Here is a 279,501-nt window from a genome sequence, read left to right as displayed (position 1 = left end):
GTAAAGAAGTATGGTTTACTTCTCTACAGTCCTTGCGAGGGATATCAATATCTAATGAGTTATAATTTCATTTCCGTGACATACTTTTTTTCGCAAAATCGGTGTCCATATAAATGCAGTTATAGTATGAATATGCATACAGTCGTGTAAATGGCACAAATCTCGTTATTAGCCATTTCGCTGGGTGAACGAGATCTCGAGGGAGTGAATAGGTGTCAGTTTGGTCTCTGTAAGATGGTCTAAAATGATTTTTCAATTAATTTGTGAAAAACTGTAGAGCGTGTATTTAAGCTAGAATGTTTATGTTTTGTCAACCTTTAAAACTGTTTAACTTCAGTATAATTCTAACTTTAAAGGACAAAACTCTAACATTATAGACATTATATTTGTTAAAAGTACAAATTAATGTTTAAAAGCTATAATGAAATTCACTTGATCGATACTTTTATAACAAGGCAAGTAGGTTTGTTTTGTGAAATTGTAACTGATGCTTTCAATCTAAGGTCTTTGTTGAGAATTCTTGTGTAAACCTTGTGGAACATTTTGAGTTTACGCAGCAATATAACTGCACAAATGTGTGCAGTGTACAGTAGAAATCATAACTACACAAATGTACGTACACTAAGGCAGAACATTATTATACAAATACATGTATTGCAAAATAGAAACTCACAACAAAGCTGTATATACTGTGCAGTTGAAAATCATAACTACGCAAATGTATATACAGAAGAGAAGAAAATCATCACTAAACAAATCAAATGTACTATAGAGGTGAAATCATGATATAACTCATTTATATCACTTTTTTATTTTACAAGCTCAGTTTTAATCTTATTTTTAATTCATCAATCGATTAGGCATATTCATCCTCCCAACTATCACTTACTCCATATGCATGTCTGTCTGTCTGTCTCTGTTTTTCTCTGTCTGCCTGTCTCTGTCTGCTTCGGTCTGTTTCTCTGTCTCTGTCAATCTCTGTCTCTGTCTCTCTGTCTATGTCTGTCTGTTTGTCTATCTCTCTCTTTATATACCAAACATAGCGGAAAGTGCTATTTGACGGTGTAGCTAGAGAAGTGGACTATTTTGTACCAAGGTAACTGGAGTAATGTGCCCTGCCCAAGGCGACCATAATGTAACTAACGCAACCATTGAGTTACCACAGCTACTCGGAGTCAGAGAAAGAAATGGTCAAATGGCGTCGAGAATTAACCATTTTCTTTAAAAATGATTGCTATGACCTTTTTACATGCTTTATGAAAGAATATCCACAACTTGATTCAGGACCTTCATATTCGTTTCAATATGCCACAAAACCCGTGTCCATACGCAATTGAAATCTTTCAATCTGCATACGATGCAAGTGTGAGAGGTCAAGTGTGTTGTTTACCTTTTACATTGTACCTTGACAAAACGATTTGCCATCTGAGGAGTTGACCTAACAATTTGCCGTACAGATTAGCCACTGAGGGAAACCATGATAAAGTACTTGACAATTATGTGCTCCTTGTAAAGCATATCCGACATCTAATTGTAAGTGAACTTAGTGCGTCAACATTGTGCAAAAATAGATCTGTAGATCCGTACATATAACACTTACAGACCACTTTCACTGAAAATTACACTATAGTCAACATATATTAAAACTAATTGATTTTATCCTCGCTAGATATATCTACTTAATTTTCTTTAAGGACATCAAAAGTTAGCATAGTATCCCCAAAACGAGATAATGTCATACGCAACCTCTCTGTCTCTCTCTCTCTCTCAAAAGCAGCATTAATAACACGTTGAATGTGACCATTAAACTTGCGAAAGAATGCAAAATTTAAAATAGCAATCATTGGAATTCAAATTAGTCCAATTTCCGACTGTTTCGAAGAGAAAATTGGTGAAGCCAACATTGATTTTTTTTATATTTGTAGCAAAATATAATAAACTAATCACAAATCACAAAGTATGTAAATGCACGGATTTATCGGCGTTTGTGTGTTTTTTTTTATTTTAATTAAGTTAAGAAAATAACTCATCTTGTCAGAACTGTAGATGTTCCTTGATACAAACGGTAAAAGGTGGGAAATATTGAAGTAGAAGAAAAAAAGCTCATCTACAGTTACTTACAAAGATTAAATGATGCGATCTTAAAGAGTCTAATGTCATCTGTCTTTGATAAATTGCATTTTTATGAAAAGTCCAAGACCTCGGCTTTACAATCGCGTCTAACGACACACGGTTTGCTTAGAATAGTCTCGTATTACGACAAACGTGGGGCCTGAGCGAGTTCTACATTTATCATTCGTGTGTCTGGTACATTTTCGGGTCTAGTCCAGTACTGCATTTATCATTTGTGTGTGAGGTCCATTTTAGGGTCTGAATCTATTCTACATTACTCATTCGTTTCTACTGTACATTTTGTGGTCTGACACAGTTTTACATTTATCATTGGTATGTAAGGTCCACTTTGTTTTGAACATAGGTTATCGCTTTTATTGTTAGAAATATATGCTTTTAAAATAAGTAAGAAAAGATTGAAAAGCATCAAGCTTTGCAAAATTCAACAAATAATTTATTTCTCTAGAATACAAAGTGAAAATGAAATAAAAAATTTACGGTATTGCGAATCAGATTCTAAATAATCCTTGAATTACAAACACAAGTTCTGAATATAAAAGTTCTGAAAACACTGTAGTAGAAATCAAAATTACATCTAACGCATTCTAGTTGAGGTAGACACGGTACACAATTTCATTGAAAATCAGTATGTGTTCCTCTCTCTCTCTCTCACTCACTCTCTCTCTCTCTCTCTCTCTCTCTCTCTCTCTCTCTCTCGTGCGTAAGGGAATAATTAAGTGCAAATCTGTGGTGAGAGAGATAATAATATTTTGGGCATGACGAAACCTTTGAAAATGAATGTACACCAGGTAACCCTACAAGAACATAGGTTGTAGTAATTTTCCCAAAGTAACTGCAAGAACCTAGGTCGTCGTAACAGTATGTACAGTTTCTATGGGATTTATCTACGTGTTCACAATGATAAAAAGTTGCAATAGCGTGTCGAGATTGCACAAAAAATATATAGAAACCTATAATAATATTTTAAAAACATTATATTTAAATATTAAAATGTCAAACATATTATTTTTAAATAATAAACTGTCCTAAGACTGCCCTTCCCATCTATCTCACTGTCTTCACTGGCCAGACGGCAGATAATCGACCATCATAAAAAAGAGGGATGGAAAATTAAATATGACCTGTCCCTCCCTACATCTCTCCCTGTCTATAGGTCTCTCTCTCTCTCTCTCTCTCTCTCTCTCTAGACAATAGTATAAAGATACGGGCGAAAATCCATGAGAAAACGAGCGTAGTGGATTTAGTTTTTGTCATGCGACGATATATCTGGACCTAAGAACGGTAGGTAAAATTTACAGTTGTTTAGTTGTTGTGGGGGTTTAACGCAATTTTTTCAGCACACGATAGGCCATATATGGCGGCCAGTATTAATGGTGGAGGAAGAACCCGGGAAAACCCCGGAAAGAACCACCGACCCACGAGAAGCTACTGGCATGCTTTCTCACATATCTACATTGGCTGAATCTGAGACTCGAACCGGCGCAGACAGAGGTGAGATGGCAGTGATCCGTAACGGCGAACGCTTTAGACCACTCGGCCACTCGGGGCCCCAAAATTTACAGAGAAACCTACCAACGGCAAGGCGAAAGAGAGAGTGGGAAAAAGATTTATAAAAAACAACTGTATGGTGCGTAACAATGATAATGCCTAATATAAGATTTCCCGTCATGCCAAGCAACGCTTGATTGTGCTTGCCTACAACAGTTGTACCTGCAGCAACAAAAATTGATTCTTTGTGAGCTAGAAGAAATAAATATAATTGTCTTACATTTCCGACATGAACATTAATCTTTGATAAAGAAAGCTGACAAGTTTTTCGAGTTTCTCAAAAGTTATTTCCCATTAGTTCCTTGCCAACAATGATAAACCCTCTATGATCCATTGCTGATTCTGACTTACATTGCTTTCAGATCCTGTGTAATAGTTTACAAAACTGCAAAACTTAATTTACTGCGACAGATTAGGTCAACCCAATCCTACTACTTTCTTAAGTCACGTATATTTATATAATCAGCCAATGAAAGTTAGGTGAATTTACTTTACGCGGGCAAGAGTGCGCGTTTTGTGGCTACGATTGCGCTTCATCTTCTAAATTTCGATTCTGGAACAAGTTTGGTATGTAATAGAAAGCAAATTTTCTTTTACAACGTTAACACTGGATTTAGTTCATCTTGTGATACTAAAAGTGACATTTTTTAAGGTGTGGCTTCGCCACTCTTTAACATATCACATGTTTGATTCCGCACCATACAATATATCCGTTATTAACTAAGGAAAACAAATAAGCGTCTCTGTGACAGTGTTGCATGATGTGACAGTCTGCACTTGAGCCGAAATGTTGTATTTACTCTCTGTTTTGTAACAGTGGCGCGTTTTGTTTAAAGAGAAAAGGTGTATACAAAAAATGTCAGTCCCTTCTAGACTAAACCAATAACCAGAACTCTTTCGACATCTATAATGTCCCTAACATACTATTTTAAAGAAACGTATTATCACATTCGCTCATTTCTATTTGTATTTGGCCATAATCATAATATCTCTTTCCATCTATAGTACCCCTACCTCTGTCTTACTTTAAATTTATTTTCTCCGTTGACGAAAACCATCAAGGAATCACGACACTAATGCATATATGTGTGCGTGTTTGTTTGGAACATAGAGAGACAAGGTTAAATTCTAATCATCTACTGCCCAAAGCCCACTTATCTACTCAGAAAATTTTGACCTCTTATAAACATCACATTCAAACCCCATTGTATCATATCCTTATCCCCCTTACCTGCATTTTAAAACTAAAACTACCATCCTTATAATCTTTATAAATCAATACCGAATTATCGTACACCTATTACATAGTTATCTAATATCCAGCTCCCGCATATCTCCTGTCTAACAGCTAATATCTACTATCAACACGGAATTATCTATTATCCAACAACCAATTATACGCTATCCACTAGCCAATTATACACTAGCAGCATATAGTTGCCTCCTACGAAGCTCTGAGATATATAATATCCACCAACCAATTTTCAACTATCAACATCAACTTACATAATATCAGCCAGGGACCTACAAACCATCAACCATTTATATACCAACAACAACAAACTATCTATTATCCATCACCCAGTGATTTACAATCCACAAATTATAAACTATCCAGTAGCCATTAACCTACCATTAACCAACCAGTTAGTTACTACCCACACAACATTATCCACTATCCCGAATGAATGTATTTACTATCCTCATGCCAATTATAGACAATCCAGTACACAGTACTCTACTATCCACCAAGAAATAATATACTGTCAACACCACTATTAAATACTGCTTAACAACTATTACTATAATATCCCCTACCTAGTTATCTAATCTCTTGAACCCAGACTAAATCTACTTTACACCAACCAGCTATCTACTATTCACCAACCACGTACGTACTATCAACACAAAGTAATACACTATCCAGAACATACGGAAATAACATTCCATATCATAATGTGAAGGTGACAGACGAAGGTAAAGCTTTGACTGTATAATTGGACTCATCAGTTGGTAAGGGAGATACTGAATTTAATTTTGTTGATAAAGGATGCAAATTATATTTTTTACCGCCTCGTGTAAATCTAAAGGTGAGAGGTAAGTAGGTGTTGATATGTACCGACTAAGAGGATGATTGTTTTAGTTATGAAAAGGAGGGTTTATGCTGGGTGGAGATATTATTGACAGGGCTGTCCGTATAAATTTATAAGGGGTATCCTAAATAAATAAATAATATGTGTGTGTGTGTGTGTGTGTGTGTGTGTGTGTGTGTGTATAAGGTGGATATAAAAGAAATGTATACTGGCGAATAGATATTAGGTTTGTTGATAGAAAATATCTGAGTGTATGTTGATGGTTTATTCTTGTACTTTGTTGGTGGATTGTAGACAACTGAGTGTTGGACATGATGAAAAATGGATAGTGCAACCGGATGTACTTCCAAGATCGCAAGAGATGCTTTCGCAAGATATACGTTGACTACATATCTGTACAGTAGTATTTTAAAGTCGACACGTTATTTCTTTACACTAGAATGTTACATATAGCAGGTCATGTTAACCAACGTGTGTTTCAAGGGTAAAGAAGCAATTTTAGAAAGTTTTTTCTCTGCATTAGCAGTAAATAAGTCTGATGTGTAACGTGTGGTATAACCAATTCTCTTCCACTCAGGCGATGCTGTCTGGGATACAAATTTACATTTAAGAAACGAATTGAGAAACTAACATCCCACCAAATAGTCCAATTTATCAGAAGTGTGGAAAAGTATCATTTAATTCTAACTGGCAGTTAATGCACTTCTAAAAGCCACATGTATATTCATGTACACTGTTACCAGCATCATTGAAAAGGTGTACTATTTATGCATTTGGTAATGGAATTGGAATACATAAATGAATTTCGCTTCCTTGGGTAGTAGTTCAACACAGGGACAAGGTCTGGTTTATAGTTTGTTTCGGTAAATTCGCTGAAACAATGTCACTCAGTCACAAGAGATATTACGAAGAATAAAACGATTGAAAAGCAAAGAGGAGCAGTTAAAGAATGTATACATCCGGACATCTTAACCATGAACATATTTCAGTCCACTTTAGTAACTACAAAGGGACAAGGTAAACGATCCCCATGGACAACCGACGTCACAATCGCACAGTATTTCTGACGAACCCAGACATGACAGCTATCACAATGATCTTCCAAATTCCTAGCGGTGAAAACAAATTCAATACACAGACCTCATCATTTCCCAGTAATCATGCACCTTCATAAAATGTCAATCATTCTTTACTGTCATCACATGATCCTGGCTCTTTACTGTCGGTTACATCATATGGATGCACATTTTGCTTTTCTCTACTTCCAATAATGATTTTCTTCCCATCTGATTGTATCTTCTATCTATCTGCCCGATGGTTCCGTACATTTTCAGCCTGTTCAGGATGCTTTCCCTTTGCTCTTTCTTTGTAACTTTGGGATCGCTGATCGTCTGCATAAATTTTGCTTCAGTAACTGCAGCACTACTTTCGTGATACACCTTTAACAAAGCGTTACATGTGTTCTACGCTCACTCATATCCATAATACTTATTCACAAATACAAACATACGTAGAGCCCATATCTGCAAGTTCTTAAATCTCAGAAAGAATGCCTTGCATTTACATAAAATTGAAATGTATCGCATATTCGTTAAGGAAATTATCTGCTACATTATGTAGATTTCTATGTACTCCTGTGCGCTTGATATCAAATCTTCTATGGGAAAATATGCTTTTGTTCATATTTTTCAAAATGGTTTTGTATAATTGCAAATTATGTTAGCATATAATTTTTAACAAATATTAGATCATACGAAATATCACGTTAGAATATTAAATCGTTGGCTCTGTGCCAGACGTAGCAAAGTATTATCAAATGAAACGTTAATAACAAAGAGTACCGTCAGCGATACATTATACACCCACCCACGTCTATTTGAATTGTCTTATGTGTATGATCTAGTAAGACATGGTTGGCTCTTCAGATGTTTTACCAGTGGGTTCAAAGATATGGACCTTTGTCAAGATATGCGGTCTTGACCTGAAGTTACTGGGCAGAAACCATTATATCTGTGTTAGGAATATAGTCATGCTTGGGTTAGCAGACTTCATGACTTCAAATACTACAGACGTATTTATTCCTTTAAGCGCATGCCATCCAAAAAGATCACTCTACGATAAAACATAATCATGAACCCTACTTTCAGCCACAATGATCTTGTGTTTTGTTTTACATGATAAAAACAAACTAATAGGCTTCGTCCATACTTTAAGTGCAAGACCTCCTCCAACCTTGATGAATATACATGTTTGAGAACTGAAAGTAGTGTGTATAGAAACTAGTATCTGCCTTCCATCACAGTTACCTTGATCTTTGAATTTGAGACACACAAATCAACAAATTTTCTTTTCCTTTTTTTATGTGCATGCTATCAGCAAAATTCATTGAAGGTTTGTGGTGTACATAGTGCACTGTAACCATGTTTCTGCTTCTTGTTACAGTGACCTTGATCAATAACTTTTAACCCAAAAGTCATCGTATTTTGCTTTTACTCAATTACGTCTTAGATATTTAACTTATGATAAGATTTACAAAGTAAATATATCCAGAGTAGGATTTTGTGCAAGATCTGTTATGTTCGAATGCATTAATTTTAGAAGTCTTCAACAACTCTAATTTGAAAGTGATAGGTATTTTGTAAAAAGATATTTTATGGAGAGAAACTGCAACTTATGTCAATGTTCGTAATTAGTTATTATTCTGAAAAGTTTATGAAATCTCATATTTTCTCCATTTATAAGATGAGTCTCGTATGATACAGGCCATTTTATATAAACATGCTATGATTGTTTGAAACAAACAATTACCCATATTTATCAGAAAATATACGACAATATAATTAGGTTACCGCTTTCATGCCACTAATTGGTTCTGAAATGTAATGTTTTTCTTCTTTTCTACTGCCATCAAATGATTTACTTTCTGGCACAAAATACGTTGTTTTTTTATTATATGTGTGTTGCGGATAAACATTAGTTCCTTACAAATCTTTATATTGTTCCTGGTGGCTTTAAATCGGTCCTTATCAAATTGTCAACAAATATCTTAAGAAGCTAAATGAAGCTGATAAGTGTTTCCGACACACACACAGAATACCGGATCCAACATTGTATAGAAGGGTTATACAGGCCATTCAAGGACATTTGCCGTCACTGGTGGAATATCATTCGACATTGGTATGATACGTATCTCTCTTCTGTAGCTCTCTTTACTTTTGACTGCTGCCCCGTGGCTCTCTAAATCTATTCCGCCTTTCTCATTCGTCTCCATGTACTGTATCCTAATTAATGTTGTATCTGTTTATAATTTACACATATGTATATCCATTTGGTCAGTCGTTCACATATCTTTTTGTTACCTCCGTGTGTTTGTCTTTTATTTGTATGTATGTATGTATGTATGTATATATATATATATATATATATATATATATATATATATATATGTGTGTGTGTGTGTGTGTGTGTGTGTGTGTGTGTGATTATTGTATTAGAAACATTTGTAACAATCATTTAGAGAGAGAGAGAGTATGCCTGCTTATTTTGTAAGCCAATCATGCTACGTGTATGTGTGTGTAACAAGCAATGATCGGCTCTAATGTGCCGTTCTATGCAAATGGTACTTGACATAAATTTGCTTACAAGTGAAATAAGTATAAGCAGCAAATACGTTGAATGCAAACATACAGAAGTAAACTAAATGCACAAATGTGATACGTGAATAATCTAATGGTCAAGATTAACTGTACCAAATTGTCGAATTTTCGAATGATTAATTTCTTTAAACGTTATACATTGCCAGTTCAATGAGTCATACAAACTCCTTTAACGGATTAGAGGTTCTCTTAAATAAACTTCTAAGTCTTTCAATGATACTTCTCATTAAATGATGCATGGCCATGCGAATAATATCGTTTGGAATCATAAATAATATCAAGATGATTTATTTTGCGGTTATTTGTACCTTTAATTTTAAAATATAAATACAACGAAGAAATATGTTGTTTGGAAAATAAACATACTTCTTGTTTGGATATAGATCATTGGTACCCATATGAAGAGAGTTAAATTACATATTCGTCGTTTAGCTTCTGCAAAAATTAGTTTATATGATACATCAAAGAGATCATTTGTATGTGTTGTGTCGTCAACCCGAGTTCAGTATTACCCAGTGAAGAGAGGTTTGCTTATTTACATCCTAGGCTCACTTGTTTAAATGGGGTACATCTTTTACTGGTCGACAAATAGGTACGGTTGTCGCTGTATAAAAGAAACAAAGGAGAACGAAAGCTGTAAAGTTGAAAGAAAATTAGAGCAAATTACTACACAAGTTCTTTGCTGGATTCAAGGTAAGTATATCAGTAAGTGAATTATTTTATAATTGTTTCTATAATGTCTCGCATGTTAATCAAGTAATACTGAATATTTCATTGCAAAATGTATTATTTCGCAAACGATTTAGAATAGAAAATGTATGAGTGACATTTAACAGGAAATACCCGGGCGAAATCCGAACCCTTTTCTGGAAGAACAAGAGCTGCTCTATATGGCTCTATCAGCATTAAAACAGTGCCAGACGTTAAGTTGCAATTTTTCCTAAGAATCGTACACCGACAAGAATTTGAGACAAACATAAATGATTTAGACAAATTCTCTCTATTCCGATCTTAAGCAAATCTGTCTCATCAGTTGTGTAGTGATAGGCATTTTTGAGTAATCGGTGATGTCCAACAAAATGTTTCCTTGAATAACTTCTTTTATTACAATGAATCATTTAAAAACATACCACATATGTCGATTATTCTGAATCTGCACAGTACATTTATGAGAAACATTATGAAATTAAGAACGGAAAAACAGTGTTACATGCTGTGAAGAAAACCGTAGGACATTTATATTAAATCAGTTATGATTCTGCATTAGAATATCTAATTTGTTCAAAACTTTATATAGTATCATACGAAACGAGCAAACTGATAATATGATAATTATAAACGAATTTCTTGCATTAAAATATTCCGATTTCCACCTGTCGATATGACCATTTCGATTCAATCCATAACCATAGAGTCCCAACACACTGAATGTACACAAAATAATAGTATGCAGCATTATATGACCTGCACCAGGAAAGAACTTTTAAATCTTCAAAACAGGGCTTGAAATTTGAAGATCACTTAATTTCGCTGTAAAACAGATTTGGGGCAACAATTTGCCATTTCTGAGTGCAAATTACTAACCAGATATCGACCATAGGGATGAAAATGTTGCATAAAAGAAAAGTACTTGAAGAAGTGTTTAACACGTTCTGCTCTCAAAACAACACACGCAGCTTCAACCAAATAAAAATCATAGTAAAAATTAAACTAATTTAAGTTCTTAGAAGGCTCTGCTACTGCCTGCGGCACTCCAAAGAACACCTGTCAGATTCAGACACTATGTTGTTGCGTATAACTCGGCTTCATTAGGTGTTTAATATATATATATACATACATACATACATATATATATATATATATATATATATATATATATATATATATATATATATATATAAACTGCACGTACGTCTGCACGTATGTATATTGGTAGGTATTTAGTTATTTCTATTATTTCTCTATTTACAGATGCTTGTTCTTTTGGCGGCGTGCATATTGGCAAATAACTGCTTTGTCAAAGTAAGTCCGTAAATAATTATATCATTAATTAACAACAGCTCGTTTGAATATTAATTAGTCAAGGGAACCAGATAATTAAGTGTAATGAACATAGAATTATAATAATTTAGGAAAGTGCATGTTTCAAAGCTTAGATCACTGAGTTAAACTTAATTAAAATACCACATTTAATGGTAAAGGAATCTTCAGTACGCGTACATTTCATAGCCAGTAACTTATCATGTTTCCTATATTTCCTAATGAATAACGTTTCTGATGTTCAGTATTCGATATGTTACTATTACATTCATTTTACTGCATAACTCGTCAAACTTTCGTATCGCACAATTGCATATGAAATAGTTAAGATTTAAAAATAAATAGTATTGTAGTATGTAGTCTGATATAAATCAATATTTGTGTCCCCAGTTATTCTGACCAAAATGTACAATACATGAAAACAAAATCTTAACAGACATTGTACCATACTCTGTGTTTGAAAAGGGGGGGGGGGAGGGTAGAAGAATCGAACAGAAAAATATATGTAACATAAATTAATCGTCGTGACAAGTTTTGGTGCCAAACTTATTTACCTCCCTGTGAAACTGTTTAAGGACAACACCACTATTTTCAGTAATGGGCAGGAATGTTTGGCAATTTAACATATTTAACAAGGACTTTCATGGTGGTCCGTAACTACCCGTGATCGCTTGATTGCTGGATTGACCAGTGTGAGTGGTAGCCAAGTATGCTAGTGACGGAGTGTTTTATGGAACTTAATACATGTAATCTTTTTGTTGTGAGGTTTGTTTTACGCAGTGTTTTGGGAGTGTAAAGATATTTCGTATGATATATGTCCCATGAATTCATTATTTTACTATTTGAGTACAGTACTTCATTTGTTCACTATTTGCATTTTACTGTTTGGGTAAAACACATCATTCTTATCGTCGAGTGATAAATTATCTTTTGTGCTTGCACTGTGTAAAGTCATTTGCTTGCGTTCACATTTGTGACATTATTAGGTTCGTCCGGATTCTGTCAGTTAGTCCAATATTTCGATCTTACACACGCACGCCTTAATTATAATTATTTTTCCATTGAACTCGTCTAGCAACAAACATTGTTTTTGTATCACCATCAAAGGTGTTCTGTTCTAAATCCGAAATCCAATCTGGCTATCGTGTTACAACATGTACAGTTGATTGACATAATGTCATAATTTCGTCAGCTAATATCATACATTAAATACAAACGATTCTTTTAGATGGTTAATGTTTACAATCGATCTTCGGGTTTTGTCGCTTCCAAATATTACTCGCAAACAAGCCCGTGTGAAACAAAGAACAATTATATAATACCATTCTACTTTTACGCCATTTACCAATACTCTTTAAAGAAATGATAAGCACAATTACTTTATTAAAATAGAAGGTAATGTAATTTCGGTAACAATTCTTAATTTTTTTATTGTTAAAGATTAGCACTATCGTTTGGCGCGTTCGACCAATTATTTGTCTTGAAAATGGTTTTGTGGATAAATGGTATTTTGTATGAAGTATCGTAATAAACATTTATTACCTATACACACGGTCCGAGTGAGCATGACGAGTGTGCCTATTTTAAGATGTGTTAAGTACTGCACCTTATTTGTATCACTTTTGTCTTTACCAAACATATACTTCAACAAATAAATGAATATACAATATAGCAACAATAACTGAAAAAATAGCATGTAATATTAATAGTATTACAGCAGAGAACGATCAGTTTATCCCATTCCGATTATCAGAAATCTAAACTTCAATGTTAGATTTCAAATTAGGAGACAGCCTTACGCTTTTGTGTCAAAGACAAACCTGTTCACTACTTCATCAGAAGATGTTACTAACATAGTTAAATATTATGTCCAGACGGAGAAACCACAGGAACTACTTGAAATGAAACAGGCAAGCACTTACATGGCTAGAAGTAGCAACGTTGGTATGATATGCCCAGACCGAAAATGGTCCTGCCCAGGGAATGAAACATGCTGTTCTCATTCGGAAAGCTGGAGATGTTGCCCATACCCTGGTGTAAGTTCTCGTAACCCTAGTGAAGCTGTTTCTACAATTAATAAGGACGGGTTCGATAACCTATTCTAAGTTTAAGTTTACACCATTGTATGTCCTTTCGTCGGTCTGTTGGTTCGTATGTATGTATGTATGTATGTATGTATCTATGTATGTATCTATGTATGTATGTGTAAATGCATTTACGTAGGCAACATCATCGTTGAAATGCATCCCAAACAGTAATTACCAATGACACCACTACACACCATCACCATTATTCACTTTTCTTTTGATCGGGTTTCATGCCCTACAAAAATATTGTGATTACTATAAAAGCCTCAGATTACAAGTGTAGAAACTGACGTACTAAATAATGTATTTGTACTAAAATGTACAAACTGTAAACGGTGTAGACTACTACTACGAATATTAAATCTACAACACAGCACATGTCAACAAATAACACTGCACCAACATCATATTTAAAACCATTCCCATGATCTCATCCACGGTATCATTGTCATCCTACTGCTACTAATACTATTACTATCGACTTGTCTTCTCACTTCTACTTTCAGGGAACCTGCTGCGCCGATGGGTTACGATGCTGCCCCAGCGGTCAATTATGTGTTCACAACTATTGGTGCATATCATAGGTTTTCTTAACTGAAACAAAATTATAAGGAATTTAATAATAAACATATGGACTCAAAATTTCCATCATCGCAATTGCATTTGCCATGTTTCTTTCTTCCGAAAAATGCCTACCAAACGTTTGGTATCTACCCAAAACAAATTCAATTTTTCATAAAATATGAAAGTATCTAAAACATAAATATCAAGAAATGTAATGATGCGTAGCATGTGACAAAAGTTTAATAATAATAATAATAATAATAACAACGTTAATAATAATTCAGTATTTGAAGTGTCAATAAATCCTACCATTTCTGACTCAATGTTCTCAGTGTTGTTTGTCATTTATAAATAAATATTCTTTGCGAATATGTACTTTGAAACACTAGATCGAACAGTTGCACCCGAATCAAGGCAAATAAACCATGACGATTTAATCATAATGATTACGTTTGATAAATTATTGTAACAAGCATGAGATCACACTAACGAACCAATCAACAATACAAAAATTGCATAAATATAACCCCCACCCACAAAACACAACAAAAATACCCAATCTCCCAAAACAACACTAGCGTGCATTTGGTTTAAGTCTATATATCCCCATTTCAAAGGACTTCTCTGTAATAGTTGTTGTCAACTGAAGGGTTCTTAAACGCGCGAATAACACAACAAAATGTATTTCAATCAGCTAACAACCACTCGGACTTCCCACTTGCATAACCTTACTTGCCTCGCGTTCGTGTTTTCACACCATTCTCAGCAAAACTAATTATTCCTCAAATTCCTAAACTATTATCCCTTATTATATTCGAAGCATCCCTTATGTTAAGAAATTAGGGAGGATTCGTTAAATGCATATAATCAGCGCTACCATGAAATTTCGTTAATACTGTACATTATGACGTCACTCCTTTTATGTTCTTATTATTCGCCCAGTATTGTTAACTGCTATTGCTACTAATACTGCTCCTGCTATTACTAATAAGATACCAACCGCTTATATTAAAATTACGATCCCCTACTACTGATGTGTTCGTCCTAACGTTGCTACAAATACTGCTACTGCTACTGCAACTGATATTATTGTTACCGCTGCTACTATTGCCGCAGTTACTGCCAGCATTAGGATTAAGATAACCCACCATAACCATGGCCATGTCAGCATTAACTCCATTATATATATCCATGGCCATGTCAGCATTAACTCCATTACTACTGCATGGCCATGTCAGGATTAACTCCATTACATATATCCATGGCCATGTCAGCATTAACTCCATTATATATATCCATGGCCATGTCACCATTAACTCCATTGCATATATCCATGGCCATGTCAGCATTAACTCCATTACATATATCCATGGCCATGTCAGCATTAACTCCATTATATATATATATCCATGGCCATGTCACCATTAACTCCATTATATATATCCATCGCCATGTCACCATTAACCCCATTACATATATATATGGCCATGTCAGCATTAACTCCATTACAACTGCATGGCCATGTCAGCATTAACTCCATTAAAACTGTATGGCAATGTTAGCATTAACTCCATTACATATATCCATGGCCATGTCAGCATTAACTCCATTACATATATCCATGGCCATGTCAGCATTAACTCCATTACAACTGCTTGGCCATGTCACCATTAACTCCATTACAACTGCATGGCCATGTCAGCATTAACTCCATTACACCTGCATTGCCAAGTCAGCATTAGCTCCATTACAACTGCATGTCCATGTCAGCATTAGCTCCATTACAACTGCATGGCCATGTCAGCATTAACTCCGTCACAACTGCATGGCCATATTAACATTAACTCCATTACAACTGCATGGCCATGTCAGCATTAGCTCCATTACAACTGCATGGCCACGTCAGCATTAGCTCCATTATAACTGCATGGTCATGTCAGCATTAACTCCATTACAACTGCATGGCAATGTCAGCATTAACTCCGTTACAGCTGCATGGCCATATTAACATTAACTCCATTACAACTGCACGGCCATGTCAGCATTAGCTCCATTACAACTGTATGGCCATGTCAGCATTAACTCCATTACAACTGCATGGCCATGTCAGCATTAGCTCCATTACAACTGCATGGCCACGTCAGCATTAACTTCATTACAACTGCAAGGCCATGTCAGCATTAACTCCATTGCAACTGCACGGCCATATCAGCATTAACTCCATTACAGCTGTATGGCCATGTCAGCATTAGCTTCATTACAACTGCATGGCCATGTCAGCATTAGCCCCATTACAAAAGCTTGGCCATGTCATCATTAACTCCATTACAATTGCTTTGCCATGTCAGCATTAACTCCATTACAATTGCTTGGCCATGTCAGCATTAACTCCATTACAACTGCATGGCCATGTCAGTATTAACTCCATTACAACTGCTTGGCCATGTCAGCATTAACTCCATTACAATTGAATGGCCATGTCAGTATTAACTTCATTACAACTGCATGGCCATGTCAGCATTAACTCCATTACATATATTTATGGCCATGTCAGCATTAACTCCATTAAAATTGCATGGCCGTGTCAGCATTAGCTCCATTACAACTGCTTGGCCTTATCAGCGTTAACTCCATTACAACTGCATGGCCATGTCAGCATTAACTTCATTACAACTTTATGGCCATGTCAGCATTAAATTCATTACAACTGCATGGCCATGTCAGCATTAGCTCCATTACAACAGCTTGGCCATATCAGCATTAACTCCATTACAACTGCAGACACACCAATTAATTCCTAAACGCTGGGTATCGCCAGCCAATTTGCATCACGATCACGATACGCATGATACATTCTGTCGATACGATACTTGTCACAAAAGTGAAAAAAAAGTACAACTTAGTCTATCGATTGTATCACTGCACAAATTAATTACAGAATGTGATACATTCCCAGTACAAAAGGTCAACTACAATTATATTTGTATCTGAATTTCTGCCTTACCTTCACAGTGTTAACTAACCGCTGAATTAGAGACATTAAAATAATGTTAAATCACGTTTATAGAGTATTCTGCAAATATACGCTTCATAGTAAATGAGGAGGGTGTTACAGATATATATTGTTCTTATTATACATTGAAGTATGTGTACTTTACAGCTAGCAGTTGTTCATGTCTGTCTGTCTGTCTGTATGTGTTTGTGTGTGTGTGTGCTCGCGCGTTTGTAAATTGTGCAAAACTTTCTGAATACAAACCAACATACCGATATGACTCGAAACCGGAACGTACATATTGTGCAATATTGGCAGAAATGGACTGTTTCGACAATATTACGTAACTAAAACCTTCAAAGAAGTGAATCTGAGCATGCTACCGTTTGTCGGTATTTGTTCCCATTATGCCATACTCGAAAATGCACACGTCGCAGTCATCTCAATACATTCAAAACTGTGTGTATATCAGTCGGAAACATATTCGTTTTAACACCGTAATCTTCTCATTGTCAGCTCGCTGCCTTCTTGTTCAAATTGCTACCGAATTATTTATTAAAGATGACATTGAGACAATCTAACAAGATTCAAGTCAGACATGTTAGCATGGACAAATATGAACACCTGCGTATGTCTGGGTTGAGGGTCATGGTTCCCCTATTTACAAGGACTCATTATAACAGCTGTTGTCATATCAAATGCTTCTAAATGGATATATACCACAACTTCTTCTCCTTTAATCAAATAATGACCACGCCTTCACGACAACCATATTATTGCTTCATATTAGTATGACCCATCAGTAACTTCACCGCATTCGAACGAGACACGACTCAAAGAAATATTCCTTGTCTCAGGTTACTAAATACGTATCCGTAAAAATATTCATGTTTTTGTTTGTTAAGTAAGTAGTGAAGATCCAATTTACGAAACTATTCCTTACTTCGATAAAGACGTGAACAGTGTACATTGTTACGTCCAGGCTAAGTGCATTGTTTGAAAAATATCTTCTATACACCTACTCTCAATAATCAAACAAATAAAATCTAGCAAAGGTTGTAACCAGAAACATAAACATCAAGGTCATATACCCTAGGTTTATTACAATGGATAGCCTACTGTTGATAATGGACTGGAGCCGAATTAAATAATGAATGAGTGAAAACTGAATTGATACGATGTATGCATATATTCTTCAGAAAAATTGATGACAGGCAATACACTTTAGCCACTGAAATCTTAATGTTCAGTTTATATCTGATTTCACGTGAACTGCTGCGTTTTTAAAAACGAATATATCACAACATATCAACATTTGAAATGTAGTTCAGTATGGTGAGAGTAGAAAGTGCCATACCAAATATAGTCTAGTCTTAAGCAGTCTTCTAATATTTAATTCGTGTTTAAGAAATTGTAACAACGGTGATATAATTTTTTGGCAGCAGTTTCTTTCTATATTATGTTTATTACCACTGCTATTACAAATTAGTATCAGCATCACCGTCGTTGTTGTCGTCATCATCATCATCATCGTCGTCGTCGTTATTATCATCATCACCATCATCATCACTATAATCATCATCAGTGTTGAATAGAAGCATAACAATGAATTGTCTGTAATCATGCTAATATCAATAGTAACCATTCCTGTCATAAATGTTGCGCTGTCAGACTTAAATATAAGTTGAACATACGCTAAGTGAAAAGCATTTATTTGTTTATAAACGGTACCTGTCATATATAAATGTTTCTCTTAAATCTTAAATGCTCAAGGAAACACAGCAAAAATAAATTTAATCTAAATCCGTATATGAATATTGTTGATTCAAAGCTAAATTGGCAAACAATTCTCAATCTGTCTTTTTTTTTTTAAAATTGTGGCTTTTACTTATTCACTTTATTCTGCTTAATTAATACTTTTTGTATATTTTCCCAATTGCCTTTGGGCTCCAAGTGGCTCGTCATGAGCATGATTAATATGCTGCTATGTTATAAATCCGGTAAGGTTTCGTTATATCGGGCTTGAAATTTCGTACTGTCGTAAAGGTTTTAACACCGTGCAAGTTGAGTACCCAGTAGGATTTACTCATTTAGATGACACATATATAGATATCCTCCACATTTAGCAACTAAACAACAAGTATGATTTTTCTTTATCTCTGGACTTATGAATCATTGGTAAAAGTTAACTCAAACCGACTGAAGGATGAGAGAGAGAGATTGAGAGAGAGAGAGAGAGAGAGAGAGAGAGAGAGAGAGTTTATGGTGGGTGATACTGTTTCTAAAACATAATAATGACTTACAACATGTGTAAATATATTAAATTATTTTACTTACCTCTTGTCATTTCGTCATTTCCTTAGTTTCTATTCCAGATTAGCTTTCTGTGCGCCTGAACGTGAATAGCTCAGCGTTCATGTAAATGACATAGCTAACCAAGTGTTTATAGACGGCCTAGTCCTCTACTTTCATTATTAAAGGCATATCTAATGTTTAAAGCAAACGTGTGTATCATATTGATTTAGTCATCGTGAAGACAAATATAAACTAAAATGAAAAAAATCAACTTTTCAATATGCTGATTGTGAATAGCCGTAAAGGACATATAACTACATTGTTTAACGGATAAACATGGGGAAGTGATGAGTTTAAAATATATATGTGGGTATGTGTGTTTATCTATCTCTGTTATATATATATATATATATATATATATATATATATATATATATATATATATATATATATATATATATATATATATATATCTGTGTGTGTGTCTGATTGTTTGTTTATCCATATATATGTATGTGTTTGTTTATCAGTAGACTTTTACCTACAAATATTTGTTATTATTAAATATATTTTGCTAATGTATTGACTTGTATTAATTTTGTTTGTAATTTGTTGTCAAGACAGGATAGGATAGCTTAATTAGGCGATGGAATATCTATTTTAATGTTGCACTATGGTCAGTTTCCATGTAGCTGCATTCAAGCCCACGACGTTGATATCTGAATATTTACAAGCAAAATAGTCTCGTTGAGGCTATATTTGGTCACAATGTCAAACCTAATGACACAACTACCAAATTCACACATTTAGGATCATATTGGCCTGTGTGAGGCTGGTATGGTCCACGTCACTTGAAATATCACTAAATAATGACTAATATATAAGGAATGTTTTGTTACTGTACTTAAGCTTCTTGTCACCCTATCCGATCTTTGAAATATATGCAGCTAACTTGATAATTTTAAATATATGCCTTCATTATGAAACATAACATTATGCTATATTAGCTTGAATTGCTAATTCGTGCTTATTCAGCCAGCCTCCAAAGTATATTGTCATGTATCTCTTCTTCTGTGTTTATATTTATTTGGTCTCTCTCTCTCTCTCTCTCTCTCTCTCTCTCTCTCTCTCTCTGCGGTGAGTTTGAGATATTTAAAGATTTAAATATAAAGTGTTTGGTAGGACTTTCGGTGATTCAGAAATATTGAAATAGTCGTTAGTTGGATATGATATGGTTGTTGTTTTTGTTGTTTAATGTTTAGGCCCACTTTTCTGGACATGATAGTCTATACATGGCGGCCAGTACAAAGGGTGATGGAAGTTGGCGGGAAAGTCAACAGACGAATGGAAACTAGTGGCAAACTGTCGCATATACCTACACTGGCCGATCCTGAGACTCGAACCCACGCGATCACAGGTGAGATAGCGGAGACCGTTAAAGCGAAATAAAGATCGCACTTAGATTATGAGCGATGATATCACTGCCCGTTTGTCACATATGAACGACCCCAAAATTAAAAGAAGCGACAGGAATTTATATTGGACTGTCAATGTTTTGTTTTCATGCGCCAGGTTTTCAGACATATATGCGAGAGTAGTCTTTAAAGTTCGTAAATATTCTTAAGCCAGTGGTGTTTGCCGCACAGGCGATGCTGTGAGAACACTAGTCATTAGTGCGCATCTTTCCGAATGCATAAACACCGCTTGCTTTGATCGGGCCAGCATGGTTTGAGTTCTAGTGACTATAGATCATAAAACAGACCATAATAAAAACCGATATAAGTTTATTAAGAGTGGCAACATGCGCAACAAATCAGAGACAATACTGACTCATACATGTACTTGATCTAAGTAACAATTAAATGCAGCATACATTTGTTGCTAACAGACCATTAAACAAGTTTCATCAATCATCTGACTAGAAATATAGTTGCCTAGGTGATGACAACACGATCCAAACAGATGAAATATCACCAATTTAATGAATCTTATTTGTAATCTTACTAATCTGAGGCATTGATGATGTAGTTTCTACAATTTTGTCAACTCCTGTCAAAACTATGACATATTGGCTGGTAACAATCTTATTATGATGGTATGTAGTCTACAAACTGGTAACAACCCATGCATGATAATCTCGTCTACACATCTCGATCCGCTCATCGTACGAGTTTTCCTAGAGTTTGAAGTTATAAAATTTATATTTTTTGTTCATCAAACTTGGACCAGAAATGTTGCATCCGCAGTAATGATTGCTTGACAAGAAAAGATCTTTCTCAATATCAAACTTACATGTACATATTTCATATTTGATGAAATGCAGACCAGCAAAATACATTCCCTCGAGTGATAACACGTACAGACAATACGATGCATTATCATCTAATTTTAATGTCTGGATGTTTCTGATTATTTATTTAACTACAATCTTAAGGAGAAAAGACTAGTTTTTATATTCCATCTTCGAGCTAATTCGATAAAAAATGTGGGCTTCAGTATTGTAACAAGCTCACATCATTAAAATATATTTATTACAAATTTATTGAAGATCTGCATGATGCATGGATGTATCCTTAATTTGACCTACATTAGTTCTTGGCTAGGTTGGTTTTAAATAGCAACGCACTACTGACAATCTCTTCCTGTGTACATATAAGTTCAGAGTTTGTTCCAACGTCGAATATAAACAGATGAATGTTGGCGTTTTAATATGACTCAAATAATCTATCACAAGTTTACCTTATTATTGTGCATGGATCTTGCACATTAATGAGATCACCCGAAATATATACTGTATTCAATATATATTTAGAAAGGTGCACACATAAAAACAAAACAACGCAATCGTGATTCTCGGGATAGTTCCATTTTGGAAAACAATCATCAATTTTCAATGAGGCATTTCTTGGATTCCGTGGAATTCTAGACACTTATTCGTTAACATCACGTCATCCGTAAACTGAAACTACAACATATCAGATGGAAATAAAAAAAGCAAATAAAGGAAAGATTCAAAATTTTAGATTCAGTCAGATAAAATAAGACAGATGAAAAGCAGTGATATAACAATTAGAGCAGATATTTAAAATATATTTATACAAGAATAATGGAGTAAAGATGATTGCCTTGACATTTGGAGCCAGAGAAGTATGCTTGTGTAAAAATTCGAGGTTCCCTGCGGTCGCGGACAGAATAAATCAGTTGCAGAAAATATAGTTTAGACGGATAACCTTTACGTCACGAAATATTCGATCCTCTTTAAATATAAGTCAGTCCTTAAAACCCCTATTCGGTATTGTGTTTGGAAATGTAGCAAATTTCGTAAGGTAAAATAATTTCCAAAATTATGTTCATACCTATTTTTTTAAATTATCAATATTCTTTATTTGTGTAGATTGTGAATTCTTGCCTAGTAGTTAGGCCAAACAACTAGGATGACCGATGTAAGGAATGATATTGATTATTATATAACACTATCGACACCAGCATCACTTGCATATTTCAACATTCTTTTCACGTCAAGCCAGTATAAGGCCAACCATGATGACCGATAGTAACAACATAGATTCAGGTATTACAATTATAAAATAGTCCTAGCTTGATCGAGTTGTTTCATAATGAATTCAGTGAAAGTGTGAGTCCCACCGTCATGGCTATTTGTCTTATCCATATATAGGTAACAACATAATGTATTGGTATGTTTATAAGCAACCAAATCCCTAGCTAATTGCTCCTTTATTTATCCATTCTTTCATCATTTTCGTCTCTAATATATCAACGATGACCTGGCACAGATTGGATGGTAGTATGTATCACCGTTAGTAGTGAATGGGGATAGATTAGCGTCAATGGGAATTAGCATTAAAAGCACCCCTGGGAACGATTAGCGTCAAGGGAAATTTAACATGGAGAAAAATCGTGGGTCAGATTAGCGTCAAGGGAAATTAACATGGAGAAAAATCGTGGGACGGTTTAGCGTCAAAGGAATTTAAACAGGGTGGGACTTTATAGCGTCAAGGGAAATTGAACATGGGATTTTTTTTTAAAAAATTTTTTTAAAAAAGGGTAGGCAATTGAAAGGCTATCTCTTTTCGAGAAATATGGCTGGCCCTGAAAAGGGCCTTTGGGTTTATGTTAATATTAATATTAACATAGATGGCATCTGTCACATCTTCTTCTTCTTCTTCTTAAACTCCTTCTAACTGCCGGTCCATACACAAGTACCCTCTTGAGACATCCTTGTCTTTCTATGTAAACTCTCCTCATCCATTGACTAGTATCTGTCCTATCAACAACAGTCCACTTGGACCTGACATACATGAGCATGTCCGTCCTAAACATCATGGAAGACACAAGCGTAGAAGATTGCACATCGGTCCACATCTTGAAGCGACGAGAACAAGTGAATCAATGCACTGAACTGCGCTTATTTATAGGTAGAGGTAGGATTGAAACGGATTGAGTTCATTCACCAATCCAAACACGCGTTACAAAATTCAGTCAGCCCGCATCCAATCCGAAGAGATTAGTCTGTGACGTCAGTTGGTCTATATAGATTCGCTAGCGCTTGTGTGCAGTCAATCTATGCGACAGTGATTCAACATGATGGAAATTCAGAAAACGATCCATTGGGGTGCACCAGCAGGGGAGACCACCCAAGGGAACCCGGACTTACTTTCAGAAGAGGTACATTGGGATTTTGTGGATTTTCTTACCTCGCAAGAATTTGTTCCGGAACCTTCGTCTCATTCTTCATTACCGCAAGTGGAGAATTTTAGACAGAGACAGAAAGAAGAATTGGAGAAATTTATGCAACGACAAAAGGAAGCGGAACAAGCTTTTCTCCTACAGCAACAGCAACAGCAACAAGAAGAGGTAAGAAAAAAACAACAGCAACAACAGCAAGAAGAAGTAGCAGCAAAGAAACAAGAGGGTGAAAGTCAAACGGCTACGGTACTGTTGGACATTTTAGCGGAGTTAAGAAGTCTGAAACAAATGTATCAGACTTCTTTATCACGACCGAAGAGAATACGACCTTCCCGAGCTAAACACGCCAACCCTGTGACTAAGCCTATCGTACCACCCTTAGTGATTTCAACCCAATCATCAGAAGTAGGCCTTGGCCGTGGCAAAGGCTTAAGGCAGTTAAAGTTGATTGGTTAAACTCACTCCTACACCATAAAGAAAAAAGGCCCTTTTAAGGGCCACCCACATTTCTCGAAAAGAAATACAATTTCAATTTGCCAATAACTCAAAAAAAACCCACCCATTTTACCCTTATAGTACGTGTCTGTGTATGAGTGCGTGAGTGTAGCTTCTTATTTTAAAATCACAACTCAAAGACACTTACCTTGTATCATTCATGTATTCTTTTATCCATAGTTACAATCCAATTCACAATTCACAACACTTTAATTAAAAGTTCATTGACTTCTTCTGTTTCCTTGTTTAGTGTCTCTGTTTTTTGAATTTTTTCACCGTCACACTCTTTTCCTCTTCTTCCTCCTCGCTTTCTTCCCTTCTTCTTTTTTTCTCCTGTTTCTTTTTCTTCACCTGTCTTCTTTCTTCCTCAGAAGAATCCCTCTCTTCCTCTGAAGAATCCCTCTCTTCCTCTGAAGAATCCCTCTCTTCTTCTGATTCCTCTTGTTTCTTTTTTGGGCAATCTGGAGACCAATGTCCTTTTTCTTTACAATAATAACAGGTATCTTTACTTTTGTCTTTTTTAGCCCCTGTTTTCTTTCTTTTTTGACGGTCTGGACACTCTGAAGACCAATGCCCTTTCTTCTGACAGATATAGCAAGTATCTTCACTTTTATCTCGAAAGGAAGGAGAGTAGTCCGTCGGCTGGTCTGAAGAAAATTTTCTAATGACCCCTCGCAAAGCTCTGATGAAACGTTCCATCTGGGTAGTCTCTTCCATCGTTGTGCTCGGCTTGAGAGTGAAATGAATAGTGAAAGGACAAGACACACACCCTTTTTATATACGCTGGTTTGCCATGACTATAAATTAGTCTATGGTGTTTGAACTTGAGTCATTTGACGTTTTTCACTCAAGATGAAAAGATCCGATTCATTTGAGAAGAAAGAAGAAGAAAGTAAGAGGCAGAAACGTGATCTATCGCCTCGTACCAGGGCTGAAATCTTGGCACAAATTCATGCCAGTGATTTTGAAGAGGACATGAGTGAACCAGAATTTGAAACCTCTAAACCAAGTTCACCACCCTTAGTCAATCCTGAAAAATACTATTCCATTCGAGAGACGGAAAAGCGCTCCTCTAGAAAATTTAGAACCACGGCTTACACCTACACGGTGAAGTTTAAAGATTTCAAGTCCGACGTACCATTGGAGAAAGCAGAAGGGTTTATCACAGAGATGTGGGATTCTTTGCTCACCGCACTCAAGCGACAATGTCAAGCCAAAGAAGACGATCGCTTGACACTATCCATAGATCACGACGGTTTGAAATCCCCTGTTTGGATCGAGTTTAGCAGACCCGCAGAACTAACCCCTTCCAAAGTCATGGACAAGATTCAACACGTACAACAATCTAATGACCAGTTTGACATCACCGATGGTAAAGCCACACTGAAAATGGCCCACGTCTCTCCTCCTCAAGGGACCGGACAACGCAATAAGGTGTTATTGGTGAACGACATTCGCAACACCAAAAAGAGTCTCGTCCGAATTAACAACACTCAAGACCAGATGTGTTTAGCCCGTGCCGTCGTGGTGGGACGAACCTATGCCAACAAGAACGACACGGTAGAATGGAAAAGAACCTGGAAAACTATTCAACAATCCGACCGAACCAAACAACGAAATGAAGCAGAACTCCTGTTACAACAAGCCGGACTGTCCAAAGACACACCCTGTGGCATTCCTGAGATGCAAAAATTGCAAGATGCCCTAGCTCCACGCTACACCTTGAAAGTGCACCCTCAAGAAATGCGTGGAACTCTGTTGTTTCGAGGCCAAGATTTTAAGGACGGAAAATACATTCATGTCTATTATCACGATGAACATTTCGATACCATTACCAGTATCACTGGATTCCTGGGATACGGTTATTATTGTGAGAAATGTGACTATGGTTATAACAATCGAGAGCAACACAAACATTGCGGATGGAAATGCTCAGGATGTTTGGCCTCTCCACCCTGTCTGAGCGAAGGACCAGTGCCTTGTTCAACTTGTCTGCGCACGTTTGTCAGCCCTACCTGTTACCAACAACACTTGAAAACACAAGGTTCACAGCAGAAATGCGCTTGTCAACTGCTGAGATTGTGCCCTGCGTGTAGACAAGGCATACGTACCAATAGTACTAAGGCACACATATGTTCAGGATAGAAAAAATGTCACATTTGTCACCACATCGTGGACTTGGAACACCAATGCTACGTGCAAAAATACCAACCCCCACCAGAGAAAGAGGACGGTCACAAGAAGAAAGGCAATTTCATCTTTTTCGATTTCGAATGCATGCAAGAGACTGGCATTCACATTCCTAATTTCTGCGTGGCTCATCGAGCGTGCGAGAAGTGCATTCAAGAACCTATCTTCAGTCATTGCCCTCACTGCAGCAAGATTCCTGGAGGACGTGAAAAAATCTTTCGGGGACCGAACACGTTAGCCGATTTTGCCCGATGGGTCTTAGACCCCATCGACAAGACGTGGAGCCAAGAGGACATCGAACGTTACGGAGATTGTCATCGTCATGCCACGGTGATGGCTCACAATTTCTCCGGATACGATGGACAGTTTCTTTTGAGATACTATACGGAACAAGGCACCGAGCGTCCTAAAGTGACTTTGAACGGAGCCAAAATCATTTTCATGCAAGTGGGACAAGTACAGTTTAAAGATTCGATGAGCTATTTGGCCATGCGTTTGAGCCGAATGCCTAAAACGTTTGGAATGACAGAAATGGCTAAAGGGTACTTTCCACACTTTTTCAATACGGAAGCCAATCAACACGCCGTTCTACCCCATTTGCCTGATGCTCACGATTACGATCCCGACAACAAGCGTACCGAACAACGAGAAGCTTTCTACGCTTGGTACCAGGCTCACGCCTCGGACCCTTTCGACTTTCAGGAAGAAATGCTAAAGTATTGTCGTTCCGACGTGGACATTTTACGACGTTGCTGTGGAAAATTTCGAGAACTGTTCATGGAACACGGAGGGGTCGATCCTTTGAAAGAAGCTTGTACCATTGCCAAAGCGTATTCCTTAGTGTACCGCCAACGATTCATGCCTGAAAACACCGTGGCTGTCATCAGTCCTCAAACGACCCACTTTGTCAAACGTCAATACTCGGTCAAGCCCTACGCTGGTTACATTACACTGGTCAACAGTGAAATCATTACTGACTTGAAAAGGCCCTAATCTGTAGTATTTTGGTGTGCCGAACACGAATATAACCGTGAAAAATTTGTATTGGCTCTCGTTTTGAAGATATTCATATACCTCATTTTCTATGTTTCACTGTGTAAATTTCTCCAGTAGGACTGCAGCAACATCCGGAATAATGATGTAACATTGCATAATACCATCATGCTCACATCATCCACAGTTGATTGCATCATTTTCTGATGCAATGCAATACTAATGCCATGCGGCTGCTGAAGTAAGTTGACGTCAGCAGTGTACTATACATGTGTAGGCCTATTATACTAATGCCAGGCGGCTGCTGAAGCTGACGTAAGCAGTGTACTATATAAAGCCCAATCAGATAGGTTCAGCATTTAAAATATTTTAGACGTTGTGCGAGACAGTTCAAGCTACTGTTACATAAAACTTATTATTTTATCCATTTACGTACAATAAAGAACAGTAATGCCTCGAAAGTGTGTTAATACCGCGGACAATTTTTGCTATATTTGTGGGGAAGTGACATTTGCCAACCAGAAGAAAAGTATCAATTCTCAAGTGAAGAAGGCATATCATCTTTACTTCGGATGCAAGGTTGGTGACCAAGACAAGCCTTGGGCTCCGCATACATGCTGTGCTACATGTACAACACAGCTTTCACAGTGGTTGAATTGCAAAAGGTCATCAATGCCGTTTGCAGTCCCAATGGTGTGGAGAGAGCCAAGCAACCACCTAAATGACTGTTACTTCTGCTTGGTTCCTCCTCTTTCCGGCGGAATAACGAAGCAAAAGAAGTCGAGAATAGTCTACCCAAACATTCCGTCTGCATTGAGACCAGTTCCACATGGTGAGGGACTTCCTATTCCAGAACCTCCAGCAGAATATTCTCTTGATTCATCTGACGAAGACACAGGTGAGTCGACCTGTTCTTCTCCTGGTCCATCAGCATGCAGTGATCCAGATTTTCACTGTGGTGCATCATCAACCCCACACAGAATAACACAGGAAGAACTAAATGACCTGATTCGTGATTTGGACTTATCAAAGAACAAGGCAGAATTGCTAGGATCAAGACTCCAACAATGGAATCTTCTAGAAGAAGATGTCACAATTACTGCATATCGAAAGCGCCACCAGCAATTGGAGCCTTTCTTCAGAAAGGAAAGTAATCTGATATTCTGTTCCGATATTGAGGGCTTTAAAAATCACTCATGACCCACAAGAATGGAGACTATTTGTGGACTCTTCGAAACTGAGTCTCAAGGCTGTGCTTTTGCACAATGGAAACATTCTTCCATCTATTCCAGTAGCGTATGCTGTCCACATGAAAGAGACATACGATAACTTAAGGCAGCTACTGAATTCCATTGAGTATAACAAGTACAGCTGGCACCTCTGTGGTGATTTGAAGGCAGTTGCCCTTTTAATGGGACTGCAGCAAGGATATACAAAATACATGTGTTTCTTATGCGAGTGGGATAGCCGAGCAAGGGAAATGCACTACATGAGGAAGGAATGGACTCACAGGCAGAATGTAGCCATTGGAGAGAAGAATATCCAACACCCAGCTCTGGTTGAGGCTCAGAAAATCTTGCTACCACCCCTTCACATCAAACTAGGTTTGATGAAGAACTTCGTGAAAGCCATTGACCGGACTTTGCCAGCATTCCGATACCTGCATGAAAAATTCCCTCGACTCAGCGAAGCAAAGATTAAAGAGGGAGTTTTTGTGGGTCCTCAGATTCGAGAGCTTTTCAAAGATGACCGGTTCAACAACTTGCTGGAAGGTGACGCGAAACAAGCATGGAATGCTTTTCGCCTAGTTTCTACAAACTTCCTCGGAAATGTTAGGGCAGAAAACTATAAGGAACTAGTAGAAGACATGTTGATGAAGTATAAGAAATTTGGCTGCAATATGTCTCTAAAGATTCACTTCCTTCATTCCCATTTGGATTTCTTTCCTAGCAACTGTGGTATTGTTAGTGATGAACACGGCGAACGTTTTCATCAAGATATCGCAACAATGGAACAAAGATACCAGGGAAAATGGTCCACTACAATGCTGGCTGACTACTGCTAGACACTCCTCAGAGATGCTCCCGAACAGCTGTACAAGAGACAGGCGAAGAAATCTAAGATGTAGTCAATGACTTGATTTTTTATAGGTAGGCTATTACAGTTGACCTTTTACTATTGGAATGCATTTCGTTATGTAAACATTAATTTCTTGCAGATTACAAAAAAACTAGAGCCAATTTTGCAATTTGACTGTCATATTCGTGTTCAGCACATAAAAATTGATAAGAATTGACTAATTTTATTTCAGTAACATGACTTTTGTAAAAATTTGTTGTCCAGTGTTACTTGTGCGACAAGGAAGACAAATGGATTCAGCATGCCCGCAACGGAGGAGGCGAAAAGACCATCGGAACGTATTCGGTCGATGGCTGGGACTTAGAAAACCCCAAGATCGTGTACGAGTTTAACGGTTGCTTATTTCATGGATGTCCCGTCTGTTACCCTGACCGTGACACTAAAAATCAGTTTTTACAACGAACCATGGAAGACTTGTGCCAGGACACTTGTCAGCGGCGCCTAAAGTTAGAACAGCAAGGATACCAAGTGGTGGAAATGTGGGAACACGAGTACGATCACCGTATGAAAACCGATCCCGAATTTAAACGCCTCGTGGAAAGTTACCAGTTCATGGACCCGTTGAACCCGAGGGATAGTTTGTACGGAGGAAGGACCAATGCCACCTGTTTGCTGTACGAAGCCGACGAAGATAAAGGAGAAGAAATGAAATACTTGGACGTGTGTTCGCTGTATCCCTACGTGTGCAAATATTGTCGCTTTCCCGTAGGGCACCCGCAATTGCTGACGCAACACATCGACCTGAAAAACATTCGACAATACGAAGGCTTGATCAAGTGCAAAGTTTTGCCTCCCACGAACCTATACCATCCCGTCTTACCTCACCATTGTCAAGGCAAACTGATGTTTCCCTTGTGCCGTACTTGTGCCGAAACGTGCAACCAGGACCAACCTTGCCATCACAGCCAGGAAGAACGTGCCTTGACGGGAACCTGGGTCAGCGTGGAATTGTTCAAAGCTCTGGACATGGGATACTAACTGTTATAAGTGTACGAAATTTGCCACTTTCCCAAGACACAACAGTACCACAAGGGTGACCCTACTCAGAAAGGCATTTTCGCCGACTACGTGGATGCTTTTTTGAAACTGAAACAAGAAGCCAGCGGCTATCCTTCCTGGTGTCACACTCCCGAAGACCAAATACAATTCAAAGAGAAATACTATGCACAAGAAGGCATCTCTTTAGACCACATCGAGAAAAACGAAGGCAGGCGATCGTTTGCCAAAGTGATGTTAAATTGCTTGTGGGGTAAAATGGCACAACGGCCGTGTTTACCCAAGACGGAATATTTGACAGAACCTTCCCGCTACTTCCAGATGATTCACGACAAAACCAAATACATGAAACACGTGGACGTCGTTCGAGAGGATTTGATCTTGGTCAATTACGAAGGAGATCTGGACTTTGTACAAGACGACCCTTTTGGAAATGTCATCATTGCGGCTTACGTGACAGCTCATGCTCGCTTAAAATTGTACGAAGCTTTAGAACTGTTAGAAGAACGCGTCCTATACTTTGACACGGACAGTTGCATTTACATCCATCACCCGAGTCAACATCACCCTGACATCGAAGGAGACCGTTTAGGAGCCTGGACAGACGAGCATCCCGACGACAAGATTCTAAGTTTCGTCAGTGGCGGCCCCAAAAATTACGGCTACGAATACCGGGACAAACAAGGAGAAGTGCACACGACGTGCAAAGTGAAAGGACTGACTCTGAATCATCGTACCAGTCGAGTGGTCAACTTTGGGGTATTGAAAGAAGCCTTGCAATCGGGAGAGGATGGAAACTTTAAAGTGACCACCTATCAACCGAACAAGATTGTACGTTTACCCACTCACCACATCGTCAGTCGACCCTTGGAAAAAGTCTATCAAATTGTATACCAGAAGCGAGTGCGACTTCCCAATCACTTTACGTTGCCGTACGGTCACGTCGGTATTGGTCTGTATATAAAAAGGAACCCTAGGCAAGATCGATAGTTCATTGTTCATTGAAGTAACTTACCATGTCGTTGACGAAGAAGAAACCAGATTGGTTTGGCTTGGACCCAAGAGGTGGCCCAGTATGTACGAGAGTTATTCAAGGAAAAAAGTTACTTTTCAACCCCCTTAGTGACGGTGCCAGAAGAACCCGTCACCCAGGACGGGACTGTCGTGGACAGGCCTGAAAGACCCTTTCGGGAGGACACTTGTGTGACCTTACCCCCTACTATAGAACTGGTTAGAACTTTACCCAAGACATGTTGTACAGACACTTGTGTTTATTCCACGTTCATGGTTATCATGTGCCTTTTATTCTCGTACTTAAGCCTTTGGCTTTTATGTATTTTTGTCTTTCGTATTCATGTTTGAAACATTCAATAAACGTGTTCTGAAAAAGTATATAAACTCTTGTCTTGTTTGTTTTCGTGTCACAAGTGACATTTCTCACACAATGGCTACCTCTGCTGTCTCTGCTCCCTCTTCCTCTACTGTCAAAGTCATCGACGAACACTTAGATCGTGCTAGTTGGGAGGCTTTGTATCTTCGCCATCCCTTTAACATGCTCATTGCTGGACCTAGCGGTTCAGGCAAAACCGAATTCGTCAAACGTTTGATCGAACATAAACATCATTTGATCGATCGGCCAACTCAACGGATCGTGTGGTGTTACAAAGAGTGGCAATCGGCGTACAGCCTCTTGCGAGAAAGTCAAGGCGATTCCATCGTGTTTGTGGAAGGCATTCCTAAAGAAGACGACGGTATCGTTTCTGACTCCCGTCAAACCCATTTGGTCATTTTCGACGACATGTTAGGAGAAGACGAAGAAGAAATTAAACTGTGGTTTACGCGCAAAGGGCATCACCGTAATGCCAGTGTCGTTTACATCACCCAAAATTTGTTTCAACAAAGTAAATCCCATCGCACCATCAGTCTCAATGCGCATTACGTGGTCTTGTTTAAAAGCCCTCGAGATAAATCGCAAGTGCAAGTCTTAGCCAAACAGTTAGGAACGCCTTGGCTAACTCAGGCGTACGACGATGCCACTCAAACGCCACACGCCTATTTACTCGTCGATTTGAAACCTACGACTCCCGAGGATTTGCGATTTCGTACCCACTTGTTTCACCACTGGTGCCAAGACGGAGGGCCTGTCCTGTACACGTCTCCGTCCTCGACTTCATTTCACTCCCCATAAAAAAATCTATAAAAACCTCAGACCCTTTTCGTCTGTCTCACACAGTGTGAACATGACGTCCCTTCAGTCGCATCTTCCCGTCAAATTGATTCGTGCCTTGTATGGCATCAGTCGAGAAAAAAATCCACAAACACGAGCTCGTGTCTTAGAAGCTAGTCTCAAAGAAGTCTTACGATGGTTCACGGTGACGGCACGTCAACTACTCCAAGGAATCATTCAGATTCCTCATCAAACCAAACGCTTTTTCGATCGAAACAAAGTCGCTTTGGTCCAACTGGCCGATCCCCGCATCGACACTCAAACCAAAAAACAAATCATTTTGAAACCTGGAGGGAGCGGTACTCTAGGATGGGTCATCATTCGCTCTCTCTTAAGATGGGATCCTAATGCCCCCAAAGTTATCCCCAAGACAAAAGTCCAACGAAGCCCCAAGAAGAAAAAGACCAGGTCCCCAAGGAGAACTTCTCCAGTGGCAGGACCCTCCTCTGACCAGACACCACCACCCCGGAAAAAGAAAAGAAGCCCCCAGAAAAAGGAACAGAGAAAAAGTCCCCAGAAAAAAAAAAGTCCACAGAAGAAAACTAGTCGCAAGAGAGGCACTTCGGCCAGGACCCAACCTTACACTCGCAAACCACGATCTGCCACGGCAGTGACTGCGTCTCCGGCATCCTCACGTTTGTCCACTTCTCCGTTGATGACACCAGGAACTGAAGTGTACTTGGAGACGTTGATCACACCAAGAACTTCTCCGTTGATGACTCCCAAAAGAACTTCCCAAGTGGCAGGACCTTCCAATTTAGTGGCAGTGGCTGCTGCTCACAAAGTACCTTCTCCCAAAATCAAAGTCCATGAAAGATCGGGCATGTTACAAAGTTTACTGGATTTGTCCAAGCAAGAACTGGCTCGATTTAGTCCGTTGCGTACCCCTGCACGACGTGTCATGCCTGTCCTCAAACTGATACGACGTAAAGACAATCAGTGGCGACGCGTTCCAGTATAAAAAAGGCCTGTGACCGAGCAGGGTATCAGTGTTTTTTTGGTGCTCCTGAACACTCAAAGATGTCACCCTCCAGAAAACCCCAAGGAAAGAAAAGGAAAGGACTGCTACCACGTTTAGCCAAACATGGGGACATGTTATCTGTCCTGTCCAAAGCTTCTCCACCCCTACGAAAAAAACTCATTCAAACAGCCTCCAAAGAGGTCATCGATACCGTGTGCGAATGTTGTTTGAACGTTTTGAAAGGCACGATCCCTTTGTCCAAACACCAGAAACAATGCTTAGGCAAACATCGTCACGTTCTTCGCCAAATGGTTCAAAAGAAAATTCCCATTCGTCAAAAAAAGAAGATGTTGGTCCAACGTGGAGGCATTTTGCCTCTCTTGTTAGGCCCCATACTGAAAGTCCCAAGATCTCAGAATCGACCCCTGACAACCCCATGGAAGGACGAAAACTAGCTTTAGTTCCTTACAAACGATGGATGGAATACCATCGGTGGCAAGAACAACGCACCCCGCATTTACCTCCCAATCCCCATTTGAGCGAGATGTCCCAGTTACAACACGAATTGCAGTCCTTGATGGATCGCCAAGATTTGTCCGAAACAGAAAATCGCAAAAGTACGGTCAACTCTTGCAACGACTGCAACTCTTTCACCAGAAAGCTTTAGACGAAACAGCTCTACCCACTCTGAAAGATTTTAAGACCTTGATGAAAAGTCCAGCACCATCACCAGTACCAGTACCAGTACCAGTGACCAAGACAGAAAAAGGAAAAGAAGAAGAAGAAGAAGGGTTTCAAACTCCACCCGAAAAAGTACGCAAGTTAACAACACCACCTACCTCCAGAATTGGATGGATTAAAAAGATGATGGCCACCCCTTCTTCATCACAAGAGAAAAAGAAAGTGAAGACAGAAGTGAAGACAGAAGTGAAACAAGAACCGATATCCCCCGCTCAGACATCCTCCTCCTCTTCAACACCTATTGCCGGTCGCACACGCAAAGCATTGCAGTCCAAGAAAATACCCCAAGAGAAAAAGAGTAGCATCCTCCAAGAGTGGGTGCCTTATTAACACACCAACCAACACAAAAAAATGGAGAAAGTCTTAGCCAGCATTTACTACGATCCCATCCTGCAGGTTACGCAGGAGTTCAAAAATTGTATCTTGCTGCCAAAACGCGACTGAAAAGTCTCCGTTTACCTCAAGTGCAACGATGGTTACAAGAACAAGCTACCTACACTTTACACAAACCCATTCGACGCAAGTTTGCCAGAAGTCGCACCCGAGTGGAAGGCATCGATCATCAATGGCAAGCCGATTTAGCCGATGTCTCTCATTTGGCCAGCTACAATCGTGGCTACAATTATTTGTTTTGTGTCATCGACGTCTTTTCCAAATTTGCTTGGGTCGTACCCTTGACTTCCAAATCGAGCAGCGAGTTAGTGCGAGCCCTGCAACGAGTGTTGAAACAAAGCGGTCGTCACCCTCTTCGATGGCAAACGGACAAAGGTACCGAATTTCTAAACCAAGCTTTCCAAAAGGAATTAAAGAAACGTGACATTCACTTTTTTACCAACGAGAATCCCGAAACCAAAGCCAGCATCGTGGAACGTTTTCAACGCACTTTGAAAGAACGCATGTGGAAATATTTTACGCATCACCACACTCTGAAGTACATCGACATCTTACCGCACCTGGTGCAAGCGTACAACCAATCTTACCATCGAAGCATCGGACGTGCCCCGCAAGACGTGACTCCCGACAACGAAGTGTTGGTGTTTGAGCGCGTGTTTGGTACGTCCCCGACGAGGGCTGTCCCCAAGAAAAGTGGAGAGTTGACCGCAGGAGACTGGGTGCGCATTGGCAAAACCAAACGCACTGTCGACAAAGGTTACTTACCTAACTGGACGACCGAATTGTTTCGCGTCACTGGACGAGTGCATGGCCGTGATCCTGCCGTCTATAAATTGGAAGACATGAACGGAGAAGTGCTCAAAGGAACGTTTTATTTGCCCGAGTTACAACGTGTCACCAAAAAAGAAGACGTCGTGTACGACATCGAAAGCATTCTCGAACGCAGAATCCGTAAAGTGGGCAAACGACGTGTCAAAGAAGTCAAAGTACGTTGGAAAGGATATCCACCCAGTTTTGATTCTTGGATCGACGCTTCGCAAGTCATCGACTATAAAAAGAAGTGACCATCATGCCTTTTCACACAGACGCAGCTACGTCGACCACTCCTCCTTCACCTAGTTCTTCTGTGCAAGATTTACAAAAACAACCCTTGTGGGTGTGGTGTGGAGAACGTGTGCCTAAAACGCAAATCGTCTTTTTCTGCCAAATCTTCGTGGTGTATTGTGTCATCGGGGCAGCCATCGCAAATTTGAGTTTGCAACAAGGAGACAAACAATTGTGGACTATTTTATTGAGCAGTTGCATCGGTTACCTGCTTCCTAATCCCTCCCTGAAATTCACCTCGAACGGGAGCCACGGGAACCTTGTGTCCAGTGCCAGTGCCAGTCACCACTTCAACCACAACCAGAACCCCATTTTAGACGGAGACACGCCTCTGACGTCCACTAACCCCGCGGACAGCCACAGAACTCTGGAATTATGAGTCACCAAAGCCAATTTTACTTAACTTTACCCAGTGACAGTTCCATGGAGGTGTTTCCCAAGAACACGTTGTGCTGTTACACGGCCAAATTACCTCAGGCCATCCCGTTAGATCAAGAAGCCCATTGGGAAGTGGCTTTAGTAGAAATCATTCACCCGACCCAAGTCCTCAATGTCCTTCCCAATCAAAATTTTTTTGATGTGGAAGTTCATGACGAGCAAATGCAACAGTGGATGGATAGCAATGTCAAATATGACAAGAAAACCCGTACACAAAAGTACACCACCTATCACTTGTTCATTCCCCCAGGCTATTATTTTAGTGGTCAACATTTGGTCAGCATCATAGCCTCCAGGTTTAATGTCCTGTTTCTGAAAGATTTGGAGCATGTCAACAAAAGTGTCACTCTGGAGTACCACAAAGCAGCTCGTCGCTTCTTGATGAAATTTGAACGAAGTAAAATCATGTCCATTTTATTTTGTCCTGAATTGTTTGACATGTTGGGCGGAGACATGGACATGAGAAAGACCATGCTCAAGAAAAACGAATTACCCATCGTTTACGACAACGAGTCTTTTAGCAAGTTATTTCGTGCCCCGGTAGAACTGAACCAAGGACTGAATTTGATGTTTGTGTATTCCGTGTATATGCGTGTCATTCCTTTCAAAGTAGATTCTGCCACGGACGCTGACGAGGAAGGTGGAAACACTTACCACGTCCACCGCGAATTTGTCCATCCTCACTATTTGCCGGTCAGCAAGTCGTATTTGGACACGGTCAACATTGCTATAAAAGGAGATCTGGGACAAAATATTCCATTCACCAAAGGAAAAGTCACGGTGAAACTCCATTTTCGAAAACGGTTCTCTCACGACTCGTAAGTAAGTCATGTATCCAGTGTACCGAGGGGTTGCTCGACACAGCGAGGACACGGTTTAGGAGACATGTTAAAATCGGCCTTTCGTTCGGTGGCCCCGGTGTTGAAACCGATGGTGACACGCGGATTGCACGCCTTGAAAGATGCGGCACTGACGCAAGGCAAAGAATTTCTCCAAAATGTCATCATCGACAAACAAAACCCTAAAGAAGCCTTCATGAGGGCAGGCAAAAATGTCTTGCTGCAAACGGGCAAAGACATTTTAGGCCAACGAGAGACACCTATAAATGCCCTGCACGCTACCGAGTCAGGCATTCAGCAAGGACAAGGCAGAAAGAGACGACGAAGAAAACACCCTTTCACCAGACTTCAAGCGAGAAAGGCCAAGAAAAGAAGAACCGATCGAGACTTAGACGTTTTCGATTATTGAGAAAAGAGACAAAAAAAATGATGCACCGAGAATCTTGCGCTTGTTCCAAGACGGAACTGGACCTGTTTGCCCTGCCCCCCACGATGATGACGATGCAAGAATCCCAGTGGGTGGAATTTCACCCCGTCTCCTCACTGACCGATTCCGCTCCCATCGAGTTTGAAATCAAAGGACAGCCCGAAGATTACATCGATCTGAATAGCAGTTACTTGTACCTGAAAGTCAAAATTCTAGATAAGACTGGAGGTGCTATAGACGATGAAGCAGTAACTCCCGTCAACAATTTCATGCATTCCTTGTTCAGTGGAGTGGACTTGTACTTGAATAACAAACTGGTCAGTAGCAGCATGGATACTTACCATTATCGTGCCTACCTGGAAAATCTCTTGACGTACGGAATAGATGCCAAGAACACTCATCTCAATGCCTGTGTGGTATGGGAAGCTGACGAACCTACCAAGTTTGAAATATTGGAAACTGATGAAAAGAAAGACAACAATGATGGATTTGTAGAACGAAGAAAGAGAATCACGGGAGCCGACACAAGTTTAGAACTGATGGATCGTTTGCATTTGGACATGTGGTTGCAAGAAAAGTATTTGCTGAACGGGGTGGATGTCCGCCTGAGACTGAATCGTAGCAGTACCGCTTTCCATTTATTGGCTGATAGTGACGGTTACAAAACCAAAATCCAAGAAGCCAGACTCTACGTACGCCGTGTGGAAGTGTTACCTAAAGTGGGAAACGACATTAGTCAGACGTTGAGCAGAACGACTGCCAAGTATCCCATACGACGCGTGGAAGTGAAAACCTTCACCATTCCCAAGGGACAGCGATCCATGATCGAAGATCATCTGTTCCAAGGACAGTTACCCAAACGTTTGATCGTTGGTATCGTCGAGAATACAGCCTTCAACGGAGCTGCCGAAAAAAATCCTTTCTACTTTCAACACTTTGGCGTGTCCAAAATCGAAGTCAGTCGCGATGGCAAGACCTTGTGTACCCGACCTTTCGAACCTGACTTTACCAAGAACAATTACTTGAGATCGTACTTGTCCCTGTACGAAGCCACCGAACAGTTAGGAACCAATACCAGTCACGGTATTACGTACGAGGATTATGCAGGAGGCTACGCTTTGTGGGCTTTTGATTTCACTCCAGACCAAGGCAGCGACGAGGGACATTTCCACCCTATAAAATCCGGCCAGATTCGTGTGGAAATTCAGTTTAAAGACCGAGACCCTGATGAAACGGTGAACGTCATCCTGTATGCAGAATTCGATAATACCATAGAAATCAACAGTTTGAGAGAAGTCATCCTAGATTACTAGAAACCATGGAAGACTGTTATCCGTCTTTACCTAGTGGAGAAACTTTTAGTGTTGGATTATTGTTAAAAAATGTTAGAGTTGTTGTTGTTTAGTGTTAAGTCATTTTTGAATAAAAAATGTTGTGTTTTGAAAAAATTGTTTGATGTTATATTGTTGGATTATTCTTAAAAATGTTAGAGTTGTTGTTTAGTGTTAAGTGATTTTTGAATAAAAAATGTTGTGTTTTGAAAAAAATGCCTTTGTCTTTTGTTTAGCTATAAGAATGTTGGATTGATGCTCTTTCATTTCTTACTATCCCTCTCATGACACTCACTAAACGTTGCGATTCAAAAACCGTGTGGGGGATGTTTTCCTTCACGTCCGCGCTTTGACTTTAAGAACCGGGTTGTTTCCAGTCTAACCATCCATTGTCGACTCATCCTCCTAAGAAGATGTGCTCCAAACTAGCTACGCTCAACGAAGCCTACGTGAATTTGCATAGGGTCAGACACAGTCTGATACCGAAGCCAGAAGAAATAGAGAATATGAGAATGCTAAAAATCACTGAAGACCTGATAGAAGAGCTCTTCAGAGAAGAAGTGAACAGGGAGAAAGAAGAATGGACAGAGAAGTACAGACTTCAGAGACAGCAACAACAGCAGCAACAGCAGCAACAACAGCAACAGCAGCAACCTGAAGCTGACAGAGGCTTTGTCGATTGTCGTATCGACACCAAAGAGTTCTTCTTCTCTTTCCGAAGAAGCAGACCTATCGCCAGAAAGTCTATCCTCAGAGGACATCGCATTCTTAGAAACTAAAAAAGAATGCCATAGCAAACAAAAAAAAACAGCCCTTTTCAGGGCTACCCCAATACTCTAGAAAAGAAATAACGATCGATTTGCCAATGTGTGTAGGTAGAGTAGTGTGAAAATAAACACTAACTCTTTTTCTAAAAAATGTGAGGGTATGTGTTTGTGTGTGTTTGTAAGTGGTTAAGTAGGTTGGTATGGATAGTAGATTAAAATGATGTCTTTTTTTTTGGTGTTTGAGGTGTAGATTAGGAGTTAGATTGGATTGCTTTGCGTATGTGGATAGTCTATTGAAGTGGTTTATAAAAAAAATTTAAAATAGTGATGGGTAGCATAAAATAGTGAGTGAGTGTTTCTTTTATGTCCGCGCGTTGTTGTTTTTATTTTGGTTATGATCTAGGTAAGATCAATTTTATGTTTTTTAGGGGGATGTTTTCCATCACGTCCGCGCTTTCACTATAAATTGAAACTCGCTGGGCAGTCTAGCTACCCTTGTTGATTGATCAACACAAGAATGAATAGCAGAATAAGCAAACTTCTTGAACTCCAGATACATCTGGAATATGTCAGGCGCCTGTTAAATGAACTGGCCGCGGAGGCTATAGTAGAAGAGGAAAGAATGAAGAACGTAGAGGAGGGGAGAAGACAGAGGGAAGAGGAGGAAAAGAAACTAGAAGAGAGGATGTCGTACAATATTCCCGAGACAGAGGATTGGGGTGTTGAAGCGAATCATCCTCCCTCTGCGCTCCCCAGAAGAAAGGTGAAAGGAGACTGGGGAAGAAGATGCGTGTGTGGCGCCAGGCCAGGAAGGTGCAACCATTAGATAGGTGCATCTGGAGTTAAAAAAAAACAGCCCTTTTAAGGGCTACCCAATACTCTAGAAAAGAAATAACTATTAATTTGCCAATGTGTGTGTGTGTGTGTGTGTGTGTGTGTGTGTGTGTGTGTGTGTGTGTGTGTGTAGGTAGAGTAGTATGATTATAAACACTAACTCTTTTTTCATAGTGCGAGGGTATGTGTTTGTGTGTTTGTGTTTGTAACTGCTCACGTACGATTGTGTGGATAGTAGATTATGGATTTTGTTTATTGTTTCTTAGCGTATGTGGAGAGTATAGTTTGGGTTTTGTAACCGCTCACGTACGATTGTGTGGATAGTAGATTATGGATTTTGTTTATTGTTTCTTAGCGTATGTGGAGAGTATAGTTTGGGTTTTGTAACCGTTCACGTACGATTGTGTGGATAGTAGATTATGGATTTTGTTTATTGTTTCTTAGCGTATGTGGAGAGTATAGTTTGGGTTTTGTAACGGCTCACGTACGATTGTGTGGATAGTAGATTATGGATTTTGTTTATTGTTTCTTAGCGTATGTGGAGAGTATAGTTTGGGTTTTGTAACCGCTCACGTACGATTGTGTGGATAGTAGATTATGGATTTTGTTTATTGTTTCTTAGCGTATGTGGAGAGTATAGTTTGGGTTTTGTAACCGTTCACGTACGATTGTGTGGATAGTAGATTATGGATTTTGTTTATTGTTTCTTAGCGTATGTGGAGAGTATAGTTTGGGTTTTGTAACGGCTCACGTACGATTGTGTGGATAGTAGATTATGGATTTTGTTTATTGTTTATTAGCGTATGTGGAGAGTATAGTTTGGGTTTTGTAACCGCTCACGTACGATTGTGTGGATAGTAGATTATGGATTTTGTTTATTGTTTCTTAGCGTATGTGGAGAGTATAGTTTGGGTTTTGTAACCGCTCACGTACGATTGTGTGGATAGTAGATTATGGATTTTGTTTATTGTTTCTTAGCGTATGTGGAGAGTATAGTTTGGGTTTGATTATATGAAATGAGAAAAGTGGGGGATGTTTTCCTTCACGTCCGCGCGATGTTTGGTCATGATCTAGGTACGATCAATTTTATGTTTTAGGGGGATGTTTTCCATCACGTCCGCGCTTTCACTATAAGAACCCACCACGTTCGTCGTTGGAACCATTCTACGGAATAAAGACAAGGAAGATGGTAGCTGTAACAGAATTGTTTAACCAGTTGAAAGACATTTGGTATTGGATGATGGATGGAGCTTATGCATTGGAAAAGATTGAACGAGAATGGAAGCATGAACTTACCCGAGATTTTGTCAGAAGACAAGTGACCAACCTAAAATTATCTATGGATCTGGTGAAAGAGATGATAGAAGAAGAAGTAAAAAGACTAAGAGGCTTTACAGATCCAGAGTATGTAAAGATTGGTCACTTAAAGGAAGCCATGGATAAGGTGATAGAAGTCAGGTGCTTTTTGGAAGACGTAATGGAATGGACAGAGTGGTCCTTTGTCAAAAAAGGCCTAGACCAGCTTAAGAAATCGGAACAGCTTATGAGAAAAGTAATGGAGGAAGAAGTGAAAAAGATCAAAGACAAGTGGAATAAAGAACGAAATGATAAGGAAAACTTAAAGGAAAAATTGGATCAAGATATAAGAGAAGTTCAGGGCTATGGGTCACCCAGACTGGTTACCTGAAAAAGAAAAAAGGAAGAACAAAGGAATTTGGGGAAAGATTAGGGGATGGATGAGGAAATGGAGGAAATAGAAGAAGAAGCAGAAGAAAGCCAAAAGCCCTTTTCAGGGCCAGCCATATTTCTCGAAAAGAGATAGCCTTTCAATTGCCTACCCCTTTTTTAAAATTTTTTTTTTTTAAAAATCTCATGTTCAATTTCCCTTGACGCTATAAAGTCCCACCCTGTTTAAATTCCTTTGACGCTAAAACGATTTTTCTCCATGTTAATTTCCCTTGACGCTAATCTGACCCACGATTTTTCTCCATGTTAAATTTCCCTTGACGCTAATCGTTCCCAGGGGTGTTTTTAATGCTAATTCCCATTGACGCTAATCTATCCCCATTCACTACTACCGTTACAGGTCTGAAGACCAACCTAACCACGTTTGAGACACAGTTAACAAGGCAAAATCTGTCATTGAATAAAATTCATCATAGATGTTGAAGTATAATTTGAAATTTGTACATTGTAGCAAATATAATGTGTACAATTCCTTTTGTATCCAAAGACTGTTAGGATAAGCACGGATTAACTCACAACTTGAAATTCTTGAAGACGAAAATAGTTGTGAATAAACTGTTACAAACAATAATTAATTCTCGTATATTTAAATCAAAATATGTTCTACATTTAAAAAATGCAGCCACTAAGAGGATTGGGGCCACTCAAAGGCTTCTACAGTTACGGGCACAATCAGGCGGTGCATAAAAAAAGCATTAAGTGCCACTAGGTTTACGTCCACTTCCCATTGCTAAGACCAAACAACTCTAATTAAGCTAGCTTCCATTGCTCCAAATACCATCTTCTTAGGATACCATAGATGAACCAAAGTCACTTAGAAACTATAATATTGTTTACGACAAATCGCAGTAATATGACCATATTATTCAAATTAATGGTCAGAGTCAGTTCAGATCAGGCGTAAATCTTGACCTAGTGTGGACAGCTAGTTCTGGTTACCAATGGAAAGTCCCTTCTGTTGGACCAGGTGTTCACATAAATATTCTCATGCACTGCAAATGCAGAAGGTTATAATTTTGTAAACGAAACATGCATCAGTTCAGGTGCAGTAGGAATTTATGCTTTACTCCTTACTCGGTCCTGTCTCGAGACACCTCGACATTTTCGTACAACTGAGTTGAGACCGATCTGGTCATAACAGCGACAGCGACTCTATGCAATGTTTGCTTAATTAAATCCAAATAACAGGTTTGACATTACATTATTTCCCTACCCCAGCATAAAATCCAGTACCGATCGGCGATGATTAGATGGAGATACACTGGGACATGTAGCTACATACTTCAACACAGGCGGTTCAGTGTATATGGTCGCTATTCGATATACAGAAGCAGCAGTAGAACTATGCAACGCCCTGAACAACTAAGCAACAACCCTTTAAGATCGGATTAACCACCTCCGTAGCATGAGGATGAGGCTAGAAAATGTGTTTTCACATTATGCCTCGTCAGCATACCGCGACTGATGTAGATCAAATTTAGCGGTCGAAAACCTAACAAGACGACACAGGTGACGTACCTTGCCATAGTTGCCTGGAACAAGATCTATACTATCAGAAAACAACAAGGCTAATGGGTGCCCACCAGCATAAAAAATAAAGTCGACAAATTGAAACAGAAGAAGGTGAAACGCATTTATACTGTACTGCCAACTGGATACAAGCGATACAAGCTCAGTAAAAGTCGAGATAAACGTTGATTCCTTTTGAGACTATATAATTAATTGCATAAAACCCTTTATCGCAGCAGAAGTAAACAACAATATTGATATGAGGAGAAAGCTGTTACTTCTGAATGAGAATCATTGCCTAAACAAGGATTTCATTGGCATAAGCAATTCATCGTCTACCCTTCAACAACATTTTAAGAATGTCCAATGCAAACTCGGAGAGTTGCAATACTCATGGATGTGTAGCATTGCTTTGTGATTCATCCCAATGCAGATGGTAATTTTATGAATAACTTATATGATGCTTTGACGAAAATCTACGGGACACGGTCATTGATCAGGAATATCACCAATATATAGTGATAAAGGAACAGAACATTAAGCGTATATCTTCCTCGTGTACAAGCGGAAATCCTCCCATAATATCGAGAGAACCATCCAGTCATCACCTTGCTGTTAATAAATGCAAACTCTTTTGCAGAATTGTGCTGATTCATGTTGTGAACCACGCCTATTAGGGATTCCTGCCTAGTCAGACAGTATGGATTCAAGAAAGGACGAGGGACCAAAAACATGTTGTTCGCAGGTTGTCAGGTCCAGAATAATCACATTCATTATATTTTTTCTCCCTGTTTAATTCATACAGCTACTATTGATAACTTGTTTAAAGTTTAATGGTCTAAAAAGCACCGGTAGGATGATGGCTTGTTATATTTATGCTGTTAATACCTAACAATGTAGACAATGCAGAACAGGGAAGTCTGGGATGTTTTCCAAGCGTGTGATTGGGATTAACTAGAGTTATCATGTGCATTCCTCACACATCTTTGATATATTTTCCAAAACGTTGCAGCATTACAATTTTCCGTCACATATATTTTCTTCCTTAATGAAGTAGAGCAAATCAATATTGTTTGGCGAGAAAGGCAAAATATAAATTTTAACAGTTTTGTTATTTTGCAAAAATGTGAATGGTATTATATTGATTATACTCACAATCACCTATATAGTACTGTTATGTTTCAAGATTATAGAGGTTATTGTTTTTGTTGTATACAGACACAGATGCGGCCGCAACGGAAGTGGTTATTATACGTTTTCATACACATGAACGGTCTTACGCCTGCAATTGGAGATGAAACATATTTCGAAAACAGACACGCATACAACATACACCTTTCCTTATACAGATATCAAACAAAGGAACGAATGACACGGATAAAAATAACACTTTATAAAACGGTAGCAAATATCAGGTGAAAGCGGCAGAATCGAAATAGTACCATATGAATGGTATTTGTCATGGACGTACTGCATTAATAACCTGCTATTTTGATTTTATTAAACCCTCTGTGCAGTCGTTGTTCCCAATCGAACTGTAATGGTGTTAATAATGGAGAATAACTTGCTTTGAAAGTCGACTTTAATAAGGATGGGTATAAATTTACGGCAAAGAATAACCTCAGAAATAGATTAACTAAATCTAGCAAAATTGCGCTATATGATATACATCATAACCTATTTTATAACCATTAGGACACCTGAGAAATTCAGTACATATTTATATTGGGTACAATTCTAACTAACGTATTTTCCGACCATTTCATATACCCTATGTGTAGTTTGAACGATATAGCTAACGTTTTTGGACACTGGCACACTAATAGTCCATTTTGTGCTCATATCTTATTGCAGCATGTATGTTGATAATAGCAGAATGCACAGTTGTAAAGTTTCTCTTCAGATGTTTACTCTTTCAGGGCAATGGACTGACGTAGCGCTGTAGCTAACTCATAATAAAGACATCGAGCTGGTTGTCGACAACACCACTGGTAAAATATGGTACCAAACACTATTCATAAAGGAACTGAACCATCATATCTCGCTTTCAACGGAATATTGCAGTGAAATTAGGTAAGTGATATTTCATCTGATAGTAATAATATAAAGAATGTATTCGAACGCTTGCGTCACTCACCTGACAGACATGGCTCCTCGTGATTAACAGTTGGAGAGATCGTTGCTGCTGATATGTGAGTAATATTAGATGTAGAACATACCTGGTATGAATGTTTCAAGCATGATGTCATTACAAAAGTGTCTAGAATTAGATTATTCATCTTCACATTGAACAATTAATTTTATAATAATCGTTTGAAAGCCAATAAGCTAAATAGATTTGTGTATCCATTAAGTGGCGTTCGATATCTTTCTGAATATCCCATGGATAGTATATACCACTAAGTTGTCAAAATCAAGTCTCATTTGAAGAAAGAAAAACAAATTTGAGAAAACCTTTTTGTCGTTTTCACGTGAATATAAACAATTGCTGTAATTTTTGTGAGAGTCTGTCTTATTTTCCATTTCCGTTTGCAGCATTATTGAATTACACTGGACAACAAATTTTTACAAAAGTCATCTTACTGAAATAAAATTAGTCAATTCTTATCAATTTTTATGTGCTGAACACGAATATGACAGTCAAATTGCAAAATTGGCTCTAGTTTTTTTGTAATCTGCAAGAAATTAATGTTTACATAACGAAATGCATTCCAATAGTAAAAGGTCAACTGTAATAGCCTACCTATAAAAAATCAAGTCATTGACTACATCTTAGATTTCTTCGCCTGTCTCTTGTACAGCTGTTCGGGAGCATCTCTGAGGAGTGTCCAGCAGTAGTCAGCCAGCATTGTAGTGGACCATTTTCCCTGGTATCTTTGTTCCATTGTTGCGATATCTTGATGAAAACGTTCGCCGTGTTCATCACTAACAATACCACAGTTGCTAGGAAAGAAATCCAAATGGGAATGAAGGAAGTGAATCTTTAGAGACATATTGCAGCCAAGTTTCTTATACTTCATCAACATGTCTTCTACTAGTTCTTTATAGTTTTCTGCCCTAACATTTCCGAGGAAGTTTGTAGAAACTAGGCGAAAAGCATTCCATGCTTGTTTCGCGTCACCTTCCAGCAAGTTGTTGAACCGGTCATCTTTGAAAAGCTCTCGAATCTGAGGACCCACAAAAACTCCCTCTTTAATCTTTGCTTCGCTGAGTCGAGGAAATTTTTCATGCAGGTATCGGAATGCTGGCAAAGTCCGGTCAATGGCTTTCACGAAGTTCTTCATCAAACCTAGTTTGATGTGAAGGGGTGGTAGCAAGATTTTCTGAGCCTCAACCAGAGCTGGGTGTTGGATATTGTTCTCTCCAATGGCTACATTCTGCCTGTGAGTCCATTCCTTCCTCATGTAGTGCATTTCCCTTGCTCGGCTATCCCACTCGCATAAGAAACACATGTATTTTGTATATCCTTGCTGCAGTCCCATTAAAAGGGCAACTACCTTCAAATCACCACAGAGGTGCCAGCTGTACTTGTTATACTCAATGGAATTCAGTAGCTGCCTTAAGTTATCGTATGTCTCTTTCATGTGGACAGCATACGCTACTGGAATAGATGGAAGAATGTTTCCATTGTGCAAAAGCACAGCCTTGAGACTCAGTTTCGAAGAGTCCACAAATAGTCTCCATTCTTGTGGGTCATGAGTGATTTTTAAAGCATTCATGAGGCCCTCAATATCGGAACAGAATATCAGATTACTTTCCTTTCTGAAGAAAGGGTCCAATTGCTGGTGGCGCTTTCGATATGCAGTAATTGTGATATCTTCTTCTAGAAGATTCCATTGTTGGAGTCTTGATCCTAGCAATTCTGCCTTGTTCTTTGATAAGTCCAAATCACGAATCAGGTCATTTAGTTCTTCCTGTGTTATTCTGTGTGGGGTTGATGATGCACCACAGTGAAAATCTGGATCACTGCATGCTGATGGACCAGGAGAAGAACAGGTCGACTCACCTTTGTCTTCGTCAGATGAATCAAGAGAATATTCTGCTGGAGGTTCTGGAATAGGAAGTCCCTCACCATGTGGAACTGGTCTCAATGCAGACGGAATGTTTGGGTAGACTATTCTCGACTTCTTTCGCTTCGTTATTCCACCGGAAAGAGCAGGAACCAAGCAGAAGTAACAGTCATTTAGGTGGTTGCTTGGCTCTCTCCACACCATTGGGACTGCAAACGGCATTGATGACCTTTTGCAATTCAACCACTGTGAAAGCTGTGTTGTACATGTAGCACAGCATATATGCGGAGCCCAAGGCTTGTCTTGGTCACCAACCTTGCATCCGAAGTAAAGATGATATGCCTTCTTCACTTGAGAATTGATACTTTTCTTCTGGTTGGCAAATGTCACTTCCCCACAAATATAGCAAAAATTGTCCGCGGTATTAACACACTTTCGAGGCATTACTGTTCTTTATTGTACGTAAATGGATAAAATAATAAGTTTTATGTAACAGTAGCTTGAACTGTCTCGCACAACGTCTAAAATATTTTAAATGCTGAACCTATCTGATTGGGCTTTATATAGTACACTGCTTACGTCAGCTTCAGCAGCCGCCTGGCATTAGTATAATAGGCCTACACATGTATAGTACACTGCTGACGTCAACTTACTTCAGCAGCCGCATGGCATTAGTATTGCATTGCATCAGAAAATGATGCAATCAACTGTGGATGATGTGAGCATGATGGTATTATGCAATGTTACATCATTATTCCGGATGTTGCTGCAGTCCTACTGGAGAAATTTACACAGTGAAACATAGAAAATGAGGTATATGAATATCTTCAAAACGAGAGCCAATACAAATTTTTCACGGTTATATTCGTGTTCGGCACACCAAAATACTACAGATTAGGGCCTTTTCAAGTCAGTAATGATTTCACTGTTGACCAGTGTTATTGAACGTAAACACGATAATGAGTATGCAGGTTTAGATAATGAATATTACTTGTGGTACAAATATCAGTTTCTCTTCTTTTATTAACATATACTAACTCTTTACAGTTAGTCATTACCTGAAGTTTACGAACAGACATCCGATTAATAGAGCGTCTGACAACGATGTAAGCATTATATAACTGATGTGCATATTGGCAACTTCAAATAATTTAAGGGCTAATGTCTGTCGCCAATCTGATTATCACCATATTATGCACAGATTAAAAATGACGTTTTGTTATTATGCCCAAACTGAAGTCACGAGTGATTATTACACTCTAAACCATTATTAGTTATCATGGCAGGTTTGACTTTTTTACGCGATGCTTTATATCAATCAGATATGACGTAAGCAGTTTTTGTCTCGCTTGTAATATTCGTTCTTTACCGGAGGTCACATATATTTTCATTTTATTATTCCCACGGATTCAGATGTCGTGTAATGCCTACTGTGTCTCCTAATATTCCCTATCGATGAACATATATAGCTTCATGTACACACTCTTAGCATTTCCTCTCCGTTAAAATATATGCAGGGATTATTTCCTCTTTCCTATTATTCGTTCTATGGGAGAACGGTAGGTCACGAAAGACAAGCTCGTAATACAAATGTTTGCAGGTTCGATACCGGCCATTGCAATCTCTAATTCGGATGTCTCCTTCCAAAGGATACTTAGTTTTTATTTCTTCAAATGATAAAGCCAATAATGTGTTTAAAATGCCATATAAAACCAACGCACCATCCAGCCAACTGTTTCATCTGTATCAGAGGCGACGTAGCATATTCGTATATTATGTTCGTACATCATACATGCGCACGTTTCAAATTCTCATATTATTAACTCTAATTTTATTTATGTTGAATTATTTCCCATATTCTGTCACATCCTACTGAGGGTTTCTTTCAGAGTTTTTTTCTCAGTTTATGAGAGGCTTCCTCTCATGATATGTTCCTCTCCAGCAGATGTCGCATAGGGATTTCATTCTCTTTCATATCGTTCCCTTCACTAGCAGATGTCGCATACTGATTTCATTCTCTTTCATATCGTTCCCTTCACTAGCAGATGTCGCATAGGGATTTCATTCTCTTTCATATCGTTCCCTTCCCAGCAGATGTCGCATAGGGATTTCATTCTCTTTCATATCGTTCCCTTCCTAGCAGATGTCGCATAGGGATTTAATTCTCTTTCATATCGTTCCCTTCCCAGCAGATGTCGCATAGGGATTTCATTCTCTTTTATATCGTTCCCTTCCGAGCAAATGTTTTATTATCTTGTTTTATTCTCTTGTTATGAGAGGTCACTCAAAAACTTGCTTATCTTTATCTTTGTTTACAAAAGAATTTCCTTTGGCTATAATTCTCCATGCAAAATAATGCAGGATATCCTAGCTCACTCCTAGTCTTCTCTACGAATTAAATTAAGGGAATAGTATTATCCTGCAAATTAATTTAGGGCAACACATGGATTGAATTTCCTTTATATTAACTTTGTACACACAATTTCATAGATCTTTCGTTCTTTAAACTGTTATTATCATCTTGGCAAATGCAGCGAAAAGCCTTCTTTCTCTGTTGAATTATTTGTGTGGTGAGCTTGGCTTTCGTCTCCAGTTACATTTGTCAACTTCATCACAGGTCACGCAGGTCTGTCAAGCTTTCGGCTATTATTTTCTATGCCACATGTCATGCAGTGTTATCTATATCAGAGGTTAATTAGGCCATTATTACTTTCTCCCATTACAGTTATATATGCATACAATTGCTTCACGCTAGGTTGTCGCATAACCTTTCTCATACATATTTTCATCATCAGAGATCACGTATTCCTGTAGTTCTTTCTCTCTACCTTTGGCCTCTTGTCGTTACATTCCCTTAAACCTTTCTTCTATATGATTATTTGTCAAAGGTATTGGAATGATATTTAGTCCACGTAAGGCATTTTATATCTTGTTTATTTTGTATATCACTGAGATATTACGACGGACATTCTTTCTCTGACCAATTATATCATATATAAGATATGATGTAGTGATGTCGTTGTCTCCCCGTCACATTCTCTCTCCTAGATGTATTTATTGATTTTTGTCTGATTTGATATGTCTCAGGTTGCTTGATGGTAGTGATATTTTCTTGGAATGATTCCCACTCTATTTTAAAACAAATAAGTACAGCAGATTTAGCGAAAATTATTTTTTGTATGAATCATGTCTTGTTTATTTCATTATTGTCTATTAACGTTTCGGATATGTCATGTCTTATTCCGGCGTTAAAGGTTCGGTGCGTGCCCTGTGTATATGCCACATAAGCAATCTCGTCACCCGAATTGTCAAGCTACAGTCGCTATGATAGCCATTATTTTCTATATAAGTTTTACTTACCTATACTTTTGTCCTTAAAAATGCTTCGTACTGTCACATATTTTTTATCAGCTTCTGGAATACTACCAAATACAACAGTATAGTTAAATCCAGCTTTAAACGAATCATTGTGATTCTTCAAATGTATGTTTTATCCAGCGAAACCAACCAAATGTATAGCTGTAGTTGAAACGATTATGTGTTGCTGAAATTTGGAGATAATACCATCACCCAGTTGTGACATTGCAGTCTTTAACCTATTAGCGCCATTAATATATTAATATTCTAACAAAGGAATTGTGTAATAATACTGTGTTTTGTACAGGTGCATTCAGTATGCAGATTGCATAGGACATTAGCTATTAATTAATCTGCGAATCCGTTACTGGCAAAGAAGATATATCCACTAAGGATGTTCATCTTTGTCTGATTAATTTCATCAGGAGACAATGTCCTCTAATTTGCATTGTTATCTCTTCCATAGTTATATTTAAGAATATGCCCAAACCACATAAATACAAGCAGTGTTCATGAGGCTCTTATAAACCATACGCGAATTTGTATTTTGTGTTTTTGACTGATGTATACCGGGTCATTACAGAATTTACAGCAGATGAAATTAATGTCATCATTTATATGCTATTGGCATTTGATATGAATGCCTTAGTTACATTAATTTTATATCCTAGTAAGATTTTGCATCTGAAAATCAATACCAAATTTGCATCCTGGGTTTACTAAATCTAGTATGTTTTCTCTATTAAATGCTAGTATGAAATTACACTTTCAGATGCTGCCATCCACACCACTAAAGTTAGATTCACCATCTCAAATTTGAATGCTTAGTGACACAAAGTCATGAATAATAAATACTTAAAAATAATAATGGCCTCAACGTGACAAAATCATTGTCAGTATTGTGTAATTTTATCTCGTTAGATAATGTCCCTCTTGTGATTATCGTGGCGCGAGCAATAAACTTCAAATTCCGAAACAGATTTAACGGAGCAGTACCATCGTCGCGCGTTTCATGTATTGCAATAGATTGGTTGCCTTGCCTTGCCTTAATAAATTAAATATCTAAGCTACATTGATCTATTTAAGTCCTCCAGTTTGTAAATGACTGGTTTACTTACAATAATTTTATTCAAAATATTTAACACATTAAACTTTTTATTTTAAAATTATAACCCTTTCACCTATTTTGAATGTAAACAGATTGACTGTTTTCTTCCTTCATTGCTTCGACCTGAGGAATGTATAGTCTTATGTGATTAATCTTACTTTGTCGCTACATTATGGATTGTCAAACATCTAGTCTTTTGGTTTCTTCACTTTGGGTGAATTTTTTTCACGTTCTAATATTTTACAGCCTGTTAAACCTTCCTGCCATATATGTAATTATGTAACATTTACTTTTTCCAGAACATTCTTAACTCTCTTGTTATAGTTTTTACCTTCATCAATAGATAGTTTGATTTTTCTTCTCTTAAAATGTCTCTGAAGCTAACCTGATTGCCATTCTCCTCTATACGGTACTGAACCGTTCCAAGACGTATCACAGCGTCAAGCGGTCATTATTGTTTTCAATGTATTTTTTAAAACATTTTAAATTTCACAAATTTCAGTACACTCATGTTTTAGTTAGTCTCAATCGCAACATTCCGTCTGCGAAATGTTTATATCTGTTTCGGTACCGTACTGTTTCCGTAAACCTTTCCCTAATTGTTCTCATGGTGCAAATGACACTACAAGTACTGTGATGCTTGTTGTTACCACGATGCTACATATTAGCTGCAATCAAGTAATGCAAGTGTATGAGGAGGTAGTGGGCGTATCGCAAGTGAGGTATATGTAGGACGAGATACTCGTTGTCATATACTGTGCCTTGTGAATGTAAACTGAACTTTTATCAATAGAAATATGTCGTAATGGGGCACATCCTAGGTATTTCTTAAGAATTTATCCTAAATCGGAACGCGTACAGCGAAAACCCGGTAACAATTCATGCCTTATAGTGATGGATACAAAATTATGGGACAGCTTTTCGGATCTACTAATTTCAAATTATCATATTTTAAAAGTTCGAGGTCTCTATATTCAAATATATTGGACAGAACAACACAAACAGATGCAGGAACTAACAACTACTCGGGGTGACAAAAAGTTAGGCGGGTAAAATTTATTGATTTGCCTTCTATTCAAACACGCTGGGACAGAAAACAGAAAATAACATTTCTTTCCATGTAACAGATGTCTCTTCCAGTTACAATATTGACTAGTGCATATATTGAAAAGTAAACAATCTGGCTACATGTTTTGCTTCAAAAGAACTGCAACTTTGGCTGAATAATTTGGAAATTAATATGGTCCCTTTCATTAAACTGTAAGAAATATTTTCTTTTATAAAGGACAAATAGTTGGTCGTGCTATTGTCGGAGGAAACACGTGATTGGTTCTTAAAAACACCGCTTCAGTTTAATAGGTACCAGGATCGCATGGAAATTTATGACGAGACCACGTTTTTATTCCAAATATAGGAAATCAGTAACACGAAAGGTGGTCTTTCCAAACTGATAAACACATGCCGCAGTTTCAGGGGATAAATATTACTTGTGAAGTTGTATGTTGATTGCGTTCCCCTATTTTATTAATTCATTGATTTAGTAATATAATATGTGGGCAGCTGCAACGTTGATTTATAAAAGAGGTTTTCTTCATAAAACCTGCCTTAGACGTCATCAACGTATCTTGCCTGACGATGAATAGAATTCTCTTTTAGTCCCAGTCTAAGTTACCGATACCAGAAGCTATTTTTATCTGTTACATCATGCCTATTTTCCCATAAGTGATATAAACGTTGTACCTTAACTCTTAGTCAATGGATAAATACATAAATGAACGAAAATCTGTATGGTATGCATATATGTATGTATTAATTTATATTTGTACGAATCTATCTATCTATCTATCTATCTATCTATCTATCTATCTATCTATATATTTATCTGTCTATCTATCTATCTATTTATCTATCTATCTATCTATCTATCTATCTATCTATATATATATATATATATATATATATATATATATATATATATATATGTCAGTATGTACATATGTACGCATGTATGCTTGCACTGACATGCATATGTACATTGTTTATTCCTATATAGTTCTATTGTGTTATTAGAATGTTATGTGTGCGTATATGCATATTGACACATATAAAGTGACACGCTGCGTGTGTAAACGTGTGTTTGTGTGTGTGATTGCAATTTAAAGGTAGCTTTGGACACTTTTTCAGTAATAAAGCTACAATGTCTGCAGGGTGGCAGTTTATAGTGATGGCTAACACTGAGACATCATGCGGCAGATATGTAGCATCATGTCCCCCCCCCCACCCCCGCAGTCACATTATCCTGACACCATACCTATCAGTTTTGACACTGATTATTAATTATGAGCGCCAAATGATACAGCTTCTAGTCTCTTTTTATAATCTTTTATAGGAACGATCCCGCGATCTCCCGCATTTGAGGCGTACGCTCTAACCACTTTTGTCACCGGTGCGGTCCGTGTGTAAGCTTGTAAGTATAGGATAATGTAGAGTAAGTAATATATACCTCTCACATCACTTTGCCTTGAACACCATAAAAAGAAACCTGCAGATAAAATTATTTGCCTTTTGAACTGTATTCTAAATGTACAGGAAATTGCAGTACTAACTATCGTGTACGTGTGTGCATTCGAGCGCGCATGACATGTATAATCACTATCGGAATGATTTTAGAAATCATATAATGGAGTGAAAAGATTGTAATTTGAGGATGTAAAGCGTATAGGCCATCTAGCAGTTTTGTTGTTAATTTTGCGAGTTATTACAGATAAGTGTCTGTCTTTCAAATATTGTCTTTAAAATGTCGACACTGTTCATAAAAATGTCGTACAGGTATGTTTCCCAGTTGTGAATGAAGCCTTAAACATTAATGTACTTCAGTGTGCGCATAACACTATATCTGTCATAATGCTCATTCATTTCAGTCATAAAAACGGTCATAACGTGATGATATATAAGATATCTAGACGTGCTTTTTGACATGAATTATTTGGAGGAATATATAAACGTAATAATGGACCGTACCGGTGGCCTAGTGGTAAGAGCGTCCGCCTCGGATGAGGGAGGTCGTGGATTCGATCCCCGGCCAAGTCATATGAAAGACTTACAAATATGGTAATACCAGCTACCTCGCTTAGCGCTCGTTAGTTAGTGTTAGCATTGGTTGGCCTGGTGTCAGGATAATGTGACTGGGTGGGACATCACGCTACATGTCTGCCGCATGACGCCCCAGTGTTAGACATCAATATAAACGGCAACACTGCATACATCGTAGCAATATGACTGAAAAAGTGTTAACGCTACGTTAAAAATATAATCACATACACACCTAACGTAATACTAATTGTACCTTCATAACATTTTAAATTGGGATACAATAAATCTAACATAAGGTAAATGCTTTGCAAGGTTATATTGTGCAAGAAGATTCGAAAAACTGAAGTCAAAGTTTTTCTTAGAATTTGCTGACTAATCAGTCATAAGCCTCATCTGGATATACCACAAATTTACAATTAATATTGTTTTGTTACACGATGAAATTCGCACAATCCAGGCTAGATACTTTAATACATCTCGTGGGTATAATACGATTCAGAGAATTCGATTGTCGATTTTCACGAGTGATATGTACCTACGTCAAACAAATCTGATGATTTTGCACAGATGCAAATTGGCTGTCAAACATATTGTATGACTTTGCATTGACTTTGCATGGATGCAAATTGGCTGTTACAAGTTTACGAACCATTTATGAAAATAGCACATTTGCTTCATTGTGCACTTACGACTTAAACGAGTAGGAACAATACACATGCAGTCTCTGCAAAAGGAAGGAACTTTCAATCCAGTTGTTTAGTGAAGCTAGTTTCAGAAAGAGGCTATGGCCTTAGAGCGCATTGTCACCGTTGTAGAGGATGAAGCTAATGTTTAATACTATTTTTATTCCAAAACAGTAGTTTTAGATGCTATTATTCAAAATCTTCATTACAAGATAAAGATATAAAATAAGATATGGGTTCACAAAACCACTTTATTTTATTTGCATGCAGGATAATACGATCTCTTGGTTTCAGCGTTCTTCTATATAAAAGGTTTCACGTTATGAACTGATTTAAATTCCGATGAAGGAAAACAAAATTGACACAATATATAAATATTCGGTGTCAAACTCGGCCCTTTATGGATTGGGTATAAACTCTCTATATAAAAAGTGACTGATATAGATACATATACTGTCCCTACTTTATTTGATCTATAATGTCGTAGTCAAGATTATAATCATGTGCATGTCATTCATAGAGGCTATAAAGCACATACATTCATCACCAAGACATGATGAGTAAATAGTACCGTTACAAGTGTCACATCAGTTTCAGAGACAAGTGTTATTGAGCAGAATTTGTTCTCCGCGTGGCTTCCTTTTCTCTGATTTTCCTTTCATCACGTTTTATGCTGCAGTAAATCTTTCTTTGATTAAGGGGCTGAGGTGGACGGTAGTGATCCGAGAAATCTATTTTTGTTTCGTTGGTAACGCTCTGATGGCTATTTTCTCTGAATGATTTCAGCTGAAAATAACAGCAGGGAAACGTTGTAAACTGAATTAAAAATGATCGTCAAATCAACATATCTCCAAATTTTATATGTAAATTACAACTTAAGCGAAACTATAATTTTGATAACATTCATTTGCACTTATTTTGCATGTACTTTTATCACACAATTCATCGACTGGATGGGGTAATTTCATACTTCCACCCACCGGTGTATATATATATATATATATATATATATATATATATATATATATATATATATCCATCTATACATTCATAAAAGCATCCACACATGGAAAATGATGGTAAGGAAACATATTGCAAAATTAATGAGAATGATCGTCAAATCAACATATCATCATATTATAGATGTAACTTGCAAGCTGAGCGAAACAATTTTGATAACGTTCTTACGCAGTTAGTTTTCATATAATTTTTATCCCATAATTCAACTACTGGACATAAATTTCATACTTCCACACACTTATATGTATAAGCACACATGCATACGTATATGCATGCATGCACACACATACACGCACACCGTCAATCCATACATCAATTCATCACACATCCACCCATATACACATCCATCCATCATTAATATTGTATTTGTGTGATGACGCCCCATCATATGCCTTTTGCCTTAGGTACTGGACATTATTTATAAAAACTGCGACGATTGACACAGAGGAGAAATGTTCCTGAACAATTCATATGCAAATATTTCATAAGTAAACATGTGTATTTAAAACCAAAGCATCGTATTTAGTGAGAACAATTTTAAAAAGGACACAAAGCAGAAGAGCAAAGCAACAATAACAAAAACAACAAGCACAACAAATAGAAAACTTTAGCTTTTCCTTAGGTTTCGTTTGATAGTGTACCTGGTGTTTAGAAATTTCGATCGTTTCGTAGAATATGGACCATATGACACTCTCGTAACAAGGGGGAGTGGTTAGGCTGCCATAGTACCTGTAATATCCATTCAGATTTTCGGGTAGGAACTCACGTAAGTTAAACTTCTGCAGTTTTGTTTGCTCTGTAAAAAATTAACCTTTTACTGTACATGCACTATTTCATTGATTTATTAGTGAATATCATTTTTGGTCGTAAGTTTCAACCAGCTTACTTGACGCATACAATTATCTCAATTATGAAAGCTGTATGAAAATAATGAGTAGAAGATGGATGAGGGGCAATGGACTAATAAAGCAATAATCCCGGGTTATGTGAGTACCCTGATTGAGACCAGTCATAAGCCCTCCAGGTCATTTAATATTCTCATTACTAAAATTAAACAATTACTCTCCTAAAGAACAGCAAAGCTGAGACCTGGTCGGTGAATCAACACAACTAGTTCGAACGTGTAATTGTGCATTTGTATAAAAACATGCCTGTTATTGAAAAGGTATTATAAACTACCTCCCGTTTTTATTTGAAATGATGTATTAATACTACACAGAAGCAATTGTTATGAAACAATTATCATATTATAACCCCATTTTGTGTATACAATTGTGTGTTTGTATGAAAAGCAGAAGATTGTCATGCAAGGAATATCATGATATAACACACCGTGTCCCTTTGGTTCTAAAATTGTATTAAAAATAAAAGTTATAATACAAAATATTATAAATCATAAGCTTTTGTATGTTTGGTTCTTTCTTTTGCATAAAACACATTTGAACCATAACCCCCGAGGTATGTGTATTTGTGCGTGCGTTAATAAAAAAATGTATGATATTTCTATACAGAATAATAAAACTATCGTCCATTTTCAAGTGCACGTGTTTTTTTGTATGGAATAATAATCAAACATTCGCGTGACTTTAATTTTCTATTTCTAGCAACATCCGATATTTTTGTTTCTTACCAATTACTGTTAGAGAGACAACGAAGAGAATGACTTTTCGTGATTATGTGTTTTCTGTTAAGACAACACTGGCTGTCTGAACAAATACCAAAACAACAATCACTTTGTCTCAGTCTTTGTGTGTTTGTATAGAGTAAAATGATTGGTATTATAAATAACATAACCTAACCATGTTGTATGTACGACTGTGTGTTTGTATGACAAAGTAAGTGTTTGCCAATTATAATTTATATGTTGATTCCAGATTAGAAATGACGATTGTACTTAAACACATGTTAAAATGGGTGGAAACGTATTTTGTTTGTGAAATCCTGTTCTCTGCAAATAATACATTATTCAAAATAAACAACCCCTTACCCAGTCTCACATAATAGTCAACTACTTTTAACACTTACTTTTATACAATTGTACATTTGCAACATGACAGGATAATAAGTAAAAATGACTTACACAAAAAGAAGTAAAGAATGACGTCGAGCTCAATAATGCATCTAAAGGTGTACACTAGTGTTTCCGGATTATTTGCTTACATATAATAAAGTGCGTGACTGGGAGTCTTGGTTTAAAGGACATTGGTTTATATGTGATAGTGTTATCTGTATTTGGGTGCGCATTTGACTTTCCATCATGTTCCATTCCCAAGTGAAATGTCCTTCCCTTGATTTGCTGACGTGTATTTTATGCGTGTAGGTCTAGTATTACATTTATAAGATTCGATATACATTGAACATCATACATACTTTATTTTCGTAAACATAATACCTACCTGTTGTTTCCGATAAATGTTTGATGACTTGATCTAAATGATCATTGTGTTCTCCAACCTGAAATGCACAAATAATATTTGTTGATATGCATTATTAACAATTTGATATCAAACAACTTGCTTACCTGTTCTTGCATTTGCCACAGTTCTTGACCTTTGATTTTTAATGACTGTAAGACAAATTTAATTAAATTCATATAAATCGACCACACTAATATCAAGAGACAGCTGTCCTGTGAATACTTAAAGCAAACGAAGAGCACTATCCATCAAAATAATACATACATTTAATAGGTAGCATGAAGGACTGATATAATGAAAATAAAATAGGTCATTTGCAACGGATGCAGAGGTAGAAAACATTATACAAGCACAGTCGAAAAATAAAAAGTAAGATCCTTGTGTAAAGAAAGAATAACGAGACAACTTATTGGATGTAGCTAAATATATTAAAAGGAAGCTATGTTGACGGTCATAGTATTAAAGCTAGAATTAATGATCACAATCATCAGTCAAAAGGAAGACGAAAATGACGATGATACATAGGAAGAAGACACCCTACCTTGAACATAAAGGCGAGCACCGCTAGACCACCTTCTTTATCCAAAGCTTCGATAAAGTTCTTGTACTTCGAATTATAATGTACAATATGCATCTGAAACAGAAAGTCCCAACATTCGTTCAGTCAGTACAGAAAAGTCTTGTTCAAATAATTAAATCATGCTGTTGTCTTTCTATCAAAGTAAAATCATTAAACAAATTTGAAATAACTCCAAGTCACGCGCATAACCTATGTATCAGCATTTTCAATAATAAAACTGCAATATACACAAAACTAGAGCTAACGTCACATACTTTGCCATCTTTCGTTCTAAATGTGCCGTCATATGTGGGTATATAATATTCATTTAAAATCATGGACCCAGTCTGACAATGCCTCATCTCATCAAAGATCGTAATCTCTTCATAATTCGTTGACTTTACATCTTCTATCGCTCAACCTGAGTTACACATATGCAAGATAAATATCAATCTGGTTTAAAACGGCGAGAAAAAAATCATTTATACCAAATATAGTCTAAGTTTCAGGTCTTTTTTTCAATCATGGCAAAAGCAATATATCAAGTTGTCACGGTGGATATCTATGCGGAACGCATTTTGTTGTTTATTTGTAAACCTGAAAATATAAGCCATGAACAATTTTAAAAAAAAATCATCCGCTTCATATTTACATGCTGTATACAGTCCTGTAAACCAGTTAGACAATTAGTTTTGCAACTCATGCCATGAGAAATAATACAAAAAATGAATTTACGTGGATACAATATAAGAAAGAGAAAATGACTTTGCAAAGAATTTAATTACTTTATCAACCGCTTTATTACTATAAAAAATACTCTTACAACTTAGCAAAATATAAGATCTGTAGAAAACATAACGGAAAATGTTACAATCGATCAGCATAATAAAATGGTTGATGTATCCGCAAAATAAAATAACGTGGATATAATAAAGAAATCTACATATAACAACAATACATTAAACTTACAAGATCCTGATTGATGCATATATTAAAATGTTAGACGACAATTTCAAAGGTATTGTGAACACCTTGAAAAGAGTCTGAGAGCTGTCAGTAATACTCTTTCCCAAAGGCAGAACAATAATGATTTTTGAGGAAGATAATATAAACATAGTGGACTTACATAGTAAGGTTTGGTGACAAAAGCACGATTACATCTATAAAGGCGGACTAGGATCATTAATCAGAATATAGAACAGTAAAAACTGCTTAAATCAAAATGATTCAGGAACTCTGAGACTTGGAATAATAGAGAAACATAAAAGAAAGTACACACTTTGTTTTTATAACTATATTTTTCTCAATGTCAGCAGATATTGAAGGATTATATAAAACAAACGTGAAGCAGGTCATGAATGTTGGTAATGATATAAAGGAAAGAAAAGTTCTGGCGCTTATACTTTATCAAAGTTGAAGAAGAAAGACGATGAAGACAAATATAACTCGAAGTCTTAACTATTGCTGTTCAATTAATTTCTTACAATCATACATTACATATATATATTTGTGAAGAGAGGGAAGCTTGGAAGAAGCGGACAGACTCTTAGGTGTTCTAAACAAGTGTCTTTACATTTATCTAAATAAATAAGTGATGCCAACATGTAGAGCATATATAACTCCACACAACAGCAAAAACCACCAAAGTGTTCTAGGAATCCAAATGCAACATCTTTGTACTGAACAACCCACAATATAATGTTTGTGCAGAATTTGCAAGTTCCTATGACTATAATAGTACCAAATGTTCAATTGAGCATGGGTGTTCATTTTACCCATTCAAGTCAGTGTTCAAAAGAGGTGCAAATATTTCAGTTGTGAAGAATCGCGAGAAAAATTTATATTACAGGCATACTAATTTATTACGTTCGGGAGAGTATTTGTAAACTGAATAATGTTCAGACGAACGTATTTTTGAATGCATATACAGACCAAACACTGAGAAGGTTAGGCTCATTTGATGGTAATACTCACATTTATATTATCAAGAGGGAAAATCAGAATTACACTCAATTTTTCAGATACTGAAACTTGATTTGTATTGTTACATGTTGTTTTTCACAGGATTTCAGATTTAAATGACAATGGAAAACCCGTTTCAAAAGTAAGAGGTTACAATCTTTGACAATGGCTTGGAGAACATATTTGTATGCAGTACATATACAAACATCTGACCTATATCACATTCTGTAAACAATAAGCCCAGATATATAATTTCCTTTCTGATTATATCCCAAGAACGAATTACTGATCTAACTGATTCTCAACTGAAAGTTTGTTTGAAATATAAGGCACTCACATATTACTCTAGCAATGCAACACTGTTTGAAATATGGAAGGATTTCTGTTAGGTACGTCGATGTCCAGATATATTTGATTGGAAGCATATGAAATGTTCATGCATATAGATATGTCTTGACAGTTCTAAATTTCTCCAAGATAAGGCTGGATTGAAAAAGAAACAATCCTGAAACGGAATAGCACACGCGTTTAGGGATATATGTAATGGTCAAAAATCAGACAAAATAGTTTGATGGAGAAAAGGGATTTAATAAAACCGATCAAGGAATAATTCTAGAAAGAAGATATATATCTTTCCAGATACTCAGACAAAAATAATCTGAAGCGAAAAGTTCTAACTTTTAAAATTCGAATGTTGAAGTATGTTACTAAAAATGGAACCTGAAAGCGAGTCAATATTATGCGAAATAATTGAGTAATACTAAAAGGTCTTATCAAAGATCTATGCCTCTAGTTAAACCAGGAAGTCTAGCAACACGTCAACATTATTGAATGCAATATTTACATGTGTGTCTGATTTGGAATGTTAACTTAATATTAACAATTATACAGTCATATTGGTAGTAAGTCAGCGGTGTGACAGTTTACAGTTGATGTGTAGCTCTGGGCATCATGCCGCAGACATGTAGCAACATATCTCACCCAGTCACATTATCATATCACCAGGCGGAAGAGATCTAATATTAACCTCTTAATGCCGAGCGCCACGCGAGGCAGCTGCTAGGACCATTTTTATAAAGTCATTGGTATGACTCGGCCAAGGTTCGAACCCGCGAACCCCTGTACCATAGGCGGACGCTTTAACTACTTAAACCACCAGAACAGTCCATATATGGTTGTCTTGTAACAAATTGTATATTCAACGCCTAAATATAATTTAGATGATACAATTAGAATCTTAAAACATAAGTCTATTTTAAGTAACGGTTGTTTTCTTAATTTCAGAGAAAAGGAGTTTTACAAACAGAGGAGGAACTTTAGTAGACCCTGTGATATTGGGAGGCACAGAGGCAGAGCATACCAAAAGATTATTGACGAGCAGGAGTTTTCTCTGTACAAGAATGTTGAAGATTGAGGACATTATAAACAAAATTGTCTGCAAACGATAAGTGCTGATAAAATGGAAAGAATATGTTGAATATTCAATTTTAAGAACAGGAGGAACGTGATGCATTACTACGAACAATAAATAGCACGAAGTTGGTAGTGGGTGTTACATTAAATTTATGTGCAACTTGACTTTTTTGTAGCTCGTAGTTGTTACATTTATGTATATTGTCTCTTTTTCATTAAGCTATATTGTGGTGCATCCGTACCAATGAACAGTAATGTTTCAAGTGGAGGAATGGTGGACTTTTTGATGGGGGACATGTTAAAGAACATACAGTGTCATAAATTAGCGAAGGGAATGGATGAAACGCAAAATATTACAACATAAATTGCATATTTCAAACTGCATTGAAGAGTATATAAAGACCGTAATAGATCAATCTAAATCATAAACAAACACCAACTGACATAACACCAAAGGGGGTTAGCAAGCAAAAGCTAAGACTAACATCTGATATGGTAGACGGGTTGTGTCGTTTTGACTTTAATTAGTACAGAATGATTCTTATCGCCAAAAAAAGACTTATATATGAGCACTTAATTACTAAAACATATGTAACCACCTTACATTGGGGAAATCGTTGTCCTTGGAGGTGTTTACGTTAACATTTATTATACAAATTCAAACGAATAACATAAATTCTGATTAGAAGGCACATTATACGACAGTAACTGCGACTATATACAAAGGAAAGTGTTGAAGATTACTTGTATATTTAGAATAAGTGAGATAACGCAAGTGTCACACAAAAATATTGCAGTCGGAGCAATGAATTTCATGTATATTTTATTCTGTAAATATGAATAAAAGTCTTATTTATTTACTTCCATAGGGAAATATGTTCCGTCGATGTTATGCTCAGAGCCATGTTCGTCAGACTTTCCCCAGTGGAAATGGATTTGCTTGGCTATGTAAAGACCATTGAGACCTCCCCCAGTAATAGAAATGGGTTTACCCTGAAGGTTAATCTGGACTGCAATGAACATTTAAAGATTATAAGAAATGGACCAAAATAAAATAATGCTGTTGTTAATATATGTTTCCTGAAATTATGTTTGTTCACGATAATTATAAGTAATTAATGTTGATGGATGAGTCTTTCTTGAAACATGTCTCTAACACGTCTAATTACTTGTATGCTCTTAACATGTTTCTTTTTTACCTTTTAGTTATTATCATGACTTTATTTATAGTATGATTATGAAACGGAAATCTTTACATGTCGATTTCCCAGACTTAATCTGCATGACAACATGAACACGATAACTCTTATGATTCGATTTACTTCGATAAGTTTCGGACTTATATTAAATTGATTATTTGGACAATACTTATGAAACTGTTTCATTTCGGTATATTGCTGCCAAACATTAGAATCCAATTAAAATTGCGACTAGATTATAGTGTGCATATGGTCGTGATTGAGCAAGTAATAGCAAATAACAAATAAGATATGACGAATATAGACTTACCAGTATGCTCATTAACATATAGATGCATTTGCACGTCGTCACGGGATTCATAACCTCTCATTCGAAACGGAACCAGCCAGTTTCTAGACAAGATGGCCTCATTCGTTCGGATGCTGACAGGTGATTGGCGTAATCCACCACAGTGAGGAAAGTGAACATGCCAGTGGCTTGGTCCTTAATGCGATTAATAAAAGATTTGCGTCATGTATCCGTTAATAAGTGTTATTTTAATGTACATGACATTTGTAATGGAGGAAAGACATCGCTGTGTAAAACCTATACTTCATGTGATTGGCAAGTATTGACAAGGACTAGAACCAGGTGTTTATTGTGCTCAGTATGAAATCGTTTTATCAGTGCAATGGCAATCCATATATTATGTGACAAAAGCGGAAACTCAGATTCGATCAGCCAACACCTACAATTCAATACAATGGCATTGGGCAATAACAGCAAATTATCTTTGTTTTGTACTTGATAGACATTAAACGAAGATGCATTATATATGATACATGTATGAATTGTTAGTGACAATACATTGCTGTGACTGACACTCACCGAGCTTACAATTTTTGTTAATACTTTGATACTGATTAGCTTCAAAATATACAAGAACGTTAGAATTTAAACAAACAATTTAGTGCTTGAGTTCATATGCTTGCTAGCAGAAAATTTCCATGGTGACACATTGCAGTGTTTAGATATAAATTGCAAACTGGGTATGTTTTGCTATGATGCTCTTACAAGATTATATTAACAAAGGAACATCAACTGACCCAGATAACATACAAGTTAACCGTGTGTTTCATTTAGAGAATTGATAATATTTTATATGTAATCATTAAATAAGTTTTTAAAAAAATAATATATATTAAGTGGTTGTTTAGATTAATACAATCGTAGTTTTCATTACAAAGGAAACTATAATGCTATAAAATAAAGGAAAGAAAAGAAACAACTACATAAGATAGTGGTAAGATAATGATTTCATTATGCTTAATGCATTCAGGTAATATACAACGATAAATACAGGAACAAACATAGCATTACTTACCGCTTGTTCCCTCGTATGTCCATTCATTAGCATGAACTGAAATATAGTTAAAAGAAACTGTGTAAGATTCGCATATGTAGTACTGTCATCGACACAAATGCCTTTAGAATGGTGTTCAAAGAACCACTCAGAATTACCTACATATCGTATGAACAATTCCCATATATCACATAAGGCAAATGCAAATGCTAGAACACTTTAGTACTTTAAACATAACATGTTAAGTATGCTCAAAATATTGATATGACTAAGTCGGAGTGATTACTGAGTGAGAAAGCACCAAGTGTGCGACCATTGTATGAAAGGGAAAAGACTTGTCATGCTGCATCTGCGATGCACTTCGTTGGTAGAGTTGTCGACGGAGTGAAACAAGCGGATATTCCACCCGATGCAATAAAACAGAAACGTCTGACAACATTTGAACATATTAAACATATTTTATCATGGACTATATAGGTGTACGAAAGAAGGACACACTATTATGGACAATTATATTTTTCCTAGAGACAAGTATGGAAACAGTTTCAGTTGGTTTAGCTGTTCTTGCAGTTGTATTGAACTTATCTGAATAATCAATTATATGGGCGTTTATGTTATTATTTAATAACTTTAGCACTGCAATATTAAGGATTATTTGAAACACAATAAATTACATTATAATTTGAATATAAGGATTTATATAAAAAAAAACAATGGTGGCATTTGCTACCGAAATGATCTCTGGTTCATCTTTCTGTAAAATATGCATTAGAGAAAACCCAGAAGCAGATGTTGCCGTTCATGTAGTACCATGTTTAGTTACGTATGTTAGTGTACAATGTCAAATTATGATCTGTTGAAATAATCTTTCACTGACAAATATTTAATTTTTTTTCGTAAATATTGGTGTCATTTCCAACGTAAACTTTAGCGCTAAACTCCGTAGTATGGCGAATAATGCTTACATATACTTTGTGGAATAAGCTAATGCTGTACAAATTTTACCTACTTTTCCTCATTCAAGTGCAATTATATTTTGATATTCTCTCAAATTTGGTCATGCAATCCATTTTAAATCAGAGATTAATTACGTGATTTGCATAATGACGTTACATCTCTGGTATTTTAAGCTTCACTATTCATTCTTTGCATCTGTATTTCTCTGTTATATTATATTTTTTTTAATTTTCTGGAAACATTTTATTTGAGTTTGAATTCACTCTATATTTTAATATTTCCAATACATACACTTTTTTCATTGAATATGTTTATAAGTACGCGATGTTATCACATTCAAAAATTTTAAGCTTCTTTCGTATAGACCTCTTCCTTGTCAAGCTGTTTCTTATTGGTTAGACCATATGGAAATTTCTCAGAGTGTAAACGTTATGTATTTTGTCTTTTAGGCTTTTACTTTTTAAGACCGGTCGTTCTTCGAAAAGACGGCTGTAAAAACAGAATAAGAGGTTAACTACATTTTATTGCTTGCGCAACATGGCATTTAATGTTGAACATGCAATGTTTCGTAAACTTAACAATGCTTCATATAAGGGTTCAGCATATAAGTTTAATAGCAATATTTAGTGCATATATAGTGTCACGTTTACCCCGACCCAGAGTAGCCCCAGTTTGAAACATGTATAATCAAGGTAATTTTGAAAAGCCATTATTTGATGTTAAACATTACCGAAGGCTAGCACTAATCCATTACGTAAGATTGCCGTGGCTAGAAGTGGACAGCCAGATCTAGGAGCTGCGAGGACGCCAGATAACCGGTTATCACCTAGATGTGGAAACTTTTGTCCAGATCAAAAGAAGTTGTCTGAAGAAGTGGGAGTGTCTTAACTTTTTCCCTGCAGACAGCCAGCCAGGTTGAACTGGCCGCTAAGACAATTGGAGAGGGTCTCAACGCACCCAATCAGAATCGTGATAGGGGTGAGACCATGATTTGGGTAGAATGAAATCTCCGCGTCTTCCGGCAAGAATTAGTTCGCTAAGAGAAGTTACCCAGAGGAGGAGCGTAACTCCGAATAGCCATTAGTTATTGGCGGGAAAGTCTTAGAACAGGAAATTATAAGTACTGACAGCTTCAAATAAGGAAGCTTTGAGGGACAGACCAGTTACAGTTTGGTCCCGTAGTCTCAGATAGAGAGACGGAGGAAAGGAGAAGAAAGGAGAGAAGTCAGGAGAAGTTTAAGTCTAGGAGGAAAAGGGGAGAGAAGGAAGGAAGAGGAATTTGGAAGCGAAATTGGAGAAGGAGATAGTCGAGAGGGAAACGGAGTCGAAGGAGGTGTTGGAGGAACGGAAGGAAGGAAGGAATTAGTCGGAAAGAACGAGATGAGTAGACGCAAGGACGGGGGAAAATCGAACTCACACTGTAAATCACGGGATGAATTAGGCTATCACTTGGTCGAGGGAAAGACGGGTGATTAAAAGTTTATCGATTTTAAATTATCGAATTTATTAAATTGTTATTGATTGAATTTCATCTTCGTGTTCTCTATAATTTAGCCGTCGGCATTGCTGACTGGGGGCTCAGAGCTGTAAATCTACCTCGTCACTAATTTAACTTTCTAACCTCACGAGCCAGGGTGGAACTTTCACCATAATTTAAGTAATATATATTGGATGAACCCCACCCCAATGCGTGCAAACGCCACATATAGACATTTTGCAAAATGCATGTGTTTCATACAGAATCTGAACTGCATTAAAAGTTAAAAGGTTGTTACGGAATTGCTGTTCATGAGGAGTTCGGTATTCACTTCCATATAATGACGTCAGCCATGCAAACAAATAGCTTGGCATCCTGTCAACAATGTTTCTTATTCATAATTGTCCGATTGTGCTGATGGATATTAACGATATATATTCATCCTGATTATAATATGCAGGTCGTCTGTGATCTTTAAGACATCATACATTCTGTATAAGAAGAAACATTAGTCTGTATCATATTCAATATTATATTGTATCATATTCAATATTACATTATGTCATATTCAATATTACATTGTATCTTATTCAATATTACATTCTATCATATTCAATATTACATTGTGTCATATTCAATATTACTATTACATTGTACCATATTCAGTATTCGCGTAAATCAAATTAATCTAAATACGACAGCGTTTAATATTGTTTCATAATAAGTTTTATTAATATTATGAATGTTTATTTTTAGGTTTCGTCAGAAAATAAACGTAATAGTCTCTAAACCGTCTATAAACTCAAAGGTCGAAAACCATTTATAAGAGTTTGTTCGGCAGGGATACAATTAAAGTTATAATAGAATTTCGTGTTATATTTCCTTAACAGCATTAGCTATAAGAAATAAGACATTATGTAATTTTTCTCATATATGAATTTCCCTTGCGTTTAATTGTATATTAGTGGTTCTACTGAATTTCACTGCAGTTGTTTACTGCTATTAAACAAGTTTTGTCCATCATACAATACAAACCTAATAATTGGATTATGAAAGAGGTCTGTTTGTATTTTTAAAATGGTATGATCATTTTGTGGTCTGTACCGTTCCAGAGGAACCTGACATGGTATAAACCCGAGACCTTCACATCATAGGGAGAAATGCTATTTGAACAGAACGAAACAAATCATTAATTAAGTAAATCCATCATGCTACACACAAGAAAACACCTGAACTGTGTATTTAATTTAAATGTGTCATTATAATGGATATGGTGAAATAAAAGAAGAGCTCGTATTCCTACAAATATACACGAAAAAGACAACTAATGGATAAACTGGGGAAAATGGGATATTGGTGGCAATGCTTGCATGTGGATTTGACACAAATTTGTACAATGTAAACAATACCATTTTGTTTTGATCATTAGTGTTTAAGAACAGTAGTCGTAGTGTACAAATGTACTTGAAGCAAAAAAGCATTGGTAATGTGTTATGAAATCGAAATGCTATAATTCAATGCATAATGTAATAGTCCTTATGAAAGTTATAAATTTCGACTTATTATATAGATCTCCTTGGAATTTGGTTTCATATTACGTGTACAATGACAGAATGGCGTAAGAAAGTATTTTCTTTCATCTAAAAAAAAGATCATACATAAACAATAAAGGTATTCATCTGCAATATCACTGTGCTCAAAAATATTTAAATCCTCCCCCTCGAGTGGCATATGGTCGTATAGATTAATTACAATAAGAAACTATTATCCGAAGGTCTAAACATATTTGTTGGTATGCATACGTTTCGAGATTGACGTTGCAGGTAGTCCTCTAAATTTGGATCCTGTTTAATAGAATAAATACAAGTCCATTAAGTAGACATTGTTACACAAGCGTTTTCTTTCATGAAGACTGAGTGTGTGTGTGTATATATATATTTATATATTAATATATATATATATATATATATATATATATATATATATATATATATATATATATATATATATATATATATATATATATAAAGATTGGAATTCAATATTTGCATTCTTTCACATGTGAATGCTTTAACAGTTTTATGAAATGAAAATACTTTTTACATTTGAAATAACAATAAATGACAATCACGTTGTCACAAGAGTGAATGGACATTTAACAATTTATTATGACAAAAATCTAATGCATTTAGTAGCTTTAAAATGGTAGTATTCCACAGATTTGAATATGAATAATCCTTAGAAATAAGTGTACTTAATTCGAGACAAAGGTTACTGAATCATCAACATATTATAAAATAAGATTTATTTTTACAAGAAAAAATTATGTCGCAGGATTTTTTAAAAATTATAAGAGTACATCATTGCAATCATTTTTGAGAAGTAAACTTTATATTTGATAGAAATGCTTTATTTTGGTCATCATGCTACGTACACGTCGACGGATCAAATGTCTGCGGTATTTCAAAAGTGATTAAGCACAGTTTCAAGATCCGTATTGCCTTCAGCACGACTTACACTGTCCTAATAATGAGGAACTCATATTTATATAGGTTTTTTCATATATTTGGATATCCATTACAGGGAACAGTATAATTCAATGTACTCATAAAAAATGCAAATTACAGCTTCCAAATGTTTAAAAGTAAGATACAACTAACATCAAAAGTATGGATCAGTCAGGTGAAGGGACAATTAACGAAGTCTAATAATGACGGCTCAATTATGTGAAGAGACGATTGAAAAATTATAATAATGACACAGCAGCTATCGTTTTTATATGATTTTAAAACAGCTTGCAAATAATAATAATAATAACAATAATAATAATAATAATAATAATAATAGTATTAACAAAGTCATTATTAGATGCAGATTCATATAGGAATAGATGCAGCTTTGAACATTGCGTAAACTTACCATCATCTCCATCTGCTGCATGCAGGTATGCAGGGAATATCATTGTAACTAAATACAACATCTTTATGCAGAGCGGAGCCTTCATGCTGGAAACGTTGCCTTCTTGGTTCTATGTGACTTATATTGGCGTTCTGTTTTAAAGATGCACTGGTAAATATATTAATAATGAAATATATTCCACCGGGGTATCAATTCCAGTGGATTTGATTAACGGTATTAACCGTACAATAAAACGCGAAAAGAATAGCATCCCTTTCCAAATTCAAGAATTATGACCCGCCAAAAACATTACATTTTGATATCGATAAAAATACATATAAAATGAAGAAAAAAGAGCACAAATACGTCTTCTTTGATTGGGTATTAATTTTAGAGAATATGCCCGTGCATTGTATTATTTTGTAAGCTATATTCATACACAAAATAGTCAGCAATCGTTTCAGGTGGATATTTTTTTTACAGCTGACACGATGTAAAAAAATAAAAACCTTTCCCCAACATATAATTAAGATGCCTTACCTAATTATCTCTATGTCATAATGACAGCAGTTTACAGTGTGCGTTTTTTATCATGTGATATTAATATATAGGAGTACATATCTACGCAGATCCGGGTTCTAAAAACATTTTTAATTTTTATGTCAACAGAAGATGTGAATGGTTAGAAGGAAGGAGTGGACAGCTGCATTACTTTTGCTCGTGGAAAATGTCGAATTTGCACTGATATGTATCTCAAATAGATTTGTTCTACGTTTGACTGCACGAGACACGCTGTCTATATATTCATTATGATTCCAGTGTATGGTGTTATATAGCAGAAGCACATCCCCGTTTGCATTGCGTTTTAGACACAATAATTCAACTAATTAAAAATAATGGATCATCAAATCTCTGTTGACCTATATAGCTCTTTTAACCATGGGCGTTACAAATTTTCGTGCGCCCATACAATGATAGCTAACAGAGTAGTTTTTACGTGATCCAGTTATTCATGCGAACAATGTTCTAGCACTTATTATTGAATACCTGCGAACATTTATGTTGGTTGAAGTACTCGTTCCACCTCTGAAATGCAGTGAAAACAAACCTTGATATGCCCAAATATACCAGATGTCTCTTTATTTGTTTTACTGAGGAAAAATCTTGTGGTCCGGTAATAAGGCATAACAATTTCTAAATCTTATTTAGAGCAATACATAAAATTAGCGATGTGTAGATATTGCTACGCCAAACAAAATAAAAGGCGTACAAAGATAAGACAATGTGAGCATATGAGGCATTAAGATGCAACGAAGATGCAAACACTACAGCCATAGAGACATTACCAATACAATGATGCATACTAACTCGACGCTAGGATGCAAGTAATGTTACTGGTTACCTCAAATTATAATAAAATGCTCAAAACTGATAAAACTGAACGATTAAGGAAAATTATCAAACGTACTAAACAGAGATGACATCAGAGTGCATCAAATTTCCTTTGTCAGGCTGCTTTATGATGAAAAACTTGTTATACCATTTTGCAATCATCCTCGGCAGTTGAAAAAGAGTGTCGCATCTGAGATTAGAATTAGAGCACATTATTTTACAAATGGTTAGAGAGATATATGGCTGTCATGCAATGCACGTCTTATACACGACAAAACAAATATCTTATACACTTCTAAGAACATGATTAGACGTTGCTTTGAATGGATACGTGGTAACCCTGCCCTTGAAATTATATCAACATTATGAAACACTGCCGTACCCATAGATAGAATGTATGACATTTATTGGTTTTTAGTCTGACTAAATACTATTATCAACTTTACAAAATCAGTTATGCTAAAAATTAGTTTTTCCGACTAAATATGTGTTTCCACTTTACAAAACATGCTACAAATAGTAGTTTAAGCAGAACAAATAATTAAATGCAGCAAATTTCCTATTGCTTTACCACTGCATGATATCAGCGATATCAGATAACAACATCACGTATCACCAATGGATATCGTCAACATCAAAACTGTAGGAAACACGAATGGGCGCCATATTAAGTCATCAATAGACACTCTGCTAATCAAACTTCGTGTAGCGTCTGAAATTTGTTTTGCACTTTTTATTAGGTGATCAAATCATGCTGAAAGGTGGTGCAAGCTAAAGTATCAAAACTACACTTATGTACTGGTTTTGAAAAGATGTCGAGTCTATTGGTAGGCACAACATTACTCAAAAAAGTGTTTGCGGACGCACGTAGGTCTTTTGCTAAAATTATTTAGGTCAAGTGTATCACAGATTGCTTAGAAGGATGTATATTTTTAATATTATTTAGATCGAAATTAAGATCACATATTGCTAGTACATACTTAGAATTTAAAAGATATTTGTCTAGGAGTGCACGTAAATCGTCTTCAGCAATGGGGCCTGAAACTGGTGGCTTACATGGACTAAAATGTCCCTACTTTATGCCATTGGCATCTAATTATATTCAAGTGATCTAGATATTTTTGCAATCTATGCCTGGCATTTGTCTGACATGATGGTCTGACTGAGTGAATAAATCTTCCCCCATAGGAAGATCTTTATTATCAAAATGAAATGTATCCTTGAAATAGAAATAGCTGACTGCTGAAAGATTAGTCGAGTTTGTTTCAGCACCCAATAAAATATCAGTAATTCCATCGGAAGGAAGTAGACGGTGAGTATATGGAGTTGTTGTTGACCGCTAACAAACAATAACATATTAGGACGCTTTATTTTTGTTTGGACGAAAAGCTTAATCAGTTTGCAAATACTGGTACTGTGTTTTTCCCTGACAGTGTCCTGAAATGGTAGAGGTTTTCGGATATATAGAGAGGTGGGGCTTTTGATATGGATATTTGTAATTTGTCAGACATACACGTTAAACGAATACATTTTTCACACTAGAGAATTTGGTGATGTCTAAATGTTATTTTGTACCATAATACGGAGAGAACAAATAAGAATAAGTAATTTAACTTGGAAGTCAATAAATTGTCATTATTATATTGAAGTATGCTTCTGTGATGTATATACGTCATGCATTAGGAAACAGAGAACACGGCACATGATTGTAACAAGGACTGGAGCTTGTATGTATGTGCCTTCCACACCTAGCTGTATGTTACCTATAATTTATCCTTAGCATTCTGCTTGTATGCAAGGACCAAAACCTACTCTTTGTACATTGACAATGGCCTTGCCCTAGTGAATGACATTAATCAACAAAGCGTACTGAAATGACGGTAAGTGACAAAAAAAATACATTTCTTTACGTAAGCAACCGTTAGAACTCTGGATTTATTATTCAGCCAATATTTAAACTAAAATAAAACAAAATAAATAATCAAATGGATGCAAGTATTTAATCAAAAGATTACCACGAGGGAATTTATAGATAATATAATTACACTTTCCAACTTGTATATGCTAGTCAAAATGATCAATGTCGAGTCAGATGAATATTCATGGTACATCACTCAGCTACAAAAGGAAATTCGAATCAGAATCTTATTAAGATTAAGGATGGAATCAAAATGGTGACACATATTATTGTTTAACATATATATATATATATATATATATATATATATATATATATATATATATATATATATATATATATATATAAACATTAATTTATTATTTTAATTTTAATTATTTTAAACTGTATTTGTACAAAACAATGCTAAAACAATGTCATACCTTATTCTCAAAAACTTTTCAGCATGTAAATGAAGCTTGAGTTAAAAACGTATATATGGCTTAGTGGAGTAAATTTGTTTTCATTTATATTGCGTATACGAGTAGTTTTAGAAAATCCTCTAATAATAATATACAGAGTGCAGGAATCTTTCAAATTTGAGACTGAGCAAACACATTTCAAATAGTTTAGAGAATATACAACGTGATTTCAAATCATCCCTTGGCTCAAATTCATTGTTGTACAGAATCATCTAATTCTGACGCTAACAGTGATGAAAAGTACAAAGTGTTTGATGTGTTAATCACCTGTATAATGCTGACACACCTTTACTGCAATTATCCATTAGGATACTGCTTAAAAATATTACTGCAGATATTGCATGACGTTGATGTATCGTTACAACTGTCACAATTGTTACCTGTCTTTATGTTGACTTGTCCTCACCACTTAACCATGTGGACAAAGCTGACATCTGCTTACTGCAGTGACAGATATCTATGATGTTGATATCTATTACGTATCTTCACCGTCAAGAAAACTGACTTTATTCATTGATCAAACCTGTTAACGACATTCATCAACCTGATAAAATCATTTGACACAAACAACCGTGGATGCATTTGGAAGATCATCACGTCACGTACAATTTGCATCAATGAAAATACAATGTACATTGATAGAATTATGAAAGTGGCACTTGCAAGCAGCCCTTTACAATAATGCATCAATGAAGATCAGAAAATACATGTGTAGAATCATGGCGGTAATCCCCCTCGATAATAATCAAGGACTATGATTCATGAAGTGAATGTTCGTGATCTCTTATTGCAGACAACTATTCTCTAAATGATAACCTGCGTCTGACGTGCAACATAGTATAGACCACTTCTCTTCAGCTGTTGATACTTTCTGCCTCGCAATTGGTTTTTATGTCATCGTTGTTGCACCAGTCTGCAGCAAGAAAGCTTTACATAGAGTCTAAAAGCAAAACAAATAGCTGTACCTTGGTGGCAGTGGTCAAATGCACCTCTCTTGGCAAACACCTGTTACTTGCAGTCCACATAGACGATAAAAACAACCCCAGAATATATGTGAGGGGGTATTTGTGTGCATGTGTGTGTGCTTGTTTGTGAGTGTGTGTGTGTTTGTCTGGATTTTGTGATATTGATTTCGAGATATAATTATACACACAATGAAACATATTTTAATTTAAATCGGTTATATCAGCAAATAATGTGTAAACAGTTACATAAAGTTACTTTTTAAATAAGTTTTCGGATTATGCTTGGTTAAGACAACGACGTGAATATATTATCAAGCAAACACCTAATTACAGTATAACTCATGTGGCTAGATTACATTTTCATATCTATACTTGAAACAATTTAAACTAATACAATCAACGTTCCACAATAGTGGATCATATACTTGTACCAAAAATCGCACATTGGAGCAATTTGTCAAGTGTGCTAACTAAAAATGAGATTGTATAATGTACTACATGACGATAAAATGGTTTGCTTGCTATGTTTTTAAATGTCGAAGCTTACATATTAGACTTGATAATACATAATGTGCTCAAATGATTTCCCAATAATCCCAAAATAACATTTCAGTCCAAAATGTCAATTAGCATGTTACGAGTATATGCTCTGAAAATAAGTAACAGAAAGAGTGAAAACAACAAGGTTTGTCAAATGTAACAAATAATGCATTTGCCTAGAATACAAAGCGAAAAATGAGAAAAGAGAACTTATGATATTGCGAAATAAATCCAAAATTAATCCAAAAAATTAAAGACACAAGTCCTAGTAATAAAACTCAGTTAAAGTACTGAAGAGTTCTAAAATTGAAGGCGATAACGTGTATGTTACGATCAGCGAAATGCTGATGTGTCAACAGTCTCTTATTGAATCACAAAAATATTATTCCAGGGTTGAATTCAGTATAAATTCCAATGAATGTCCTTATCCAAGAATTGTGTCAGAGCAATTTTGTATTTCCAGAAAAAATAATAACTTGAATACAATAATTTGAAGAAAATATAATTCAACCCAAATTGGTCACAACATAATACATCTTAAGGTGCTAAATCTTAAAGTACGACTGGTAAAATCTTCAGCAACAAGATACTATAGTTCTCTGCTTCACCTCATATCAAAATAGCATTTTCTGAAAAGGACCATTACCTAATGGAAATCAACCTTCTAAAATGGTCTAAAGAACCTTGTTTACTTACACCACAATAACATTTACATGTCACGTGGGAATCTCCAAAACCCTGGCCCTGATCAACATATTTACCACTTCTTGTTTACCTGAATATTTATTTGGTTAATAAGTTCATACATATAGAGTATAATGAAGCTATTTTAGTTGTTTACATAAATGAAATAAACAAATAATATAAATGTAGATCAGGTTAAAGAAAAATAAACTCAATTTTGGACAATGTCAAGTCCAGCAGACACTATTACATTAAAATAACATGTAATGAAACAGATCTAAAACTAACAGACAAACAATTCAATTAAATATACATAAAGAGCACTTTCTAATTTTAATGAATTATTTACATAATTCCTCTCAAATTGTATATGAAGACAACTAGAATTGATTCCAGAAGGACTGATATTAAAAAAGAACGAATAATCTTGGTTATTCCGAACTGATATACAGACTGAATTTTCCCATGACAGAACAATATGCAATGGACTTAAGTCCCTATCAATAGATATTGCTTGTAGTGGTGGTTGCTGAGCGATGCCATGTCTTCGAATCAAGCTCCATCATTTGCGGTTGGAGAGCGTAAAGATGAGTGATCCTGTAGTTTCAGCGGGTCTGTTATGTCTGGGTCTCCAGGTGCAAAATATTCCTTGAGAAAAATCCTGACATACTTCATCCAAACAGGGCGTACAGACTGGGTGACAACCACGATGGACAGACTGAGTGGCTGCCTTGAATATGGATTTTTGGAAGCGGTGGTAGGATTCCTTGATTGGGATGCAGCGAGATGGTATTGTGACTATGCTACACTCCAGTGTGTCAGTGTGAAATCTGCTTTGCGGAAGTACCAACGCCGCTGTGAAGAGCTGTGTATTGCCGAAGCTTTAGTCCAATATGGATAAGTATTGGTCTGTGCTGACTGTGTGGGACGTCGTCTAGAACAGTTTGGCTTACTTGCTGAAGATGGTCACCAATGGAGCTGACCCAGCAGAAGTCCGGTGAGTAGTCCTTCGCCATCTTGCAAAATGAAAGGACCCATGTTGAATGGAGTCGTGGGTCATAAGGAGGTCATTGTTCATTGCCCTCTCTACCAAGTATTCCACGTGAGGGTGATAAATGTTGAAGTCGCCAATATATACGGCTGAGTCTTCGAGATTTGGAAGCATAGTGTTTCCCCAGGGGGCACTGGGCGGTATGTTGACATTAGCAATCGTGTACCCTCCACCAGTTCCAGCTCACCTTATTGTCAAGCCAAATGCAGTAGCTAGCCACTTATTACAAGTGACAAAAGCACCCCTGGAGAAACAGCACCAACGCCAAGTACGAGATGAATGGTGACAATGCTGCCGTCTAAAGCCAGATGAACTTGATCAAAATACTACAAAGGCAGTTACAACAACATAACTTAAAACGATGCTATGCAGTATCAAACCAGGAAAATCAGCAATATATGACAACATCTGCCTGAGTTCCTGAAGTATCTTGGCCCAAAGGCAAAGGAAAGGCTTGCGGCGTTTTACACCTGGGTTTTTAGGGAAAAGTACATGCCGACTTTTTGACGCCAGGCAATGAATATTGCGATTCCAAAACCTGACTAAGATCCCAACAATGCTGGGATTTATCGGCCGAACTCCTTGCTTTCAGTTTGTTTAAGATACTGGAACACCTGATTCTCCAAAGCAATGGTCCTGACTTGGATAATATCACAAATGTTGAGCAGACAGGCTTCAAGCATGGCCGTAGCACTTGCGATCCAGTCCTTGCCCCGACTACATTGGCTAAAAACGGGTGTCGGAGGAACCTCAAAAATTAAGTTGTTTTCTTTGATCTAACAGCAACATAAAACACGGTCTAGCATGCAGGGCGCTGTTGGAAATTTCCAGAGTATTGCCGCGCTGGATAGTTGAGACTAGTGAAATGTTCCTTCGCAACCGGCACTTCAGAGTGCACATCAGAGAGAGAGAGAGACAGAGAGAGAGAGAGAGAGAGAGAGCTGCAGCAGGTGGTAGTGTCATACCAATGTCTACAAGGGTCTTTCTTCCGCCAAGTTTGTTTAATGTATATATCAATGACTTACCTTTAACACAGTCGCGCAAGTCATTCATGCAGATGACATTGCTGTCGGGACCCAAAGTCGCTCATTTACTGATCTAAAGGGGAGACTGAACATGACGGTCTTCTTCAAGAAATGGCGTCTATGTTCAGAGTTAAACACATATACATAACAAAGTTTCTACCATTATTCTGCCCATCAATTGTAGCTTACTTTTAATCATATCATGCGTGTATGTATCACTCTACTTAAAATTGATTTATATGTCTCACGCAGAATTGTGACACAATTAGTTTGAGAGTTACCAGTAAAGTATGGCATCGAAGTCGTTCACCTTTATAGAATAAAACAGATCACTAGTTTGGTTATTAACCTATATATTACACACAAGTTCGCGGCAGAAGAATGATGATTTAGGTTGGTTTTTGTCATGATTATATTCTTGACTAGTTTGTCTTTAAGATTATTAAGGGTCTAAATCTGTAAGCTACATTGAGGTTTCGCCAACTGCAGAAAAACTATAATCCCAGTAATGTGATTTCCGTATTCAACACAAACGCATATGTTTATTTTCTTCTGATTTCTAACCAGAAGTGAGTCTTGGAGAAAATGTATCGGATCTCAGTCATAAATAAAGACATTCATGTTTACAGCTCACATTACCTTCCCGGTGTATTTTTGGTTAATATAATCATTCCTTTGTCATTGAGATTAGTGTAATGGTTGTGGCTTTCTTATTTTAATGTGGCTTCAACAAGTTTTGTCATATCGCACCGATGTCGGTAGTATGTCCGTTTATAGTGATGTCTAGCATTTGGGCATCTCGCCGCAGACATGTAACATCATGTCACACCATGTCAAATAATTATCACACCAGGCCGACCAGTCACAATACTACCTTGGTAATGCTGAGTACCAATCGAGGTAGCTGCTTTTAAAATGTTTATAAGTCTTTGGTATGACTCACTCAGTGTTCGAACCTTCATTATCTCGCATCCGAACCGGTCAATCTAACCATGTAGGCCACCGGAGCAATAGTGTGCGTAACGTATTGTTCTTGATACATTTATATGTATTCAAGCGCAGTGGACCTTTAACTATCCAGGATCAGGACAACAAGAAAATTCAGTATCAATGAGTAACTATCGTCCGATGAGAATAGATCATGTAATGGATTAAATGAACGCTATACTCATTATTATAAAACGTTAAATAGAGAGCAATTCGTGCAAGCCGGTACATTATAATAAAGCTATCATCTTTGAAGCCTTGTTCTATATACGTAACATGCATTTGGGGTTATATTGTCATAATGCAGACCAGACGATAGTGAATTTTGGGTTATATTGTCAAAATGCAGATCAGACGATAGTGCATTTGGGGTTATATTGTCAAAATGCAGATCAGACGATAGTGCATTTGGGGTTATATTGTCAAAATGCAGATCAGACGATAGTGCATGTTATTATCATGGTGTATAATACAATACTGACAGAAAGACTAAGATAATACAAGTCCAACTTACAATATTTACTAAGTAGAGGAGATTTATTTGAATGGAATTTTGATGACACAATTAGTCATCCCTGGCAGTACACGTCGTTACAATAAATGAGTTTTACCAGGTACATAATCAGTATGCAGATCACTCCACTCATATATTATCCTGGCGAATGAAACAATACATCATAATCGTGAGGATATTAAAAGAAAATTAAATCAAACAATAATTGGGATTGTTTAAAAGACACAACAACATCCCTTGCCATTAGTATTTAGTCTTGTATCGTCACATTTACTCAAACTTAAAACTGCAATCGATGAATACAAAAAACAACAAAATTTCAAGCGTAATTTTAGTAAATCATTTTTTTATACCTATTCCGTAATATTATATCCCTCTTATTTGTTTCCATTATTGCTTACTGTTTCAGTTATGTTTACGAATTTCTGCATCGTGCTAGTAACTGACGATTATGTAACTCTGACACTAAAAATAAGAATTTAAAAACAAGGTTGACCAAATAGCAAAATCCTTAGTGCAAATATGCTCTTAACGTGTTTACGACGAGCTTATTATGTGTGTGAACGAAAACCGTAAATTACAACAGTAATGTCACAATACCGTTTTAGAAAGTTAACTTGGTGATACATTTTTATATAGGTACCTGATATAAAAGTAGCAATAAAAATGGTAAAGTCATCTTCAATATAGCATCTGGATAAGGTTACAGAGTTGTACATTTTACTTTGAAAAAGTCGATCCACTGCTTGGTCACTTGAAACACGACGTAATGACTAAACTCAACCGAAGCAATGACAAACAGAAAACAATAAAAAATAGTATAGGACAATTAGAAAACAAAGTATATTCGTCTTGAAATTTTGTGGAAGTAAAATACTTCTAGAATTACAATTTCAAGTAAATGTCAGTATGAACAATATTTCAGGAAGTAATGTTATTGCCCAGATGTATATGTCTGATTTATTCCCCAAAAGGAATGATTAGCCGACTATTTCTCAAAATCGGCCCGACAAATTTCTATTAGCTGTTTCACACTGTTAGAGAAATCCCAAAATAGCAGCTGTCAAAGTGGTGTTGGCAACAATATACCTTAAGTACAGATTCATTTAGCGTAAACTGTAGATAAAATCAGGTCACATTTGATTTGCCTTTCGTATCTTGTATCTATACGTTAACCCTCATTTATCCGATTCATTTGGACATAATTCGTGGATACTGCCTTTCTAGGTAGAAACTGTCCCTAGAGGTAAGTCTCAAAGAATGGTCCTTGTCAGAATTCTTTAAGAAGCTGTTGCTAGGATCATTATGTGAACGAAAGATGTAAACCTCTCTCGGTAAGTGATGTGCCGCCACCTATTAAATCCCATATATTTATTCATCCCTCTATCTCTCAAAATCGGCAAGGTGAATATTCCCTAATGGCATGCTGGTGTTGAAGCATATTATCAAATTAGATACTGTAAACAGAAGTTGAAATCATATTATCATATAATTCAATAGGCTATATTAATGATGTTCGTACGAATGAAGGAAAGTTATTAAAGAAGAGATTCCATTAATAGACAATTTGGATATAATTGACCCTCACTGTATGGATTTTAATAGTTACGGTATTCATAAGAACTACCATATTTAACTGGTTTTTTTTTGGGGGGGGGTGAGTGGGGTGTAACATGTTATACATAAAAAATCTTATAGAAGGATCCATGAAAAAAAATTAACAGAGGATTGGATATTTGAATCCAATTATGAACTTTAAATGTAATCCCTTTCACGGACTTTATTATGGATTACATATATTATTCCCTAGTTCTCGAAACTGGCTTGACGAATTTTCTCTAAACATTTTCTTCTGCTGAAGCACACCCCGAACTAAAATCAGCCAAAAACTGATTGATATCAAACTCCTCTACGTAGGTGTTCATTTGGCGCAAATTTACTGATAGCATCGGTTTAAAAAATATGCACCTTCTCTGCATAGCCGGCACCTACAAGGACTTCCCCATTTCCCTGATTACTCTCTGCAAATATCGTGACGACTTGTTTTGTGGGTTGCAAAATAAACCTAGAAATAACAACAAAGACGAGACCATGCCAAATACATTTAAGATGTTTCTATTGTGTATATATATATATATATATATATATATATATATATATATATATATATATATATATATATATATATTGCAAACGGCTCCTATAATTTTTTCTGAATTATTTCTTGTATTAGAGCATATATCTAACTATAAACCGCCTCTCTGTATCCATCTTTATGTTGTTGGTACCATTACGAACATCCGGTTGGGCTTGACTAAATGTTTTGTCTCAACATATTATAGAAATCGATGAGGACCACTAGCGATGAATTCCCTAACGAGTGTTAACATGTTTTGAATCGGAAACCAGTGGTAACCTATTCCTTATTGAATTGGGAATAAGGGATAAATAACCATCATGTCAAATTTTGTGAATATGGAGTGACTAGTATTGAATTGGGAATAAGTAGTAATACGATGTAACCAACTAGATTTCACTGTATAATTCATACTGCAATACTTCTGGATTACTTTAAGTGTATTCCAAGGCCGTATACCTTAAATGTTTAAGATGATTGTGACAACATACTCCATTGTCAAAATGCTTCCGTTATTCTTTGTGACAATATCATTTAGCACCTTAAAGTCAACATCAGTTACTAGAAGTCCTTTATAAGGTAGTAATCGTTCAAACCTGTCACAATCCGCTACGTTGTTCACCTCTGAAGTCTCGCGTTAAATAAATAGCAGGTATGGCAGGTTGTGAAATCAAAAATCGGAAAAGGTGCTAGTGACTGCACCCACCCCCCATTACCAAGGTGTCCATGTGTTTTAAACAGAGGCACGTGCCTAGATCATGTTCGTTCATCCAAGAGAAAGGTATTTTAAGCTAGGTGTAATTTACATATGACATTAAAATGCCAATACAAAACGCTATACAAGACTAGAAAATCCATCTCAAAATGTGTACTTGCTCTGGTTTGAAATTCCTCCGGCGAATACATGTCAATTTCAACAGTATGAAAAACTAAGATTTTACGGGCATACGCTGCATTCACATATGCATTCCTTTATAGTCTGTTCAGATCTTTATATGTAAACTATATACATCTACGCAGAAAACGAATTTACATGCAGAAAGAAATAATGAAATGTAATATTCAACTCAACGGAGTCTGATTTTCGACAAGTCCATTTTAGAACTTGTTGATTCTGTTTAACGGTATTCCAGATTTTGTTTGTACTATTTGTTGTGATATGTAAACCTGTCATCTTGAGTGATTGTTTATTGACACAACCTTCATACATTCGTACGAACATCATTAATATAGCCTATTGAATTGGATGATAATGTGATGAAGACACGGTCTTTTAATTTAAATATTGTCCTCAATGATACGATCCAGCTAAGACCGTGATATATCTAAACAGAGTTATCGTTTGCATTAGTCTCTCTCTCTCTCTCTCTCTCTCTCTCTCTCTCTATATATATATATATATATATATATATATATATATATATATATATATATATGTGTGTGTGTGTGTGATTACATTATAACCGTTACAGAGTAAGTACAACACGTTAGGAAATGAAAATGCTGTGCTGGATTCTAAATGTTTACTTGGTGGAAGAAAATAATCAAACGCTATTTCGGTGCTTCAGTTATTTAGGACAGTCCATACACGTCGCAATAAATAAGTCAACCTAGTTACGTCATCATTTTTGTGTGCAATATTCTTAACTTCATTTTCGTTCATTTTATGGCCTCATTTTTCAGTCATTCTGTGGAATGTAGGAACGGCATGTTTTAACATCTTGATGCTATTATTAGATTAGATGATTAATAATGATTATTATAAATGATGAAAACGATGTACGTTAAATATGTTGCTGACAAGAAAAGGCTTATTATATATTCTACAGGAAAAGCTGAATGGAATATGAATGAAACGTTTTTTATTGCCCCTTGGATAGTGTTGACTTATCCGACCTTAAAGAACCAGTGCAAGTATGTTGTGCCTGTTTCATTTGGTTAATTTGCCGTCTTGCTAGCGTTTATTTTCCTATTGACAATATCGTTCATAATGCATATGCTTCTCAGGATACTGCTTTCGCTATACAATTTTAGTATATTATCGTGACAAGATACGATTGCTTGCTCGAAATAATTTCAGTTAATTATCGTGGCACGATACCATTGCTTTCTCGAAACAATGCAAGTATATTATAGTGACAAGATACATATACCATTATTTTGATGTTTCGCTGGCGTTATATACAAAGAATGTATTTTTCTTAGAATTATGTTCTTGATTCTATAATAGCATTTGTAAGGTCTACTTTATATATGGCCATTGCTGTTTAATGTTAAACTGGGAGCTTTTTGTATATATATATATATATATATATATATATATATATATATATATATATATGGAACATTAATATTATATTATAAGGGTATACCCTAGAAACTCACATTTCAATATAATATTCGCCATGACACCACGATATGCAATGAATATATGTGGGTAGGTGGCAGAGCACATGCGATTTATTCTATATCTGGCTGAGAGCAAATAGTGGCAAGAGATATTAATGACCTGAGAGTGTATTTAATTCATTAATATTTGGAGCAGTTGACCTCAATACCATATCGTTCATTTTCCTGACCCTTTGCTTTGATTTCAGTTTGACAGCAACTGCCCTTACCTTCCCGCCGGTTGCGTTCTACTTACAGCGTTAAAATAAAATTGTTCATAAAAAGGCAAAAAAGTGATATTTCACTTCAAGGTTTGGTACAAAATAGGTTGAAGTACGTTCTTTAAAGTATTCAGCATAATAAGTATCCAAAGGAAATGTATGACCAACCGTGAATGACAACAACTAATACAAGTCCCGAATTCTTTATGCATATCTAAACGTTACATGGCTGTTTCTACAGAAAGTCAACCTTTTACAAAATCTAGATGACACATAATAGAGTTAAAAGGTTCACTAGCTGACCCTAACGAAAGAATTATTCTGTTGGTAGATTTTTGCTCACTGAATACGTATAAGTATAACTCACTGAAAATGAATTTCACTCTGTGGGTCTCACACCAATGCACAAATATAGTTGTCATACTACACAAACACATAAGACTGAAAATAGCAAAATAGTAATTGAATTGGCAAATGCAAATTGCAAAAAGACAATTTGCACAATATAACTAATTGAAAATGAAACAAAAATTACAAAATGAAACAAAAGTATGAAAAATAGTAAACATAAATTTAAGCAAAAACCAATATCAATACCATATCATTCTATAAAGGTAAATGTGTGCGCTTTTACGAATAGCCTTGGTTGCCAATTGCTTTCTCGGAGCCTTTCCTCCTGTGGACTTTCTTGCCGTTTTTTTTAAATAAAATATTATCCTATTACATGCGTGCAAATTCGAATACTATAGACTATTCTGTGATTTGGACTTTTTAACGTAGCTTTAACAATTTTTCGGTCATATCGCTACGATGTCTGCAGTGTGGCAGTTTTATAGTGATGTCTAGTACTTGGGCACCATACCGCAGATATATAGCATGATGTCCCACCCAGTCACATTATCCTGACACCAGGCCGCCCAATCCTAACACTAACCTGATAATGCTAAGCGCCAAGCGAGGTAATTGTAAGTATCATTTTTGTAAGTCTTTGGTATGACGCGGTCAGGGATCGAACTCACGACATCCCGCATCCGAGGCGGACGCTCTAACCACTATGCCACCTGAGCAGCTAGAATATTCTTAATGTTTTCTTTTACTGCAATTATTGAATAATGACATCATGGTACGAGTTGAGTAGCAGAAAGATAACTCGGCCGTTGGGCACTCGAGGCCATGAGTTAAGTATACATATTAGACAATGTGAACAATAACAGGTAAATTGTCGGCAATCGCATGAAATGAAATAAACGGAATAAGAAGAGACACGGCAAACGCAAGTGCTTCTTGTCGACGATTACGAAAAGAAACCAAAGAAATAAAATGCCAAATAAGGTGATCAAGCGGCAAGCTCTAATTTACTCAATAAATATTTGTTCATCAGTAACCTGCTAAAATCAGCCTCGAATTGTTTTTGACTACTTATTAAGTACTGACAATTGCCACCATGATTTCTTTAGAAATAGGACGAGTTTAAAATGCTTGACAGTCCGAAACAAAGCATTACTGTTAATTACAAGCAAGGTATATAATCTTAAAGTTTTGTTACCTGGTCTTTCATTTTGAAGCTAAGCTTAAATACGGCACATTTCTTGTTTTCTTTATTGTGTATTGGTTATTTTTAAGTGAATCATGGCTAATTTCAGTATTAACAAAAGCGGGGCCAGGCTTCCGTGTGTTGGATGCGAATCAAACTGTTCAAATGACTGTGTTAAATGTGCATTGTGTAACAACTGGTATCATAACAAATGCCAATAAATCTCGGACGATGAATTGTAAATGTTTGGAAACTGATCTGGAATACGTGCGCTTCGTGTCATACATTGAATGGTAATGAGTTTGATTACCTGGTGACCGTGCATCGTCTGCATAATGGAAGTATCAGCATTTACTTTAATCTATGTAATAGTTAAATTAATTAGGTTAGCACTCGCAAATAGTACTGTCTTTTCTCAAATAATTATTGGTATAGACCCCTGATTATGTGTGTAATCATAATGCAATGTCATGGATTTTCAACCGATTCGATTCAGATTTTATTTAAGAAAAAAAAAGCAGCTAATGAACGAATTTAAATAATTTGTCTAATATTTAGATTTCTCTAAAACAACATAAATGTGTGATATAATTATGATACAACATGGTCACACAACATCGCAAATCAATCTCACCGGGTGAAGTTCATAACATGTAACTTACAGTCTTAACATCAGATGGGGTATAAAATTCATTCACATGTGTAAATTGTATATCACGTTGTGTGAGAATACCGTTGTAATATTATTTTATTAACATACTGTTATATAGCCCTTTTCACTTCAATGTATATTTCCACTCACCGTTATTATTAAATTAGTGTTAATATTTAAAAAAATGTCTTCTGTGAAACAAAAATTGGAATCTGCTTATCATTCTACGTTTCATATTTTATCTCACTTAATAATAATGCAGTAAATCGACTCTAAATCTGAAAGAAAGATACGATCAATTAGAGCAATATCGGTCATAAAAGTAACCACATACAACGACACGCAAAAAAATTCGCACAGGTTATTTGGTAGTATTGTACTGGACTATTTTCTTTAGTATGGCTTGTTAAGAATTTGCTACACATTTTTCTACCCGGGACTAGGTACGTGGCCCCTGCTTTTTAAGTCCCGCTATTTTTAATTTAATACCTATCCGTTTTACATGCACGAACGTGCTTTAGATTTGTCAATGCATAATATTTAGCTATTAATACAAGAATCCACAATGTATGATCTGTAAGAATAAAGAGACGACAAAATGAATAAATTGATACAGAATATCAAAACTCTTTTAATATTTACATTATAAAGTGAAGAAGAAAAAAACAGATTAAAATATCTTTAAGTCTTTTCTTTCAATATGTACACATATAACTAACATGAAAAAGATAAAGAGATAAAAAGAATATATAATAGATTCAGTCTAATTGTATTGTCCTTGCATTTAAATACGATAAATATGCCTTATATATACAAACCAGTCCACAAATTTGCGCTGCCCCGTCTCAAGAGTTTTAGAGTCACTATCGTGGCTTGTCAATGGATATATTGGTTAGGCTTTATCGCAAGACGATTTTGACGAACAAACAGCATGGGACAACTTACATTTTACATATGTGTTGTTGAAAATCAGTTGAACTGTCTTTGTAGCGCCACAATGTTAACTGAGGTAGCGCGTATATACTCGGCTACTTGTGCGTGTAACACGTGATAACACGTGTCAATCTGATCCAAGTTGCACTTCACTACCCTATACCTTACATCACAGGAGTCTGACGTTTTATAAATAAAGTACGGCGAAATCTCTGACAATATGAAATCCCCTTATCGGTAATATAAATAAACACAAGAAGTGCAAGCGTGACCACAACCCTTCGCTCGATTCGACTTTTTCTCACGCGTCTTTTATCGCTTCAGAATCGCAAGAAGACTGAAAAACTACACATATACATTCAAAAGACAGTAACGTACCAACGCATATCTCTTAAATGACCATGGCCTGAACCCAATCCGGCGAATTAACCTTTATTTTCACCACTACGGTCAAAATCCCTTTCTAGCAAAATCGGCTAGACGGAAGTAGCACATTCTACCAGTTTCTACCCTGCAGTAAATATGCTGAATAACATGATGAAAGTAACTTCACAAGATAAAATGTTTATCTTGCTTTGTATTTCAGATTCTATCATTTTATAATTTTATTTAAATTTCCAGAACAGAAATATGTAGTCAAAGTTTTGATAGTAGAAATAACGGTTGAAGACGTCATCAACCGTCATAAATTTCCCTAATATTCAAAGATAACACAGATTCTGCGCCGTGTTCGGTACAAATATTAGACCCTAACGCATATTTACTGCAGGGTAGAAACTGGTAGAATGTGCTACTTCCGTCTAGCCGATTTTATCAACAGAACAGTTTGATTTATAAAAGTTCGATATCTTTGCGTGTCCTATTCATTCTCTCAACAATCAATAAGATATGGGTATAATGTTACACGAGGACATTTCATGGTCAATACGAAATAAAGAGAGAAAAGTAATTTCACTATTTGCATATATTTAAATAAGTAATGAAAAGAACTATAACGATCAACATATAGACAAATCAAACATTTATGTCTTAATGTTGTATCAACCGTAAATATTATCCAGTATTATAAGTATATAAAGTCTCCTTTGCTCATTTAGTTTTTCTAGTATTTATCATATGTACACAAAAAAATATATACTCACACGAAACTTTCTGCACAAGTTTTAAAGGACATACAAAACTTTACAAATGATGATATTCAATTGTTTTGACAAACTACTTTATTGAAAATTTAACATAATTTATTACAATGTTTGGTGCAAATAGGTCTTTAAAGCAAACAACGAAGACACTCTTGTCATCTTAAATTGTTTATGCCGGCTTTACCTGTCTTTGCGCGTTAGTTGCATATTACCAATGCCTCAGCCAACTTAAAATCTGCATTAATTCCATTAGTTATCGACTATTTTAATGCGGTTTTCTTTTCTCTCTAGGCGGCTGCATCAAATAACATAGAGAAACTAACGGAGGCTGTTCAACGAGAACTAATGTTTCAAGTGAAATCACAAATTCCAAAAGAGCCATATTCTTATTTGCCAGACGTTGATCCAGTCGCTGCTGAGGTGATGAACAATTATGACAACATAAATGGAGTCTTCCTTTCGACAAGCGGCGACAGAGACTGCTTCTTCAATGCAGTCTATATCTTGCGTTGTGGTAACGAAACCATGTCAGTGAAACTAAGGTACCACACGTGTATAAAACTTGAACAAGCGAGGAACAACACATGCTGCATCCACAGAGACCTAAACTACAACTGCTTTCTAGCAGTTACGCAGTCTTGTCGTGATTCTGCCGTCATCGAATATTATCCAATGCGTGGACATTTATAGCTTTGGCAGATGCGGTTAACATGAAAATAAGAGTGATATACCCATACGCAAACGGGAAAAACGATATCACCTACAAAATTGTGAACATCGAATTCCAACCTTCTGGAGATTGTGAGAACAGACGGCAGCTAGCAATTCTTTGGTACAAGTGTGTCTGTTGTTGTTGTTGGGTTTAATTCCATTTTTCAGCACAAGATAGGCTATACATGGCGTCCAATATTAATGGTGGAGGAAGAACCCGGAAAAAAACCCGGAAAGAACCACCGACCCACGAGAAGCTACTGGCAAGCTTTCTCACATATCCCGGCCCCCACCCGCCGGCATAGTGCCAACCTTCCAGGTTCACAATTAGTGAAAATAGGGATAAAAAGTCGTGAATTTGGACATTAATTCGTGAAAAATACCATGACAATAACTGCATCCACTCTGACCATTTCGACCATCAATACTATACTATATCAATTTCGCAAAATAAAAATAAAACACTACATATATGCATAAATATTTATTTATCAAGACATGATACTGTGGCAGACTTGAACTTCCTCAACTGCTTGATCGTAAATGTGTTTTTTAAACAGTTCCGATTTCTTGCCTGCTAGTTGATCTTGGCACAGGAGTCTGACGTTATATCAATAAAGTACTGCGAAATCTCTGACAATATGACATTGATATTACCGATAAGGTGATTTCATATTGTCAGAGATTTCGCCGTACTTTATTGATAAAACGTCAGACTCCTGTGATCTTGTGGACAAAAATTGCTGACAAATTTTCTGCAGCTAAGGAGGCCCTAAAGTCTGTCTTATTTTTCCTCACTAAAGAAAATACTCTTTCGCTGTCACTGTTGCTGTGAGGAATGCACAGGAGCTGCAGCATTTTTGGTTCTTCCAACAGAACAAATGTTTAGCATGGTCTCCAGCTAATAAAGGTAGATTGTGTTCGACAAGAAAACTCACAAATAATGCTTCAGCGTTGGTAGCCTTCAGGTCTTCCGCCAATGGTTTAAAATATTCCAGAGCTGAAATCTGCGAATTCTTAATTTTCCCAACTTCCACGTGTTTCTTGCAACCGACATTCTTCCTCATATCGCCTTGCGATGGCACAACGAGTGCAAAAAGCATGAATGAATATCATTGTTGAATGGCAGAATGCATGGCCAATTTTTGATATATTCCTAATTAAACTTCACTGTTTGAGTAATACATTTCTTTTTCCTTGGTGGTGAAGACATTTTCAAGATCTTACATGCGATGCTGAACGGTAACTCAAATCAGTGTTTTGACGCATGCGCGGAGCAAATTTCCGGTTAGGCCCAGTTTCTCTCAAAAGCATTTGTAAAACCACTCTTATACATATAGATTAAAATAGGCTAAAATGCTTGCTACCGGGCCAAATGTACTAATCGGCTGTAGATCTACTAATATCGTGACCAGCAGTACCGGACCATTTCGGCAACTGCGAATATCACGACTTGTGCTTAACGGAAAATCGGTTATTTTATTAAAGATTTAAAATAACTGAGGATTGGAAAATTCGTGAATTTTTGGCTTACGGCGTGAATCCGTGAATCGCTGAAAAAGTCGTGAAATTCACACCAAATTCGTGAGGGTTGGCAGTGGCAAGCTTTCTCACATACCCACATTGGCTGAATCCGAGACTCGAACCGGCGCAGACAGAGGTGAGATGGCAGTGATCCGTAACGGAGAGCGCTTTAGACCACTCGGCCACTCGGGGCGGCGGTACAAGATTGGAGACTTACCAACACCAGGACCGGAAAAGTGGTACGCGGTCAACCACTTCGCAGCTGTTATTCGTGTAGTTCATATGTTAACGTTTCCATCAACGGATGACAAGACTGTTACAGATGGTGTTAGCCAGAGACGCACACTATCATCTTCCATTTCAGTAGCATCTACAGGGAGTTTACCAACAAAAGATGCTGCTTTGATTAATCATTAATATCACTGGAAAGTGAATCGTCATCATCGAACAACTTCGATATCTTCAAGATTTGACCGATGCGAATAGTGATAATGAAGCAGATATATAGTTTACCAAAGATATAGACCAGTCCCTTGCCATTGTACACCTGAGTGTCGAGCGCCAACAAGTTAAGGAAAATCCTGAAAACAAGTTCTTGGAAAATGACGAACTATTTAAAACGCTTTTAAATTAAGATGCGCCAGCAGCAATGTTCACTTTGTAGTGAGGCAACAACAGAGTGAAGGGTAAAAACGCAAAGACTTTTCCGACGACTGTGGGCTATGTGACTAAAACTCGGGCACCACTGTAAACGAGGTATTCGTTGTAACCATGGACAACAAATCAAAAAACATTTTCAAGAAAAATGGTCACTTTTGCCTGAACAAGATCGTGGAGAAAGAAATAGTAACATATGTTTCAACTGACCTACATATATATTACCTCTTCATCGCTACTACACTAATATAAAAGACGACAAAAGCTACAGGAAGACATTTACTACCACTGTAATTGAGGCATCCGAATGGCTTGGTCATTTAAAATTCCTCGCATTGATTGAGTATTTAGGTGCAAATAATTCAAATTCAAATCATCCGCAAGGAAAGTCAGAAAGGAGTGAATCATACACAAGAACGGATCCACATAATGAAACGTCAGATTCCTGTGCTTAAAGTACTCCAAAACTGAAATCCACTGGGAGTGCAATAGCAGTGTGCTTTTTCACATCGCTCTGCCACATGCCTAAATTGGGTCTCGTATAATTGCTCATATCATTGCTTAAAGTTTATCTGTCATACATGTACTATATAATAACATTATTACTACATGGTACGTCTATGACATAAACTGTAAGCAACAATACCAGCCCTTGTGCACATTCCCAAATGTAAAATTCGCGGCACACTACTGTGCGATGTTTGATGGCTAAATGATATGCCAATTTTTGGTGTACTCCAATCTATGCTACACTTTTTGTGGAATACATATATTTTTCCTTGGAGGTGAACACATTTTAACTACAGGTCAGCTTAATTACGAAATGGTATTTATCCAGTAGAAACATCGAAATGTGAACGATAAGTGATGTCGGCCCAGGCGCGGAAAACTGAACACAATAATCTTTCAATCTAAAAAAAATTCCAACACTCGAAAAAGCACTCTTCATGTAGTTTGCCAACCTTTAAGTGCTTTTTGATACCATGTGCTTCCTCGCATCGTCACGGCCACCATCCCAAATGATACAATTTGTGACACTGTGCAAAAGGCATAATGTATATCAGTATGTGATGGCTGAATGCACGGCCAATTCTTTGTATATTCCAAACTAAACTTCGTATTTTTTGGCAATGCATTTCTTTTTCCTTGGTGATGAAGACGTTTTCAAGATGCAATGCCGAACGGTAATGCAAATCAGTGTTGGCGGCACATACGCGGAGAAAACGTACAGTTAGGCCCTGGCTACTTTCAATAGCATTTGCAAAACTACTCATATGTATAAATAAATATATATATATATATATATATATATATATATATATATATATATATATATACACACACACACACGCTAAACTGCCTGCTACCTGACCAACTGTACGAATCGGCTCCCGTTCTACTAATATAGTGACTAGCAGTACCAGACCGTTTCGGCAACTGCCGATATCACGACTAGCACTTAACGGGAAAATTTAAAATAATCGATAACTGGGGAAGTCGTGATTATTTATATGTGTCCATGCGGCGTGAATCCATGAATCGCTGTAGAAAGTCGTGAAATTCACGCCAAAATCGTGAGGGCTGGCAGCTATACATATCCTCCAAATGGCATACGAAAAGGTAGGAATGATGAAGACGACGGAAGTGGTAATCAAGATGGCTGATGATGACGGGTTCATGGCCCCTAAATCAGGTCGCCAACTCCAGGAAAAAAAATCCACAGATAAAATAAAAAGAAAATACCTCAGAGGGTGCATGGAAACAATATTAACGAGATATTGCCAAGAATCGGAGAGCTACATGACAACCATTTCGTCCAGGGAGTTACAATGACGAAAGGAAACAACCAATTATAATTTTGTACGGTGGCGATCAAATATTAGACTTGAGAAAAAAGAAAAAAAGAAACTGTTTGGGGGGGAGGAAGGCAACGTGATCGGCATCGACATAACGTTTAATCTTGGTAAAGTGTTTGTAACAACAATATGTTATAACAACATAAGTGTGGTTAGCAGAAAACCTAACCAGTGTCCAATTTTTCTAGGACCTCTTTGTCTTCACTGGGATGGTGAGCAGCGTACTTATCACCATATCTTTTCCCATCTTAGAGAAAAACTAGACTCACAAAATTTGACACTTGGAACCGATGATGAAAAAGCAATAAGAAATTATTTAACAAACAATTTCCCCAGAGCAAATTATTCGCTGTGTACCAAACATTTGAAAGATAACATTAGGCATCGTCTTTTTTTTTTTTAAACTGGTTCAGAGAGGGAGAAGATTATAATATAATCTTCAGCGATTACTAAGATGGATTAGTTTTTAGTAAAGACAACCTCAAGATTTCAAAGCGAGAAGACAACTTTCTGTATATTTCGATACATATCCGATATTTAAAACTTATTATAAAACACATTTCAAAGGTAAAATGTTAAAACATGTTTACCAACCATTAAAAGCAAAATATCTTTTCTAAGTTATGGACCAATAACAATGCAGAGTCCCTGAATAATCACTTAAAACAACCATTGAGTGGAAACAGTTAAAGCTCCCAGAACGTGTAGGCAGATTCTCTTCCATTATAAAAATGCAGATCACAGACCTACGTCAAGCTTTGTATGGTGCTGGCAACTACAAGCATTTAGGTCAGTCTCTTTTTGTTCTTTAGGACAAACAAGCTTGGCACTCAAAGAGTGTAATTTAGAAGAAAACAATATTTTCAACAACTTTCTTGCTACTCTAATCGCCACAGTAGCTGAGTCCAGCTATGTTCATTCATCAGATGGAACATACAAGTGCAAGCAACCAAAACAAACTGCCAAACGAAAACCGGGCCAAACGAAAACACCAAGACCTGAACAGGCAACATATATAAAGCATTGATAGTTAATAAAGATTTTCTAACATGTACATGTACATAATTATTTAATGCATTGTGGAGTAAATTAAATAAGGTTGTAACTGCTTTTATTGCTAGCTCTATGACAGATATATCTGGGAAATAATTGCTATTTTAATGTATTTCGCAACTTTAATAAAAGATAAATGATAACATTATTTTAATTCTAATTTGACTTTACATTTACACATGTATATGAATGTAATCACCTTTACAACGTCAAAAGTTACCAAAAAAGGTCCAGTATTGTGCTTTTCACAATACAATTGCTTATCTGTTACAACAGAGAACTCGAAAAACTAAGGATAATGTCATCAATTGAGCCCATTAACTATCAATTATCAGATAATGATTTCACATAACGATTTGAATAATGGAAAGATCTGATAATTTCACCACTGAGGAATCAAGTTAACAAGATTATTTTAGTTATTAGAAATGGCAAGTAGCTCACAATAATTAGGACGAATTAAAATTATTGAAATTGTGAGGTTGCATAAAATAAAACAAAAACTGACGAACAAACTCAGCAGTGAAAAATACACTTGATGCAAAAAAGAAATAATGATCAGGCCTATGAAAAAAAGACAGAAGTTGTATGATACAATAGAAACATCAGAGTATAGCTGGGTATATATATATATATATATATATATATATATACATATATATATATATATATATATATATATATATATTTTTTAGTGCATTTGGATATTATCAGCATGTTTTAGCAGCATTAAAATATAATTTTTGGGAGGTCGTTGGAAGTATTTAGGTATAGTCGGTAGTATTTTCATATACATATGCATGCATCTAAGGATTAAAGCCAAAGCCAAAGGTAACAATGTATGCATATGCATCATATAATATATATATATATATATATATATATATATATATATATATATATATATATATATTGGTCATCAGAGTATATAGTTTTTCTAGAAGAAATAAACACCAATTTAGCTAAAGAAAAAATGTGACCACACAAAGGCCAGTGCAAAAAAAAACTACATCTATATAGCAGACAAAACATTACAGCATATGCATAGTAAACATGAACAGTAGGAAGATAATTGGCCATGATCACTTGAAATAGGGATTATCTGATGTAATTATCCACAGACAAATATGTAAGTGGTTGATAGTACATAACATATAACAATTTATTAATTTTATATAATAAAGTTTTTATGTATTGTGAGATGAGGAAATAAGGGGATTGTATATACATAAATTTCAGAGAATGATTCATCTAAGAAAGTACCAAATTAGGAGAAACAACAGCAACAAAAATGATCATATCAACACATTTCATATTCAAACTTCTTTTTGATTCTTTATGGGAAAAAACAACTGGTAAATATCAGAGGGTGTGAACATGAACACAAAAAAGCCTTTGAATGTTTTGAACAAAGAACCATGGAGGGGGTGGGTCACACTTGAGACCAATTACTAATTACATCTAAATGTTGAAGATATCCCAAGAAATACAAATTAACATTTTACTAGAATATAGATATCTACAATTAAGTATGCAAATTAGGACATCTGTTTTGTTCTGGACTCTGTCAATAATTTCCGAGCAAATGGTCTATGTTTGTTGTGTTTTGTACAAATAATTTCTAATTGCTTTATTAATTTAATGTATTTCATTAAAAAAATCTCTTTAGTTGTAAGTTTATCAAGTACTTGTTTCTGGACAGTATTTGGGAGTATTTAGACAGTATCTGGGTATATTTGGGCAGTATTTGGGTAAATCGTGGCGCCAGATAAAACATGGGCTCTGTGGAAATAAAGAATTAATCTTGGTACAAATATCTAAATACACGTAGCTTGATAATGCAGATCTGAACTGTGCCAATATGAATTCACATAAACTTTAGACACTGACACTCAGATATCAGGATCTTTGTGAGAATTTCACCCATATCTGACCCAGATTCTGAGAGTCTTGACCATGTATCATGAGACAAATCTTAAGTTGCCCAATTCAATCAAACATTTTACCACAGACTTCACACTTACATGGTATCTATCCAAAGTTTATCATCAAATTCATCTTGTTAAAACATTCCTTTACATACTTCATGTTTGTATTGCTTTTTCCACACTGTGGATCAAAATGTGCTTCTTGTGATTCCCACTGTGACGGAACATCTTTCCACATATTTCACATGTGTATGGCTTCTCTCCACTGTGTATTCTCCGATGCCTTTTTAGACAAATTAACCAAGTAAATGTTTTTCCGCATACTTCACACTTGTGTGCTTTTTCTCCACGGTGTACTACAGAGTGCGTCTTCAGACTGTCAGTTCTGCTAAACAGTTTACCACACACTTCACACTTGTATGGTTTTTCTCCAGTGTGTACTACAGAGTGCGTCTTCAGGCCATCAGCCCTGCTAAACAGTTTACCACACACTTCACACTTGTATGGTTTTTCCCCACTGTGTAATACAGAGTGCATCTTCAGGCTGTCAGACCTGCTAAAAAGTTTACCACACACTTCACACTTGTATGGTCTTTCTCCAGTGTGTACATTCATGTGCTTGTCAAGACCACTTTTCAAACTAAAGGACTTATCACATACTTCACACTTGTATGGCTTGTTCCCATTATGCACTTTCATGTGCACGCTCAGTGTAGAAATATATCTATAGGTTTTGCCACATAAAACACAATCATAAGGCTTCTCTCCATTGTGAATCCTTGAATGAATCTTTAAGCTCGTTGACCATGTAAAAAGTTTTCCACATACATCACATTTGTGTGGTTTTTCTCCACTGTGTAATTTCGAGTGCTGCTTCAGGCTTTCAAGCCAACCAAACCTTTTATCACACACTGAACACTGATATGGTTTTTCTTTAGTGTGTATCAACATGTGTTTCTGTAATTGATCTTTCTGACTAAACGTTTTTTCACATGCTTCACATTTGTGTGGCTTATTTCCACTATGTATTCTTACGTGTGCATTCAAGTTAGATATCCGTCTAAACATTTTGCCACAAATTGTACATTTGCATGATTTGTCTCCACTGTGTATTTTCATATGGTCCTTCAAGGTTCCACTCATTCGATACAATTTGCCACACAATATACATTTAAATGGTTTCTCTCCAGTGTGTACGGTCATGTGTCTTTTTAGACTGCCTTTCTGTAGAAACAATTGTTCACAAACTTCACATTTGTAAGATTTATCTTTAACATGCATAACATTGTGCCGGTTAAGGTCAGAAGTCCGGCTAAATATTTTTCCACACCTTTCCCAGTTGTATGGTTTTCCATCGCTGTGAATTTTCAAGTGATCCTGAAGGGTTTCATTCAAAGGAAACAATTTACCACACATTGTACATTTGTATGACTTGTCCACATTGTGCATTTTCATATGTCGCTTCAGATTCCCCTAGTGACTAAACAATTGTTCACACACTTGACACGTGTTTGTATTGTTTCCAATTGTCATGTCCATAGTACACTTTAGGTCTGAGGTCTGGCTGTATTTTCGCACATAGTTCAGTTTATATGGCTTTCTATCCCCTGTTGTTTTAATATTTTTTTTCTTCTAAATGCTACAGCAGGCTTCCTTTGAGAACGTAAACACTTTACTATATATTATATTGGCATTGATAGTTTTCCGCCTAGAAGTGTTCTCAGATGCATCTTCCGGCTCAGTCCAAAATCTCCAATGGAGTTAATGTCGAAAAGAACAGAACGATATGGAACAGTTCTATGCGAAAGATTTTCCATTTAACAAAAACATATTTCAAATGGCAATATGTCATAGTTATTGAGCAAAAGTCATCGTTATTATTATTGTCATAATAATAATAATAATAATAATAATGGTTGTTGTTGTTGTTATTATTATTACAAGTAGTAGTACCAGTAGTAGTAGTAGCAGTAGTAATAGTACCAACACAGTTAAACGTTACCAGTACCAAATGCACGTGCAAAGGCAGGATTCATATTTGCTGGAAGCTGCACAGAAATGACGTTGCATCAAAATGTACACAGCAGGCATGAAGTGCACTGAAGTAACGTTCATAACGTACAGTATTATAAACGGTGCAGAACATACAAGTTCGTCAGATGTGGAATGCGTAGTCCAGTGTAAGATTAAGAACAGTGAAGTCCAACAGGTGTGGAATGTGTAGGTCAAGGTAAGATTTCACAACAGTCAAGTTCTAGGGGAATGATTAGTTTCGTCAGAAACCGGAAATATACTTTCTGAAATGAATCTCTATTACAAGGGCAAAACGTTGGGTGGGAAAAGATAAAAACAGTGCTGAAATACAAAAATTGTGTTGAGCGCGAGGTTGTGGTTGCGAAAACATTTCACATTCGCATTTAGTTAATGAGCTTTTTGATATTATAACCATCCTTTTCGCCATAAATCCTTATTCGCCCACTTTCGTAAAAAATCGGAATACATGTACAATAAATAAATGGCGAATAAATACATAAATAATAAATAAATAATGTTTGCTTTTACCGAAAGTTTTAATTAAAAATGCACTATTTGCTACCATCGGAAACTACAATACCAACCGTTACATCGTTTACATTAACGTCATCCAGCCTTCGTGATACGAAATGATTTTATGTATGTGAGTATTTTTGTTCAGTCTGCTTATCATTTATGTTCAGGCAATCCGCCATGTTACTCCAAAAGTTATGGAAGAGTCCATTTTCGACACAGGACTGGGCGGTATGGTGCCTTGTAATATTCTCGTGCACAATTTTAAACAGGAGACGAGTAACTGCATTTTCAGTAAATTGTATTAAGAGATTAAAGGGACTTTGCTGTTTGCCAGATATTTAAAGGATAAATTGCAGGTTTTCTTTACGAACTTTAACTCTGCCGAACGTGTATGTATATAAAAATCTAATTTTTCACGCTTTATCTGCAAATGCTTTCTTTTTACTTTAGTATGCTGCTAATAATGTGAATGAAAAATTTTGTTCAAGGAAATACATTAATTATGCATGACTAGATAAGAAATTCAGTGTAACCAGGTTAAGAACCAACTGAGGAAAACATGAGATATTCCATGACATTTGCAAACATGTGGCAAACGTAAAGACGTTAGGAAATAACATGAAGCAGTGAAGATAACAATTGAAAACACGCTTGTCAGTCGCAATTATTCATGGCGCAGATCGTTCTCCGACGTATTTCTTTCACATGTCACTAGTAAACTAAATATCGAACGAGTCCAGTTGCCAAAAAGACAATATAACATTCACCTAAATTTGTAAGAGATTTTTAATAGTGGAACATTTGCACACACAAAAAAGTTTCTCATTTTCGTCCTTTTATGACAAGTAACACCATAAACCACAATGATATACATTATGAAAAGACGTCGAAAAGCTACCAATAATCAATAGTAATCTACCTCAGTGTACTAGTGGTTGCAAATTTAATAAATTATCAAATTTAATAGGTCCTTGTCCTTTAACCCGCTTGTGATTGATAAGTTTATTACTCTCCTCTCAATATGTGGTCCTTTATCTCAATATATTAGTGATTAAAAATGTAGTGATTAAAGAACATTGCGTGACCATTTTTGAAAAGCCTAACAAAAACATCTTGTTTGACGACTACTTGCAGGATCATTCCCAAGAATCGGGTATATTATTGAGTATATTCTGGAGGAAAGGAAAATTGAAATCCAATGTTGTTTGATAATAAATAACTGATGGTCAGTCCAGAACTGGAGTTTTAGTTTTGGATGCCTATTATTCTAACTAATTTTGCTAGCAGCAATAAGAGGTGGGGTGATATAAAAAATGTTGCATTATGATGGTATGGTATTCAAAGCAGCGAACCTTAAGAATTAATCGGGTTAAATGTGTTGGGTTATTTTTGTTATGTTTCTTTCTTTGTCGGGAGGGGGGGGTGTCATTATTTTAACTTGAGACCGATTACGTATGTATGTTTCTTGTATGCACTATCTTAAGGAAATATATTATTTCGTTGTACATTTCTAAATCTTGTCTAAAATTAAAATATTCTAGTCGGCGTAAATGGATATATTTTCTACCTTTCGCTTCTTTGCAATCATCGTCACAACAAAGTAGGTTCTTTCCTGGCAACACAAATCAATGTGAATGCAGACAATCTGATACATTGCTATACATTTACCAACACCTGTACTGATGCTATACATTTACCAACCCCTGTACTGATGCTATACATTTACCAACGCCTGTACTGATGCTATACATTTACCAATGCCTGTACTGATGCTATACATTTACCAACGCCTGTACTGATGCCATATATTTACGAATGCCTGTACTGATGCTATACATTTACCAACGCCTGTACTGATGCCATATATTTACGAATGCCTGTACTGATGCTATACACTTACCAACGCCTGTACTGATGCTATATATTTACCAACCCCTGTACTGATGCTATACATTTACCAACGCCTGTACTGATGTTATATATTTACCAACGCCTATACATTTACTAATGCCTGTACTGATGCTATGTATTTACCAACGCCTGTACTGATGCTATACATTTACCAACGCCTGTACTGATGCTATATATTTACCAACCCCTGTACTGATGATATACATTTACCAACGCCTGTACTGATGCTATATATTTACCAACGCCTGTACTGATGCTATATATTTACCAACGCCTATACTGATGTATTAATGTAATATATAGATTAGCAATGTGACTAGCAGCAATAAGTGGTGAATGTTGCCCTTATCATGGCATGGTACTCAAAGCAGGTTGTTCTTTAGCAATACAAGTCTAGTATGAACCTTAAGAATTAATCGGGTTAAATGTGTTGGGTTATTTTTGTTATGTTTCTTTCTTTGTCGGAGGTGGGGGTCATTATTTTAACTTTAGACAGATTAAGTATGTGTGTTATGTGTGTTTCTTGTATGCATTATCTTAAGGAAATCTATTATTTCGTTGTACATTTCTAAATCTTGTCTGAAATTACGATATACGAGTCGGCGTAAAAGGAGATTTGTCTACCTTTCGCTTCTTTGCAATCATCGTCACACCAAATTATGTTTTTCGATTGCAACACAATCAATGTGAATGCAGAAAATATGATACATTGCTATACATTTACCATCGCATATTCTGATGCTATACATTTTCCAACGCCTATACTGATGCTATACATTTACCAACGCAAATAATGATGTAATACTGTAATATTTGGAGTCGCACTGTGATGGGTTATGAATGGATTACTCACGATAGCAACTTGCAAACTTGAATTACTGTATAAACAAAATGGAGAATAATATCATATAATGTGTAATATTACGCCTTTTTATATCATATAATTAAAATACCATCATTATCATCGTAAAATATACAGTTACTATCACGTGCACAATCAAATAAGACCAAGGGGCACTTGCGCCCTACCCGAATTTCACCTCTGTACATTTTTTAACCTACATCTATAAAGTTTAATGGCTGATTTCTACATGTGTGCCCTCCCCCCCCCCCCGAAAAAAAAACTTTCTCTCTTGATTACTATATATGCTTAACAGAGATAAGCTAAAAAGAAACTAAACATATTGTACGCGTTGCAATGTTTTGTATATTCTTCCAGATAGTTACATATTCGCTTTACACGGACAGACAGTAGCAAGTAAATACATCTGTCCGCGTGGGTTCGAGTCTTGGATTCGTCCAATGTGGGTGTGTGAGAAACCTTGCCAGTAGCTTCTCGAGGGTCGGTGGTTCTTTCTGTGGATTTCCCCGGTTCTTCCTTCACCTTTAATACTCGCCGCCATGTATAGCATATCGTGTACTGAAAAATGGCTTCTAACCTTACAACAACAACAACAAGTAAATATAAATTCTGTCCCACTTCTGCAATTACTTTTCTTTCTTCAATCTAATCGATCTAAAATTGAATACCCTTATATAACTATTGCTATTAATTTTTTACTCAGCTTAATATTGTCATTTTGATATAAATATTCAAGCTTTCGATATTGCATATAATATATGAAGTGTTTCTAATTGTATTTACAATAATGCTTACATGTTTCTTAACATGGCATTGGTGGACTCCGATTCACAACCTTTTGCCTCTTTATCAGGGTAACGACACCCAAATATACAAATCTATCCACCGAACTGAAGCTGAAGCTACCATCCAAGGTGCATTTCTGATGTGATATCATGGATGACATGTAACAAGCTGCAGATGAATGATGATAAAGCTGAGGTCATTCTGATCACCACAAAACGACTTTCTCATTCACATCCTTTACCTCAAACAATAAATATATGTAACACCAACATTAAATTAAACACAATCAGTATAAAACCTAGGTGTTTCTCTGGACAGTACTCTCACGTTGTACCAACATGTCATGGCTGCATATCTTGAGCTGAGACGCATTAGCTGCATTCTCAAACATCTTTCAGTTGATGCCACTAAAATACTTGTATGTTCATTAGTACTTTCAAAACTGGACAATGTAACTCAGTTATGTCTGGGTCATCTTAATATCCATCTCAATATCCACTTCAGAAACTTCAAAACACAGCTGCTCGGATTGTACTTAGATTACCACGATCAGAGCACACCTCCCCTCTGCTCTGTACCCTAAACTGGCTTTTCATTAGATCCATACTCAAACACAAAATGTTTTCTCTGTGCTACTTTTCAATGACGGTCTCCAGTCCAACATAACTATCTGACCTCACCCATGTGTACACACCAGCAATATGCTTACGTTCCTCTTCTGACATTGGTATACTCATTATTCTCAATACGAAAACGAAGTCACATGGACAGAATTCTTTTGCATACCAAGACCCAGCAACGTGGAATGAATTGCCCACTGAGCTTAGACACAAAGACAAAGTGATCCCATTCAAGAGAGATCTTAAAACTCACTTCGAAGGCAAGACAAAACTTAAAGACCTAATAATGTTCCATACTTTAAATATTTTCAGCATTTTAATTTCTTGGTGTTTCTTTTATTTTTGTAATAATATCATTACATTCGTTTATTTTTTTAATGTTATTTGTGTTGTCTAATGCTGCAAAGCACTTAGAGCTTCTAAAGAGTAGGCGCTATACAAAGTCCTCAATATCATTATTGTTATTATTATTATTATTATTCCCCATATTGTTTATCATATAAAATGATGTGCTATGCAGTATTCTTTATACATTCTATTTTCCAGTCTTTAGTGTTGAAACAGTTGCCTAATAGCAGTTAATTGTAGCGAATAAGCCCTCAGTGATCATCCATCTTTCTTCAATCAAAACGTTGTAAATATTTTCTTTTATGATATAGTCGCATTATAGATCACTCACTGATTCTATACCGGTTCTGTGGGTTACTTCAGTCTCTGGCTTGCTCGATTACAATATTATTCCTTGCCTTCACAGAGACTAAAATTAGTTTAATTAATCTGCTTAATGTGGTTAAATATGCACGATATATCTTGATAGTGTCTACATGTTATGTATATAAAGGGAAATTATATATATATATATATATATATATATATATATATATATATATATATATATATATATATATATATATTGTTATCTGTATTTGATTTAGTTTATATTTGATTTGATTTAATTGGTTGTTTCTTGGTTTTAAATTGTTTTATTTCATTACATGCTTTTGTAATATAACTGTATGTACTGGATTTGATATTTTCCAGAATTTCAGTTTGACCTGACTGTTTTTCATAAACACCTAATAAATGAAACTTTGTATTCAATACTGACATAGTTCCTGGCCTTGATTCAAAATCAGTAAGAGTTGAAGTAAACAACTTTTTAATTTTTGTAAAAAAAATCTTCGCAGAATAAAAATCATTGGTTTTAGTTGAGGCCATGTAATGTTAGGCATGTAAAAATCTTCTGGCTTTTTTATAGAATCATGATCATGTGACCCTATCTTGTGTATCTGCGTCTTAACTTAGTGTATAACTGTTTTAGTTATAACATGTAGTCAGTCGGGTGTTTTGTTTCGGCCAGTTTGTGTTGACCTTTTAATGTATCTTAACATTATTTGGATTTCAAGAGATTATTTTTTCGTGGAAATACTTGTGCTCTAAATTAATGGACAAGGACATTTTTCGAAACTTAGATCGAATTCAAACACTCGAATATTATTTTCTGTGATTCAGCAAAGAACTGTTGACACATCAGTACGACGCTGACCACAACATACGTCATAACCTTCCCTTTTTGGATTTCATCTGGATTCGAACTCATTTTATTTAGGACTTTTTATTACTAGGACTTCTATTTTGTAATTCTTAGATATTCTTTTTTATTTGATTGTAAAACAGTAAGTGATTTTTGTGATGTTTACCTCGTTTATTGTTACGTTTTGTAAGAGCGTAAACATATATATATATATATATATATATATATATATATATATATATATATATATATATATAAAGCAAGTGTTATATCGCTACACGAAAACAAACCCACACTTGGTTATAAAAGGACTAAAAGTCTTAAAGATTTCCTAACTAATTATAAATTAGAAGAAAAAAAGCATGCTATAAAAAGGGAGCATCAACTAAATGTAATAGACCTAAATGTTCGCACTGTTCTTTAATTAATGAAAATAACTATTTCAATACTAATAGTACGAATTTCAATACCAATAGTACGAAATAAACCTTTAATATGCGTTGTGATAATAATTGTACAACATCAAATGTTATTTATTTTATCACATGCAAACAAATGTGGCATCCAATATATTGGACATACCAATCAACAAATATCTAAACGTATGAACCAGCATAGATCAGATATAAAAATGATATCAGTCATTTTCATTTCATGTTGCCGCACATTTTAACAAGAGTTCCCATACTTTGTAAGATTCCTGTTTCCAACCTAGTGTGAAAGCTGTCTCGAAGATGGAACGTCTGCTAAAGGAAACCAAAACGTCTCCATTCAAAAATCCTAGACGACATTCATTACTCATTTTTTTAATAGTTATTCCCCCCGTGTAAAATTAGTTAAGAATATTTATATATTATTCTTATTTACAGAATAATATAACTAGTGAAGGGTAAACTAATATCACAAAAATAAGTTGACTGATTCTTTAAAACTGAATATGCATTTCTATGTAAATTATAAATATATTGAGATTAATTATTTATAAAATACTTGAGAGTAAGTATTATGCACACAATAATTTTTTTAAAATATAATTTGAGTTCTGATTAAATCTCACTCATTGGTCAATAATATATCACTATATAATATATATTATTTATATTTGTGCATTATATGTAATAAAAATAAAATATTTATGAACTGTTTATTTTTATTTAGTCATACATTTTAGAGATATTTATCAATATAGACATATGTATCTTCAGAATCCAGTTTTATGTATTTATATGTATTAAAGAATCATTAATCTGTGATGTATATGATTATCTTTATGTCAATTATTCGTTAAATTTAAAGGCAATTAGGTTAAAATGTAAGTTATGACGTCATCTTCTTCATGTCGTCTTCTGTATATCTTATTGTTTATTACCTTAATAAATCAGAAACATGATATATTTAATGACGTAAGCAATGCTATTATATGCTCATTTATTTTTCTCCGTTAATTTTACCTGCAATATTACCTAATACTGAACTCGCATGCAAATACACATATTGCATTCACATGGACAAATGAACTACTTTCTATTGTAAGCAAACAATGGACGCAGACGCCAGCACTTTTGATTTGTAAACAAATCATGTACACTCGCGTAGTAGGCGCTTCACGTTGTGGTTGACTAAATTTGTCTGTTTGTTTCTGAATGAACTAACGCCGATGTATCGTGGACTGCCACATACCAGCTGCTTTGACACTATCCGCGTTAACTTTTTTTGGTACAATGTTTCGGATTTAGGCTAACTATACAACAAATGCAAGAAAGGGTGATAAGAATGGTCATAAAATATACTTACAATATCCTCAAAATGTACTTTCTTACTTCTGCAAATCCGAATTACATGAGCCATATCATCGGTTCTCAACCTTGATTACACATTTCGAAATTGTACTATAATTTCGAACATAAGTAAAAAGTTACATCCTTCTTACTGCACTCAATATGAAATATGCATGAACTTCCATAGCGTCTTTTTGATAATTGTGTTTGAATAACTTCATATTTTTCGCCACATTATGATTTCAAACATTCAACTACAGAAACAGAAACATATATGCCGATGCCAACACGCTTCTCTCTAGCTTCTTTAATCCGGTTTATTTCATGTGCAATTGTCACATACAAATCCAGTCCATAACCACGAAATAAAATGACTCCAAATTTCAATTTTAACTAGACACGCCATTTTCTTTCGAAAGTTATGTCGAGCGCGCGAATAAGTTCAAATTTATCAGGGCGGAGTTATTTGCTCAGCAATAATGTTGTTGTTGTGTAATTATGAATCTGCGCTTTTGTATTTAGTTTGGAATACGGCAAACATTCAGTTACTTTGTTTCTTGTAGTGTATTTTGTTAATATAATTAAGCATTATGTAAAATAAAAACATTAGCATATAATAATACAGTTACTGCATTTGTATGGGAAAATATGAACTCATTTTGTCGGATGGATATACTGAACTCCCAAGGTCGTGCATTATTTCCATTCGAAAAAATTCGTTTATATTTTCCCACAGAAATGCAGTAACCTATAAAAATTGAATTCAGTTTGAATTCAGTCTGATGAAGTATTAAAGCGAAACCGGTCACACGTTATATGTGTTCGTGTTATTTTATAATTTATGTATAAAGAGATAATTGGGATAATAAATGAAAAACCAACACAAACGCCAATACTTCTGTTCAGCTAGTTTCGCATTTACTGTATGCTTCTTCAAGCACAAAATCATTTAGAAAGAAAGGGATGACGTCTTTATATTTTCAAATAGCAATTACGTTATTTGATTAACGTAAGGTCATACATGATAAGCTTTGTCATAACATTTATATATATATATATATATATATATATATATATATATATATATATATATATATATATATATGACATGATCGAAAAGATACACGAGTCTCTAATGAAAGCTGAATCAGTAAAAAAATAAAATAGACATAAGTAGTCATACAAGTAACTCTATTTGTATTGATGATGTACAACATTAAATGTTTAATTAACATTTAATACAATTTTGCATTGTACGTTGGTATAAAATGTTAATTAAAAATTGATATGTTGTATATCTTTTGAGAAAACATAATTGTATGTTGATTTCTATTTTAGTATTGTACCATATATATATATATATATATATATATATATATATATATATATATATATATATTGTATTCTCGACTGTAATTTGTAGTGATTAACTCTAGCTGGATTTGAGTATACGTGCATAGAGTCTATTTTAGTACGTTACGAACGTAACATTGTGTACGATCTATAAATATATGTAATTAAAGGTGTTTACATTTACCGAAAATAAAAAATAAAACATATTAGTAAATATGTTGACAATATTTGTCCTTTTTCCAGTGGACATCTTTGTCAGGTGGTATCCTAGAGTTAAGTGATTTACCAGTTGACGGGTTAAACCATATGATTTCTTTTACGATGTTGGAAATTTGCAATTTGTCACATAGGGATAAGTGATGTTATGCGCGTGTTATCCTTTTCTCTTTTATAAAAGTAGCACACAATGGTCAATTTGTTGTATTCTTATTTTTGGTGATCAAGTCTGCAGACATTATGTACTGTAGTAAGAAAATGTTGGCGAGAAAAAAAAAGAAAAAAAAACATTCGTTTGGCATGTTCAAAGGAAACATAAACTGCCCATTGAACTAGAATACTATTTTCGAACTATTGTAAGTTATTCAAGGGAGTTCTTGACGACGTCATTTTAATACGTCAGAACTGTTGTCAGTCCAGTCTATTCTTGGTTCTGAAATGGATACGGAACATTACATTCTTCTGAACTTCATTAGAACTTTTTCAGCATTCTTTTGGACTAAACTCATAATACTTTAAGTTCCTCTTACTTTTACATTTTAAAACATTGATAATTAAATTATTTATAACATTTTACAAAACTTCATTTATTAAGTTTTACAAAACATGTTGGTTTTACTTCTTTCTCACCTAGTCACAACAAACCTCAAATACTGAAATGGTGTCTCAAAAGGATATATTTTTAGAATTTTAATCCGAGCATCTCGATTTCCCGACTTCCTCCTACTAGAACATAGAATGAAATTGTTTCTCATTGATCGATGTAGGTCAATTTCAATTAATATAAAACTTCTATATGTCGTTTCTCTTGTTGATCGTTCTACAGAGATTTTGTCATCGTTCTGGGACTGCATAATTACGGTCAAAACAATTTAACTCTAGATAAATAGCAAGTTATGAGTCAAACATTATTTGATATATATTTGTTTGTTTACTTTGAAAATTGTGGGTCATAACAAAACTCCAACATGCTGAATATTTTGTGACTGCTACAATTCTCTCCACCGACCAACGTATCACAAATAAAAAAGACACAGTCATGGAGCATAAAATGTTTAATTTATGAAAAATTATGGTGTGATGCTCCTTCAAGCGTATGTATTACGGTTTAAGTTGTCTCCTATTTTCCTCTAGGGTTATATTAATAATCCAATTTTCTAATATGCAACGATAATTTAATTTAACAACACACTATCCAACTATCCACTTTGTCGGCAACGCCAGATCGTTAATTGCAATGTTTTGAATAGTGGCTTGCCATACAGACTTAGACGGTTTATGTTGAAAACACGATCCACGCGTATAAAGAGTACAATATCGTACTCGTTTTTGCAGCAGCCTATGATTTTTTGGATCATGCAAGGTGTGCAATGTACATATTTTCCTGTCGGAACTTACAATGCAAGGTACTCTTTGGGGTAAAAAAGTGCAGATCGACATGTGGACATCGTTAGATTTTTTAGTATTAGTTTAGGATCATTATTCGAGCATAATAAGCCGTTTAGTATGTATGCACAAGTATGTGCGTAACGCTTAATGGCAGATTAGCTTAATGTTTATGTAGTACCGTGTTAAAATCACGTAGCAAATTTTGCTTAGATATCAAGCATAATCAACTGCTTAGTACGTATGTACAACTTTTTGTGTAATGCTTACCGACACGTTATTTCAATCATGTTTACTTAGTAACGAGTTAAAATAACGTAGTAAACGTTTCAAAAAGATTAAAATGCTAAAGTATTTATAAAGATAAGCCCTTACAAATACGTTAGGGCTTATATTCCCCTACTATGAAACAAAGAGGCTAACATGCTGACAAATGTCCTTAATTGGTATAAAAATACAAGATAATGTATAAAAAGAGTGAAATACTTACATTTTTAAATAAGGGTCAACCAAGAAAACGTAATGTATTAAATATCTACAAAATGAGTTTTCATCATAACAAATCATGTACACTCCCGACATGTACAATTCGGATATTTCAGTAATAAAGAAGTCGTAACTTGGACCCGTTAATGCAGCCCAAACCAGCCTGGATCATGTAAAAGTATTAGTCAAAACAGTCTAGGCGTATTAAAATCCATAAACGGATATGTGTGTTTTGAGTTTATATATATATATATATATATATATATATATATATATATATATATATATATATACACATACATACACACACAGATCACTGCAGTCTCACCTCTGTTTGTGCCGGTTTCGAGTCTCGGATTCAGCCAATGTGGGTATGTGAGAAAGCTTGCCAGTAGCTTCTCGTTGGTCGGTGGTTCTTTCTGGAGTTTTCCCAGGTTAAGTATTGGGAGTGACTTACAGGTGATGCTGATGGCAGAAACATTAGTATTTAAGGTCCCGCTGGTTATTTACTTGATACAACCACTCTGATATGAACATGAAATGACGACGAACCGTGACAAGTCCTTCTAATTATGCAAAATACATCAACATTAAAACTGTTATTACTATATGGCAAGTTGGCAAAATCTCCAACCTGCACCCTATAATTCTTTATCTTACAAGTGAATAAAGCGATCATTACCCTCGAAATAACAGAGAAAAACATATTTTCTTATATATTTTATACCAATTTTAATGTTTACAACACAAAAGCAGATTGAAAAGTCACCGAGCATTTATCATACAGTACACTGTTATTTTTTGTTAGGTTTCAACTGCAACGAGTATTATTTGAAATGAAAGATGGGGTTAATCTGTTTCAAGTCAACTTCATTTTAAGCTTGTTATCGTAAGAAAGAACGCCAATCGTTTACAATTTCTTTAAAACCCCAGTTGTACTTTCAGAATTGGTAATAATGGGAAAAGCGTCCGATAGCGGCAAATTGGATGATTCAAGTCATGGAGAATTTCGTTCATGAATGAAGAAGCATTTCATGATACAGCACATTCATCCTTGATTTCAAAGAGGAGAACACGTACGTAGCGTTGAGTGGATGTGATTTCATTACAGAGCACTGTACAATGTTTTTTATGAAACGGATAATCAATGATGAAGTTTAGATATTTAGTTTATTTGTAATTCTGAAGTAAAGAAAATCGTACAAATGAGCCAAATGCGGTGACATCCTTACATATGCAGCTCAATCATCGCCAAATATCCCATACGTGAGGAGGTGTGAGGAATAACCACACGGTAGTGCAAAAGCTAAGCTGGGGTATGTATTTATGTAAGTGTGTATATATATATATATATATATATATATGTGTGTGTGTGTGTGTGTGTGTGTGCGTGTGTGTACTGTGGTATCAGCAGAACACTCACACTACTGAGAGATTAAATTCCAGCAAATAATGTTTGGAAATCAATATTTAGTTCTTAAATGCAAAGAATTATGTTTGTATATTTGTTCATTGTCGCAATCAAAGGTATTCATATATAATAAAGCATGCCAATTGTATGTGTGGCTGAATAATATAGCGATTGTCGTTCTGTTGAATGTCACTAATTAAGAAACTGGAAAATGATGGATAGCATGCTCTTGGCGCATGAAAACTGAAATCATGTTAGTTTCATCGAAAATTACCTAATTACAACAAGTCACCAGACGTAGGGTTTCCAAGGTACAAATCAATTGAACAAATCATATAAACGACTCCACGTTAAAATAACGTCACTCTAACGGTAGAAGATGGACAATCTAACTGTCGTAGTCTTATTTCGGCCTGGATTCATCTAACGCACAGTAAGGCGAACCTGAAGCTTACTTAAACGATTTAGACCAGCTAGGCCGGTTAGTACTTTGCCTGATTTCTTCAAGTGCCGCACTATTCGCTCCTTATTTTGACAATCGTCCCTGAACTCATTCAGATATCTCCTGTTTGGACGGTCGAAAACCATACACAACCGGAACACAATGCTTAGAGTTGGACAAGACCGAAATTCCATGGATTTGGATACAAGACCAAAACCAATTCACCGCTCGCAGGCAGTCACACAGCCTATTAGACTAAGATATCTGGGCTGGCTAGGCATACCCGTGTTGCTGGATGCATCTGTCACACTTGAGTAGGAATGCGGGGCACTGAAAATTAGTATCTTATATATATTGGCTCTCCGTACAATCAGTACAAGTGTGCAAGAGTCTTTTTCCAGAACTCGAACGAGTCACACAGTAGAGTGTAAGGGTCTCTTTCCGTAACTTGAATTAGTTACATAGTAGTGTGTAAGAAACTAGAGAACTCGAGTGAGTTACATAATAGTGTGCAAGAGTCTCTTTCCAGAACTCGAATGAGTCACACAGTACAGTGCAAAAGTCTCTTTATGGAGCTCGAATGAGTTACATAGTGTGCAAGAGTTACACAGTGGTGTGCACCAGTATATATCCAGAATTCACCCGAGTTACATAGTAGTGTGCAAGAGTCTCTTTCCAAAACTTGAACGAGTCACACAGTTGAGTGCAAGGGTTTCTTTCTGTAACTCGAATGAGATGCACAGTAGTGTTAAGAAACTCCAGAACTAGACTGAGTTACACAATAGTGTGCAAGAGTCTCTTTCCATAACTCGAATACGTTAAATAGTAGTGTGCCAAAGTCTATTTTCAAACTTGAATGAGTTAAATAGTAGTGTGGCTCAATTTCTTTCCAGAACACTAATGTGTTACATTCATTAAGATAATACATTTATTCTAGTTTAGACGTTTGTATTAATTATCCATGAGATGAAGACTTAGTACTGCGACAAGGAATATTTACAGGAGATAAGAACAATGACTCTTAAATATACATTGTATTTAATATATGTATGTATGTATGTATGTATGTATGTATGTATGTATGTATGCATGCATGCATATATGTAAACAGTATGTATGTGTTTGTGTATGCATGCATGCGTGTGTATGTATCTATGTATGTAGCTGTTTAGGGGACTTCACCCCAATAGTGGTTATATGATACCAACCAAATATAAGTTTCTAGAAAATAGTACAACGAATATCGCAGTACAGCTCTTTCCAAAAAGATGCAAACATAAAATAAATATGACAAAATATGAAATCTGTGAGCTCCCTCTCTATCTCTGTGCTATGTATGAAAAACAATGAAACAATATGAAAACAATACCGAAGTTCAATTGCATTACCATCATTAGACAGAAACTGATATACAACGGATAAAAATAGGATTTTACCCTTGTAGAAATATGTTCATATTCGGATATTCTTGCCTGATCTAATCAGCATTACATAATCAAGGATATTCTGAATATATCATATAATGCCATTAATTAAATCTTAGGAAAACAATGTTTTGTTGCATGCTTTAGTTTGGAATGGGCAACTTTTTTTTTATTTTCCTTTAAAAACCGATTAGGTGACCTGATAATATTATATATTCATTGCTATTTGAAACCCACAGTTGGATACTATATTATTAGCATGATGTTAATTTTCAATTATAATTTGCTAAATACAATATGCAGTTATAAGTTTTACAGAGCATTATACCATATATAAATATTTAGTTTATATATCGGCTGAGAGTAGATACAAACTTAAAAATGTAAGTATCATCTTAAACTATATTTGATATTGAGATGTTTGCAGCAAAATCTGTATTAACTTTGACAATTGGTGTAAACTGGATCAGATAGTAACTTTGGAGATTCACTCCTCCACAAAGTACCCATGTAAGTTTTGTCTCTGGAGCCAGTCTAAAGCTTTCTCCTACAGCATCTGCCATTCATCACGTTTCTCCAAGTGATGTTTCCTTAACCAGGCAATGACATGCACTGCTGCAACAACAGCGTCATCCTTCAGAAAATAATGGCGAGGACAATTTGAAAAAAATGATATATTAATTTTTTCTGAATTTAAATAAAAATGGAACATCTTTGAAGTATAAATATCTAAATGTGAAACACGCTATATGAACTCACATTTGAAAATATTTAGATGGTTGATTTGCAGAATATCCGTAGTTCTTTAATGAGGTTAATGTACCTAATATTTAAAAATCATGAAATATATTAATTGTATACCCATCTTGTTCTTTAGAAGACTTGTTTTGCATACTATTCAGCTGTAAGAAACCTGACACAATTACGTTGTAGTATTTCGAAATCATTATCACGTGCTATTCAATCTGATTATTTAATTATTCAAAGAACATATAATTTATACCCCTATATACGGCCATAAAAATACTGTTTTAATATAAATCAGAAGAAGCAATATTACCAGCATAAATCAATAGATGTTAGTAAGAGCTCAAACAGCTGATAAATGGGGTACAAATTAAGTCCATTTAACAAACGACGCATCTCCTAGATTTAATATACATGTGATCTTAAACGTAATCTCAGATCCATTTATGTATAGATTTATATTGATTATCGACATGTCCCTCTGAAAAGCCTGCCCATCCGTCCGTATCTTTTTGTCTCTACTAGCAAAATGGAATGTTTATTTATTTTATCTGGAACAGTAATGAAATGGAAATTAGACGTTAACGTGAAAACAAGCAATTATAATATGAATATCAAAAATGGAAATTATTACTTTTAGGAAGAAATTACTAATTTTTTAAAGGAAACAATTTTTTGATGATAGTAAATTGATGTTGTTTTACTTCTATATAATAAAGTTATCATGTATTGTGAGATAAGAAAATAAGGGGATTGTATATACAGAAACTTGAGAGAATGATTCATCCAAGAAAGTAGCAAATTATGAGAAATCACGGCAACAAAAATGATCATATAAATACATTTTCTATTCAAACTTCTTCTTGATTTTTTACGGGAAAAAAGCAACAGGTAAATATGAGAGGGTGTGAACATGAACACATAAAAGCCTTTTAATGTTTTGAACAAAGAGCCATGGAGGGGCGGGACACACTTGAGGCTAATTGCTAATTATATCTAAATGTTGAAGATATCCCAAGAAATAAAAATTAACATTCTACTAGAATACAGATATCTATCATTAAGTATGCAAATTAGGAATATATATGTCGTTCCGGACTCTGTCAATAATTTAAGAGCAAATGGTCTATGTTTGTTACCTTTTGTACAAATAATTTCCAATTGCTTTATTAATTTAATGTATTTCATTTTAAAAATCTATTTAATTGTACATTTATCAAGTGCTTGTTTATGGACAGTATTTGGGAGTATTTAGACAGTATCTGGGTATTTTTGGGCAGTATTTGGGTAAATTGTGCCACCATATAAAATATGGGCTCTGAGTCTATGGAAAAGATGAATTAATCTTGGTACAAATATCTAAATACACGTAGCTTGATAATGCAGATCTGAACTGTGCCAATATAAATTCACATAAAATTTAGACACTGAAACTCAGATATCAGCATCCTTGTGAGAATTTCACCCATATCTGACCCAGATTCTGAGAGTCTTGACCATGTATCATGAGACAAATCTTAAGTTGCCCAATTCAATCAAACATTTTACCACAAACTTCACATTTACATGGTATCTATCCAAAGTTTATCATCAAATTCATCTTGTTAAAACATTCCTTTACATACTTCATGTACGTATTGCTTTTTCCCCACTGTGGATCACCATGTGCTTCTTGTGATTCCCACTGTGACGGAACATCTTTCCACATATTTCGCATGTGTATGGCTTCTCTCCACTGTGTATTCTCCAATGCCTTTTTAAACATATTAACCAGGTAAACGTTTTTCCACAAACTTCACACTTGTGTGCTTTTTCTCCAGTGTGTACTACAGAGTGCGTCTTCAGGCCGTCAGACCTACTAAACAGTTTACCACACACTTCACACTTGTATGGTTTTTCTCCAGTGTGTATCTTCATGTGTTTGTCAAGACCACTTTTCAAACTAAAGGACTTATAACATACTTCACACTTGTATGGCTTGTTCCCATTATGCATTTTCATGTGTACACTCAGTGTAGAAATATATCTATAGGTTTTGCCACATAAAACACACTCATAAGGCTTCTCTCCATTGTGAATCCTTGAATGGATCTTTAAGCTCGTTGACCATGTAAAAAGTTTCCCACATACATCACATTTGTGTGGTTTTTCTCCACTGTGTAATTTCGAGTGCTGCTTCAGACTTTCAAGCCAACCAAACCTTTTATCACACACTGAACACTGATATGGTTTTTCTTTAGTGTGTATCAACATGTGTTTCTGTAATTGATCTTTCTGACTAAACGTTTTTTCACATGCTTCACATTTGTGTGGCTTATCTCCACTATGTATTCCTATGTGTGCATTCAAGTTAGATATCCGTCTAAACATTTTGCCACAAATTGTACATTTGCATGATTTGTCTCCACTGTGTATTTTCATATGGTCCTTCAAGCTTCCACTCCATCGATACAATTTGCCACACAATATACATTTAAATGGTTTCTCTCCAGTATGTACAGTCATGTGTCTTTTTAGACTGCCTTTCTGTAGAAACAATTGTTCACAAACTTCACATTTGTAAGATTTATCTTTAATGTGCATAACATAGTGCCGGTTCAGGTCAGAGGTCCGGCTAAATGTTTTTCCACACCTTTGACATTTGTATGGTTTTCCATCGCTGTGAATTTTCAAGTGATCCTGAAGGGTTTCATTCAAAGCAAACAATTTACCACACATTGTACATTCGTGTGACTTGTCCACATTGTGCATTTTCATGTGTCGCTTCAGATTCCCCTAGTGACTAAACAAATTAATTGTTCACACACTTAACATGTCTTTGTATTGTTTCCAATTTTCATGTCCATGGGACACTTTAGGTCTGAGGTCTGGCTAACATTTTCGCACATAGTTCAGTTTATATGGCTTTCTATCCCCTGTTGTTTTCATATTTTTTTCTTCTTTCTAAATGCTAATACAGGCTTCCTTTGAGAGCGTGAACACTTTATTATATATTATATTGCCCTTGATTGTTTTCCGCCTAGACGTGTTCTCAGATGCGCCTTCCGGCTCAGTCTAAAATGCTCAATGGAGTTATTCTCGAAATGAACGATATGGAACAGTTCTATGCGAAAGATTTTCCATTTAACAAAAACATATTTCAAATGACAATTTAAGTCATAGTTATTGAGCAAAAGTCATCGTTATTGTTATAATAATAATAATAATAATAATAATAATAATAATAATAATTATTATTATTATTATTATTATTATTGTAATTAATAAGATTATTATTATTGTTGTTGTTGGTGGTGGTGCTGGTGTTGTTGTTATTTTTTTATTATTATCATCATTATTATTATTATTATTATTATTATTATTATTATTATTATTAGTAGTAGTAGTAGTAGTAGGAGTAGTAGTACCAACACAATTAAACGTAACCAGTACCAAATGCATGTGCACGTGCAAAGGCAGGATTCATATTTGGTGGAAGCTGCTAAGAAACGACGTCGCATCAAAATGTACACAGCAGGCATGAAGTGCACTGCAGTGACGTACAGTATTATAACTGGTGCAGAACATAAAAGTCCGTCAGATGTGGAATGCGTAGTCCAGTGTAAGATTTAAGAACAGTGGAGTTCAACAGGTGTGGAATGTGTAGGTCAATATAAGATTTCACAACAGTCAAGTACTAGGGGAATGATTAGTTTCACCAGAAACCGGAAATATACTTTCTGAAATTTTAACTCTATTACAAGAACAAAAGCTAGGGTGGGAAAAGATAAAAACAGTGCTGAAATACTAAGATTGTGTTGAGCGCGATATTGTGGTTACGAAAACATTTCACATTCGCATTTAGTTAATGAGCTTTATTTATGTTATGAACATCCTTTTCGCCATAAATCCTCGTTCGCCCACTTTATCATGTTATGGTACTCAAAGCAGCAAAGCAGGCTGTTCTTTAGCAATACAGATCTAGTGTGAACCTTAATAATTAATCGGGTTAAATGTGTTGGGTTATTTTTGTTATGTCTTTTTTTATCGGAAGGTGGGGGGTCATTTCTTTAACTTGAGACCGATTAAGCATGTTTGTTTATTGTATACACTATCGTAAGGAAATCTATTATTTCGTTGTACGTTTCTAAATCTTGTCTGAAATTAAAATATACGAGTCGGCGTAAATGGAGATATTTTCTACATTTCGTTTCTTTGCAATCATCGTCACAACAAAGTAGGTTATTTCCTGGCAACACAAATCAATGTGAATGCAAACAATCTGATACATTTACCATCGCATATACTGATGCTATACATTTACCAACGCAAATAATGAAGTATTACTGTAATATATGGAGTCGCACTGTGATGGGATATGAATTGATTACTCACGATAGCAAATTACAAAATTGAATTACTTCAAAAAATAAATAGAGAATAATAGCATATAATGTGTAATATTACGCATATTTTCTATTATATAATTAAAATCTCATCCTTATCATCGTAAAATATATTGTTACTATCACGGGCGCTTGCAAAAAATGACAAGGGGCACTTGCCCCTTTCCCCCAGATTTCACCTCTATACACGTTTTAACCTACATCTATAAAGTTTAATGCTTGATTTCTGCATGTGTGCCCCCCCCCCCCTCCGAAACTTTCTCTCTTGATTACTTTATACCATGACAACTTATTAACCATCATCATGACATATCAAGTTTATGGTATCATCAGGCATATGCCCTCAAATAAATAAAAATCCCAAACCAAATGGTAATGTAGTGTCCGGTTGTTAGTATTTATTAGTGTTTATTAGTTGTTTTAATTTATCTGCAAATACCTCAACCTCAGAATTCATCACACTGCTATACATTGGAAACTGTTTTGGGAATATGCGAGAACAGATAAGCATGAACTCTTATCTTAAATTTATGTTTTTATTGAGATGGCAATAAAATCTTCCAGATAGTTACATATTTGCTTTACAAGGACAGAATGTATCAAGTAAATACATCTGTCTGCGTGGGTTCGAGTCTCGGATTCGGCCAATTTGGGTATGTGAGAAAGCTTGCTAGTAGCGTTTCGAAGGTCGGTGGTTCTTTCCGGGGATTTCCCGGGTTCTTCCACCACCATTAATACTAGCGGCCCTGTATAGCCAGCCTATCGTGCGCTTAAAAATGACGTTAAACCCTACAACAACAACAACAAGTAAATACAAATGCTGACTCACTTCTGCAATTACTTATTCTTATTTTCAATCTAATCGATCTAAAATGTCATACCCTTATAAAATTATTGCTATTAATTGTTTACTCGGCTTAATATTTCCTTGTCATTTTGATATATATTCAAGCTCTCGGTATTACATCTAATAGAGGAAGTGTTTATAATTGTATTTGCTAAGATGCTTACATGTTTCTTAACATGGCATTGGCGGACTCCGATTCACAACCCTTTTTCTCTTTATCAGGGTATATAACACCTTTTTTTTTTGTACGCTGACGACACCCAGATATACAAATCTATCCACCCAACTGAAGTTGTAGCTACCATCCAAGGTGCATTTCTGATGTGAAATCATGGGTGACATGTAACAAGCTGCAGATGAACGATGATAAAACTGAGGCCATTCTGATCACAACACAGACTTTCTCATTCACATTCTTTACCTCAAATAATAAATATAAGTAACACCAACATTAAATTCAGATAGTCTGTACGACACCTATGTGTCACTCTAGACAGTACACTCACGTTGCACCAACATGTCATGAACATATGCAAGGCTGCATATCTTGAGCTGAGACGCATTAGCTCCATTCGCAAACATCTTTCAGTTGATGCCAATAAAATACTTGTATGTTCATTAGTACTTTAAAAACTGGACAATTGTAACTCAATTCTGTGTGGTTCATCTCAATGTCTACATCAGAAACTTCAAAAAGTTAAAAACACAGCTGCTCGGATCGTTCGTACTTAAACCACCATCATAACACACCTCTCCGCTACTCTGTACAATAAACTGGCTGTCCAGGCGATCCAGAATCAAACACAAAATGTGTTCTCTGCTTTGCTACGTTTCAATGGCGGACTCCATTCCAGCAAAAATATCCGACCTCAACTATGTGTAGACACCAGCAAGATACTTATGCTCCTATTCTGACATTCGCATACTCATTATTCAAAATATGAAAACGAAGTCATATGGACAACGTTCGTTTGCATACCAGGGCCCAACAACGCGGAATGAATTGGCCACTGAACATAGACACAATGACATAGTGATCCAACTCAAAAGTGATCTTAAAACTCACTTAATTTGACTGCAAGAAAAAAATGAAAGACCTAATAATTTCCCCTACCTTATTATTTTCAGCATTTTAATTTCATGGTGTTTGTTTTTATTTTTGTAATAATATCCTTATATTCGTTTATTTTTTTAATATATTATTTATGTTATTTGTATTGTCTAATGTTGTGAAACACTTAGAGCTTCTAAAGGGTATGCTCTATCCAAAGTCCTCAATATTATTATTATTATTATTATTATTATCATTTCCCATATTGTTTTTCCTAGGTAAAGATGTGCTATGCGCAGCATTTTGACAAGTGATATAAGTCATTCAGCAATACTCTTCATACATTCTATGTTACAGTGTTTAGTGTTGAAACAGTTGCCTAAAAACAGTTAATTGTAGCGAATAAGCCCTCAGTGGTAATCCCTCTTTCCTCAATCAAAACGTTGTAAATATATTTTCTTTTATGACAGAGTCGCCTTATAAATCAATGATTCTATACCGGTTACGTTGGTTTCTTCAGTTTCTGGCTTGCTCGATTAAAATAGTATGCCTTGCCTTCATAGAGGGTAAAAGTAGTTTAACTAATCTGCTTAATGTGGTTAGACAATATGCACGATATTACATGATAGTGTCTACATGTTATGTATATATAGGGGCAATTATATATATATATATATATATATATATATATATATATATATATATATATATATATATATATATATATATATTGTTATGTGTATTTGATTTAATTTATATTTGATTTGATTTAATTGTTTGTTGGTTTTAAGTTGTTTTATTCCAGTACATGTTATTGTAATATAACTGCATTTACTGGATTTGACATTTTCCAGAAATTTCATTTGACGTGACTGTTTTTCGTAAACACCTAATAAAGGAAACTTTGTATATAATAACTGACCTAGTTCCTGACATTGATTCAAAATCAGTAAAAGTTGAAGTAAACAATTTCTTATATTTTTTTTTTACAATTCTTTTCGCAGAGTAAAATCATTGCATTTAGTTGAGGTCATACTGGGAGTACGTCCTGTTAAGCATGTAAAAATGTTATGCTTTGTTCTAGAATCATGATCACGTGACCCTCACTTGTGAATCTGCGTCTTAACTTAGTGTATTACTGTTTTCTATATAAAATTTAGTCATATGGGTGTTTTGGTTCGACCAGTTTGAGTTGACTTTTTAATTTTTCTTCAACTTATTTGGATTTCAAGAGATTATTTTTCCCTGGAAATACTTGTGCTCTAAATTAATTAATGGACAAGGACAGTTATCGAAACTTACATTGAATTCAAACACTGGAATACTATTTTCTGTTGTTCAGCAAAGAACGGTTGACACATCAGTACGACGATGGCCACAACATACGTCATAACCTTCAATTTTTGATTTCATCCCGATTCGAACTCATTTTCATTAATATCTTTTATTACTAGGACTTCTACGTTCTAATTCTTGTATTATTATTGGGTTATTTCTTTGGATTTGATTGTAAAACTGTAAGTTCTTTTTGTGATGTTTACCTCTTTTTTTGGGAAATAAATTATTTGTTAAATTTTACAAAGCTTGTTGTATATATATATATATATATATATATATATATATATATATATATATATATATATATATATATATATATATATTACAAAATTATAACCAACAATAAAAATTACATTCAATTTGTCTAAAATTAAAGTATCACTTTTGGACGTAGAGGTCGTGAAAAATGAAAAATAATGACATCACTACCATGGTTCATGTTAAAAGAAAAGTATTCATCGATATGATGAATATTATTCATGCCATCCTTTATCACGTAAAAATGGGATACCATATAGTCAAGCAAAGATATATATAATAATTATTTTAGATGACGCTGTTTTTAAATCATCTTTGTCAGAGTTATGTCAGCATTTCTTTTATAAAGAAATTACCCTATTGATATCATTAATAGTGCTTTCCAAAGAGTATCTTCTTTTACACAAGTTGAATATTTACAATGTAAAATAAAAAATAGAAATAAAGGTATCATTCCTTTTGTTTTTGAAGATAATCCAAGTTTGCCTAATATAGGTAAGAGTATCAACATATATTTGGATTTATTAAACTTCACGTGAAGCAAATGTTAACTCGCTACACGAAAGCAAACCCACACTTGCTTATGAATGGACAAAAGATCTTAAAAGATTTCCTAACTAATTCTAAATTAGAAAAAAAATCATCATATAAGATAGAATCATCAACTAAATGTTATAGACCTAGATGTTCACACTGTTCATTTATTAATGAAAATACTTCTTTCAATAGTAATAGCACGAAATAAACCTTTAATATTCGTTGTGATACCAATTGTGCGACATCAAATGTTATTTATTTGATCACATGCAAAAAATGTGGCAGGCAATATATTGGACAAGCCAGTCGACAAAAATATATAAAAGTATGAACCAAAATAATTCAGATATAAAAAATGATATCGATCAATCATTTTCATTTCATGTTGCTGCACATTTTAACAAGAGTTCCCATACTTTGCAAGATTCTTCTATCCAACCTATTGTGAAAGCTGTTTCTGAGATGGAACGTCTGTTAAAGGAAACCTATTGGATTCATCGTCTTAATACAGTATATCCAAAAAGTCTCCATTCAAAAACACTATACGACATTCATTACTGTTGTTTTTTTAATTATTCCCCCTGTTTACACTTAGTTAAGAATATATATATATATATATATATATATATATATATATATATATATATATATATATATATTTGCAGAATAACATAACTAGTGAAGGATAAACTAATATCATAAAAATAAGTTGACTAATTATTTAAAACTGAAAGTGCATTACTATGTTAATTATAAGTATATTAAGATTAATTATTTGTAAAACACTCAAGGGTAGGTATTATGCACACCATAATTTTTTGTTATATAATTTGAGTGCTGATGAAATATCTCTCATTCGTCAATGTTCTATCAATATATAATATTTATATCTTTAATAAATGTGCATTATACGTAATAAAAATAAAATATTTATGAACTGTTTAGTTTTATTTCGTCATAAATTTTAGAGATATTTATCAATATAGATATATGTAACTTTAACATCCAGTTTTATGTATTTAGATGTAGTTATATGTATTAAAATAGCATTAATATGTGCTGTATATGCATACCTTCATGCAAATTATTCGTTAAAGGTTAAGACAATTAGGTTAAAAAATGTAAGCTATGATGTCCTATTCTTCATGTCATCTTGTTTATGTCTTATTGTTTATTTCATTAATCTCTTATAAACATATATATTTAATGATTAAAGCAATGCTATTAAATGGTCATTTTATCTCCGGTAATTTTACGTGCAATATTACCCGATACTGAACTCGCATGCTAATACACATATTGCATTCACGAACATAAAGGAACTATTTTCTATTGTAAACAAACAATGGACGCAGAGGCCAGCAAATTATGTGCACTCACGTAGTAGACGCTTCACGTTGTTGTTGATGAAATATTTTTTCGTGTGTTTCTGAAGAACTAACGCAGATGTTTCGTGGGCTGCCACATAACAGCTTTTTTGGAACATTCCGTGTTAACTTTGTTGATAACGTGTTTCGGATTTAGGCTAACTAAACAACAAACGCAAGAAAAGGTCCTTACAAATAACATACAAGTGACACGTCATATACTGTCTTCTTTAACTGGTGATACGAATGGCCAAAAAATATACTTGCAATTTCCTCAAAGTGTACTTTCTTAGTTCTGCAAATCCGAATTACATGAGCCATGTCATAGTTCTCAACCTTGATTACACATTTCGAAATTGTACTATAATTTTGAACATAAGAACAATTTCATCCTTCTTACTGCATTCAACATAAAATAAGCATTAAATTCCATAGCGTCTTTTTGATAATTGCAATTGAAAGACTTCATATTTTTCCACATTATGATTTCAAACATTGAACGACAGAAACAGAGATACATATGCAGATGTCAACACGCTTCTCTCTCGCTTCTTCAATCCGATGTATTTCATGTGGGATTGTCATATATAAATCCAGTCCATACATTTCGTGACTCAAATATTTCAATGTTAACAAGACACGCCATTTTCTTTCAAAAGTTACATCGAGCGCGTGACTAAGTTCAAATGTATCTGGGATGAGTTATGTTCGCAGTAATAATGTTGTTGTTGTGTAAGGATGAATCTGCGTTTTTGTCCTTAGTTTGGAATACGGCATACATTCAGTTACTTTGTTTCTTGTAGTGTATTTTGTTAATATTATTAAGCATTAGGTAGAATAGAAACATTAGCATATAATAAAACACTTGCTGCATTTGTAAGGGAAAATATAAACTCATTTATTTCGGATGGATATACTGAACTCCCAAAGTCGTGCAATATTTCCATTCGAAAAACTCGTTCATATTGTCCTACACAAATGCAGTAACTTATAAAAATTCAGTTCAGTTTGAATTCAGTCTGATGAAGCATTAAAGCGAAAATGGTCACACATTCTATGTGTTCGTGTTTTTTATTTTATAATTTATGTATGAAGAGAGAATTGAGATATAAAAAAAAAGAAAAACACGAGCGCCATTAACTCAGTTCAGCTAGTTTCGCATTTACTGTATGCTTCATTAGGCACAAAACGTTTATAAATAAAGGGATGCCGTTTTTATATTTTCAAATAACAATTACGTCATTAAATTTACGTAGCGTCATACATGATAAGCGTAGTCATAACAATTTTATTTATATGACAGGATCGAAAATTTACACGAGTCTCTAATAAAACCTGATAAAGCAAATTAATAAAAGAGAGATCAGCAGTCATACGGGTAATTATAACTTTCATTGATGATGTATAACATTATCAATATTTTATTAACATGTAATATAATTTTATAAAGTGCGTCGGTATAAAATATTAATATGTTGTATCTCTTTTGAAAAGAACTTAATTGTATGTTGATCTCTATTTTAGTATATTACTATATATATATATATATATATATATATATATATATATATATATATATATATATATATATATATATATATATATTGTATTCTCGACTGTAATTTGCAGTGATTAGCTGTAGCTGGATTTGAGTATACGTGCATAGGGTCTAGTTTAGTACGTTAGGAACGTAACATTGTGTAGGATCTATAAATATATGCTTTTAAAAGTGTTAACATTACCAAAAATAAAAAATAAAAACATATTAGTAAATATGTTGACAACATTTGTCCTTTTTCCAATGGACATCTTGGTCAGGTGGTATCCTAGAGTTAAGTGATTTACCATTTGATGCGTTAAATCATATGATTGTTTTACGATGTTGGAAATTTGCAATTTGTCACATAGGGATAAGTGATTTTATGCGTGTGGTATCCTTTTTTCTTTCATAAAAGTAGCACACAATGGCCAAGTTTTTGTATTCTTATTTTTGGTGATTAAGTCTGTAGACATTATATATTGTATTAATAAAATGTTGGCGAGAAAAAAAAGAAACATTCGTTTGGCATGTTCATTGGAAACAGAAACTGCTCATTGAACTAGAATACTATTTTCGAACTATTGTTAGTTATTCAAGGGAGTTCTGGACAACACCATTTTAATACGCCAGAACTGTTGGCAGTCCAGTCTATTCTTGGATCTGAAATGTATACGGAACATTACTTTGTTCTGAACTTGATTAGAACTTTTTCAGCATTCATTTGGATTAAACTCGTTATACTCTTAGTTCCTTTTATATTTACATTTTAAAACAATGATAGTTAAATTAATTATAACATTTTATAAAACTTAATTTATTAAGTTTTACAAAACTTATTGGTTTTACTTCTTTATTATAGAGAAACAACAAACTTCAAATATTGAAATGGTGTCTCAAAAGTATATTTTTATTTTAGCATTTTAATCTGAGAATCTCGATTTCCCGTCTTCCTCCTACTAGAACATATAATGAAATTGTTTCTCCTGGATCGAGATTTGAGTTATAGGTCAATTTCGATTAATATAAAAGGTATATGCCTCATTGTTCTTGTTGATGGTTTTACAGATACTTGAAAGTATTGGAAAACTTCGTACTGAAGTCGCCGACGTGCAAAAAGAACATGCACCTGAACCCTGGCCAGTAAAAGAAAATATAAAATTGATTGCAAAATTCAAAGAAGGGGTCGTTGAAGAAATTAGGAATACTGAAAGAGAAAAATTATCCGAAAAAATATACAATGTAATAACTAACAAATCTCTGATTTTAAAACCCCGTCATGAAAAAGTAAAAAATGAAGATCTTATTAAATGGATATATCGCATACATGCAAAGAAAAGACGGGTTGAAAGTAATGATTCGGAATACAGAGCTCTTTATAAAGAAGTGGGAAGACTTCATAGAGAGGAACTGGAACAATTCTCCCAGTATCAACTTCCTTCACCTCTGCAACAAACAGAACAACAACAATCTTCTTCGCCGCAGCAAAGGTTGAAGCCGGAATTTAAAAGGTCTAAAGAGCTACCTGGAAAATCAGCAGAGGAAAGATCGCCCTTAAGACATTTAAGAAAACAGCAGAAGAAGAAGCAACGGGAAGTGGTCGGGGAAATAATTTTGTTTGTCCTGATAATATCCTCAATGATGTGTCACGGTTAGAAGTTCTCATAGGAGGAAAACGTGCCGGAAATAATTCACCAGAAATAATTAATGAAGCAGCTGATATTTGTCGGCGATTATTTCAAGGTGGTATCATGGATATCGGAGTTTACCGAGAACTTATCGATGAACTTGTTGATGACTAGTTGTTAAATAAATGGTAAATAAAAATATGATCATACATAATAATCATCGTAAACCTATATAGGTCAGAGCGGTGAACTCACGATTACCAATCTACAGAGCTACTTACGGAGATGGACTTGGTGATGTTGTGCGGGGATTATTCACAAGGATAGCTCCAAAAGCAGCATCCGTTGCAAAACAAATATCGATGAAAGCTATCGATATTGTCCGTGAAAAAGCTCCTGGAGCAATTGTCAATGTTGCTGGTAAGGCGTTTTCGGCAATCAAACAAAGACTAGCACGATTATTGCGACGAAAACAACAACCACCAGTGAAACTGGCAAGTACTGAAATTATGCCCGCAGACGTAAGTAAAATAATAAATCAGGCTGCAAATCAAAAACTAGCGGAATTATCTAAAGAGGCAGAAAGAAATATAACATCAAATTTGATAGCAGATCAAAGACTCAGTGAATCAGGAAATAATATTTCAAGCATGATATCAGGAAGTGGAGTTTCCAAACCCGGTTTTCGTGTTAGACGAAAATAATTATAATAAAATGTTTAAACGTGAATCCGATGAAGCATTTGATATGGAGGCACCTGTCCTTAAAGATGAATCGATACGTGATTATCAGTTTTATTCTTATGAGGCACGAATACCAGATCAACGTGGAATAATTGAACTACAAGTTCATGATACAAGTAGATACTTTTTACCCGCTGAGGCTTTTCTTGAGGTAGAAGGTACAATTATAAAAACGGATGATACTAATTACGGAGGTGCAGTAAAAGTTGGTTTTGTCAACAATGGGATTATGGCGTTGTTTGATAGCGCCACTTATATGATCGATGGAACAAATATTGAATTGATTCAGAAAAATGTAGACGTTGCTACAACAATAATAGGATTAGCAAGATATTCTGATGATTATACAAGATCAGCAGGTCCAACAATGATGTTTGTGAAAGATAACTCCAATCACCCTGAAAGCGATCCGTATAATATAAGACGACCAAGAAATTTTGCCAATAACGCTGATGCTGATGTGTGGCCAGTGGTTCATGGTTCTAGCGAAAATTTCAACTTGGGATTTGCAGCACGTAAAAATATGTTACTAAGAGACAATAGAAGATTTTTATGTGCAATTCCTCTATCGCATATTTTTGGATTTTGTAGAAATTTTAGAAAGGTTATTTTTGGAGCTAGACACATGGTTGTTCTTGTGCGAAAAGGTGATGATAACGATGCTCTATGGAGGCCTCTTGGTGATGCTGGTAAAGTAATATTGTCTAAACTTTCACTATGGATGCCGGTAATGACTCCAACGATCGCAGTAGAACAAAAATTAATTTCTTTCATGGACACTGGTGGTAAATCCTTGTTGTCATGGTTAACAACAAGCACAGATAGTATGCAAACTAACGTTAACGGTCAGTTTGCATGGCATATAGCATCACAACAGGGTGTTTCTGCACCGCGACATATTTTTGTTGCGTTTCAGGAAACTAATCGATTAGGCTCACAAGTTCACTCTCATATGATATTTGATAAACTAGGTATCACAGATATTTCTTTACGGATAAACGGACAACAAGAACCAACAGAAAATATACAACTAAATTATGAGCAGAATCGTATAGGACGTGCATATCATCGTTTAATGTCATTCATAGGACGTGATCAAAATGTTGATACTGGATTGCAAATATCACAATGTGATTTCAGAACTTTGTATCCGATTTATTAGTTTTCACTGGAACATCTTGATCTATCAAAACAATCTGTCGTTGATGTACATCTTAAAGCAACATTGAATACAGGTGGTGTTAATTATAGAGCAATCGCGGTCATACTCAGCGATAAAGCCATGTTACTTGAAGGTGGTAGTGGTCAAATGAGAGTCGTTGATGCACCAGTGGAAAATCTTTAATTATTCAGAAAAATATTATTTATATAAAAATGTCGTATAGTCATGTTAATGTTACTCTGACTCCCGGTCAGGTCAAAAAGCTTCAATCAAAAACCACCAGCAAATGCGGAACTAAAATATCACTAAAACGAGATCAGATGGGTGGTTGTCCAAACAAATTATCGTTGACAAATAATCAGATTAAACATTTCAATAAAGCCCTAGAATCAAAAACTGGAGTTCAATTACGTCTTTCTCCAAGCGCCATCAAAGACATGGTTAAAACAGGTGGTATATTTCCACTTCTTGCGACTATTCCAGCTTTAATAGCTGCTGCCGCTCCAGCCGTAGCAAAAGCAGCCGCGTTAGGTGCTGTTGGAACAGCTGCTGGAATGGCTCTAAAGAAAGCAGTAGGAAAGGGATACAAAATACAAAAAAAGGGACGCGGTCTAAGATTACCGGGATCTCGCTGGGGAAGCGGTCTGAGGCTCCCACGTTAGATGTTTCAGCATCAAATTTTGATTTACTTGATGCTGCTAAAAAATTAAAAATAAAAGCCTTTAGAGGTGTTTTTATGCGAGATCAATTTACCAAAACAACCAAACAAACTCGAAACAGGTATTATTAATCTCGACGAACGTTCCGGACCCGGTACTCATTGGGTATCATACGCGGTTGATCCACGTGGAATCGTTTATTTTGATTCGTACGGGTTAGGTCGACCTGCTGAATTTATCAAGTATGTTGCACCACTTCACGCAAGAACCTCTGGTTGTAAAGTTTGTTATTCAACGCTACCCACATAAACAATGACAGATCCGCCAATATGCGGCCGTGAGGTAATTAATGTACTCGACGCTATATCAAAATCATCCAAACCACCACATAAAGTTGTGCATGATTATACAAGCAACCGATTCGTTGCGCGTAAAGCGTTTTAAATAGATCTTGGATCTTATATAATGGTTGATATTTACGGAAGAAGATCTTCCCGCGTTAAGAGAAAATCCCGCGATGTTGATCTGTCGAAGTATGCGACTAAAGATGAACTTGCTTATATCATGAGCCTGGCTGGAGTTGATCCAGATGAGGTCGTTATTTTTCAAGATCGACATGGTAAACTAAAAACGAGCAATATCAGATGGAATGATATAGTTCGACGAGTACTTGGTGCAGTTACAGATAATATTCCTGTGTTTACTGACGGTGGTAGAATCAAAAATTCAAGTATATCGTTTACAACAATTAGAGATGAAATTGCAAAAAGCGTTGCTAATCGCGTGAAAAATACCGGTGACACAATGACGGGTGAACTCAGCATGAACGGAAATACAATAGTAGTTTTAAGAGATCCAACATCCGACGAAGATGCAGCAACAAAAAAATACGTCGACACCGTAGATGGTAAATTATCCACATTGCGGGCCGAGTATGACGTTCACGTGGGCGCTTTTGCAAGATTTCGCAGAAACCATCAAAGAACCGCACAAGAATTCTTCGGCATTCCGCACTCCGTTGACATAAAACTTTCTGATATCAAAAGTAACCTAGACACGATCAAACAAACACAGCAAAACGTCGTAGCGGGGATTCCTGATATCGTTAACAAAACCAATTTGATTAAAATTTCAGCCGGAATAACTCCTGGGCATATCACAAACATCGTATACACTGTATCATCGGGATTCGCAACATGGTCGTAGCAAAATAAAACCATCAAATATACCGGAACAGTCACTGGCGTGTACAGGTTGTCTGTGTTCAATGCTGCGCGATTTGAGATATTTACAACGTATCCATGGCGTCATTCAACGGATAGGTTTTCCGGAGTTGTATCTGTTATATTAAATAGCGGAACCGAAGAAATATTTATCCTGGAAGCAGATGATAAGAAATTAACCGCAACATCTTACTGGTGGTGTTTGGAATTTGTAGCTGAAACACCTCAATTGGTTACTGCATACAAATATATGGACGGTGCACAATACAGATACAATCAAGCGCGTGAATGGCAGGCGGCGCTAAAAGATCAAGTCGAACAATATACAGTAAAAGTAAATAAATATCTTCGTTGTTATCAGCGAGTCTCAGTGATGGAATTATATCTGATGTCGAGTTTTCAATGATGACTAAAATATACGACGAAGGTATCGGTATTAAGGACATAAATACTAATAATGACAGAATTACTCCAGCAGATCGTGACTAACACAACTCCGCCAAAGATAAAGATGATCTCGGTAAGTTCAACTAATCCTGAATTTAGTATTAATTTTCCTACTGCAATTCCAGTAAAAGAAATAGCACTGGCTCAATTACGAGTATATTACAACTGGCCAAATATCAGATCACAATCATTTAATGGTACACCAGCAAATAATTTGCTTGTATTTGCTAACAAGAACAAACCAGATGGTACTCCCGACTGGATAGATGTTGGAATACCCACTGGTAGTTATGAGATCGAACAAATCAATGAGGAATTTCAACGTAGAATAAAATCAATAACCGGAAAAAAAGCAAAAATATCAATTAACGTTCATGAACCGACGCTGCCCTCGACGGTTGAGATACATTCTCCTGATTATGCCGTTGATATCTATCAATCCACTATAAGATCCGTACTAGGTTGGCCGGATGTTCCCCGGGTGTATGAAGGACCACCAGAACCGAAAAAATCTGATTTTACGTCAACAAGTACCTCTCGTCACGATATTGAAATGAATTCAAATTGGTTAGGTTACATATAAATAAAACCAACGGTGATAGATGGAGGACTTTATTATGATCCTGACTCTATTTTTTATTATCTTATTAGACGTATTATTGTTTTGGATATTGATCTTATATTTTCTTCAATAAACCCAGACCATAAAATACAGTTAAATAATTTAAATGATAGTTTTCGGTAATATTTATCTGATTTGATATCTGCGCGCGATAATATCATCAGGTACATAGAAGTTTTAAATTTTATAGTTAATTCTTCTGAAAATATTTATAATAGAATTAGAGATGTAGTTCTTAAGTCATCAAGCGATTATAAAAAATCCTTCACAGCCAAATACAAAATATCCGAAGCTGATATTGCAACATTTAAGTTCCCTGATTATAATCCAGATAAATTAAGAAAATCTGTCAATGATGTCATTGATGAATATTTTCCTAAAATACTCGATGCGTGGAAAAAACTAACACCACCTCCAACTGTTCTCAGACATAATAATGATCGACATGGCGGCGGCAGGCACGTTTCTCCGGGAATCGTTAATATAACTAGCACGATTGTGGTCAATCTGGTTTGTGACGTAGTCGATGGTAGCTATCAAATAGATCTCGGAAAATCAAATCAGGCTCAACAAGGATATATTTTATATACATTTACACAACAAGTTCCGCCTGGAAGTTTAATCGTGCAAGAACCAACTAATCCTGTGTATCTGCGGTGTCACAATAATATGTTAACACGAATAAATTTTAAGCTCACAGACCACCTTAATCGCTTAATTGACATGCGTGGAGAAGAGCTTGTGATAAATCTGTATGTGAAATCTTAATTAATCCAGTAAATGTTATATAATGTACCAGCACGTGATTGCTTTTTATACATGACAAAGAAGCACTTGAAAAACGCCATCAGAACAGTGTTTTCAAAACACAGAGCAATTTAGCGTTAATTTAGTTATTGATGAATACGGAAGCGAGGATTTCTTATTAACACAAGAACAGTTAGATGAGCTCCGCCGAGAACATATTATCGAGATCATCTGTAGAGAGATCAGATTCTGAATTATACACACTCCTGTATTAAACTCGATCAACTTAAAAAAATTATATTTCAGAATAAATAAATATAATCACTGATGGGATAAATTACACAAATTAATCAATTTGTACAATCTGAAATATTTTTATTATTATTCTGAAATATTTTGTTTTTTATGAATCAGTCTGATGAGGTAATTGGTACTGAAAATTATAAAAATTAATCAGTTTTCCAAAAAATACTACAAAAGAAAATATTGTATTATTATTCTGAAATATTTTTATTATTATTCTGAAATATTTTATTTTTTATGAATCATTTTGATGGAGTGGTTGGAACTGAAAAATTATGTAAATCAATCAGTGTGCTAATTCTGATGGGGTGGTTGGTACTTAAAAGTATACAAATCAATCAGTTTTCCAAAAAATACTACAAAAAATATTTTATTATTATTCTGAAATATTATTTGTGTAAATTAATTAATTTATTAATTCTGATTGGGCGATTGCTACTTAAAAGTATACAAATCAATCAGTGTGCTAATTTTGATGGGGTGGTTGCTACTTAAAAGTATACAAATCAATCAGTTTGCTAATTCTGATGGGGTGGTTGGTACTTAAAAGTATAGAAATCAATCAGTTTTCCAAAAAATATTTTATTATTATTCTGAAATATTTTATTTTTTTTATGTAAATTTATTCTAATGTGATATACAGTGAGGGAAATTATATTACTACTCAGTCGTTACCCGCTGACATAATTTTTCTTAAGTATCTTATGCGGGTACAAATTGTTTTTTTGTTTCGAATTCGCTGGATAATCCCGACCTGATCTTTTCTATTGCAACAGAAAGAGGAACAAATTCATTTACTTGATCATCATTCACCATAGCCAGTGACTGAAACATAGCTGCCTGAATCCGCTTTATGAACTTATACTAAGATGATAGAACATGCATATTTTCATTTTTAAGTTCTTCTAACGTTTCAAAATCAGATATTATTTTTTCAGGATTTAGTTCATCAGATATATTAATTCCGTTTTCTTCTAGTTTTTTAATAGCAGAAATAATGTCTTTGATATTTTCACGATTCATTATATAATATATAAATCTTTAAAATAAAAAAAAATATCCCTAGAACCCCTATCGAGTCTTTAGCGAGTTCGTCGGGATGTTTCAAGGACGGCACAGGTACACGAAACACTACCCCCATATGAGAGCCCCTAACCCGTCAAACAACGGTCTAGAGGCCCAAGAGGGTGTGTTTGGTGAAGACATACAATGAAATGGATATATACAATGAAATGGATATATACAATGAATGAATGACGGCACAAACAGATATTATGAAATGAACTTCTATTCGAGGTTTTTTAGCAAGTTCATTAAGTATGAAATGGATATATACAATGATGGGGTATGTACAATGAATGAAGGACAGTACAAACATATAATGAAAATGAAGGACATACGCTCAGCAAAAACATATCCACAATAATCAAGCCCGTGGGTGATACGAAAATATGTATAAACCACCGGTTGATACGTGGTTGAGTTTTGCTGAGCGGGGAGATTTGGCGGAGCCCCCATTTATTATAAAAATCGCAATTATGCGCAAACCACCGACATGTTGTCAGCCATGGGGATTCGATCCTGGACCGCAAGCGTCACAGTCCAATACCGTACCGATTGAGCTATCACATCTTGTTACAAACATATGTTTCGAAAGTTAATATATAGCTAATGATCATTGAAAAGGAACTAATTTCGAATATGTTTACTCAAATTACAATTCTGAATTCAAGAAATACGTTTATATGATATATTTTCACCAAACAAAGCTAAATTAAGGAATTTCCTATTTACTATACCACGCCATCTATAATAGAACATCCGGTCTAGATCATCTAATTGCCAGATTTTTCCATCCTCTCTATGACTGGTCAAAGGGAGTTTACTCGATAAATAAATAATCACACATACATACACAATCTCGCATTATATTTCTGCACTGAACAAGGAAAATGCAACTGATTTTTAATTCCAAACACTATCGTGGACCTATTTCTGTAATCGAGTCAGTACATTGTACATTGGATCTAAAATTAACCCGCCACACGATACAGACTAGACGCTGGATTCTGCACTCAGTAGGCTGGAATATACATGTCGGTTTTCTGTAGGTTAGATGTAATGTATATGCTGTCTATGTGTTGCGCTGTTCTAATAGGGCAGAAAAATACGCGAACTGTATATTTTTGTAAGTTAGAAATCATAAATCCTTTCTGTAATGCATACTGTTCAACTTGCTCCACCAGGCATCACAGACCTTGGATGTTGTATATGATTATGCCATAAATTACCTCCCTTTCATGAGTCAAAAAATAAGTAGTATAATAATGACAATTTCTGACCCCCCAAAAATAAATATAATTCGAGGTGTTGATGATAGTTAACAATACTGAAAGGTGATTTTTTGAGAAAGCGGTTTTATATATATTTTCTGCTACTTTTTGCACTGAACGTCGATTAATATTAAAGTATTTCGCAGCAGAACATATCGAACGAAATATAATTACTTCGCCAGTTTCTGTGTTTGTGGAATTTACCGCCCTCTTTCCGATTGTTTTACATCTTCCAGTATTACCACATGCAGAGTTCACGCTTTGTGTGACAACACGAAGGTTGGATAAGGAGGTGTTCTGAGGATCCCGTCAACATGATCAATGACAAGATCATCTTTGATCACTCCGAAGAAACACTCATACGTGAACCGATGACACAGATATATTTTCTTCCCAACTGTAAATCTAAGATAGCCAGTATTAGAAACAACGCCAACCGGTCTCTTCAACCTGCAGTGTCTGATCATGCCATTACGATCTGATTCATAGTTTGTTATTGTGGGATGTGGGACAAATATATTTTGCTCCATATATGCAATAATATTATTTGTTTAAATCATTGTTTGTCTGAAATCTTGATATATAATCCTGCACGGATTTTATAGCGTTTTCACTATTATTATTTTTTTTGTCATAATATCTTTTAAGTTCTCTGAACCGTTTTCCACCGCACTTTCCACATAATCCTGTTTTTCCTCGCACTCCAATACCACATCGCAGACACGGTATTGGTCCTAGACTTCCTCGTCGTATACTTTGTAAGTGCATCCAACAAAATTCCTTTCTGCAGGATTTGTTGCATCGAGACATTGTATATATATAATTTTCTTTATTTAAATATGAATGAGTTTGAGAGATTATCCCAAACTAGGCCTGTTAAATATAAATCCAACCTAGACAGACTATCTTCTGATTTACCAGTACGAGATTTGGTTGATCCGAAAAATAAAAGTTTGATCAATAAAATTCACGAGGCCAAGAAAGAATTTTACACGGATGGTGCATCTCATACATGGTCAACGTTCAAGATTATACGCAATACTGTCAAGGACGCCACAATGAATGACAAACGAGCGGCAACTATCATTAACTACATCGCTGAGTATGAGGGCAATCAAAAATATTTCTTCAGGGTAAAATTTATTGTATTAACAGAAACAGGTAGTTGGATTATCCGTGACAAATATGATCCTGTCCTTGGTAATAATAAAATTGCCATATTAAGTAAAAATTCCAGACCGGGTCTATTGACGGGTATTGACAAACCGTATTATGAGCGAGCGTATCCTGTAACAGCGGTTATTTATGGAATCTATGAGATAAATAAAAAACCCAACGTTGATAAACTGACACCCATGAAATTTTCAAGGTTAAATTGTGTAACCGAACGAGTAATAGAATACTTTACAAACGCGATGCGTGGAAATGGATTAACTGATTTAAGACGTAAAAAAATAAACTCGTGGGCTGATTCAGTTAAGGATACCGGTGCTACAATAAAAGATGTTGCTGAGTTAGGAAAAATATTAAAATTTCCAATAACCGTAGCGACAATAACGGGAGAAATACTGTACGAATCGAAATATAAATCGAAAGGAGCTTCATTAAATATTATTGATCATAACGCGCACTCATGGACCAGCGCAGTAAAAATATTTCCACGTGATCGAACTATTAGATTTTACCCCCCTTATATGGGGGCAGATATGTTTGATTTTATCAACGAAATAAGTAAAAACGATCCTGTATCGGTATGGTTATTTAAAAGTAATGAGGAAGGTGGATTTGATCAGTTTGTTAGACCAAACGGTGAAATATATCGAACAGAATCTCTCCATGACGAGATGAAAAATCTCGCGGAGAAGTTTTCCAAGTACAAACAAGCGGAAAATACTGACAAATTACTAACTAATAGCTTTACCGTTCTTTCTGTTGCGGCTCATTTCGCTAGAGAAAGAAATTCATGGAAACCAGCACGATTTGATTTACTCGAGGACGTACGCGCAAGTTTCGTCGAATACGGACATGGCGGATTGTGGAATACCAAGTATAATTACAACGATGTTATTTCGTTTGATATGGTTGCATGTTATCCAGGAAGTTTTCTAGGATACAGAGATTGTTCTGTATACTTTAAAAGATTCGGTCACCCTACAAACGAGATGACGCGAGTGGCAATTAATGGACCATTACCTGATTTTGATCTGACTGGATTCGCTTGTGTTGAATCATTCGAGCTTAAGGAAAATCTTCACAAGATTTGTTATGTTTGGTTTGGTAGACATTTTTGTGAAAAACGTTGGGCGCCTATAGTTTTATTACGATATATGCTGGATTGTGCGGTACTGACATCGTTGGTGGTTAGTGAGGCAATTATATCATATCATGCACAGACCGAAGTTTGGTTGCCCATGTCAGATTCTATCAGTGCTGATGAAGTTATTAGCGAGTTTAAGGAAAAATGTCCTGATGTTTCCGAAGATGATATTATCAAAGAAGCTCTTTAAATTCTCGAGATTAAACTTAAAACCGCAAAAGATCTTGGTAGAAAAATTATAGGTAAATTTACTCAGGGTGGTGCATATGATCATAAAAGACATCACACACGATTAATTTTAGATGATGCCGAGTACGATTTTATAATTGCTGATACAACAGCGAGAAATATATTTGTAAATCGAGAAAGTGTTTATTTATCCGACGGAACAAAATTGGGTACGATCGTTAGTTACATAAATGATATCTCCCCACAGTATACTCATCTAAGATCTTCCATGTTGGCTTATGTTTCTATAAATTTATTATCGATGATTAATAGATTTCCTGAGACCGCAGTCAGAGTCGCAACAGATTCGTTTTATATTTCGAGTAAATATTTAGAGTCTGTTATGAAATTTACAAGTAATGATGAACGATGGAGTTCGTGGAGAATAAAAAAGGAAATATTACACAATTATGCAGAATCAGCAGATGTTCCGATGAGAGATTTTTATCGTAAGTGTAATAAAATATCAGAAATGTCGAAAGCACCATCGTTGAGTGATCCAATAACTAGATATAAGACAGTATATCTCAATGGACCTGGTGGATGCGGCAAAACGACTCGAGCGATTAATGTTTTTAGAAATTCAGATATGATCGTGCTGACACCCACACATAGACTTGCACGGGAGATGAAACAACGGCAAGTACAATCGTGCACGTATCATAGTTTCTTTCAGTGGTGCGGGGATACATGGCCTCCCGAACGAATGGGAGAAAAGTATATACCTAAAATAATTATTTGGGACGAGATATGCACGGTGTCATTGGATACATTAAAAATGTTTCTTGATTGGTTGTTGACGAAAAATACCGCTATAATAATGTGTGGCGATCATGGTCAACCACCGCCTTTTGTTGGACCATCTCCACATGATTGGTTAAAAAATTTCGTCGCTTATTACGAAGAAATAGATGATGATCATAGAGCTCTCGATGCAAATTTAAAGGAATTTAAAAAATTAATCAGATTACAATCAAACAAAATTCAGTGTGAAATAATACGCGGAGTAATCTCAGAGACCTCAATGAGTGATTTTTTGAATTTATGGAGACCCAACTATTTGATCGTAGCAAGCAGAAAAATAATCAGAGACGATTTACAACGGCAGTTATTTCAGCTGCATAAAGAAAAATATTCAGAATTACCCGTACCGTTATGTTATAGACCATCAGATACACGAAAACAGAATATTAATGTTGATATTCCAGGACAGACTGAGAATCAAAATCTCGTATTAAATGATATTGTCGCTGTTGATATCAGTGTGGTCGAAGATGCATTACAAGCTGACAAATCTCCATGGGTGTTGGGATACGCTATGACGATCCACTCGTCTCATGGATTAACTATTTCTGACACACGAGTCTGGATTGTAGACGATCACATCGAGTGGTCAAATTTAGTTTATTTAGCGGTATCGAGGGTGAGAAATATATCTCAATTACGAAGAATTATAATTCCTGAAATCGTTAATAAATTCAACGTCATTGATGATGATATATTAAGAAAAAAATTAATCGGATACAATTTGATAAAAAAAATAAACGCGACTTTGATCTTGATGTTGCATTTATTATTGAGTTAAAACAGTAGCAGAATAATCATTGCGCAATTTGCAATAGTATAATGTTATGGAGGTATTCGAGTAATGATTCAAGACAATTTACCGTAGAGAGAAAAGATAATAGTCGCGGTCATACACGAGAAAATATCATGTTGACCTGTCTTGAGTGTAATCGACGTCGGGGTGCTGGCACCAATGCTAGTTAAGTGATCGCGGTGGTAATTGTGTATCCGTGGGAATTATTTGTAGTTGCTCACGTACAAATCCACGTTGAGGAGCAGCCGAATCTAGTCTGTAGATTGCAGGTCTACCTGGCGATCTTGTCACGGTGGATATTTTGTGTGTGGTAACACTCCAAATAGGATCAGTCGCTCTTGCGCTACCACCTTCAAGTTCACCCGGTTCATATAAATATCTAACTGTAACATCACCCAATATTTTTTGTTTTTCAGTACCTTTTCGTTGTGTTGGTATATTTTTTTTTGTGACTGTGATAATGGGTTTCATGTTGGTTGTTCGTGTGATCTCGCTATTTAATGCATCTATCACGCTTGGTAATCTTGCAACCCATTCTCGAGATCTCGTATCCTAAATAAATTCCCTCGCGTATTGATATCCAAATAACCGCTCAGCAAGTGTTCGATTAAATCGCTCAATAATTACCTGATCACGGTGAATTGCAGTATGACCTCGTCGTATTTTGGTATTATGTCGTTTCATCAACGATGATACTGGACCAAGAAATTCCTTACCAGGATCAACCTGTAGCAGCTGTGGCCATCGCAGACCACTTTGTGGTCCACCACCTCGTTGATAAATGCATCGGCTACTTCAGATGATGTTTTCGTTGATAGCGGCTCTGCCTCTTTATATCTACTTGCAACATCAACTACAGTTAACGCGTACTTGTACGTTTTTCCACGCACAGTATCATGTGGCAAAAATAAAATATCAGCTTGATGAACTTCATTAGCAACACTAACATCGAAATACGCGTACTGAATTCGTTTCGGTGGTGGTAGATAAATTTGCCATATTGCCTGTTTGGATAACCACGCTTTAGCAGTAGAATGTTTAAGCGCTGCTGCATCAGCAAGTTTACCAATTGCTGCTTTGCCTCTCCAATATGCTCTTGGTGAATAATAAATTAATTCCATTATATATTACCAGACCCAAACGCTAATTTACCTTTCATCGCGGATCTTACTAACGAATTAGCTAATGATTCTCTGATATTTTTATTTTTTATGGAATTTAACGCGTGAATGAATTTCACATCTGCAATATGCCTATCCTGTAGATTTTTACTCTTATACGCAACATCATGAATTTGACAAGTTCGATCAATAGCGTTTACTGGTTCCTCGCCTGGTTTTGGTTGATCTTGATTATCAAGTCTGATACCGAGTCGAGTACCAGGACCGCAATGATTATATCCTGGTAGATGTTTTTCTCCTGGGTATTTAGCCCATGGAGCACCTGGAAACTTTGACATCAAATTAGCAACATCACCACCGCGCGTATTAGGTAAAAACCAAAATTTCTTTCTACCGCATACAGCACATTTTCCACCGTACGCTATTTTTTATTTTTTGTTATAACTGTAGCTAAATCAGTAGTTGGAGTTTTAACTCTACAGCGTAAACAATATAAATTCATGTTATAATATATATGGATATAATTGATTTCTCAGCAACTCGGCAGCGAGAACCTGTTAAGCATCATCCTGCGCTACCGAATTCCATCAGAATGATTATCATAGGACCATCTGGATCGGGTAAGACGCAGTTATTACTTAATCTGATAATGAGATGGTTGAAATGGGATACGTTGTATTTGGTAGCACCATCCGCTGATGATCAACGATGTTATGAAGTATTAAAAGATTTTAACGAAAATGCAAGATTACTGGATGAAGATAATGATGTTATAGAGTTTATAACATATATTGATGAAGCACCGTCCGTTGATGTTTTAGACGGATTTATTAATAATTTAGTTGTATATGATGATGTGATGCTAGATAAACAATCAAATCCAGCCAGGATATTTTCTCGCGGCAGACATAAAAATACAGATGTTATCTATGTTACTCAACGATATACACAAATACCAAAAGTAATCAGGGACAATTGTAATATTTTAGTTGTGTTTAATGGCGTAGACACACACACGCTGCGAAATATTCATCAAACTTGGTGCAGCGGTGACATGGATATAATTAAATTCAGAAATTTCTTTTCACGAGCGCAAGCTACTCCGCATGGATTTATAACAATAAATTTACATGATCCTAGAACAAGATATCGTGTGGGTCTTGACAAAATATTTGGATTTTAGGGGTGATGATAAAATTAAATTGAATTAAAAGATATCATTAATATAATGAACAACTGTGCGTGGTTAATTCAAGGAACAACAGATAAATGCAACAAAAGGTGTCGTGGAGAATATTGCAAAAAACATAATTATATTTTAAAGAAAAATCCTCATGATGGTTCACGAAGTTGTGTAGGATGTAACAACGGCGTTAGAGGATTATATCAGATTTGCAAAAATTGCGGTGGAGATCGATACAGAAGTTTGATGATATATTACAGAAAAAGAAAGAACATAAATCCAAAAATAGAAAAACCACCATCAGAACTTGAATATTACTTGAAGAACAAAACAAAAGATTCCCATGATTCAGATGAAGATTCCCAAGATTCAGATGAAGATTCCCAGGATTAATAGCAGCAGAGAGGGTCCTGTCTACAATTCTGTTTGGGACAAACAATAATCGTAGACGTGGTATTGACCTCTATGAAGGGTCACTATTTTTTTTTTTGTCTAAACACAAGGGTGACCATTCCCTTAAGTGGTCTGTTCACCCTCTCTGGATCATTATGCAAACATCATAAGCCGCTTAGTACGTATGCACAACTATGTGCGTAACGCTTAACGGCAGATTAGCTCAGTAATGTTTATGTAGTACCGTGTTAAAATCACGTAATACATTTCGCTAAAATATTAAAATGCTAATGTATTTATGAAGATAAGCCCTTACAAACACGTTAGGGCTTATATTCCCCTAATACGAAACATAAGGAGGCTAACATACTGACAAATATCTTTAAATGGTATAAAAATACAAGATAATGTGTAAAAAGAGTTGAATACTTACTTGTTTGAATAAGGGTAAACCAAGACAACTTTATGTTCCAGGATTTTGGAAAAGTAAACTAAGCGGATCAACTATATTTGTACATGGTTATCACACTCAAGACGCCAATAACGAAGGGATAATGCATATGTCTTGCGTTCTGAAGTAATTTAGTTATTTATGTTGTTTCATAGTAACCGATATATAGTTAAATATTGTGAGTGAATTACAGCTCATGTTGATGGCAGAAACAGTGGTTTAGGTTCCGCTGGTTATTTACTTGATACAACCACTTTGGTATGAACATGAAATGATGACGAACCGTGACAAGCCCTTATAATTATGAAAAATATATTAACATTATAACTGTTATTTATATATGGCAAGTTGGAATATCTCCAACCTGCACACTATAATTCTTTATCTTACAAGTGAATAAAGCTATCGTTGCCCTCGAAATAACAGAGAAAAACATATTTTTAAAAAAAATATTTTATACCAATTTTAATGTTTACAATACAAGAGCAGATTGAAAAGTCACCGAGCATATAACATACAGTACATTGTTATTTTTTGTTAGGTTTCAAATGCAACGAGTAAGACAGCATGCTTTAAGACTCATCAAACCACGGATTCAACACGTGTGATTTGTATTAGTTCTTGCTAGCATTCATGTCACAACGGCCAAAGAAATACACTCGCATATAACATTTTTATCATTAATATATCATGTTAACGTTTGATGGGAAGCAAGATAGCAACTTTAATATGACATATCATATATGCATCGGATTAAAAAACACAGGGTAATGCATATTCGATAAATGCAATAGGTACGTGTAAGCAGGAATAAGCATCAGAAATGGAATTTTCATTATCATTTGAAATGAAGGATGGGGTCGATCTGTTTCAAAACAAACATTTATTTTAAGTTTGTTATCGTAAGAAAGAACGCCAATCGCTTACAATTTCTATAAAACACCAGTTGTACTTCCAGAATTGGTAATAATGGGAAAAGCGTCCGATAGCTTTAAAAAAGAAGAACACCTATGTAGCGTTGAGTGGATGTGATTTTATTACAGAGAATTGTACAATGAATTTATGTAACTGAGAATCAATGATGAAGTTTAGATATTTAATTTATTTGTAATTTTGAAGTAAAGAAAATCGTACAAATGAGCCAAATGTCATATATCGCATACGTGAGGAGGTGTGATGATTAACCAGCTGGTGCTACAAATGCTAAGCTGGGGTATATAAATATGTGTGTGTGTGTGTGTGTGTGTGTGTGTGTGTGTGTGTGTGTATTTGATCATACTGTGGTATCAGCAAAACATTCACGCTACTGAGAGGTTAAATTTCAGCAGATAATGTTTGGAAATGAATATTTAGCTCTTAAATGCAAATAATTATGTTTGTATATTTGTTCACTGTCGCAATCAAAGGTGTTCATATATAATAAAGCACGCCAATTGTATGTGTGACTGAATAATATAGCGGTTGTCGTTCTGTTGAATGTCACTAATTATGAAACTGGAAAATGATGGATAGTACGCTCTTGGCGCATGAAAGCTGAAATCATATTAATTTCATCGAAAATTTACTAATTACAACTAGTCACATCAGACGTAGGGTTTCCAAGGTACAAATCAACTGAACAAACTATATAAACGTCTGCACGTTAAAATAACGTCACTGTAACGATAGAAGATGGACAATCTAACTGTCGTAGTCTTATTTCGGCCTGGAGTGAGGCGAACCTGAAGCTTACTTAAACGATTTGGACCAGCTAGGCTGGTTAGTACTTTGCCTGATTACTTCCAATGTTGCACTATTCGCCACTTAGTTTAACAATCGTCCCTGAACTCATTCCGATATCTCCTGTTTGTACGGTCGAAACCCATACACAACCGGGACACGTTGCTTAGAGTTGGACAGGACCAAATGCCACGGATTGGGATACAAGACCAAAACCGATTCACCCCTCGCAGGCAGTCACACAGCCTATTAGATAAGATATCTGGGATGGCTAGGCATACCTGTGTTGCTGGAGGCATGTGTCACACTTGAGTAGAATGCAGGGCACTGAAAATCAGTATCTTATATATAATGGCTATCATTATAAGTGTGCAAGAATCTATTTTCAGAGCTCGAATGAGTTACATAGTGTGCAAGACTCTTTTTCTAGGAATCAAATGAGTTACACATTAGTGTCCACCAGTATATTTCCAGAATTCGACTGTGTTACATAGTAGTGTGCAAGAGTGTCTTTCCAGAACTCGAATGAGTCACACAGTAGAGTGTAAGGGTCTCTTTCCGTAACTTGAATGAGTTACATAGTAGTATGTAAGAAACTCCAGAACTCGAATGAGTTACATAATAGTGTGCACGAGTCTCATTCCAGAACTCGAATTAGTTACATAGTAGTGTGGCAAAGTCAATTTTGAGAACTTAAATGAGTTAATAGTAGTGTGGCTGAATCCCTTTCCAGAACACTAATGTGTTACATTCGTTAAGATAATACGTTTATTCTAGTTTAGACTTAGCACTGCGACAAGGAATATTTACAGGAGATAAGAATAATGACTTTTAAATATACATTGTATGTATGTATGTATGTATGTATGTATGTATGTATGCATGCATGCATATATGGATGTATGTTTTTTTTTTTGATGCATCCATGCATGTATGTGTGTATGTATATATCTATGTATGTAGTTGTTTAGGCGACTTCAGCCCAATAGTGGCTATATGATACCAACCAAAGGTAAGTTTCTAGAATATAGTACAAAGAAGATCGCAATATAGCTCTTTCCAAAAAGATGCAAACATAAAATAAAATATAAAATACAAAATGTGTGAGCTCTCTCTCTCTATCTCTCTGTGCTATGTCTGACCAACAATGAAACAATATGGAAACAATGCCGATGTTCAAATGTATTATCATCGTTACACAAAATCTGATATACAACGGATAAAAACAATATTATACTCTTCTAGAAATATGTTCTTTTTCTAGGGGATATTCTTGCCTGATCTAATCAAATGAGTGACGTCATTACATAATCAAGGATCTTCTGAATATATCATATAATACCGTTAATTAAATTTTAGGAAGATAATGTTTGTAGCATGATTTAGTTTGGAATGGGCAACTCTTGTTATATATAAATTCATTGCTATTTGAAACCCACAGTTGGATACTATATTATTAGCATGATGTTAATTTTCAATTATAATTTGCTAAATACAATATGCAGTTATAAGTTTTACAGATTATTATACCATATAGAAATATTTAGTTTATATTTTATATATCGGTTGTGAGTAGATAAAAACTTGAAAATGCTAGTATCATCTTAAAGTATATTTGATAATGATATGTTTGCAGCAAAACCTGTATTAACTTTGACAATTGGTGTAAACTGGATCAGATAGTAACTTTGGAGATTAACTCCTCCACAGAGTCCCCATGTAAGTTTTGTCTCTGGAGCCAGTCTAATGCCTTCTTCTCCAGCATCTGCCATTCATCACGTTTCTCCAAGTGATATTTCCTTAACCAGGCAATGACATGCACCGTTGCAACAACAGCGTCATCCTTCAGAAAATAACGGCAAAGACAATTTAAAAAAAATGATATATTACTTGTTTCTGAATTTAAATAAAAATGGAGTATCTTTGTAGCATAAATATCTAAACGTGAAACGGATTTGCAGAATATCCGTAGTTGTTTAATGAGGTTAATGTACCTAACATTTAAAAATCATGGACTATATTGATTATATATCATCTTGTTCTTTAGAAGACTTGTTTTTCATACTATTCAGCTGTAAGAAAAGTTACACAATTATGTTGTAGTATTTCGAAGTCATTATCACGTGGTATTCAGTCTGATTATTCAATTATTCAAAGAACATATAATTTATACCCCTATATACGGCCATAAAAATACTTTTTTAATATAAATCAGAATAAGCAATAGTAACAGCAGAAATCAATAGATGTTAGTAAGAGCTCAAACAACTGATAACTGGGCTACAAATTAAGTCCATTTAACAAACGACGCGTGTCCTAGGTTTAATATACGTCATGTGATCTTAAACGTAATTTTAGATCCATTTAAGTATAGATTTATGTTGATCATCTTGATGTCGGTCCGAAAAGTCCGCCCGTCCGTCCGTATATTTTTGTCTCTACTAGCGAAATGGAATGTATATTTATTTTATCTTGGAACAGTAATGAAATATAAATTAGCCCTTAACGTGAAAACAAGCAATTATAATACGAATATTAAAAAATGAAAATTACTACTTTTAGGAAGGAAATACTAATTTTTTTTAAGGAAACAAGATTTCGATGAAAGTACATTAATGTTGTTTTACTTCCAGGCTCTTGAAAAATAATCGTTTTATGTATATGTGCATATAACTGCCTCTCTCTCTCTCTCTCTCTCTCTCTCTCTCACACACACACACACACAAAGTATGAAACTTTGTGTCTAGGTGGTCATAATTGCGCATCTATCACCATACAACTCAAAGCACTCCCGAAAACACATCGTGACATCGTGAATTCCGAGGGATTGCGTTATTTACTCTTGCTCATCAGTAGGTATATAAATAAATGTCATTAGGTTTCCCGATTCTTTCTGGCCCTGTCACATCATTACCTTAATTTGCTACTATTTCTTAAAATGTTAATGTTAGTAATTTAATTAATGCATATCTCACACCTGATAATGATGGATATAAAATGTTTCAGGCTATCTTAATACATGGTTATAATTTACGTTTGATCAACTCAACATTTCCAGATGAAAATCTACTCAGTACGATTGCCCATTTAAAGTCTGTGAAATGTACTTGACATAAGTAAAAGACGTATATACTAACCCATGTTGTTTAGCATACCAATTTGCAATCTATCTGTTAGGTTAGATCCGTATAGCTTGCCTGAAGATGGTAGTATTCTTTAATAGAAACGTGTAACATGATATAAATCATAATATGATATGTTTTCTAAGCGAATTATTGCTAGAAGATTTGTTGTTGTAATTTTAGAGATTACGGCCAAGTATCAATTCAAGATAGGTTACACAGGGCTGCCAGTATAAATAATGAAGGAAGAAGCAAGGATAACCCGGGTAAGAACCACCGACCGACGGGAAGCTACTGGCAACTTTCGCACATGCCCACATTAACCCAGCACGAGATCATACCCATTCAAGGAGATGTGAGAAGGTTGAGATCGGTAAAGGTGAGAGCTTTAGACCATTCAGCTACCCAGAGCCCCTACTAGAATTTGGACAATTGGTTTATGGAAGAATATGATGCATAATTCGATGCTGGTCAAGGAAAATAACACACACACACACACGCACACACACACACACACAAATGTTAATAGTGAGGAGAGACCATTTTGCAGGTTTTGTTATATGTCCACAACATTTGTCTATGCTGTAGGAAATATAATATCATCTAATGTTCTAATGAGGAGCTAGAGGAATGCATTTGTATGTTGTAATAATTACATAAAATGACGTAAAACCAAGAGGAAAATATAGTAGTTTCGGTGAAGAATTGTATTGTTTCCGTCATTTCTTCTTGCAGAATAAATAAAGGATGTGCATTAATAATTTTGATTAAAAGGTTTAAAGGGTGCTGAAATAGACATGCTGAATGTATAATGCGTTTATTATATGATGTTGATATTGCATTTATCTCTCCTGCATATAGTTTATATAACAGGTGAACTGTCGTATGCAAGCAATGGTGCCCGTGGAATTTAAGCTTTAGTGCCGAAAGGGTGGACATAACGAGTTTGTCTTTCAGACAGAAACTGTAGACTGCTCTCATTTTAAAAAGCTTAATGTCAACACCGATATTGTTTGGTGGTTTGCATTTGTTGACATTATATATATATATATATATATATATATATATATATATATATATATATATATATATATATATATATATATATATATATATATATATTTCCGCAGGATCTTTATTCAAAACAAACTGAAGGTTAATAAGACAGGATATTGTAAAATATCTGGATGTGAGTAAAGTGTATCTTGCAGAGTGTAAGTCCGATTTAAAGGCATCGTTTTCCTGCGTTACTCCAATTATATTGTCATTTGACACTAGCATGATGAGACATTTGAGATTTAGATTTAGGCTTGATGACTAATGGGTTTTATAAAAAATACCGAATAACGTACACCATAGTAAAATACACTTTTACCAGTTAAGTCTCTATTATCCCCCAACCACCAGAAGAAAAAAAAAGTAAACAAAAACAATTACTAAAATCAGAATAAACAAAACATTACCTGTGATGGAATACGACGTTTAAGAATATCAGCTTGTGTACCTAGAAGGTCAAGAAGCTCCACGCTAAGATCCCATGATCCTTGGAATTTCTGGAGTCGTACTATCTCCATGAGTATTGCCTCGTTGCTCCTTGCGTGGGTTTGACTAATTTCTTCCTGTTTAAAAGCATTTGCAACTTCACCTATTCCTGCGTGTGTCATTGTTAAGGATTTAGCTTGCCGAACTGAATGACTGTCAGCTAAATATGGTAAAAGTGATACAGATACATTAATACCAAAGTTTAAGTTAGTGTAGTGATTTTCTGAAATGCCATTCACATTCGTGTATTGGGACATTTTTCAGGTAACCAATTTCTGTCACCTTAAAATATCCTCTTGGTCAATTACAACCCTTCATGTTGATAAACCTGAAATCACTGGCAGATGGTAAAATTACCTGACGCAAACGTTTAGTAAACTTATTTTTATGATATTAGATTATACTTTTACCAATTCATTTGTTCTGCAAAGTAGAATAATATAAAAATATTCTTATCTAATTGTAAGCAGAGAACATAATTCAGAAAAAACCAAAAGAAGAAAAAGAAAAACAGAATAGAATTTATGAATATATATATATATATATATATATATATATATATATATATATATATATATATATATATATATATATGCACATAAAATTTGCATAAAAATACATACAATTTTTCCTTAACACATAGATTACGATACCGCATCATGCCTATTGTACGTTATACTTATGTCTACCTCTTTGTTTATGGTCTTAATTAACTGTAGAGATTATTTGATCCAATATTGTAAATCGGTGTCGGTAAAACGTTTATAAAACGACTAATAGTTCATTTAGTTCAGGTGTTATTCACACTAGATCATAATATCCAGACTGTGTGGTAGAATAGATCAGTTGCAAATAAAGTCACTTCTTGAAATACAAAATGTGTGTGACATTCTTAGAGATACGAACTTTTGTTTGTGTGAGATGTTTAGGGTCTTCTTGGTACATGGTATAAATCAACGAAGTGCGGATTAAAATTGCATCCTGAAAAGGCACACTAATGAGGTGAAAGCATAATCTAGTGTCCTTAATTTCATTATAAAAATATTGTTTGTAGTATTAGATCGTGCTATACCCCTTTAATTAACCACGGCTATTGCCTCGATGACTTATAGATATGGTAAACAATGACCTCCGGTCAACTCACTGAGCATCGTCAACATTTCTTTTTTCTTTCCACTAGGTTTTGTTGGCAGGGTGTGCGTATGTGTGCGGTAGAGGGAGAGAGAGAGAGAGAGTGTTTGAATGAATATATATATATATATATATATATATATATATATATATATATATATATATATATATATATATATATATATATATATGTGTGTGTGTGTGTGTGTGCTCCGTTATATATAGCATACATAGCTAATGGTACGTTAAACTTTGCAAGACCAATGATCATGATACATTGCCCATTCAAAGGACAAAAGAGTAGTAAATAACCACCACATTGCAAAAGGGAGGGGTGATTCCGTTTGTACTAATTTATATGAGCATATTGATACTGAGTTTAAGTCAAAGAGGATACCAAGACGAATGGAGATAAGATAGACAAAAGTATGAAGGTCTGCTGAAGAAGCAAAACATATGGTCAATATGTTTTACACAGAAACGTAGATGTTAATACTTCGAACCACGTTTGTTTCCTTGTTAATGTACGGAATGTCACTGATATCATACATTAATTCGATCTCCCGCAATATCGATTTTTATAAAGCAAAAATATAAACACCAAAGAAACAAACAGAAACCCAAAGAAAAACACGATAAGGAAGAAAAACATAAAGGAAACACGAAAACAAAGGATTTAGTTGGCATCATACCTTTTCTGAAGTGTTTTCTTATCCCATAAAATAAATTGCCAAAAAAGTTCCCGGATTTTCTGGATGTTTGCTCCATGGAAGACAAACCGTCTGTCATATTCGCCTGTTGGTTAAGTTCCATTTCAATAGCCTCTGTATTAAATAAATTTTCATTTTATGTCTTGTTTGTAATGGTGGTGACCGGAAAAACAGTCTCCCCCCCCAATTTACTGAAGAAATTTCTAACTGAGCTCATACAATATTGATGTCCCGATACCTTTCGTTCGCGAATCGTTTAAGTTTAGATTTGATCAGGATGCCTATGATATGACTGGTTTTAGTAAGAAAACAATTTATTAGAATCTCACGTGAATCAATGGTAGGTCAGTCTATTATCAAATCAACCCAATGGATTTAAGTTATTAGAATAGTCATTCTTTCACTATTGTGCCTTTCCTTGTTCTCTTTTATTTCAGCCTTTCTCATTGCATCGTCTCTACTTTTTCAGTCACAGTTCTGATTGAGTAGATATGTTTTGAGATGATTATAAAGATCGATTTTAAAATGTATTTTCCTCAGAGTACGATATTAGGATTCTTGATATCTTTCTTAACGATATATTTCGAATGTGTTATTACGTTTTTCAACTGGGTGGAAAGAAACACTGATATTTATCTGTTGGTTTGAAGTTCATAATCAATGTTTACTTCTATTCTAAATAATTTAATTATTGTGTCCAGTGACAAATGGTTTCTATTTTACATTTCTGCTGAGAAAGTTTGATTGCTATAATTGATTTGCTTTGTTAATAATTTCGTCTATTTTTCCGTTTCCTTGGTTGCACTTCATTTAGATATCAATAAAGTGAAGGCACTAGAGCGGACTGTTAGGAACAGACCCTAAGAGCTTGGCGTACATATTTAATAGTACAATAGTTGTATTTCAAAAGGGGTGAACTTTATCTCTTCTGAGATATAAATATTTGTATGCAGAGATCTGCGTTGAATTTGAATTTACTAGGTAAAATTGTTTAACAAGAAGGCAAGTTGGTAGCCTTTTTTCTGGTTTTGTTTTCGATGGTTCCTAAATGATAGAAACATTTAAAATTATTGTGTGTTATAGATTCAGTTTTTATTTTTATCTAAGCGATTACTAGTGTCTTCTCTGTTGGGTAACTTTTATCGGAAAATATTGGTGTCTCCTTGTTTATGTATATTGCATTGAAAGTAAAATCTTACATTAATGTGATTCATATATGTTTTTATCTAGGTGTTCACCTTCAAATAGTTTGACAGACAGCAATCAATTTTTTGTGTTTTGCGGTTAGGTCAGGGTCGAATATTTTGTAAACGCCTTTGATTACTCAATAAGTATACGGAATAATCAGACCTGGTCCTCCATTTATTATTTAACTTGTTTCCTTATTCTGTTATCATACTTAGCATATACATCTTGTTGCCACAATATTTCTGTATTTATCCAAAACACAATAGAAAATTCGTTAGAAGGTTTTCGTCATGAAGTAGATACACATTATAATTAGACTATCACAATTTACATTGACATCATTTATGCAAAACCAAAAAGGGAATTACGATTGGATGACTCGCTTGAAGAAGTAACATTAATTACGAGGTTCCAGAACAACATACAATACCACAAATCAAATATATTTGAAATCAGATTTGAAGTAGGTGATGCAAGGTTGCTGTTGCTGAGTGTAGCAAAATGAAACAATTAATCTTAAGGGCACACGGTACTAATGGTATGGTAAAATGAGAACCAGCCTGGAAATGGATGAACCTAAAATAGAGTATATATGGGTTTTGGAGGACCAGAATTGGTTATTAATGTAAGCTATGTTGTAGGATAAAGAACGTTTTGAGAGCGTATCATAGTTGTAAGTGAAACAATTTTGAGACATTGTTTTATTGATGGAATTTCAGTCCTTTAACATTTATGAGTTCCGAACACTCATTACTACAATTAGCACCTGACTCTTTGATACGGAATTGAAAGCATATGTTTCAAACACACGCAGGTCCAGAAAAAGCCGTTGCTCATATCCTTTACTCTACAGAGAAGCTGCCATTCATCAATATTGATAAATACAGGTTTGATTATGAGCACAAACACATTTAAGTTTATTGAATTTTTAATATCATTCGGTTTCCAAAGGATTACTATGGGAAACGAATTACTGTCGGGAATCCTAAAACAACCAGAAACACACAGGTCATTCAAAAGGCTCAAAATGGTAAAATGCATAACTGATCTTGACTCTGTTTCTAGTCAAGAACTCTTCAACAACTTAAACGAAGCGATATTGTAAACAGGTATAAACATACCTTCATAATAACTTTAAAGAAAGATATTGAATAAGTGCTCAAAGATAATTAAAAAAACCCAGTAGAACTTCAGAAATAAATGGAGAACATTGAATTAAATAACACAGGCAATATGAACTAAATAGGCATACAAATGTATGTGGGAATTAAATCTGTAAAAGCAGATTCCAGGACTGATTAACAAGCCAAAACATCACCTTACTACACAAGCAATCATTTGTATATTAATTGGCATGAAATACATTTTACATGTCGCTTAAGTGTATAATTCTCAAATTTTACATTTCGAACCTTTTACATATGCATCTGATTTCGCTACATATGATACAGCCCAAACAAGTTTACACTTTCTCTGTTAAGGCTGTAAAATATTATGGTTAATATGAATTTGCGCTGAGATTTCTAATGGAGATACTGGTACAGCAAGATATGGTGAATAGAAAGTGCACGCATAAAACACGTACGATATCGGTATAATATATATGATTACAATGAGGATATAAACAATTGCAGAAATAAATAATTTCCGGGTTCCAAAATGCTTTTTTTAAACTTTATTTTCATTGTATATTTTCAAAGGTAAGTTTATAACCCAATCTCAGTTAATCTTCCTGCTTACCATTCAAGCAAAGGTATCATTATCTGATCTAGATTGATTCAAATCTGACACAAAACTTAAGCTTTCCACCAATACAATGAAGACATTTTGAAAGCAAACCTACATTATACTAACGATTTAAATACAATTTTCATTAAAATTGTCCATTATCTCAGTTAACACTTTTACAAATGCGTTTACCGTTAAACAATAACGTTACTCGTTACATCGATATGTGCTACGAATGTTATTGTATCTTTTAATTACTGCAAAATGATGCTAATAACAAACATTTCAAACGCATCATCATCATCATGGTTATCATGATTGCGATGATAATAATTAACATCATTTTCATCATCTTTTAACAAAATAAGATAGTGACTTACGTAAACATGCTTTCAGATTATCAAGATCAGCCTGAAAGCGAAAAAGTTTAATAATTGTTAATATTATTTAAAAGAAGATAACCAGTACAATGTTTAAAATAAAACTGGAATAAGTCGCCTTTCTTAATGTCTAGCAAACGTTTAAAAGGAATTTGGGGTGTGCTAGGATAGATTTTGTGCTGTCACTGCATATAATGGACTTCGCTCTGTATCGTTAACGGAGTTGTCGTGAGTCTTGTTTGATGTATTATTACATTTCATTCCAAAACAAGTTGAAATAAACATGAAACAAATCCAATCTTAGAACAAATTGATCTTATGTTTATGTTAAAAATGTGTTTACAGTGAGATGCCTAATAAATATACCGTTATAGTAAGATACGGTTAGTAAAAAGTCCCTATACCAGTCAATTACAACATAGGCATAATATGTATATTAAAATCATGTTATAACAACTTATGGAAGGAGTTAATTAGGTTAGGGTTGCCAGATGCTTGCTTTTAATTTTGTTACTGTATATTTGTAACTCAAGGTGTATAACCCAATTTAAGTTTGAGTGGCTGTCTACTATTCAAACATTTATACTATTCGATCGATTAAAATAAAACATAAAACTTTAATATTGTGCCTATGAAATTTTTGAATGTCGTAACCTAAGGTAAATGAGACAAAAAATATAATTATGTATTTGATTTAAATTGTTCATTGTTTAAATCTAGACTTTTGTAAATGCGCTAATAGTTAAACTACAATGTTATTTGTATGTTGATATATGTAAAAAAATGTGATTGTGTCTGTTTAATACATTATCCTCATAACCCACTTTTCAGTCACGCTCTCATAATCATTAATCGTCACCATAATCATCATCGTTATTGTGATTTACAATGATAAATTTTAAAAGCAGCTCCGTCATGATTTAGCAAATACAGCAATGAATTACCAGAAAATTCTATCCAAGGGTAAGATTGCCTGGGATACCATAACTACGAATATCTCTCTGTAACGTTGGTGGAGTTGCAGTGATTATTTGTCAATATACAATTCAATTTTATGTCACAGGGAGACGAAATAAACGTATCACACACACAAAGACACACACACACACACACACACATACACACACACTTATATATATATATATATATATATATATATATATATATATATATATATATATATATATATATATATATATATATATGCCTATACTTTTATTCCTGCTTCAGATATCTCTCCTTAATATTTTCAAACATGTCTGTGACGTTTCAGCGTGAAATCAAATACAAATTAATATGACTGATGTAGAAGCTGGAGTAGATTATATAATTTGCAAAGTTTTCCATCTAATGTTTCATAAATTAAAAACATTTTTGTTTGTTTTCTTACAAATACAAATAATTTCAAATGATTCTGTCGTGTACAAAAAGACCTATATTTGAAAAAGCTACAAGAGCAACGAATTTAAGATGTCGGCTCATTACTTCATACATGGGGGCTGCTGTATAACTTTACCTGTGGAATTCTTATTGTCTTTGGTAAGTCACTCATTACTTGTTCCTTGTTGTCTACCATAACGAAGGCTGTGTGCTTTGAAATCACGTTTGCTGACATGCTTACTAGTGTTATCTGTTCTTTTGGAGCTATAAATAAACACATGCATAGATGATATTATCAATAATTAATACAGCACGTGTGTTACGTCTTCTTGGAACGAATTTAAAAAATTGAAAAGGCGTGTCAAAAATGAATTGTCCAAATACTCGTTAGTATTGCTGTCAGACTGTGAACTGTTCGATTATCACTTCTGCTACGCTGTTAATTACAATTATAGCTATGCCATTTTGATATCATAGCTTAACATATGTCTCTAAGAATATGAAGATAAACGAAAATTAGTTCCAGAGTTAATAAGGCCACCCATGAAGCAAATCAGCGTCATTTGCTAAAACATGGCAGCAATTGCTGACATCTTGAATCCTGCAAAGGTACTAGCACTTTGCTTAGTAGGTATTGTATCGCGCACTTCTTTGTACAAAACGTATCATCTGTACAAGATTGAAGTATATTCATTATGCATTATAGGATACTTTAAATATATGAGTCTGCAAGGTTTTTAAACTCCGCTTGTACTGTCCGTTAATTTAACACCATCCCTGTGGTAACCGTGGATTAAATGCTAACTTGTCTGACTAAACAAATCGTATATAGACAAATGTATCGTAAGCTGATTTCACTTCTGACATAATGTTATCCAGACACAAGATTTTTACCTGGTACAAAAGCTCCAACGAGCGAATGTTTCTTTCTGTGTAACGGAATTTATACTTTGAATATAATTAGTCCGTGTCTACTGTTCCAAACCAAATAATGAAAATATCATAAATACATTTCAGCAAATGTCAAATACGTGGAACACTTATTAATATAATTAGCACACTTTATTTCGAAACATTGGAATCATTCTCATCAAAATCGATGTGTATGATCGCCTAACCTAACACGAGTCAAATATATGAAATCACACAGAAATGTCCATCAGATGCTCAATGTTGTCAAGTGATGGTGTTCATGTCAAATGTTCAATCGAGTTTGGAGTAAAAGTTGTTTTGTGAGTGATACGTTGTAGCACAGTCTGCATTTAAATGGTACTGGTACTAGAACTTAATATTATTAATTTACCTAATGCTTGGGGCTATTTTTGTGCACCGAAAACGAAAGGCTCAGAGTCTGAGCCATAGTGAGCAAATGTATTCTTTAATTTATTTACATTATTTATAAACACGATGTATTAAACATAATCTCAAATGTGCAATGATTTAATATTAAATTTTAAAAAAATACCAAAATTTATAAGTCGAAAAATAATGTCCACTATTTCGGCGAAGACTTGCAAGAATGGTATTTTACTAGAAGAAACCGTTCAAAGAAATTTACTTTTAAGTTGCAGTTACACGTAATGTATGTGCTTCTCTAAACGTATCAGTTCAAGACAATAACAGACATATTAGTGAGAGATTGGGCTTCTCTCTCTCAGTTTAAAAGGGTTCATTGAAAAAAATCTGCCTAGAAGATATGCTTAATAAACTTAAGCAGTTTTGATTTTTCCACTGATGTTCAAATGCTTTCTTTTAAACTTAATCATCATATTCTGAGCGTATATTGGAAAGGAAGGAGATCGCCATGCTAGTACAAACTTGTAAGGTCTTTATGCGGACTTGCTTGGATTAAATTTTTGACAACCGGAACAAGATATCATGGCGAATCTGTACAATTTTAACAAACTTCACATGTTGTGACATAAAGACAGCCCTATAAACCCAGTGTAAAATTGATCAAATAAGAACTTTTAAGATAAAGATGTTAACGAATTAACACGATGTATGCAGTGTGAAACAGTGAATATACGTAATCTTCTACATGGTGAGCGAAAAATCTTTGTATTTAAGTTAATAATTACCCTCATTTATCTGTAATTGCCTAATTTGAGCCCTGGCCGCAAGCCGGTGGATAGGAAAAGATGTACCATGTTCTTTACCACAGTGAAAAGTAAACGTTTCTTTGTGTTCAAACCGGCTGGAGATCATTTTCCCCTTAAGTGTCAGGCTGCATATATGCGCTGGGTCCTGGATTGAAAACAGTCGTCATTGTTAAATAAAAGTCTCTTGCATTTGCACTAAACATAGTCATTAATAATAATAATCATACTAGTAACAGTGTTTATTTGCAATACAGGTCACTGGCCCATACATTGTGGGGTTTAAAAGGATGTCTAAGTGCGTAACAAAAGGACATTGTATCTATTGGAATCAGTATATATACAATCAATAGTCATTGGATTTTTTTTTAATTTGGTGAAATACCAATATATATATATATATATATATATATATATATATATATATATATATATATATATATATATATATAATACACAGTTCTCACACCAACAACTTTAAAGAGAATAGTAAAGCCTCTATAAAGCAAATATGGGATATGAATCTAGAATCCCATATAGAAGTAGTTGATTATGAAACGGTTTATCTAATCTTAAATGCTTTTATAGTAAATATTGTGAATTAGCCAATAGATGTTTACTATCATGCATTTATAGGAAGTCGTAACCTTTTCTGAAGTTGAAATGTTATATATATATAAAGGTGGGTCGATATTTTCTTCATAATTCAACATATAGCGCCAAACAGTCATAAAATGGAATTCATTTCCCCACATGAACATTACAAATTTAATTATTTGTTTTCATCACAAATCTTTTAATATCTTCCAGTGTAACCATTGATTGGCAAGTTCCCCACTCTGAGCAGAGTGATTACATAAGAAAATCGCTATATCCTAACCAGTATAGATATCGTAAGCGACCCGAGTACACCGAACATTGCAAAATCATAATGTAGATAAAAGCTCTTTAACAGCAATCAAACATTTTCAATAAAATTGGCCTCATAATTGTGGATGTGAGCCATTTTCAAGTCAAATAGACAAAACAGTACAGTTTTGCAAAATTCTGAAAGATTTGCCTCAATATATTATTATTATTATTATTATTATTTAATGGTCAATGTGAATCATCTGCAGTATAGAAACAAATATCACGATAGATTCTGTTAGTGTCCTATTCGACATACCAATCAAACTGCTTAAAATTCGTAACATTTTCATATTTGAATTTTATACACAAATAAAACATCGTAAACGGGCTGTTATGTTGAATTTCATACACAAACCAACCGTTGCACACAGGCTGTTATATTTGAAATTACAGACAAAATGCTAAGTCCGCTAACTGAAAATTCAAAATTCGATGAATGTTGCTTTATCTTCCCTGAAGCGTTAACAAACTATCTGTTTATTGTGGGTACAATTCACCAGAGATAGTTTTGCCTATGCAACGTTTAGAAAGACAGTCTGTTGTTCAGTTGAATGCGATTCTATTCGTACTTTACACATAAGTGTCTCTTAATTTCTTAAAATTAAATCAAGCATAATGGCAGCTTCAGCTGCGCAGTTATTCACAAGGCAGATTCAACGTTTTATAGCAATTACCACTTTTTTACAGTTTGGCCGTGAGAAGAATCATAACACCGGAAAGTGAAGAAAAAAAGTCATGCCATCTTTTCGTGCTTGCAGTTTCCAATGAAAGTTATTTCTGAACATAAAATAAAAATTATATATGTAATATTGATGATCTAAACATTGTTCAGAGACAGCTTATTCGGTAGAAGACGTATGGAATAAGATATCCGCAGAAGCCATTTCTCCAAACATATACCTACCACTTTATCTGTCCCAGACATCAGAAGGAAGACAACCTGTCGTTCTCCAAAGTAAACGGATGGTAATTCTTGTGGCATCATTATCTTGGTGACTGATGGAGGCAACTCCCAAATCATGTCTACTTCAGTTGCAACTGGTTGCATGGAACATTTTAAGAGTGATATAACCTAGTAATAACATAAAATGTTAAAACAAAAGAAAGCATGCATGTCTTATCAGATCACTATTTTCGTCTACCTAGCTTGTATCAATATTCATTTTCCGACTAGATAACCTTTAGACGTGGCAACAAAGAGAATTGCAAAGGGTGAAGAACGGCCTTTGTGTGAAAAATAACACCTAACTTTCAGTATTCGAAATGTATATTATTGCTCATGAATTATGATTGAAAAAATTATTTTTGTCCTTGAATGATAATCTGCAAAAAGTAATCTAAAAAGAAGCAGCTTTGCCCATATTATATAACTGATAAACTTCTAAAATTACACATAATAGTTTCGATAGAAGAAGTTTAACTTTAAATTTTTTATTATTTCGTTTCCAATGGAAATAATACCCTTGAATCGAGCAGAAATGAAGACATGCTATGATATTTTTACCGGGATACTCTGTTCTAATTATCCATATAATACGCAAACAGGTCTCTGTCTCCCTTTCTTTCTCTCTCTCTCTCTCTCTCTGTCTTTACATATATATATATATATATATATATATATATATATATATATATATATATGCACATATCGTAAAGACACAGACAAAATGTACATTAAAATCATCATTTATAAGATCTGATTTAAGAAAGATAGAGCTGATAAACAGACCCGAACATATACATCGATGCGTGTACAAGCTTTTGTAACTCTGCTTTTACTTTCTCTTAGATGACACGTATCGAAGCGTTTTAGAATATTGGAAAAATCTATAATTTTGGTGCAGAACATCGATTAAAAGTTGCTCAGGAATGAGTGAATCTCTCACTAAAATAAAACAATTAATGGTATCTGTTCTTTCTATTTGCTGTTCGTTACGATCAAAGTCGAAAAGCATATTTTATAATGTCATGGGAATTCCCATTAGATGCGTACAAAATATTACCTTTGGCTGAAGGCGCTCTGTGTCTGTGACAAAAACCTCCTTCCCTTTTCCTGCTTCAGCAAGGCCTCTAACCAAAGCTGTTGAAGCTCCATGTCCAATACCGACAGTAAAAACTCTTCAAAAAAACAAATCAAGCGTGATGTATAACTCTATGCTATGGTAACTTTGCATTAGATAGTAGATCGGGAATATTACACTAATATGCGTTTTAATAAAATACATCAATTTAGTCGAATAGTCAATTTATTTGGCAATCACACTATTGAAATTAACGGACGCTTCCTACATTTCATTTTATAATTAGCACTTATATGAGAGTCATTAACGAAAAAGAATAATTTTTTTTCTTTCGCGAAATCATGTTTGGAATCAAAGCTCACTAGGTCTTTGCCTCGCATTACACCATTTCCTAAATAAGAGGTAATGAAATGTTGTTATTAGCTTACATCACTGACAAAATACGACATATTTATATTAACTAAATAAGATAGTTACGTGATATATATATTGTATTTTTAATATTTGGCATTGTTTAATATTTTTATCACATAACTCTCAGTTAGTTTCTTTTTAAAAGTGATTCATTGGAAACTTTTTCTTTTGCAGATCATTTCTGATGATGACAACTTTTATATCTAAGCACACCCGTCTTATGAATAAAATGTATCACTTTAAACAATTCTTATATCAGAGATGTACTTTTGTATTAATTATGTATCCTATTTGTTTGTCCGCTTTTGGAAAGAAGTAATTGTTTCTTTACTTTAATTTGTTCGTATGCATTTATATATGTTTATTTCTTTGAATATAAAATCGCTAAATAGTGTTTGTATTTGTCCGATTAGGTCCTTGGCATGGGAAACAAATTAGATTAACCCTGATGTCTACAACACTTTGTCGTTTGCACGATGTCCATATTTTTAACAACATAACAACAGATGTCTCTTTTCATACAAGCTGTAAATTATATTAGTATGTTTTATTGCCTATATTTGTTATTTTTCAGCACCTGTTTAAAGAGAAATATAAGACTGATATCGTGTGACGCATTGATTCTGATCTTTAAATTAAGGTCAAGTCTGCATTAAAATTAAACAAAAACGACCACAGAATTCTCGAGCGGAATGCTAATGTTAAACACGATGTATTGCGTATCGAGGTGTAGACGTCAGGTGGAATTAATGTTATCTACATGAACGATTTGTTATTCAGATCCCTGAATATAGGCTGAATATTACTGATACCATAATGGTGTATACAAGGAAAATATGAAAATATTCACAATATTAAAGGTGTATTTTTGACCACTCAAACTTATCATGTTGATGACAAAGAACCTTAGAGTGATATACATGACTCGACCTTGTTAATCAAAGTCCTATCAGGTTAGAAAGATGGCTAATGGCTATAGTATTTTCAGAATACCATATAAAGTGAATGTAAAAAAAATCGCTGATGACTATAGAAGTTACTGTAATACCATATTAAAATGAATATAAAGTTGGCTGATAGCCGTAGGTGTTAAAACAATACCAGACAAATGAATGAAGTCAATGCTAATGACAAAGACGATGGCGAATGGCAACGGTAATTACAACCCAGCCCTGATATAATGAATATAAAGATGACTGATGAGTACAGCAGTAATAAAATGTAATAATTAAGTTAAAGATGGCTGATTATTGTAATTACATTCCAGTCCATTTTCGAATGAATGTAAATATAACATATGATTATAGCGGACACGATACAACCATGTTAGAATAAAATCTGATTTGGCAGATGAAATAACGACAGATGAAAGTGGGCGTGTGCAGCAATACTACTAATTGCAGATATAGGATATAACAAAAATATTACCAGGCAGACATTATATATCACATCTGTAATGTAATTCACATGAGAAAGGTATTATAGCTATCTAGTGAATTATGTCCGTAGAACACATACCTTGTATGCTGGGCGTTTGCCTTGGCTAATTTAACAACCTCTGACACATTTGTCACCTCTCCATCAGTGAGAAGAAACAGCTTTAAAGCAAATATAGAATAAATAATTATAATGGTAGCAGTTATAGGGTCTATGGGTTGTTAAGGAACGGTAATAATTAGCGTCTTTTTATGATTGGAGTGCTTATATTAGATGTTAGTGATACAAAAATGCACGAGACATTGCGTTGTAGTGACAACAAGATTGTCGCAGTTGCTGTGGGGTTAAACGTCATTTTTCAGCACAAAATATGCTATATATGGCGGTCAGTATAAATGGTGGAGGAAGAACCTGGTAAATCTCGTAAAGAACCACCGATGCAAGATTAACTACTGGCAAGCTTTCTCTCGTAACCACATTGGTGTATATTAGATGTTAATGATACAAAAATGCACGATACATTTCGTTGTAGTGAAAACAAGGTAATTATGTTTTGAACCCAATATTGTGTCTTGAAATCAAGAATTGAAACCCACATTGCGTATAAACTATTACTGTTAATTACCCACGAGGTTCTGATAATACTGCAATAAGTTAATTATATTTTTGTGTGCGTAGGTATGTTCGTTTCGTAGCACAACGCATAATATAGTGTCAAAGAAAATAAGTTCAAATTTCAAAATATCACTGGGGTGGTTTACAGATGTGTGCAACGATTTTATAATGTTGATCATTAAATGAATGTTTTGTTTTTTCAAATTGAAATCAACACCAGTTTGAAAGTTCGAAATGAATAATAATATATATTTTTGCATTATTGACCCGTGTGACAGCATATACAAAACTTGATTCGAGTTCTGCCTCTGTAGATTACAAATGTGGTCCCAGCAACAATAAAAACCTCGTGATACAGACAGGCATCAATTTATTGGGTATGAAAGTACCAATTTAGATAACAACCAGATCTTGATTATTGTGCACATTATAACCCCTAAATGCTTGGGACCGGCAATGAACGAAGCACTGATATTGCTTTTGCATGTATTGTTCTCGTTTAAATATATCATGTCTTGTTACTGTGAATGCTATACCCCATGGCGTGAATATAGTGTGCATAAACACGTCGATAGTGTGATATTGAGAAACAGTATAGTGACCAGAATATCTTCACAAACATTTTCAATGTTTTGTGAGGTTTGGACAATGTGGCAAATAATACTTACCAAATTGTGTTGCCAAGTGTGTGCGTATGTAGTAAGGCTTGGTTTGGTGATTTATCTTATAAGTATCACGGAATACTAGTGAAAACAGATATTGCGAAATTTCTACAAAACCTCCCTATGCCGTCTCCAAGGTCCAATTCTAAGGCACTTATGCAAGGCATTGAAACAAGAAGCTTACTTGCTACCTTTAGGAATCTGACTATATGTCATGTTACATTGTTTAAAAACTACACATGCTATATTAGCATCAAGAGATTTATGAAGGTATTTTTAAGAGCAGGCAAAATGTTTACAACAAGTATAAAACAAATCACTTAACAATTGTCTCACCTGCCTTGGATAGTTAACATTCAACTTTTGTTTGTACACGTGCTCTAAGGGACTGAGTATTTCTGTGCCCCCAAAATCGGCAGATATTCTCTCTTGCAGATCCAGTGCCAGCTTTAGGTTCTTGTCATTGTATTTTTTACTTCCGCTGTAGGGTTGAAATATACTTCAAAACGTCTTCAATTTAATTTAAATTTCAAGTATTATCACCGAGGTCGTGCGAGAAATACATCCATGCTGTAAATAGCTACAGATGCACCAATTAAGGAAATGTCCAGCATGTATATTAAACCCACGACCTCTGCGATTGGGATCTTCATAAACCAATATTTTTCTAGCTAAATCCATTTATTTCAAAATAATTAATAATCATTATATTTAAGGAAAACTACTTCTGCCTAGCAAACCCAGCCGCCCATGCCCCGGCTAAACATTTTGCTGTAAAGCTTAAAGTTATCTGTCCACCTAAGTGGCAGTTAGAGTAATATCCCTTGATAATGATATTGCCTAAAATCAAGTGAAATCATAGCTAATACTTAGGTGAAAGGATCGCTCTCTATATAGATGCAAATGCAAGGAGGCTGGGAGGGTGTTGTGTGTATTGTGATTGGGTAAGTGATATGAAGTAACATTTTTTAGTAGAAACATTTTCTTTTCTTCAGATTCGTTATCAAGACATACTACCTTAAAAGAACTGGTAAGAAGTGGAGGGAGATACATACTCTTACCCCAGAGAGACCGTTTCTGGAGCCTAGGGCTTGTGAAACAACGTCTAAACAACCCGACTGTAAAATAGAATCCCTATGTCTTGACGAGGCTTCGAAAGGGAAGAATCACCCGTGCAAATCTTACGGAAAGCAAGAAGTCCCATCTATATGAAGCTGCCGAAAAGTCGGGAAATGTAACCTCTAACTGAAATAAGGTTCCTTAGAATCAAATTGAGAGCCTTTCGGGAGTAAAGATCTTTCATAAAAGCTGTACAACTTTACGCGGGTTTACATCCAACGGCATAGACAATCAAATTTGAGAACTGTTTCTCTCATTCGAAATATTTGTGCCGACTGTCCTAGCTATGTGAACTGATATTCAAAGCAAACTCATTGGTGTGGAGGTGGTCCGATATGCAGAACAGATAGACTACTGTATTGCTAATATATGTCCTTCCACGTTTAATAAAGCCAAATGAAGCATGACCTCATTCAATGCAATGAACTCAGTCTTCCTGAAATACAACTTCAACGCTCGCACTGGATCATGTGGACGACTTTGAAATTAAGTTTCAAACGTAGACATGTATTATTGCCAACATCAAGTTAGCTGTGATGTTAATGAATGATACTGAGCCATCTCATCAGAATGTCATGCAAATGGGTCCAGCAATAAGAACTGTGTTCACTTACTTTGCCTGCCGATCGTCAACGTAGTGTGGAGGCAAAACGTGTAAGTTACATGACTAGTCCACTTGAGGGATTCTCCTCCACTTATTGTGAAAACTGCTTGTTCATAAGGACAGTTTTAGTTAGATCTATACATGCAGGTTCAAAATCTCTTGTTTGGAATGAAACACATGCCGTCGTGGTTGCTTAACACAGATGAAGGAATTCTATTGATTAATGTCGATCATGTTGCGAGAATAACCAGGGTGATCCAAGGTTTCTGATTTATGCAGAGTAATCAAGGTGAGGAGAAACTCCGATTATTTTGATTCACTTATTGTCTTCGGAATCGGAGGTGTTGGAGACGTATATACATTTTGACATTCCAATCAATATAAAGAACATCTAGTATGTTTGCTTTTGGATCAAGGACTGGTGAGGCGAAAGTTGGGATCTTTCCATTCTACCTTGTCGTCGATGGGTCCATCAAAGGTCGACCAGATCGAGCACGTACTGAAGGAAACGTGAAGGATGAAGACACCATTCCGTTTATGCTAGATTCGTATTGCAGGAGAATTAGGCTGCCAATACATTATGCAGGCTAGGATATGTCAAACTCATACGTGAGTTAGTGTTGTGAACACCACTTTAGAAAATCTCCAGCAAGAATACTTGGTCCCGCTTTGCGGTTTGAAACAAATCATCCACCTGCGAAAAGCTTACAAAACAGTTACCATTTCAAGAATCTTGAAAAGTAAATAATGATTATGCGGGGTCACACTCAAGTGGCAAACCGAAATAGTAGGAAACACGCTCCCCAGTCCACTGTGTTCGCATCTGTAGTGATCGTGACAGACAGAGGTTGTATACACTGACGAGAGACCAAAGTAGTTCGGCCTTCATTTGGACCACATAATCATCGTCATGGGGGTCCAAGAAAGGAACCTAAGGTAAAGACGTCAGGTGCCGCTTTGAGGAACTTCGGCAAGCGACAAAATTTTATAGCCAATGGATTTCACCGTATAGACAAGGAATATACCATTACATTAATTAAACACTCGCTACGGCGGGACGGGGTGCGTTTTGTTTTACATGAATATTGATTCCAGATCTAGCTGACCAAAAGTTTGAAAGGTTACAAGGTCGAAGATGTTCTTTATGACAAGGAGATTGAGAATGAGAAAGAGGTTTGCACGTGAAATCATGTTTTACTCCAAACTGTAATTAGCCTGTTTTTTTGTAACCAGTTGGAGGCGAATCACAAAACTACAAGAAGTAGTGTGAGTGGGGAAACGAAGCCGCGCCTCTTGCATATCCACAATACGTGAGCTGTCTCCATAACAGAAGGCATATAACCTATTGTTGTATTCCTTTTTTGAACTCAATAGGGTAAGAAAGTTGATTGAATGCGCTTTGGCTGACGGCCAATTAATTGGTACTGCGTTGTCGATGACAGAACTCTCTGCAATGGCTTAGGACTTGCACTCAACGTTATACCAAGTCCACAAGAATGCAGTTGTCATAACCACATATCATGGTAAATTTTTATATTTCTGCACCCAAAGATTGGAGCCTTTGCTACCGGGATCTATGATATACAAGTCATAACTCTTTGCTATTTGAAATAGGGAGTATCTCCCTTTGATTCTTCCACTTAGTTCGGGAGAACTGTTGTTAAATCAGTGGGACTGTATACGAGTGGTCTGTACTCTAGGGATAAACCTGCAAGTTTATTTTGCAGCCTCACAAATCACTCCGCTGTAGCTGGGATTGTTAGAATGGCAGGAAAGTGTCATATCGCGAATTCCGTGAACCTGATTATTACAGAGGAGATTAGATGATGAAGATCGCAGTTATAGCTTGGCCTATGATGATATTTAGGAAAGAGGTGGATGTAGAGAGCACTGCATCTCGTCCCACCTGTCTTAACCACAAAGCTGTTTTTAGGACCATGACCACCGTATGTGTTTCCTCTATGTTATGAAGTCTGTCCTTCTATAAATATGTTCGCACGCATTTTCAGTGAGATTCCGGGTTCGATGAGGTAAGCGGTGTTTCGTATATAGAACATTTGCCATAGACATTAATACAATGTTGAATATACGGCGACGGCTTTGCAAAACGACTCATTGGAATCCAAATGGAGAACTGATAGAAGACATGTCGGAGAAAAATACATACTTAGACACGAGGAACTTGTAATGGACGATGTAAGCTATCCCAAAATGTTTGTAACTTTGTCACACTCTAACGGCATTTGAAAATAACTTCTTCCGTAGACCGTGATCGACTGCTATCGGAATTGTAGACCCGGTAGGGAATTTAGATGAAAGAGGAAGATTGAACTCCCATGAGAGTGGGGGAACCTTTCTTTTCCAAGCCTGCAATGCGGAGTTTCCCTCATCGTAGTAAGATATGATAACGACGAGGGATCTTGAGGGCCAGTATTTGATCAATTTTAGATAAAAGTAGTGAAGTTGATGTAGCTAGTACTATCTGGGTAGTAGTTGGAGACGAATGTTGGGAACAGTGTCTCACTCTATTTGCAGCACGTTACAAGTTAGATCCCGTTGCTTCCACTGTGCCGCTACGTAGGGACTCTATGGTTGGAAAGAGCTTGAGAGCCAGTAGAAAGACATCTCATGGAAACTAAGTCACCACGATGGAAAACATTAGCCGTACTTTTCTAGAGGTACAATGATGGTTAGAATGATCCATGAGAGTGGCAATATCTACTCGACGTCGTCCATAGAATGTGCTTAGCTGCACTATATGGATTTGTCTGCTGTATAACTGGTTTTCTGAAGTGAGTTCTTGGGAATTACGGCGCTTAAACTATTCACGGTACGCAGAAAGAGCCTAGCAGCATTCTGCGAGTCGTTGAACTTGGCAAGTTAGTTTTCTCGTCATTGATACTGCATTATTGATTGTGGTCTTGACCCGTTGCTATCAGAGTCCGGGAGTAAGGAATACGGCCGTATAAACTAGCATGACGATGTCCAGTTATTGGTGTTAAAACTGATTACGGTATATTGATTGACAGCCAGTGAGTAATTGTGATAGACGAGACTATTACGGTAACTTGTTGTTCACCATCTCACTCCATTGAAAATAATATAGTTTCAAACCCTTTCGTGCAAGCTGAAGTTTTGGTCCCACAAGCTATGCTTCAACACCTTCACTTCTTTAGTCAGATAATTGCCACCCATTGACTTCTGCCCATAAAATATCCGACGTGTATTGAAGGAATGAAAACCAGAGAAAACTACACGTATTAAGTGGTTGTCATACTGGTCTCGTCAAAGGTCGAAATCTGTAAGACAAAAACGAAGGCAATATATACACGAAGTGCAGTGAATATCCTGCTTTATGAACATTTTAGTGTTCCTGCAGAGTTACCAACTATGACCCATATATGTAAATTGGCGCAATTGGTCTGTACAGGTAGGGACCTAGAGATTTAGCCATAAATGTTCAAATACATGCCTTCACATGGTGAAAATGCGAATGATTCATTAAATCTGTTCAAAAAGTGGATGTTAAATAATCGATTCTAGTAACAGGTAACCTGTAGAAAGTTCGATTGTAACTGCCTATAAATATAAAATCTCTGAAGCGTTGCTTATAGTAACTATAATTACGAAGTTGAAGCCAAATCAATTCTAGTAACAACTTATCAGTTTGAAGGAGACTTTGTATGCCTATAAAGGTAAAGTAACTGAAACGTCACTTATATTAGTCACATGTATGAGCTGGATTCAACTGAGTAAACCATATATAGAAAACAAACCTTTACTTATCAAACCACGGCGGAAGTTATACGATAAAATAAACGAGTTTTCTATATTACACACAAAATCAGCACATACAAAATTAACTGTAGCATCATTGTTGATACTTACGATGTAAATGCTACAATATTCATTATGAGGTAATGTTAGCTGTATGAAAGGTCAATGACGTTCAATTCAGGTAGAAATCAATAAAAGGTCACTATACAACTATAACGTAGACACTAAGACATGATAATATAGAAACTTAACTGTCTCTATCCTAAATCAAGAGAAATTATACAGCAACATTAAATGAGTGTTCCATATCGCACCATACGCACCCTTAATAATATGGTTATAGCGAAGTGAGCACGTCAGCATGACTCGTACAAGTACGTATATAAATGTGCCCAAGTATATGAAGACGGCAACGTGATAGCTTATAAAGTGAGAAAAAGTTGTCATCGACGATATGACATTTATAGATGGAGTATACTTCCATTTAAAAGTTAAACTCTTTCAACTTTTTGAAGTGTGGATTTTGCATGACCTCATTGTCTGTAGGAAGCCTGCTTTTCGGTAGGAGCGGAATTAGTAAGAAGATTTCACGTAATTTGGATACGATCCGGTTATCACGGGGATATAACTATCTAACTGTCAACTAGTTGGGCAGATGACTGTAAGCGTTTTAACTAAAGGGTTTTAGCTTGAGAGAATATATCATCCTGAAATCTTTCGCAAATAAATAAAGTTTCCGTAAACGTGTCTCAATACAATTTAATAAACAAACACACTCGTTTTTACTGATCTAGACAGTCATAACAATGACTTATTATAATTAAATTTATGAATTGTATCGTCACGTTTTGATCGATTCGCTAAATAAATTAGAAGAAAACAATTCCTGGAATTTTACATCCAAAGAATATGCAAATTGTAGAAATATCACATACTCTGGAAATAGGCTTTCGAATCTAGAACCAAATCCGATGACATTGAAATAGCTATCTACGGGCAAGCTCTTCAGAAACAGCAGTAGCGCCTTCTTGGCATTTTGTATCTTCTTTCCATCCATACTTCCTAAACGGGAAGATTATTTATTTTTATATCATTGAAATAGCAAACAAATAATAAATAAGGTTAAACTAGTATGTGGTGACGAAATATAAAAGCTATTGAATCTAAAACAATCATGAGATCGGTACATCCAAACACTGCGATGGGATAATGAAATGTACCCCCTCCTTTTCAAAAAAAAAGTATTCTCTCAGTCAAACACACAAATCTATTCCTTAAACTAAAACTAATATACAGGAATGAAGTTTTTAATACAAGACTATCTTCGTGAAACTCATTTCTTTATCACAGAGATGGCCGTTCAACACATTTTTGAATGTATTTGAATCAATTGTAAATGTGTAGCATGCCATCCGGGTTGTAAAGCCTCGTTCGAAATTACTACTTATATTATTTATTTCTACAAACCATCAGCAATATATTACCTGATCTGTCGATGAGAAAAATGAATTCTCCTGGTGATGTTTTGGGGATATCTTCTGGTGTTTTCATAACAAAATTGACCATCAAAACATCTTCTTTCATTAGTCCCTCTGTCAATATATATATATATATATATATATATATATATATATATATATATATATATATATATATATATATATATATATGTGTGTGTGTGTGTGTGTGTGTGTGTGTGTGTATGTGTGCTGGTGCTGCAAATAGGTGCTAATCCCACAAAGGAAAAAGTCGTTTTAGTTTTACCAGTTTCAGGCATGGGCATCATAGATGTATAAACTATATGCATGAAGGCTTATTTAACATAGAACGATGAAACAAATATTTCGCTCAGGTTATTTGTAGACGGCTTGTATCCTTTGTAGCTTATAAATAGCTGAGACATATGGTAGTAATCAGAGTCGTTCCTAATATTGCAAAATAGTGGCATTTGTCTTGCGTTTCCCACCTGTCATGAGGTTGGACAGACATTACACATTACTTAGTGATGCTCAAGAAATATTAGAGGAATGCGCAAATTTAGGTCAGTTTGGATGTGTCATTATTCACTAATTTAAACTAAAATCACAATTTAATCAGTGGTGTATCCATGCTTTATCGTATTGTCATTTAAAAACTACTTCACTGCAAGGGAATACCTGATTCTGGATTGCCTTTTTCCAAAATAATATGTGGTGCGCTGCAGTCATCATAATCCACAAGTACACAAAGGTCATGATCAAATTTGAATTCGTCGTCCAGCGATACCTTTAAAAAGCAAATTAAAAATGAATTGCTGAATGTTTATTCGATTAGTTGTACTAGAAGTTAATTCAGCAGGTATTTCATAAGGCCCTTTCAAGGTCTAATTTCAGAGTAATTGTCTCTCCTAATAAATATTATTCATAAAATCATCTAGTTGTATGTCGTTGTTCAAAAGGGTATATAAAATGCAGTCATATTCTATAATTTTTATCTAATCAGTTTGTTTAAGGTCTATTATCCAAGACTTGTACTAGTTTGCTGGAAGTTTTCCTGAACAATTTATGTTATCTACAGTTTTATATAAATTGACAAGTGAACATTATATCGCTTTAAATAGCGCAATCTTATGCTACAACAGAGCTTAATTTCAGCAGTCAGTTTTGCATGGAGTTAACCTTACATTTTTCTGTGCGAAACAAATAACTTGTCTAAGCATTGTGTCAAACAATTAAATGCCGATAAAGTTTAACCTTCAATCACACGTGCGTGTATTCAATGCATTTATTTAAACAATGAAATATAGCTTGTCATGTAAAAATGTACTACTCTCTTAGCGTTAGATTAAATGAACGAACATAAACCCACATGATCATTATCGACTTATTATGCATATACTGATGATATTTATATGAGGATATTTTATAAATGGTATTCAAATAAATAATCAGCATATGATATTCAACTTATTATTCAATACCCAAAGATGTGTTTGTCTAAAATCTCAACAGAATATTGAAAATGCATTAAAAAGATATTGAATACAATATCTTAAATAATTTAAGTTTATTTATGCTCTATGTTTTTTTGACGGAAAAATAATTAAGATAAACGGTTGCAATAATATTATATTCCTGTCTGCTAATGGCCGCTCCAATCGATACAAAATTTCCTTTGAATTTAAGACTATAACTCGATCAATACATCATCATTCACTCACACACCAGTTAAGGTCTAATTAATTTAATTTTAACCAAATAATATAATCCATTATTTTAATAGTGTGTTGACCAAATACGGCTGACATAAGTTTATTTTGAATGCATTATGTAACGTTCATCTTCATGAACGTCAGGCAATTATATTTATAAAGTGAATATAATTGTGTTGTTTTAAAAACTCTGAATAGAAAAACTGAATCAATTTAAGGAGCAGGCATTTCAACACATTTTGAAAAATTAAGATTGCTGGTATCTGTCAAAGGTATTGATTAATCTAATAAGACACGTTAATTGAAAAAAAATCCTTAAAGTTCACTTAGTAGCATTTTGGACATTTTATGATCAAAATAAAAGCTAAGTTTTCTTGACAAGATTGGAGCGAGAAACAATGTCAATATAAAGGTTATATATGTTTGTGCCAATAATACAGGATACATTTAATGTCAAATTATGTCAGATTTTGTCCTTAATTTCATCGTAGGAACAATGTCTACCTGAAGTAGAACATTTTCCATTTTTATGTGTGTTACAACTGGATGTGAATTTTAAGTTTAACCGGAAAGTATTGTTAATTTCCTCAATACAAATATATGAACGTCTGGAAGATTTTTCTATAATTATGTAATTCCATAACTCTTGTTTAATGATGTATTTGTATTTGTTTTGGTGTGTTTCACTAAGTAGTAAAAATCGTATGACCCATCAGTATCAAAAGTTCTTAATACATTTATTTAACAAGCATCATACATGGATTCAGCAGACAACTCCCCGGACTCAGAATATGTGTCTAAGGGATAATTTTCACTGAAAGGGTACAAATCTGTCCTTTTTATTTTAATTAGAAATGCAAACAAATCAAATTATATAACAAGAACAACCGTTAATCATCGTCGTTTGTGGATGCATGTTTCTGGCATTGTGGCTTTACCTAGATAGTTATTGTAAACGACACCATCTATGGGTTTGAAAACAAGCAATATTTCTGAAGTTATGTAAATGCAGAAAAAGTCTATATGGCTATTCTCATTACATCAGTCTTAGCATATACTTGTTTTATTAAGTATCCTACAGTTTAACATCAAGGTGATCTTGCTACTTATGTTTGTTAGTTTTGAGCTTTAAGTGTCTGCCAGTGTCTGTGTGATGTATTAGTTGTTTGACTGAGAAGTAGCCTATGCGGTCTAATAGCGGTAATATACGATAGCTAAAATCTCACAAACGCATTGTCACCATTCTAGTACTACATATTCAGCAAAAAGTGACACTTGAAGTAAATCCACATTGACAGTTAACCATTTTATTCATGCACATTCTCTGATGGAATAGTAGCCATGCCTGAGGTTTGAGTCATGTAGTCATATAGTTAATACATAGCAGGTCTGATATTTTCTACAGAGTAGAAAATCCTTCGTCATGTATCCTGTACAGAGGGTTATAACCTGTGCTTTTTAAAGTAACACCTGAAAGCCCGGACTTGTAGTGGTATAACTTCCACGTAGCTTCTGGCTTTGCGAGGTCTCTTTACTACAGAGCCAAGGGCAATATTATTTTCTTTATTCATTTTGCATTCATTTGAACAAGTGGTTATACGTTTTGAACTTCTGGCCCCTCAAATAATTCTTAAGTGAATTTCTAACAATTGAAGTAGTGGCATAACAGTATCGACATACATATGCACAGACGGATGGGTCATACATATTCCCAAACTTGTTTAGAATGATTTTGATTTGAACATGGGTACATGATACCTTTGCTAATTTCATTTGCATTTCTGCTAATTTCATTTCCATTTCGGAAATATGATATTAGGCATGCAAGACGGAAGTCTTTATCTGTCGTCAAAATACCGCGAAACATACAATCAGAGACAACTGTGTTACACTTGAATGATAAAGGATGCTCTAAGGAAATTTAAAGTAATCGAGTCAATACATTTACCATCATTGATATTAAACATACCAGTGTAATTGTAGACCAACATAATCAGAACTTCTGACAAGAAGGAACAATTTGAGATGCATATTTAGCAACTATTCTTTGAGTTTGAAAAAAAGGCTGTGTAGGTAAGATATTATTATGAAATATTTACTGTTGGTTACATATTACATAGCTAAGATGGGTTGACGGGTGTGGTAATTAGGACTGGTATGATAACATTTACAGTATATAATATTCTGAAAGAATAATAACGGAAGGATTTATTGTATGAAAGCTCTTTTCCTTGGTATGTGTGTGTGATGCTGGGGACGGTATTTCTCATGTAATTTTCTATGGATATGTCGGATAACAGAATTGTGTTTGAAAGTAAATGGATGATGTCCTGTCATATCAGTCAGAAAAAGGACTTATGTAAGGAATCTTTGAAGATAGTTTATCTTTCAGTTTTTTAACCGCAATATGTTCATTAGAGAAGAATGTCTTTTGAACCATTTAAACAGTGTAGTAAATATGACCTAAGCAACCATATATTGCAAGTATATTTACCTTTGCTACCTTACGGTCCTCTACGTACTCAACAGCAACCGTTATATTTTTCCCTTGAACTCCCTTGATCCTTTGCGGACCTCTTATCGTCAGATTAAAGTTAAACCTGTAAGGAATGGCGTTCGGGGCTATGTAACAAGCACCTTCAACTGACTTCAGGCTGCCAACATCTACAACGTATGTATGTATGTATGTATGTATGTATATATATATATATATATATATATATATATATATATATATATATATATATATATATATATATATATAGATCGTTAGATATATAGCTATATAGGTAGATGGATAGATAGATATATAGTTAGATATATAGATATACACGTGTGTATCTATCTAGACAATGCAAAATGTGATAACAGTGAAACACGGTTAGAACAATAGCAGATACAAAACAATTCTATTTTTTAGTTCAAATTGATTTTCAGACTCGAGGTTCCGGAACATACATTCTAGTGATGTGATAAACGACATCATGGCTCAAACAAGCGATTATCGGATTGAACGAGGTAAGGTCTAGATATATCTTGGTGTATTACTTTAGGGCGATTCTGGTATATTTATTTTTGGTTTGGTACATTTTCCCTTTTGTTCAGTCATTATTTCTGAGATATTCAGTACATTACAAGGAAAATGTATGTCTCATTCAGAATTGATTCCAAGGAAATACTTACTAGACACTATTTAGACAACCATAGGGCCTTATGAGGTATTAACGAACTCCTTTGTAAACAAAAGTGGACAAATGTAGTTGGAAGTAATCGTAACGCTTACTGGGAGAATAGCGTGGATTCAGGATTGTTGGAAGGGTGAACTTCACTTTGCCATCTGGTTCTATGTCCAATTCTGTCACGAAGCCAATGGAAACATCTGCTTCTCCCTTGGGATGCAAATTTCCAAGTTTACACCTAAAAATGTCCCCAGAACTCTCGTCCTCTTCTAAAAGCAATGAAGTTTTCCCTTGAGACAACGCGTCGTCATAGATCTCTCTAGCCTAAAATGGTACGTTGAAATCAAGGTATCGACTGTGTATACGATTTATGCAGAATTTAAGTTCTTATTACTGACTTGGGTGAGCCAAAAACAAACACGAATTTTTTAACAAAAGACCATTTGTAAAAGTATAAACTACCTGGTATTTACATACAATTTGCACATGAAAAACGTACAGAAAGTTTGCAAAATATGCACTTTAAACACAGAAAAATGTGAGCCAAAAACCGTGCATTTGATCATAAAATTTACTTTAAGGCCACTCTAGTAAATCATATGAATAATGACAATTCCCTTGAGCCAGGAAATATACTGAGGCGTTTTTTCCATTCACGTGTTTGTTTCATTTTAAGGTCTCTGAAACCTCGTGTGATGTTATATAGTTTTACCTAGATTTTATTCGCTGAAATTAGGATGCAAGACATGAGAAACCGCATTTATAAGGACCTAATTAAAGAGATCAAGTGTATCATGTATGTAAACACCATTACCAACGTTACCAGTAGCATGATAACTTTTTAAGCTGCTAAAATCTGAAGTGTGAAAAGGCTTTAAAAACGTTTCATTCTTTTCATGCTGTTCGATTTACCAACCATCGCATGAATCAATACCATTTATATCTCATTTTAATACACCCCAATACTATTTCAGAAGTGTTGTTAATTTTATGTTACAAGTCCTGTACTTGAAAAGATTATGATACGATGGTTATTGAATTGTAAACCTCCTCCTTCACGCCTGCATTCATTGAGAAATATATGTAAAATTGTAACTGGACAACCTTGAATTAGACAAGACTCATTTATAGTGTATCTATTGGGTATGTGATGAGTTATATGCTAGATAAATCAAGACTTAGACCTGAAAATCATTCATAAAATATGATGGATATTGAATTGTTATTTACTTGACTTATGCACATATGATCATGATCGTCAGCTGCTTTTGAAAATGTGAAATCATTCGTAATTTCCGTATATTTTCAAGGATCGTTGAGACTCTTGCCGAACTTTTAAATGCACAACTCCCACGTGTCATTTGGTCCAGCTACTCATTGAAACAAAATTGCATGCTTTTTACAGAAACTAGGCGTTTCATCATAATACAATGCCGCTTAATATTGTCAAGCCATTGTGAAGGTTTTTTCCTGGTCGTGATTTTTGAAGACTCTGCAGGTGATCGTTGTTAATATATTCACGTATATTTGAAATGAACTCTTAACGTTTCTGGTCGATGTTCCATTTAAACATTGTATGTTACAATACTAGGTGGAAGTAATTAACTTTTCAGAGGTGAGTACTTTAGAAATTCGTATCGGCATAAATCTAATCAGGCATACGTTGCAAAATTATCTTTCCAAAGCTAGGTTACTCCACTCAATTTGGAACTCTTCTCTCTACTGAGTGCACATATATTACACATAATACCCGGGACTATTGCAGAAAAAACTACAGCGTGTCACTTTGTAATTGTAACTAGCTTAGAATACAAATTAAACAATTATGATATTCATGTCCTCGTGGTACGATGCTGAGATACCATGCCACATAAATGTTCATAACCAATGGTTGCTAAACGAAGTAAAACAGAATGCATTAATTAAATTTCTGTAGATTTTGCAGGTGTGTTATATTTTATCAGTAAGTGCAAAGAGAGAGAGAGAAAGAGAGAGAGAGGGTTGTGGGGATCATCTAAATATTACCTGGATGACCATTATTTTAAATTTGCACTTATCTATTTAGTACATAAGAGTTTTCAGAAATAGTTTCATAGCGAAAGATGTTGCGTTTGTACTGCGAAAGATTGGTGTCAAAATTGAACTTCTGACGTGAAAACTGCAGGTACAAAATTGAGGTTGAAGTGCATAGCTATGCTTTCTGCTGTAAACAGCCATTGACCTGTCTGGTTAAGGATATAATAATCTCATGCTTTGTTTTCATATAGCTATCTAAAATATATATCGTATTTGGACATCACTACACATATTGTTTCTTGTTGCTTTAATGTTAGGCAGGATTATGCGGTATTAAATTTGTCTATAAACAATTGTCTTGCACCGTCAGGCCAGTAGCTGTGAGACCATAATATCATGGCAAACTGCCGGTTTGCTTTTTACGAAGTTAATAGTAGATACGAGTAAATCTTTCGCAGCAACTTGATGGTAATCTTAAATAGCCACTCGATGTTAGACTTTGAAGTTGGTTCCATCCTCACTCATTAACCGCAGTTCATATGGTGGAGTATTTCACATTCTAAGAAGGAACACACATGTAGCAAGACTGATGACGAGAAAGCATTTTTGAACTTACCATATCCATGCATATATATACATTGCCAACAGACCTACATATGAAGTATGCTCTCACCAAAATATTTCAGGCGAATACACACACACACACACACACACACACACACACACACACACACACACACACACACATATATATATATATATATATATATATATATATATATATATATATATATATATATATAGATAGATATATATATGTGTGTGTGTGTGTGACTCTGTGTGTGTGTCACTGCGTATCTACCCTAGTTATATTCTTATTTTTATACATAATCAATATGTTTATTATGGACACTGTGAGAGGGAAGCTATTTATCGGTGAATTATAAATCACTTTAAAAATAGATAAAGAATTTCGAGTAATCTCTAAATGAAGTTGTTCTATGTTAGGTTTAAGAAATGCCAGATTTATTGAAAGAATCAATGACCTGTTCCCTTCCATGGCACTCTGCAATTAAATGTCTACCATCAATGTCTGCCTCAAACTTATACATAGCACCCTTTTCATCCACAGGGAAGACAAAAATGGCTTCAATCGGAGATTCTTCTTCATTGACGTAATGAGCGGTTGACTGAATATCAGCCACAAAGCCATTTATAGTTACTGACACGTCGATTTCCTTCAATGGCACTGAAACATGACAAATGAATCAAAAAAAAAATTGTAATAGAACATCGATTTAAAAGACAAATAAATGAATTTTTGTGGCAATTACATCTAATCAATTTTATGTTTAATACAAAATAACGACGATTTCAGTTTTACACCAGCAATTGCAATTATTTGTTATTTCAATTAATTTTTATGTGAATCTCCGTATAGAGCCTCGGTGGTTAAGTTGTTAACGTGCGAAATCACTAACGAAAGGGTGCAGGTTTGTATCCTGCCTTCGGACCAGTCTAGGTCAAGTATCATCGTGTTTACTTGAGCAAAGCACTTTACTTCAATCGTCTCACTACTAAATAATTTACTTCCGTCGCTTTGCCGTAAAGCGTCGAAAAAATCAACCCAGCATGATACTAATGTAATTGAATCTCACAGCAACAAAATTAAAACTCTCTCTCTCTCTCTTTCTCTCTCTCTCTCTCTGTTTTGGGTAAAATTTCCTGATTCTCATTAGATGCCTAGAATAAAAAGAAAACAGGTCCTTAGCTTCATACATACATTTATCAGCAAGAGAGACAACCAGGATCATGCATGGATCACAGATATGAACATTAACAATTCAAATACCTGTTGAAAAGAGATAGTTATCCGACCATTCCAATTTGGGTCGGTCATCAAGGAAGAAAAAAATACGGTTAAACTTGGGCGACCGTATTAGATATAGCTATGCAGACGATCGCGTACCTCATCCTTTAATCAGAGATACAAACCATATGGCGAATAACAGTCCTTTCAGGTTTCCTGGGTCCAGAAAACGGATCGAATATACCAGTAACTCATTAAGGTAGATGCAATACAACGACCACGAACAGTGCTAGGCTATCTTCCAACGAGTATAAGGGCTTTTGATTCGAAATAAATATTTTCTAAAGGCAAAAACAAACCTGCCACATGACAAGCAAAAGTACAAAGGTATAAAAGTATTACCTATATATTTTTTCTACTGGATTAAACGTTTAACAATTCTGATGTTTCGACTAATTGGCTTCAGCTTCTCTAATGATTGTGAAGAATAGATTATGCTAACCGAAACGCCGATAAGCAATATCGCCAGTCACGTTTTAAATAAATTGGCGTAACTGTAATTATATCAAAAATATTTAATTGCTTTGGTAGTAAGTGTATGTGAATAATGTTTAATGAGCAGAATAAAAAAAAATATTTAAATGAAAATCTGCTGGCAGTAAAAGTATATTTCACAAATTTTAGAGCTCCAGTTGGGGTTGTGAGCAACTGCAGTGAGTTCTTTCCTGGTTTCAGCTGGACGTACGAGTCCAAGAAAGTAAAATAATCTTATTGAATACGCTGACTTAGAAAATTTAAACCATGTCCCATAAACCCAATACGTTTTCAAAATGATAACCACGCATAAATATGATCATCATCTTTTTACAGCCAGCAAAGTTTCGTTTAGATGTTACTTTCAGTTTCCTCGTTTGTCATGTTAAGCATCATCTGACATGTTGACTAGTCAGACATCCAAGTTATGAAACGTTCATTCCTGTAGAAAGAGTTAAGAAACATTTTGTAACACTACAATATCCTGTACCACCCAGTTTCGACGAATTTAAAAGCTTACTTTCACCTATTCAGAAATATCGTTATTTCATAGTGATATCTCTCATTACTTTGTAAACATTAGATATTTTAGCAAAGTATGGGGCAAGAAATGCCAATGGTATATTCCCTCTTGCTCTTCTTAACGATCTTTCATCCCGACTACCAAAAGTAAAGATTGTTTTGTACGTTCAAAATTTTTGACGGGGGCCCCGAGTGGCCAAGTGGGCCTAACAGTTCAACGTTACGTATCAGTGCCGTCTCACTACTATCTGCGTGGGTTCGGGTCTTGGGCTCGGCTAAGCTAACGTGGGTACGTGAGAAGTCTTGCCAGTAGCCTCTCGGGGTCGGTGTTTCGTCCCCGACTTTTCCAGGGTTCTTTTTCCACCGGTTATACTGGCCGCCATATGTAGCCTATCTTGTGATGAAAAACAAAACATTTTAATGCACCTCAGAGAAGTCTATTGCGCGTATGAACTAGTGAAAAATATGTTTTTACATAGTTTTTAAAATTTTAAAAATGGTCTTGTTGATGTGGTACTAGTATGGCTTTGAGTTATAGCATTATATTCAGATATCAATGTATGTAAATTTGTTTTGTGTTTCTCATTTCATTAAATGATCTTTCATACATGATGTCTTTTGTTAAACAATCATATCTTTGTATGAAACATGTTATGTTTCTTGAAATGTTTTCACAATCATCATTGAGAATCATATTGTTTAAGTTCCCCAAAACACAATGACTTTTTTCATTACACGTCTTTCAGAAAGGTGGTAATTATATGATCATGCCTGCCAGTCTGACTGATCCTAGTAATTTAATTTGTCTCATACAACATTAAATATACAGACATGAAACTTTAGAATATGATTTGGGTTAGTCGTTAGATGTATACGGTGGTTTACAATAGATATATATTATTTTTTGTTTTAATTTAAATATCTGAAGTATTGCAGGTGGAAATTAAAAGTTGGTTTGCGTCATTTTCAATGACACGTCTATGGCACATGCTTAGGAAAAAAAATTTCGACCCAAATATAGTACAGGGTACAACTATTACAACTTGTTTCTACTAGATCTTAAGCACGAATAAGTAATAACTAGAAAAAACATGGTTTAATAGTCCTCTACTTTACCTCAGGTCGCATTTTCTAACAGAATTTTACCTAATGGAAAATAACAATCTAGAAAATCTTAATGAATACACATAAAATGTTAGTTATAATTAGGAATCTATTACTAAAATGATAATATAAGATGTTTAATATATCAGGTGCCGTATGTACATTTACGGGGAATTTCAATAAACTAGACCCAGACCATAATACATGTTTTTTCTTCTTTTAATAATGATCCTAATAATAAACCATGCACATAAAATATTCAAGCCATGTATTAGCTCTTTGCAGACTTTAAAAAAATCAGGTCACTAGGAAAATGACCTTCATTTTGGACAAGATCACGTCTAATAATCAATATTCAAATATCATATAATCAAATAAAAAGACAACAGACAAATGCAATTTAAATATACATAACATAATCCTCTAAAGCTTCACATATTAGCATTAAACGTGCACTGTGCGTCAATTAGGGATAAGTAAATTTGTTAACCATATTAATTAAAAGATAGATAGAGAGAGAGAGAGAGAGAGGGAGAGAGAGATGTTACAACGTATACTTTCAATTATTAACAAGTTTGAGATGACTCATTTGATTCCATTGCCGGACAAACTACTTGCTTTATGAACTAATCTAAAACTACATATTAAAACTGCTATTCCTAAAGGAGGCAAAATTTATATGTACTAACCTATTTCATCCAATCGGCGGGACCAGTATAATTAATTTTATTATCACATAAATTAATACGCAATCATAAACATCTGCTCTTACGCAGGAGATTACTATTTTAATTTGTCACGTGATCATATTAGCTGAGCCATGCTCTATTTTTTGAAGCGGAAGCACCTACGTACGTTGAAAATTGACGGCGTTTAAACGCGATTTTCAGCCATTAATGTAGAAAGTTTATTCACTGAAAGGTAATTGCACGTAAAAAGGTAAAATGGTGTACAGTAATCGGTCTGGTATTGTCCCATTTATTATTTCCAGAAGACCGCAGACCGGTCCTGGTGGCCTAGTGGTTAGAGCGTCCTCCTCTCATATGGTAGGTAGCGGGTTTGAAACCCGGCGAATTCATACCAAAGACTTATATAAATACTACCAACAACTGCTTCGCTGTGCACTCTTCATTATGAGATTACTGATAGGACTGGTCGGCCAAGTGTCAGGATAATGTGACTGGGTGGGATATTATGCTGTATGGCTGCGACAGGATGCCTCAGTGCTAGACTTCACTATAAACTGCATTACTGCAGACATCTTAGCGTTATGACTGACAAAAGTTTTAAAACTATGTTAAAAATACAAATCACACATTAAAATACACACTTACATAGACACCCAACACACACAAGCACACACAGAGAAGAGCGTTGGGTTTGCCCTCCTTGTCCTTGAAGCTTTCGTCCGGGATATAGTAAGTGATCAAATTATCACAAAAGCACGTACATACAGAAGAAAGAGGATTTAAATACATCACATAGAAAGTCGAGAAGAGCTTTCTGAGTGGGTCCTATTGATCCTAGAAGCTTTCTTCCGGGATATAGCAAATGATAAAATAATCAATAAGCCACTTACATATATCACTTAGGCAGTCGTTGGAAGTAATGAGAGAGAGAGAGAGAGAGAGAGAGAATAGTATATACGAACTCGTGGACCATCAATACAAAAGACAAATATCTACATTTTAAAAGTATAACCATACACTTGCAAGTATATGCATTTCTATGAAAGCTTGAAAATATTCTTAAACGAAAATTTTCATAATTAAATCTTAGACAACTGTTAATTATGATAGACGTGATATATATAGATGCATTACAAATATATGTAATTAGATTCAGATGTGTTCATCTTTAAACCGACGCATGACTGGATATAACAATTATCCATGATAAAATGGTCACAAGGACGTCAGACACAGTACAATTTATCATACATTGTATTAACTACGAACTGAATCGTCAGAAACATTCATTAGCTTGACAGTCAGTTTAGTATTATTAGTATTATTATTAGTGGTATAAGTAGGAGTTTCAGTACTAGTGGTCCCCATCCAATTCAAGTAAATTTGTATTATTATTGTTATTATTATTATTATTATTATTATTATTATCATCAAGTATGCATAAACACTTGACTTTACAATGTTATAAAAGGTTATCATTTCTATGCGCACTGCCTTAAATGAAATTTGCAGAAAATCTGGCCATGACTCTAGAGAATGCAGCCACTGACAAGAAGAGCTTATGATACCACCGCTTCAGAAATGTGCTAATGGTAAGGACAAGGGCAAGCGAAGGGAAATTATAAAAGCTTGGGCTGGAAGGGGAATCCGTACATTTTACTAACTGCGATATAGATACAATATAACTAATACTTGTTATTAATAATATACATTAAGAAGATAATAAAATATGAGTACAAAATATTTGTACCTAAACTATATGTACATTTAAATGTGGTCTAGATTCGGAACTGCACATCATGCCTTGTTTTGATGTAGTTGGTACTTCAGCAGCTACTATAAGCGAGCGTGTTTGTGAATTTATGTCTGTGTCACTTTGCCTTTAACACTTTCAAGTATATCGTTACGATGTATGCAGTGTGACACTCTATAGTGATATCTAGCACTGGGGCATCATGCCGCAGTTATGTAGCATCATGACCTAACCAGTCACATTATCCTGACACCAGACCAATGAGTCCAAACTATAACTTATTAATGCCGTTGGTCAAGCGAGGCAGCTGCTGCTATCATTTTTGTCAGTCTTTTTTATGACTCGGCCGGGGTACGAGCCAACGAACTCCCGCATCCGAGGCGGCTGTTCTAACCCCTAGGCGAACGGAGATTTTACTTATCGCGTTTCCTTTCCTCACTATCAGCGAGAAAAGAACCTAAACGTTACAAATGAGGCAGACGGTCATGAGTTTGCATCGTCTATTTGTGAAAAATAAAATCATTAATTTAAACATATTTCAATGTATATTTTTAACAATTGTCAAAAATATAGGTTATAACCTACCTATTATCCCAGCTGATGTGATCAAACCCTGTCGTCTGTCAGCCATAGTTCAATAACTACAACTCCATTGTTGATATGAAGTGCTTGTTTATAAACTGAGGTTCAAGTATAAACTGAGATTCAAGGTTGCGGCTATTTAAAACGAACGAACCAAGCACGCGGCTCAGAGAGGTAGAATATATTTTGAAACAAGGAAGAGAAACAGGAAACGCACAAAGGAGACGAAAATGAAAATATTTCGAAGTTTGTGGATTTATGCTTGTAAAATTAGGTCATAATTGTTAAAGACTGAAAACGTTGAATGATATCGCGATTTGAATGATATTTATGAAGCATTTAGCTGGTGTGTAACTGATATGCAAAGGTTAGTAATGTGTGTGTATGATTTGGACATTTTCAGTATATATATATATATATATATATATATATATATATATATATATATATATATATATATTTGTGTGTGTGTGTTTGTGTGTGTGTGTGTGACCCTCTGTGTGTGTGTGTGTGTGTGTGTCACATGGTTAATATTTTCCTTATGGACGCTGTGAGAGGGAAGCTATTTATCGGTGAATTATATTTCACTTTTAAATAAATAAAGAACTTAGAGTAATTTCTAAATGAAGTTGTTCCGTGTTAGGTTTAAGAAATGCCAGATTTTTTAAAATAAGCAATGACTTGTCCCCTTCCATGGCACTCTGCAATTAAATGTCTACCATCACTGTCTGCGTCAAACTTATACATAGCACCATTGTCATCCACAGGGAAGACGAAAATGGAGGTTCTCCTTCATTGACGGGTCTGTTAGCAATGGCAGTAGAACATTAATAGCAGATGTTTCGGTCTTCTTTAGGGCTTCCTTCAGGTTAGTTCACAGCAAAGCTATATTAAATACACTACTCAGAGCTAATTTAATTGAAATATTCCGTTGATGAGATCATGCATGATTTTGGGGATTAGGCCTTCAATCAACTGTTAACACCACGCACTTTTGCCGAGTAATTAAACTTTTGTTGAAAGAAAAAATTGTGGGGATTAGTAAGTACGCATGTACGCATTGACACTAGTATCTGTATAGTTATGTTGTGCACAACTTGTCATGCGATTACCCAGTTTAGGCAGTTGTTCTCAAAATGATTTTTCCTGAAATTTCTGAACAATCATTTTTTATTGGATAAGACTATTTTTCAACATATATACCATATATTTCATGCAATACTTACTATATTAAGAAATCGACAGGCTTGTTGTTTGAGTGAATTGCAAAGTGTTAAATTCCGTTCGTAGCTTAAACATGCAGGGGATATAATCCCTATTTGACTGCCCGGGGTAAAAACAGGATGAACAAGTACGAACAGCAATGACATACCTGTGCTGTACCCATACTACTAGATTATCATCTCCTGCTTTTTTGTTTATTGGTGCGCAACGATATTCGCATCTAATCCTTGGTTTCGTTATTAGCCGTTCCGGTGGCTTAGTGGTTAGAGCGTCCGCCTAGGATGCGGGAGGTCGTGGGTTGGTTCACCGGTTGAGTCATACCAAAAGACTTACAAAAGTGGTACTAACGGCTGCCTCGCTTGACGCTCAGCATTAAGAGGTTAGTGTTATAACTGGTCGCCCCGGTGTCAGGATAATGTGACTGGGTGGGACATCATGCTACATGTCTGCGGCATGATGCCCCAGTGCTAGACATCTTTATAAACTGCCACATTGCAGACATGGTAGCGTTATGACTGATTTTTTTTTTGAAAAAGTTACCTTAAAAATCCAAATCACAACACAACATCAGTTACATGTAAGTGGCTTAGGGAAGGCACCAAACTGTTGGATATTCGAGAATTAAAAGTCAGTGGTCTGGGTAAAATGCATAAAACACTCGCTCTGGAGAAGCTATATTTTATCACTTTCACCAAAATATTCTTAAGATTTTATTTTCCAATAATTCAAAAATTGTTTATAAAAATTTAGTGTGATGGCAACTGGTTGAGTCTTTCCTATTATTTGTCTTAAAACATCTAAAGTATGATAGATTCAAAAGAACGTAACTTTATTGCATAGTTCATATTTTATATTTCATTTAATATCTCATATTTCATTCGTTTTGTATATTTTAATTCATATTTCATATTTAATTTTCATATTTCATGTTTGATATTTCATTTTCATATTTCATGTTATATTTCTCTTTTAACTCACTTTACCAAAATGTCTCATAACTTGATTCCTTGCTTCTACTGAAGGTGCAGTACATTTTTGCCATCAAATTATAGTGGCTTCCAGTTTTAGACACAGCAGTTAGTTTCCTTTTCTGTTCAATTTTAGGAAGAGACGGGATTGTTGTTACCTTTCATTTCGTGGATAGCGGTATTTTATTTGTCCTCGTTGCGACGGAATAGGACAAGAAAACATCTTGGTTCCACTTTAGCCTATTTGTAGCTGATTAGCGAGACCCATTTTTCGTGCACTTGAAATTTACCCTTTGGTCTGGCACTTGATTTTTTTAGCACTTATATGAAACCCTGTGCTATGCATCGTTAAGTATTTTTTTGTTACCTAGACTAATGGTGATTTACCAACAGGTGCATCTCGTTGTAGATCGTTCGGAGCGAGATGCCCATTTCGTACACTTGAAATTTACCCTTGCGTCTGGCACTTGATTTATTTTATTACTTATATGAAACCCTGTGCTATGGGTGGGGACAGCTAATATAAAGAGTAGGTGCTTACTTTACCAATAAATAACTGGCCATGAGTGTGAGTTGCAGATTACGTAATGAAGTTTATTTGTAATTATGTCCTTCCCTTAAATGTATACTATTAATATACCAATTTATCATTTATTCTTGAAATTTTGGAATTCCGATACATTGAACCCTAAAATAGTCTGTCTGATGTAGTTTATCGTTAAAGTCTTTGTAATAACATATAACAAAGTTCGTATGTAATTCAACTGATTGTTACAATACTTATAAGTGTATTTGTATATACTGTTTGAATCATGGGATTTTTTTTGTATTATTAAAAACAGTTATTCGATATAATAAGCTTGGTAGTTATATATATATATATATATATATATATATATATATATATATATATATATATATATATATATATATATATATATATATATATAGCGGATAGGGTTGGCAGTGTGGCAGCATGATAGGGCTGGCAGTGTAGCAGCATAGCTGTAGTTGGAACATTATAGAGGACTGGCAGTGGGTAGCAGATCTGCTAGTATAGTAGCAGAGTTGGTAGGGTTGGCGTCATAAGTGTTAATGTGGCAATGTAACATGCAATGTGACAACGTAACCTGCAGTGTGACGACGTAACCTGCAGTGTGACAACGTAACTGGAAGGGTAGCAACATAACTGGCAGTGTGACAACGTAACCTGCAGTGTGTCAACATAACTGTTAGCATGGCATTACATATTGCAGTATTATTGCATAGCTGGCTGTATGGTACCGTAGGTTATGGCAGTACAGCCTCAAAGATGACAACATAGCAACATAGTGCAGTCTCCGACAAAGGGAATGGGGATCAAGAATTCATTCCAAGGATGTGAACTTCAAACGATATAATAAGATACTGAATTGTGAATTTGGATTGCCACATTATATGGTTATATATAATGTCATAATTATTTTAATATATTCACAGTGTGGTGATATCACAATCATCTGAATATTTGTTATATTCTATTGATAATGTAATACTTTGAATTGTCTCATTGTGTAATGCAGTGTTTTCTTAGAATAAACGTGTTATTTTCTTGTGTTATATTTTTATCCCTTTGATTGCTATATAAATCTTCATTGCGCGGTTTTAGATTCAAGTACTTTATTTAACATAAATTATGTCTTTGTCATAAATTGTGTTCGGTGTTGAAACTTGATCCAAAATCTATTCGGTTTCACCCTTGCGTCATTCTTGACTCTAGCTTTCTTACTTTATAATATAAAAGTTACTGATGGAGGACATTTAAAAAAGGACCGTAAGTTAGCAAATATGTAAACATTAGACTTAGTCCTCGCAATAGGTTCGATAATAAAACAGCGATTGAATTAGTGTCCTAACAAAGGTTTTTCATTATCTTGTTTGAATATATTTTTAGATATTTTTTTATATTCTGTGCTTCTCCATTATAGTCCCCATGACAGTACAATATATTTGTGTATGTGCAACCCACGGATTATAATCAGTGAGAAACAAAATTATCCATATGCAAGCAAAATAAGATAACTGTCATGGGTGATAGAAAGTGAGAAACCGTTGTCAGTAACCAATAAAACCACAATTTATACATTACTATTGTAAGCGTCTGTGCGTTCGTAACAGATTAAATTATAATTCACAGAAAATTATATCAAGTTTCCAAAGGTACAAGGATTTCATTCGAACACCCACATGATGCAATTTCAAGTGAGTGCGATTCTCAAGTAGTAACAGATGAAGAAAGTCACCTTCAATTCCTGTTCCGTTGTTGGGATTTTGATCATTGAGGTAACTCGCTGAATTGTATTTACAGCCACACGTTGCATCGTACCAGAGATATTACGTAAAATCTCTTCATAACTCACCATCCGTGCCGTAATTACGACATTGGTGTCTTCAGCAGGATCACATATTAACGCACGAAATGTTTTCCGGCCCATGACGTAAATGGTGATCAGTCGCTTACAAATCGATTATTAATGACATGTAGTATATTTATACTGGCACGAACGACATTTTATTACTGGCATGACCGAGCCCAGTATGCTTCTAAAATCGATCATCGAAAATCAATAGTGTCACACAGTCCAAAAAGGCATTTTCCTTCCTTTCTTACAGGTTGCCTTGCCAACCCATTTATTTGTTCTTGTACTTATTCGGTTTGTTCTTTCTCTGTGTTGAATTGAGGTTTAGTATGGTACTCTTTTAACTACTTTACTTGTTCGTGTCCATGTTCAGATTGGGATTATTGTACTTCTATTGATTTCTAGTTGAAACACATTTTGTTTTCTACATTGTTGAATGTGACCGTGGATGAATAGTTACGGGTACTTATGTTACATTTGTTCTAACGTATATGCAGGCTGTTCTGGATCACATATACATTGTTGTCCTTGTTGTTCTGCATATGCTTGATTCAAGTATGTATGCGTCTATGCACACTATTACTAATCGGGTCCTGTCTGTCAAGAGCGGCTTTCCAAACCCCACTCAATAGTTTTTTTCATATCCATCTGCCAAATCAGTGGCGCAGAAACTATACTTGTCCTTGATTACAGCAACAAATTTATCAAGTAGTTTATTCAATGAGCGGTCAGCGGCACACCAAGTCTTATTTATGTTATTACGCGCATGCTCATTAATGCCACGAAAAATCAACATATTACAGTTTCAAGGATTACTTTAGATACGCGTTTATATCGTTGTCTTAATATATCTCGTCGGTGTTTGTGTAGACGTTGAACAACATACTCGAGGGGATTGAAAGAGATTATTTGCACTTGAATCCAAAATCATCAATGGTAGTTGCTTCATGAATTGCGGAAAAAATCACTTTTCGAATCCCGACGATGACTCTTTGTCAATTACTGGTTTTATTATAACTTTGAGAGCTTTATAACAAGACTGATCATCAGTTGACGATGTGATCATGTACAAACGATCATAGTTTGATCATCGTAAACTCGTATTGAATAGCATTTGAGTTTTACCTAATCCAGCAGAACCAATGACTAGGTAGCTAAGCCAGTTTATAACACAATCTTGGTTCCGTCGAAACTGTGCTTGGGTAATGTATATGGTGATTCTGCAGATAAAGCAGTCACTTTGAGTTCATTTTCGTGATGCCATTGATTGATACAATTGCTATATATAATAAAATGTCTAATATGTACAAACAATCCAATGTTGATCATCGTACAATCAAATTTAATAACAGCTGGGTTTTACCTGATCCAGCAAAACCGATGATTAGATAACTAATCCCGTCTTGAACACACACTTGGTTTCATCTAAACTATTATTTGGTAGTTAATGTGCTGTTTGTTTCAGATAAATCAATCACTTTGAATTATTTTTTATGATGCACTGAGTAATACAATCGTTATGTATAATACAATGTCTTCATATTGTTATGCTATGTCACAATGAGACATCTTGATACAGACTGGAATTTGGGTCTGATGTGGGTCAAACTTATTTCATTATTTACGGGAAAAGCCTTAAACGGACAGGATTTATAAAGTAGACGTTTCGTCGATGATGCTGCTGCTGAGTTGACAATTCGTTCAGGAACACCATCGACTAAATATTCTGGTCAAACGCACATTCCTGAACACGATTACTGCGTGACTGGAACACGATTTGATACACAACTTGATTTAAGAAGCCATATATAGCTTGGTGAAGTGCCCTTAAATCGTATCCATGATGCATATTACCAGCACGTCATTATTATAATAAACAAACGATATCCGTGTACATAAATGTGCCGATATACATCTCATTCTTGACCTAAATGCAATTGCGGCAGCAGGTGTCGGAGAACGAATGGCTAGATATGTTCATTGTATCAATTTTGTTTTCTCCGACGCCTGCTTCCGTACTGGCATGAAGTCCAAAATTTCACTCAACCTTTAAAGTTAAATATATACTGATAGAAAAACAAACATTGTTACTGAGCGGAATTTATCGAAAATATATTACATTTCTCGCGGTCATTTGAGAGTAGAAACTCCTTTGAAACAATAACAAGTGCGACAAAGGTTCTCCATTGGGCTGCTCGAACATGGTTACCTTAGCAAGCGACTATTGTAATCATGTCTCAAGAAAAGAGGTTATATGCTTCAGCAACGAATCGATGTCGGAATAAGGTATATTCACACGATCATGATACAATGGTTTAATCTTGTCGTAATGAGACAAAGACATGACCAAATTTGACAAGTCAAGGATTAAGCGGTCAAATTTGATTGGTTTCGCTAACACAAGTATTGCTGATATTAACGCGACTGGTTTTGATTATCATTAGTAGGATGCAACGTGGATTAGGCAGCCCATTATAAAATCCGTCATTGTCATTTCATACATTTATCATTGACTGTTGTAGAATACACACTGGTGCTGGAATATCACTGAATCCGCGAAAAGGTTGGTACAGGAAAATATGTACTTCAACTTGTGCGCAATAGTCCATCATGTTCCAGCATTGGCGTATTTTTCAACATCTCAATGATCATTTCAATTATTTTATTGATTTCATTATTGATTGCAATGATATCTCTGTTTATAACTGTACGAACACCGCTGTTAATCCACGGTGGTTTGATTTTATATCCATCCTCGGCACGATTATGCGGCATGATTAAATGCACATCATCATAACTCGGTTTGTTTCTGTGTGGTATAATTGCACATGATTTTCTAATTCACTACTGCGCTTGCGTAACATATAATCAGGTCATTTTAAATCATGTCCTTTTCAACGGCCCCAGAAGCACTGATGCATATCATGCGGCAACAATTATGTTTTGTTTAAGAACATACAATAGCTTTAATCCTAGCTATTACTTCATTTATTTATATATCTGTTTTCGGAATCAGAGGTTCTTTCGAAATTTGTGTACGCGCCCGATACTATTTGCGAAGAAATCCGAATATCCGGTAAAGCGGTTTATATATTTGGCTCAGATGCCGCATTTAAGACACGGTCGAGCACCTCTACCAACATGATAGGCTAACAAATCAGATCTGGAGTTTTCAATGACATTATTAATATGAAAGTGGAGCTTTTGCCTTTTTGTTTCCTTTGGGTAATTTCACCCGTTTTTGAGTCCACACAATGACCAGTTTAGCTCATAAGTGACTCTGGAAAGTAAAATTATCCGAACACACACAATCAATTAATCACGTTATTGGAGTGATCGAGACATGGTGCAAAGTCTCGTCTCAATGGAATGGCCTCAAGTGGTCTCAAAAAATCAAAATCTAGCTTTTCGTCGTATTATGTTTTGATTTTAGAAACAAAATCAAACAGAAGGACGTATTAAGTTTAGTCAAGCCCATGGTATCGATCATTATACAAACTACGAGTTAATGTTTTTGATCGATAAGCAACTGTCTGTGGAAAATTTAGAATTTTCTTTCTTTTAATCCGTGTTGTTTCTTATTTGTGCTCGTAAATGTCTGTAATTTTCCATTTATTCTAATACAATCTCAAACTCAGCTGCACTGATTGTTTTATCTTTGTTTGCGACTGAATACCATAACTTTACAACCGGTGCATGGCTGATCCCCATTCGATCACCAGCATGCTTCAACAGCAGTGTTTTGTCAGAAAGTATTATAGCAGAGTATCTGTATTTGGGGCCATAGTTAGCTACACGTGCATGAACATACATGTCGACAAAGGACTGTTTGAACAACTTCAAGTGTTCAAATGAAATGTAACAAATCGGGTAAATACTTAGGAATGCATTGTTGAGAACTTTGCATGCCTGTGTCGATGTTTTGAAACTAACTGGTGTATCCTTAGCACTTACATCATCTATACTGATCATCTATGATCAGTTTCATCTTTGACAAATATGATTGTTGGCCCTTCTGCGTTTGTGTACACAACCCTCTAAGAATACAGATTGTGATATGCACGTGCAACATGGGGAGTAACTAGTGCATAGTCGAACTGAATTATCTCAGACGCCTCCTGATTACAGTATAACAGCTAAGAGACTTAGGAAGCTATTATGGTGTAAAATATCATCTTACTATGGTTTTAACTATTATCTCGATTTACATTTTGAAACATTTGTTGATGCAGTAAGAACATGTTGTGTCCTTATTAGTCGGGTAAGGTGTCCATTAATACCAGATGTGGTGTGTGTGCCTGTGGGATCTGCGAGAAATGACAAAGTTTAAGTGGTTCCCAACGGTATAAACGATAAAGAACGTGATTCTGCAGAACGGTAAGGGGTGACACATGCATCCACACTATTAAGTTTTCTCATGCAACATTACTAGAAGCAGCACCTGCGACATGCCAGGTGACGTCATTGAAGTTGCTCTTACGAAACAAAGTGCCCGTGTGTTTAGCTCAAAACGTAACTTTACAATCATCTCTACAATATGCTAGGATGTTATTTTACGAAAGCTCTCGCAAATAAACACACGTGATATGTATTTTGATGTTGCGTAAATCCAATGTTCCAATTAGGATTGGGAAACGTAAAATATTGCACCATCTCCAGTAGCATTACCTCCATTATGTCGAGTCAGTCTGATTATATTTGGTATTTTGATATGTTTGATCAGTTTCATCTTTGACAAATATGATTGTTGGCCCTTCTGCGTTTGTGTACACAACGCTGAATCTGGCAAGTCCGAGAAATGTTGAGCTTACATCAACGTTGTCCCAAATAAATTAGATTTCCTTTTCTTTAATACAACTCACGTTTAAATACACTTCCCATTGCCTGAATTTCAATTTCTTCATCTGGCAATCTCTGCTGAGTGACCTCGCTAGTGATTTTACTTACTGTAGGCTGCATTGATTTTGTCGATGGCAATGTATCTGGAAAGGTCTTGATGACGGAACTCGTGTTACGAATCGCTTCTTTTATACCCAACGCAATGAAATGCCAGATATCAAAATTAATATAACCGATCCACAGCAATATTTTAACAATGGTTTCAGTGTGCAACTTCTTGACTCTATTCTATTGAAACGGTTTGATCATATCAGAGTAAAACTCCTGCATGAGCAGCTCAGACAAGCCCAGCAAGGTCGAACAACATAGATTAGTTTTGTCAGTTTGAGTTTGTTTGTTTCACTGTGAAATCAATCGTCAATGATTGTACAGGATTCAAAGACCAGGACCGCAATGAGCCTTAGAAGGATGCTTACACACTATCACGGACAGGATCGTCTCGGATTTGTTTGCGAAGATTCCCCGTATTGTTTTTTACAAATACCGTATTATTCGTCATTGCTGGCTTTTGTGCGTACGACCGTATTCATCTTATCATACGGGTCCATCCAAGCGTACTGACGAAATCCATGCACTCGATGAAGCTTGTTGACACTCATACCGTACATTTTGAACAATTGCAGATTTCGCAAATGTTGTATATAGTTATGTTTGGACAGAAGACTTTGTTCTAATTTTACACAATCGGTGCTTTTGCGTCCGAACTCCCTAACGATAGTGCTCTGATACTGGGCCAACCACATACCTGGGACCGGCACATTTTCCGTGATGAACGGATAGTCTGTATGAGCATGATGTAAGTGCTCAGGATACACCAGTTAGTTTCAAAGAAGTATTGAACAAATACCTGGATGCTATGGTCCAGTGCCTGTTTTTGTAGATTAATATGTGAAGGATTTATCCATGGAAATCCACCAATTGGACGTGGATATATTGAGGTCGGCGGGGTCATATCTTCCATGTAGGTGTTCTTAGCACGAGCGTGTCTTTCATTGGACATGGATATTCCGCTACGAAGTGATTAGTAGATACATATATGCTGATCGTTCAATGTATGTCAGCAACTTTTGCTCGATTTTCGTCTTTGGCAAGTAATGAGCTGGATTGAGCTTATAAACGAGGATGACAGTATCACGAAATTTTTCAAACCAATCAACGTGAAACCATGTATCAGTGTGCAAATGCAAATCTTAACAGTCGCACGTGTTTTAGCACACGAATGCTGACCAAACATTCTATGAATGTGCATACTCTTCTTCTGAGATGCCTTAACGTATAACGATTAATAAAACGACTTGATCGGTGACAACTGGGTTTCAGTGAATTTGTTCCAGTCGTTCATGGACTTCTAAGGATACACATCTTATATCAGTAGGTCTCTATTTGAGGTGCCTGTACATTATCAACCACCGATTTTGATGTTTTCTGCTGTTAGATTGTTTATTAACTTCTTCACGCACAAATTCATAAAATGAAATGAATTAATGAACTGCATTTGACCCAGCCGAAACTTCGTGCATTATTCCGTGTTGTTGGAGGTCACTTTTATCAGTGAGTCTAATGATGTGGATACATCTTGTGCTGTGAAGGACTCAAATCAGCATAATCAACACCATGGCGATTTTTCTTTTGTTTGGGTAAAATCGAAGTTGCTAATTGCAAGCGTTACATCTCGGTCCTATGTACCCAACAGTAATATGTACTTGATCAGAAACCATGTCATCGCTGTAAAGAAAAGCTTTTCTTCCACAAAACCAGCAATGAGTAGCTGCATGAATTTAAAAAAAAATATCATTCGTCTTAACTGTGTCTGCTGGTAAAATGAGCTGCTATCGAATCAATGTTGATGTGACTTCTATCAATCTGATAAATAACACAGCTGTTTCTAGCGAGGCTATACTCAGGGCACGATAACGATCTGACAGCTATGTTGTTCCATCACATTGAACCACAATATAACAAAACCTACATGCAATTTGTCTCGTCACTTGCACAGTTTGGTCAAATATCATACGCATTTGTGTCTTTTTTAGCATGGCTTTCTAATGAAGCATTCAAGCATTCGAAATACGCATGATAATATACGGAACTTTCATCTTCCGTTGTATTGCGATACATTTGACAGGGTTTCACGTTTTTATGCTGCGCCATACTTGTGCGTTGTGATTTTCCACAGAGAGCATACATTCAAATTCATCACTGGTGAGTATTACTTCAGTCGTAAATATATGCATGCACGGTATTCATGGCTACATTCAACCCGTGTGCTTGCTGTGTCGGTTAAGTCGCCAAGCAATATTTTGTATCCATACAATGCGATATTGATTCTGATATTTTTATTTCATGTTGGGATAATACAGGTCTATACAGGTTTTTGTCATTTCTGAACATATTAACGGCTTTTTCGAATTTGTTCAATGTGACCTTATTAACCTGCACATGAAATTTGGCATCACCAATGTTGAGTTTCCCGGGTGTTGCTGATATTTCTGAGGCACGTCTTGGTTGTCATTGACTGGATATGACGCAGACAAATTTGTCTATCCAAATAACACGCTTGTAAAAGTTGTTACGTTTATGCCGGTATCCAGTCTGGTGCTGGTATGCAATTGGAACTCATACAGTTAGAGATGGACACCAGTCTGTGTATACCTTTGGAAAGTCCATCCCGATCCAGCTGCATTTACAGTTTCCCAGGCTTTCGAGAATATTCTCAGTGCCTCTGCCAATTTCTCCACTAATAATGCTGCTTCCAGTGCGCTTCAGGTTTACGCGAGCGTCTGTGTGATTCCATGGTGTTATAGTAGTTGCTTTATATTCAGCTTTATAAAGACTGAGGCATACCCAGATGTTAATTCAAAATAATGTCTGCTTCAATCCCGATGTGACCAAATCTTTGTAACACCGTTACGATTACATGTATTTGTCGATAGTTGTATTGCTTCTGTGCCTGGTGTGTGTGTGTGGTCGAGGGGATAATTGTGATATAATCTCCCAATTCGTCATTACCACAGTTTTGTTCATCCTCACTACAAAGACAGTTTTGTTGATACTCATCCAATACTGCAAGGATGGCACAGTTCCTTCCACCGCTGTGTATTCGGATACTATGCTCAACATCAAATTATCTTATTTGTTTTACCGTTGATATCTTTTGTTTCCAATTTGTGTTGTCACAGTGGCAAGCGATATTCGGGACAATAATTGTAAATTCAGTGCAAAAATAAATTCCGTGTTATAGTACGATCTGTTTAGCTGAGTTTCTGTATGCATATTTATATGACGGGCATGTGGAGAGTTTTTGAAACTGAGAAATTGTGATTGGTTTGTTTTATTTTCGTATTTTATTACGATAAGAAACTGCAGTTGCTTTTGTCTTGGCTATTATTCCATTTATTTATGTTTAGTAATATTTTGTTGTACCTTTTTATGCTTGGGTAACCAAGGGTGTCTGCGGTTTTGATTTGTTTTCTACTTGCTTACATTACCCGAAAAGTGATCAAAAAGCCGGCATAGTTGATTACGTGATTTGACTCCGATACCATATTCAAAGCAGAGCCCTGCGTCTACAACATCATGTAATATGTGCGTAGGTTTCACAGTATGCATAATGGCACGTTCTGCCGAAGGGTTGTATTTCCTTGTCAGGCTTCAGTTTCGTCCTAACGTGACTATAAATATATACTTGAGGTTTCGAAAGGATATTTTACAAGTTTTGGCTTAAAACAGATACTAACATTTTCCATTTCTCTTACCTTGTGTGAGATTTAAAATATACACTATCACCAAGACTATTCGGATAATGTTCATAAGGGGTGCATATTTGTGGTGTAAATGATAATCTGTTTTGTGAGATGTAATTGACTTCTCTGATATACTAAACTAACACGTGACTATTTTAATGATGCGTTAGGTGATGTATCGTTAAGTTGGTGTAAAGAATGGTATTTCATGGGATGTTGGATGGTATATAATGTGTGCATGTTTTAGTTGCTGTCATCTCCTTCTCTTTTACTCTTAGCGTCATAACAAGGTGTTATGTGTGTAAGGGATGAGGGATGGTATTGGTGATGTTTTAGACCTTATGTTTGTGAGATTTCTTCTCTTTCTCTAACATTCTAAGCCAGCAAACGGCGATTTGTATAGAGTGCATAATGGCATAATGGATGGTATATAAGGCTTGTGAGAGTATTTGGTGGGATTTCATATTCTCTTAACTGGTAAGCCAGAAATGGCCGCTTGTGATAGTGTGTTTATTGGATGTTGAATATAACAGGGATGTTTGATAATATAACAGTGTGATGGATAGTGTTATTGTGGTGTAAGGGATATTATAGTTTGTGCGAGTTCGTTCCCTAATCTTACATATCTATCGAAGACATTTCATTTTGGATAATGAGTATTCTACATTTGATAACATAGTATTGTGATGTATAGTCTTTTTGTGAGATTTCACCTTTGATTACATCCTAAACTAAAACAAAAGACTTGTTGGATCGTGTTTAGTGGGTGTTAAATATAGTTATTTTTTATATTGAAAGGAATATTCTATTTGATTAAGTTGTATCTTCTTTGTTTACATTCTAAGCTAACACACACAGTTTGAGTGTGCGTGTGTGCATGTGTGTTGTGACTGTGTGTGTAATGGTCTTTGTTTGTTCCAATAAAACTGACCTTGTCACTATCATATTCATTTCACCAACCGAACTACAATAGCGCGCATTTAAGTTAACCACTTGTAAGACTGTTACTCAGTAGGCAACATACTGAAGTCAGCCAATTGCAAACATTGTTGCCATTATTCCCCTAGTGACCAGTACAGTAATGTCATCGAAGCTGAAAATACTGAGGCTGTAAATGTGGACATGTGTTTTTCCATAGGAATTTCCACTGGTTGTAGTTATAAATGTATACCATGGTGTCAAACTGGATCGTCACACAAGTTGAGACTGTAAATATATACTGGGTTTTCCAATAGATTTTCTACAAGTTGTAGCTAAAAATAGATACTAGCGTTTTACCATTTACCACGTGCCTAGAAAAGATTTATACTATATTGCCAAGCAATTAGTAGTCTTTCTCTTGTACAAGTGCATGATTGTTTGCTTGTTTCTTTTTTCTTTGTATATGTATATGTTGTATTTGTCCCTATACAATACGTGATCCTATATAGGCCCATTACATATTAATTTGACTCTATACATGCCCACCCCTGTTATATTTCAGTTTGGGTTTAGACATTCCCAACCCTGTTCCAATCCAGTTTTGGGTCTAGATAAGCCCTGTTCAATTCCCGTTTGGGTCTAAACATTCCAACTCAGTTCAATTTGCTTGTTGGTTCTCAAGTGCCGTAGAAAGGATCTCCTTATTAATCCATTTGGGTCTCAAGTGACTCTATTATCTACTCAGATGCCCATTTCTAATTCGAAAATTATGTACTCTTCTTAACATAGCACTTCCATAATTGCTCTGAATGCTTTGCAACAGATGAACTAGCTAAAAAGGTCTACAACACTAGTCTATGACGAGTGATTGTTAACTCTAATATATGACGTTAATTTAGCTGGCATTTATCAGTTTAATCAATCCATTTGTATATTAAACAATAAATGAAACATTCAAGCAATCAGTCATTTAATCCAATGTCAGTATATTTATGATCAATCTATAGAGTATAATATGAATGATGTCTGGGAGAGATATATGAAGAATAAAGCAATTGTACGCAAGGCAGTTGAACATGTCAGCAGAATAAATTGAGCATCAATAAGTCACCATGATTGATCTGATCATTTGTTTGCCATCCCTGCAGACTATATGTATTACTTCAAAATTGAAATTATGTATTATGAAACTTTATATATATATATATATATATATATATATATATATATATATATATATATGGAAAGAGAGAGATAGAGAGATATTCATACACACAGACAGACAGAGACAGAGATATAAAACTAAATATACACCAGACAGAACGGAATGCGCTATCCCTGAATTATATACAATAATGCTTGATAATAGTAGGCAAAAATAATATTTAAATACAAATAATAATATAATAATATAATACAGGTTAGAGAATATTTATTTCTGACTTTACGAAGATTCGAAACCTTGTCCGCGTGTAAACGGCACCCATCGCCTTGCTTGCACAATCAAGCCCATATTCCTTCACGACGATGCACATATCACCAAAATATGACGCTTCTTAATCGGTGTTATATGCACTCGTGTGTAGCAGACACACTCGCATGGCGACCTAGTAATATATTCTCTTCTATCTACACAATCATTCCTAATCCCTATGAAATAAATCAAGAAGGATGCTTGATAATAATGCAGAAAATGCTACGGGTGCCGTTTAACCGCTGCCCTGGGTTCGAATCTCCGTAGAATACGAATTAAGAATTATGTAACCTGTATAATAATATTATCTAAATTAAAGGTTAATTATGCCTAGTACTATCAAAAATTCTCCAAGATTAGTAATTTTCCTTTTGTTTTTCTTGTATATTTGTATTTATCGATAAATTATTGTATATACCTTTTATATTTGCTTGATATTAATCCGTTAATGACTATATACGTAGATGAGAATTAAATTCCACGATTCCATGCGAGTGTGTCTGTTACTTACGAATGCATTTAACACCGAATAATTTGCTTCATTTGTTCCTGTTTTATCCTTAGTCATGATACAATATTGCATTCAAATTATCTAAACCGTGTGATATTATTATTATTATTATTATTATTATTAATATATATATATATATATATATATATATATATATATATACATCTATCTATCTATCTATCTATCTATTTATCTATCTATCTATCTATATATATATATATATATATATATATATATATATATATATATATATATATATATATATATATAAAGAGCGAAGGCTCGCACTCTAAGTTGAACGCCATAAAGACTGTATAATGAGTCTGCTATGATCACAACCGATCTCCAAACTGATTATAAATGTGTGGTGTCCTAAAAAGTTTGCGTTTTATTTTCTGATATTAATAGGCACAGATGAATTCCTGACTGAAATGAGTAGGAACAATAAATATGTATTACCTGCAATAGGATTGGATCCATTTTGCATATTGTGAAAAGCTCATGAAGTAAACCATGCATTTTACAGCATTGTGACAACTTAGTTGCGCTTAATCGGAAATTGAAGCGGTTTCCAATATAATTTTCCATAAGCAAAAATTAAGGTGACATTGTTCATGCTTCAATTAACTTTATAAGGCTGTACTCTTTAACGGTGCCCCCAGAGCACAAATGACTAGACGATTAATGTTTCACGATGATCCATGCAAACTAGCTGAGCTCTAAAATTTTTATTTCCAGACCATCACACTGTTAAAGCAATTTCTTTAAATATAGGAAGAGCAATTTTTATGGTCTGGAATTACAATTAACAAAGCAAATAGATGCAAAATATTGAATTAACATGTTTTAGGTAGTGAAGCTTACTGTGCGTCATTCAAGCAGAGCCATGAATCAAATGGCTCAGTAGCCACTTTAAAAAGCTACTTTCCTGACAACAGATTAAATAGTGTTTCAGAGAAACATATTACAAAACATGGGTCTTCAAATCAGCATCTGCTCTATTAAATGGATTGTTCAATACCGTATTTCCTTTGTTATATTTACCGAAACATATAGAGATTGAAGCCAACATATCAGCGTTTATTAAAACAAGTGTTTTCAACATCCCTTTATTTATTTTCATACAACAGAATTGAATTAATTGGACTCGGCTGTTTAGGAATAACTGAAAGAACAATCCGTACCTTCGAACGACGACTGTATCCGAAATTTACAAAAGGAATAATATAATCATATGCTGCAGATCCATATTCACTAGAAACAAAGTTATACTTAGCACAGGCTGAGCAAGTTTCACTAATGTTCTAGATGCTTTAGAGGCGAATGTTGCTGGCCAAAATGCATTGTCGGGCTCCTCTTGTCTGCTCTTTGTTTTCCTCTAGTCCACACATCTTTGCTGCAGGAAACTATTCTTAGATTAAGAGGTTGCGTGGGGCGGAAGTCATTGGATATATCTCTGGTTGTTTGGTTCTCAAAAGTTTGATGAATATGTCTGAATGCATCTAACTGAAAAGACATGTATCCGAACGGCTTACGAACTTAGTCTAAGAATGCAGTAAAATATCATATCAAAATGTCATTTGTAATTTCCAAAGGAAAGAAAACTAAATTTCTTATCTTCTTATACATCATACTGATTTCTCTTCCCATTATTGTATGGATAAAATGCTAAAATACGTACATACATACATACATACGTAAATACATACATACATACATGCATACATACATGCATACATACATACATACATACATACATACATACATACATACATACATGCATGCATGCATGCATGCATGCATGCATGCATGCATACATACATACATACATACATACATACATACATACATACATGCATGCATGCATGCATGCATGCATGCATACATACATACATACATACATGCATGCATGCATGTATGGATACATACATACATACATACATACATACATACATACATACATACATAACATAAATAACTGGAGAAGCAGTAGCTCAACTGGTAGTATATCGGAATCGTAGCTTATTAAATACCTGCCTAGATCAGTCATCCACGGCTCCCTGTGTGTTCTCTCAGAAGGAATTTAGCTCCAGATTTCATTGGGTGTATTAAACATTAGTTATAGTTAGTAATGACAAATTTAAGAACCAGCTATAAAACAAGTTTATAAAATTAAATAAAAAATAATACAGTTAGATTTCTTTAAATCTTGTTTCTTAGTTACCTGTTGTGCAGAAATCTCGATTGTTTCATAGAATACGAACCAGTTGACACTCTCATAGCAAGGTGGAGTGGTCAGGCTGCCATTGTAACGGCAGTATGTGTCCAGCGTGCTGGGTAGAAGGTGGCGGAAGGGAAACGTTTCTAACATTGTGTGGTCACCTATACAATAAATTGCAATTTTTGTTGTAGAGGTTATCTTTCATTTTCCATAATAATTATGAGAATTGTTATTTTCGCTATATATATTAATAAATAGCATACCTATTATTCATCATTTCAGGTAAGTGAATATGAAGCTGATATGAAATTAATTAATAAAAAAAACAGTAATTGAGCGGGTAAAGTAATGATCCCCTAACAATTGAGTGCCCTAACGGAGAATAAAGCCTTCCAAGTCATTAAATAAAAGGATGTAAAAGATACACTTTGTTTGGGTCAATAAATCGCAACATATTTTCTTGCCAAATACCATACTAAATCACACAGTAGTGACATCGTTTGGATCGATTCAGTTTTTAGTGCAGTGTCCTTATAAGACAGCTACATAAAATAAGTATCTGCCTGTTTGAAGCAAGAGCAAAATATAAAAATACGATAAAGGTCAAGAGATGATACATGAATGTATTTGGCGCACTTCATCGTTCAAACAAACATTATTTATAGCTTCCTTAAATGCATAACTATAAAGAATCTCATTTATGTCGTGCTGTTGTACAGGTTGAATGCAAACTCGAGATAAAAGTTTACCATTCATTTTGTTAAAACAAATATTCACACAAAATAGACAGCCGAGAAAACATGTTGTGTAGTAACGGCAAAAATAGTCTACTTTATTTTTCCATAATTTTAGCATACAGATTCAAATTTAATTTCCAGTTCACGAATACATTAGGGTTACTCTAACCTTTTCTGGAGCCCCCTGTGACAAAGTAGACTAAAGCGCTCTCCGTTACGGATCACTGCCGTCTCACCTCTGCGTGGTTTCTGGTCTTCGATTCCGCGAATGTTGGTATGTGAGAAAGCTTACCAGTAGCTTCTCGTGGGTCGGAGGTTCTTTCCGTGGTTTTCCCGGTTTATTCCTCCTCCATTAATACTGAAGGCCATGGATATCCTATCGCCTGCTGAAAAATGGCGTTAAACGCCCACAACAACTCAACAACAACAACAACAACAACAACAACTATCATTTAAAGTTATACAGTGTTGAATTCTTATCACACACACATCAGATATATATATCCAGAAACATATACGAGAACAATATGAATATTATATTAGTCGCTAATGTCAGTGAATCTGCAATGGTGGAAGCGAGGAAATCACTTCCACCAAAGTAAAATATACCCCCTTTCGCCAAAGCTATGTATGAGAGCATCCGCACATGACACTTGCTATAAATATGCAGGAAAGGAAAATTTAATTAGGTCATGATGGAGTCAAAGAAGGAGTTAAATTGTTCGTATAATACATATGTTTATCCATGAATTGTGTGTATGAGTGTTGGTTCGTTTGAAACAAATATCGAGCCTCACGTCTATGTGCAAGCATGATTGTGTCTTAATATAAATAATTGTTAAAACCTACACTTAGTGCGTATGGCGGAAAAATAATATGATCTGATTTGTAACTGAATCATTATATTTGAATAATATAAAATCACAAGATACATACATGTATATGTATGCTTACGCATTCTCATGCATATATAAACTACATTCACCACTTGAAGTTTGAGTCTTTGAACAATAAATAATTATTTTAAAAAGCAAAATATCAACCACAACGAGCTTTGCTGTGTAATTTTATATTGATCTGAGATCGTCATAACTTACATATTTGTCTTATGTAATTGTGCTTTTGTATTCAGAGCATACCTTACCATTGTCCTAATATGTATGCCAACATTTGCATTTTAAGAAACAACATACAAAAATCTCAGTTGTCTTTGAAATAATATGTTTTGAGTTAATAAATATGATAAGTATAAATTATCATACCAACTCCCTGATTTTGTGTGGAAGTGTGTTTGCGTGGAATAAATTTAGCATCCTACCCCACATTGTTATGGATAATTGTGCGTTTGTACGCAAGGAATATGAAGCGTTCAGTCTCAATGTGTGTGAGCGATCCACAACTTGATGTACTTCACAGAAGCATAAATACCTGCTTAATAATCGGAACATTTACCTTTATAGGGTACTTTCGATAAATGATCGATGAGGTCAGCTAAGTGAATATTGTGATTTCCAACCTGAAACGACAAGAACTCAATAAATAAGGACTGACATTCAGACATAGCAATTATCTATTTCTTAGCATATAATAATTGTTCTGCATCGGGTTGATTCAAGCACTTTGAACTGTTTTCCTATATGTAACTTAGTTTACGTAAACCTTTATAGTGCGATAATTCGTATCGACTAACATAAGAGATGGAGCTAAAGATTATACTTTAAAGGAAACGATAATCAATATTTAGTTATGACTGACATAACGAAAATGAAAGATGACAGCTGGAGACATGAAACTTGTGTAAGGAATAACACAAGATAGTTTACTTGTAGGAGCAAACGGCAGGAAAACGAACAGCTAACATTAAAGAAAAGGAAAATTCAACATATTTCGTTATGCTAGATCCTTGACAAAATAAGCTATGTTGGAATCTGATATGAGAATTACGAGAATTACAGCTAAAATCAGTACAAAGAAGTATCAGAAGCATTCGATAAGGAGATTATATTAGTGAATGATGATGTACAGCCAAAACAGTCCATACCCGAAACAAAAATGCCAGCACAGCAAGACCACCGTCTTTATCCAAGGCTTCACTAAAGTTCGTGTAATTTGTGCTATAATGTACAATGTGCATCTGAAACAGAAATGCGCGCCCAGTTATCTTCTAAATAGCAAATGTAACTTTATCCCTTGTGCTTCACTTTGCAAGGGGCAATATATATATATATATATATATATATATATATATATATATATATATATATATATATATAACGTAAAGTTGATACATTCATTAAGACAGTCATGAAAAGTGATAGTCAAAATATTAAATCATGTCATTGTTTCTTGGTAAAATTCTTGGACTGGTGCGTAGAGTATTTAATCTGTGCTGAGCGTATCTCCAACTGCGTGTAAAATGTTACGACTCTGATAGATGTGCGACAGCTCTTGGCTTCAGCATGATTTTCTGTGCTATATATTAGCACTTGTCGTAGTCTGGACCATTCTATTTGAGAAAAGATACGTATATTTCTCTTAAATGTTGTTTTCAATGATCACAAAGGTATTTTCAATTACTACGTCTCTCACGTTTGCTGTTGACATTGCGAATGTCATGTTCATTCCTATACTGTTTGAAAGTTTTGTTTCTGATTCAGTGAACTCGTCCAAATCGTTAACTTCATCATTTTTACTTTTAAATAGACTAAACTACATGTTTAGTTCATTTACAAATAAATCTAATCAACGAAATCGAAATAATCTACTACACGTGTGTACACGGTTTGTTTACAAAGTAGTTCCTAATACACTATACTATTTTTGATACACGTGCCATGCGTGTGCTTGCAACACTCAGGCGTTCAGAACCGTGAAATATTTCACGATTTCGATAAAGTCAAGTTAACGGCTACAAAAATGAGCGTGAAATGATTATTGTTCTGCTAAATTTAAGAGAACTCATATAATGTATGCATATGTGTGTCGATGTGATTTGGAATTATAGCTTCATTTAAAAATATTTTCAGTAATATCTCTACGACGTCTGCCGTGTGGCAGTTTTCAGTGATATATGGCACGGCTATATCATATCGCAGACATCTACCATCATGTCCCATCCAGTTACACTATTATATAAAAAAACGACCAGCCCTAACACTAATCTCTTAATTCTGAGTTCCTGGCGAAGTAGCTGCTAGGATCATTGGTATAAGTCTTTGAGATAACTCGGTTGTAGTTCGAACTCGCTACCTCCCGCATCCGAAACTGACGCTTTTACCACTAAGGCCACCAAAGCGTGCAAATATAGGTATAAAAACGGAAATAATGATGAAACATTCGATGGACAATCAATATCCTATATCCGTTTTTCAACATTAGCTCATTGGTGCGAATTGAAAGCTAATACAAAGTTTCATTCTCTTTTTTTCACTCATCATTTGTCATTTTAAACAACTGTACTATTGATTTTAGAAACATGCGTCACTCAAATACTTTCATTTTTTACTTTCACCAGACATTATGTTGTATTCGTCTGAAACATTTATACATAACCGAAAGGCATCGATGTCATGATATTTCCTGTGAAGTTTGTAAACATCTGGTCCATAACCTAGCGACCAAGACATTGTATGGCAGACTGCCATTATTTTCCTAAGCTAGTAAAGCGTTGGTGTTGTGAGTAGTATACATACCGAACATTCATATAAAGTTTGTTTGAAGTTGGCCCAGAAAATCTGGAATTGTCAGAAATAGGGTTCATATTTAGGCCTTGTTTTCAAGAAAACATTTTGTTTTGGTTATATATACTTTCGTAGCACGTGGTCCAAAACGAATAATAAATAGTCACTACAAAGTTTGTACACCGACAAAGTTTGGAACATTGCATTGGCAAAGATACCGTCTTGAATGTTGCTATGGTATTGCATTTCTTGCTAGCATAAGGCGCCTACAGAAGTAATAAATGAACAGTTTGTAGGTATTATTTTTGTATAGGATATGTGGAAAATCTCTGTAAAAGATCCATAGCAGTTTTACCTTTACCTTGAGTCAATTTTAGCATAAACAGTCCATATCATTTTATGTAAATCATTTTTCCTTATTTCGAAACCGGTACTATAAGGTGACGTCCTGTAGCAGTTACCCTGTGTATATGTGTATTTTTAGTGAATTGTTCGTGAATTGATAAATGGGGAAATAATGAAATCTTTCAAATCCATAACAAGATCAAACATAACGAGACCATGTATATGTAAGTCTGTATTCGAGACTATACAAAAAACAGTGACAAAAAACAAACAAACATCAGCAGGCTCTACACATTTGTTCAACTGGACGTTGCTTGCTTTTTACCTTTGTGCGGAAAGATTGTATGTGGCTCAGATATTATTTACCTATTTTTGAACATGCCCTGTTCAGTTGCACATAATATGTTCTATTCCAGAGATATACAATCCTATTACGCCATAGTCTACGCTAACCGTTATATTTAAAATTTAGTAAAGCAGCCGAAATTCTGATTTGGACGACACAGTTTGCAACATTAGCTTGGGTTACATGGTCGGTTTCTGGTTCCATTTCTGTGCAATGGAAAAGTAACCAAAACCTAGAAAGAAATACATAATACGAAATCCAAGTCAACTTTTGGTGCTCTAGTCGGCACTATGAGAATTTTCTCAGATATATTAAATTCTTAGCAACAGCTAAGGAAAAGAAGAAAATATGCATATATAAGGCAAATTAAATTAGTCTCGATGAACGTTTGTGCGTGTTTGCAATGATAGAAGTTATATATTGAATTTTTTTATGTTTACCTCGATTGGGAAATAATTCCCATCGATGGCATGCTCGGATCCACGTTTATCAATCTTTCCCCAATGGAAATGAAACTGCTTTGCTTTATAAACACCCGTCAGACCTCCCCCAGTAATGGAACTGGGCTCACCCTTCATTTCTACCTCGACTGCAAGGAATACTCAAAGATTTTGGAAATGTATCCCATTCCTACGCCAATCTATACATGTCAACGCTTTGATAGTGAAACTATGCTTATCCATATGAATTCGAATATATATATATATATATATATATATATATATATATATATATATATATATATATATATATATCTTTCCCTCCTGATATTCTTTAATTTTCATGTTCTTTTAGATTTATTTTTATTCTCCTACGGAAAAGGAATCTTAATTACATGCACGTTTTCCAGGTTGTCACTTCGTGACACTCTGTATTCGAGAGCAAGCATGATCTGAATTTTACTTAGATAAGCTGATTTGTATTTCTACTAACTTTAAAACGTCTCAGTGAGTATTGTTTGTCTGTTCATATTCATTGTGTTGCTTTTAAGCATACGTATCCGTACACACTGAACGCCATATATGTATGTTACTGTTTGTAGTGAAAGATATTTTAGATTAACGGTCTTGAATGAGGCATTCACATTTAGTAAATTAATATAGATATGCGCTTACCGGTATGACCATTATTTTCTAAACGCATTTGTAGCTTGGATGGCGAGTCACAATCTCTCATATGAATTGGAACCAGCCGTTCACTATCCACGACAGCCTCATTCGTTACAATATTGACGGGCGATTGACGCAATCCGGAACAATAGGGAAAGTTAACACTCCAATGGCGCGGTCCTCAATGTGATAGAAAAGATATGTTACGTCGAATGAAAGTTATACCCAAAGATTATTTACTGCGGCATTATTTAATGTCGAGGATATATGTAAATTGCACTTCTATCGGTAATGCACGAAAAGCTGCACATTATACAACCATTATTTACCTAACATATTTTTGAAATATCCGACTCATACAATCTCTGTGCTATAACCATTCGTTGTCTCAGTGTTTAATTTACTGAGTTTATAATGTTTGCTAATTTCATTGTTGTTCCATATATTGCAAGACCTGTACATTATAAATTGTTGCATTGTTTAAGCATGCACCAAAGACGAAACTTAGAAGGTATTTAATGCAAACTCTAAGCGTTGAAACTGGGTCATAATAAAATCACTAAATTCTATATTACTATATTTGAATTTAAATACAAATACCAAACCGTAAGCTGCTGATATCAATCGTATTGTCCTCCCCTAACACAGTAGCAAATACATAACCTTGAATCTATACTAAAATTGTTTGCAGCTGTACTTTGAATCAACACATCGTTGTTGACTTTAACATCTATCAAAGGCTCTCTGCTTATTAGAAAGCGCCTCATCTTTTTATCAGACTTCAACCTTAATCACGTTTGCATAATGTGTGTATTACGAACGTCATTACGTGATGTTTATGTCTGAATTATAATTTTAAAAAAATGATAAAACTTTAAAAAAATGAGACTAACCTAGGAGAGATTTCAAGTCTCCAAAAAATAAACAATGAGAAGAATAATGTGAAAGATTTATCAATTTGACAAAATTGTAGTAAATTATAAAAAACAAACCTGGATTGTTATTAAATTGTAACATATTGCTAAACAATTTAAAAAAGCAATTTGTAAACTTGGTAATAAGAGCAAAAGTGAAGCTAAGCTATATAACATTAGCAAACAATAAATGTGGAATAATTATTTTATTTAAGAATCAAATTGCAACTAATTGTTGAGTATTAATCTGCAATTATAAAAGATAAAATATTTATAATCCTCTATGATTACTTCTATATACCTTGATTGCTTTCATAGTAATCCGGAATGACTATGTTGACACATACTAATTAAATACTAGGTCGTCGTGCCAGTGTGTCTGCTATACACGAGTGCATATAAAACTGATTGAGAAACATCATATTTTGGTGATAAGTGCTTAGTCGTAATGGTATATGGTGAAACAAAAGTTGTTATGGAGGGCGAAATTGGGTAAAAATGAAAAACTTACCATCACGTCCTTTATATGACCAATCATTTCCTAAAATATCAAAAATTATATATATATATATATATATATATATATATATATATATATATATATATATATATAGATAGATAGATAGATAGATAGACAGACAGACAGATATATATATATATATATATATATATATATATATATATATATATATATATATATATATATATATATATATATATACATACATATAGATAAACAGAGATAGATAGATAGATATACTAACATACAGATAGATAGAGAGAGAGAGAGATAGATAAATAGATAGATATATAGAAAAGATGAAGAAAAAGAGGGAGAAAGAGAGACACAAGCGTGTATTTATACATTGGCCGGGATGATTGCGCGCAATGCATGTACTCTCTCGAGTATGTACACAAGTTTGAACAGCACCCATACCTAAATATATATCTACTTCCGCACAGCTCTGTGTCATGTCTTTATTATTGATTTTGCTGTCAGTTATCATCCTGAATAATATATTAAAACTTCATCGCTAGAATAGGAAACGCATAGAGTAAGTTATAGAATATAACATAATTTCATTTCACGAGCATTTTGAGAATATTACTACCGTAGCTACCAAAAGGAGTGACAATAGGAACATTGACGTATCCTGACTTTAATCTGGATCGTTAGGATCTTAAGACAAGCCCTTACTAAACTGGATGTTCACTATACCATACCATGGTCATGATATTATCTGAGTTTCATGATTGCTATAGTTACAGTCATAGGGTGCACAGAGGGTGAATGCTTTTGTTTGTTTCACGTCACGGAATGCTGTCAGACAGAATAGTTTTCATTTCATGAACTTTAAACATTCGGTTTAACTAGGCACTGAATTTGAGGACTCATGCGAACTTGACGCTTGAGAGAATACAGAAAGTGAATACATTGTCTTGACCTGAGCAAACACAAATATATAGTATGAGAGAAGGCTTGACAGCTCAAATATTTAACGAATGCACTTGGTTTTAAATTTATTAATTTATTCATACTTATTTCCTCCTTTATGAGATTTGCAACAGCATCAAAAGGGAAAATGCAAATATATGAAAATCTAAAGGATATGACGAAGATTTACAAACATAAATCAAACCCACATATAAATTTAAGAGAGAGCAAATGTTTATTTGTTTTAAATTGGAGTGATCCAATATATCTGTATTGTTATTAAATATCTTGAACAAAAATGGGTCTGATCATTTCTCGACCGTGAAATGTCTCCTCTCCCTGGGCGAAAGACAAGCTTATTATTAGTTCCCGAATAAGTGACGGTACTATACACCTACATAATGAATAAAACACTAGAATCAAACATGACGCTCCAAAACGCCAGTTCAAGATAAAATAATTCCTTTGTATATGTCTATCGTTGCCATATACTACGTTATCCTAGGAAAGAAACCAAACATTATAATTAGGTCAGCGATATAAGTCCATTCGTTTTGTCTGACATTACTATCAGCTAATAACAACGGATCTGCTGTGCGTATTGATGTAAACTCGTTTTATATTAGATCATGCGCCTAAAGTCTCCTGATTATGGTTTGAAATACAATATTTTATGTTATATTATATTATATTATGTTATATTATATTATATTATATTATATTATATTATATTATATTATATTATATTATATTATAGTGTTGTATTATATTATATTATGTTATATTATATTATATTATATTATATTATATCATATTATATTATATTATATTATATTATATTATATTATATTATATTATATTATATTATATTATATTATATTATATTACATTATATTATATTTTATTATAGTGTTGTATTATATTATATTATATTATATTATATTATATTATATTATATTATATTATATTATATTATATTATATTATATTATATTATATTATGACCTCTAGGCTCCTATAGGTTTTAAAAACTCTTTTGAATCTATTTTGCGTGTATTTTGCGAAATGGATATTTCATCAGTATTATAATTCTATTTGTATGTGTACTATAATTAAATTTCTTAAGATAAATGTTTCATATTTGCTGGTTAGATAATATCATTAATGAAGTACGGGGAAATATTATACTGTGTTACTATTTCAGCAGAAACAAATTATAGTTATTAAATGAATGATTAAGTCAAATGTTGCGCTTATTCGGCAGAAACAAAACAATATTTTGTACTGGAATTTATGTTTATGTTTGTGAAAAAAATATTAGAGATATAAAATCACAAGTTAAGGACTTTATCGGAGGTTTCATGGCCGAAAATCTATTACAGTTTACTTGTTGAAATGGCATCATTTTTGATGATTCAATCCATAATGCAACGCGCCAGATGGTTTGGTTATTTTGTGCAGCATTATAAAGACAAAGGCCGTTTGTTATGATAGCTTTTGATTTGTAAGATCTTTGGGGTGGAGAGGGAGACTGGTAGGGACATTCAGTCTTTTCGTTTTGTTGGGATAAAATCAATCTTACCTTTCCATTCCTGACTGTAATAACCACACCCCAATGAATATTTAAAATAAATCAAACTAGAAGGCATGAAACGCAAGTTTCGAGATCAGAATAGACCTCTATTATATATGTAGAAAGGTGGTGCATATTACACGGTTCTATTAAAAAATATATCAATTTATTCTTTCTGCTCTTTTCATGTATACTAAAACTCGTCGTACTTACATAGAATACAACAAAAATGTGCAAGGTAGAGGTCACAGATAAATACTGCACCAAAGTATTTATTCATTACGTAAATAATTAATTCTATACTCAACATAGTTGTGATGTAACTAAATGTGATATATTTGCATTTGATTGATTCATTGATTTAATCATTTCGAATTTGCAGACACTTATTGACAATATTAGAAAACTAAATTACAGTGAAGATAATATGTTTGAACTGTACTGCCGATTTTGCGTTATAGCAGTAGTTGAAAAATTCATGTGAAGCTGCGGCTGGATGTATTGCAGCAAACGCTGGGACGAATATCGGTTTCTACTTATAGTGCGTAGATTTGACAGGCTCCAATAAAAGTTCAACGTTCTACCTATGGAATTACCGTTCTATTTAAGTAACATATCAGATAATGCGCTGCATTTCGTCTTAGGGAGACATTTCGTTATACACTACATGTTCTGAATGAAATAATGAACTGTTATAAATGTGAAAGATGTAATTTGGTGACTCTGAAGGACAACCGATCATGACAACACTTATCAGTGTTCATCAGATCTCCATTTTGTGACATCTCGAATTAATGAGATTGCTGTATCTGTCTTCATAAAATCACTTACACGTCGGTGTCGTTTAATCCACATGCATTGCAATGACTACATACCAATGTCGTTTTAAACAAATTACTCATCAGTGTTGTTTTTAATGTAAATATACATCAACAACTGTATTTTCAGTATGAGGCAAACTCGATTTCTCAAATACAAGAAGGTCGCACATTAAGCAGAGCTTCGTAGATAATGACGCATATCTCACGATGAACCCCAAATCCCTTTTTTTAATGAGAATTGCAAGTCTCAAGCGTGAATGTGTGCGTACATTTTGTGTTATTATTTTGTTTCCTTGAATGTGTTTATATTATCACGTTTTAGTGGTCATAGACGGGGAAAGCCAGTTTGAAATCCCTAAGAGGCGATAAAGGGTGGTGCTCAAGTATTTGCAATTACCCCAGTAACGAAAATATTCATCCTTCGACACTGACATGTTTGCTTCCTTGCTTATTATACAAAACAGTAAGGATGGGCATAGATTACCACAATAGTTTCGACGCTTGGATATGACTGTTACAGTTATTATTCCACGCCAGAAATATGACCAAAATAAGCATGAGGTACATTGGAATAGAGCTTTGCATGCCTAACGTGTATGTCAAATTAGAAATGATAATGTAATATAACTTCAATTCTTTGTGCTCAATACTACCAATGTTTAAAGACATTATCCTAGCTGTTAATACATTAATGCAGTATTCATCATCCATATTAGGTTTCGACAGTTTTCGCTATAATAATAATAATAATAATAAGCACAAAGATATCATTAAAATATATAAAGATATTATTAGTTGCGGAAAATGTTAACTTACCAACATGTCCTTGCGTTGGATGTAGATACATGGACGACAGTATTGTAACTAAATGCAACATCTTCATGCAGGACCAGGGTTACATAATGTATCTTTTCGTCGTCTGGCTTGTAATGAACTTATAATGTTAAGATGTGCCAAGGATATATATTCAATATACAATATCCCGTCATCCTTGCTCAAAGTGACTGACACTGTATATTGTGACTTGATGAAGGAAATCACGTCCTACTAAATTCTTTATTCAACTTTCACAATGTTGAAAGGCATGTGAATAATTTTCCAACGACATACAGCGATACAAAGTTGCTAACTTCTTTAACTAAATATTTTTTCATTGGTTAGAAGTGTGACTGACGTAAAACGGAAATAAAAATTATTATGTTGCGATACACAATACGTGAATGTCTCACTAACATCATTGAGTAATGGGAGATGGTGCAAGTGCTTTATTATGATATACATATATATATAGTTCGACACTGGTCCGATTACGCTTTCTGGTTTTGTCATAAATACATATGTCAACTAGTGATATAAATGACATGAAAAAAGCGTGGTTGGATAATGTCTGCCAAGAAAGTGCTACATTTGCAATGTTTATACATGATGTTATGTATATCAGAAATATATATTCTTACTAATCAGAAACAAATTAAAGTAATAGGCTCCAAATAATAACAAAATATCATTATTAAGACAGGAAAACTAATGCAGATATAGCATGATCATTTCTCCTACAAGGACAACAAGAAAACTCAAGATTGTTTCTTAATCATCGGAATCAAATTTATATTGAAACGTTTATTAAATAGGAGTCCCATAAAGTAAAAAAAACCTTTCGAGAACTAAGTGCACGACCAAGCAAAATACTCCAAATAGGCAACAAAATCTGCATCAATAGGAAAGGGTGTATTAGTAAAGGACCAAATATAAGACACTACTGTGCGTGTATTGATTATAATTAATATTGTTGAGTGTTATATCTTAAAATTGTATTAGTTTACCTAACACTGACATACTTTTGCAGCTCTATTCCGCTTGAAAAATATTGGAATATACATATACCATTCCTCCCAATCTGGTTAATACTGACGCATCCTTGCCAATGATACCCTTGTTAATCATGTTCAACTATCCGTACCACAGAAGGTTGCCTGCGTGGATAATGTTGGCATTACCCTTACCACAATAACTATACCCAGAATACAGAGACCTATACCCTTCCAATGGTGAGCTTGATGTCGAGTTTCTCGATTTAAATCTTTATAGAATACGATAACTGGTTTCCAATCATCCTTTTACGCAAATTCAGTGTCGTTAGATTTCCTATTCTTGTGAATTTCGGTGCTCTTCTTTCTGCTCAGTTGCTGGTCCATATAATGATAACATATCTTTGCCATAATCTCCCATCTGGAGAGTGTTCATATTTAACTAGCAATAATACCCGTCTGCATATTGCATGCATCGATTTATCTCTGAATTTATATAAAAAAGGATTATCTTTAAACCGTTAATATCTACATTTTAAATACGCTTTATGCATTCACATCTGAAAATATTTAGAAGATAATTGACTTGCAGGATATCCGTAGTTGTATAATGAGGTTAGTGTATCTAATATTTAAAAATCGTAGCATATATTTCATATATACTATCTTGTTCTTTATAAGGCTTGTTTTGCATGATATTCAGAGAATCTCGGCGAGAATACGAATATGGAGTAGAAAAAATCGATATGAATATGTCTCCATTTTTACAGAGTCGTAACGAACCTCAAACGCTGAAAGGGCGTCTCAATATATATATATATATATATATATATATATATATATATATATATATATATATATATATATATATATACATATTTTACATTTTCCTCGAAGCGTCCGAATTTCCAGTGTTTGTCCTACAAGAACATATATACATATATGCAAAGATACAAATTATTCCTCGGGGGTGAGATTTGAATTATGGGTCACTTATGTTTAAGGATAAACTTCGTTAGTCGTTTTTCATGATAATCTTTCTAAGGAGAATATGCCATCGTTCTGGAAATGAATAATTACCGCAAAACAGTTTAGTTCTCGGTAACGATGAAACATTATTTGATATTATTATTTTATCTTCAAAATATTAGGAAATCGAACATTCCAAAATACTGAATATTTGGTGACTTCTTCCATTGTCTCCAACGACCAACGTATGCTCAAAAATGAACAAAGACATGATTTAAAAGTTAAGATTGCAAATCTCTCGAGTAGTTTTATCATCTGCAGTTTATCTTTGACTTTTCCAGGCCGTCTACCCTGGATATCCAACGCACCGTGTTTACTCCTATAGTTTAAGGAATTTTCGCAGCTTAGTGTACAAGCGCAGTCACATCTATTACTATGCGCATGTCTCAGGATACAGAGAAAGAGTAAAATACATTGAAATTATTTTATCACTAAAATGACTTAATTGAATACTTTAATTGTACCACATATAATAACGATTAAGCAAAACTTTTTGCTACATACTAAATGTGCTTTGGGGCTAACATCTCTGTGCAATACGTGACTATATTGCTCAATTTGGACCTGCTTGCTTTAGACTAGGGAATACAAATATAAGTATACCTCAGTGTTGCTCTTGTTCGAAACGTTAATTACAGTAGTTGTACGTTAAAGCAAGTGTAGGTTCTTTATTTATCGTCTTTTGGAATCAAACACCCTCAAAATGAGAGTGTGTTTTGAGTTGAGAAAGAGATTATGCGTGGTATCGATTTACGTAGCTATAACAGATTATCGGTCATGTTGTTGCGATGTCTGCAGTGTTGTACTTCATACTGATGTGTAGCACTGAGGTATCCTGCCGAAGACATGTAGCATGATGTCCCACCCAGTCACATTTTCCTGACACCAGGCCGACCAGTGCAAAATCTAACCAAGTTATGTTGAGCGTCTAGCGAGGTAGGTGTTAGCCGCATTTTTATATGAGGTTCAAACCCGCGATCCCCCGCATCCGAGGTGGACGCCATAATCACTAGGCCACCTGAGCAGTCCTTGAGAGAGAGAGAGAGAGAGAGAGAGAGAGAGAGAGAGAGAGAGAAAGAGAGATGAAGAAAGATCTTTCAGTCAGCTTATTATTTTTCGGAGCAAAATATAATGTGCAAATACAATATATATATATATATATATATATATATATATATATATATATATATATATATACCCTTTCAAGATGCAACGCGATACGTGCTTTAGTGGGTAACCATGTCCGTCAATCATAAGTTTTATTTAGGCCTTAACTATTTTTTTCACTGATTCGGCGAGAGTGATCATATTTGCAATGAAGCTTTATGACGATCAGTGAATGACATACGCTTGTATCCTGGATGCATTATCGATGAGGAGAAAATAGATTGGTCTTAAAATGTCCCATTTTAGTTCACTTTACCGAAGGCTAACTGAAGTTGTGTCATCGCCCTTATTCCCCCAGTTATTGTGATTCGTGCTACATCCGTCTGGCGATTGCTGCTTATTAGCCCTTAGTTTCCTATCAGCTTTCCTTTGATTATGCGCTAAATCCACGCATATTTATGAGGCAATTATGCATATAATTAGCGGAGTTTGTTGCACTTCTAGCAGTCTAGATCAGATAAATGTTTTATATATAGCCTTATAACATCGAGATCAATGATCCTTTTGACGGTAAGCGACATTCAAAAATATAATTCGACTGATCCTGGATCTAATCGAGTGAGCTTATTGCTAGTTTAGCAGCCATGTTCCTGATTAGTTTTGATCCGATTTGGTAAGATTATGTATATTTGATTTATATTGTGCGCTTGATATTTGTCGGTCATTAAGGGTTTTGGATGCGGATTTTACATACCCTACTATTATATTATATGCTCATACGTTATAAACAAGATGTTTAATAGATTTATTTAGGGCCTAACATTGTTTTGTTTTGTTTGTGGAATTTACCGTTGGAATAATTCATTTTCCAGAACATTCGATTGTATTGTAGGACAAAAGGAGGGAATGTGTATAAATAGGGAGTGGACAAAGAAATAATTCATTCCAGCTTTATATCACGCGGTGGGAATCCATTATCGGAGGTTGCAACTATGTTCAATATATAATTCGAAAGGAATTTTTAAGTGTATGCGTGTGTGTTATTTGGATTTGTAACGCAGCTTGAACAGTTGTTCAGTCATATCGCTACAATGTATGCAAGATGACAATTTATAGTGATGTCTAGCAATGGGGCATCAAGCCCCAACTATGAAGCATGATGTCCCAGCAAGTCACATTGTCCTGACACCAGGCCGACCAGGTCAAAATTGTACAGATTAATGCTGAGCGCCTAGCGATGCAACCATTGGTACCATCTTTGGTATGACTCGGTCGTGGTTCAATCACGCGACATTTCGCATCCGAGGCGGACGTACCAACCACTATATCAGCGACGCGTTCTGGAATTTTTAAAATTATTTATTGGAATTGCCAAGTGCTAAATAGACTATATTAAGGTATCATTTTGAATTATGGATAACTCCTTCAAATAGATCGCATCATTGTAGTATAGCAGGGCATTCAGGACTATTGAAATACTTTTCGACAGTGATATTGCATTTAGGATTATATGGAATTTAATTCACAATATTGGAAGTATCTATTAAATTTTAACTTTTAATTTAGAGACAAAATTGATTTTTTACCAAAGTTGATGGTTTCAATTATTTCTTTTTTTCACAAATTTAAGACCTAGAGTCTTAAAAAAGATTGTGTCACTAGGATCGCACACGAGTTTGATTGTGAGCAATATTTTCGCGTAGTAATATGTTATCAATCAATGTGATTTAAGTGAATGTTTAAACACTTATCTGAAAAATCGCAAATGAAGCTTTATAATTATTTTACATAACTATTTGAATGAGGTGATCTAGCATTTGATTACTGAGCTTATTTCCGCTGTAGATTCCAGCTGAGGCAAGATTTTGATTAAATTTTATACATACAGTTTTATCATAAGGCGATTTGATTAGTGAATTGATCGACCTTCACATACATGATAGAGTTTTTTGTTCTACCTGGTTTGTTGGGCTTCTTTAAATTCTGGATTTTATTTCGTTACTGTCTTTAAAAACAGAATCTAATAAGCTGATAATAAAAAATTAAATCAATACGATCTTGCATGAAGTTGGTATATTGTAATCCAAGTTCAAAATATGAGAAATTCTGAGACACACAGGCATCTATTTGGACGAGTTTGTTACAAATCGGAGCCCATGCTTCTGAGTTATTTCTTATTTTGATTACTGTTCCAATATTAGCTCATCAACAACTATCACTATATTCATTGCTGGAAATAACTTTGCATATTAAAGCAACATCGTGACATCCTACTGTAGGTGAGTTTGTGTATAGTTCTGAGCAGTATATGTAAGCGTATGGCATCAAGACCATTGATCAATCGGATTATGAGCTTAAACTGGCCGCATTTTGAGACACATAATTCTCTTATACGGTTAGCTTGTCAACACTCCGTTCATAGTTTGATCTAACGTGGTGTATGTCATGCGATTAAGACGCAGAGATCTTGGACAAGCATTATTACGAGCGATATCTGCATCTATCATCAAAAACTTAACATGAACCAGGTGAGCAATATCGGGCTGCTTAAGGTCTCTTGTAATAGGTTTTATGGATTATTCCTTGCAATACGAAAAACAACTGTACTGCCCATTAGTGGGTAAAAATCTTTGGAGTGATGTTCAGAAGGATGAATATATAATAGCAAAGGCTTCAAATTCTTGTGGCAACACTGCTGAGACAAAACAACAAGTGCATATATATGTAATACCTAACAACCCTAGTTCAAAGTGAACTGCCTGGATCAACTACATTTGCCATGGTTATCCCATACTAGAATGACAATAAGGAATACATAATACGTATTTATTGTATTTTTAAGTAATGCAGCTTTTAATATCGTTTCTTAACAAATAAATAAAATTATGTCTCTGGAGTTATTTATAAGCGATTTTGATTAAAGACGTTAATACGTGCAATTAGGAAGGTACAAAACAATTGCTGTGGGGCACGTGGTGAGATAATTGCACCACTGAATGGACCACATATTGGTATTCAAAATGACGCTGGTTGTTTATTTAATACGACCATGTTGGTGTGAGCTTTAACAGAAGACGTACGATTAACATGCCCTGACAATAAAGAAAGATACATTATCAGTGAAAATGTTATGAGAATTATATGGCAAATATGAAAATTTCAAACGTACACAATATAAGTATTTTCTTTACCAAAGAAATCTATCATTGTCTTTCAAATGACAGAAACTAATGTATTTTATGTTTTATGCCAAGTTTAATGTTTAAAAATAAAAGCAAACTGAGAAGTCGTCGAGCATATAATATACAGTACAAGCACAAGCAAAAGATAGGATACCATGAATGTACTATTCACGCCATCGTGGGACTAAATTGTAACATAATATATAAAAACGGATATTTAGTTATTGATGACAAATTGTTATGATTGTGCACAAGCGCTATCAGAGATATTTATATATAATGAAGCACACCAATCGTCTATTCGACTCAATATTATGGCGGCTGTCGTCTGGTTGAATGCCGGTAATGAGATAACTGGAAAATGATAGATATCACACTACTGGTTGCATGAAAACAGAAATCCAGTTAGTGTCGATGAAAATTACATATTTAAAAATAAGTGACAAACTTATACATATTACAAATTAAATTACATCAATGTAATGGAAAAGGTTCGATAATCTATACAAAACGGGGTTCATCTGACGCACAGTTAGGCGAATTAATGGAAAGATCCGGAGCAGCTATAGGCTGGATAGTACTTGCCGTGATTACCTATATTGCTTCACTACTTGACCCTATTGTTACAATCGTACCTTAATTGCCCTCAAATATCAACTTCCAGGACGGTCGAAAACCATACAAAACCGGGACAAACATTGTTTAAAGTTCTGCTAGCTCAAAATGACATCGGTTGGTATACGCGATTGAAACTTTCTCACCACTCACAGTTAAACACACATGTTACTACGTTAAGATCTATGCATGTGTGTTGTGGGATGCATCTGGCACACTCGAGTAGCATGTTGGGCATTTATGATCCATATCTTAGATCTACTGGTTCTGGCTAATACGGCGCAAGAGTCGCTTTCGAGAACTCAAATGAGTTATTTTCGAAAGATAATAAATAGTCTAGTTTAGACGTTTACATTAAATAGTCATGAGATGAAGACACAGAGCCAATACAAGGAATATGTACACAAGACAAAACTGATGACTATTACAAATGCACTGTATCCAATATATGCATATGTATGTATGTATGTATGTATGTATGCAGTGAAGTTTCTGTCTGTATGTATGTCTGCTTGCCTGTAGGCATTTAGGTATGATTTCATACATACGTATATTTTAAGCGAACATGATAAACAAGAGGTAAGGTTCTAAAATATAGTTCTAAATTATAGCATTAAAATAACATCGTTATACAAAATTTTCAGAAAAACTGAAAAGTAAAATGAAATCTGTTAAAATATGAGAGGTGTAAGATCTCTCTCATACTCATATATGAAAATAATGAAACGATATAAAAAAAACACCGAATTTCAGATCTAATATCACAGTTAGTCACAAATTGATACATATACGATACAAATAAAAAAGTTCTCTTGAAGAAATATGTTCATATTGAATAGATATTCTTGCCTAATGGAATCAAAGGTGGTGACGTCATTAAGTAATTGAGGATATTCTGTAATGCCTCTAGCTAAAGTTTAGGCAGACACTATTTGCAGCAAGATTTAGTTTTACAGCTTAAGAATAGACAACTATTTTTCATGTACCTCTAACGACCGATTACCGCGCTGATATTATCAAGTCATTGGTATTTGAAACCTACAAATGGACACGATATTATTATCATATTATTTGTCTCAGACTAGAAGCTGTTAAATACAATATGCAGTTATAAGATTTACTAGTATGAAACAATATATAAAGCATACGAGAGACCCGATACTCATCTGTGGGTTTTTATGATCACCAACTTTTAGCTTATGTATACAGAAATCTAAGAAGAAAAAAGTAATATAACATTTGCTTTTAATTGTCTTAATTGCTGAGAGCAGACAGAACATGATGATTTTAATATGGTCTTAATTATAGTTTATATGGAGATATTTGCAGGAAAAGGAGCATAATATTTATCAAATCTTGTAGAACGTGTTAGATAGTAACTTTGGAGATTAGCTCCTCTACAGAGTGCCCATGTAAGTCCATGTAAATGATGGCAAAGGCTATATTAAACAATGCTATATTACTCGTTTCTGAATTGAAATTAGAAATAGAATATATTTAAACGATACATGTCTTAACATTAAACACGCTATATGAACTCACGTCTGAAAATATTTAGAAGATAACTGATTTCCAGGATATCTGTATTTGTATAATGAGGTTAATGTATCTAATATTTAAAAGTCATATCATATATTGCATATATGTCATCTTGATCCCTTGTAGGCTTGTTTTTCATGATCTTCAGCAGTAACACACTTGACAAATATATGCCCTGTAACAAGTGTTGCGAAATCATTATAATGGGCTGTTCAATCTCAATGTTCAATTTTACCAAAAAACATAACAATTTTAGCCCTATTTACAGACATGAAAAGTAACCTTAAAATACAAATAAGAATAAAAAATGACAGAAGCAGAGAACAATATATGGCTTTAAGAGCTCAAACAGTCAATAAATGGGCCACAAATTAACTCCAATTAACCATAGACGCATGTTCTAGACCTAATAAACATGTACGCATATTAGAGTTAACTTCAAGTGCTGTTAGTAATAATACGCTTCTTCAAAAATGAATTTTCCAAGTTGAATATAACATAATATATATTATACACATAACACAGTCAATTGTATATCTTACGTAACGAAAACATCGGTGGATAAGGCCGAATATAGTAAATAAGATGATGAGAAGGGGTTGGTATATAAAAAGGTAGTTTGAGTGTAAATTAACATTTCCTGATAAAATTCTTTTCAAACAAATTTCGAGAAAGATAAAGGATTGTTAAAATTAACATCGAAATCAATGACAAATTTAAGAGCATTTCATACCATCAACATCTCAAACTGCAGTATTTACTATTTGCATGCGAGTTGGTCATTGTAAAGTAGCGCTAAAACTGGAATGTCGCCGATATCCATTTAAGAATATGGTTTCTCCATTTATGGCGGTAAAGAGAGACTTGTGGCGAGAAATTCGATTCGACAGTTTACAATAATGTACATATATGTGATTCCACTTTGACAGACTTTATTTTTATCGTGTAACATAATACTTTATTTTGTTTCTGAAATTGAATTATGATAAGTATATTACTAAGAACAGTAGTCAAAAGCATAAAAGGAGTCAAACTAACGTCCTATTACGTATTTTGGACTTCAAGAAACGCATATCAAATATTATTTTACGACTGCAATAATAGTTTTATTGCATTCATTTTCCTCACGACTACAGTATGCCCAAAACTAACGTTTCTATGATACTAAAAGTAATACAAGATTCATTCATTTATACATTTAAGTAGATCATCTTCCTGTCCCTCCGAAAGGTCCGCCTGTTAGAATGTAATTTTGTTTCTACTAACGAAATGGATTTTTGTATTATTTTACAGGTGAAAAGTTAATGAAATAGAAATTAGACCTTCAAGTGAAGAAAACAAAAGTAAGTATGACACGAACTTGAAAAATGAATATGACAATAATTTAAGGAAGAAAAGGACACAAGTTTTTTTTTATGAAAGCATATTAATCGTGGTTTGTTCCAAGGCTTTTGCTACGTTTTAAAAAATAATCTGTTTTCTGCCCATGTGCAAATGTACAGATGCCACACCTACTCTCTCTCTCTCACTAAATGTACGAAACTTTGCACCTAGCTTGTCGTAATTACGCTTCCTTCGTCATACAACTCAATACACTCGCAAAACCAGTTGGACAACGTGACATATTAGGTAATGCGATATTTAGTTTTGTCCATCAGTATGAACATAAATAATAGTGTCGGTAGGTTTGTCGAGTCTTTCTGGCCCTGACATTTCATTGCCATAATGTATTACCCTTTCTTAAAATGTTAATGTTAGTAATTGAATTAATGCATACTTCACCCCTGATAATGACACGCATACATTGTTTTAGGCTTTCTTAATGAATAGATAGAGTTCATGCTTGATGAACTCAGAAATTAAAGTGGAAAAATATGATTAGTACGATTGCCCAATTAATCGTTTTTAAAATGTATTTGAAATAAGAAAAGACGTATATACCAACCTATTTTCTTTTTTATCATACTTACTTTCCACCAATTTAGCATCAGGTTTGACACTTGTAGGTCACTTGGTACTTGGGGGATATTATTGACTGTTTCAAGCAGAAACCTTGACATTAATAAACGGGATAAGCCTTGCAGGTTTTTCACATGCTCCATGTTAATCAAACCGGAGACTCATCCCCACTCAAAAAGAGCTAAGAAGGTAGTAATCGGTAAAGGCGAGAGCTTTAGAACATTCAGCTCCCCAGTGCCCCTATTTGAATTTAAACAATCGGTTTACTGAGTTTGCGGAAGAATATAATGCATATGTCAGTGCTGATTGAGGAAAATGAAGGTTTTAGAAAACATCCATGACATATTAATACATAACCATGTATCACAATTTTTAATAGCGCTAAGAGACCATTTTGCAGTATTTGTTATATATCCACAACATTTTTCTATGCTGTTGGAAATGTAACATCTTTTAATGTTCTAATGTGTTAGTGTAAATGTCTTCGTGAAGAATTGTATTGTTTCTGTCATGTCTTCTTGCAATATAAATAAAGGATCTGCATTAATCATTATTATTAAAAGGTTTTAAGGGTTCTGAAGGAGATATGCTAAATTTATCTGCGTTTTGTTATATGTTTATATTGTATTTATCTCTCCTGCATATAGTATACAAAAAAGTTTAAACATCTTATACAATGGTGTCTTTGAAATTTAAACCTTAGTACAAAAAGTGTGCAAATAAGGATTATGTTTCTCTTTCAGACAGAAACGAACAATTCTTTTATATAAATACGTTAATATCAACTCAGATGTTGTTTGTTCCTTTGCATTTAATAATATAATATATAGCCCTGCAGAATCTTTATTCAAAACTCACAGAACTTTAAAACTGCAGATTTCAAGCTATTCTATTTGTGGATGAGTAAAGTGTTTCTTGGAGAGTGTAAGTCAAATATATGAAATCGGTTTACAGCGATAATCCAGTTATATTGTCATTTAACGCTGGTATGATACGATATTTAGATTCAGGTTTATACTTGATGACTAATGGGTTTTCGAAATAATACGAATAACATACAACATAGTTAAATACACCTTTTCAGTTAAGTCTATTTTATCCTCAAACCCACAAATAAACAGAGAAACTAGAAAAATCATAATGAATCAACAATATTACCTGTGTTGGGATACTACATTTAAGAATATCAGCTTGAGCACCTAGAAGATCAAGAAGCTCCCTGCTAAGATCCCATGATCCCTGACAATTTTGGAGTCTTATTATCTCCATGAGTATTGATTCATTGCTCCTTGCGTGTGTTGGACTAAGTTCTTCCACTTTACAATAGTCTGGTTCATCAGCCATTCTTGACTGTGGCAGGGCTAGGAATTTAGCTCGTCTAACTGAATGGGTGTCAGCTAAATATAGTAAATGTGATACAGATACATTAATACCAATGTTTAAGTTAGGTGTGTGATTCTCTGCAATTCCATTCAAATACATGCATTGGAACATTTTTCGGATAACTGAATTTTGTCATTTTAAATTTTCCTTTTGTTCAAGTACAATCTCTCATTGTGCTAAACCTGAAGTCACTACCAGAAGGTATAATTACTTCACGCATCCCTCATTGACCGCTGACCTACAGCAGATCGACGATGCTCAGAAGACTGCCGTCATTGACAGAGAACTCTCCCGACTGAACATCGACATGGCCTGTCTCCAGGAGACCTGACTGGCTGACAGCGGCACCATCAGTGAAGCCAATTACACGTTAGTTTGGCAGGGGAAGCCCTCGGTTGAACCTAGGCAGCATGATGTAGGATTTGCCGTAAAGAACACGCTAATTGCCTTCATTGAACCTGCGTCATCAGGTACTGAGATAATCTTTGCCCTCCGGATGTCAGCATCCTTAGACCCGTTCAACATCTTCAGCGTGTACGCCCCAGCCCTCTGTTCCACCCACGAGAAGAAAGAGAAGTTTTATAAGGCTCTGGCTCAGGCAATATCCAGTATCCCCAACAATGAAGGCCTTTACTTACTAGGATATGTCAATGCTAGAGTGGGAGCTGACCATGAGGCCTTGTTCACCTGTCTCGGGTTTTACGGAAAGGGCAATATCAACGAGAATGGGCAGCGTCTGCTGGAGATGTGCTCCTCCCACAGCGTATGTGTGACCGACACTTTCTTCAAATGCATGGAAATCCACCTGGCATCATGGATACACCCACGTTCACGCCACTGGCACCAGCTAGACCTCGTCATCACCAGGCGTGCAGAAATGGCCAGTGTCCTCCTCACCCGCAGCTACCACAGTGCCCACTGCGACACGGACCATTCCCTCGTAGCCAGCAAGGTGTAAATATTACCCAAGAAGCTGCCCCACGCCAAGAATAAGGATCACCCAAGCATCAACAACTGCTGTGCAAGCAACCAAGAGTAAACACAGCAGTTCATCAGCAAACTGAAGGAAGCTCTCACCAAAGTGACACCTGATGACACCTTTGACTCCAAGTGGTCCCATATCCGTGACTCTGTGTACAATTCAGCCATCACAGCTTACGGGAAGAGGGAGCGAAAGAATGTCGACTGATACGAGGTAAACTGGGAGAAGATGGAGCCCGTGAATGAGGCAAAGAGAAAAGCCCTCCTGGCATACAAGGCTGCACCTAGCCCCAGAACACAAGCCCTCAGGATTGCAAGAAACAACGCCCAGAAGACCGCCAGCCGCTATGTCAAAACCTACTGGCTGAAGCTTTCAACAGTATACAGACAGCTGCCGCCACCGGGGATGCAAGAGGAATGTATGAGGGTATCAAGAAGGCGACCTGCCCCCATCCCAGCTACAAGACGGTCCCCCTCAAGTCCATGATGGACGAAGTCGCCACAGACCAGAGGAAACAACTGCAGCGATGGGTTGAGCAGTATCTCGAGCTATATGCAACCCAAAACAATGACACTGGCACTGCCCTGGACGCCATTCCAGATCTGCCTGTCATGGAGGAGCTAGACACGCAGCCCACCCTGGAAGAGCTCGGAAAAACCATCGATTGTCCTGCCTGGTGGAAGGCTCATGGAAGCGACGGCATTCCGCCTGAAGTCCTCAAGAGCGGAAAACCAGCACTGCTCCAGCCCCTACACATGCTCCTGTGCCTCTGCTGGGAACAGGGATTCATCCCACAGGACATGAGTGACCCCAACATCGTCACTTTGTACAAAAACAAAAGAGACCGTAGCGACTGCAACAACTACTGGGGCATCTCCCTCCTCAGCATCGTCGGAAAGGCTTTCGTCCGTGTTACCTTACCGCGTTTGCAGGTCCTAGCCTCCCGCGTCTACCCAGAGTCCGAGTGTGGATTTCGAGCCGGACGGTTAACTGTATACATGATCTTCTCACTACGCCAGCTGCAGGAGAAACAAACAAGGCTCTGTCCTTGCGCCGACGCTCTTTGCCATCTACTTTTCCATGCTTCTCAAGGGCTTCAGCGAGGGAGTGTACATCCGTAGCAGGGCTGACGGCAAGCTGTTCATCATGGCCCATCTCCGTGCTAAGACTAAAGTCACATAGGTAGTCATCCGTGAATTGCTCTTCGCCGACGATGCAGCCTTGACACCACACACGGAAGATGGACATCAGCAGCTGGTATGCCGCCTCTCCCACGCTTGTAAGGAATTTGGACTGACTATCAGTTTGAAGAAAACGAACGTCATGGCGCAGGACGCAGACTCCCCTACCTATGTCACCATCGATGGGTACAATTTGGAAGTTGTCGAGAACTTCACATACCTCGGATCCAACATCACCAGCTCACTCTCCATTGATTCTGAGATGAACGACAGGATTGCCAAGGCAGCAGCAGTGATGGCCAGACTTAACCAGAGGGACTGGAATAACCCCTACCTCACCGAGAAGACCAAACTGCGTGTCTGCCAAGCCTGCGTGCTCAACTCACTTCTCTACAGCAACGAAACTTGGACCACCTATGCAAGACACGAAAGGAAACTCAACAGCATCCACATGTGATGTCTGTGGCGCATTCTGCACATCCAAAGGCAGGACAAAGTACCCAACACAGAGGTTCTAGAACGTGCCAACATGAACAGCATGTTCTCCATTCTCACAGAGAGGCGCCATCGCTAGCTTGGCCATGTCAAGAGAATGGATCCAGGTCGCATTCCCAAGGACCTGTTATATGGGGAGTTAGCAGAAGGTGCAAGACAAACTGGACGACCACATCTGCGTTACAAATACGTTTGCAAGAAGGATATGAAGACGGCAAACATCAATGTCAGCGATTGGTAGAGCTGTGCAAACAACTGTTCCAGCTAGCGTCTAGCTGTCAGGCAGGGAGTTCAAAACGCAGAGGAAGACAAAAAATAAAATAAGCTGAAAAGAGAGCTAGAAAGAAGGATAAGCAAAAGCTTACTTTGGAGCTACGCCATCATCTCCCGTAGACGGACGGATACCAAGACATGTATAGTTTTATAGATGAGTAAATATATATATATATATATATATATATATATATATATATATATATATATATATATATATATATATATATATATATATATATATATATATATATATATATATATACATGGGCATATATTAGGTGCAAGCATAGCATTGTGCCCTTGACATTATAAAAGTATTATTTGTAGTATTAGAGTCCTAGAACTCTTCAATTAAACACGACTGCTGACTATAGGTCTTGTTAATATGGGAAAGAACGACCTCATGCCAACTCACTGACCACCTTCAACACCGCATTTTTATTTCTACACAGTCTTGAGGTGTGTGTGAGTGATGATGCATTTGTGTATGAGCGAGAGAGAGAGAGAGAGAGAGAGAGAGATATAAAAGAAAATAAAAATGACCTATGCACTACTTATGCACACACTCACACACACGTAAACACACACACACACACACACACACACACACACACACGCACACATATATATATATATATATATATATATATATATATATATATATATATATATATATATATATATATATATATATATATATATATATATATATATATATATAAAGACACAAACTGTCATTCCCTTCTGGTAACACAAGTCAATTGTTCTGTGATATATAGTATACATACCTAATGGTACATTATATTTTGGGAGATCATTGATTATGACCCATTGTATATTCAAAAGACAAACAGTAACAAACGATCACATTTCAAGACTGAGGGAGTGCGTCCCTTGGTTCTGAGTTATATGAGCCTTTTCCCACCGAGCTTGAATTAAAGAGAATATCGATCCTATTAAAGGCATAGAAAAGACAATAGTAGGGAGGTCCGCTAAAGGAGCAAAATATATGAGCAACATGTTTCGTACAGATACCTAGACAATAATACAAGGGAAGACAACCGTTTCCTTCTTAATGTACGGAATGTCATTGATATCATACAGTAATTTGATCTTCCGCAATAGAGTTTGGTACAAAAGGAATGAAAAATTAATCCCAAACAATAACAAGACAAGGAGAGAAAAAACAGAAGAAAAAAAACACAACAAAAACAAAAGGCTTTATTGGCATCATACCTTTTCTGAAGCGTCTTCTTATCCCATCAAATAAACTGCCAAGAAAGCTCCGGGATGATCTGTACTCTGGCATCCTCATATATTTCTTTTAATTTGGGGTCTAGCCTTGCAAGAGACCTCTGTATTAAACAAGTTGTTCATTTTATAGTTTGTTTATAATGGTGCCGATCGGAATAATTAGCTTTTATTCCATTCTTTACTGCATAAATCGCTTACTTAGCACATATTTTATTGAAATATCGAAAGATTTCGTTCGCTAAGGGTTTTAGTTTGGATCTTATAAGGATGCCTCTATATTTTAGACTGCGATATTCTATGCCTGTTTTTAGTTAGGAAACATTTTCTTGGAATCCCACACGACTAAATGTGGGTGGGGGGTGAGTCACAGTCTATCATCTAATCCACCCTTTGGATTTAAGTTATTAAAAAATGCATTATTTCACTATTGTCCATTTCTTTGTTCCTTTTTTTTCTTTCGGCGCATCTCTTTCCATTATCTCTATTTTTCTACCATAGTTCTGCTTGGGTAGATATATGTTGAGATGATGCTATTGATCGATATTAAAATGTGTCCACCTCAAAGTAGGATCTAATCCTTGCTATCTGGCTTAATTGTAACTTTCGAATGCGATATTATATTTAGCAAATGAGTGGAAACAAACACTGACATTTATCTGTTCGTTTGGATTTAACAATCATTGTCAATTTTAATTAGGTTTATTATTGTATTCTACGACACATAATCTTCATTTCAGATTCCTGTTGAGAACATAGATGATCTAATTTATTTGCCTTGTTTATAAAATTGTCCATTTTCTCGTTCCCTTGGTGCTACTTCACTTTCGATGCCTATGATATGAAGATGCTAGAGTGGACTGTAAGGCATAGATGTAAAGAGCTTGGAGTCCATGTTGAATAATGCAATAGTTGTAATTCAAAAGAAGTAAATTTTCACTCCCCTGGGCAGCCAATATTTTGTATGTAAAGATCGTCTTTGAATGTGAATTTACTAAATACAATTGTTTATCAAGAAGGCAAGTTGATAGCCTTTTTACGGGTATTGCTTGCAAAACTTCCTGCATATTTCGCACACTTCAGTTTGAAATATTAGTGTACAGGTACTGAAATGTAAATGGGTAGAAACCATCAGAAATATTGGGTGGTATAGATTCAGATTTTACCATTATCTAGGCCAGTGATTCTCAAAGCGGGGGGTTTCAATTACCTGAGGTAGGGCGCTAATGATGGAAAATACTTTTCACGGGATAAGGTAGGGGGCGCCAAGGATGGCCCGAAAAAGTTTGGAAACCACGGATCTAGGCGATCAAATGTCTTTTCTCTTGGGTAACCTTTATCGGAAAATCTCGGTGTCTCAGGATTTCCTTGTTTATGTATATTGGATAGAAAGTAAAATCTGACAGCCATGTGATTCATATATGTTTGTATCTAGCCTTCATCGTCAAATATATCATGTTTGACAGACAGTAATAATTTTGTGTGTTTTGCGGTTAGGCCAGGGTCGAAAATTTCGTAAACGCGTTCGATTACTCAGTTACTAAACAGCGTAATCCGATCTGGTCCTCCACTGTTTTCTTTAACTTCTTTTTTTGTTATATTATCATACCTACAAGATACACAGTGCTGCCACAATGTTTCTGTATTTATCCAAACACAATAGAAACAAATTGTACAAAGATTTCCGCCATGAAGCAAATGCACATTAAAATTAAAGAATCACAATTTGTGATTGACGTGATTTATGTAAAGCCAAAAAGTATTACATTTGGGTAAGGCGTTTGAAGAGGAGACGGTAACTAGGAAGTTCCAGATCAACATAAAAGATCACAAATCAGATCCACTGCAAATCGGATTTGATGTAGGTGAGACAAGGGTTATCTTGCTGAGTGCAGAAAACTAACACAATTTCTATTAAACAGACAGAAACACTCAAATCATTCAAAGGGCTCAAAACAAATCAAATTAATAACTGATCGGAACTCTGTTTCTAGTCAAGTACTCTTCAACACTTTAAACAAATATAAACAGAACATCACAAAACGTAAAGATAATAACCTTTAATAACTTTGCAAAGTTGACATTGAACATGTGCATAAAAAGATAAGTTAAATCTCAGTAGAACTTCAACAATAAATGGACAACATCAAAGACAAATACACCAGCAATATAAAATATATTCTTATACAAACTATGTGGACAAATATTCAAAAAGTCCCTTTAAAAACAGGTATTAAACTTGAAAATTGCAGGATAAAAAACTGCTTGACAGGACGATAATCACCTTACAAAACTTGCAATCATGTGTATGTTAATTGGCAGAATATATTGTTAACATAACGCTTAAGCATATCATTCTCACCCTTTACGTTTCTTACTCTTAAAATATAAAACTGATTTCGTAACATCTCATACAGCTCAAGAATGTTTACACTTGTGTTGTCAATGATACAATGATTTGTACTGAGATTTCTAAGTTAACATTCCTGCTTACCATTCAAGCAAACGTACCTTGATCGGATATTTAGTGACTAATATCTGACATAAGGCATAAGCATTCCACCAAAAAAAATGAAAACATTTCGAAAGGTTACGAAAATTGTAGCAAAGATCTAATTATTTATTTGATTAAAATGATGCATTATTACGTTGCAAGTTTTTATAATTGCGCTTGGCATGGGAATGTTATTTGTCATTTAATTATTGCAACATTAACTGATAACAAACATTTAAGACACCAACTCAGAAATATTGATCGTCATTATCACCGTCATCATCATTATTATAGTGATTGTGATGATAATAATTAACAACATCTTCATCCTCTCTTTGCAAGATAGAATAATGACTTACGTGCATATAAGATTCCACCACACGAATCAGTCTGGAAGCGAAAAGTTAATAATTCGTTAATTTTATTTTAATGAAATAAACATGTAAAAACTGAATTAAGACAGGAATAATATTCCTTTCACAATATCAAGCAAACATTTTGAATGATCTTCGGGTTTCCTGAGATAAACGTTGTGCTGCTATCGCATAAAATGGACATCGCCCAGTATAGTTAACTGAGTTGTCGTGATTAGCGTTTGATTTATTATTTCATTTCATTGCAAAGGGAGATGAAATAAACACGAAGCAAATAAAATCGACGAACAAATTTTGGCATGTCGATGCTAAGAAAATACACTGAAATGTCTACGAGATATACTGGTAGAGTAAGATAATATTATTATAAAGTCCATGCATAATAAAAGTACCAAATAGGCATCATATGTACATTAAAACAAGGACAAAACAACATATGTTAGGAATTAATTTAGTTTAGGGTTCCCAGATGCTCGCCTGTAATGTTTTTGTTTTACTGTATATTTATAAATCAATGTGTATAACCCTTTTTAAGTTGGTGTGGATGTTTATAATTCTAGCAAACTAATTTGATCTTGGTCTACCAACAAAAGTTTTAAACGTCGTAACCTAAGATAAACTTCACAAAAGCTCTAATCATGATTTGATTAAAATTATCCATTGCTTCTGTGAGTGTGACTCACAGAAGCATTAATAGTCACCATAGTCATCATGGTTATCGTGATTTAAGATGATAATATTTAACAAAATCTCCATCATGATTTACACAATATAAAAACAATGACGTACCCCAAAACAGAAGGGAGAATTTGCTGCAACTATAACGGCGTTTTTGGTATTATTGGTCGCTATATTACTCAATTTCAAGTCGAAGGGAGATTAAATAAACGTGTCACACATGCGAGTTTAGACAATATTGATTTTATCCTTATTTTAAAATTTTCATTTCTTCGCATTATTAATGATGCAACTAATGATGATATCAGGCATCTTTAGAGTTGGCATGGAGGGACACTTGTGTAATCGTCTATGTTGCTGAAAATGATATATAATATATACATATATATATATATATATATATATATATATATATATATATATATATATATATATATATATATAATTCTGTTTTCATGTTAAGTATCAATTTACAACATATATATATATATATATATATATATATATATATATATATATATATATATATATATATATATATGCCTATACTCATTCCTGCTTCAGAGCAGATATCTCGTCATAAAGGTTTTTAGTCGTGTTGGTGAAGTTTAAGCGAGAGATAAAAACATAAATTCATATGTCTGATTTAGTAGTTTGAGTACAGGATACAATTTACAAAGTTCCATTCAATGTTTCATAAATTAAAAATATTTTTATGAGAATATTTTCTTTAAAATCAAATAATTTCAAATGCTTCTGCTATTTTACACAAATAAGATTTTGGTTTGAAAATTTTTCAAGAGCAACGTATTTCAATTGTCGGCTCATTATTATTTACATTGAGACTCTTGTATAGTGTTGCATGTGGAATAATTATTGTCTTTGGAAAGTCACTCTTCACTTTTTCCTTGGTGTCGACCATGACGAAGGCTGTGTGCTTTGAAATCACGTTTGCTGACTTGCTTACTCGTATTATCTGTTCTTTTGGTGCTAGAATTAAACACGTACATACAAGATATTATCAAGAATTAATGCTTCATATGTAGTACTCTTCTTTAAATGAATTTTTACTTTTGAAACACTGTCAAAAATGACTTGTCCATATACTCGTTATTATTACTGTCAGATACTGACTTGTTCTGTTATCACTTCTGCTATTCTGTATGTTACATGTATAGCTATGTGGTCTTGATATAATTGCAAAGCATATGTCTCTAATATTACGAAGATAAATGTAAATGAGTTTCACAATTAATGAGACCACCCATCAACCAAAATTAGCATCATTTGATAAAATATGGCAGCAATTTCTGTAATATTCAGCTCTGTAAAATGAATTGCTCTTTGCCCAGTAGGCATTATATTGTGCACTTCTTTGAACGCAAAGGTATGATCTGTACAACGTATGCATTACACACACACACACACACACACATACATATATATATATATATGCTTTAAATATAGCGTGTGCATTTTATTATTTGTGATATATAAACAGGTCTTAAAATCACTTTATTTCAATCGGATTACTAAACACAAGCCCATCACGGTATCAAGCAGTATTCGCTTCAGTGAAGTGTGCAACCGTGGAAACTTTCCTTATCACCATTTATAGAAATGCTATATATTATTATTTTAAACAGTTTGGCCGGCTTTTATGGAGTCGATTTTCCAATAGGAATTGGAAAGAATATTATGTCTGTCGGAATATGGTCAAGTTAGCCCACAAGGGCTCGTTAAAAATACAGCTAAGGGTAGAGATCAATTGTGACATAATATTATCCATGCACAACCTTTTACCGTGGTAAAATAGCTCCAACGAGCTGATGTTTCTTCTTCTGTAATTTAATAACTACTTTAAATAAAATTTGTTATGTGTCAACTGTCCCAAACCAAAAACTGAAAATGTCATAAATACATTATAGCAAAATTAAAGTAACTGGCATGTTTATTAAAATAATTATTAAACTTTAGCTGGAAACATCGGAATCATTCTCATCAAAATCGATGGGTATGCTCACATAGCCTAACACTAATCAACTATGTGACAGAAATGTTCATCTGAGGTCCAGTGTTGACAAATCGTGAAACTTGTGTCAAATTTTCTATCGAGTTTGCAGAAAAAGTTATTCCTTTAGTGATAATTTGTAACAAATTCTGCATTTAAATGTTACTGGTTCTATACGTAGCATTATTAGTTTAGCAAATGTTTGGGATTAATTTTATTCGCCATAAACGAAATGTAATGAATGTGAGCCAGATTTCACTACTGTATTTCTTCTTCCTCTTTAAACTATTTGCGTTAAATATAAAAACGATGTCCTTAACTTAATCTCAAATGGGTAATGATTTAACATTAAATTCAATAATTCAAATTATGTACGTCGTAAAAATAATGTCCATCATTTCAATAAGGGACTTGCAAGAACGGTCTTTTCCTAGAAGAAACCGTTGAAAGAAATTGTCCTTTCATCTGCATTGGTATGTAAATTCTGATGGCAGTTTATATTTACAAAATGAATGTGTTCCAAAGAATGGCAGTGTCCTTGCCGTTTTGTCCCATTCTCAACAATGATCATTTCCGAAGTACGGTATTTTGTCTCTCTTTTCCTGAATAAGATGACAGCGGACATACTAGTATGTCCCAGTTTTAAAATGGGACATAATGAATAATACATTTGTCAAGTGATCTGATGCAGTTTTGATATTTCCACTGAGGTTAAGATGCCTTCTTTTAAAATTAGCCAGAATATGCTCAACGTATATCGGAGAGAAGATCGCCATGCTAGTACAGACTTATATACATATACATTCCTCACAACCGACTTTCTTGGATTATATATTTGATATCATGGCCAATCTCTACACTTTTAACAAACTTCAAATGTTGTGATCTCTAGACAGTTGTAGACACCCAACGTAATAATTAATCAATTTAGTACTTTTAGGATTAATATGTCAAGCAGGAATACTAAATGAATTAATATTCTACATGGTGAGCACCAATCTCTACATTTAAGTTTATAATTACCATTATTTAGCTGTAACTGCCTAATCTGAGCCCTGGCCGCAAGCCGGTGGATAGGAAAAGATGTACCATCTTCCTTTCCAGCTCCAGCGTGGAATGTAAATGTTTCCTTGTGTTCAAATTGGTTGGATATAATTTTCCCCTTAAAGGTCAGGCGGCAGGTATGATCTGGGTCCTAGACGAAACAAATCTGCTTTATTAAATAACTGTCTCTTGAAATTTTACTAAACATGGTCATTAATAATAATAATAATAATAATAATAATAATAATAATAATAATAATGGTACTAATCTTTACTTGTAATACAGTTCACTGGCCGTTGATAAATATCCATATATTATGTGGTACGAAAGGATGTTTTAGTGCATAAGAAAAGAACATCGCATCTATTGGAAGTGTTATATACGAAATCAATAGTTAATGCATTTTTCGAATTGGGTAAAGTGTGTGTGTGTGTTTGATTAAGATTTTAACGCAGATTTAACAATTGTTCAGTCATAATGCTACGATGTCTGTAGTGTTGCACTTTATAGTGAACTGTCTAGCACTGGGACATCGTGCGGCAGACATGTATCATCTTGTCCCTCCCAGTCACATTATCCTGACACCGGGCCCAGTCCTAACACTTACCTATTAACGCTGGCCAGCAAGCAAGTCAGCTGTTAGTACCATTTTTGTAAGTATTAGGTATGACTCGGCCGGGAAATCGAACACACGACTTCCCGCATCCGAGGCGGACGCTCAAACTACTGGGACACCGCAGCGGTTGAATTGGTTAAAGTACCAGTCTATACATAGATAGATAGATAGATAGATCGATAGATCGATAGATAGATAGATAGATAGATAGATAGATAGATATCACAGTAATCATATAAGCACAATTAAAGAAAACTAGAAAGCCAGTATGGAGCAAGATTTGTGATATGAATCTAGAATCTTTTGTAGCATGAACTGATGATCACACAGGTTCTCTAAATTTCAAATAGTTTTGTCGCACAATATTGCTGTATTAGCCATCATAAGTCTACTAGTATGACTTTTCATAAAATCGTAATCTTTCTTGAATTTGGATTTTTATATAACATGGAGTTAAAATTTTATTCATAATTCTCCATATTACGGACAAACAGTGCTAAAACAAAATTCCTTGACAATATTTTTAAAACATATTTTAATATCTTCCTGTGTTACTTCTGTTAGACAATTTTGATGCTATCAGCACATAGATTACATACTGAAGATCACTATCTAGTAACAATTATAGATATCTTTAGCGCCTGAGTACACCCAACATTACCAAATCCAAATGTAGATATAATTTATTTAATCCAGAAATCAATAGTTTTCAATATAATTCGCATCGAAAAGCTCCCAAACCTCAGCCTCACAATTAGGAATGGGATTAATCTTCAAGTCAAAGAGACGAAACAATCTAGTTACTGGTCTTGTGCCAAATTTTCAAAGACTTTGCTTCAGTATATTATTATTATTATTATTAGTAGTAGTAGTAGTAGTGGTAGTAGTAGTAGCAGTAGTATTGAAATGTAACGGTCACTTGAGAAAAATCTGAGGTATGAAAACAAATATGATGATTTTGTTCTGCTAGGTTATTATTCAACATACCAATCAAACTCGTAATATTTTCAGGTTTGAATTTCATACAGAAGCAAATTATTGTATACACACAAGAACCATCATACTCGTACTGTTATATTGGAAATTATGGACAAAATCCGAAGTTCTCTGACTAAAACAAAGATATTCGATGAGTGCTAGCCTATCATACCTGGAGATCTGACAATCTGTATGCTTACTGAGCCCATATGTTCGTTCAAAATTAACCAGAAATGATTTTGTGCATGCATCTTTGAGAGAGATATTATATTATAGACTGGATTCTTCATAGAGCTGATGATATCATTCTACGGTCCTCACTGGTATCTCATGACCTTGCATTAGATCACCTCTGCATTATATGCCATCTTGACGTATCAGTCCCTAACCCTCCACATTTATATGCTGCTAAGAGAAACCTATGTATGATAAATATAACCAAAATTAATGCACGACATTCAAGCTAACTCAACAACTTTCTTATGTCCTACCGCAGAACAACTTGCCCCATCTGACAATTGCAGAGTATCAATTCAAACGTGTTTTCCATGGTATAACAGTGTTAGGGACCAGCTTCGCTCTGCTAAAAGAGACCGCCGTAAAGCTGAGAGGCTTTGGCTTTCCACCCAACTCACTATTCATAAGCAAATATAAGAAGCCGCTAAGAAGAATGTCACAAATAGAGTCCATACAGCGAAATCAGCCCACTACACTACTAAGATCATGGAAAGTTCCAGTTGCAAAGACCTCTTTGAGATTAACAAGCTAATGTCAAGGAACAAATCTACACCACATCCACCTACCTTATGTCCAGTCGACCTTCCGGACATGTTTGCAAATTTATTCCGTGACAAAGTACAGACCATTAGAGATAAGCTTGACACCACAGTTTATGTTGACTCGTCGTCACCATACAGTTGGGATACAAAATTTGAACGGCAACCATTAGGAGCATTTGAACCTGTCTCTATGGATTTCGTACGTACCATTTTGATGAAGAGTTCACCAAGGTCATGTGAATTTGATCCAATTCCATCATCACTGCTGCTTGAGTGCTTAGATCCAGTATTCCCTCCATTAACTGATGTCATTAATACCTCTGTCTCATTCGGGGAATTCCCATCATTTTTCAAAACTGCCATTGTAAAGCCTCTGATGAAGAAACCAACACTAGACCATGCCTATTTAAAGAACCACCGCTCAGTTTCTAACCTCCTACACATATACAAAATATTAGAAAAGGTTGTTCTATCTCAGCCTGTATCTCATCTAAAATCAAACAGTCTTTTTTTGCTATGTACAATATGCATATCGCCCTTGCCAAAACACTGAAACTACTCTTCTAAAAGTAGATAATGACATTATCTCTGCGTTGGATAGCGGACAGATTACAGGCATCACCCTCCTGTATTTGTCTGCAACATTTGACATAATATACCATGATATATTACTTCACCGTCTCTAGCCTGTATTTTTCATTCATGATACAGCCTTACTGTGGTTCAAGTCCTACTTGGTCAACATAACACGAATTGTATATGCAAATGGAATACACTCCAGCCCAGTTAATCTATGTTGTGGTGTTCTACATGTGTCTGTTCTTGGACCTGTTATCTTCATTCCGTACACTCAGCCGCTCACAAGTGTCATAGATCATCACTCAGTGTCTCACCAGTTGTACTCTGATGACACCGAAATATACAAATCTAGCCACTCAGCTGAAGTTGATGCTACCATCCAACGTGTAGAGAGCTGCATTTCTGATGTGAAATCATGGATGACATGTAACATGCTGCAGTTGAATGATGATAAAACTGAGGCCATTCTGATCACAACACAAAGACATTCTCATTCACATCCTTTACCTCAGATAATAAATATCAGCAACACGAGCATTAAACTCACGTAATCAGTACGAAACCTAGGTGTTACTCTGAACAGTGCTCTCACATTGCACCAACATGTCATGAACATATGCAAGGCTGCATATCTTGAGCTGAGACGCATCAGCTCATTTCGCAAATATCTTTCAGTTGATGCCACTAAAACAGTTGTGTGTTCATTAGTACTTTCAAGACTGGATTATTGTAACTCAGTTATGTCTGGTTTATCTCAATATCTGCTCCAGAAACTTCGAAAAGTTCAAAACACAGCTGTTTGGATCATACTTAGAGTACCACGATCAGAGAACACCTCCCCGCTGCTCTGTACCCTACACTGGCTATCCATTCGATCCAGAATCAAACACAAAATATGTTATCTGTACTAAGTTTCTCTGTCGGATTCTAGTCCAAAATGCCTATCGGACCTCACCCATGTGTACACTCCAGCAAGATACTTAAGCTCCTCTCATGCAATCGTACACTCATATTTCCCACTATGAAAACAAAGTCATATGGACATTTTTCTTTCGCATACCAGGGCCCAGCAACGTGGAATGAACTTCCCAATGAACATAGACATAAAGACACATTGACCACATTCAAGAGGGTTCTCAAAACTCACATATTTTCGACTGCAAGAACAAACTTAAAGACATAATAATGTTTCCTTCCTTAAATATTCTCAGCATATTTTTTAATGTCTTTTTTATTTCATGTTGTTTATTTTTGTAATCATTTCAATACATGTTTTTTTATTTTTATTTTATAGGTGTTGTCTAATGTTGTAAAGCGCTTAGAGCTTCTAAAGATTAGGCGCTATACAAAGTCCTCATTATTATTATTATTAATATTACTATTATTATTATGTTGTTGTTCAATTAAATGCGATTTTGTTCCTACTCTACACACAAGTTCGACTTAATTTCTTAATATTAAATCCCTCGTTATGAAATCTTAGTTGCTCAGTTATTCGTAAGGCAGTTTACACGTTTGTCAGTTAGCGATGTTCAATGTGTTTATAATTTTGCAATGATAAGAGTAATAACGCTGGAAATTGAGATAAAATGGTAATGCCATATTTTCGTAGCTTGCATTTTCCTTAGAAGGTTACATCTGAACACAAAATAAAAATCATATATGTAATATTGATCATGCAAACATTGTTTAGAGACAGCTTATAAAGTCAAATACGCACGCATTATTATATTTGAAGAGACCAGTTCTAAGATTGTATACATACCACTTTATGTGTCCCTGACAGCAGAAGGAAGACAATATGTCGTTCTCCAAAGTAAACATACGGTAATTCTTCTGGCATCAAAATCTTGGTGACAGATGTAGGTAACTCCCAAATCATGTCTACTTCAGTTGCAGCTGGTTGCATGCCACATTTTAAAAGTGATATAACCTGGTAATGGCATAGATCAGTTCAAATAAAAGAAAACATGTGTGACTTATCTCACCACTTTCTTGGTCCACAGTTTTTGTATCAATATTTATTTTCTGACTAGATTATCTTTCGGCCTGGAAACAGGGATAATTATCAGGATGAAGTAAGGCAGTTGTGTGAAGAATAACACGTAACTTTCAATATTAGGAATGCATGTTCCTGTTCATTAATTATATTTTAACAATTTCTTTACTCCGGAAATGCTAGTCTGCAGGATATTCAACATTATTTATGCGTGTCGATCGGTGTCCATTCCAAATACGTTTCCTTACACTGGACACGTATATCTGCCATTTATTTCTTACCTTTCTTAAAATTGTCCTCGAGATGAAACGTTATTTATTACCTTCCATAACACTGCTTCAGAAATGATTTGTAATATAATTGTAAATTTGTGATAATTACGAAATTTGTAAGGACATACCTGATACAGTATGTCAATGCTACTATTGTAATTATCTATCTTTATATCTATCTATCAATCTATCTATCTATATATCTTTCTAGCTACATATCTGTCTATCTATCTATATATCTATCTATATATCTATCTATCTATCTCTCTCTCTCTCTATCTATCTATCTAGATATCTAGATATCAATCTATATATCCATCTATCTATCTATCTATCTATCTATCTATCTATCTATCTATCTGTCGATATATCTATCTATATATCTATATATATCTATGTTTTTTTTATACCTTTTGTTGATTAGAATCTGTTCTTACTGTATTGTAGATAGCGTATACAAAAACATTGTTCCTGCATTTCCTAGAGGTTCTTAACCGTATTATTACTTCTATAAGGAAATAATCTAAAAAGAAGCAGCTTCGCCCAAATTATATAATTGAAAAACTTCTAAAATTACACATAATAGTTTCGACAGAAGAAGTTTTACTTTACATTTTTAATATTTCGTTTCCAGTGGAAATAATACCTTTGAATCGAGCAGAAATGAAGACATCCTATGATATTTTCACAGGGATACTTTGTTTTAATTATCCATATATTATGCAACCAGGTCTCTGTCTCCCTTTCTTGCTCTCTCTCTCTCTCTTTCTCACCCTCTCTCTGTCTTTATATATATATATATCGTACAGAAACAGACAAAATATACATTAAAATCATCATTTATAAGATCTGATTTAAGAAAGACAGAGCTGATAAACAGACCCGAACATATACATCGATGATTGTACAAGCCAATTTAACTCTGCTTTTACTTTCTCTTAGATGACACGTATCGAAGCGTTTTAGAATATTGGATGAATCTATAATTTAGGTGCAGAACATCGATTAAAAGTTGCTCAGGGATGAGTGAATCCCTCACTGAAATAAAAGAATTAATGGCATTTGTTCTTTATATTTGCTGTTCGTTACGATCAAAGTCGAAAAGCATATTTTATAATGTCATGGGAATTCCCATTAGATGCGTACAAAATATTACCTTTGGCTGAAGGCGCTCTGTGCCTGTGACAAAAATCTCCTTCCCTTTCCCTGCTTCAGCAAGACCTCTAACCAAAGCTGTCGAAGCTCCATGTCCAATACCAACAGTAAAAACTCTTCAAAAGAGATCAATCGTGAAGTATGACCCTATCCGTTGGCGAATTTGTATTAAATATCATATAGGGAACAGTAAACTAATATGCCTTTTATATAACATACATCATCTGAGTCGAATTGTCAGTTTAATTGGCAATCAAATAATTGAAATTAATGGATGCTTGCTATGTATTTATTTTGTAAATAGCATATATATCGAAGTCTATAACAAAAGAGAATACATTTAGTTCACGAAACCATATTTGGAATCTAAGCTTTGTCTCGTGTTACATCATGTCCTAGTCATATAGTTAATTTATGACAGAATACGACATATGTATATTAACAAAATAAGGTATTTACGTAGCAAATGTTTTACTTTGAACATTTAGGAATTTCTTTGTTGTAAGCATCCCATAACTCAAATATGTTCCTGTCAACAGTGATTCATTGGAAACATACCACTTTTGCAGATCGTCTTCGATGATGAGAACATTGATATCTCAGTTTGCCCGTCTTATGAGTAACATGTAGTATTTCATATAGTTATAATAACATACATATACATTTGTGTTAGTTATATTTCCTAGTTGTTATTTTGTGGATGGAACGTCTTTGTTTCATTACTTCTCTTTTTCGCATGCTTTGACGTGTTTGAATTTTTGATACGTCCAGTATATGTTTTCTTTACTCATGTATACCTTACAATGAAAATAAATTCAAGGACCCTAATAGTTACCTTATTTGAAATTTGTGAGGTAAAAGTGTTTATTATATGCTCATTCTTTTCCCCGTTAACTTTACATTGTCATACTCGTTCAGTATTCCCCGATGCACATATAGCATTCACGTGAATAAAGGAACTACGTTATATTGTAAACAAACAATTTACGCATACGCCAGCACTTTTGATTTGTAAACAAATCATGTACACTCGCCTAAGAGGCTCTTTACGTTGTGGTTGTTTAAATTTGTTTCTGAATGCACTAAAACATGTTTCATGGACTGCAAAACAACCGCAGCTGTTTTGACACATTGCACGTTGATACAATGTTATTGATTTACTGATTTAGGCTAGCTACATTACATAAAAGACGGAATATTAGGTCCATACAAATGACATACAAGTGACAAGGCATATACTGTCTTCTTTAGCTGGTGATAAGAATGGCAAAATAAAATATACTTAAAGTTTTACATCCTGAATTTCCTCAAAATGTATTTTCTTAATTCTGCAAATCCGAATTGCATGAGCCATGTCATAGGTTTTTAAACTGGATTACACATTTGGAAATTGTGCTGTAATTTCGATGAAAATTGCAACTGCATCCTGCTTACTGCACTCAAAATGAAAAAGCATTAAATTCCATAACGTCGTTTTGATTGAAAGACTTCATATTTTTCCTACATTATCATTTCAAACATTCAATGACAGAAACAAAAACACAATTGCAGAGGTAAACACGCTTCTCCCGCGCCACTTCAATCCGACATATTTCATGCATAATTTGCAAAGATGAATCCTGTCCAAAATCACAAACTTTCGTCGAATCGAAACAAAATACCAACATATATTCATTCCAGATCAAATAGAAAAGTTGTTGCAATGCGCATTAATTCACAATATGACTGCAAATTTCAATGTTAACTAGACACGCTATTTTCTTTCGAAAGTTATGTCGAGTGCGCGACTAAGTTCAAACTTATCTGGGCGGAGTTATGTGCGCATTAATAATGATGACATTGTGTAATGACAAATCTGCCCTTGTGTATTTAGTTTGGAATACGGCATTCATTCATTTACGTTGTTTCTTGTAGTGTATTTTGTTTATCTAATTAAACCTTAGGTAGAATACAAAATGAGCATATAATAAAAAGGTTACTGCATTTGTATGGGAAAATACGAACTCGTTTGGTCGGATGGATATACTGCACTCACAAGTTCGTACAATATTCCATCCCTAAACTCGTTCATATTTTCGCATACAAATGCAGTAACCTATAAATACAAAATAAAAGATGAAAATACACGCGGCATTAAATGTTTATTTATATTTCTGCCACACGAACTCATCATGTAGATGGAAAAAAGATCCTTACGAGAAAATATGCTCTTTCTTTTCACTGTCCTTCTTAGCCTTATGTACAGTGCTTTGCAATGTTAATCTAAGTCCTACCATATTATAATGTATATAAGGAAGGCTAATGCCTGTATTATTTAAAGTATACCATGTAAAATGTATGCATAAATGGCTGATGAATATAGTATGTACTGTAATACCAAATAAGTTATCTGATAACTATAGTAGTTACAGTACTTCCATTAAGAACGAATGCATAAAAAGCTGATGACTATAGCTGTTAGAGTCCTGCAGTTTTACAACGAATACAACAATGGCGGATGACATCGATTACTACAATCCAATCCTGATAGATTGCATATAAAGACGGCCGATGAATATAGCAGTTGCAGTAATAACATGTAATAATTAAGATAAAGATGATGTATTATAGTACTTATATTCGATCCCGCTTTCAAACCAAATATAAAGATGAATGATAACTATAGACACGATCCTTCCATGTTAGAATGAATTCAGATAAGGCGATTGAAATAACGACAGAAAAAAAGTGGGCGTGTGCAGCAGTAATGCTAAGTGTAGACAGAAAATACAACAAAAATGTTACAAGGTAGATATTATATATCACATCGATATTATAATTACTGAAAGGCAAATTATATAGCTGACTAATTAATTATGACCGAAGACAACATACCTCGTATGCTGGGCGTTTGCTTTGGCTAATTTAACAACCTCTGATACATTTGACAACTCTCCATCAGTGAGCAGAAGCAGCTTTAAAGTAAATATATAATTATAGAATAACTATTTATATTGGTGACATTTATAGAGTGAATGGGTTTTTAATGAACGGAAATAATTAACCTGATGTGTGACTGGAGAGCGCATATTATATATATTTTGTTGTTGTTGTTGTTGTTGTAGGGTTTAACGCTATTTTTTCAGCACATGATAGGCTATACATGGCAGCCAACATAGATGATGGAGGAAGAACCCGATAAAACCCAGGAAAGAACCACCGACTCACGTCTATACCACATTGGCGTATATTATACCTTAATGATACAGATATGCACTAGACATTTAGCTTTAGTATAAACAAGGTAAAAATGTTATGAAGCCTGTCAAAAATCGAAACCCAGATGTATAAACTATTTATGTTAATATACCCACGAGGCTTTCATAACAAAATATAACTCACATGATACTGTCAACAGAAAAAAAACGGTTAAATTACAAAACATCTCTGTGGTGGTTTCCAGATAGGTACAGCGATTTTCTAATGTTCATCTACACATGAATTGATTTTTTTTATCTAATTGAAATCAATCCCAGCATTGAAAGTTCGATACGAATATTTTGCATTATACGCCCATGTGTCAGCATATACAACACTGAAACTTGAATAAGAGATCCAGTCCTATCTCTGTATGTTACAGAAGTGACGCCATAAACAACGAAAACCTTATGATACAGACATACAGCCATTTATTGGGCATGAAAGTGCCAATTTAGATAACAAACTGATATTGATTATTGGATATATTTTAACCCATCCAGCCAAGAACAAATGCTGGAAGGGAGGGCAAAGCAAAGCAAATCACTGAAATTTGTTTTCAGGTATTGGACTCGTTTAAGTATATCATGTCATTTTGCTATTATTGGTATACCCCATAGCGTCTATATAGTGTTCCTTAGTGTGATGCTAGAAACAGTATACTGACCAACATATTTTAATAGGCATTTTAAATATTTTGTGAGGTTTGGACAATATTTGAAATACCACTTAATGAATGTTGTTGCTATATGTGTGCGTGTAGTAAGGTTTGGCTTAGTGATTAATCTCAGACGTAGAACGAAATACTATTGAAGATAGATAAGGCAACCCGAACCATCCCATATCCACGCTACAATTCAAAGGCACTTATGCACATCATTGAAGCAAGAAGCTTACTTGCTACCTGCAGGAATTGTACTATATGGCATGTTACTCTGTTTCCGCTACACATGCCAAATAAGCATTACAATATTTATAAACTCGTTATTAAGAGTAGGCAAAACGTTTACAACAATTATAAAATAAATCATTCAAAAATTGTCTCACCTGCCTCGGAAAGTTATCAATTAACTTTTGGTTGTACACGTACTCTAAGGGACTGAATATGTCTGTGCCCCACAAATCGGCAGATATTTTCTTTTGCAGATACAGTGCCAGCTTTAGATTCTCGTCATTGTATTTTTTACTTCCGCTGTAAGGTTGAAATATATTGGTAAACCTTCTTTAAAGGTCAAGTCTTGTCTGCGAATTCATGGAATAAATACATCCCTGATATAAAAGGCTACAGATGCACAAATTAAGGAAATGACCGGGTTGAATATTGAACGCACGACCTCTGCGATTCGGACCCACATAAACCATTATTTGTCAAGCGTAATGCATTTCTTTCATAATAATCAATAATCATTGTAATTGATAATAATTATTTCTACCTCGCAAACTCAGCCGAACCCGGCTAAAACATTTTTGCTGAAAAACGTCAAGTTATCTGTTCACCTAATTAGCAGTTAGAGTACTAACCCCTTTAGATTGGGATGGGCGGCAACTCAAGTGAATGATATTAAATCACTAAGCGAAAGGAAGGCTGTCTACATGGATGCAACTGTGATGTGTCTGTGAAGGCTTTTGTGTGTATTCTAAGTGGGTAAGTGTTATGGAAGACACATTTTTTACTAGTGAAATTCAATTATTTTTCAAATTCGTTACACCATCATGATACCGTAGGTGAATCGGTAGATATGCATCACCTTACCACGAAGAGACCATTTCTCGAACAAAGGTATGTGAAACAGGTTCTACAAAATCCAACTGGAAAATAAGCTCCATATGTCGGGAAGCGGCTTCAAAAGGGAATAAATCTTTAACTGATAAAGGTTCCTCCCGATCGAACTGAGACTCCTTCACGATGAAAAACCTTTAATCAAAGCTGCAAAAGTTTTATAAGATCTTCACCATAAGGCATGGATAATTATATCTGAGATTTGCAATGTTTGTGGTGACTATCCTAGTTATTTGAACTGATATGCAAAGCAAATGCATTGGTGAGAGTGTAGTCCGATATCAGTACAAATAGACTACTTTATTCGGGAAGAAAATGTTCTTGTTATTATATCGTCATTCCACTTTCTCGTAGGCTAAACGAAGCATGACATCATTTGAAGTAATTACTCGATCTTCCTGAAATAACAGTTCAGAGCTCGTACTGGATCATACGAACGACGTTGAAATAAAGTGTGAAAAGTAAATATTAATTAATACCATCGAGTTACACATAACCATAAGCTCATTCCTGGCACACAACAAAGCGGGGCATGGGTGGTTTCATGAGTGATACTGATGCTTCTTGTCGGACCTGCATGCAAATGGGTCTAACAATATTATCTGTATGCACTTGTTTCGCCTGCCGATGACCAACGCAGTGAGGAGGCAAGACTTGTCTAAGAGGTGAAGTAACTTAAGTATTATGAACAGTTCAAAAGATGTCATGTTCAGCCAACGTAGTATCCAAAGGTCAAAGCTTCTGACCAATCTTGGACCACGCAATCATTTTGATAACAGTTCAAGAGATGGGACTAAGATAAACATGTCCGTTGAGGCACTGACAGACTTCAGCAAGCGACTGAATTTTCCAGCCAATGGATCGCTCTAGCTACTCAAGGATTCTAATATTGCAATGACTCAATACTCACTAGGGGGAAGGTATCTTTTACTTGAATATTGATTCCAGATCTAGCTGACTGAAAGTGTGAAAGAGTAAGAGGTCGAATATGTCCGCTTTGACAAGAAACCTGATAATGAGAAAGAAGTTTGCACGTGAAATCATGTCTTATTGCAAACTGTAACCAGCCTGTTGTTCTGTAACCAGGTGTAGGCGATTCGCACAACGCCAGGAAACAGTTTGAATAGGGACAGGAAGTCGTGTCTTTTTCATATCCACAAGATACGGCATTATAACCCATTGATGTATTCTCTTTGGAACCCCGTAGGGGACGAAAGTTGATTGAATTCGCTTTGACTGATAGCCAGGTAATAAATAATACGTTGTCGATGAAAGAACTCGGTGCAAAGGCTTAGCAAGTGCTCTGAACGTTATAATGAGTCTACAATAAGCCACTTGTCGAATCCACATATCATGGTAATTGTTTTCCAATTTCTTAAACCAAAGTTTGGAGCCTTCGCTGCTTGTGTATGTGGCAGGCAAGGTATGATTGTATATTATCTGAGATATTGAGTGTCTCGTGGAAACGTTGTCACAAGCTATCAATCTCCATTTGATTATTACACTTAACTCATGAATACTATTCTTTTCCGATGGTTGTAATCTTAGTGAGACTGGATACGAGTTGTCTGTGCTCTAGGGAGAAACCTGCAAACTGTTTTGTTCCCTTGCAAATCACTCCGCTGTAGCTGGAACTGTGAGGGAGGAAGGAATCTGGCTTGTTGCGAACTCATAGTTTGGCCTGTAATAATCTTTAAGAAAGATTAATGTAGAGAGCACTGCATCTCGTCCCACCTGTCTTAATCATAAACCTGTTCTTGAGGACATAGTCACAGTATGTTGATCTCTATGTTATGACGTTTTTCATTGTATAAACATGATAGAACGTATTTGTGGTCAGATTCCGTGTTAAATGTGATAAGTTGTGTTTCGCATATTAATAATTTTGCCTTATATTTTGATACAACGTTGAATATACTGTCACAACGTTTGCAAATGAACTCATTGGTATCCAAATGAAAAACTGATGGAAGGCATGCATGTCAAAACATATTCGTCGACACTATGAATTCGTAATCTACGATGTAAGCTGTTCCAAAATATCTCTAACTTTGTCACATTGTAAAATCATTTGAAAGTAGCTTCTTCCGTAGACACTGATCGCCTGATATCCGAATTGTTGACTCGGCAGGGGATGCAGAGGAAAGATAATGATATAACTCCCATGGGAGTGGGCGGATAACGTCGTCAGTCCATGCCTGCAAATAGTAAAATTTAACAACAAGGAGGGATAGTGGGGGGGGGTGTTTGATAGATTTTGGATTAAATTAGTGAACTTAATGTATCTTGTGCTTTCTTTGAAGTAGTTGGATAAGAATCACTATAAACGCAGCACGTTATGAGTTTGAACCCGTTACTTCCAATGTGCCCCTATTCTACGGCTCCCTTTGGTCGGAACTGGCTTGGGAGCCAGTAGAGAGAAATCTTTTGGAAACAAAGGCAACATGATGGACATCATACGCCGTCAATCTCTTGAGGTACTATGATGGTCAAAATGGTATATGGGCGTGCCAAAATAAACTCGAGTTCGTCTATAGAAAGTCCTTAACAACACAATGTGGATATGTCTGGTCTATACGTGGTTTCATGAAGTTTGTTCCTCGGAAATACGGCGCTTAAACTTGACATTGTATGCAGGAAGTGCCTGTCTCCATTACTGAGTCGTTGAAATGGGCAAGTTTGTTTTCTGGTGGCTAATACTACGTGATCGATTGTCATCGAGACCGTTTGAAATCAGAGCCCGGGTGTGAAGTAATATGGCCATATAAACTGTCATGACGATGTCCAGTTCTTGATGTTAAGACAGGTTATGGGATATTGATTGAAACAGCCAGTGAGTAATTGCAATATACGAGACTGTTCCTGTAGAGGTTGCTCACCATATCAATCCCTAATAAATAATACGGTGTCGAACCCTTTCGTGCAAGCTGAAGGTTTTTTCTCTCTAAAGCTATGTTTCTTCGCCTTTTCCGTTTTAGTCAGATACTTGCCACCCATTGACTTATGTTCATAATATGCAAGTCCGACGTGTAATTAAGGCAGGAAGACCAGTGAAAACTACATATATTAAATGGTTGTCATACTGGTCTCGTAAATGGTCTAAATCTGTAAGACATAAGTGAAGACAATATATTCACCAAGTGCAGTCAATGTCCTTCTTATGAACTTTGATTATGTTTGTGCAGATATACCCACTATGATACGTACATGAAATGTGGCGCACGTGGTCCCCGCAGTTAGAGACGTTGATATTATGTCATACATGAATAATTACATATCTTCCCATGGTTAGCCTGCGAATCCGTTCAACAAAGTGTGCGCTACATGATAAATTCTAGCAACTGTAACTGCCTATAAATGTAAAATCAATGTAGGTTATAGTAACTACAAGCATGAAGTGGAAGCCAAGTAATCAATTTTAGTAGCAGCTTACAGGAGAATGGAAATTGTTTATGAGATTACAGGTAGAGTCACTGAAGCGTCGCTTATAGTAATCACGTGTATGAGCTCGACGCGACTGAATAACACATTTATAGAAACGTGCTCAGCACATGTCAAACCATGGCGGAAGTTATACGGTAATATATTCGAGTTTCTATATTACACAAAAAATCAGCACATACAAAATAAACCGAAGCATGTGTATTGATACTTGCGAAGTAAACGGTACAATATCCATTATGAGGCAATGCTAGCTGTATGACAGACCAATGGTATTCAATCCCGATAGAATCAATAAAGCGTCACTTATACAACAATAAAGTATAAACTAAGATAAATAAAGAACCTTAACTGCATCTATCTTCAATCAGCGGACTTTATACTGCCATATTCAATGAGTATTATATATCACGTACCGTACGTGCCCTTATCACTACTGTTATAGTAATTCGAAAACGCCATCGCAACCATTGCAAGCATATATAAAAGAGTGCCTAAGTGTCTGAAGACGTAAATGTGATAACATAGACAGTAAGAAATCGTTGTCATCGGTAATATGAAGAACAGAAACACTAGATAGTTATAGATGGAGTATATTTCCATTCAAAGGTGAAACTCTTCCAAATGTTTGAGGTATGGATTTTTCGTGTCCTCATTGTCTGTAGAAACTACGTGGGCAGATAACTGTTAGCGTTTTAATGAAAGAGCTATAGTCGGAGAGGGCTAGAATGGCAATGCAGTAGTAGTTCTCAAAAGTAATTATGACCGAATAATGCATATGAAAAGGAAAATAGAATAAAGGATCTAATACCACCGTCATGTTAGATAATGACATCACCAATGAATAAAAGATCAACAAAAAATCAACGAACCCTTCATACTTAAAATAGTTATAATACTATGCACTTTTAGACACTTTAATTTTTTGTTTTGTTGACAAGCATTGCTATAAAACTATCAATATATCGAAGAACAGATTTGGAAAATTTAAACATATCTACAACAATTATGAAGCTGGATCCATAAAAGTGAATTTCAGAAGTTTTCATTATAGAAATCTACCAAAAGTGAATATGTCATCCTGAAATCTTTCGCAAATAAATAACGTTTCGGTAAAAGTGTCTCAATACAATTTAATAAACAAACTCATTCGTTTTTACTGATCTAGACAGTCACAACAATGACTTATTATAATTAAATTTATGAACGTTTTGATCGATTCACTATATCAATTAGTAGAAAACAATTCCTGGAATTTTACATCCAAAGAATATGCAAATTGAAGAAATATCACATGGTCTGGAAATATGCTTTCGAATCTAGTGACATTGAAATAGCTATCTACGGGTAAGCTCTTCAGAAACAGCAGTAGCGCCTTCTTGGCATTTTGTATCTTCTTTCCATCCATGCTTCCTAAACGGGTAGATTATTCAATTTTATATCATTGAAATAGCAAACATATTATAAATAAGGTTAAACTAGTATGTGGTGACGAAATATAAAAGCAGTGGAATCTAAAACAATCATGATATCGGTACATCCAAACACTGCGATCGGATAATGAAATGTACCCACGCTTTTCAGAAAGAAAGTATTCTCTCAGTCAAACACAAATATCTATTCCAAAAACTAAATCTAGTATACAGGAATAAGGTTGTTAATACAATCCAGAAGCTAATCTGTAAATGTGTTTTTTATGTTAAGTAGCGCATTTGATATTGTCTTATAAGAACTTTCATTAAAGTAACTACATTTTAAACAACTAATTCCGCAAAAGTTGTAAAATCCCCTTGTACTCATATTATATTACATTATAATATATATATATATAGAGAGAGAACGAGAGAGGGAGAGATTGGGGCAAACACAGAGACAGAGACGAACGATTTAATGAGCTGCAGTAAATACATGAAAGCTGTAAAATATGTCTTACTGGTCAATAGATTTGAACCAAGTTTCCTAACATACAAATTATAAATGTTTTGTATCTTTGTTTCATCGTCACCGATCTTGGGTTAACTCTTTCGTTTATCACATAGATGGCTTCTTGAAGTTAACCGATCAAATCGAACATTTTTCTTTTCATATCAGATTTTGCATTAAGTGATTAGAGGTAGTTATAGTCATAAGAAATAAACACATTATCATGTATAAAGTGATACTAATTCAATTACTCAAAATATAAGTATGCAACGTTGTTTCTTCCTCTTAGCTACGATTTCCCACCTATAGAGGACGCCAACCGGAAATGACGCACATGTATCCTCACAAGACTAGGTACATGATAATTTTTGTCGAAATTTAAGACACTATAAATTATGGATAGGGAACATTTAGATGAAATTATAGGAAACTAATTCATTGTTCAGTCTTATATCGATATGCTTGCAAGATGCACTAGATTGTGTCGCTTTCAAAACTGTTCCATTATTTCAATTTATTTTCATAATTCCCGTTGATACAGGTAAAAAGGAATAAATTCTTTCTTCCCTATGTGAGACGACTTTGTAAAACAAAATAAAACAGCTCATTAAAATAATCCCAAGACACCAAAGTTGGCTTCCTTATGTCGGCCGACTTTATAAAACGAAAATCGGCACACTTCAAAGAGTCTGAATTCAGTTACCTGAGTTGGCTTCTTTTGTAACAATATTAGGGTTGTTTTGATATCCTGTCGGTAAGTTTAAGCAATGAGTTTATTGCTTTCTGCCAGTTGTGTTTATTCATCACCCGGGCTTTTATTTGTTTGTAACCATAACGTATACAAACGGGCATTGATGATTAAATAGTATACACATCAATAACTTGCTTTAATAATAATTTTATAACCCATCATATGGAAAGATTATCATTTGCACTCACAGTGAAATTATTTTCAAATAATGATTTTCATTTGGGAGATGCTCTCCTATAGTTCACCTAGATATAATAAAATCTTCATCATTTCGCACCTTATAACATGCGTGAATGGCGTGTGACTTCAAGCAATCGGGTGATATTCCCATCTTATTTGCGATGTTGTTTCCTGACATAAGCGATACACACTGTAATAAAGATGAAATGCCAGACGGCAGCTGCTTCATAAACAGAGTTCGTGGATATATCGTTTTTCTTTTACAAATTTAACATGAGAAAAAAAAAGTTAATTTCTTTCCTTTTACTTTCAAATAAGTGTTTTGTTCATCTATTTCATTGTAAAGTGCAGTGGGGGTGGTGGCTCAAAGTAAAGTGCAGTGGGGGTGGTGGCTCAAAGTCAGCACAAAATTGTTTCATTTCTTACGTCTTAGGATACATACCTTGATTAACAAAATGTTTCACCGTATGTTTTTGGACAGGAAAAAAGTTATTCTACCGTGTTCCCATATGTATACTGTCAGTAAGGTATGTCTTATTATACGGCTTTATTCACCTATAAATGATAAACGCCCTAGAGTAATATATCGTATATTTTTTTGTGTTAAATCCTTTTGAGTTCCTATTGGTTATAATAATGCTAAATAAAGAGTTTCATTAAAGTCGACACTCTTTACGTTCAAAAGGTATTATGGTTATTTTAATTTTAAACATTATTATTTACCTATGTAGTAATCTTACTATAATGCAATCCTTTTTTAATATATTTTCTTACGCTCTTTATATCGCTCTTCATATTGCATCATAAAGCTTTCTACGGGATTTACGAGAATAGCTGTTTTTCTCATCTCTCATCCTAATCGGTCACGCAACTGCAATACACTTTTTTTGGTGGTAAACAAGAAACAACAATTTTCTCCCATCATTACTCTTTTGGTTTCATTGATATGCAATACAGCGCACCATATTTGCTGTACAAAAACACGATCGTACGATTATCACATACACACTTACGTGGGGAAATTAAACACATTAATCGCTAGGTTGAATAGAATGGATAAATGTACGTCATATATGTTATTAGCATGAGGAAATTACATATTGTTTAAGGGTATTGCCGAATAATTCTTCATTTAAAGGAAAACGGATTTTTTCTTCATTTAAAAGAAAACGAATTTTTAAGTCTAATTAAACATTTTTATAGTGTGCATAAATCATAAATATATATTTGGTATGCACATAAAGCAATATCAAACGTTCGTGCAATGTATGTGCCCAATGTCGTTTAACATAGTTTTGACTGTATAATAGTTAGTTCTGATTATATAGCATGCCATCCAGGTTGTAACACCTCCTACCAACTTAATACATATATCATTTATTTCAAAAAGCAATCAGCAATATATTACCTGATCTGTCGATGATAAAAATGAATTCTCCTGGTGATGTTTTGGGGATATCTTCTGGTGTTTTCAAAACAAAATTGACCATCAAAACATCTTCTTTCAGTAGTCCCTCTGTCAATATATATATATATATATATATATATATATATATATATATATATATATATATATATATATATATATATATATATATATATACATACATACATAAATATATATATATATATATATATATATATATATATATATATATATATATATATATATATATATATATATATATGTATATATATTTGCAGACGGGTTGTTTGCAGACGGGTTGAGGCCTTTGTTGCTTATTTATAGCAAACACTAAGTTTGCTAACTAAAGTCCTTCTTAATATTGCACTATAGAGGCATTTATTTTGCGTTACCAACCACTTATAGACATTACACAAGTGAGAGATGCTCGAGAGATTTTCTATCAATGCTCATAATGTAGGTCATTTTAAATATGTCATAATTTACTAATTTAAAATAAAATCCCATTTCTTTCAGTGGTGTATCCTAACTTTACCGTTTTCTATTTAAAAAAATACATCTCTGCATGGAAATACCTGATTCGGGATTGCCCTTTTCCAAAATAATCTGTGGTGCATTGCAGTCATCATATTCCACAAGTACACAAAGATCATGATCGAATTTGAATTCTTCATCCAGGGATACCTTTGAAGAGCGAAATAAAAACGAATTGCTGAATATTTATTCCGATTATTTGTACTAGAACTTAATTCATCAGGTCTAAACTTCAACGTAATTGTCTATCCTCATAAGTATGATTGAAATATATAATGTTCATACCGTTGTGCAAAGAGATATATGAAATATCATAATAGTATGATGGCAGTCATTGTGAACAATTTATGTTATCTACAGTTTTATTTAAATTGACAAGTAAACATTATATCGCTTTTAATAGTGCAAGCTTATGCTTCAACAGAGGTTAACTTCGGCAGTCAATTTTGTATAGAGTTAACCATCCATTATACTGTGCCATACAATTAATATCTCTAAGCATTGAGTCAAAGAATTAAATGTCGATAAAGAATAAACTTCAATCACACGTGCTTGTTATGCAATGCATTATTTTAAACAATGAAAAATAAATAGTCATGTAACATATGACTACTTCCATACTGTTAGACTGAATGCGCGTATAATCAACCCACTCGATCATTCTCGAATACATATAAAATATCATATTTAGGATTGCTGTCAGAAGAAAGATGTCCATAACATTTTATGCAGATGTTAATGACATGTATATGGTAACATTTTATAAATGGTATTCCTATAAATAATCAGCATATGATATTCACTCTATCATAAATATCAAAAGAAACGTTTGTTTAAAATCTCGAGGGAATGGAGAAAATGCTTCAATATTTTTATTGAATACAATATCGTAAATATTTTAAGTTAATTTATATTCTCATTTTCTTTACGGAAATTATTAATATAAAAGGTAAATATAAGGCAAACGGTAAATAGTATAATTCTGATTACTGTCCGCTTACGGCCGCTCCAATCCATACAACTTTATTTCCTCTCCTTTTGAAAAGACTACAAATCACTTAATACATCATCGGTCACTCACAAATGAGTTACGGTCTAATTAATTTGGTTCTAACCAAATAATATAATCCATCTTTTTAAATAGTGTGTTTGACCAAACACGGCTAACATAAATGTATTAATGTAGCCTTCCATAACGTTAATCTTCATCAACGTCATGCAGTTATACTTATGATGAGAACATAATTTTTAAAATTAATTCTGAAGAGTAAAGATATATATATATATATATATATATATATATATATATATATATATACGGAACCCTTTTTTATTTTTTCCATTTTAAAAAGTAATAATGCAGGTATCAGTCAAGGGCATTGAGAAATCTACTTTAAAAAAACGTTTATTAAAACAAGTACCATAAGGTACATTTGATAGCATTTTTGGAGATTTTATGATATAAAAACAGTATAATATTTCTTAATCTATATGGAACGAGAAAAGAGGCTGTATATTTGCTGTGCCAAATAAACAGTGTAAACGTAATATAACCTTATATAAGTATTTCCCCTTAATTTCATCTTATCAACAGTATCTTACTGAAGTAGACTAGTTTTCTATTTGAAGTGTGTTGCAACTGTGTGTGAGATTTAAGCTTAACCAGAAGATACTGTTAATTTGCTGAATACAGATGTATGAACTACGGGAATCAATTTCCTAATCCTTAGTTATTTTGTATATTTTGCGGGTATGTTTCACTAAGCAATTAAAATCATCTGAGCCAGCAATATCAAAAGTTCATAAGACATATGCTTACCAAACTTTACCCATTTATCCACGGAAACAGAATATGTTTCTAAAGGATAAGTTTCACAGAACGTTACAAATCGGTCATTATCATATTAAATAAAAATATAAACAAAACAAATGCTATAACAGGAAAATCCAAGAAACATCGTTGTTCATGAACGCATGTTTCTGGTATCCTGGTCTTACCTTGAAGCATATTTGATTGTAATTACTTTCCTGAAACGACAACTTTTATTTGTTTAAAAACAACCAATCGTTCTGAAGTAATACAAGTGCAGAAAAGTGTATATATGGCTATTTTTAAAGCTGTCTTTGCTAAGACTGAAGATAAACTAATTTTAGCATATAATTGTTTTATAAAGTATCGTAGTTAGAGTTAAACATCTCAAGATCTAGATACACCTCTTTGTTAGTTTTGAGCTTTTATTTTCTGCAAGTTTCTGTGTGATGTATTGGTTGTTTGATTGAGAAGTAGTAAATTATGTCTCACATCGGTATTAGACGAAAGCGGAAAATCTCACAAACGTATTGTCACCATTGAAGTACTACAGATTCAGTAGTGACACTTAAAGTAAATCGACATTGACAGTTTACCAATTTATTGATGCACATTCTCTGAAGGAATATTAACCATGCTTGAGGTATGAGTCGTACATTAATATAGTGAATACATAGCAGGTCTGATATTCTGTACGGAAGGTTATAGCGAGTACAAACTTCGTTCGTGATGTATCGTGTACAGATGGTAATAGCAAGTACATGAATCACACATAATGTATCATAACATAATTATAGTTTATTAGTTTATTAGATAAACCATATCAACAAAAAACACAGGAAACGAAAATCTTTAACTATTGAATCCAATAGTACAATATACAAAAGTACGCATAGCCTGGAATGAAAATATTGCTAAAATTTAATAGGTTGAGTGATGGTATTCATTAGACGGGTTACGTCTATTTTATGCAAAACATGACAAAGTTGTTTGCAGTGTTGGAAATATCTTGCAAAATTTCATTCTACAGCAATATTTTCACACTATACAAATGTAATTATAGGACGTAGTAAACGTATGTCATAATTATTCATACTAGATCAGTTTGTGAATTCGCAAAGAGTAAATGTTGTGGTTTTTTGTCGGCTTGTTTTGGGGTGTTTTTAGCGGTGGAGAGGTGTTATGTTGGTAGTATATTCACGAAATGTTTCAGCTGGATAAATATAAACTGTACGGGACGGAAGTAAAATATTGGTAACGCTGTGTACATACATCAAGGCATTTTTTGGGGTTAAGTACATCTGAGAGTAATATATTTTTATAAATATAAACTGTGTACAAATCATATGAAAATAAAATTAAAACAGAAGGATAAGCATATACCAAGAAAACAATTTTTCCTAATAAAATATGTTTCCTCGAGAATACTTACCCAATCAGAATACCTTTGGGGTACTACTACTACCTTATAAATCCAGCCCTCCATGATACCACTATTAGCTAAATGGGGCTAATAGTTGTATGCCGACCTATGTGGCCGTCGGGCAGGGTGATCCCTCCGTATGTATATGATATGTCGGCAAAGTCTAAGAATTCGTTAGTTACTCATAGAGTGGAAGGCACGTTCTATATGGATGTAACTGCGATAAGGCCGGGAGGGTGTATATGTAATATAATTGTACAGGTATTTTAGAAGCAATATATTGAACCAGGAAATCTTAGTTTAGTCTTTGAATACGTTACCCAATCATACTACCTATCGAGAATATGTAAGAGGTGGAGAAAAGTATTCTCCCTTGCCTCTGAGAGGCCATCACCGGTCCACTATAGTGATTGATATAGCTTCTAGATAACCAGACTGGAGCGAACTACATCTGTCTGGGTGCGGCATCCGAAGAGAAAAATGCCCCGCAAATCCAGTAGTGAAGTCACGCCTTAAGATACTGTCAATCGATCTGGATGGGTGATCTGTTGTCCTGCTGATATAGGTCCTACCGGACGGATCTCCGATATAAAAGCTAGAAAATGTTGGATCCGATCTCTGTTCCACAGCCTTAATGATGTAGATTAGCAATGTGTTGTGTCTGATGTTAGATTGGTGGCAACATTTTACAAACCTCCTGAGCATAGGTGCATATTACCTCAATTAAGTTATGCTTGTTTTCCCCATATGATGATCTAGCAGCCCCCTTACTCAAGAACGCGACAGTCTATTCTGGTATATCATACTGTCCCTTTATGAGTATTATAAAAAGCATGACGTACCTCCAAGCGACGGCTCTGTTCTTATCAAAGTATCACCTGAAAGCCCGGACTGGGCCGTCCAGGTGGCGTCTAGCTGATGTGTCCAGATGAAGCAGAGGGTTCATGACACAAGTGTATTTATCCGTGAAAGGGAGACGGTTCTAAGCCATAAAAGAGAATACCGTTACGAATAAGATTTACCTGTATTGTCGGAACTTGAATAATTCGGGTGTGTTGATGGGGCACGTATGTCGCGACGTCTGCCTGGAGTTGCTAACGCCACAAGGAAGTAGGTCTGGTAGGAAAAGCAGCGATGTCATTGAAATTAGTTCAAAACGTTTCCTATGCAGCCAAGTAAATATCTAAAGTAGGTTCCTATGTCGGCATAGGGTTAACGATTTTGGCAGTCTATATACAAATTTGGCGTGAAGGTCGGATATATAGTGCTCGAAGAACCTAAGGAGGAAAGTAACTCGCCGCGATATCGATACCCGGAAAGGCAAAATATGTTTGCGCACCACTGAATGAAACTGTGTTACTTGACTGCATATGCTTAATATGCTTCAGCGCGAAAGATTAAGTTTGAGGGCCTGCTTCAAATTATCCGGACGTTTGGTTTAGAAAGGTATGGACAGCTATGTCCTGTTACAACTAACTCACTAATGTTGCTGAATGATGTCGTCTAGGTGAGTTGATGTGAGGCAAGAAATAGTAAGAAATGATCCAGACATGCGCCATTATTCGCTTCATTAGACGAGAGAAGACATTGTGACCGACGTTGAGCCATACCTGTAGTGTTATGAAATGATTTATGATGCTATACGCGAATAACAGGAATATACAGTGATGGTAAAGTCCTTCTTGTCTATAATGCGCTGTGGTGTTTTCGGTGGGAGCCAAGGGTCGTGGATGACTGGATTGAGGGAGCTTAGGCAGGTAACAATACATAGCGAGTCGTGTACTTTGGGATCAATGCTAGATGTGGAACGAACGATAAAACCTTATCTGTGATATATCCTTTTGATATGCAAAACAGCTGATGGGTGGAGCTTTGATATGACAGCTTTCATAGACTTTGACTTACCCTTGGGTCCGCTTACTCCTTTTCTGTAGTATCAATACATCAACGGTTTTGTTTTTGAGAGAGAGAAAGATGGATTGATCACGGCTATATCTATCGGAATGTTACACATACGTTTAATGATAAATGCTGTACTCTGTGTTTGGCATTATAACGATTATCCACGTACGTGCAGTCTGAGGGCACAGAGGTAAGTTCTACCTATTAGATTGTTATCTGCTGTTACCGCATTGGTCAATGTGCGTTGACTCCATGCTTGCCCTAGAGAATGAGTGTGAACAGATAAGGTATGTTTCGTTGGGAGATGGCCATATAGAGCGAAGGTCCAACAACGAAGTCATGGCAACGACATTGCTCACTAACTGCATAGTTTCAAAACAAAGACCATTTGATCCATACGTATGTAGAGTGGCTGGGTCATCCAGAAATTGTAATAATCACTTGTAATAATCACTGTCAAGCGATGAGTTTCCGTAGTAAAATCTGGAGAGGTGGGGCGGTAAAGATTGAGCCACCGACGAACTGGTGATGAAAATTGATCAGAAGGTATACAGGTCTACCATATTGCAGGATTAATTGAAATCAGACTCTTCTGTTCCGTCCTAAGACATAAATATGCTGCAGCGCTGGTCACGTTTGTAGATGGAGTGGAAAGAGGATGACAAATATCAGGGGGCAGAAAACGTCTTGAACGGAAGTTGAGAAGGCTGAATCTTCCCCTGTCATCGAATAGTGTGGAGGAAATGACAGTACATTACTTGAGAACAAACAGCATTATCTTGGTTGTGCGATGTTAAAATTCCCTGTAACACTTGAAACCGAGCTGGCGAAGAGGGACAAGGAATGTCGCACCCTAAATTCGTAGAATGCCTGAATTAGAAACCGTGGCTTCAGGACAGTCGTTATGTAGGGAGACTTATCCAGTGGTAGAATATAGAGGAATTGCAACTGGTTATGGTATATTTGATCCATGTAACCTCTCGACTGAATGAGAAAGAACTTGGATGTTTGTTACATGTGTTCCTCGCTGTTAGCTTAGAAGAATTAAGGCGAACCCGAGTAGGCAAGGTAGAGTGAATTCATAATTGCCGAGCACTGTGGTGGTTGCAGATCGAGTCCAAGTTTGGCACTTCGTGGAAGAAGTGTAAATTGAATTATCTACCTTGAATCCGTACAGTTGCACACTGTGAAACATCAGCATGCAGACGGGTGACGCCTTCTTCCTGCGATGTGTGCTGTTTGCGCTTTGCCCATAGTTCTGTGTAAGAAAAAAGGGCAAATTTAAGAAACTAAAATATGTACCTGTCCATAGAATGCAATGTCCATACAGGGCTTAATCAGTAGAATGGTGACCTCGATATTAGTAGCAGACAGTCTAATAGGACCAAGAAACACATTTAAATTATCAGTACAATACCAACTGTTTATAAACCTGTGAGTTTGCAAATATTGATCTTAGAATATCGTGTGGGTGCAAAGCTATAACAACTGATGGCCTAAAGATACCGTGGTAAATGAAACTCATCTGTAAAATGACGAACTTATTCTAATATGAGGAGTTTCTTAAAAGCATACGACCAGGCACACGTATAATCAATATAGCCGGAACCTAACTTGTAAAGTCTCAGGGGCTAAACGTGTGATCGACTAAGTACTGGGTAAATATGTCACCTATAGAAACATACATGAACATGAGGAGACTGAATAAACAATGTTTAGAGCGCAAACTTGTACTTGGCCGACGAGAGCGGAAAAAATACAGAAATGTACACAAATGTCTACAGTGAAACATAACATCGTAGCATAAAATGGAAGTGAGGCACCGTTAGATAGACGTACACAGTATGTGCGACAATATTCATTTCAAGGCAATACGTGTTGAGAACAGGATCGAGAAATCGACCAGTATACACATTAAAGTTGGCGCCAGGACGCTCTTAAATGTAGAATCAGAAAATATACTTTGGTCTCAGAGCTAGGATACTGTCGTAAGTTTCTTTTCAGTATCGCTTCTGTTATACATACAAAGACTCCATTTTCAAGAAATGATTTACTTACATATTGATTCTTTTTTTTTTGGATGTCAAATCGATACTTTAAAAATTATGTGAAATTTCAACATCGTCTCAAATAAAGACCAACAATTCACATACAGTTGTCAACAGAATATCGATTAAGTTTCACTGCTGCAGAGCAAATAATTTTTCTATTTTTCCATACTACCTTGCATTTATGATAACAAATGATCGTAAAGTATTAAATTCTAGCCACTATATAAATGTCCCGAAGTGAAATCACAACAAAGGAAATATATTATCGACAGACATAAGTACATAAATATTCCAAAAATTGACTGTAAATATTCTGATATGTGTATAGGTCCGTGATTTTCTGATACTATCATTTTCAGTTGGGAAATGTGATGATGTCTGGCAAGCAAGCTCTGTATGGAGCAATTGATGAATGGAACTCCTGACGAAGGATGGTGAAATCGTCATATATTGGCAAAGTGTAGCTGGATAGATAATCAGTGATATTTGTGTTAAATATGAAGGAAAAACAATGATATGAAGTCATTTACTTAATTGCGGCAATGCAGTTACAAATATCGACAGTAAAGAAACGAACGTAAGTGCAGCCAACGTAAATCTTCGGACAAGCAGGACGAATTTGAGATGCATATTTAGCAACTATCTACTCGTCGAATTTGTAATAAAAGCTGTGTAAGAAAAACATTGTTATAATATATTTACTACTGGTTATACCTTAAACAATTAGGATGCGTTGACCGGTGTGGTGACTGGGAATGGCAAGATAACAGTTACATTATACAATTTTCTGATAGAATAATTATGGAAGATATTACCATTTTCCTTGTTCTGTCTTAGTGATGCTAGGGGGGTATGTCTCATATTATTTCCCATGCCTCTGTCGGATAACATATGGTTTTGGAAAGTGATTGGATGAATTTCTGTAAGGAAGATAGTCTATGATAATGGTGCTTTTCATTGTCTCGTAACCTCTTTATGTTCAATTGAGACAAATATTCCTTCTATCATTTTAACGGTTTAGACAATATGACATATCTTGCAAGTATACTTACCTTTGCTACTTTACGGTCCTCTACGTACTCAACAGAAACCTTGATATTTTCCCCTTTAACTCCTTTGATCCTCTGCGGACCTCTTATCGTCAGATGAAAGATAAATCTGTAAGGAATGGCGTTCGGGTCTACGTAACCAGCACCTTCAACTGACTGCAGTCTGCCAACATCTACAATACATACATACATACAAACATATATATATATATATATATATATATATATATATATATATATATATATATATATATATATATATATATATATATATATACACACACAGAGAAAGAAAGAGAGAGAGACGTGTTTGTCTATCTAGATAAGGCAAACATGTCTTAACAATGAAACATGGCTAGTACAAAATAAATACAAAAAATATATTATTATATCAATTTGGTTTTCTGACTCGATGATGAGGAATATACAATCTAGTGATTGTGATAAATGAAGTCATGATACAACCAGCGATTATCATGTTCAAGGAGGTAAAGTCCACATATATTTTGGTGTAATAATTTGGTCCTTGTCTGGTATATTTATTTGCTGAATTGGCATATTTTCTTTTAGTCATTATTTCTAAGGTATTCGTTACATTTGTATTAATATTTCGCCCTTGAATATTGAGAATATATGTCTGGTCCTATAATGATTCTAAGAAAACACTGTATAGACATCGTTTCTTATGAGGTATTTACGAACTACTTTGTACGCACAAGTTAATACATGTTGCTGCAATTAATTGTAACACTTGCTGGGAGAATATCGTGGATTCAGGATTGTTGGAAGAGTGAACTTCACTTTGCCATCTGGTTCTATGTCCAATTCTGTTACGAAACCCATGGAAACATCTGCTTCTCCATTGGGTTGCAAATTTCCAAGTTTACACCTATAAATGTCCCCAGAACTCTCGTCCTCTTCTAAAAGCAATGCAGCCATCCCGTGAGACAACGCGTCGTCATATATCTCTGTAGCCTAAAATGGTATGTTGAAATCAAGGTATCGACGGTGTATAGGATTTCTACAGAATTTTAGTTCGTATTACTGAGTTGGGTGAGCCACGAGTAAACACCAACTTTTCAACCAAGGATCATATGTAAAAAATATAGAATATCATATGTGTATTTTCAAGTTGAATATAGACAAACGTACAAATAGGTTATACATTCTGTATTTTAATCACAGCTAAATTTGCGTCAATAACCGTGCTCTTGGAAATAAAAAATGAAATTAAGTCAACTCTTCTAAATTATCCGAATAATGACAATTCGCTTAAGCCAGGAGATGTAATGTGGCGTTTTTTATTATTCCCGTCTTTGTTTCATTTTAAGGTTGATTAGAAATGTATAATGTTGCATGGTTTTACCTAAGTTTTATAATATATCTGAAACATGATAAACGAAATCTCTGAGCACTTGGTTAAGAGATAAAGTTAATCATGAATGTCAACACATTAAAAAGAGTTATCAATGGCACAGCACGACCATATTTTACGTTGTTATTAAGTGAAGTGTGAATAGGTCATACAACAATGTCATACCTGTTATGCTATTTGATTTACAAACCGTCGCATAAATCATTACCATTTATGTCTCATTGTATTACACCCTACATCAAATTACATTGAGTCATTAATATTATGTTAAAAGTCGTATACTTGAAGGATATAAAGATACGGTGGGCAGTGAATTGCAAATCTCCTCCCTTTCGATATATGCCCTCTCCAATTCATTCATTCCTGCATTCATTGAGAAATATATACAAACGTGCAACTGTAGATCTTTAAATTAGAAAGAACCCTTTATAGCATAAATATTGGTGAGTGTCCCTGCTAGATAAATCATGTAGGTGTAATTGCAAATTATTTGTAATCTTTTACCGATATTCAAATTGTACTTATCTATCTTATGTAAGAAGAATAATTACGCAGGCGGATTTTAAAAATGTTACTTCATCTATAGCCTCCGTGTTTTTAGAATGACCGTTGAGACACGTACCGAACTTTTTAAAGGACAACTCGCACGTGTCATTTGGTCGAGTTTTTGTTGAATATAATTCATGTTTGATATATAGACTAGACGTTTCATAAGAATAACGTCTAATGTTGTCGACAAATTCGTCAATGTTGTATTTTCTTCGTTGTGAATTATTTAGAATTTGAATAAGTTGTCGTTGTTAATTATCAAAAAAGTCATGAATTTTTAACTTCAGAGGTTCTATTCAAATATTGTACGTGACACAGTTAGATGGAAAAATCAGGTTAGTCTTTAGAAATTCTTATCGGCCAAAATATATTCATGCATACGTTGAAATAGTATTTTTCGGAAGTTTGGTTACTCCCCTTAAACTGGAACTCTTCTGTCCACTGAAAACACATGTCGTTCATGGTTCCTCAACTCCTCAACCTCGGGGACTATTGTTACATTGCTTCGATGTGCCACATTTTATTGGTCACTAGTTTATAATACAAAGTGCAATATTATGACATTGACAGCCATGTGTATACGATACTCAGATACCATGAAAACGAAATGGTCATAATCAATAGTTGATTAAAGGACGTAAAACAGAATACACTAATTGAATGTCGGTGGATATTGCAGATTTGCTATATAGTTTCATTAATGTATTGCTTGAGCTAATTTGACCAATGTACTTTAAATATATTTAAAATTACTAAAGAGAGCAGAACATTATTGAAAAAAAATCATCCAAGTCCAGCCATGAAAAGCATATGAGTCAAGTATGATCAAGGTTGTATTATATAAACAGTCTTCGTGTTTCAATATAACTAACAGGAAGAAACGAAATGTGTAAAGGGCGTGAAATGAGAGAGAGAGAGAGAGAGGTGGGTTTAGATTATCTAAATATTACAAATCTAAGGAGCATACAAAGAAAAGTCATCAATGTTTTAAATGAAAACGTTGCATTGACTATTTAAGAGTCTAAAATGGTTGGAATGCACACTCAGTATGTTTAGATTATTCAGTTTCTAATTCGTTTATACTTTTGATAACACATCCGCTTAAATGTTTCACTAGTGTTTAGATGTCCTTAAATTATACACCTAATCCTTTATTTCTGATTCCTCTAGCTAATTACCTAATCTTTAATCGCCTGGGCAATCGATTACCCACTTGCCTTGCTATGCCTTGAAACTAAAACAAACCAGTCAGGTGTGAACATTTCGTGTTTTAATCATTTAATAGAGCTCGTGCTGATAAACATTTGGATGCCAAGGAGTCTTATCTATAATATAGTTTCCCACCTCGAGTTCTTATTCTAATCGGTCAGCATGAATTAACAGGATATGAAAATAAAACTAAATATTCTGTTCCCAACCAGCGCAAAGAGGTTATAGATCTATGTTAATAATATACATAACTGATCTGTTTTGTATAAAGAGTCTCTCAAACGATTTAGTACTCTAATTTATGTTACCTCACCTGCAAACTTGTTATTTTCCTGCAAAAATAATTAGTGGTGTGATACCTATTGATAACATGTTTCTAAATCACCGGCAACCGATCAAAGCTATGTGTTAATATTTCAATAAACCGTATGGATGACGACTATTTTAAGTTGCTTTTAGCTCTATAGTACACGGTGAATTTCATAACAGACTTATAAGGAAAGGTGTTGCGTTTGTATTGTGAACGCATGGTGTCAAAATTAATTTCAGACGTGAGACCTGCAAGTATACATTTAGGGTTGAAGTACGTAACATTTTTAACTATGAACTGCCATTGACCGTCGTGTTAAGGGAATAATAAATTGACCTTTTGTGTTATTACAGCAATTCAAAAATATCACCGAATTTTGAGATTACGCATTTCATATTTGTTTCTTGCATGTTACGCAGGTTGATGAGGAATTACATTCGTCTATAAAAACAAAATACCTTGCGCCATCAGGCCAACGACGGTGAGATCATACTAAACTGACAAACTACCGGTTTGTGATTATTACCAAGTTACTAGTAGATACGATTCTCTTTCTTATCAACATGATATTAAACTTTGAAGTTGGCTCATTCAACTCAATAAGTGTGGTGTGGTATATTATATTCGTAGAAGGAATACATATGTAACAACACTGTGGATAATAAAGCATTTTAAAATTGACCATACTTCGTGTGTGTGTGTGTGTGTGTGTGTGTTTGGGTATATGTGTCATTGCGCATCTTTTACCCTACTTAGTTTCTTACTCTTATGGATAATTAATATTTTCGTTATGAACACTGTGAGAGAATAACTATTTATCTGTGAATTAGAACACACTTATACAAAAGTAAAGAACTTTTAGTAATTTCTAAATGCAATTATTCCGTGTTAGGTTAAATAAATGCCACATATGGGTCAAAAGAAGCAATGACCTGTCCCTTCTCATGGCACTCTGCAATTAAATGTCTGCCATCAATGTCTGCCTCAAACTTATACATAGCACTCTGGTCATCAACAGGGAAGACAAAAATGGCTTCAATCGGAGATTGTTCTTCATTCACGTAATGAGCATTCGACTGAATATCAGCCACAAATCCATTAATAGTTACTGACACGTTGATTTCCTTCAATGGCACTGAAACATAATAAATCAATCAAATACAGTTTGTTATAGAACATCGATTTAATACAGAAAGAAATGAAGATTTTACAGCAGCTTACTCTGATCTATTTATGGTTTAGCCTTAAGAAAAGACGATTTCAAATTTTCACCAGCTATTGCAAGTATTTGTTACTCCAGCTAATGTAAATATGAATCTCTGTATAGGAGCCTCGATGGGTCAGTCATTAGCGTGCCGAACTCACGAAATAAAGGGTGCGGGTTTGAATCCTACTGTCCGACCAGCTTGGGTCAACTAGCATGGTGTATTCTTGGGCAACGTACATTATTTCAACTGTCTCGTTCCTAAAAAACTACTCGCATTGCATTGCGATAAAGCAACAAACAAGGAACCTCCATAATTGAACCTCGCTGCAACAAAATGAAAAATCTCTCTCTATCTCTCTCTCATTCTCTTTGTGGGTGTGGGAATTTCCTGATTATATTAGATATGTAGACGAAAACGAGAACATGATCTTATCGTCATACACGTATGCATATCAGCAAGAGAGACAACCAAGAACATGCAAGGGGGACAACTATGAAATTTAAGTCAAGCCTATATGCACCTGTTGAACCAAAAGAAATATTAAACTGATCTAATTTGGGTCCGTCAGTAAGGAATAAAACTTACAACTAAACTCAACTTTAACTTAAATTGCTGTGCAGATAATTGTGTTCATTATAAATAAATAAAGATATATATATATATATATATATATATATATATATATATATATATATATATATATATATATATATATATATATATATATATATATATATATATATATATGAGGGACACAAAACATATGGTGAATATCAGTCATATCAAGTATGCAAGCAAATGGGTAATGTATATGCAATTGATTACAATAGATGCAACAAACTAACCAAGAAGAGTGCAAAACTGTCTTCTAATTAGTCTAGGCGCTTTGATTCTGAACGAATATTGTTTTCAAAGGCAAACACAGAACCGAGACAAGACAAAAATAAAGCTTTGAGGTTAAAAACTGTTACATAACTGTTTGTCTACAGGAATAAACGTATAATAGTTCTGATGTTTCGACTGGTTGGCTTCAACTTGACTGATGATGTTGAAAACTAGTGTATTATAATCTAAAACCGATGAGCAATATCACCAGCCCTCTTTTAAATAAATTGGCGTGACTGTAATTATATCAGAGATATTTAGTTGATTGAGTAGTAAGTATATGAGAACGAGTCATTAATGAACAAAATGAACAAAATGAAAAAGTATTTCAACGAAAATATGCTGGCAATACAAAGATTATATTCTCCTAGTTTCGGAGCTCTAGGTGGGGTTGTGAGCAAGTGCAATGAGGTCTTTCCTGGTTTTGTCCATCTGGTCGATGGAACCAGGAAAGTGAAATAATCTTACTGAATATACAAAGAAGACTACAAAACGACAAACCCGCAAATATAATCAACATCTTTCTACATCGACCACATTTTAATTTAAATAGTTTTGTTCAGTTTCCTTTTTTGTCATGTTAAGGGGTATCGGACTTGTTGAAACATCAGAATAATCAAACTTGTATTCCTGTACAAATAGTTATGTAACATTTTGTAACAACACAATATCCTGTACTTCCCGGTTTTGACATACTTAAGAACTTACTTTCACCTTTTCAAAGTATCATTTTTTCAGAGTGATAGTGATATCTCTCATTACTTTGCAAACATTAGTTATTTTATGTTAGCATAGTATGGGCAAGAAACGTCAATGATATATTCCCTCGTACTCTTCTTAACGAGCTTTCATCCAGAGTATCACATGTCGTAAATACTGTGTAGTAAGTCACCCATTTAGACCCACCGCAGTGAAGTCTATTTTTTCATGTGACACTATCACGCAAATGCCCTAGAGACAAAAATGTACTGCAGTTCTATTATAGTAAATACAAAAGTATATATAGTATTGATTTTTTCGACATGATCTTGTTTATATAGTAATGTGTGAGGTTTTGAATTATAGCATTATATTCAGATATACATGTATGTAAATTTGTTTTCTGTTTCTTATTATATGAAAGGATCTATTATACAGGATGTACTTGTCAGCGAATTATATATTTATATCAATGTTTTGATATTTTTTTGAAATCTCTTCATACTTATCATAGAAAATCATAACGTTTAACTACCTACACAATCAATGTCTTTTATCATCACACAATTTTCAGAAAGGTGAATATTATGTTTTACTGCTTGCCGGTCTGTCTGTGCCTAGTCATGTATTGTGTTTGATACAACATAAAATATACAGACGTGGAATATGATTGGGATTAGTCCTTTGATGTATAAAGTGGTTTAAAATGGATAGCTAATATTTTAACGCAAATTTAAATATCTAAATTATTGCAGGTGAAACATAAAAGCTGGTTTGTGTCATTCTCAAGGTTATGACACATGCGTTGGAATAAATAAATTTCAGCCCAAATGAAACACATGAGACGACAACTGATACAATGTGATTCTACTAGATCTGAAGTATGAAAACGTAATTACATAAATATTACATAACGGACAATAACCTTCTATAACTACGTAATGAGTACGAAATAAAATTGTAGTTATATTAAAAATATATTACTAAAATTATAATATAATACGTGTAAAATATCAGGTAAGCTAGGTAGATTTATACGGGAATTTATACAATGGTGCTAACAGCTGCCTCGATTGGCGCTCAGCATTTAGAGAGGTTAGTGTTAGGACTGGTCGGACTGGTGACAGGATAATGTGACTGGGTGGAACATCATGCTATCTGTCTGCAGCATGATGTCCCAGTGCTAGACATCAATATAAACTGCCAAACTGAAGACATCGTAGCGATATGACTGGAAACTTGTTAAAGCTACGTCAAAAATCCAAATCACACACAAACACATACTCGAGTCATGTTTAAGCTGTGAAAAGAATACAAAACTCAATAATCTGGGTCAAGTAGAAAAATAGGCTAATTTAGGACAATGTCAAGGCCAGTATAGAATGTTTAATTAAAATAGCATATAATGAAATAGAATGAGAGCAGGTAAATTAATCATCTTGAATATAAATAAGAAACCCCTCTAAAGCTTCACATATTAAAATTAAGCTTTCACTGTGCGTGAACTTGGGATGAATATATGTGTAAACCATATACATAAACAGGTAAAGGGATTATCCTTTCATTATTGTATTTTGCGAGAGAGAGAGAGAGAGAGAGAGAGAGAGAGCGAGAGATACAGACAGAGAGGCAGACATACACAGAGAGAGAGACAGATGTTACAACGTACACTTTCAATCGGTAAAAGCTTTGAGATGACCCATATGACCCTATTGTGCAAGAAACGGTTTGCTTCTCCACTAATCTACACATATAAACTGCTATTCTTAAGGGAGGCCACATTAATATGTACTAATATGTTTCATCCCATCGGCGACACCAGTACATTACCTTATTATCACACAAATTAGTGTGCAAGCGTCAACATCCGCTTTTACGAAGTACATTACAATTTTTTTATTTCTCACGTGATCATATTAGCTAAGCTAGGCTCTATATTTAGACGAGGCAGCCCCTATCTTCATCGATGTACGGCCAGTTTAAAAGCGATTTTCAGCCTTATTCGATTAAGAATGACCTTATTTTCAAACGTTTTTACTTTTTGTACCAAGCAGTGAAAATGAAGGCAAACTTATTGTATTGAAAATGTATGCAGATCTTTTTAAGTTTCCATGTCAATATAGATGCAGTCGAACAACCAAGAAGAAAAAAGATGCAGACCGATCTTGGTGGCCTAGTGGTTAGAGCATACGCCTCGGGTGTTAGAGATTGCGGGTTGGAACCCTGCAAAGTCATATCAAAGACTAACAAAAATATTACTAACAGCTGCCACGCTAGGCTCTCAGCATTAAGAGGTTCGTTGTATGACTTTTCGAACTAGTGTCAGGATAATGTGACTAGGTAGGGAAATTGTTAGAGCTACGTTAAGAATCCAAATCACACACATACACACATATTAGAGCTTTGAGTTGGCTTTACTGAGACCTGGAGAGAAAATATTATACACGGACTAGTCGACCATCAATAAAAAAGACAAACCTCTCCATTATAATGTATATCATACAATTGCAGTAGCATACATTTCTCTGAAAGCTTGAAAAAAAGCTTAAATCGTTCACATCTGTTCCTTATCATATCAGTGATATATATACATACATACATAGATATATATATATATATATATATATATATATATATATATATATATATATATATATATATATATATATATATATATATATATATATATGCAATATGACTATATAATTGTTTTTATATGTGTTATTCTTAAAACAGAGCCATGAGCAACGTTCAGTGGATATACGAATTATATAAAAATAAAATCATTAATGTAAACAGATTTCAAGGTTTTTTTATGAACGGTTCAGTTCCGTATTATTCAGTAGAAAATACTGCGTAGTTGTTGACAAGACTCGCCTACTGTAATTAAGCCTCCTTAACTTCAAATGTGTGTCGTTACATCACCTATTCAATATATTATTAACGGACAGGTAATCATAATAAATGAAAGGTACACTACACGCCAGCTAGTGAGTGTATTTGTTTATTTGTTATGTTATTAATCTGTAAGTGTCGGTGGCAAACAAGAAATGACAAATAAAAATATATGTATGCACCCATATATAAGCATGGGTCAAACGTACCTGCTATCCCAGCTGATGTGAACAACCCTTGTTGTATGTCAGCCATGGCTTAATAATTACAACTCGACTGTTGACACGTAGTGCTTGTTTATACACTTAGTTTCAAGGTTGCGTCTTTTCAAAACCAACGGACCAAGTAAGGGGTTCAGAGCGGCAGAATACATTTTGAAAGAAGGAACATAAACAGGGAAAGGAAATGAGACGTAAATGAGATTATTTTTGGTTTGTGGATTTATGCTTGGAAAGTTAGATCATAATGGTTACAGACCGAAAACGTTGAATGATATATTGACTTGAAAGATAAAATATGTATGTAGTGTTTTGCTGTCGTGTACGAAATATGTTAGTGTTAGTAATGGAAGTAGAAAAAGGAATAACCTTAGTAGCAGTTCTTTCTGTCTTCTTTAAGGATTATTTCAGCATTGCTCACAGCAACAATATATTAACTAAACTAGTTAATGCCATTTTAATTGTAATAATCCGTTTATCAAGTTATGACCAATTTTGGTTGTTAAGCCCTTAATCAATATTTAACACAGAACTTTTGCTGAGTAATTAATATATACCTTATATTTCATGCCATACTAACTATAATAAGAAATCGACATCCTTTTTGATATTTGAGTGAATTTAAAATGATAACTCCCCGTCCTAGCTTATTCATACAGGGGACATAATCCAGATTTGTATGCTCAGAGGGAAAACAGTGAACATGCGAGAACATTAATAATGTACCTTTTAAGCACTTTCAATATTAATGTGTCGTGCCCTGCTGTGTTGTTTCTTGGTGTGCAACGTTGTTTTGATCTACTCTTCAGAGTTGTTCTCATACATATATTTAAATTGAAGAGGGTTTGGGAAGGTATACAACTGTAGGATATTCCAGAATTTAATGTTAATTGCACGGGTAAACTACATAAAACACTCGATCTGGAGAAGCTGTTTGATGTCGGTATTCTATCAAATTATCTTAACCATTTTATTCTCCAATTACATAAATGCAATACTTTAAAAGTACAGTGGGATAGCAACGATGGTTGTACGCCTTTCCTAGCATATACATTAAATCATTGACTCAAGAGAACCAAGGATCAAATTACATGTCTCTCATTTCCACTTTAGGCTTGCTAATTTAACTTCAATTATATTACCATTAAGCATGTACAGAAACCATAATTTTTAACAAATTGGTTTATTTATTGACCAGTATTTAAATGTGAACAGTAAAGCAATCGCCGTTATTTGACATTAACAACACTTGCAAGCGTTTAAAAACTTACAATCCCACTTTCACCTTCCTATCAAACTAACTACTTGTGGTTGTCTGGTGGATTCGAAGATAGACGCCTATTTTACCTTATTTCTGCCGGGGCGATAGTATTTATCGATGCCTGGATACCTCTCGTTTTTCTTTTTCCGGAGGTGGTGAGGCGCAGGGGCGGGTGGGTGGGGGCACTGATGAATATAATAGATGGGGGTTATTTTAGCACACGCCGGCGGCAGAAATGAGTTTCAAAATTCTTGTTTTAAGAGTGCGTTGTGTAATTTGCTGAAAGGTCGAGATTAAACAGTACCTCATTTAGAAACAGAATTTTCGTCATTTTCAAAAAACATTACCTCTGTATCCTGGCGCAAATGCCTCGTCCGCGCGCAAGAAATCATAAATCACCATTGTCATCGCACCCCAGATGTCTTTATCTCAGTTTAACAAATGCCATCCAGACTGACTTTCTGTTAAGTTAGTTCGTGTAGGTGTATCACTGCCATCTCACCTCTGTCTGCGTGGGTTCGAGTCTAGGATTCAGCCAATGTGGGGATGTGAGAAAGCTTGCCAGTAGCTTCTCGTGGGTCGGTGCTTCTTTCTGGGTTTTTTTTCCGGGTTCTTCCTCCACCATTAATACTGGCCGCCATGTATAGCCTATCGTGCGCTGAAAAATGGCGTTAAACCCTACAACAACAGCAACAACAACAACAACAACGAGTATTAATGATATGTAAAAGGAGGAGAACACGTCAGCCTGTAAGAGTATTGGTATATTGTGTATGTAATTAATTTGTAAGTGTTGGTGGGAGTAAAACAATATAAACATAAACTTCTATATGTATGCATCCATATACAAACATAGGTCAAACTTACCTATTATCCCAGCTGATGGGATCAAACCCTGTCGTCTGTCAGCCATGGTTTAATAACTACAGCTCGACTGTTGACACTAAGTGCATGTTTTTACACCGAGGTGCAAGAATGCGGCCATTCAAAACCAATAGAAAAGTACGGGGTTCAGAGCGGTAGAATAGATTTTGAAAAAATAAACATAAACAGGGAAGGAGAAGGATACGTAAATTAAACATTTATGGTTTGTGGATTTATGTTTGGAAATGTAGGTCATAATTGTTACAGAATCATATCTTGATTTGAATGTTAAAATATTTATGTAGCATCTCGATAGCGTGTACCAGATGTGACAATATTACTAGTGAAAGTAGAAAAACGTATAACATTATCAGTAGTTGTTTTTATTTTCCTTAGGTCTTATTTCAGGTTCGCTCACATCACAAATATACTAATTATATATACTAGTTAATGCTATTTCAATTGTAAAAATCATTTTATCAAAATATGTCCGATTTTTGTTATTAAGCCTTCAATTAATATTTAACAACGCGCTTTTGCCGAGGGGTTACTCTCTTGTTGATATACAAGCTTGTAGTAATTATTATGTACTCAAGTAACCTCTGGAAACATCTTTACAAGTATGTGTTGCACTTGTCTTCTCATGCGATTATCCTTTGTTTAGATTCTTATGTTTAAACGTTTTTTGCCGAAATTTCTACACGACCCATTTTTTAGGATAAGGCTTTATTCCACTATAGATACCATATACTTTATTACATATTAAATATAAAGTGAAATCTACTGTCCCTGTTATTTGCGTGAATTTCAAAGTGATAACTTCCCTGTTCATGTTAAAAATAAAATCATCGGTTTAAACAGATTAGATATATCTTTTTATGAACCATTCTTTTCCCAATTATTCAGTAGAAATTACTGCGTAGATGTTGATAAGGATCGCATACGATTAATAGACTTCCTTAACTGAAAAGGTATGTCGTTAGATAGCCTATACAGTAAAGCATTAGCTGACGGGAAATTATAATAAATGAAAGGCGGAATACACACCAGCTGGTAAGTGTATTGGTATAGTTGGTATGTTATTAATATGTAAGTGTTGGTGGGAGCATGAAATTACAAATATAAAATCCTATATGTATGCGTCCAAATATAAACATGGGTCAAACATACCTATTATACCAGCTGATGTGATCAAACCCTGTCGTATGTCAGCCATGGTTTAAGAAATACAACTCGACTGTAGACACAAAGTGCTTGCTTGTATTCTGAGGTGCAATAATGCGACTAGTCAAAACCAATAGACCATGTACTGGTTTCAGAGCGGAGTAATGTATTTTGAAGAAGAAAAAACATGAACAAGGAAGGAAAAGGATACGTAAATGAGAGCTTTTATGGTTTGTATATTTATGCCTGGAACATTAGGTCATAATTGTTACAGACCGAAAAAGTTGAATGATATATTGATTTGAATATCTT

At 35.1% G+C, this 279,501-nt stretch overlaps 7 protein-coding genes across 14 annotated transcripts; 1 reads left to right on the top strand and 6 right to left on the bottom strand.

The window, feature by feature from the left end:
- The first annotated feature begins 8,827 nt into the window (after window positions 1-8,827).
- On the top strand, window positions 8,828-14,439 carry LOC149784308 (progranulin-like). Of its 2 annotated transcripts, none has more exons than XM_089932342.1 (5): window positions 8,828-8,951; window positions 10,023-10,123; window positions 11,402-11,452; window positions 13,345-13,506; window positions 14,064-14,439. In XM_089932342.1, exons 3-5 carry the CDS (start codon window positions 11,402-11,404, stop codon window positions 14,139-14,141), a joined length of 291 nt encoding a protein of 96 aa, XP_089788468.1. In that variant the 5' UTR covers window positions 8,828-8,951; window positions 10,023-10,123; the 3' UTR covers window positions 14,142-14,439. The 2 variants fall into 2 exon arrangements, with proteins under 2 accessions (XP_089788468.1, XP_089788467.1); XM_089932341.1 differs by having other exon boundaries at window positions 8,863-8,951; window positions 9,977-10,123.
- Window positions 14,440-57,836: 43,397 nt separating this feature from the next.
- On the bottom strand, window positions 57,837-71,847 carry LOC149784307 (carbonic anhydrase 14-like). The gene is made up of 8 exons (XM_089932975.1): window positions 71,763-71,847; window positions 66,431-66,466; window positions 65,377-65,550; window positions 64,729-64,877; window positions 60,475-60,567; window positions 59,913-59,970; window positions 58,158-58,312; window positions 57,837-57,974 (listed from the first exon to the last, which is right to left on the bottom strand). Exons 1-8 carry the CDS (start codon window positions 71,845-71,847, stop codon window positions 57,837-57,839), a joined length of 888 nt encoding a protein of 295 aa, XP_089789101.1.
- Window positions 71,848-97,013: 25,166 nt separating this feature from the next.
- On the bottom strand, window positions 97,014-99,727 carry LOC149784306 (uncharacterized). The gene has a single exon (XM_089932330.1). It carries the CDS (start codon window positions 99,467-99,469, stop codon window positions 98,171-98,173), a length of 1,299 nt encoding a protein of 432 aa, XP_089788456.1. The 5' UTR covers window positions 99,470-99,727; the 3' UTR covers window positions 97,014-98,170.
- Window positions 99,728-112,203: 12,476 nt separating this feature from the next.
- On the bottom strand, window positions 112,204-118,542 carry LOC149784305 (uncharacterized). The gene has a single exon (XM_089932332.1). It carries the CDS (start codon window positions 118,275-118,277, stop codon window positions 117,147-117,149), a length of 1,131 nt encoding a protein of 376 aa, XP_089788458.1. The 5' UTR covers window positions 118,278-118,542; the 3' UTR covers window positions 112,204-117,146.
- A 26,471-nt stretch (window positions 118,543-145,013) lies between these two features.
- LOC149784302 (von Willebrand factor A domain-containing protein 5A-like) lies at window positions 145,014-278,094 on the bottom strand. Of its 7 annotated transcripts, none has more exons than XM_089932326.1 (18): window positions 278,029-278,094; window positions 270,928-271,130; window positions 267,308-267,527; window positions 266,556-266,725; window positions 258,359-258,467; window positions 257,766-257,873; window positions 171,496-171,622; window positions 165,397-165,541; window positions 163,865-163,944; window positions 161,915-162,029; window positions 160,816-160,983; window positions 158,982-159,147; window positions 157,037-157,164; window positions 155,521-155,551; window positions 152,207-152,338; window positions 150,305-150,543; window positions 148,857-148,933; window positions 147,427-147,562 (listed from the first exon to the last, which is right to left on the bottom strand). In XM_089932326.1, exons 1-17 carry the CDS (start codon window positions 278,072-278,074, stop codon window positions 148,898-148,900), a joined length of 2,223 nt encoding a protein of 740 aa, XP_089788452.1. In that variant the 5' UTR covers window positions 278,075-278,094; the 3' UTR covers window positions 147,427-147,562; window positions 148,857-148,897. The 7 variants fall into 7 exon arrangements, with proteins under 7 accessions (XP_089788447.1, XP_089788448.1, XP_089788450.1 ...); XM_089932325.1 differs by having other exon boundaries at window positions 147,456-147,562; window positions 148,875-148,933; XM_089932321.1 differs by lacking the exon at window positions 148,857-148,933 and having other exon boundaries at window positions 145,014-147,562.
- LOC149784304 (carbonic anhydrase-like) lies at window positions 202,427-210,688 on the bottom strand. Its single transcript, XM_089933253.1, has 6 exons — window positions 210,523-210,688; window positions 209,848-209,996; window positions 207,078-207,170; window positions 206,489-206,552; window positions 204,303-204,460; window positions 202,427-203,584 (listed from the first exon to the last, which is right to left on the bottom strand). The coding sequence occupies exons 1-6, from the start codon at window positions 210,581-210,583 to the stop codon at window positions 203,375-203,377; spliced, it is 735 nt and encodes a 244-aa protein (XP_089789379.1). The 5' UTR covers window positions 210,584-210,688; the 3' UTR covers window positions 202,427-203,374.
- On the bottom strand, window positions 222,438-245,155 carry LOC149784303 (von Willebrand factor A domain-containing protein 5A-like). The gene is made up of 7 exons (XM_089932329.1): window positions 245,047-245,155; window positions 243,385-243,552; window positions 238,646-238,817; window positions 236,450-236,601; window positions 234,919-234,949; window positions 227,656-227,894; window positions 222,438-224,713 (listed from the first exon to the last, which is right to left on the bottom strand). Exons 2-7 carry the CDS (start codon window positions 243,526-243,528, stop codon window positions 224,609-224,611), a joined length of 843 nt encoding a protein of 280 aa, XP_089788455.1. The 5' UTR covers window positions 243,529-243,552; window positions 245,047-245,155; the 3' UTR covers window positions 222,438-224,608.
- Window positions 278,095-279,501: the final 1,407 nt, after the last annotated feature.

Source organism: Sinohyriopsis cumingii, chromosome 14 (genome assembly GCF_028554795.1).
Source record: "Sinohyriopsis cumingii isolate HCF-2022 chromosome 14, ASM2855479v2, whole genome shotgun sequence".
NCBI classification, from domain to species: Eukaryota; Metazoa; Mollusca; class Bivalvia; order Unionida; family Unionidae; genus Sinohyriopsis; species Sinohyriopsis cumingii.
Note: the sequence above shows the minus strand (reverse complement) of the source record. Positions and strands in the feature narration are given on the sequence as shown.

What these genes read in the sequence shown, in the direction of transcription:
- LOC149784308 (XM_089932342.1), top strand. Translation starts at nt 11,402, where the DNA reads ATGCTTGTTCTTTTGGCGGCGTGCATATTGGCAAATAACTGCTTTGTC. An exon ending in CAAATAACTGCTTTGTCAAA is followed by an intron (nt 11,453 to 13,344) that starts GTAAGTCCGTAA and finishes TATTATGTCCAG; the next exon opens with ACGGAGAAACCACAGGAACT. An exon ending in GATGTTGCCCATACCCTGGT is followed by an intron (nt 13,507 to 14,063) that starts GTAAGTTCTCGT and finishes TTCTACTTTCAG; the next exon opens with GGAACCTGCTGCGCCGATGG.
- LOC149784307 (XM_089932975.1), bottom strand. Translation starts at nt 71,847, where the DNA reads ATGAAGGCTCCGCTCTGCATAAAGATGTTGTATTTAGTTACAATGATA. An exon ending in TGCAGCAGATGGAGATGATG is followed by an intron (nt 66,467 to 71,762) that starts GTAAGTTTACGC and finishes ACTATATTTCAG; the next exon opens with TTCATGCTAATGAATGGACA. An exon ending in GAACATATTTCCCTATGGAA is followed by an intron (nt 60,568 to 64,728) that starts GTAAATAAATAA and finishes TTTCTGTTTCAG; the next exon opens with ATGCATATTGTACATTATAA.
- LOC149784306 (XM_089932330.1), bottom strand. Translation starts at nt 99,469, where the DNA reads ATGAAAATGCACAATGTGGACAAGTCATACAAATGTACAATGTGTGGT.
- LOC149784305 (XM_089932332.1), bottom strand. Translation starts at nt 118,277, where the DNA reads ATGAAAATGCACAATGTGGACAAGTCACACGAATGTACAATGTGTGGT.
- LOC149784304 (XM_089933253.1), bottom strand. Translation starts at nt 210,583, where the DNA reads ATGAGAGATTGTGACTCGCCATCCAAGCTACAAATGCGTTTAGAAAAT. An exon ending in ATCGAAAGTACCCTATAAAG is followed by an intron (nt 204,461 to 206,488) that starts GTAAATGTTCCG and finishes TTTATTGTATAG; the next exon opens with GTGACCACACAATGTTAGAA. An exon ending in TCGAGATTTCTGCACAACAG is followed by an intron (nt 203,585 to 204,302) that starts GTAACTAAGAAA and finishes ATGTCTTTTCAG; the next exon opens with TTAGATGCATTCAGACATAT.
- LOC149784303 (XM_089932329.1), bottom strand. Translation starts at nt 243,528, where the DNA reads ATGCAACCAGCTGCAACTGAAGTAGACATGATTTGGGAGTTACCTACA. An exon ending in TGTCAGGGACACATAAAGTG is followed by an intron (nt 238,818 to 243,384) that starts GTATGTATACAA and finishes TGTTTCGTCTAG; the next exon opens with GACCCAGATCATACCTGCCG. An exon ending in CACTATACAAGAGTCTCAAT is followed by an intron (nt 234,950 to 236,449) that starts GTAAATAATAAT and finishes TTTCGCTTCCAG; the next exon opens with ACTGATTCGTGTGGTGGAAT.
- LOC149784302 (XM_089932321.1), bottom strand. Translation starts at nt 278,074, where the DNA reads ATGGCTGACAGACGACAGGGTTTGATCCCATCAGCTGGGATAATAG. An exon ending in AGTGCCATGAGAAGGGACAG is followed by an intron (nt 267,528 to 270,927) that starts GTCATTGCTTCT and finishes ATACCATTTTAG; the next exon opens with GCTACAGAGATATATGACGA. An exon ending in CAGAGCGCCTTCAGCCAAAG is followed by an intron (nt 160,984 to 161,914) that starts GTAATATTTTGT and finishes TGTTATTACTAG; the next exon opens with GTTATATCACTCTTAAAATG.